General features: G+C 33.1%; 27 protein-coding genes, 1 long non-coding RNA gene, 1 other non-coding gene and 3 pseudogenes across 41 annotated transcripts; 13 read left to right on the forward strand and 19 right to left on the reverse strand.

Annotated features, from left to right (window-relative positions):
- Positions 1–366: 366 nt before the first annotated feature.
- On the reverse strand, positions 367–10001 carry LOC114413665 (nuclear pore complex protein NUP155-like). Its single transcript, XM_028378174.1, has 13 exons — positions 9843–10001; positions 8689–8858; positions 7893–8019; positions 6885–7147; positions 5058–6708; positions 4755–4967; positions 4366–4613; positions 3835–4249; positions 3460–3650; positions 2840–3197; positions 1516–1734; positions 1032–1357; positions 367–783 (listed from the first exon to the last, which is right to left on the reverse strand). Exons 1-13 carry the CDS (start codon positions 9999–10001, stop codon positions 666–668), a joined length of 4458 nt encoding a protein of 1485 aa, XP_028233975.1. The 3' UTR covers positions 367–665.
- A 6891-nt stretch (positions 10002–16892) lies between these two features.
- Positions 16893–20738, forward strand: LOC114413666 (E3 ubiquitin protein ligase RIE1-like). Its single transcript, XM_028378175.1, has 5 exons — positions 16893–17593; positions 18751–18870; positions 19523–19655; positions 19755–19913; positions 20157–20738. The coding sequence occupies exons 1-5, from the start codon at positions 17133–17135 to the stop codon at positions 20316–20318; spliced, it is 1035 nt and encodes a 344-aa protein (XP_028233976.1). The 5' UTR covers positions 16893–17132; the 3' UTR covers positions 20319–20738.
- Positions 20739–22095: 1357 nt separating this feature from the next.
- LOC114413667 (40S ribosomal protein S2-4-like) lies at positions 22096–24104 on the forward strand. The gene is made up of 2 exons (XM_028378176.1): positions 22096–22840; positions 23733–24104. The coding sequence occupies exons 1-2, from the start codon at positions 22181–22183 to the stop codon at positions 23889–23891; spliced, it is 819 nt and encodes a 272-aa protein (XP_028233977.1). The 5' UTR covers positions 22096–22180; the 3' UTR covers positions 23892–24104.
- A 1852-nt stretch (positions 24105–25956) lies between these two features.
- On the forward strand, positions 25957–30854 carry LOC114413668 (microtubule-associated protein 70-2-like). Its single transcript, XM_028378178.1, has 11 exons — positions 25957–26460; positions 26550–26635; positions 27237–27302; positions 27390–27560; positions 27682–27852; positions 27952–28107; positions 28219–28365; positions 28494–28565; positions 28652–29182; positions 29275–29468; positions 30309–30854. Exons 1-11 carry the CDS (start codon positions 26244–26246, stop codon positions 30346–30348), a joined length of 1851 nt encoding a protein of 616 aa, XP_028233979.1. The 5' UTR covers positions 25957–26243; the 3' UTR covers positions 30349–30854.
- Positions 30855–32408: 1554 nt separating this feature from the next.
- Positions 32409–34060, reverse strand: LOC114413669 (annotated as a pseudogene).
- A 420-nt stretch (positions 34061–34480) lies between these two features.
- LOC114413670 (dynamin-related protein 1C) lies at positions 34481–41297 on the forward strand. The gene is made up of 16 exons (XM_028378179.1): positions 34481–34874; positions 34963–35026; positions 35364–35471; positions 35802–35903; positions 36688–36738; positions 36830–36891; positions 37027–37117; positions 37244–37308; positions 37453–37647; positions 37769–37888; positions 37981–38051; positions 38206–38431; positions 39147–39197; positions 39438–39687; positions 40140–40279; positions 40899–41297. Exons 1-16 carry the CDS (start codon positions 34743–34745, stop codon positions 41022–41024), a joined length of 1854 nt encoding a protein of 617 aa, XP_028233980.1. The 5' UTR covers positions 34481–34742; the 3' UTR covers positions 41025–41297.
- Positions 41298–43161: 1864 nt separating this feature from the next.
- Positions 43162–46580, reverse strand: LOC114413671 (adagio protein 3-like). Its single transcript, XM_028378180.1, has 2 exons — positions 46033–46580; positions 43162–45040 (listed from the first exon to the last, which is right to left on the reverse strand). The coding sequence occupies exons 1-2, from the start codon at positions 46287–46289 to the stop codon at positions 43435–43437; spliced, it is 1863 nt and encodes a 620-aa protein (XP_028233981.1). The 5' UTR covers positions 46290–46580; the 3' UTR covers positions 43162–43434.
- Positions 46581–59921: 13341 nt separating this feature from the next.
- On the forward strand, positions 59922–62037 carry LOC114413672 (general transcription and DNA repair factor IIH subunit TFB5-like). Of its 2 annotated transcripts, none has more exons than XM_028378181.1 (4): positions 59922–60086; positions 60285–60349; positions 61289–61337; positions 61440–61699. In XM_028378181.1, exons 1-4 carry the CDS (start codon positions 60031–60033, stop codon positions 61630–61632), a joined length of 363 nt encoding a protein of 120 aa, XP_028233982.1. In that variant the 5' UTR covers positions 59922–60030; the 3' UTR covers positions 61633–61699. The 2 variants fall into 2 exon arrangements, with proteins under 2 accessions (XP_028233982.1, XP_028233983.1); XM_028378182.1 differs by lacking the exon at positions 61440–61699 and adding an exon at positions 61706–62037 and having other exon boundaries at positions 59932–60086.
- A 479-nt stretch (positions 62038–62516) lies between these two features.
- LOC114413673 (glutamyl-tRNA(Gln) amidotransferase subunit B, chloroplastic/mitochondrial-like) lies at positions 62517–68683 on the reverse strand. Its single transcript, XM_028378183.1, has 8 exons — positions 67878–68683; positions 67100–67309; positions 66218–66358; positions 65893–66096; positions 64354–64551; positions 63584–63652; positions 63132–63248; positions 62517–63049 (listed from the first exon to the last, which is right to left on the reverse strand). The coding sequence occupies exons 1-8, from the start codon at positions 68490–68492 to the stop codon at positions 62969–62971; spliced, it is 1635 nt and encodes a 544-aa protein (XP_028233984.1). The 5' UTR covers positions 68493–68683; the 3' UTR covers positions 62517–62968.
- A 1561-nt stretch (positions 68684–70244) lies between these two features.
- On the reverse strand, positions 70245–73513 carry LOC114413674 (probable glutathione peroxidase 2). Its single transcript, XM_028378184.1, has 7 exons — positions 73256–73513; positions 72645–72721; positions 72104–72165; positions 71884–72002; positions 71500–71667; positions 71206–71272; positions 70245–70449 (listed from the first exon to the last, which is right to left on the reverse strand). Exons 1-6 carry the CDS (start codon positions 73397–73399, stop codon positions 71243–71245), a joined length of 600 nt encoding a protein of 199 aa, XP_028233985.1. The 5' UTR covers positions 73400–73513; the 3' UTR covers positions 70245–70449; positions 71206–71242.
- Positions 73514–74745: 1232 nt separating this feature from the next.
- Positions 74746–82812, reverse strand: LOC114413675 (MACPF domain-containing protein At1g14780-like). Of its 2 annotated transcripts, none has more exons than XM_028378185.1 (8): positions 82542–82812; positions 82211–82452; positions 79067–79259; positions 78869–78943; positions 78505–78688; positions 77154–77323; positions 77012–77076; positions 74746–75557 (listed from the first exon to the last, which is right to left on the reverse strand). In XM_028378185.1, exons 1-8 carry the CDS (start codon positions 82776–82778, stop codon positions 74948–74950), a joined length of 1776 nt encoding a protein of 591 aa, XP_028233986.1. In that variant the 5' UTR covers positions 82779–82812; the 3' UTR covers positions 74746–74947. The 2 variants fall into 2 exon arrangements, with proteins under 2 accessions (XP_028233986.1, XP_028233987.1); XM_028378186.1 differs by having other exon boundaries at positions 79067–79275; positions 82542–82753.
- Positions 82813–88451: 5639 nt separating this feature from the next.
- On the forward strand, positions 88452–92020 carry LOC114413676 (putative pentatricopeptide repeat-containing protein At3g23330). 2 transcript variants are annotated; one of them, XM_028378188.1, is made up of 2 exons: positions 88452–90851; positions 91953–92020. In XM_028378188.1, the coding sequence occupies exon 1, from the start codon at positions 88564–88566 to the stop codon at positions 90586–90588; it is 2025 nt and encodes a 674-aa protein (XP_028233989.1). In that variant the 5' UTR covers positions 88452–88563; the 3' UTR covers positions 90589–90851; positions 91953–92020. The 2 variants fall into 2 exon arrangements, with proteins under 2 accessions (XP_028233989.1, XP_028233988.1); XM_028378187.1 differs by lacking the exon at positions 91953–92020 and adding an exon at positions 91436–91493.
- Positions 92021–95304: 3284 nt separating this feature from the next.
- LOC114413677 (heat stress transcription factor A-8-like) lies at positions 95305–98020 on the forward strand. Its single transcript, XM_028378189.1, has 3 exons — positions 95305–95588; positions 96442–97582; positions 97761–98020. The coding sequence occupies exons 1-2, from the start codon at positions 95382–95384 to the stop codon at positions 97309–97311; spliced, it is 1077 nt and encodes a 358-aa protein (XP_028233990.1). The 5' UTR covers positions 95305–95381; the 3' UTR covers positions 97312–97582; positions 97761–98020.
- Positions 98021–99304: 1284 nt separating this feature from the next.
- Positions 99305–101978, reverse strand: LOC114413678 (vacuolar iron transporter 1-like). Its single transcript, XM_028378190.1, has 4 exons — positions 101650–101978; positions 101448–101533; positions 101091–101205; positions 99305–99845 (listed from the first exon to the last, which is right to left on the reverse strand). Exons 1-4 carry the CDS (start codon positions 101892–101894, stop codon positions 99548–99550), a joined length of 744 nt encoding a protein of 247 aa, XP_028233991.1. The 5' UTR covers positions 101895–101978; the 3' UTR covers positions 99305–99547.
- Positions 101979–105285: 3307 nt separating this feature from the next.
- On the forward strand, positions 105286–109107 carry LOC114413679 (aspartate-semialdehyde dehydrogenase-like). Its single transcript, XM_028378191.1, has 7 exons — positions 105286–106614; positions 106926–107012; positions 107124–107168; positions 107248–107343; positions 107440–107541; positions 108486–108640; positions 108740–109107. Exons 1-7 carry the CDS (start codon positions 106051–106053, stop codon positions 108819–108821), a joined length of 1131 nt encoding a protein of 376 aa, XP_028233992.1. The 5' UTR covers positions 105286–106050; the 3' UTR covers positions 108822–109107.
- A 2920-nt stretch (positions 109108–112027) lies between these two features.
- On the reverse strand, positions 112028–114960 carry LOC114413680 (small nuclear ribonucleoprotein Sm D2-like). Its single transcript, XM_028378192.1, has 6 exons — positions 114821–114960; positions 113314–113346; positions 113170–113188; positions 112709–112789; positions 112527–112631; positions 112028–112450 (listed from the first exon to the last, which is right to left on the reverse strand). The coding sequence occupies exons 2-6, from the start codon at positions 113316–113318 to the stop codon at positions 112334–112336; spliced, it is 327 nt and encodes a 108-aa protein (XP_028233993.1). The 5' UTR covers positions 113319–113346; positions 114821–114960; the 3' UTR covers positions 112028–112333.
- LOC114413878 lies at positions 113511–113587 on the reverse strand (annotated as a pseudogene).
- On the reverse strand, positions 113753–113837 carry LOC114413877. The gene has a single exon (XR_003667021.1). It is a non-coding gene; the product is annotated as a small nucleolar RNA Z159/U59 (small nucleolar RNA).
- An 878-nt stretch (positions 114961–115838) lies between the features above and the next one.
- On the reverse strand, positions 115839–121597 carry LOC114413681 (vacuolar fusion protein CCZ1 homolog B-like). 3 transcript variants are annotated; one of them, XM_028378194.1, is made up of 10 exons: positions 121297–121597; positions 121134–121227; positions 120856–121039; positions 120722–120760; positions 120491–120600; positions 119186–119281; positions 118632–119090; positions 117385–117540; positions 116956–117185; positions 115839–116177 (listed from the first exon to the last, which is right to left on the reverse strand). In XM_028378194.1, the coding sequence occupies exons 1-10, from the start codon at positions 121470–121472 to the stop codon at positions 116147–116149; spliced, it is 1575 nt and encodes a 524-aa protein (XP_028233995.1). In that variant the 5' UTR covers positions 121473–121597; the 3' UTR covers positions 115839–116146. The 3 variants fall into 3 exon arrangements, with proteins under 3 accessions (XP_028233995.1, XP_028233994.1, XP_028233996.1); XM_028378193.1 differs by having other exon boundaries at positions 120695–120760; XM_028378195.1 differs by lacking the exon at positions 120722–120760.
- A 13469-nt stretch (positions 121598–135066) lies between these two features.
- Positions 135067–137155, forward strand: LOC114413683. The gene is made up of 4 exons (XM_028378196.1): positions 135067–135195; positions 135593–135856; positions 136374–136574; positions 136660–137155. The coding sequence occupies exons 1-4, from the start codon at positions 135193–135195 to the stop codon at positions 136906–136908; spliced, it is 717 nt and encodes a 238-aa protein (XP_028233997.1). The 5' UTR covers positions 135067–135192; the 3' UTR covers positions 136909–137155.
- A 3900-nt stretch (positions 137156–141055) lies between these two features.
- LOC114413684 (mitochondrial import receptor subunit TOM40-1-like) lies at positions 141056–146755 on the reverse strand. The gene is made up of 11 exons (XM_028378197.1): positions 146528–146755; positions 146362–146443; positions 146159–146261; positions 145994–146089; positions 145585–145635; positions 145311–145376; positions 143451–143552; positions 143016–143084; positions 142852–142935; positions 141640–141735; positions 141056–141495 (listed from the first exon to the last, which is right to left on the reverse strand). The coding sequence occupies exons 1-11, from the start codon at positions 146646–146648 to the stop codon at positions 141439–141441; spliced, it is 927 nt and encodes a 308-aa protein (XP_028233998.1). The 5' UTR covers positions 146649–146755; the 3' UTR covers positions 141056–141438.
- Positions 146756–148918: 2163 nt separating this feature from the next.
- On the reverse strand, positions 148919–149629 carry LOC114413685 (40S ribosomal protein S16). The gene has a single exon (XM_028378199.1). The coding sequence runs from the start codon at positions 149563–149565 to the stop codon at positions 149092–149094; it is 474 nt and encodes a 157-aa protein (XP_028234000.1). The 5' UTR covers positions 149566–149629; the 3' UTR covers positions 148919–149091.
- Positions 149630–151150: 1521 nt separating this feature from the next.
- Positions 151151–152703, forward strand: LOC114413687 (putative clathrin assembly protein At2g25430). Its single transcript, XM_028378202.1, has one exon. It carries the CDS (start codon positions 151253–151255, stop codon positions 152582–152584), a length of 1332 nt encoding a protein of 443 aa, XP_028234003.1. The 5' UTR covers positions 151151–151252; the 3' UTR covers positions 152585–152703.
- Positions 152704–152733: 30 nt separating this feature from the next.
- Positions 152734–172137, reverse strand: LOC114413686 (THO complex subunit 2-like). Of its 2 annotated transcripts, XM_028378201.1 has the most exons (33): positions 171813–172137; positions 171524–171649; positions 170165–170206; positions 169978–170037; positions 169768–169830; positions 169236–169316; positions 168988–169059; positions 168855–168902; positions 168686–168754; positions 168459–168592; positions 167549–167624; positions 166836–167029; positions 166191–166271; positions 165127–165337; positions 164784–165020; positions 164615–164695; positions 164399–164518; positions 164233–164292; positions 163501–163628; positions 160860–160956; positions 160601–160729; positions 159986–160089; positions 159733–159913; positions 159386–159567; positions 158617–159223; positions 158408–158512; positions 157768–157923; positions 157607–157687; positions 157114–157536; positions 154990–155887; positions 154733–154914; positions 153803–154107; positions 152734–153430 (listed from the first exon to the last, which is right to left on the reverse strand). In XM_028378201.1, exons 1-33 carry the CDS (start codon positions 171945–171947, stop codon positions 153361–153363), a joined length of 5538 nt encoding a protein of 1845 aa, XP_028234002.1. In that variant the 5' UTR covers positions 171948–172137; the 3' UTR covers positions 152734–153360. The 2 variants fall into 2 exon arrangements, with proteins under 2 accessions (XP_028234002.1, XP_028234001.1); XM_028378200.1 differs by having other exon boundaries at positions 154733–155887; positions 171813–172136.
- A 6883-nt stretch (positions 172138–179020) lies between these two features.
- On the forward strand, positions 179021–185789 carry LOC114413688 (26S proteasome non-ATPase regulatory subunit 1 homolog A-like). Of its 2 annotated transcripts, XR_003666955.1 has the most exons (14): positions 179021–179336; positions 180103–180172; positions 180463–180568; positions 180808–180919; positions 181012–181180; positions 181622–182094; positions 182214–182349; positions 182454–182702; positions 182787–183007; positions 183085–183343; positions 183453–183685; positions 183758–184277; positions 184662–184796; positions 184927–185049. XR_003666955.1 is itself a non-coding variant. In XM_028378203.1 (13 exons), exons 1-13 carry the CDS (start codon positions 179191–179193, stop codon positions 185251–185253), a joined length of 3021 nt encoding a protein of 1006 aa, XP_028234004.1. In that variant the 5' UTR covers positions 179022–179190; the 3' UTR covers positions 185254–185789. The 2 variants fall into 2 exon arrangements, 1 of the variants encoding a protein (XP_028234004.1); XM_028378203.1 differs by lacking the exon at positions 184662–184796 and having other exon boundaries at positions 179022–179336; positions 184927–185789.
- A 1729-nt stretch (positions 185790–187518) lies between these two features.
- LOC114413689 (histidine kinase 4-like) lies at positions 187519–195473 on the reverse strand. 3 transcript variants are annotated; one of them, XM_028378204.1, is made up of 12 exons: positions 194104–194718; positions 193601–193998; positions 193202–193435; positions 192945–193114; positions 192160–192378; positions 191889–192075; positions 191749–191800; positions 191406–191635; positions 191082–191180; positions 190156–190868; positions 189150–189656; positions 187519–188220 (listed from the first exon to the last, which is right to left on the reverse strand). In XM_028378204.1, exons 1-12 carry the CDS (start codon positions 194162–194164, stop codon positions 187944–187946), a joined length of 3147 nt encoding a protein of 1048 aa, XP_028234005.1. In that variant the 5' UTR covers positions 194165–194718; the 3' UTR covers positions 187519–187943. The 3 variants fall into 3 exon arrangements, with proteins under 3 accessions (XP_028234005.1, XP_028234006.1, XP_028234007.1); XM_028378205.1 differs by lacking the exon at positions 194104–194718 and adding an exon at positions 195264–195473 and having other exon boundaries at positions 187667–188220; XM_028378206.1 differs by lacking the exon at positions 194104–194718 and adding an exon at positions 194768–195235 and having other exon boundaries at positions 187667–188220.
- An 8057-nt stretch (positions 195474–203530) lies between these two features.
- On the forward strand, positions 203531–207082 carry LOC114413690. Its single transcript, XR_003666956.1, has 2 exons — positions 203531–204551; positions 205656–207082. It is a non-coding gene; the product is annotated as an uncharacterized LOC114413690 (long non-coding RNA).
- A 7488-nt stretch (positions 207083–214570) lies between these two features.
- LOC114413691 lies at positions 214571–216356 on the reverse strand (annotated as a pseudogene). The gene is made up of 2 exons (XR_003666957.1): positions 216197–216356; positions 214571–216119 (listed from the first exon to the last, which is right to left on the reverse strand). The product of XR_003666957.1 is annotated as an IRK-interacting protein-like (transcript).
- A 5154-nt stretch (positions 216357–221510) lies between these two features.
- On the reverse strand, positions 221511–224933 carry LOC114413692 (protein SUPPRESSOR OF FRI 4-like). 2 transcript variants are annotated; one of them, XM_028378209.1, is made up of 7 exons: positions 224597–224932; positions 224108–224208; positions 223714–223840; positions 223158–223570; positions 222824–222978; positions 222681–222734; positions 221511–221970 (listed from the first exon to the last, which is right to left on the reverse strand). In XM_028378209.1, exons 1-7 carry the CDS (start codon positions 224788–224790, stop codon positions 221899–221901), a joined length of 1116 nt encoding a protein of 371 aa, XP_028234010.1. In that variant the 5' UTR covers positions 224791–224932; the 3' UTR covers positions 221511–221898. The 2 variants fall into 2 exon arrangements, with proteins under 2 accessions (XP_028234010.1, XP_028234009.1); XM_028378208.1 differs by having other exon boundaries at positions 221511–222734; positions 224597–224933.
- Positions 224934–229744: 4811 nt separating this feature from the next.
- LOC114413693 lies at positions 229745–233620 on the forward strand. The gene is made up of 5 exons (XM_028378210.1): positions 229745–230418; positions 231387–231539; positions 232653–232751; positions 232868–233014; positions 233110–233620. The coding sequence occupies exons 1-5, from the start codon at positions 229837–229839 to the stop codon at positions 233242–233244; spliced, it is 1116 nt and encodes a 371-aa protein (XP_028234011.1). The 5' UTR covers positions 229745–229836; the 3' UTR covers positions 233245–233620.
- A 534-nt stretch (positions 233621–234154) lies between these two features.
- On the reverse strand, positions 234155–240356 carry LOC114413694 (UDP-N-acetylglucosamine--N-acetylmuramyl-(pentapeptide) pyrophosphoryl-undecaprenol N-acetylglucosamine transferase). 2 transcript variants are annotated; one of them, XM_028378211.1, is made up of 4 exons: positions 239355–240342; positions 238123–238231; positions 235926–236061; positions 234155–234844 (listed from the first exon to the last, which is right to left on the reverse strand). In XM_028378211.1, exons 1-4 carry the CDS (start codon positions 240191–240193, stop codon positions 234705–234707), a joined length of 1224 nt encoding a protein of 407 aa, XP_028234012.1. In that variant the 5' UTR covers positions 240194–240342; the 3' UTR covers positions 234155–234704. The 2 variants fall into 2 exon arrangements, with proteins under 2 accessions (XP_028234012.1, XP_028234013.1); XM_028378212.1 differs by lacking the exon at positions 234155–234844 and adding an exon at positions 236272–236369 and having other exon boundaries at positions 235935–236061; positions 239355–240356.
- A 6074-nt stretch (positions 240357–246430) lies between these two features.
- LOC114413695 lies at positions 246431–247346 on the reverse strand. Its single transcript, XM_028378214.1, has one exon. It carries the CDS (start codon positions 247228–247230, stop codon positions 246673–246675), a length of 558 nt encoding a protein of 185 aa, XP_028234015.1. The 5' UTR covers positions 247231–247346; the 3' UTR covers positions 246431–246672.
- Between the last annotated feature and the right edge of the window lie 9522 nt (positions 247347–256868).

Below are 256868 nucleotides of genomic sequence, written 5' to 3' on the forward strand. Positions count from 1 at the left end.
TATTTTTTTAATCTTGACTCTTCAATTTATTGAGAAATTTTTTTTAACTAATTCAAAATTTGACCAAAAAATAAGTAAAACCCAATTAAAAATTATTTTCGTTAAAGATCAAACTCACTTACTATCTTTCTCTTAAATTATGTAAAAACCACTATCTAATTGGGAAAGAAAGGTTTTCACTCTCGAAAATGATTATTCAAATTTATATTTTAAGATTTAATATACACTGAAACGCTCTGATTTGAATTGAGTTAAGGGAAAGAAAAAAAACGCGGATATGCCCTATACAGACACTCTTGATGTTAGACGCATGACGATATCAACCATGAAATATGGACTTACGAAGCGTTTAAACATTCTTCAGAATTGAAATGAAAATAATGCTTAAAAGCAACCCATACATATTTTACTACTTGACATATCTGGAGTTTGGATTATGAAGTGAATCCTGACGCCAGTAGAGAACTGATTGGTATCACAACTTGGCCGATACATTGAGCAGGCCGCGAGACTTTCAAAATTAGGCTCTATATATTTCTAATTGATACACGAGATCATAGTAAGAGAATCACATGAGCTCCAATATGGAAAATTAAAAACAACTTATTTGAGAATAATTTATATGACAAGAACAATTGATACAACACTATATATTGCAACAAACATCAAAATCGATCAAATGAATGTTGGCTTATAAACGATTCTTCAAGTTCTCTAAAACCTCGGTAGACATGTTCTGTTTGGTTCTGTGGAAGGGCTAACCTCCGCAATTCAGTCATATACCTGCATGTAAAATTCAATCAGATCAAAACTATAATTGGATATAAACAATATATCTATACAATGGAAGATGAGAACGGGTGCACAGGTTAAAGAATGGAAGATTCGAGAAATCAGCTAATACAACATGATGCATATCAATCAAGGAACAAATACAAAGAACTATACCTCTTTCTATTAAATTGATAGAAATTATGTCCACAATAAATGTCAAAAGGACTAGATTAATAAGATGAATACATGAAGTCAACCTGTTTGCTGCACTTGTGATCTTGTCCCGAATTCCTTGGCTAGCAATAGTACGTTCCGATGAGAATCCTCCACCTAGTATTAGGGAATGCCCAGCGGCACTGCTACCCATTCTTTGTGAATATACAGACATTGCCCACTCTCGAAGTACCACTAGAACCGATCTCAGCATACGTAATCTAACACTTGCGGATGGCAAAATAGCCCCATTTGATAACAATTGGTCATATGCATTCAATACAGGTTCAGCTGCACCCTTACAAGCAGAAACAAGGGCTCTTGCAACATCTTCATCTCCAACAGCTTCAACCCCAGAATTTAACCTCTCCTACATAAAGACATGAATTCATATCTAAGATTAAAGTAATAATTCCACCAAATCCTACCCACCAGAACTGAAAGGTGTTCTAGAGAGTACAAGGGTAGAAATAATAATACTTGAGTAGCATCTACTGTAAAAATCAATCAGTGAGTCGGAATATGTACCAGTCCAGCCTTCTCTAAGTGAAGACAAATAATGTCGAGTGGTAAAACAGCTCCATCACCAGGATAAATGCGGGGCCCGACCCTCTTTAGTACTGAGCAAGCTTCAGCAATACCCCCTCTTGATATAGCTTGATCTATAAGTCTAGCCCATGTCTCTCTGACAATGCTGCTGTCAGTATCACTGGAAAAATTGGCAAAGTACAGCATCTCCAGGCATATCTAAAGAAAAAGTAGGAAATGAAGAACTGTTAACAGGAACTCCGATAAATAAATTTCACACTATAATGACAATCTTTTCAACAAAAATACTTCAAAACCACAATGACAAAATCATCCGCAGTACAGTAGCAGATACAACATATTCAGTAATGCTTTTTTGGCTTGAAAATAGAGAAAGAATTTGACAAGAGAGAAGAGGGAAAAAAAAGGTCACAAATTCCCCACATCTAATTTTGTATCATAGGAAAGAAAAGAAATCATAAATATATTTCACAATTTGGTTTTGCTAAAATAAATAAATGGAAAAAAGGGAAGGAGGTGAACATGAATGAATAAATTTACTAGTTTACATAACATAATTGATTTGTAGAACTTCCATAAAACAGGTGGTAATGGAATTTTGAAAATTTAAATTTAATAAAATGAGTATGAGGACCTCAAATCCTTCATTTTCTTTCTTTAAAAATAATAATGCCTCCTTTTTCTTCCCTATTTCAACAAAGTGACATCTGAAAGCAAATTGCTCAGAATAATTGATAGAACACCAATAGATTGATGAATAGCATTATTGAATCGCACAAAATACAGACACTACAGCAGTAGTTGCTGTCCCAGAGACAGACTCCTACAGAGAGGAGCTTTCTGTCCAAGCTACAGGGAATTAACACACAAATCTCTCTACTACTTCATACTACACATATATCTAATACTAATAATAAATAATTGATCCTAAATTCAAGAACATCCAGCATGACAGTTATTACTACACAATATATAATATAACAATATATAACTTCTATGCTAAACAGTCAACATAATAGTTATTATGCCACATGCCCTATTCTGGAATGCACTATAAAGATGATGGGCAAGGATGTAACAATGGATCATCCTTTCCAGCCCCACCTGAATTTCAGTTGCCATCAATAATCTAGATACTAAAGCTCAAAAGACTTTGATGGATACCTGTTAGTTTTCATTATCACACTCTTAGATATTCAACTAGTTCAAAACTAACATAAAGTGAACAAGCAGAAGAGAAAAATCTAAAGCTGCACAAATCTAACCAAAAAACAAAAAACAAACAAAAAAAGAATGAAAGTACCTCCCAGAGCCCAAAGGGAACAGCATATTCATTATATAACTGGGTTATGCTCTTTACATCTGAAGCTAGCTCTTTAGCCTTCTCTCGTGTTGCATTTGCAAAATTAGCATCAGCAGTAGAACTTCCCTCAGGCACTACACCATTTTCAGCAGAATCTGGTGTGGCAGGTAAAACATCAGACCTGGAAGCCACAGACTCTAGTTCTTCTTTGATTTTTATCTGGAACCGAAGAACAGCAAGCTTCCCTTCAAGCAAATCTAGGAACCCACTGTCAATGGAACTTCGACCAGAACCTACTAACCCATCACTATTAGTTGCATTTTTGGCCTGTAGAACTGCATTACTTAGGTATTGACACCTGAATTTTACAAATTAAAAATTATTAGAAGATATCCATGCAAGCATATAAAACAAATTCAGCAATCCTACTAAATTCTAGAGAACCATGTAGAGGCCTTAAGTGGAAGAGGAGATCAACTTGATACATGTAAAGTGCAGAGTCTTGCAAGTACAGTCATGGACACGTTAGTGAACTTGAGTCATCGCAAGCACATAAGAAACAGGAGTTGTTTGAGAAAAAAAGAGATGATAAAGACAAGGAAAGTGAGAACTTGATTAACCTCAGTTCAAGAGTAGGAACTCCATCAATAGAACGCCTTTCAGCTAGTCTAAGCAACGCATGAGCTGCAAGCATATGTTGGCGTTTCAAAACATAATACCGTGCCAAAAGTTCATAGTACTTGACTTGATTAGATGACATAGGTGCTCCCGATTGTCCCACTGGAGAAATTGTGGCTGTCACAGCACGAACCTAGCAGATCCAGAAAAACAAGAGGACTAAATTTACAACGAAATATTATGAAAAGTATGGCAGGGTGTAGCGTCTGCATACAAAACATATACAGTCAAATTGTAATAGACAATATTTGTGCCTTTTGACCTAGTGAACAGTTATCCCTCAATTAGTTACTGGGGAGAAAGAGATAATAAACAACCTCGTGTAGAGAATTACGACCGGCACTTTGCAAAAATGGCAACAGGTCAGGACCCCCATACTCTAGCAATTCATTCTCGAGACCTAAATCAATCATAGCCTGGTAAAGATACTCGTGGAAAATTCTGTCAGGTGATTGGACACCCAGCTGAACAATTTGACATATATATTTTTTCCGAGAGGCTGGATCAAGAGCAGATTGTGAAGCAGTTGATCTAATAGGAGTCCCAAATTCTCTCTGTAAGGTGTCACCTTTCAGAGACCGCAAAGCACCGATAATTATTTCATAACACTGCCCCCGCTGAGCAAGTGCTTGCTCTCTGACAGTTGCATCAATTTCATCATTATAAGCATCGCCTGCAGGGTCAATAGCCTGTGCCTTTTGTAGTGGTAAGCGCACAACAGCTTCATAAAATCTGCAGTGGGAAAGAGCTTTTGACTTTCAGATTGAAGGCTTAAAATCATAGGCCATGAAAATAGATGATGCTCGTCAAGAAAATGGAGGAGAGCAACAAAGGAAAAAAAGGTGTACCTTAAATCCTCAAAACGTTTGCAAACAGTTCGTAGGTCCACAGACTCTGGAACTTTACTTAAGGAATTAAATGCTTCCCTTGCAAGATTCTCCTTGTCCTTAGCATCTATAGTCATAGCAGCTCTCTCTAGGGCTTCCACGGCTAAAAAGAATTTGTAATCAGACTCCTTATAGTAGCTTGGACAACCATCTCTCAATCTCCTACTAATGTCATCTACAGTGCCCCTGCCATCAGGACCAGTATAATACTGGAGCAGAGTATTGTTCAGGAAACTAATTATTATAGAAGATACAAAACTTTATGAAAGAAAAAAAAGAAGAAAACTCCATTAATGCATAAACTTTTTGTAGATCAAATCTCCTTCATGGCTTCCTAAACAGGGATTTACCTCCATGAGAACAGATATAAGTCTTGTAGCAAGATGGTCACCCTCCTCAGAACAAACTAGTTGATGAAATGTCAACTGAACTAATGCTTGTTGAAGGTTAGAATCAAATCCCTGAATCAATCGAGTCACGTGATGCTGTGAAAGAAGTTGAAGCAAAAATAGGGCTTCACCAGATCTAAGGAGCAACTGCCTAATGCACTCCATTGCCCTCACCTGTGGCACAACAAACCCAAGTGAGAAGAAACTAAACCAATTACTTACAAAACATGCCACATATGCAAACATTTAAAAATGTAGGCTCACCTCCATGGCAGCTAATTCAGCAGGACTATATGGCAACCTTTGCCGTTTATTAGATGTTCTGCCACCATTGGACTCCATATTTCTGGAATACGCACCAAATAAGTTTCTTACCATGTTTCGATCCCCGGCTCCTAATGCCGAACCATTACCATACAGAATGGAACCACTCAGATCTCCTAAACCTGCTACACAGCCATAAAGTCCCCTCCTCTGGTTCCTTCTAGATCTTAAGAATTTCTCCAAAGATCGGAGTTTCTGTTCAAGGACTTGCATAGCCCCAACAGAGAGTCTGCACACAACTACTCCATTTTCAGATAGAGTGCCTGAAGGGCCTAAACTTCCCTTTACAACCATTACAGGAAGTTCCCACAGAGGAAAAAGTAATCTAGATGAACACAAACAGAGCCCTTCATGTGCACCTGAAAATACAGGCTCAGCCTCCTGAACAACCTGGCCCATGCTAAATCCACCAGCAGCACTTCTTGTGTTTGATAATGCATTACTACCTTCAAGTTGTGGCATGCCAACAACTCTTGGGTCCTCAAAAGCTTCAGCTGCCTTCTCAGCAATAACATTGCTGATAAGGTTTTCAGAATGCACTATTCTTGCAGCTAACATTAGACACATTGCAGCTGCCTCACCTGCACCAAAACGATTGAAGAAATCTTCTAAAACTGATCGTGGAGAGTTGGATTCCAATAGCCGCCTTATAATGTCCAGTGGCCTGTTAAAAACAATTTCCATCATGCCCATGGTGCTGAAGACGACAATCCTTCTTCTTGGTAGTATATGTTGGGTTGCAAGATCCCCTCTTGCCCAGAGTTTGCCAGACACCCTTTCACATGATTCCATAGAGCTCTCATAACCACCAAACTCAATTTCCGAATATAGAGACTGCACAGTAGCTGCGGTATCTGGCAAAGGTAAAACATCTGCCACAGAAAGCATTCGTCCTTCAACTGGTAAAGAAGATACCGACTCCCTTAATGCCCGGGAACTTCTCGTACTTGTTCCTAGATTACCCGACGGTGATGATTGTGAGCTTGAATCCCTGTTCAAAACAAGGAGTGAAGACATGGTCGAAGGTGATGCATCAGAAAGGATAAGAGTTCCAGCAGAATAATAAGCTGCCTCAACTTTCAGGGAGAGATCCTCATTCGGAGGTCTACCAGCAAGAGCCATGGCTCCAAAGGTGAGACCACCACTAACACCCCAAGGAGGAGCAGGCCTTGTAGTGACAACCTTTAAACAGCTAGGCTTGTGGTGGTTGGTGTTGAACCCAGTCAAGCTTCCACTAGAAGGAGAGGTAGATAGGTACATCCTTCTGCCATCTGATAAAACAGCAACAAGATGTAGCCACTTGGATTCAAGTGTAGATAAAGGTGAGATGCAAACAATAGATGGCTTTGGAGATCGACTAGAGACTCTTGACCCTGTCGATTGTCTAGCTCCATAATGTGCATCCCTCTGATTGACAAGATTCCTTTCTTCAGCTACTTTCTTTAAGGGGCCATCACCGTTTGGTCCTAGAACATAAACTTGAAGCTTCATCTCTTCCGTTCGTGCATACAATATTTGTCTCTCGTTGTCAAAAACCATTTCAACAATGGGGTCAACAGCTCCAAAACTGAATACATTTGGTATAACCCATCTGCAAATAACAGCTAATATTAAATTACTAAGAAATTAGCAAAGGAATGTTTAGCTACAAAAAAATCAGGTAACTTTATATACCATAACAATTCTACAATTAAAAAAATTAATTTGCAATCAAGCATGACAGTTAACGACTAGTATATCTAAAACAATTAAGAAAACAAAATGTACCTTGAAATTACACTTCCCAAACCAGCAGTGATGCAGATTTTTCTGCACCGTTTTTGCCATCCAGAACCAGTTGAATAAAGAATCTCATATATGTGGCCATCCCGACCAGCAAGGAAAATGCGGCCCTTATTAGTACATGCCACACAAGTCATTGTAACCCCATCAGATGGTATTGTATGCTCTGGCAATGGCTGCAATGTAACTTCTGCAAATGGATCTGAACCATCTGCTCCTCCAGAGCAGCATACTCCTACTAAAATTAACTGATAAAAAGGACAAGGTAAGAAACAATACTGCTCCCACATGGGGTTCTGGAAAGAACATACTGCAAATCATTCATTGGAAACTTGTCATACAAAACCCTTTTATTGATGAACAAAAAATATCTTATAGCATGTCACAGAAAACTTAGCAGCATATATTGAATATTGAATATATAACTAACAAAACCACCACACTAAAGTATATGGATCTTTTATGTTTCCTATCAGGTGATTTTTCTTCTCCCTTTTATCTTATGAATTAAAGAATAGTATATAAAAAACCCTATTGACTGAGCCAAAATTACAAAATCTCCAACTTCTTAGTAACATGAACTGGAATAGAAATGAAGGGATAAATAATTCAGAAAGCTAACCAAACTACTTATTATCATCATCAATACCAAAGTTTAGGGAAAGCAGCTACTTTTTGCCCAATCAGCGGGCAATCAACAAGCCAAGAAGATACTATTCAACTGTCCACATAGAGAGAACCAGATAAAATCAAGTTGAAAAAGTTGATCAACAATTAAGAAATGTTCAATTAAAACATTCAAGAAAGAAATAAGATGTTGTACTTCGAGGAAGAAAAACCGAGGAACAGTATTCAAAAGGAAAACCAACACACGAGATGTTGCTCAAGGTAAAAATAAGCAATTTAACGCATAACAAAAAGAATTAGTTCATAAATACAATATTCAAGTACACAAGTCGTTGGAGAATCTCTAAAACATAAAATGGTTAATACCTCAACAGGTGTCGCTAAAACTAAAAGATATTGAATAGCTTCAACAAAAACTCCAGGTTTTGATTTTGCAAGACCAACTGCACAAATAGCTTGCTCTTCCCCACTAAATTCAGGACATTGGCCATCCCTGTGGAAGCAGCAATGTTAGGTTAGAAGTACTGTAGCAAATGTAAATATGAGTTCCACCAAATAGCTCTAAAGGTTTTTAATTAGAGCACGGCAACAGTTGAAACAACATTTAGCCCCCTTAGATTATTCCTTACCAATTTATTGTAGATTAACAATTAAACAGACAAAATAATTATAGAACAGAAATTGTAGTTCAAAAAACGAGAGTTCAAACAGAAACTTAAAGAAATTAAATGCATAGAAAGCTTATCTTCAAACGTCTAGCACCCTTAAACCTTTTCTAACAGCTTAGTCAAAAACATTGTCCCAGTAACATTCACACACCTATTAGGCTATTACTGAAACTAGAAGCAGAAACTATTGCAAAGGACCAGCAAATAACACCTAATAAGAATTCATGCAATAGTCTGTGAGGGCTCATGCCACAAATGTAAAGCATTTAAAAGGTGAAAGAAAAAAAAGGGGGAAATAATATTTTTTTTTAATTTTTTCATAAGGTCAGGGAGAGAGTAGATCACTAATAAATATGAAGTCCTTTCATTGCTTGAATGTCTACCAAATAAAAAATGCAGAAGGCAACTCCATCCAAAAGAAAAGAAGGAAAGACAACTTTCATTCAAAAAATGAGTACGGGAAATGTCTAATTACTCGTCATCATAAAACTTACCACTTATCAAAACGCCAAAGAAACAATGAATTGTCCACAGACGCCCACGCCCTTCGTATTTCAGGAAATATTCCACAAAAAGCAGTTCCTTCCCCACCAGCTGCATTGTATCTTTCAATGAGCACGGGAGGCAACTCCCAGGTATTCACCACCTCAACTAAAGGGGGCCACTGAAACAGCATTAAATAATGCAATTAGTTGGAGAGAGTAAAACTGAACTACAACCTCATTAAATATGCTAACAGACACACCCATGGTTTTAAGAAACGGTCCGCAACCGCAATGTTGTTAAATGGCAGCGCCATGACCATCATGGCGGAATGGCGTGACAGATTTTTTGCCAACCGCCATAGGCAATTTGTGAAGGGAGGCCGACTATGGTTGTGCCATAGGCCGCAATGGCATGTTTATATGGTGGAATTTTGGCTTTCTGCCATTGATGACACTGTGCGACTGTGATTTTGACTGCAAAGTCAAGGTTTTTCAAGTGTCCGCAACAGCAATTGTGGCCACATTTGCCCGCAGTTTCCTACAATATCAAGAAACGCAACAAAAACACTACCGCAATTTAAAACCTTGGACACACCCTATATCTAGAATCCATATTGTCGTTTTGATATTTCCCTCCTCCATAATATCTCCAAATATCAATTAGCCATTCTATTTTAAAATCAATTAGCCATTTCCTTTTCCCCAATTTCCCGCAGGTGTCCTTTGTAGGAGGCATTTGGCACTAAATGTAAGTGCCTCTCCCACGTGTTTGAAGTTTGAACTTTCCCAAACAAATATGACTTCTCGTGTGAAGTGAAAATAAAATTTAGCACAATTTTACGCTAATAAATGTGGAATTTAGTTTTCCCCATCCCAAACATTCATTCGGGGCACGCACACCATAGGGATCCCTATGCCGAATAACTAAAAGTTAGCACACATACGGGAGAAGCGGGTTTTAATTGTTCTCGGGCGCTAAATGTAAGCGCCTCTCCCTCATTGTTTGTATTAATCAAGCGGATTTTTAATTTAAAAAAAAAAAACTAGGAACTGTTTGTGAAAAGTGTAATCAAACGAGCCCTAAAACTGCAATTATGGAGCGTGGATAGTTGAACACAACAAGAACAATAACAAATCGAAACCCTTAGATTTTGAGGTGATACCTCTCGGGGGTGAGTGGAATAAGGGTGGCTAGCGTATCTGGAAGCTTCTAGAGCTTCTTCGAGGTCGAGCTGAGACGAAACTTCACGACCAATGCGATCGCTGATAACAAGGCCCGCATTCGTGACATCGCGCATCACAATCTCGTCTTCCCACGACATTCCGGAATGAAATTGAAGCCCTCTTTCTCCTTCGTTCCCGGCTTTCCCGATAAACAAACGCAAAATAATGCAAATTGAAATTGGCGGAAGAGAAGGGGGAAAGGAATGGAGAGAAGGAAACTGAAAACTGAGAAGTGTGAGAACAGATGGCGATGTAGGGTTTTGGGGAGGCTTTCGTAAATTGATAGTGGCGGGCAAACACTTTCGTTTTCCGACCACTACAAAATAAATAATTATGGGTTTAGTTAATTATTTACTCAGTACGGTCAAAACTCGTTTCTTAAATCTATATCAATAACATCCATAATCCAAAACCAAGGCCATTTAGATTCTTATAAGTCTCCACTTTGTTGATTTTATTTTTAAATATGTTTGTATATTTAAAACAAAAATAATAACATATGTACAAATGGAAAATAAAAAAGAATGAAAATTTTCTTATTTGATCTCCATTTTTATCGAATTAATTCTGTGATTTTTTCTCGATTCTTGCACTCTTTCACTTACAAAGTTATTTAATTCTAACTCTTAGATCATTAAGAGATGTTAACTCTAACTCCAGAACTAGATCTCGTCACAACGAAATTGAAAGCATGGGCGGTGGTCGGATGAATCCGAGTAAGGAGAACTAGCCAAGCTTCTCAACAAGCGAAGGAACACCTAACCATCTGTGAGATCGAAGACTTCAAGAGGCTCCTCAGTCCTCTTTAACACCACTCTTTCAAAGTCTCGTTTGATGAAATGAAGCTTTCAATCCTCTTAGTGAGAATCTGAGTTCCGCTTTAAGCCCGACAAACGAAGCGGGCAAGAGAACTAGGCGTGAAAAATTACACACACTCTTTTTTATGCATCTTATCTATAAAACATAATTGTACTCTTTCTTAAAGTTTTCAGTTCGTGACTTTCAATTTTCTTTCTATCCTGAATCTTATTTGTGTTTTTTTTTCTTCCTAATATTTCAACATTGTTGCATTCTCCATTCTTTCTACACTTTTTTTTTATCAAAAACAACAAATGTTTTTCTCAATGACAAGAACTCGGGTACTATCATATTTTTTTTCTCCGGTTGTCCTTCTCATCACTTTATATATTTATCCCCAATTTTTTTATTCTAATTCATTCTTACACATCATTTTATATTTTATTTCTTTTGTTTATTACTAATAACAGTTTTAACTCATTTAACAAGCCTTTCACGAGTTAGTTGAAAAATGTCATTGTCAACAAAGAGACAATTTATTGAAAAAGTGGGAGGGAGAATATTTTTTTAAAAGACGAGATTGTTGTGGTTTTCATGTGAATAATTAATTATTTTTATTTTTAGTTGTGTTATTCAATTTATTTTAAATTTTTCCATCTAGAGTGTATTATTCATTGAATGAAATATAGAAATTGTAATTATAAAATATTATAGTTTATTAACTTTTGACACAATAACACAATATAAATACAAACCACTGGTTTTAATAATATTTTTATCACTAAAACCCTTGGTTCGACCTCGTAAAATATATTTCTGAAAAGAGATGAAGAATATTAAGTGTTACTAAAATTCAATAAGTCATTTGTTTAATTTGATTATAAATTGTTGATGTATGGAATAGTAGTGAGTCAATCCAATTTGCTTGACCTAATATACAAATTCTAATAATATGGTTATGTTTGATAAAATTAATAGAAAAGTTACTTGAAAACTAAAAAATTAGTTGAAAGCTAACTTATTAAATGAAAAATGTTTGATAAAATTAGTTGTTGAAGTGGCTGAAAAATATAAAACGACAAAAAATAATAAAATCATGATTTATTTTAAAATGACAACTAGAAAATTAGATTAATATATAAAGGACAAAATAAAAAATATAAAAGTTATAAATTAACGTTTTAAAAATGTTACTTCAATTAACATTTTTTAGAAACTAAAAAAAATTTGTTTACTACAAATTTTTTAACTAATAAAAAATTTATAAATTAACTGAAATATATTGTCAAACACATCTTAAAATTTCAAACCAATGATAAATCGCATAGATCATAATTAGGGTGGTAAAAACACACACAATATCTTTAAGTTTAGTTTGTAAAATATTTTTGTTTCTATTTCTAATTGACATTACTTTTTCTATAATAAGAGGGGAAAAACCCACAAAGCACTAAAAATCCCGCGGAAATGCGGTTGCAGTTAGATCTGCCAAAAGCACATTAGAAGCAAAAATAGGAATAAAATCTAAACCTCTTATTTGAACACCAAGAGAGTGAGCATAATTTGCAAAACAATCAACAACTTGATTAGCCTCTCTAAGGGCACGAGACCACGTGATATGTACTCCATCATCAATGAAATCCGGAATCATCTTAACAATCCCATAAGCTGGATGCGTTGCTGTATATTTCAATTTGAGGAGCTGAATATTAATGAGGGAATCCGATTCAACATAGAGGTATGAAAATCACGGGCCCAAGCAACACAAATACCTATAAAAATTGCCCACAACTTAGCATTAAGAGCTGAGAAACAACCGATACCATCCGCAAAAGCAAACAAATCTGAATAAAAGGATTGCTCAAAACCACGACAGAGGCACTATTACAAGTAATACTATGCTGGAGACTAAGGTGATCTCCTGTAGGATCTCAAAATGAGATCTGGTGGATCTGGCAGTGCCACAAGTACTAAGAGGTGACATAGCTGTAACAACATTTAGAATTTGAGGAGTCATGATATTCTGAAACATATGAAAATCCCAAACTCCAAAAGCAGTAATAAAATCAGAAATAAGCTTCAGATTCTGATCAACAGGGACCAAACTGTTGGTATGCTGGTTTAAGTTGCCAAGCTCGCTCGCGGTCATTCTAAAAACTAACAGAATTGCCATCACCAATATTCCATAACATAATCTTTTGATAAGATTATCAGATTTTAAAACTTGTGTTTTGTTTGTTTCTTAAGCAAAAGATTTAATGCATGTGTTTAGGGATTCATTGATAAGAATCCGAAAGACTTTGAAGATACTTAATGTAGAAATCATTAATATAACTTTTTATTTAGATAGTTACCCTAAAAATCAACAAATTTATTATATATCATTTGATTATTCTAGAAAAAATGACGAAAATGAAAAACATAATGTTATATATAGGAATTGACCAATGAAGTTATCATATTGTTTTGTTTTTAATGAATCTCAAGTCGTGTAAGATTTTGTAATTTAAATTTAATATATTATAAATTGGAATTAAGATATATATATATATTATCAATTTGAATATTCAATAATCAGAATCATACCAGTTATAATTAACTTAATTAATATTAATATAATTATATATTTTAATGAATTTAAAATAGAAAAAAAATGCTTACTTAGTAATTGATTATCATAATATGAAAAGATTTTATAAATGTAATGGTTGAAATACGAGTATGAGCTGAAATTCTACATCAAATAAGAATGAGAAGGTCCAACAACATATAAGTGAAGAAAAAAATCAATAAAGTTAAGATTTTGGATTAAAGTGTAATGTTATATGGTTGTTTAAATATTATAAAATTATTTTTTTATCAACTAATAAGTGATGAATCTAAGTGAGAAAATGAATAGTGTTATTGCGTGACATTTGCTTACTTGACAATTTTTTTTATAATATATAATAAATATATCATGTACAATTGATTTAATTGAAAACTAATGAAAAAATAATTAGATTGAAATAATGAGAGGTAAGGATAAATGTTAAAATAAAATAAATGAAAAGAATTAGAAATATGTAACATATTATGTGACAGATCAAGAATAGTTGAAATAAAGATAATAATAGGTCAAAATATATTCAAAATTTAAATTTAAATTAGCGATTAATAGAAAAAAGAAAAAATTATAATAAATTATATGATAAATTACACTAAATACAAGAATTTAAGTAAAATATAATATAAAAATAATTAGAACAAGAATAATGATAGTTTATTTATTTTTACAGAAACAACAATGATAGGTTAAAAAATGTTAAAAATTCAAATTCAAATACATAAAGTATATTTAAATGAAATAAAATATTTAAGTAAAGATAATGACAAAATATTATTAATTTTTGAAATAATTTAATTATCAAATTATTCTTATTTTGAGTAAAAACGGAAGAAGTAAAATAGATTAAAAAAAATTATTGTGAAAAAAATAAAAAAATTTCAATACAAAGACGTAGTTATGCTCATTTGAAAATTATAGTTGTATTATATACACACAACGTCGCTGTCGCTCTGCACCCGTTGAGGCAGCGGGAAGTGAGAGCAGTGAACGCGCGGTAATTGTAATCGTAATGGTTTTTCTCACTCATGAAAGAAACCTAGGGCCAGTTTCTGTTCATTCCTCTCTTCACATTTTTCTCACCGAAACCCACGGTGATGTAGATGCTGAGTCAGGGGTTACCTCGTTGCCGACTTGGAGCTCCAAATGTCCAGAGAAGACTATACCACGAAACTCCAAGAGGAAAGACCTTGCAAGATAATGCCTCTGACCAGGTTAAAGGATTGTCATCAAATCACTTTTTTTATTTTTAAAATATATTAAGTAATTGTGTTCAATCACATCACTAAGGGATATCATTCTGATTTTTGGACTAATTTATGCTGAAAAGGTCATTTAAGTCTGCAATAATGATAAATGAATGATAACAAATCCTCTCCCCAAATCATTTCTAAGAGATTTAAAGAGGATTAGCGGATTGAAAAACGTAGTATAATTCAATTTCAGATGACAAGTTTTCAAAATTTCATGACTCCTGACTGTTTGAACTGTGACTCAATTTTGTATACATAGTGGGTACTTAAGGGAAGGTTCATAATTTTTTATAATATTTGAAGATGGGGTGATTCTTTTAATTATTTGTGAAAAAATAAATCAAAAGTCTAAGAAGAGATTAATTTGTCTATCCTAGCAATTTTAGATGAGATTGTTGGAGTGAAATGTACCATGGTAATTGGTAATACTTGTTTTACTAACTTGTGTTTGTAGCCCTTACCTGTTGCTTTGATGAGTCCTATCTAGTTGCTGAGCCTGATTAAAATTTGGTATTAATTAAATAGTATGACCATTTGCACTCATCTGTCCTTGGAGGTTTTGTATTTATTTAGAATGGCACATTCTTCTAGTAAAGTGTAAGTGTGTGTAACTGTTGGCTCCTTCATACTTTTAACTTATAGATGATTTTGGTGGAGGTCTTTGCATGCATGAATGTGTGTGTTCAATATTGCTGTCAATCTTTTTCTTTTCTTTTGGATAAAAATATTGTAGCCAATCTTGGGTATTATTATAGAATGCTTTGTGACTATTTCAATGATCCGTGTCTTGTATGCTGCATAATATTGCAACTCGTGTTGTACCACAAATTTCCGTTGATGGTTACTGACATGGTTGTACTTTATGGGCTGCTTCTCAGCTACCTAGAATGCTGGTGACTGATCCTATTGCAAATATGTAACCTATCGATTTGTTGTATAAGAAGTTCCCTGAAGTAACCGACTTTATAATGCTTTAGTCCGGTTAGAAAAACGTTCATTTTAGTATTGAACTTAACTAATCTCAACATTTTTAATAATCAAGTTATCCCAACTCCTGTATTTAAAGAAACCCTGACCATTTTTTTTTGGGGTATATAATCACGACCATTTTTGTCTTATAAAGCAAGCATTCCGATACAACATTTTTTTTTTCAAAAAAAATAATCTTCTATAAATTCGTAACTTTGCTTACAACTTATTTTCGTATTTATTTTTTAAGTCATGAAAGTGTATACGACTTCTTTTATTTATTTTTAGTTTTTTTTATACCAAAAGTCGTATAGCACGACTTTTTTCTTTCAATTTTGTGTTTTAAAAATATTCTGTTTTTAAATTTAGTTTTTATTTGTTGATTTTTTTAAGTAGCGAACTGGCGATAAAATTTCTTATTTTCTAATTTGGTGTTCTTTAAGTTTTTTATAACAACTTTTTTTTATTAAAGTCGTGCCATTGCCGAGACTTTATCTTTTTATGATTTCAAGGTGTTGTACGATTTTTTTTCATTTTGTTTTTAGGATCTACATTTCATAGTCCAATTAAGCAGTTTTGTATACAACATTCTTATGAAATTGTAAAAAAAATAGTTAGTTTATAAAATTATAAGTGTTTGATAAAATTAATAGTAAAAATAGTTGAAAAATATGAAATGATAAAAAAATAAAAAAATTATAATATATTTAAAAAAATACTAAAAAATCAGATAAATATATTTAAAAAATGAAATAAAATATAAAAAAAATTAGAAATCAATGTTTTAAAAAATATTACTTCAAATATCATTTTTAAAAAAATAAAAATTACTAAATTTTTTTTATTTATCAGTTAAATAAATTTTTCAACTAATAAATAAACTAAAAACAAACTAAAATTTCTTCTCCAGCATAACCATTTCCTCTTGGACCAAAATCAAAATAAGTGTTTTGCTTAGAAAATAAAGTATTGGTTCATTGGGGTCTATATAATTTATCTCATTTCACAAATTCGAACTTGCCTAAAATTACTTTAAATATGTTTAAATTAAAAAAAATTATATCCAATGCATTTTAGGAATGAATTCTCGTTATATTTTGAGATTGTTTCGACTCCCTCGATGTTATATATATTTCCAAAAACTATAAAGTTAAAATAAGTTTTATATTTATTATCAATATAATTTATTAACACAATGAATAATTTTTTGTATAGTATAATATTATATATATTGTAAAATATAAATTACTAATTATAATTGTATAGTTACGATTGAATCATATAAAAATATTAAAATTGATATGTTGTATTAAATCGAAAATAATTGAGGTTTAGAAAACAAGAGTATGAAAAGTTGGGAAGAACTAACAAGAGGCGTAAGCGTAAACTTGTCCGAAGAATAACACCGGGAAAGAAAGAGAGTGAAGAAGGGTATAAGCGTCCTTGTGAAGGCACTAGGGTGTTCTGAACTGATCCTCTCCCTGGGTCTGGCACTGTAAAATTCAACGTCAACCCCATAATATACTTGAAGAAACGCTTCCATCTTCTCTCTATTTGTTTCAACTTCAGTTATGCGTTTCTCTCTCTAGCCAGCCATCATCACTATGTCATCCCCAAACTCCGTCCCTCAGTCCCACGCGCCGCTCCTTCTCCCGCGCCCCGATGCCGCCGCCCGCCTCCCCATCCTAGCGCTCCTCCTCGGCCGCCGCGGCCACTCCGCCGTGGTCCGGGAGACGGCGGCGCGTGAGCTGGAGGAGCGCCGCGCCGACTGGACCTACTCGAAGCCGGTGGTGGCGCTCGACATGACGTGGAACATGGCATTCGTGCTGGTCTCGGCGGTGATGCTCGCCTGCACCGTCAAGGAGAACCCCAACACGCCGATCCGCTGGTGGATCTGCGGCTACGCGCTGCAGTGCCTCGTCCACGTGGCCCTCGTGTGGCTCGAGTACCGCAGGAGGAACGACGCTCCCAGGGACGAGGAATCTGCTGCCAGCCTCCAATACGACGACGTCAACGATAGCGACGAGGACGATGTTGGAACCTCCGGGAGTTCCTCTTCCTCCGGGTTTGTTCAATTTTATTTCAATTCAATTCAATTGCTCCATTTTGATTATAAGTAAACTCGCCAATTTGTTAATTTTCGCTATGCGTGGGTTTCGAATAGTGTTTTGTGCATGGTAACATAGGTTTTCTTGGTGTTAGTTTGATTTAGGGTTGTTATGAATAGTTGTGACATTTGAATTCACACTACTACCTATACATGTACTCAATTATGCCAACGGAGATGAGTTTGAATCTTGCTGTCACTATGAGGACTTTGTTTGTAGATAATTGCAAGTATTTTTGTCAAGATGTGAGGCCTTTCCTGACTTTGATGAGTTCTTGCATATGCAAAGAAATTGTTTTGTGATTCGAGCTCATGACCAACCATCACTAAGACGTAACTTTACCGTCGCATTAGGGCTTGCCCTCTGGCATAAAAAATAATCATTTACTCAATTTTGCCTATTAATGTCCGCATCTTAGATGTACTTCAACAAAGGATCTAGAATCTGAGTTATGTGTATACTGTATAGCCGCACTGGGACTGTTTCCTTTTGTCGTAAAATCTTTGTTCTGCTCCCTGTTTCTTCTTGTGTATTCCCTTAATGAAACCATCAATATCGATGCATAAATCCTGATTAAAACTTTAATTATGCAAGTTTAGGGCTTTCATATGCATAGTACTAAAGAGGAAAACTAAGACATGTTGCTAATTTGAATACCTAATGAAGCCCTCTACTACTGGCCTACCCTGGTATGTGAACCAAGTTCATGCTAGCTTTAGTTGATTCAGAGGTGACTGAGATGTTACTAGACTGTTGCAGTTATAGATAATGTTTGGGTGAAAGCATTATGGTATAATTAGCTTTTCTAGTGTATGTGTATGATTAGTAAAAGTGGTATTTAGCTTGTTATGTTGAAAGGTACGAGTGTCATTAAGATTTTTGCCAATGGAATATTTTGGTACAGAAACTATACTTCATTTTGTGTAATATGAGAACTAATTGTTGGATTATCCATTCACTGCGGGAAAAGAAAATTAAATGTCTCTTACTGTATGAGTGCCCTTGCTGCTAAAACATTTTAATATACTATTTACATGTTGTTTGGTTTATTATTATATACTTCCTTTAGACTGTGCTTGACTGGGTATACTGAAATTGATTACCTACAACCCAGATTCACAAAACGATGTGCGTCATTGAATACCATGATTTCATTACTTTGGTGGATGGTGGGCTTTTATTGGGTTGTCTCTGGTGGTGATATTCTGCTGCAAGATGCTCCACGTTTATACTGGTAAGCCTTTATTTAGACTGAATTTCAAGAATAATTCTTATATTATTTTGTTAACTCTTTACATTGGTGTGCACGTGCACACACAATACTTGCTCTTGCATGAATAAATTGCATTCTTGTATAAGAATATTTTACCTGCATACAGAGGTATCTTGATTTTCCATTCAAAAGATTACAAAAGGTATGCTCATATTTGTTTATTTATTTATATAAGAATGATATGCCATTTTCAGTTAGTATAGACCAATGCAAGGCGCCTTCAAGTATACTATCTGTTTTGTGATGTATCTCTTTTATTTTTATTTTAAAGTTATGTATGAAAACCACTCATCTCCATGCTTATATTACTAATGCCATTTCTTATGAAGTTAAGGCCTTTTTTTCTTGATTGCAATGTCATAATCCATCCTAATATATGAGAAATCAATTGAGTAACTCTTGTTTTGTGAAATTAGACCTCAGAATGTTAAATATGGACCAAAGAAAAAGCTAAATAGTCTTTCTTTAAATTAAAAATTTCTTTACAGAGGATTTTTTAAAAATTAATTTTGTTTTTTAATATTGCTTTTATTTTTTTGACAGAAAATTGGTTGATTGCATGATGAATTATGCAATGTTGCTGATATTAAATATCTTCTTTGGTTTTGTACAGGTTGTCTGTTGTCTTTTTGGCATTTGATGTCTTCTTTGCTATCTTTTGTGTTGTTTTGGCATGCTTGATTGGAATTGCCCTCTGTTGTTGTTTGCCCTGTATTATTGCTATTCTCTATGCTGTTGCAGGACAGGTATGCCTCCTTTTTTTAAAATAATAAATCATGACAAAAAGTTTCAAATATTTGTTGGCTTTCTATTTGTTCTCATTGCCTCATTTCATGAGACTGTAGGAGGGTGCATCAGAATCAGATCTCAGTATACTTCCAAAATACAGATTTCAATTGTTAAGCAATGAGGAAACACCTGGTGAGGGAGGAGGATCAATGATTCCTATGGAGACCAGCAACGGTTATTCGGTGAATGAACGAACACTTTCACCAGAGGATGCAGTATGTTTTACAGAACACATAATTAATTTCTTTCAGCCTTGTGTAGTTAATTACTTCTGCAAGAGGTTCCTTGATTTTCTGTTTTAGTCACTGCATATAAAGATTCATGCTGTAGCTCCGTAAGTTCTTTGTGTGTGAATTTATGGTTGTCCAAAAAGGGAAAAAAATCTAATTTCTTCATTGGGATAATAAAATTTAAAAGATTTATGAAAGTAATAAATCAAATTTCTTTTTCCTTTTCAGGAATGCTGTATATGCATCTCTTCTTATGAGGATGGAGCTGAACTTCATGTTCTTCCTTGTAACCATCATTTCCATTCTACATGCATAGTGAAATGGTTAAAGATGAATGCAACTTGTCCTCTTTGCAAGTATAATATTCTCAAGGGAAATGAACAGGTGTGACAATACTAAAGGCGATCAAAGATATATTATATCAAGCTGAGTTTTATTATATAACAGCTCAGGGTTTTCAACCGCTGATGCGTATATGTAGATAATATCAAGACATGAAAAAATAGAACGTCTCCCAATTTGCTCGGTTTAGCTGTCATTGTTTTGTTGCTTAATTGCTTCAGTAGAGAAAAAGGTAGAGGTAAGAAGGAAAGGTGCCGTATAGAGATCTTTTAAATAAGTTAACGATTTCATTTGATCCTTATTTCTCCTTTATTAGTCATTTGAAAATCGTCATATTTCTTGTATCAAATTTGTTTATATGGGAGAAAACAATGGAAAGTGTGGCAGTCTAACTTTCAGCTTATTCCAGGAGTGTATTTTATGGTTCTTTGTTTGTTTGTTTTGGTAGAAACAAAGATAATTGCTTTATTTTTGCTTGGTCACATGAGAACCGTTCCCGTCCCTTTGTTCACACTGTTGCTTCTCAAAGCTTATCTTTAAAAAACTTTTTCAGTGTTCAGTTTGGGCACAAACGATTTGTCCTAGTGATTTTGGTCTTCTGTCCTTTGAAGGTGTGAGATTTTGTTGTTTTAAGTTGCCGGTTGAGCCACACTTCGTGGTCATGGTTTGCTAGAAAATATTTTTATTTTTGTTTCATTTTCTGTTGTTAAAAATTTGTGTAAGAAATAATGAAAGCATCACCTTAGGTATTTTTCTCCCAAGTGTTTAGTCACTAAATTAAATTAGATACGACTTTTCTAAAGTTGACGAGATGTACTTTAAAGAATAAAGTTGACTTACAATTGTTCTTTGTTCATTGTAAATTACAGTTGAGATTGATAGCAATCAAATCAAGAGTGACAAATTTTAAAATTAGTTATAATTTTTACTGTTGAGTTTTAATTGGACTTTAGATCCTCTGCTGTTTTTGAAATTGCATGGATCTTGACTCTTAAAATGTTTAGTTTATACTATTAAAAAATTATAAATGATTGTATCTTAGTAATACAAAGCATTGGTCTAAACTGCTCTGGTTGCAATTGATACTTGAACTCTTTGCTAAAGATCGAACTTGCATAATATTAAAACAATTTAATTTTAATTTTAATATATTAATTATTTGTGTTAAATTCCTTGATTTGTCCTTGTTTTGTATTCACATTTTGTGAAATATTGTTATTTGTAAATCGGTTGTTGCATGCCAGTGGACCGAAGTTGGATGGGAGACTTCAAACACTATTTTGGAGGATCCATGTCCCTTTTCTTTTTAATCCATAACTGCGTAACTGTACTTATCTCTTAGAAGTATGTTTCTCTTCTTAACTGAAGCATTCAATTAGCTCACTTAACGGTAAGTATAATATAGCAAGACTACAACAAATCTAAAATATTGAAGAGTAAAATATGTTTTTGATCTCCAAAAATATATGAAAATGCTGATTTTAGTCTCTAAAAATTTAATATATTTTTAGTCCATTTATTTATTAAAATTGATATGGTTTTAGTCCTTCATTGAGAACTAAAAACACAAATATCTTTTTAAAAAAATATAGAAACTATAGAAAGGGATGATTGATAATAATCTTTGTGAAGTATGGGTGTCAATTTGGTGACTTATGGGTGCAATTAATATTTAGACAGACCGCAAAAAGTTAGATTGGTAAGTTTGTGAAATAGTTGGGCCAAAAGTAGTTGGATAAGCCCTAAGTGGGCTTTGACTAAACCCGGAAACTAACCACACACAGCAAACTGAAAACCCTACTACCCCTGCTGCATATAATAACACCAACACCAGAGAGAAACCCTACTTAGAGCAGCCAAACCTTACGCATTCCATTTCTCTCTATTCGCTCTCTTTCAATCACAACAACATGGCCGAACGTGGAGGCGGAGACCGTGCCGGTTTCGGTCGCGGCTTTGGCGGTCGTGGACGCGGCGGCGACAGGGGACGAGGGCGGCGCAGGGCAGGAGGGCGCCGCGACGAGGAGGAGAAGTGGGTCCCAGTGACGAAGCTGGGGCGCCTGGTGAAGGAGGGGAAAATTCGGAGCCTGGAGCAGATCTACCTACACTCGCTCCCAATCAAGGAGCACCAAATCATTGACACCCTCGTGGGGCCCACCCTGAAGGACGAGGTGATGAAGATCATGCCCGTCCAGAAGCAGACCCGCGCCGGTCAGCGAACCCGCTTCAAGGCCTTCGTGGTGGTCGGCGACAACAACGGCCACGTCGGTCTCGGAGTGAAGTGCAGCAAGGAAGTCGCCACCGCCATACGCGGCGCCATCATTCTCGCAAAGCTCTCTGTTATTCCTGTGAGGAGAGGCTATTGGGGTAACAAGATCGGAAAGCCCCACACCGTTCCCTGCAAGGTTACCGGAAAGTGTGGCTCCGTCACCGTCCGCATGGTCCCCGCCCCTCGTGGGTCCGGAATCGTCGCCGCTAGGGTCCCCAAGAAGGTCTTGCAGTTCGCTGGAATCGATGACGTCTTCACTTCCTCCAGGGGTTCCACCAAAACCCTCGGAAATTTCGTCAAGGTTGTTAACTTCTCTTATTCTTATAATCATTTAATGTCTTTCTTTTGTTTAATTGATTGTCTGATATAGCTTCATTATCGTGGTTTATAATAAGTTATCAAATGTGTGTGAATTTGTTAAATGAATAATAATAATGTTTCTGTGAACGTGAATTCTCTCAAGTACTTGTGATGGCGTGCTTGCGTTCATGTTTTCCTTCGTTTTGTTTTAAGCTTTTTTCATCCAAGTTAGGACCCACCCTTTGACCTTTTGAGTGTGCGCTGCATTTTTTTAGTCTTTTACTGATGCTGCTATATGTATCTTTCTCTTTGCAAGTTGATAACATTATTGTTACGCGACTTTAATGGTGTTGGATGTCTATATCTTTTATTTGATTGGATTAGCACTTGGAATTGTGCACAATTTTACATTAGGAATGCAAATGATTTTCTTTACTTCTTTATGACGTTTATTTGTGTCTAATGCTTAATTGTACTGGTTGTAAAGGGTTACGAAGAAATACAAGTTCTATGTTAAATGTAAACCTTGTTTAAATAAACTTCTCAGCAATGTACAAAGAAATAAGAAGTTAAAGTGAAATAGGATTCTTTCGTAAGTTATAATTCGCTTATGCACTAGTTGTAACGTCAATCTCACCTAGCTTCTTCAAAAGATAATTTTGCCTTGATTTCTTTTTTACAACAGTGCTTATTGAAAAGTGAATTCCTTATAGATCCTTATGGTATTTATTTTGGTAGCATGTTTTCTTAGTTATTATTATTTATTTTGGTCCTTTGAAGTATAAATCCTTTGTATACACTCTGAAACAACTACTCAATTGATGATAATATGAAACTTGTTAGGTATTTCTAATTTATCCGTGTTCATAATAATGCCACTTGTGTTTTTACAGGCTACTTTTGACTGTTTGCTGAAAACCTACGGTTTTCTAACACCTGAATTCTGGAAGGAGACTCGGTTCTCCAAATCACCATTCCAAGAGTACACTGATCTATTGGCAAAGCCAACAGGGAAGGCCCTTATCCTCGAGGAGGAAAGGGTGGAGGCTTGAGTTAGCAGAAGCAGCAGCAGTTTTGATGTTATCGGATGATTGTGCCTCGTCTTAAGCATGCTAGGACCCAGTAATTATATGTTTTGCTACCTTTTGTTATTTCATTTTCTATTGAAGGACATATTATATATCTCCATGCTTTTTGTTTTTTCTCAAATTTAGTTGAATGGATATTATTTACTGAACTTTCAAACAGGGGTTTATTAAATTTTTCATGCTGTCCCAACTAAATCATAATTCAAAGAAAAGAAAATGTGTTTCTGCATTCCCATGAGAGTTGATTTAATACAATATCTTAGTTGTATTTGGTTGTCATTTTTAACGCTAAGCATTCTTTTAATTGGATGTGCGTGCTGAATCTGCTTGCGTCCCATGTGATGAGGTGCTATCGTTAATTGGGAATAAATTATTGGTATATTTTAATTCAATACTCAATAATACCTTAAACTGTATGTCAACTAACAATCAAATTTTATGTGCTGCTGTAAAATACATTCCTGGGTATTGTGTTTTTTCTGCCTACAGGTTATGAATTAAACTGGTTGTATAGTGGTGTTGCATGAGGTAAGTGGTCACATTACGGGCATAAATATTAGAAAGAAACCTGTTTATACCCCACACAAGTGATCACAACCTCTCCTCCAAGGATAATCAAACTGTTGAATTGATAGCAGTACAAAGTCACCGCTATAAATTTTAGGTTGTTGTGCAAGCGAAACTACGATGCTACTTTGCGAATCCAAAGTAGTGGCCCCCTAATATTTGTGGTGCCACCCTCAAGCATGGAGGGAAGGACCCTCCACATGGGAGCACACAACTTACGAATATAAAGTGGTTACGATACACCCCCTACAACTCTAGAAAATCTGTCACTAATGACGATTTTAAAGATTTCTTAGCATGATCATAGTACTGGCGAAAGATTTATTTCACATGGTGTTGTTACATGGGACAGTGTCACAAAAGAAGACCAAACTAACCTTAGACAATTTGGAGAAAACTTGACTACATGGAATATGAGAGGCCTTTTTTTTTTTTCTTTCTGTTGAGTTTGTAATCCAATCACAAAAGGCATGCCAACACCGCTAGAATATATCAAAATCTAAACACTTTAATTTCATTGTAAAGGCAGACATAATTTACAAATCAACAGAGCAGTGCACCAAAGAACTATTAGACTATAGAATTTCTTTCAATCAAAAGAAAACCTCAGGAGTTTTTGAACTCTCTGGTTGATCATCATAAATTAATAAATAAACCATCAATTTTGCAAAATGTATTATTCTCTCTCCTATTCTTAAAAGTTAAAATAAACAAATTATATAAGTAATTCATCAAGTATTAAAATATTAAATAATCTTCCAATAATAAAAAAAACCCTCAAATTAATTCTTAGATGTTTGTAAAATATATCAATCTAGAAACTAAATGAATAGATATTGAATATTTTAGAAATTATTTATATAATTTCATTTTTTTAAAGCCTATATAAGAGAAAGTATTATTTGAAAAACTAAATTGATCGATTACTAACTCTAAAATAATCAATAATCTTTTTAGCAATTTGTAGAAAGGCGCATAACTCATAGTCATAGTTACCCGTTTTTGGCAACAATGGTTAAAGAAAAGGGTGTAAATGTATAATTAGCAATATTCTAAGCCGAATGTAATAGTTTGTTATTTGTACTAAAATTGAGATGTTTTCAAATTTGGAGACGAGCATACAATTCCCTTTTTTAACATTATCTTAGCAGCACTCGAATGTTATCCATGATTCTCTTGGTCATCTACAAGTTCTTACCAATTTAAGTTGACTCAAACTATCCCCATAATAGCATAAAGAAAATCAGGGTTAAAGTGAGAGAGAGTTTGTCGAACTCCAAACAGGTTCATTTAGCTGGGCCCCATTTGCTATCCTACGCACCCATATCCAAGATGTTTTGACTTGCAAGTGCAATGCATGGAGTGCGCATTACGCTACCGGTTTATCTTGAACCCCAACCCTCCTTTATTAAGATGATGAGAAAGTGTTTCCCTGTCACTCACTCAGTATTGGTCTGCTTAACAACAACAGCCAGCTATACACTGATTTATTTATTTAATCTCACTCTCACTCTCACTTCACACAGCAACAATTAAAAAATCATAAAAAGTGGAAAAGAAACAAAGCCCAGATTTAAAATCACAATCTAGAGAGAGAAACAAGCACAGACTATGAAACCATCTATCTCCCAATTTCTCTCTCTAAAACCGCCGTCTCCTTCTCAGACCAGCCGCTGCAGCATTTTCTCTGCGACTCTCGCTCGGACCAGCACTTGGATGTGACTGGTTTCGGCATCGGTTAGATCGACCATGGCGGAGGTTTCCGGCGAGGGAGTAGCGGAGGCGACGGTGTCCACGCCGGCGCCGCCGTTGGCGGTGTCTGGATCTTTCAAGGAAGGGAAGAGCTCTTCGCGGAGGCGCGCGCATTCGATGAGGCCGAGCCTCGACGCGGACGAGTTCATGAACCTGTTGCACGGTTCGGATCCGGTGAAGGTGGAGCTTAATCGCTTGGAGAATGAAGTGAGAGGTGCGAAAATGCGACTCGATCTGACGAGTTCTTAACCTGATTTTGCTCCTTCACTAATGACTCTCACTCACTGTGTTGTGTGTTTGTAGATAAGGACAGAGAATTATCAGAAGCGCAGGCAGAGATCAAAGCCTTGAGGCTCTCCGAACGACTCAGAGAAAAGGCCGTTGAAGAGGTTACCTTCTAATTTTCGCCTTCGTTGTACTATTCAACTGAAATTAAATTAATTACAGATTTCCAAAATGATCATTGCTGTTACTGTTAGTGTTAGGACTTAGGATTATGGAAGCTTTATTACTAATTTTTTCAGGTTTTTACTTTTGCGCTGGACAATGCTTCTTTGCTGATTGGTTTTATTACTTACCAAAGAGAGATTTTTTTATATATATATATTATTGTTACTACAAAGTACTCTGTATATGTCCGTGTTCGTTTGTTGGTGATATTGATTCGAGTTTGCTTTTGGTGTTTTTATTGTATATATTTTGTTGTTCTAGAGTCATTATTTATGTCAGTTTTTCCGTGTCATATATTTATGCAAGTAATTGTAATTATGTTTTGGCTGATGTAGAGGGTGGGGTTACTTTGTCAGTTTTATATTTTAACCTTATTGGTGGTGTTATAATGATTTCAATTATTTCTTGTGCATGGTTTACTTGAAAACTTGTCCCTATGCCATAATTTCACTTATTCATGCTACTGCTGTTTTTTCATCATTTTGCGTCAACTTGAAATGTAACTGTATTTTCTGTTTTTTTTTTTTCCTTGCACTGTAGCTTACTGAAGAATTGTCAAGGGTTGAGGGGAAGCTGAAATTAACAGAATCTCTTCTAGAAAGCAAAGTAATGCTTGAAGCCTCTATCAAGCTTAGTGAGAGGTAAATTTTTTAGGTTACGTGGTGTGTTTAATAAACTGGGTATTTCTTGCAGAATCTTGAAATAAAGAAAATCAATGATGAAAAAAAAGCATCGATGGCAGCTCAGTTTGCAGCTGAAGCCACTCTTCGAAGGGTCCATGCTGCTCAGAAGGACGATGACATGCCTCCTATAGAGGCCATTCTTGCTCCTCTGGAGGCTGAACTTAAGCTTGCACGGCAAGAGGTATTATTACACTGGTCTTCTATGAACAGTGATTCCCATGAGAAGAAACTGATGAAGGGGACCGAAGCTGACTTGTCATAGGTGATTTATGTCATTATTTTCTTCAATTTGTTTCTTACAGATTGCTAAACTTCAAGATGATAACAAAGCTTTAGATCGTCTTACCAAATCTAAAGAAGCAGCACTTATTGAAGCTGAGAAGACTGTACAGATTGCCTTGGCTAAAGCCTCCATGGTGGATGATCTCCAAAATAAAAATCAAGAGCTAATTAAACAGATTGAGATTTGCCAGGTATTTGCAATTTCGTATGGTGTTTCCCTCTCCAAGTATGCCAGCCTTAATAATGTAATTTCTTATATTTGGTTTTGGTATCATCATCACCTCTCCTAGGAAGAAAATAAAATTTTGGACAAAATGCATAGACTGAAGGTGGCAGAGGTTGAAAAGCTTACCCAAACCGTGAGAGAACTAGAAGAGGCTGTCCTTGCAGGTGGTGCAGCTGCCAATGCTGTGAGAGATTATCAACGGAAAGTTCAAGAAATGAATGTAATGTGTTAAATTTACCAACTTTACTCTTCTAGTTTGTTTACTCAATTATTACACTGATCCACCTAAAAGCATCTTAATTGTTGCATGATTTGTTTTGACACTATATAGGAAGAAAGAAAAACTCTTGACCGAGAGTTAGCTCGTGCCAAGGTAACAGCAAACAGAGTAGCTGTAGTGGTTGCAAATGAATGGAAAGATGCTAATGACAAAGTGATGCCTGTGAAACAATGGCTTGAAGAACGACGATTTTTGCAGGTGAATATTATTTCTGATTCCTTTGGATTTAAACTTTCGTGGTTTTTTTTAAAGTATATATCTTCCTGCATTTGGCTTCCCCTTCAATGTGGTTTTCATTTTGTTTTTACCAAACTACACTCTTATAGGGAGAGATGCAACAACTTCGGGACAAGCTTGCTATAACTGAGCGCACTGCAAAGTCTGAAGCACAGTTAAAAGTAATAATCTGGTTTTTCAGCCCCCATGTATTAGCTTAGGAGATTACTTCTGCTGTTACTCAAGGTAAACCTTTTACAATTTTCAGGAAAAATATCAATTAAGGCTTAAAGTGCTACAGGATAGTTTGAGAGAAACTTCTAACAGTATTAATCGCGGCACCTCAGAGGGAAGATGTGTTAGCAATGGGCCTTCTCGACGTCAATCCCTAGGGGGATCTGATAACATCTCAAAACTAGCATCTAATGGGTTTTTGAAGAGATCACCGTCCACTCAAATTAGGTCTTCTGTGTCTTCAAGCACAGTTTTGAAGCATGCCAAAGGCACATCTAAATCATTTGATGGTGGCACAAGGTCATTAGAAAGGAGTAAAATTCTTCTAAATGGAAAGCCTCCAAGTTACTCATTCAATCAGTCTTCTGAAGGAACCAAAGACGGGGAGGAAAATGATAAATGGAAAGGAAATTCCGATGATAAACCAAATGACTTACCTACAGTTGATACAGAGGATAGTGTTCCGGGAGTTTTGTATGATTTGCTGCAGAAAGAGGTCTTAGCCTTGAGGAAAGCTGGTCATGAGAAAGATCAAAGCCTAAAAGATAAAGATGATGCCATTGAAGTTAGTATTTATTTGTTTTTGGATATTAATCTTAGATTTCTAATTGATAATTATAATCTTAGCTAACTGTTGCAATGGTTGTTATCTGTCAGATGCTGGCAAAGAAAGTAGATACATTGACCAAAGCCATGGAAGTTGAGGCAAAGAAGATGAGAAGAGAAGTAGCTTCCATGGAGAAGGAGGTAGCTGCGATGCGTGTGGAAAAAGAACAAGAGAGCAGAGCAAAGCGTTTCAGCAATGTAAAGGGCACTGTGAACAGTGCTCAGCATCAGCTTGTTTCTGGAAGGTATCATTTTGTTTTTGTTTTTTGGTTTAATTCTTGTGCAATTTGTTCAATGGAGTACTGTGTCTTGCTGTTCTATAAATGATTTTGTTACTATGAACTTTGTGCATCTTATGGATTCATTTTCTTCCTTATTTCACTGTTACTTTCTCCTCACCTAGTGGGATAAGACTTTGTTGTTGTTGTTGTGTTTGTGTATTTCACTGTTACTTTCCAGGTATATTTCATTAAGTGTTTCTGTTCAAGGTTACTTGTGAACTATTTTGATTTCCTGAATTTTAGTTTACGGGATGTGCATTTGTTTATGGTCTCTCTTTGCACTGAATATCACCCGTAATCTACCTATTAGATAATTTTGTTTTCACCTGGGCCTCTTGTTTTGGTAACTGAACAATGCCTAGGCTTTTTAACAAATGCGATGAAGTGATGTGCATTGAAAAACTTTACATCAATTTTCTGAAAAAGGAAGAACATCGTTATAGATCCTAACTTATATTTGGTATCTCTTTGCATATATGGTACATCTTTTACCTCACCTTGGCATTATTTACATAAATTATCTGTCAGATGTTATGATTTTGTTTCAGGTCTTCTGTAAATACACATTATTTCTAGAATGTTTCTCTATATTGTCCTCTTGTGTGAGAATATTTTCCTTCAAATGACACTACCAAATATTTTTTAACATATTGTTGTCATTTCTACCAAACTTCTTAAACTACGTTTGCATGTAATTGTCAAAATCCCCGTAGGCATAGTATTTATTTTGTTGATGCTTTGTCAACAATTGTTCAATTTGCAAAAACTCCTGAATGACTGATCGGGAATGTTACATTTGCGCAGAAATGTGGCACGGGGAGGATTAACACGCAGCACACAATGACAATATGTCTCTTGAAGAGGCACTAAGGAGTGAACTTTCATAGCATCGTTCTTCTGCCCTTCTTTGTTTACTTAATTTTTTTTCTCTTGTCTTCCCCCCCACCCCAATTGATTATAAGATTGTAACTGGCATTCCGATGTCCATTGTTTATGTTATTGGCCGTGGATTGATGGTGAGAAGAGAGTTTAAGGAATCGGTATGCGTCTGACATAGACTCTTGTATTTCCTGCTTAGAGAGAGATCGGCTAAGAAGCCAGGCAAAGGAAGAAAATTAACTTGGAGCTAACCTTCAGCTTTTCTTTGAGTGGCTGTGTGGTTGTATAGGTAGCTTTATATCCCCCCTTTCTCCTTTTTGCAGTTGATATTTGTAATACGCAGATAGTGTGATTGTGTCCTCTCATCACAGGTTTGTTAATATCTTTGTAATCAGATCAAGATCTAAACTTATTTGGCTGTGTTATACATTAATAGTTTCAAGTTGATTTACAATTTCATGTTTGTGTGAAGCACGAAGGGCTGCCTTTTTATTACTCCGTTGTTAAAACTTGGTAATATCCGTACCAGTAAGCCACAATAACCTGGCTTAAAGAATATATGCACGACAAGTGGTTGTTTGCTAACAACGTTTTAATCTAAAACTAGTTTTTGTAGGAAATTTGTTGGTAATGCTTTAGAGTAAAACTCGCTCCATTAAATTGCATTGTCTTTCTTTCTTTTCTTTTCTTTTTTGAAAATTATACTCCTCTGGCTCCATTAAATGTTCACAAATTGAAAACTTATTGAATATTTGTTCGAGGCTCTTCAAATTGAGAATGATGATACTTTATTCGGGATAAGCCACTAATATTCTTTATTAATAATTGATTTGTATAAACCTTATTCTTAAAAAAAAAAAAAAAGTCGTAGTGAATGTGATTTCTTTGGGCTGAAATCGATCCAAATTCAAGGGATATGTTAGGTGCACCCAGCAATTAGGTGAATGAGTAAAATTATTTTTGTGTCAAAGTTTGAAAATAAAACTAATTTTTTAAAAAATAATTCCTTCTTCCGGAAGAAGGTTCTTCCCGTAGAACAATTTATTCTATCGGAAGAACCTTCCTCCGGAGAAGTTACCGGAAGAACTTCCGGATGAACAATTTGTTCTACTGGAAGAACCTTCTTCTGGAAGAAGTTCTTTCGGTAGTTTCTCCGGAAGAAGGTTCTTCCGGAAGAACAAAGTTAAAATTCTTCCGGTAGCTTCTTCGGAAGAACAAAGCTACCGGAAGAAGTTCTTTCGGTAGTTTCTCCGGAAGAACCTTCTTCTGGAAGAAATTATTTTTTTTTAAATTAGTTTTATTTTCAAACTTTGGCACAAGGACAATTTTGTCCATTCACCTAATTGTTGGGTGCACCTAGCATGTCCCCAAATTCAATTGTCAAAAGCTCTGCAAATCACACCCCCTACCATACCCATTCCAACCGAGTTGAAAGAGACGACCCTTGCCTAGCGTCGGCCTTCACAGTGTGGTATGTATGTCTCATCCGGTCTCAACAGTCAAACGATTGCAGAAATTGAAGACAAAAACATCCAAGAATATGAACTTCACATTGGCTGCTGAAACGGTATAGAAAAATGTCATGAAAGGAGATAAATTATAAATATAAAGCCTGTGTGTTTTATGGTTTTTTGTGATCTACTTCCATACTGATGATACTTTCATGACCATTCTAACGGTGTGTTCAATTTCCTGTTAAGAAACTTCAAAAGTCAAAATCAAAACCATAGCTTGGGTCAAAACTACAACAGGCATGCTTTTGCCCATGTTTGGAGCTTTTCAAACAGAAATCCACACGCACACAAAGGAGCTATACCGCCCTATAAATTTCTTTAACAAATTTTAATTTGATTGATTTGCATGTTGCAGAGAGCCTTAATAATTGACATTTTCAGCTTACTTAAATACACCAAGAGACTTCAAAATTCTGTTGTACTATTAGTTTATTATTAAATAATGGAGGAAACAACTAACACTGCATATTATTAAGGTTTCAAACTTTATTCCGCCTCCAAAGACAATTGCGCATAACGAATAAATAGAAAAATTGATGTCATCTATTGGCAATACAAATGCAATAACAGTACAAATGGGGACAATAGATAAAATTAATTCTCCAATTGATGACAGTATTACTTTGCAATGGTTTTACCAACTGTAGCAAAAACCAAAAAATCGTGGAGCTAAAGAGAAACAGTTCGTCTGTATAATACTTCATCATCACTCTCCTCTTCCTCATCTGACACTATGCCATTCCCTGGTAGCTCTAATTTCCCTCCCATGCAGAATCTGGGGCCTACACTTTCAGTTTCAATGTAATGACCCTGCAACCTCTCTTCAAACCTCTGGTCAGTACAGTTCAGCATCCAATTCAAGGAACACCTTATCCCTTTACTCTTCAGCCTCTGGTATCTGGGTTTGATCCTGGACTCCAAACCATAAGTAAAGTACTCCGGGAATTCCACAAGCTCTTGCAAGGGCCTCCCCATCTCACTCTTGAAGAGGTAATAGTTGTTCTTCATGAGCTCAACTCTCAGTGCCACCAACTGAGGACACTTGATCACCATACTTGCCACGTCCTGCGCGTGTATCATCCTTCCAAGGAGGAACTCTACCGGCTTCATAACCATATGTTGGTGGAGGCTAACCACCTGTGGCATGTTCTCTACCACACGTGCAAACCCTTCAGGATCAACCTTAAGCTTCAAACTGAAAAAGTACTGCTGCGTGGACAACTTAGCCTTAAGAGGCAGCCCGAGAATCTGCGGATATTGAGCAATAATCGAAGCCAAACACTCCCTCTTCACACCAAAACTAGTCAAACATTCCACATTAGATTTCATAGTCTCCTCAAGATCATAGCCAAGAACATAAGCTCTCTTCTCCAACATCCTCGCCAAAACCTTCTACGGCAGCCCTATATCGACCAAGTAATCAACCAACGGCTTAATCACAGTCCCAACTCTCATCCCTAAAAAATAAGGATACTGAGTGACCATTGGACCAATATCTCTAGGGTTCACACCAATACTAACAAGATAAGCCACTGAAGCCAAGAAGTTCAGGGTACTTTTGCAGCACATAACCAATATCATCTTTCTCCACATCAAGCCCTCTAAGGAACTTAACAACAGGAGCAAGCTCAACTATGACACTGGCATGCAACACCTGCGGGTAATTCTTAACGAATCCACCAAGCTTGGGCCTTGCAATCCCTATTTTTTCCAAGTACCCCAACACGGGGATCATGTTTTTTCTGACACTGCACCCCAACATAAGAGGGTAATTGTTAATGTCGTCGACGGTGAGACCTAATTTTTGGAGAAACTCGACGCGCTCGCGCATGACGTCGACGGTGGAGGGAAGCTCGAGGTCGTGCAGTTGGTCGGGGATGATTCCCAAACACTTGAGGTAATCGAAGATGATTACTCGCGAAACGAGTTCTCCTTGCGACCCTGGATTACGCCCATGTTACCGATGGCATCTCGTATTCGGGGAGTTTCGATACTGATGCTTGGGTTCCATAATAAACCCTAAGGGTTTTGGAAAGGGGGTTGTGTTGAAAAAACGCATTGGCGTGGTGGGGAATTAGCTCAGAAACGTTTAGGGTTGATAACAAGTTGAGGACTTTTCTTCTAGTGACCATTGATTGAAGTGAAGCTCCAACAAAAGCCCAACAGTTCCTCTTTTGTTCGTTAGGCCTCATCCAACATATAAATATTTTCTTACTTTTTTTTTAATTCAGTTATTTTAATACTTTGTTGCCAATGTTAGAATATTAACCATGTTAATAAAAAAAATATGTTTGAATTCAGTTTCTTGAGCTAATATTTTTATTCGTAAAATGATCATATTTAATTTAATTTTTATCTATAGCTATTTTTTTATTATATGTTAACACAAATTTGAAATGCCTTTTAAGACAAAATAAGCAATTTAGTTATTTTTAATATTGTAACAAGAAAACACAGTTGCGAATATGTTTGAATTTAAATTTTTATTTCATTTATTCGGAGGGTGTCAATGTCATGTCACAATATCATTCAAAAAATGACTTTAGAACTACCTTCTTTTCATTTGCTCAACCCTCATAGGAACTTACGAAATGACGATTTGCCCCATCACATACAAATGAAATAAGAACCGTTTGGTTCCTTGTTTGGTTCTCCTCCATTAATTTTTTTTTTCTGTTGATGCTGGTTTCTCCGTTTTGAAATTCCCATCTGTTTGGATGCACTAATCCTGCATCCCTCGAAGCGCGTTTGATCTAAAACCATAAACCTCTGTCTCGTCAGATCTCCTTCTTCCGTTCAGTAAACCTGTCCTTCGATCCGATCTGATCTATTTTCCGAATCCAAAATGGCGACGATGACAAGCTTGATCGGTCTCATCAATAAGATCCAACGAGCCTGCACCGTTTTGGGCGATCACGGTGGCGAGGGCTTGTCGCTTTGGGAGGCTCTTCCCTCCGTCGCCGTCGTCGGTGGACAGGTACCGAACCAACATCTTCTCCATTCTAACTACAATGCTTTCTATCTGCTTCTTCTTTTAAAAAAAAAATCATTTTGTGGAATATTAGAGCTCAGGGAAATCGTCGGTGCTAGAAAGTGTGGTCGGAAGAGATTTTCTGCCTCGTGGATCTGGTGAATCTCACTCTCTTTCTTACTATGTTCTCGTTATTTCGCTGACCAAAATAAAAAAAAATTTCTCGTTATTTCACGATATCTCTTTAGCAATTTAGTTCATAAAGTGGTTACTTAGTGTGAAATGAAACACCATTAAGCAAAAGTGGTTACTGTTGTTTGGTAAGAAAATATGAAGATTTTTTTAGAGATTTGTGTTAACTGTAAATAGCTTATCCCAGGGGTCTATTATTATTATTCTGTTTTCCGTGGAAGATGGTTATTGGTTATAACTTATTTCCTTTCCTCTGAATGGTTTTTTTTTTTTACTTTTTTTTTCGGTTTTGTTTTCTTGAAGGTATTGTTACACGGAGGCCACTAGTGCTGCAACTTCACAAGACGGAAGATGGGACACAGGAGTATGCTGAGTTTCTTCACATACCAAGAAGGAGATTCACCGACTTTGGTAAATGAAGTTTCTAACTAAATTTTTCTATTTCTGTTTTAGCCAGATGTGCAATAATGAGTGGATAACATCACGTACAGCCAGCAGCTTGAATAATCTTCAGTTCATTTGTTTATTAATATAAGTGTAAATAATTTTGCTAGTACTCTAGCTTTGAAATGAAAATAGATGGGCCTGTTTTAGCTTGGGGATTTATTATGTTTGTCTGTGTGTCCGTTGTTCAGTGTGGGGCTAACGAGTAACAGCTGCAGTTAGAGCTTATACAATTGTAGTGTAATGTCTTGAATCTCGATTAATTGGTTCTCTAACGTTCCTTTAATGCCTGTGCAGCTGCTGTGAGGAAGGAAATATCGGATGAAACAGATCGTATAACTGGGAAGACAAAGCAAATTTCTAATATTCCAATTCACCTCAGCATTTATTCTCCAAATGGTTTGTATTTGTATTGGCCGTTGATAACATGACAAAAATCTTGAAAGCATTTGATTGATAACTTATAAATTATTTTAAAACCGTCCTGAATGTCTTTCTTATCATTTCCACCTCATTGAACATTTGATTGTGGTGGCTAATGATGGTTTATGATTTAAAACATGGCTACATTTTGTGAAGTAGTTGAATGAATCTTCTCTTCCAAAACTTGTAGGACTTAATCTTCTGTTTTATTTCTTCAAGTTGCCTGCCCTACATGACTCAGATGTGTAGAATAGTTGGTGAATAATGAACAATATTCATATTTCATAGCATTAACTTAACAGTGCACTCTGGCAGCAATTGAAGCTTTATGGCTGTTTAGGTTGCTGATTTAGTTTCTGTGTAAATGCTATGTATTCTCAAGTTTTGGGCCCTAGTTGCAAAAGATTTTGGTTTTTTGGAAATCACGGTAAACAATGATTTCAGGGAAAATTTTAGGTTGACTCTAATAGTTTTGAGAATCATTATAAACAGTGATAGTTCTGGTATAGTTTCTAGTTCACTTCAGATAGGCTTAACATTTTTTTAGGTTTGAAAATTTCCTTGCCGTATGCACTAGCTGGTTATTAAATTTTGGAAATCATAATTAATTTCTTTTGGTTGAAGAACATCAGCTCTCTCTTTTAATCCTTACCCTCCTTGTTGGGAAATGGGAATATTAAAGATGTAGTTAATTCTTTCTATATGACATTTTGGTTTGAGATGTCAGATGTATGATGATTTTATGTGGCTTTTTTTGCAGTTGTGAACTTAACCCTCATAGATCTTCCTGGGTTAACAAAGGTTGCAGTAGGTAAGCCTCAATATATTTCCCAGTATGGTTTTACAAATTGATTAGTATTCTGAGAAGACTCATCAGAATCTGACATAATGAAAATTTGCAGAGGGACAACAGGAGAGTATTGTTCAAGATATTGAAAATATGGTCCGTTCTTATGTTGAGAAGGTAATTAACTATTAAGCAAACTGAACTACCTTTCTAATATACTTCTGCCAAATTCGTTGTCTATGTTTGTTCATATAGATTACCTTCTTGATGTTTCTTCTGAATGATCTAACTGAGTTCTCTTTGATTGTGAAGCCAAACTGCATTATCTTAGCTATCTCTCCTGCAAATCAAGATATTGCTACTTCTGATGCCATAAAAATCGCAAGAGAAGTTGACCCTTCAGGTATGGCTGTTTATATTGGAAGGAATTCCAAGGGTAGACGCTGTCTCTTCCAATTTTCTTTTTTCTCATTCTTTCTTGGCCAACATTTATTTAGAAAAAACTTTTCTTCTTTTATATTTTTTTCAGGTGAAAGAACATTTGGTGTTGTTACCAAACTTGATCTTATGGATAAAGGAACTAATGCAGTTGACGTATGTTTTCTTTACAAATATCACCATCTTCTGTTTCAGTGTTCAGTAACTTAAATTGACTTTGATGCATTTAAATAAGAGTATATAGTTTATTGTTGAGTGCAAGTTGCAAAATGATGGAAGTTTTTTATGTGAATCCTGAAGGTTCTCGAGGGAAGGCAATACAGGCTGCAGCATCCATGGGTTGGAATTGTGAACCGTTCACAAGCTGATATTAATAGAAATGTAGACATGATTGCTGCTCGTAGGAAGGAGCGTGAATATTTTGAGACAAGTCCTGAATATGGACATTTGGCACATAAAATGGGCTCAGAATATCTTGCTAAGCTTCTATCCCAGGTAATCTCTTTCCTATTTTTATTTAATTCAAGTAATTTTCAGTAACATTTTGATATATTACTAACTTGCTATTCTTCAATGGATTTCTGATTGTTCCTTTGATGGTTTTTAATAACTACAGCATTTGGAGCAAGTTATCAGGCAGAAGATACCTAGTATCATTGCCTTAATAAATAAGACTATTGACGAGCTTAATGCAGAGTTGGACCGTATTGGCAGGCCAATTGCTGTGGACTCAGGGGTCAGAACAGAAACCTATGCTGAAATAAATCTTCTTTGATTTGAAAATACTTGATTTCTGAGTGTTTTAAGTGGTGCTTTTTGATTATGTAGGCCCAACTTTACACTATTTTAGAGATGTGTCGTGCATTTGACAAAGTGTTTAGAGAACACCTGGACGGAGGGTAAGTGCTCTTATTGAGCTCTAGAATTGGCTTCTAGTATACTTTTGTTTTCTTTTCATAACAAATAATTATGCAACTCTTTTTTTTATGCCTTATGGTTTTAACCTTTTTAGATGGTTAATCTATTTGATTAACCAACTAATTTCTATTTCAGACGTCCTGGTGGGGACCGGATATATGGAGTTTTTGATCACCAATTACCGGCTGCTTTAAAAAAGCTCCCTTTCGATCGCCATCTTTCCTTAAAAAATGTCCAGAGAGTTGTCACTGAAGCTGATGGGTATCAGCCCCATCTGATTGCTCCAGAGCAGGGTTATAGAAGACTCATTGAAGGGTCTATTGGCTATTTCAAAGGCCCAGCTGAAGCCTCTGTGGATGCTGTAATCTTCTTGACTTTATTACATTTTGTTTTAATCTGGCATCCTATTCCTCGGTCTGATGAAATTACCAGATATTGATACGAAATACTTGTTTAGACGTGTGTCCTTTACAGATGCTGTACTGCTTCTTTTTTTTTTTTTCAAAATAAAGCTTTATCACCTTTTAAGTGATCCATCTTATTGTTGATCCCGGCAGAAGGTAATTATGAAGGATTTCAAGGCCAAATGAAGTTAGTGAAAATCATGAGATCATATGAATATATATAAGCACACTATTGTGAATGGCCTCAATAGTTTCCTCTTCTTTTCTCCCACTTCAACCCAAACCTGGACCATTCTTTTCTCCCACTTCAACCCAAAATCATTGATCCCTGCTGAATTCTTTTTGCTTTCTGAATCTCTTTCTAATCATAGATCATTTCCCATGGTGAAATCCTGTTGTATTCCATACCAAAAACTATAAATTTGAAATTTGTTTCTCATACTCATTGTTGGCACTTGGCATGTTTCAGTCTACCACATGATGGCTGTTTAACCCGTGTTTTTCCTTTTCTTTTTGTTACTAAAATGAAATAAAGAAGTTACTCCACAAGGAATGGTTTTCCTCATTTACATTTCTGTAATAAGTGTTTGTTCTTGTTCTTTTTTGTATTAAATTGCCCAGTGAGATTTTGTTCTTTCCATTTATAAATTACATGCTTCTTCTATTCTACAGGTCCACTTTGTTTTAAAAGAACTTGTGCGGAAGTCAATTTCAGAAACTGAGGTAAGCAATGTTTTAGTTGATGCAACCCTTTTCTGACAGATCATGATTTTAAAATAAACATGGGAGTTGGATGTGACTGTTTGTATTTTACATCTAATTCATGCGGCCAAGGTAATTATTAGGGTTCCTTTTCAAACATTAACTTTAGAATTTGAAGGGAATTAGGGTGAATTTGGATGGGGAAAAACACTAGGGAAGAGAGAATTAAATCTTACAGTTGTTCTACTTGATGACATGTAGGAACTAAAAAGATTTCCGACACTTTCAAATGATATAGCTACTGCTGCAAATGAAGCTCTGGAAAAATTCCGAGAAGAAAGCAGGAAAACAGTTTTACGGTTGGTCGATATGGAGTCTAGCTATTTAACAGTGGAATTTTTCAGGAAGATTCATTTTGAACCAGAAAAGAATCCAAACGGACCACCAAATCCAAATCGGAATGGTCCCCCCAATATGGATAGTTATACTGACAATCACCTGCGCAAAATTGGTACATAATTTTCTGAGCCTTTTTGCAACAATTAAGTATAATATTGTTGTTTTTAAAACTTGTCTTATATTAAAAGTAAGTTATTTTATGTTTGTAATCAATGTATTGGAACTTCTTTTTCTAATTTTTTGCTAGCATGTGTTGTTTTCAATTAAAAAAGGTGATTTTTTAATAGACAAACTTTTTCATAAGCTCATTCGCACTAAAATATTAAAAAAAGTTAGGCTTTTGGGGAAAATGTTTACATCCCTTATCTCTCATAGTTTCATATTATGTGTAAGTTTTTGGTACTATAAAATAGTGAGATGCATTGAAATTTTAACCTTCAACATCTCTTTTTAAAGGATGGTTTAAATTTAAATGTGATAATCCCACTTAATTTGGAATTGGCTTCGTCACTGTTTTTACAGATCTACCAGGTTATACATTCATTATTCTGTTCGTTGTTACAGGATCAAATGTAAATTCCTATATCGGTATGGTTTGTGATACACTTAAGAATACTATACCAAAGGCCGTGGTTCATTGTCAAGTTAGAGAGGCTAAGAGATCATTGCTAAACCACTTTTATGTTCATGTTGGGAGGAAGGAGGTATGATTTTTCCCATCTTAGGCACAATCTTCTCTCGTTCCTTGAATATGTTATTTTCAAGGTGTAGATAAGTTATAATTACGTTTGGGTTGTGTGAATTTACTTGTATTAAAATTACAATGCCTATGTCCATGGGAAAACTTAATGAACTTGGTCCAAGTATCTCATTAAGCTTACGGAATAATTCTTTTTTTTTTTTGTCAATATCATGAAGTACATGTAGAAAATGGTGCATACGATGAGTCTAACTACACTGTTGGATTAAGTTTTTGAAATTATTGATAAAAATATGGACGTGAGAAGATATTGGTTTTGAATTTGGATTGGAAATGATGATATGTTTGGGACAGTCGTTAGTCAGGCTCCCCGTGGCTGTGTATTTGTACTTTATTTAAGTGTATTGTAGGATATTTAGTGGATCATATACTATAGCTCATATATGCAAATTAACAAAGGTTTTATGGGAAAGACAATAGAAAGTTGGCTACTTCCCTTGTGAAAATTGTTTTAGCAAATAGTCAGGCACAATATTAGGGATTTATTGGTTTAGAATTTGATGAAAGCAGCATTTTGCAACATTATGTGGCAATTATAACTGATTCTGGGTGGTATTATGCAGAAGGAGAAATTGGGTGCTATGTTGGACGAAGACCCGGCCCTTATGGAAAGGAGAAATCAAATAGCTAAAAGGCTTGAATTATACAAGCAAGCTAGGGATGATATTGACTCCGTGGCTTGGAAATAATGAGATCCCAGGGTTTGCAACAGATGTTACGAGCAAGATTTGTTATAGAATTGATCATTCTTACTATTTTTTAATCAAACACGAACAGAAAAGTCTACGGTTATGGCAAGTTGAATTCGCACTTGCGAATAATTCTTTTGGCCCACAGACCACAGTGTATAAAGCATCCGAGTTCTATGTTGTGATATTATGTAACTTACGAGTTGTTCAGATATTTGGTTTTTACGACCATATTGATTATTTTCAAAGGACTTTTTCCATTTTATTAAATCACTTTATTTTCTTTCTCTGCTATATAAGTTTGAATTAGAGGCGTCAAAGGTTAACAAACTGTCAAATAAAACCGAGGTGACCATTTGCGTAGCAATAATCTAGCCTATTTTTCTTTACCGAAAGCAATAAACTAGCTTATAAATACTAGTCTTTATAGTTTTATTAAATGTTTTAATAAATGACCATTCACAGTTGTAAAAATTTGAATTTCACCCTTCTGATTTCTGAATGATGACCATGTAAATTGCATTAATAGGTAGTAGTATTTATCATCATTTGCACTTTAGCGATGTTGAATCGTTATATATTTTCACTGACTTCGTTATAAAATTTCATAATTAACTAGGACCTGATTGAAAACTAGTAAATTTTAGAAAATTGTCCAATAACGTGAAGAAGAAATTGGCACAACTATAATGACACGAAAGTAATTTAATTACTAAAAGTTATCGAAAAACAGCCATATTGAAAGTAGAAACAGAAATATTTTTTTTTTATAACAGATATTATTACTTTACTTCTGTGTACGACATCGGACATCCTACACTAAATAAATAAATGGCCAATCATAGTTATAATTTTACTCTTACTATTTACATACCATTTTTTCTAAGTACACCCCCATACCCCCTTTCTATTCAACTACTCCTTATATCCTTTTTCTTAAAGAATTACACTCATTTTGCTTTCTAGAAATGTCTTTCCAAAAAATTACATATACTTTTTTTAGAAATGTATTTCTGGAACTATAATTTATAGTTTTGGAAATATACTTCCAAAATATGTATATATTTTTTTAATAAAATATCATTTAAGAATTAAGATGGTTGATGAGAAATAAAAAAAAAGGTGATAAACATTTATCTTATTTCCTTGTTTGTTAATCTTATTTTTATCATATCATTAGTGTTCTTTAAATTTTATCTAAAATCTTATTTTCATCTTATTTTTATTATTCTTGAAACCTTAATTTTAAACTATCTTTACCATATATTTATTATATAATACTGTATTTTCGTCATTATTATACAATATTTTGTGTTTTCCTTCATGTGGTACTGCATTTTAAGTTATGTTCATCACTAATTTCATATATTATACACCTTAATTACAAAGTAAAGCTTTTGACGATGATTTCTTTCCTTTAAGTGTATTCATGCATTTTCTAATACAAGTCTACATCAATGGTTCAATGTCATATGAAATTAGTGATGAACATACCTTGAATTGCATTGTCACATGAAGGAAAATACAAAATATTATATAATAATGATGAAAATACGGTATTATATAATAAATATATGATGAAGTTAGTTAAAAATTAGGATTTAAAGAATAATAAAAATAAGATGAAAATAAGATTTTAGATAATATTTAAAGAACATTAATGATAAGACGAAAATAAGACTAACAAATATGGATATAAAATAAGTATTTATCATTTTTTTAATTTTTCGCCAACTATTTTAATTTTTAAGTGATATTTTACTAAAAAAATACATACTTATTCCAGAAATATATCTCTGAAACTATGAATCATAGTTCTGGAGATACATCCCTGGAATAAGTATATGTGATTTTAGAAAGGAAAAGGGATTACTTCTTTAAGAAAAATGGTATAATGGATAATTGGAGGTAGAAAGGGAGGGGGTATGGGATGTACTTGGAAAAACAAGGGTGTAAATAGCAAGAGCCTATAATTTTTGTGCAATGGTTAAATTTCGAGAGCTTATAACTTCGCTATAGGCTAAAGTTTAGGCCTTCATTTACTTTTAATCCGCATAACTATTTTTCCTTGAATTTCTTTCCGAATCTACCCGCCAGTTTCTTTGTTTCTTCGTAATATTATATATCAGAGTTAATATAAAAAAATAATAATAAATGAATTAATTATTAACAAAACTAATTGTAAAAGAAAAAGGAGGGATGATACAACAGCCAAGAACTCTATGATGTACAGAGGAGCCAGATGACATCATATATCATTCAAAAACACTGGTAATACACACGTCATTTCATATAACAATCATGTAATAGTGGCTCATATACAAAAACCAAACTGCTAAAGGAAAGCCACCCAAAACCTTTTTGCAACCAAAATCTTGTCTTGAGAGAAGAGGGTCTGGTTTTATGCACTTCACAGGTCAGAGTCCTGTCGACTTGCCAAGCATAACTCATGCAACTCATTCAGTATCCATTCCTCCCCAGTGTGTCCACCCAACACCAACACCCTTGTCCCTCCAACCACACAAGTGCTATGACCCCAAGCAAATTTCGGCGGTTGCCCAGGAACATTGAGGATCCTCCAGGATGGTTTTTCTTCAGAGGGGTCCAACAGAAAGAGCTGAGATGGTGAGTGAAGACCAGCAATGGAACCTCCAAATATAATGATCCTCCCACAAGGCATGCTGACAGCAACATGATCCAGCCTAGGAGGAGGAACAACAGCACTTTGACTCGCTAACCCTGTGAATGCGCTATATTCTAGTTGCCTCCATTGTGGTTGTTCATCTTCTAAGTCAATTGTATAAGCCTCGCCTGATCGTAGCCGCAAGTGTCCACTCTTGGCAAGTCCTCCAAACATTAGAATCTTAGTCCTCCCATAGACTGAGAGTGAGTGCCCCAACCGAGAAGGAGGAGCCCATGAAGTTGGAATTTCTCTCCATGTTGGATTATCTGTTGTGAGGTCCAGTAAATATGTGTCACTAAGAAGTACCCCAGCATCTGTGCACCCGCCGGAGACAACCAATTTGGACCCTTCAATTGTGCAAGAGCTATGCCATGATCTAGGAAGTGGTGGTGTTCCACCACAAACCTCCCTCCATGTTGGCTGTTGAGCATCCAAATCAAGCACAAACACATCATTGAGCAATCCCTGCCTACCACACCCACCAAAAACCACCAACCAAGAACCATTTAAGCATGAGAGCGTGTGGCCCCACCTTCCGGGAGGGGATGATTTCACACTAACCCTGCGCCATTCTGGATTTTTAGCATCAAGATTTAGAACAAAAGTGTCATCCATAGGTTGCATATCCACTCCTTCACCTCCAAACAATACAAGTCGGTTTCCTGCAGCACAAGCACTGAAATTGCAGCGTGAAGGCTCCACTGCACCTCCAACTGTCAGTTTTCTCCAACAAACAGCTTCGAGAGTGGTAAGTTCCCGAGTCAGACGACCCCATCCTAACTTCTTGGTCATCAGTTCCAATGTGCCCGTCACTTCTTTGCCCCACGCATTTTGACATACCATCTTCCTGACATGCTCGTTCTTTGTTAATTGACGGATCCTCCTGCATACAGACCCAATGGATGCAACATCCCTCGGTGTCAAGCGTGACAAAATGTTGTGAGCCAAGACTTCATCAGAAAGCTGAAGAATGCCACACATCTCTTGGTGCTGACTGTACAATGATTGTCCACTCTTAGGATTATATTTACCAGTCTTATCAAAATCTTGATTGCAAGTCTCTTTGAAGACTGGATATGAGACACGGTTCAGATCTATATTTGCCTCAGAAAAGAGTTGGATACCTATCACATGTGTCACAGTTCCATCATCGTCATGAATTGGCGCAAGTCTCAGTCTGTTCACCAAAGGAGTACCATCCTTTCTGAAATTCAGAAGTTCACCTTGGAACTCAACACCTTCCTCGAGGCATCTTCTAATCTCAGACACAACAACAGGATCCACCAAAGGGTGCCTCCTCTGAGCTCGAGGATCTCTATACTGTAAGAACCGACTGAAACAAGAGAAATTTCAAAGCAATTATTGGGACTTTTTTTCCTTCTAAAAATGACCCAAATCAGTATAAAGGAAATCAATCTGCGGTTATTACATGAATAAGGAAGGAATTGGAAGAAGGATTTAAAAGAAAATAAACTCTTAACTAGCTAGCTTCCCTATATTATTGACAATAGGAAAGTCACATATTTAATCAATATCCTCCTATCAAAAATCCTTTTCAGAGGCAGTTGAAGAACAGGCCCAAACAGATGATAAAAATTGTATCATAAAATTCCAAGTACCCATTTTTTTAAAAATCAAACTTAAAAAGGTATTCCTCAAACAGTAAATCATTCACATTTCTACTATTTTTTTGTGTGTGGTTACACAGAGGAAAATCTATATTTTACAATATTTGAATATTTATTATATTTAGTTTTGGATTGGATACTTCGTAAATTTCGCTGAAAATTAATTATGACACTAACAAGGAAAATTAGAAGTGCTCAGCTGATCACAACTTTCACCATGCAACCATATTGTAAAAAAGTAAAAACAAGGGTTCCAAAAGGATTGAATTAAAAAAGAGTGAAAAAAAATACTTCAGCTTGGAAAATCATAGAAATGGAGAAACATGAAGTTTAATAGAAGAGCTAACCATAGAAAATGCAAAATTGTCGAAAAATACCCAACTGAGGGATAAAACATTACTTATCTGGCAACCAAATTCATAATTCAGTAAAAATGTAGCTTGCAAAAGCCGTCAGAATAATGAATTTTGATACAATAGAACCCCGCATCTTAACTAGATGACACAATGGAAAACATCCAAAACTTCAACTGAAGCATAGATCTGAAAGAACAGAATCATTTGAAAGACCCGAAAAAGGGTTTCAACCCAATAAAGTAAAAATTAGAGTGAAATGCACAAAAGAGCGAAACCCCAGATTTAAAAGGGTCAGAATTTGGAGAAAAGGAAACGAGAGAGAAAAGGAAGAAAATCCTTACCAATTGCGACCGAGGGCCTCGTCAGCACGATATCCAGTGGAGATTTCAAAGACCTTGTTGACATATATGATGGGAAAATCGGGTTCAAGAGCATCAGATACAACAAAGGAAGTGGGTGTTGTTGGGTAGAAGAAAAATCCTGGCTTTAAAGGAAGCTCACTCTCTTCTTCTTCATAAACTTCTTCTTCTTCATTCCTCATGCATTTCAATCTCTTCCCAGTGTTCCGAACATCCTCTTTCTCTTTTGTCACAGCCATGTGATGATTCAACAATCTCTGCACAACTGCTTCCCTTCCTTCTCTGACAATATTAAAGATGTTGGAGTGGTGTGACGGAAATGCCCCCGGGAGAGGCGTGAATTACTACGAGTGGGGCTGTGGCAGTTTCGTAGTTTGTGGGGGAAAGGAGGGGTCAAATGAAGAGGGAATGGAGTCAACGTGGGGAACACTAACCTGAGAATGAGATGATATTTTGTTTGATAGAAAAATATCTGCAAGTGAATTCCGACCACGTCATAGGAATAGGAATGGAAGGAGGAAGATATTTTTACAATGGATATCTCTAATCTAACAACTGCAACAACTACCTCTTATTATTCTATTTCAAATCAAGACAAATATCATCTCACACCCTTTCTTTCAAATATTTTTTTTTATTATCAATGGATATTTATTAAAAATTAATATAAATTCATGATTTATTAAGTTTTTTACTTGAATTAATAATAAAGAGTTTGTCCAGTATGAAATTATTTCTCCTTCCGGTAAAGAGTTATTTTCAAGACGTATTGAGATATATGAAAAATAATATTTTAAACGTCTTTGTTTAAATATCTTCAAAATTGAAAGTTGCTCCCACGTAGTCATGTCTTCTTCGCTTTACACATAAATATCCATCCACGTCAAAATTATGACCACATGGATAATTATCAATTACCAAATAAAAGCTCTTATTAAATCAATATGACATAGCAAAACAAAAATATGATTAAAGTGCAAAAAAAAAAAAGAATTTGATAAGTTAATTGCAAAACAAATTTATGAGGGTCGAAATTTAGAATTTGATTCATTAAAATAAAATATTGTATATTGATTCGGTAATATAAAAGTGTGTTTTGCGCGGTTAAATTTATACTGTCATTGGGTTTGATAAGTTCCAAATGTTTAGTGGCTTAGCCTTTTTGTCTGATTAAATTTCCAGCTTTTCACCATCAAAATAAAATGTTTAGCGGCTAAGTTTGAAAAAATCACAAGATATAATTATGTGTATTTTAGCCTTAAAAAATCTATTAAAAGAAATAACGGCCGATCACAATGCATAATTATTAATTTTTAAAAAAGATAAAATATTTTTTCCCTACAAATATCGAAATATTCGGAATCCTTCTTTAAGAAATTTTGATTATTTTTTTGATCATCACAAAATATAAATGTATAATATTTTAACTTAAAACCGGATTTAGGATATTTGTCTTACATGTCAATATGAGTGGGACAACACCTCAAGTTTTAGTTGATATATAATAAAGATCTGACATTGACACGTAAGATTAGACCTCCTAAATAATTTTGAATCAAAATATCACACATTTATATTTTGTGATGATGAAAAACATACTCCAAAATTTATATGGATAAATTTTAAACATTTAGATATTTATAAGGATAAAAGAGTCCAAAAAGAAAGAGACTAAGGTTATGTTAGGTAAGAATTTTTAGATAGTTTTTCATTATTTTTAATAGATGAAAAAATTCGTTTGTCTTTTCGGTAAACAAGTTTTTTAATAGTTTCTTATGTTTTTGGGAAAGTGACTTGAAGTAGAAATTTTAAAATACAAGCTTTTTAGCTTCTAGTTTTTGTATATTTTCTCATTTTTATTCTTAATATATTTATCTAATTTCTTGATTACCTTTTTAAATATATTATGATTTTATTATTTTTATATCATTTTATACTTTTTAACTACTTATATAATAAGTTTTATAGAATATTTATAATCTAATAAGCTAACTTTTCAGTTTTCAACCACCAACTAACCTTCCAGTTGGTTTTGCTGAATATAGTCTAAGGCTATATTCGACTTTATGCTATATTTGATAAGGTATTTAAGTTTGTTTTTAGTTATTTATTATTGAAAATTTTGTTTGATTATTTGGTAAACAAACTTTTTTAAGTAACTTCTAACATCTTTTAAATGTTATTTAAAATAATATTTTTTAAAACGTTAACCTTTTACTTTATATATATATATTTTACATTTTTATCTTCAACATATTCATATAATTTTTTAGTTTTTTTTAAATAAATCATAACTTTATTATTTTTCAATCATTTTACACTTTTTAATTATTTTAACAACTAATTTTACTGAACTCTTATAATTTAATAAATTAATTTTTCAAGCTTTCAATTGCTTTCTGTTACCAACAACTTTTCAACTAATTTTATTAAGCAAAACCTATACATTTTTTCTAATTTTTTTATTTTTTTGGTTTCTTGCAATGCAAATTGTTGCCGTATGTACACGATAACATGTACCGCACAAAGTATTGTTGTGTTTATTGTGTGCTGTTGTACATACCGCACGAAGTAATAGATAACTTAATAAAGTCAAATAAAAGTATAATATTAGGAAAAATAAAGTAAAAAGTATAAAAATAGTAAATTATAAACTTAGGCACACTCTAATATAACCATATACCAAGTCAAGTTGATGGATATAAACTTGTGTGTTTTTATTACCCAATACATAGATTAATAGCACGGATCTAGAGGGAGGGAGCAGGGGCTCGAGATGTTTTTTCTTGAGAATTATATATATATATATATATATATATATATATATAAATTAATTGTATTTGTTGTTTTATTGTAATGATTAAAGTGATAATTAGTGTAAAATTAATTATGTGTTTTTCTCATTATTTAATATAAAAATTAGTTTCAATTTTATGTGTAAAAATAGTAATTTTTTAAAATTATTATTTATTAAAAGTTAGACATCTAAATAATTATAAAGGAAGAAAAAAAATTATATTTCCCTTTATAAGGTTTCTTGGATCGTCCTGTGGATCAAGATTGTTTGTATATATTTAGTAGTTTTCTTATACAACAAAAAAGTAAAGGACAAAAACATAAAATAAATTCAAATATGAATCAATGCATTAAAGAGGTCAAAAGGGGAGTGAATTTTCTGGAACCAGGCTATTTTAGGGGGTGAAGTTTATTAAAAATAAAAAGATGGGAGTAGAAATAGCAAATTGCCTTTAGAAGAGATGGAGTGAATGTGATTGGGCTGGTCCGTTGATGGTTTGGGCCGACCCAACAAAATGCAAAGCAGTAGCCATTCAACGCGAATTGGAGAACAAAGCCAACGATCTCCGCAAGCTTCAAAAGGGAAAGCTTTCCATTAATATACTTTTCTGTTACTCTTTATTTTCACCTTTCTAATTACTTCAGCCAGCAGAAAAAAGAGAAAATAGGTACATTAGAGGAATCTGTTGTTTATAAGTGCAAATGAGAAGCATTTCTCTTGGATAGTATGTACTCTGTAGGAGGTCAATTTCAGGCTATTGGGAAGTGCAAATGAGAAACATTTCTCTTTGAATTGTTGTTTACGTAAGGTCTTCCATCTGTCTTTCTTTCCTTGTAAAGCACAGCCAAATGGAGGGGAGTAGAGTTTAGGGTCCTAAATGAATTGTAAGTTCCAACTAAAATGCAAATTTACATTTGAACACATACACACTTAATAGAAATTAACAGATAAGAAAAACAAACATTTTATTAAACTTAAATTGAAGAGTTCTAGACTCAAAACATTCTGCCTATTTTGTACTTTATTACAACTCTTTACATAACTGGTTCCAAGCCCAACTAAAAGAGTAGGGTTGTGTTAGGCAGTGAACAACATGCACAAACCTTAACCTTTTTGTCATTGCATCTGATATTTGATGCAGATAAGTTGCATGCCCTTCCAATATCCAAATTTCGAAATTTGTTTTATTTTTATAATGTATTTATTTAATTATTTGTGTATTTAATAACTTTTTATAAATACATACTTTGTAAATCCAATTGTTGAATTATGTGATGTCATCTTGATGATTATGCATATCAAATTTAGATAAATTGAACATATTTGGTTCTTTTAATAAATGAATTACAACAAAACCAATCTCAAACAATTTATATTTAAGAGGTATTTACACAAAGATTATTAGTTATTTTCTATTTTGAAAAATAAATTATGTTGATTCTTAAAATAGCATTTAACCATTTTGAAATATATATAATTAACATTACAAAATTAATCCACTTACAATTACTTAAAGCAGAGTCATAAATCCTGTGGGAAAAAAAACAGTCATGAATTAATTCGTCTAAGCTTCTTATTAACTTAGTTTCCACCTATTTCCTCAAATTTTGACTTCAAGACAGAATAACTAATGAATGATGTTTGGTTATTTATCACGGAAAGCAAACATCCCTGCAAGGCTGCAACTAGAAACGACACTCTCAAGTCTCAACACAATGTATGCACCCATAAAGGGAGAGAAGAAAAAAGGTCAAGAAATACAATGACGCCGTAAAAAACGAGGGATTGAAATCTCGTGAAACTGGCAGTATTTCTCAAAGGTCTTAGCTCTCTCTTGGATTTCCGTTAAATTTTAAGTGCAATGGTCTAGAACAATAAAGAAAATGAAATTATGAAAATTGAGTCTAGGTTGTAGCATATAACCAAACTTTGCTTGTACAAGCACTAGAGTAACAAAATTAAGATTTTTGTTTTTTAACGAAAGGACTCATAAAAGTTTAGTATTAAAACGAATTTTGTGTAAAATATTTAGATCTATGTAATAATGATGTTGGTCAACTATTGCCCACCATCCTCCACATAATTTGTTTAATAAGTCTCGTCTCATTAAATAAGTAATCATTAGAAGAAGAAAAATAACACAATTACGTCTAACCAATGTCTTACAGAATAATTGCACCCCAACAAAAAAATAATAAAAAATTGCATAGTATAATACCACTACACTTAAAAGAAATATCAAACTTCTAACAGCTAAAGGTGGAGATTATGCGGCTGCTTCATCAACGTCGTCGCCACCTGTTAAAATTTTGAAGCTCAAGTTAAATTTGTGGATAGTAATGTTTAGTTAGTATTAAACGAACGAGCATACATGAAAAAGGAGACTATGCTTATAGGCATGGGGGAAATAGTGTTTTAATAGTTTAATGACATCATCACTTTGTTGTGTTTTATCCTTAGTGAGTGTGTGTTTGAATAGTCTCTAAAATTATGGTAAATCATGGTGAAGTGTATCTATCTTAATTTTGATTAAATTTTATATGTTTGGATTATTTTTAAAATTATGATAACCAATTATGAGGTATAAACATGATGATAGACTTGAAGCAAGTAAAAGTTACCAAAATTAATTTAATTCAAAATCAATTTTGTGGCTGTAATTCATACACGCACCAAGTGATTTCTGGATGCAAAATCCATACCTGTATTGGTGGACATATATATGTCTACAAGAGTATCGTGATCCTCGTCGCCTGCAGATTCTTTAATTTGATGTCCCCGAGGTGTCCCTGGAATGTACATTTGTTTGTCATCATATCCAAAATTCACAAGAGGAGGCTGCTGATAGAGTGAATCACTGGATCCAGAGACATAGGGAACAAGTGTATTTGCAGCAGCATGAAAAGCTGGTGGTGCTGGTGCTGGTGCTGGTGCTGGTGCTGGAGTAGTATAGCCGTGGAAAATGGGGGAGTCTTCAGACACCTGCAGGATGCAAGATGGATGCAAGTTCACTGAAGGAGGATGCATTATAAGTGGCTCCTGTCTTTGCTGCCGATGCTGCAAGTGCAATGTATCCACCATCGTCAGCGCATTGTTATCCTGAATACTCAGTTGTCTCATTGTATCAGCAGATGGAGACCATACTCTATATCCAGATTCTTCATCTACATTCATGATCATGGACTGAGGAATTCTTGTTTCGGCATTGCCAATGTTAAGAGGAGGATGATGACCATAAGATGTTCCCTGTTGTTCCACTCCGGGACCAGGATGGTTAGGCCATTGCTCCTCTATTGGCATCTCACAAGGAACACGGCCAGTAACAGCAAAAGCTTGATCCTCAAGTCTTGCAGGTTTTGTAGTTGCCAATGGCTCCCCATTCTTTTGTTGCATTTTCACTTCGTTAGAATTATTCTTCAGAAGCTGATGTCTATATTTCTGCCCATCACAATGGCAATGAGATATTAATTACTGTTTAGAACACCACAAAATGCATGTATGGAAAATCCAAATACACAGAGAAACGAACCTGCAAATGACTAGCAACTTGCTCTCTTGTCAAACCGGGGACATTCATCAGTTCAAGAATTCTTTTTGGCACAGCAGCTGGAAAATAATAATTAAGAAATTGTATGGGTATAAAACAAAAGAGAAAGAGAAAATCAATTGTTGAAGAATCATACTGTTAATGTCCCCAAGTTGGCTGACAGCATCGAGAAATTTGTTATGCAGTTCGTCTGTCCATACTATACGTTGCCTCTTTGATGATGTGCCTGCATTGACCCTTTTTGGCTCCCTGCCCCTCTTGACTCCTCCTCTTGTTGCTTTAGAATCATTTTCCTCCCGTTTTCTCTTATCATTATCTTCCAATCTGCCACATTTTATATCTACTTTATTATCATTCCAGGCTTTCCTAGCAACATGCACCCACATATTCCTAACTTGATCCTCATGAAAAGGCTTTTTCCAATAATCACAAGCCCCCTGTTTAATAGACTCCATCCTACTGCTCCTAGAATCATCAAATGACATCACTGCAGAGATTGCACTTAATAAGTAAAACAACTTCAATTGAATTTGTACGTAGGACAATGTTTTGTCACACACCGATAAAAGGAACGTCAATTTCTTTGCGGATTTCCTTGACCAATTCATAGTCATCCAAGTTTGGCATACCAACATCAATGAGTATCAGATCAATCCCTTCTTTGTTTCTCCGTACATGATTCAATGCAAGTAGAGCATTAGAGTATGTGATAACTGCCATATAAAAAAAATAAAAAAATCATTAAAAAATGGACTAAACTTTCTCTAAGAAATAGTTAACAATTAAACATGGTATAAAAAACCTTCATAATGGCATCCATTGCACATTTGCTTAACGTTTTCAAGAACATTTGAATCATGATCAATGACAAGGACCTTAAGAACGACAGGACATTGATTGGGAACCTTCTCCTGAGTTGGAATTTTGGCCATTGCTCACCAGTTTGTGACCTTAGAACCGAGAACGAATTTAATTTAAATTTACTGTGATTTGTTATGTACTGATGACACTGGTCGGTAGTTACTTGATAAGTAATTCTGTTTCAAATTCAAATGCACACCTCTCTGGTTTAAATTAATTAATTAGAGATCAAGGTATTTTGGGAAACAATATAACCGAAAACAGATATTCCTTTTGTTCTCAACCTCACTTCACCCGACATTAATTATTACCTACGTAGATATAGTTTTATCTATATCATCATCTTTATATTATATCATTATATGAAGGGATATCATTTGCATTAATTAACTGTTTTTTATCTCTACTTTTTTAAAATTATTTTACCCTTGATAATATTAAATATTAATTGATAGTTTAGGAACTTTAGAAAATAAAAAAAAAATTGAAAAAATTTCTGGAGGGAGAAAAAAGTTGTAAAACAAGTAGGGAGAAAAAACTCTTGTGTTTTTTTTTTTTTTTTTATCTTATGTTCTTCTTCTTTATGTTATTTTATAGATTTTCTTTTATAAATTAGTATGTCTTATTTTAATGTATGACTGATTACAAGTTTAAATTCATTTTTAATTGTGAGAATTCAAGATTTAAATTATTTTATTTTAAGTTTTTCTTTTGTTATCATCTCCTTCTTTCATCTATTCCTTTCCCTTCATCCATACCACAAAGCCACCATCCCTAATATATAATGGCACAACTATTCAATTTGTCTTTTAGCAAATGTTTGAATTAGGTTTGGGAAAGAAAAAAGAGTAAATTGTCTTGCATTAATTTTGAAAATCTTTTGATACCTTTTTCTCAAAATTTTGTTGATATCTATTTATTAACAATTTTATTAAAAAAGACAAAGTTTAACAGTTTTGCTACTAATAACGTGAGAGTGTTATTGCGGTTACAGTTTCACGTCGATAAAAAATTTTAAAAAACAAAATTAAGGATATGTTTGTTTTTAATTTATATAAAAAATACATATTATTTTTTCAAATTCGTTGTCTCATTTATTTTTAAATAAATTTAAAATGTACTATTTTCTTTGTTAGTAGCTCTACGTGCACGTGTTTATTTTTTAAAAAGGTACAACAACGAGGGTGAAGCTGGGGTGGGTTTTGTATTCTTTTATTATTATTATTATTATTATTATTATTCAAGTGGGTTTTTTGTTCTCATTCTTCAAATTTATTTGTTAAAACTCAACTACTTTCATTATATTTGTTTTTGTTTTGACTTTAATTTTTATTTTATTTTTTTATTGATTTTTTTTGTTTTATTTTAATCTGTAGCATTATTATTTTACCTTCTATAAATTTTTATTTTTAGTATAATTTTTTTCATATATTATTTTTAAAAATTTCAGTCTTCATTTAAGCAACAAACTTATTTCCGGATATGTGATAATTATGTCATCACATAAATAGAAAATTAAATAAAAATTTAATGGATACCAAAAAAAAGAGAAAACTAAAATAAAAATAGTCATATATTATAAAATAAAAAAATATTTTAGTAAAAAAACAATATTTAATAAAGATAAAAATATTAATGTCTAATAAAGATAAGATACGGATATGATATATTAGAAGATAAGATTTTGGAGATAAAAAAAACAGAATAACATATATTTTAAATCCTTCAATTTAAGGCTAAAAGTGGTCTCAATTATTATATTTTGAAAATGATATTTTTTTCTCTAAAAAATTGTTGATATTTATTTACTGACAATTCTATCAAGACAAAGTTTAATGGGTAGTTTTGCTAATAATGTGGGAACTGTTGTTACACATTCATGTTGGTAGAAATTTTTTAAAAAGCAAAATTAAGATTTTAAAATAAAAAATAAAAATTGTATTTAAAAAAATCATTTTTCGAGAAGAAGAAATAATAGAAATTATATCAAATGCAAGGAAACGCAATAACAAAATATAAATACCGACTCACTTTACGCTAATACTAATAATAATAATCCGAAAGGGGGAAAAGTAATCTTAGTAATTGATTGAATTCATTTAGAAAATACTGCCACTAAATTAAACGAAAGTTGAAACGAAGAATGCAATACACTCAAAATTAATTTAAAATGAAATTTAATTCATCGAAAAAATCAAAGAAAAAAAAGAGAGAAAACAGGATTATATACTATTAGTAGTATAAAACAATTTTATATTTTTATCTAATTATAAATTATTATATGTTTTCTGGCTTGTTTTACAATAATTATATTAAAAATTATACTAAATTTCTGATGATAATTTCTTATTGATCGGTAATGTAAATTTTGTTATGATATATAGTCATTAAATTTAAGAATGAATACAAATATGGTAAAATCAAGAAATATGTATGAATCTATTAGTAAATATTGATTCTGATTGATTATATGTCTCTGTCAATTAATATTGATTGTGATTTATTAAAATCCATTCAGGATTTGACTAAAAGAAAACGAGATGTAGGATTAAAAAAATAGTTTTAGATTTAATTTGGATTAAAGTTGAGGAAAAAGTTACTGAACAAATTTCAGAAATCAATAAATTAATAAAACAGGAAAATATAATCAAATGAAATTTAACTTATATTGTTTATTGTATAACTTGAATGAGGTTCGACTCATATCAGAATAAAAAAAAGTAAAATAATATAATATAATATAATCAAGAAATTAGATTCTCAATAATTTGAGATTTACCTAGCTTTTTTTATTTAGAAAATTCAAATTAGAAACGCAACATGTTAGCATGAAGGATTAAAATTAATAAATAAAAAATAATATTCTAAGTACAATTATAGACTATAAATATGTGATTCGAATTCTAATTACTATTTTAGTTTAAATTTTATACACTATAAATATGAAGATTTTTATATTTTTAATCAACCAGAAATTATCGTAATATATTCTATTCAGAGACTGCTTAATTTATTTCATTTCAGATTATTGATATGATGAAGTAATTAAAAATGTTGGTCCAAAGACACTTAAACATTCAACCTCACTCGAGAATGTTCTCGAATATAAGGACTAGTATAGTTGTGATTCTTGCCAAGTAGTACCTACGAGTATTTAGAAATTAGAAATTATAAGATATCATATACTAGTGCACTCTCATGCACTTACGAGAATGACACCACTTAAACACCAAAGAGATATCATATGTGTAAGAAAGATTAAAAAACAAGACTAACATCTAGGGAATAAAAATTATATAGACGAATATTTTTATTTTCTAATTTTGTACATATTTTACTGTCGTTTTAACAAAAGTTTTTATTTATTAATTTTTCAACTATACATTTTTTATAATTCTAAGATATCACGCATAGTTTAGTTAATATTATAATTTTTTATAACTTTTCATAATTTATAAAAAAAAATAAAAGTTATTTTGTAGAAAATTATATATAATTTACTGAAATAGTAATTTTTTATTTCAACATAATTCTAGGAGTAATTTTGGTTCCAAGCAATGCTATTATATCCTCAACATTAAACCAAATCCTTAGTTCCAAACAATGCTTATACAGTTGGGATAAGATAGTGTATAACAAATATGCTGAATATAACGTGGCCAAAAATATATCCAGAAAGATTAGTAATCATTTTTACGATAAACCCCAAAACATAACAAAAACATGATAAAGCACGGGGTACTGTTAAAAGGTATTAAAAAGTTTCTAACTATTGAATTCAGTGATCCTCGTTTTTTGTGTTATCAACAACATCTGTGGAGGAATTTTGGTTACTAAGACCAGTTGCTGATGTGTTAGGAAGCCCTAGACTGAGTGAAAGAATGGGTGATGTGGAACCATATGCATAGGGAGACACTGATGATGCAGCACCACTTGTCAAACTTGAGTTTTGAAGCTGTTGGGAAATGGAAGCTTCTGTAGCAGTATACTGATTAAGGGTGTTTCCATCATGGATTTGAAGAAATCCGAGTGGATTAGGATTACTAGATTGAGCGTAATCAATATTCCTAGAGACGGAAGAAGCTGGATTTCCAGAAATCATCATTTGTTGATGGATCAGTGACTGCTGCATTGCACCAACTGACACATTCGCATTAGATGGGGGCTGTGCTCCATATACAGATGGATCTGCAAGAGTCCTTATGGACTGAGGAAAATTATTGGCCATGTTAGAAAGACATGGATGAGGGCATTATTGTGTTTTTATAGATGATGCACCTACCCTGGATTCTGTAGTCCCTGGAACCATGTTAGGCAATTGCATCTCGGTGTGTTCCTGTGTCTGTGTCTCTTTCATTTCAGATTTTCTCTTCAAATAATCTCTATATTTCTGCCAATCACAATGACAACAATAATATAAAATTACTAGTGATCAATCACAATGACAATAAATTTTAATTACTATTCATGCAAAATAATAATATTAATTCCTCGATTTGGATTGAAATAAAGGTTTGCACTTGACAACTATATTTTATGTAAGCTTCTACACAAATTTCAATTAACTGGCTATGAAAACTTACTGAATTAATTATAAATTTAGATTTAGACTAGATTGCTGGTGGGTTCACTTTATAGAAAGAATGATGATCATTGATCAAATTCAAATTCATTGATTATCATTCTTTCCTTACTTAAGTAACTTGTTACCAGATGCAGGTATGGAAAATTGTTAAATACACCTAAAAACGAACCTGTAAATGACTAGCAACATTCTCTCTAGTCAAACCAGGGACATTCATCTCTTCAACAATCCTCTTTGGCACAGCCTCTGAATAATAATTTAGGGAGAAAATTTTAAGTGACAGATTTATATATATCTATATATATCTTACCAAAAAAATTAAACAGAAAGAGAAAAACCATGTAGTATTGTGAATAGAGAAAAACAATTAAACAATTGAAAAATCATACGATGAAGGCCAAGTTTTTTGACAGCATTGACGAATTTACTATGCAGTTCCGCTATCCATACTACACGGGGCTTCTTCATTGAGGAAACACGATGCTTTGATTCTTCAGCTTCCTTGGAACTGCTATTGCTTTGGTCTCTAACAACAGAAGAAGAACCAAATTCAGAATTATCCTTGCCCCGTTTTCTGCTTCGCTCACCATCTTCCAAGCTGCCAACATAATCTTTTGTTTGTATGTTATTTTCCTTCAGGCTTTTCCTTAAAACATGTGTCCACATATTCTTGAATTGATAATAACGCAAAGGTTTAACCCAAAAATCACAAGCCCCAAGTTGAACAGCCCGCGTCACAGTATAGTTGCTGTGATCAAGAGACATCACTGCATAATATATTGCACTTGATAAGTAAAAACAAGTTCAAAACTTATGCAAGAATTTACAGGACAACTTGTTTTACATACCAATAACTGGAACATCAATTTCCTTGCTGGCACGGTAAAGGAATTCATAGCCATTCATGGTTGGCATATGAACCTCGATGAGTATCAAATCAATACAATCTTTTCTTTCCAGCACAAGATTCAATGCTTGTGTAGATTCAGTGCATGTGCTAACTGCAATGTAACGTAAAAACTGTCATTAACAAAACAAAGATTATATCTTTCTCTAAGCAATTAAAGATCGCATATCTAACCCTCATAATTGCATAGATTGCATATTTGCTTGATGAAGTCAAGATCTGTGGGGTTATTATCAACGACAAGGACCCTAATCTTTTCAGGGAATTGATACTGAACCTTCTCGAAGGAAGAAACTTGGGCCATTGCTGCTTAGAACGTAGAAAGCAAGTGAGAGAATATTTGTGGTGTGATTTGTTAGGTATTGGTGGGTAATTAGGATTAGTATTTCTATTGGGAAAAAAATCAATCTATATTTTTTTAAAACTGAATCTGTCTGAAACCAATTGACCCTATCATTTCACTTTTTTTTTTAAGTTCACATTGTCACTCTCCTTCTGAAACCTGGACCCTATCATTTCACTTTTTTTTTTTAAAAAAAATTCACATTGTCACATGAGTCAATTACACGTAAGGAATCCTATATGTGTATTTTGCAATAAAGTTATCTTTTCCTCTTGCTTATTTAAGTTATTTACAAAGCAAAATATTTTTATTTAAGGAAAAGTATACATGAACATGTTTTCTTATCCCATCAAATTGTTATGTTCCTACCTGTTCCTAGATGCAATGGATAATCAAGATTACATAATTCTTTTGATAGAAAAAACATTTTTCCAATGGATATTTTTTCCGTTATTTTATTGTTAAATATTGCAACACTAAGTTGTCACAACTAAGAAGTGTCAAACTTATCGAATAATCAGATAAGATGTATTTTCAAAGTAATCATATTTAAATATTATTTAGAAAATATTTAATTTTAATTTAATAATCATGCTAAAATAAAAACAAATACCTTAAGAAAAGAGAGGAAGTCCCAATTTAATATTTCATAAGATTTAGGAATAAGTTCAGTTCTATTAATACCATTAGCGGGAATTTGGATGAAAGGGTGACATTCAATATTTTTTTTTTTAAATTAGAAGATTAAATTGAATATTTTAAAAATATAAGGTCCAAATTAAATAATGTAAATTGCTTTTTTAATTTTGTGCCTGTCACTGAAGAAAAAGAGAGAAGAATGAAAGCTTGTAAGAGAAACAGGGACAAGAGCATTGTAGAAACTAGTCGACGAGAAAGAGATAAAAGATGAGGGCATAGCAGTGTCGTTGCAAAAGAGAGAATGGGATTAGAAAAAAACTTTGAATGCTTAGTTTGGCATGGCACAGAAAGTGAAAAGTAAGATAATAATTTAGTCTTCTACGTTTTAAATTTGAGTTAATTTGGTATTTTCATTAGTTTAGAATTGTGAACCGTGTGATCTAGCTGGTTTTTGTACAATAACAAAAGTGTGATACAATAAATTTCATAAATTTATCTTTAAAAATAAAAATCATGACACTTTTCACTCATTCTCTTTTTTCATGCCAACCGAAGATTTTTCCAATCCCATCATCCTCTCTGTCTCGCAGGGGACAGCCACCAAGAAAGGCAATTTACAGGTAACCTTGCTACAACCTTCTTTTAGGGTTTCCTTGCTTCGCTGAATCACTGTGAAATAGTTCGTCTTTAAAATGAATAAGTTATAAAATGGAAGACGGGTGTGTTGAAATTTATACCTCCGCACCCTAGTCTAGATGATTTATTGCTTCTATGTGCTGGACTCTGTGTCTGTGATGCTAAACTTGTTTGTGTGTCTAATTATTGATGGGGTACAAGTTTCGTGATGAGGGATAAATCTTAGTGCAGTGCAGACAAAAACATGGCATATCTCCATTGGCTTATTCATTGATTTTTTTTAATCCAACAGGCAAGCAAGCGTAAACAGATTATAGACAATAATAGAGGGGATAATCAAAATTATCTACAAATAAATAAAGTGATGATAAATATAATCAGAGGGGTCAGTGATTGGGGTTGGCGGCTTTCTGGGGAGTCAGGGCGGGGATGGAAAAACCCCGTCATCATGCCTACTTGAATAGCAGTGGCTCTGCTATTCAAGAGACACAGGGTTACCACTGTTCAAGGCTTGTCAGAACCATTTGCACTGTGAGAAATTGCTTAGTTAATGAAGTTCGTGTGATGATATTAAGCTTTTGCATCAACCCTTTTCCATTCATTTTCATTTGATCACATGACATCATTGACATGTGCTTCTTGTTTCATTGTTGATGTTAAGTTAGACACTTCATATAATTTCTTTGATTTAACTTGAACTTAGAGATGGATTAAAGGAATTTATACCACAGTAATTGATTCTAATAGCAATGTATAAAGGAAAGAAAAATAAACCTTCTGGTTTAATAACTAGAATTGTGTTGTGAGAGAATCACAATGGCAGGATTTGAGTTCTACTAATCAATGTTTGGGGCTTACTATTCGGTATCTATTGTGATGATGAATGGTGTGGTATCTTGTAACTTGTCTTGCTTTCTTTCCAGGAAGGTTATACGACATGGTCAATGCCACTAAAGGGGTCTTTATTTCCTGGTAACACAATTTTCTTTCTGCATTCCTATTTGAAAATTTTCCCATATACTATACTGTTTTGAAAGTTGTATAATTGATATTCAAATTATTTTGTTTACAAAGCTTTACAGCTAGCAATTTTATCTGCAACTGCTGGAACCTCTACATTAACTATAAGGAGTGTTTTTCCTTTCTTTCCAGGCTAGAAAACTTCTTGTCTTTAGGTTTATTAACAGTTAACTATGTTAAAAACAATCACAATCATCTATTTCTGTTTTTTCACCTACAACCAGTCACTATTGGCATCAAGTTTTGAGGTGTTTGAGTAGACATGGTTTACTTTCTCTACTGCTATCTGAATAAATGATGAGCTATATTGGGTTGTGCAGTGACATACCTATGGCACAATATATCATCAACATGAATGCTTCATTGCCTGCATCTGACAAGTTCATTATACATATCTTGGATAATACCCATATGTTTGTTCAACCTCATGTTGAGCAAATGATACGAAGTCAAATTGCCAAGTTTAGAGAGGACAATACATATGTCAAGCCTAATTGATTACTATGGCCTTTCTGTCCTCCCCGAATGGCTACAGTGAATAACATTCTGGAACATTTTGTGTTGATTGGTAGTTGATCTTTACTAAGACCGTTTCTTTGTATACAAAGTTCTCGCAGTTCGCATGGAAAAATGAAATGTGATTTGCTATTAATTGTTTTCCCTTTCTGAAACGCAAAAGGGCAACACAGCCAAGCGACACTTAAAAACAGAGGGGTCTCAAAACGCAAAAGAGAAATATAGCTTACCACTATAAGATCCAAATAAAAGACAAGACAGATTGCCCTCAAATACTCTTATTTCAAATTAAGCATTTAAAATCCCCAAAAGAACAAACTACTTTCTCATTCCTCCACAACAAACACGATCAAAATATTTTCTTAAAATTTATTTCAATAAATTTTACTGATAAATGTATGTTATGAGTAAACTTTTTTGTGATCAAGTTTTATTTACTTTAAACTATTCAGTTAAACTGTTTTCTCAAACCCATTTTAAATTGAATTTTTAATTATATAAAAAAATATTCATTTTTGTAATTTGTGCAATGCACTGGTGTTTCAAACTTAAAATATACGTATATTTAAAAAAAAAATAAAAAGAGCATTATTAACCATGGCAAATCAACGTATATTTGTAATACACAAACCAATATATGGATCGATCGTACAGGACATTCCAAATCAATCTATTGATCGTAAAGAATAACAGACAATACAGCCAACTACATTTGTGCTCTTGTGAGGGGAAGAGAAGGAACACCAAAATATTCTCGTTACATAATCCAAATACATGTGATATACAAAGAAACTTTAAGGCCATAAATTTATTGGGAATGTAAATATAAATCACATGCTTTGGAAAGCTTATCCTTTTAAAGCACCGCATATAATGCTTGTATCCTTACAGAAGAAGATCCTTTAGCATTTTCAGAACTCAATCAGTTAGGCTAGAAAGGAGCAACACGAGTGTTTCACTCTTACTTTTCATTTCCAATTTGTTTTTTGGCTAGATAACAGTTAAATCAAGGGTCAGCACTTATCCAATTGGAAGTCATGCTAGGCAGTGTAGATATAATAATAATCTCAGCTCTTTGAATTCAATTTCTCCAAGAGGATCTTGTTAAGGAGACCTGGATTTGCCTTTCCTTTAGATAATTTCATTACCTGCATTTGGACGAACCAATATAATACCAACATATGTAGAGGGAACAAACATAAAAATCCTTCCATTTCTACATGTTCATACCTGGCCAGCAAAAAAACCTTGTAGCTTAGTTTTGCCTCCTCGATATTGCTCTACCTGTTTTGGATTGTCCGCAATAATTTTGTCCACCATTTTTTCAATCTCAACGGGATCTGCTATCTGCATTTCCAAAGGCACAGGCACATTCCAACATTTTTATTCATTCTCGGCTTCAAAAAATAATGCTAGAGGGGTAAGTGTGCAACCTCAAAGAAGAGTTTTCACGTTAAATGTTCAAACCAACTCAGTTTTTTAAAAAAAAAAATTAAAAACTCAGTAAATAACATCTCAAACATCACAAAATCCAAATAATCCAGTAGTGTTGTTAAATTTGCATTTAAACCCATACTAGCAACTTTATGCTTCAATATCAAAGAATTAAGTTGTCCTTTGCTGAATTCTGACTCACACACCACATGGTAAAAATTTGGGTAACAGTTGATCCTACAACTTACCTGAACCAAGTCCTTTTTTTCTATGAGTTCCTTCACAGTTCCACCCTTGGCTAATAGCTCAAATAGTATCTGCAAACACATGAACACGTTGTAAAAATACAGAATGCAAAACATGCCCATAATTATATAATTTAGCTACAACTGCCTATTTTTTTTTCTTCTTTTCCAATTCCTTGAGACAAATAGAAGGCACGGAACTACACAAGGACCCAACTGCTGTATACTGTGCCAAGTCAATCAAAGCCTCATCAAATAAGGCAGTTGGATCCAAAGTCTAACTAGGCATGCAGGATGAAGCAGAAAACAAATGGAACTGGAGAGAACAAAGAGAAACTTATGCTGAAAACCATGTCTTCCAGCTATATCTCAAACTTGATGGTTACAAAATGAGTGTAATAAATACAAAGATCCAATTTTACTAATTACTATATCTACATGGTACACTATACCTAGACAATGGTACATGTTTTTAACAGGAACAAGATATTGGTTTAATGATGATTGAAGATGTCTGAGAATTAAACTTCAGAGATCAACATATTTATAAATGAATGCCCACACTAGGCTTGGTTCATAGTTAAAGTACACCAACACAACTAACTTTCCAATGTACTAAAGCATCTGAAAAAGTAATGAGAATGCTAGAAGATATGATAAGAAATGACAATATAATTGCTGGCTGCAGCTTAATGTTTCAAAATCATGTCTGAGAATCAGGGAAGCTTAGACCCAAACTAGACACCACTCATTAGTGCCAAAGAAAACCATACCTCCTTCCCAATCTTGCTACTAATGGTTCCACCTTTAATGGAAGCTATCAACTCAGACAACTCTTCAGGTGTAAGCTTTATCTCATTTATGGTCAACTTTTCATTTTTCATGAAGGCAGCAATATCACTCATTATCCAGTTGGCAACCAGCTTTGGGTCAGCACCTTTTGCAAGAGTTGCATCAAAAAAATCTGCAATCTAATACATCGATTCAGAAAATAAAAATCGCATTAGACCATTTGTGGTAATACACTTTATATTGACATCTACTATTTAGCTTTCTAATATGTACTGTTCTTGATTGAGGGGGGTGATTTGAAGAGCATCAATGGATCTTATATGGGCTAATGAAAACAATTTATTACTCCTATAAGCTCTTTTCAACTTATTTCAATAAATTATTAAATTTAATGGCCAAGTTTATTGAATAAGTGCTTAATTAAGTTGTTTATCCAAATACATCCTCAGTTCTCTTTCATTGAGTCGTACGGTGTTTTTAATTTTGCTGGAATAACATTAGTTGGTTTGTTGTGTCTTATTTTCAAAGGAGACCATCGTATATGTAACAACAAAAATAACAATAACCTTATCCCACTAGGTGAGGTCAGCTACATGGATCACACAATGCCATTAGACTCAAACAATTTACAACACTCATTTTTACCCGGTTGCAGCTTGTAATTTGCAAACAGGCAGTTAGTTCATAGTCTGCTTTTATGAGTTTGTATTTTGGACTGATAATTTGCATGCATAAGGTATATTATTCATAACCTGAAACTATTTCATAATCAGATTTTGAGTTTGTATGTGAACTGTGACAAATTTCTGGCATTAGGTTTGATCTATAACCTGAATCTATAGGTAATTCCCTAGGTTGTATTTTATAACTTTAGAATCAAGAAAAGAGCTTTCACTCTATCAATCCTTACTATGTTTGGACTTGGTGAACAGAGTAGAGATTATGAACAAAATGGAATGCCATGTACTATTAAGCTTTTGGCAAAAGAAGTACAATATCTAAAAGTTGATGACATAAGATTTAGGTCGGAATGATAAAGAAAGAGGAAGAGGGAAGAAGAACAAAACAGGGAGGACAAAGAAACAAGAGTAACAGTGAGATCAAGAACTGACTAATGGACATTTATTATTATTATTATTATTATTATTATTATTATTATTATTATTATTATTATTATTCCAGTTTGTCTAAAACACAACAACCGTGCTTTATTTATAGGCAGCTACCCAATGGCTATAAAATCCTAACAGTAGCTGACTAACATTCTTTTCCAGTTTTCCTATTTATATTTACATAACATTATCACACTTGGATTTTTCCATGGCCCATATGGTATTTCTTGGGTGCTGTCAAATCTTAAGTACATTTCTTAACAATAATAATAGAGTAGTGGAATGTAGGATATCTAGCAGATAGTATTTACTTATCTATTTCTTTCAAATATTTCTATCATAATCTTTAGTACATTGTTTTATTATGTTCACCTATTTTCAGTCAATACAAAACAACATAGAACTCACATTTTTATCATTAGCCAGGAAAAGAACATCTTGCATGCTTAAGCCCATCTGCTCATATCTTCTCCGCTTAATTTCTGGAAGCTCTGGTAAAGAATTTTTTATACCATCAACATATTCTTGAGAAAGGATTACTGCTGGAAGGTCTGGTTCTGGAAAATATCGATAATCAGCAAGCCCTTCCTTTTTCCTCATTGTAATTGTTCTCTAAACAGAATAACGGAAGTTATTTAAGAATACAAGTCTGAAGAAATAAAAATGAAAAACAATCTTGTACTTGCTACACTAGACTAGAAAGAAAAGTACAAGATTACACTATAGCACTAGCCTGAGAGCCTTCTTCCCATAAACGAGTTTCTTGTACTATCTGATCTTCCCGGCCTTGACTATGGAGTTGCACCTGCCTAGAAATTTCAAAATCAATAGCTCTGCTCACTGATGAAAATGAGTTCAAATTTTTTATTTCAACCTGTCATAAAAAACTGACCATATTAGTTGCTAAATCTGTAATATCACCTGCAGTATTTGTTCATACTGCATTGCAACAAAAAGTAAGAGTAATATATCACTTTGTGGCACTTCATTTCTGCAAAGGCAAGGGCCAAGCCATTTTTTTAATAGAATATTGCAATAATATGATAAGGCAAGGAAATTTTCTCATCCACAAGATCTGCTTGTAGCAATTTCTCTTCATTTCATTCTTTGAGGAAATTTCCGAGCAAGTAACTGTTTTTTTAGAGAATAAGAAAACCACATTAATAATTCCAGACTATGCCTTCCCTTACCCACCCAAGTGGGAGAAATTAAAGAAAAAGTATACATCTATTGAGAAAATGTCATGCTATCAAGGTAAGTAAAATCTAAAATTTCATATTTTATGCTATTGCTTACAAGGACTTCTATTTCACAAGATATCAAAACACAAATGTATTCTGGCACATGGCTTTCAAAAATATAAGGGTAAATTACACTCCTCTCCCGGAGAGGAAATATACCCATGGGAGTTCATAGTTGCTCACCACCGTCATTTACACTAAAATGGACTTAAGTGTAGCACATTCCATCTCTTAGAGGAGGAAAGTGTAATTTTTAAAAATAGTGGAGAGGGTAATCTTAAAAAGCTTCCTAATAATTTAAGAAAGTGCCAATTCCAAAAGTCCAATAATAGGTGTTTCAAAAGTCTTTTTATATAGAAGAAATAGCTAGATACCTTTGTCCCAAACTTTGATTGCCCAATAGGTCGTATTGATACATTTACATCACAACGAAGAGAACCTTCTTGCATATTGCCATTGCTCACTCCCAAATACCGCACCAACCTCTGTAATTCTGCCGCATATTCTGCTGCTTCAATACCATTTCTCATGTCAGGCTCAGAAACTATCTCAAGCAAAGGTACCCCTGCCCTATTTAGATCAACCTGCCATGAAATGCCACCAACTTTAACATGCTTATATCATAGATAAAAGTTGTTGAGCCTTTGGTAATTATTCATGTCAACGAGTGGATGGAACAAACTATTTAATGTATTCCAAAATATGATTTGTTCATCAAAGAAATATGTGAAAACCGATTCAGTACAAAGATTTGCTCAAATAAACATAAATGTACTAATGAACAAATGCAGTCCGTCAATGGTCCGCAATGTTAAAAGGTACCTGAAACTTGGATGTCAAACAAATAAAAAAGCATCATACGGTCCTGTTTGAATAAACTTTTCAATAAGCACTTGAAGAAAATAAGAAAGTAAAATAAATTAAGGTTCTCTCATAAGTTAATTTATAGAAGTTCTCTCATTTAACTTCACCAAAAGTTTATTTTAACTTCTGCATAAGCTAATTTTAACTTAAAAAATGAGCTTAATTCATTTTACCTTATTATTCTTTCCCCTTCTATAAGTCTTATTTAGAAGTTTTATCCAAACAAAACCTAAATAATAAGATTGCAACTTGCAAGCTGAAATACGAGTAAAGAAACAAAACAACAACCTGTGAGTAATTTCCATTCTCTGCATGTAGGAGCTTCCCTGCATCCTCTTCCATGTGAACCCTTGTAATGCCAAACCTCTTGTGGCCCCCACCAAACTCAACAGGAATATCCACATCAAGAAAACCAGCAGTGGCAATTGGCACATCAAACTGAGAAATCTGATACCCTTTCGGAAGGTCAGGGTAGAAATACTGCTTCCTGTCAAACTTGGAGTTGAAAGCCAAGTTGCAATTAAGAGCAAGGCCCAACTTGACAGCAAAATCAATGATCTTGGAGTTCAAAACAGGCAAAGCACCAGGCAAGCCCATGCAAATGGGGCAAATGCTGCTGTTGGGTGGAGACCCATAACTGTAAGGGCAACCACAAAAGGCTTTGGTCAGAGTGGAGAGCTGAACATGTGTTTCAATCCCAATGATGGCTTCATAGTCTTTGGGGATTTTGTCGAGCTTTTTGGACTGTGTGCTGCTTGTTGTAACCTTGGTCTGTTGGGTGTCTGTTTGGGATTGTGTGGCTTTGGACGCCAAATGAAAAACCTCATTTCTTCGTCTGAGGAATGTTGTTGGATAAAGCAGAAAGGGGTGAACTTGGAGGCTTCTGAATATTGTGGAAGCCATTTTGGGAGGTATTAGAAGAGAGGAATAAACAACCTAAAAAGAACAAAATTTGCAGCCTCCAATGTTGTCCTGTTGTCGACAGTGAAGAAGTTTTGTGTCGCAAATTTTTTTTTAAAAAAAAAAAAAAAAGATTCCAACTTGCTGGGTGCTCACCCACAGTAGTGGCTAGTGCTGCGTTCTTGGGCAACGACGACTGTATGTAGAAGAAAACGAAGGCGATAACTCTCAATTTGAGAAAAATTGGAGAGTGTCCAGTTTAACCAATGTGCACCGTAGGATTAAAATGAAGGACTGTGATTTATTCATCAAAACTCATCGTTTCACGTAACTCAATTTTAATTTCCTTGCACTCTAGTCTTTCCTGCTTCCGAGAGAGTGGAGGAGGAACTAATGAGAGAATTAAAGTAATATGGAACACGTGGCAAGATCTTCATCGCTGATTTCAATCTGTTGTTCATATTCATTTAACTGGACACTCTCCAAATTCAACTAATTGAGAAGGATAAGTTACTCTTTTGGGGTTTGGTATAAAGACTTTTTTTTTTTTTGGAAAAGTTTATTTCCCTTGCCTAGTTTGTATGAATATTGAGAAATTAGTAGACTGCTTGTTCTACTTCCATCAATTAAATCGTTTGAAGATCATAACATGTAGAGAGGAACATTTATAGCACTCGAAACAAAGGAAGCCCTATCAGTGATTTCAACTTATAAACTCAAAGTAAAAATACCTGTCCCTGACTGAAAATTAAAATTTCCTTAATTTTGGATTTTATGGTTTTTCTTTACCTTTTGCCACCAGTGTAAATGCCTTCTCCAAATAAATCATTTCCCTCTCACAGAAAGCTTCCAATTAACCTTTTTTGAACAAACTTTTTTATAAACACTCGTATTAAAAGAAAATAAGAAGAAAAAATAAATTTAACTTTTCTTATATGCTAAAATCAACTAATAAGTTAAAGTACATAATTTTGTATAGGAAAAGTTCTACACATTTTACCTTGGTATTTTCTTTTCTTATAAATATTTTTAGAAAAAATTATTAAAACAAAATCTAAAACTAAGATGCTCATCACATAGTCCATAGATTAATACATAAATTAATCAAGGTGTATGTTTGGAACCGCGTTAATTTTCATTGGACGTGAATATTGATGTTGACCAAGATGTTTGGATTTCGCGTCGTAATTGATTATATTCGGGAGACGTACGTTCATGTTGAAACTGTTCAAAGTAATTTATGGATCCAACAAAATCAATTTTTGTGAATATTTTTTATTATTTTTTATTTTATCCTTCTTTTCTTTGCTTTTGAATAGTCAACACCAGTAATATATTTTCATTCTAGCATTTATACCCTTTCTCACCAACCTATCCATGCACTAAATACTCTTTCACTAACAAATATAAAAATAAGTTATTATTAGAAAATGTGCTGCACTTTATTCCACAAAAAGAATATCAACTTAAATTTTACTTACCTAACAACATATTCCTAATTATGTTTTATTTTTAACTATTTAAAATGTTTGATACAAAATACTTTTCCAAACAATTAATGTCCATTTTAATAATTTACACATTTAAAATTGATTTCGAGAACAAGTTTCCAAACAATATTGAATGTAAAAATCAATTTTTAAATACAAATATCCAAACAAAATTCACATTTCATTGTAATCACGTTTCTTTAAAATCAATTTTATAGAATAAGTTGATTTAGAATTAACAAACGCTCCAAACACGCACGTAGTATGGACATGCATAATAACATAAAGATGCATCCAAATATATTATTATTTTATGGTTTTGGTAACAGAGTGAGAACACCAATTTATACTTATTGAGCAATCCAAAATCCAAATACACGAGATACATTAAGAACTTTTCAGGGCATATATTAACTTATGATACATATTGCTACTTGTCCTTCGAAGGCACCGGACAGATTCCCTATGTCCTGCACAAAAGAACAGAAGGACAAAACATAAGCTGATGTAGCTTTCTTAAGACTAACAGTTGTCGTGGAAACACTTCAATTAAGGGGAAAAAAGTTCCAAATACATAAATAGGGAAAGAGCATTACTTTCAAATAAAGGGTGGATTAAGGGCAATCACGACCTTCTGAAAGAATTCTAAGGTAGACTTGCTAGCTGGATTAGTAACTAAATTTTGTGCAGTAAACCAATAAGAAAATCCAATTTGATGGGACTCAAATTTAAAAACGTAAAACCATTTGTCATTTTATGTTCTTAACACAGAAAGTACTTTATAGACCATGCCAACCTAAGAATTTTTCCTAAAATATACCACAGTGCAGTCGATTACGGTGGGCCATCCTAACTCTTTTGATTTGATTTAGCGAATCACAGATCATATTATGATTTCATGTTTTGTATTTTGATATAGATGATGATATCTTACACAATTTAAATCATAAAAACTGATTGAAAACTGATGACACCTATGAGATATTCTGAACGACTGAAGTAATGAACTCTATTCAAATTATTTATGTGGAGTAAAGATTGATTTGCTCGTTGCATGTTCCAATAAATAGAGGTGAAACTGTTGGAACTTTGGACATTTTAACAAATGAATGTACATTAGCATATGCAAGATTGAGAATGAATCTACAAGATAACTAGTACAAGCTCACACAAGTACTCATCCAGAAGAAAGGATGAGGTGAAAACTAAATGATTGAAGTACTAACCTCAGCACATTAGATATGTAGAATCAAATCTTACTATTCAAGATTGCAAAAGCTTCTCTATGTCTTTCTGCGAGAGGAAAAATATAACTTACTGACATATAATCTTACATGACGCAAGAGAAATTCAGTTACAGTTAAATGTTGGGTTTCTGCTTAGGCAATAGAGGATAAGTAGAATTTATGCCAATAGCCCAAACAACAACCCAGCATTTAATTATAACTGACCCCCTTTGCCTGGCATCATTATATATAAAAGTCCTACCTAAAATATATAAGCACTATAATATCTCTAACCTCGATTTTCAGAGGTGAGGTGGTAGGTGCATATCTGTCCACAACCTTCCCTTCTTTGTTTACTAAGAACTTTGTGAAGTTCCACTTGATACCATCACCAAATATTCCCCCTTTCTGCTCCTTTAAAAACTTATAAAGTGGCGCTGCATTCTTCCCATTGACTTCAACCTATGGTGAATTATTTTAGGATTATTTCCATATAAAGTGCCACACAGAACAGTATCCAGACAAATCTTCCACATGCATAAATAGTGCCAATGCAGGCAAACTTACAGCATTCCAGACCAGGATAGGTTAGTACACATAAGAGGTGAACAACTAACAGAGTTCCAAATAAAAAATGGGGAAACACCTGTGAATGACATCGTGGTTATCAGAAATCACCTTATCAAAGATAGGAAATTCAGCCTTGAACCTTGTGCAAACAACTTCCTGAATTTCTTCATTGTTTCCTGGTTCCTGTCCAGCAAACTGGTTGCATGGAAATGCCAAGATTTCAAATCCTGGAGACAACTTAGAATTCTGTGTTAAAAATTCACTAGCTCATAAATATAGTTGACATATATTTCTTTCTTTTTTTTTGTCCTTCAGTAAAGTGACAAACCTTGATTCTTGTACTTCTCGTACAATACATTCAATTCTTTGTAATTTGTCTGTGTCAAACCACTGCAGCAATGAATAAGAATATTATAAGTATAATTATAGGGATTAGTTCACATTAAGTTCACCTACGAAAGTCCAATCTTATATATAGTTTTTTGCTAATGCCATGGCATTTCTCAAACTGTCAAACATCAAACACGGCAATGGAGATACTCTTTTAGCAACAAATCAAACAAAATATACTATTAATGTGTAAACTCCAGGAATGTATCTTCTTTACCTTAACAAACTATACAACACTTTCCTACAATCTATAACGCATGTACATATTTACAACTTTGATAAACTTATTAGATTAAAGGGATTGTGTGGAGACTGAATTAAAAAAGGTAGAGCAATATAAAGCAGAATAATTAACAGATAAATAAGGTCAAAGTAAACATGAGCACACTGAGATGCATAAAAAAAATACATAGGTAAATTGATATATGGCTATAAGAAATGACCCAAAAATAATTTCAGTATGAATCAAATTATGTTACCATTGTGAGGCGACATTCACAATCAGTAGAACCTTCCCGCTGTAATTATTCAGACTCACATCATTTCCACTGATGTCCTGCAATTATAGTCCACACCAGAAACAAAAAAAAAAAACTATAAAAGTAAAACGTCACCCAAGCAATTACAATAAAATTAGCAGCAATGAAATCTACCAGCCTTATCCCAAACAATTTGGTAGGACAGAACAGACACAGATGATATACAGAAGAGGGCATAGACAAACCAATAATCAACAAGAATAATCCGAACTCAATTCATTTTCCATGAATACCACAATAAAAGTGTTAGGGAAAATAAATCTAAATACTGCAATCAGCAAAATCATCAATCAATTGAAAAGAAAACTAGATCAGAGAGCTTCATTGATCTCCATAAAAGTTGAAATACAAAAAATACAAAATCAGAACCTACTAAATATAATTGTCATCATAGTGTGCCCTGATATTTCCTAGATAATCTTCACTCACCCATCAAACAATTCGAGTGTAAACACAATTGGGCATGAGCAAGCCACAATCTTTTCACGTAACTATAGAGAAACAACAGTTGGGTATGAGCAGGCAACAATTTTAGAAGCAAAAAAACGAACCTTGACTGTGAAATCGTAAATGGACTTGGAAGATTGCTCAGCCATGAGGGAAGGAGTAGATGTGTATGTGTGACAATAGAAGAAGAAGAAAGCAAAAGACAACACGAGGATAGATATGCAGTTCCAGAAAGTCAACCACTTCATATCAATCAATCAACGCGACGTATCTGAAACTATTTTGCATCGTTCATATCGCGGTGTTGCAATGTAGAAAATGCACGTCACGACGGTTCTCATGTGAACGCAAATTAAATTGTATATATGGTTCGCTGCTCCCATCAATCAATCAATTCTTACGCCATTTCGTCAAGGAAACGGACCAGCTCACCGAATCCGAATCCGAATCCGAATTGGCTTCTTTAATGAATTAAATTAAAAAAAGATTAAAATACTGTTCGAAAAGTGACATTATTTTAGAAAAATTAATCACTACTATTTTACTAAGAATTTAATTTTCTTAAAGTATTAAAAGAATCAATAATAAATTCATTCCAAATATAAATTTTAAATTAATTATTAAAAATTAACAATTTTACTATATATAATAATAATAAAAATTACATAATCAGTATTCTTAATTATTTTTTATTAAATATAATTTTGCCAATAATAAATGCTTTTTGTTAAAAAAAATTATTTTCTTCTTTGTTGCAATAGGTTGTATTTGTGACAATATATATCTTCATGAAGTTTCTTTTTAAAAACAATTTTTATATATTAGAAATATGCCATGTGTAAAGAATTCTTAATAGTGTCATTCAATTAAAAAAAAAAAAAGTAATGTATATTAAGTTTTTTTCTTCTTCTCAACATCCACTTAAAAGTTATACCTGTTATGGTTTTTAATTGATTGGTAATTATACAATGAGTATATTGAAATTAAACTCTAGAATTAAAGTATTATATATGTTTAAATGTCATTTTCAAGTTTAATTATAATACACTACCAATTTTTTAATAAATAAGTTAATTAAAAATCAGTTTAATTTTTCAGCCAAAAAAAAGAAGTAATTTATTTTTTTGTTGAAAAACATTGAATGATTTGAATCAGTTATCAGTTTAAAGAAATTCGTGATATTTCTATTATGCGCTTGTTATTCAACTCAAGAGAAAAATCTCAACGGCAGCATGCTTAGAAATACGTTTATTCCAGAAATATACAATCATGGAAATCCTTTATTTTGTCGAAAGCTACTAACGGTATCTCCAATGAAAATTTGTTAAGTGAAAATTTCAAGTTATTTTTTTATTCTCATGGTATCATGTTATTTTAAAAAAATTATATATAATTTCATTTCAATCACAAGAAATTGCGGGAAACTTTAAGAAATTTATATTTTTATATTTTTTATTTTCACTTAATTATATTTAATTATAATGCTGTCATGTGTTAGATAAATATTATTTTTATTATTAAGAAATAATTTCTTGCAGAAATTATAAATTTTATTTTTAAAAAAATCTCTGTCACGTGAATTTATTCCGATAAATGAAAAAATTGTAATTTCTTCAATCAAGAAACTCATTAGAGATCTCTTGCTATACAAATGAAAGAAATAATTGGTCTATGGCCGCTAAAGATATTAACTAGACAAGAGCATACCCATAGTTAGGACATGCATGTGATAATTTACAGAGAAATATATGATTTGATAAATTTCCTTGCTTTTCAAATTTTGTGCATTGATATAATCATGAACCAGCATGTAACAATGAGAACTTAGCCCATAAACATATCTTACCCTTATCCAAGACCAAGCTTGCCCCAGTGACCAACCAATGGCCAGGACTATCTTGTGGACCTTTACACAACTGTGACGTTTCTACAAATTTCAACAGCTTTTGTGTTTGCACAGGCACTGGAGGTCCTGTTGGAAACACACTTGAATCCAAAACCACAACTGGTTTTTTCTGGTTCTGGTCTTTACCAGAAATTGATGTGCTTATTACTGAGAAAATGCCAGACCTCTGGGATAACCCGGAGGAGCCCTGTGTCCAACTTGATTTTACAACTGCACAATTAGACACCTTAGAGAACAACAGCCTCAAATGAAGGACACTCCTTGAGTCATGTTTCTTCACATCAAGCTGGGCTCCTGTGACAATAAAGGCCACATCTTTGTCAGAGCTCCATCTAGGGTTGTATTTCACTGGTGCTGTACATACATGGGAAAATTTCTTCCCATTGATTGCTTCAAAGAAACGGTCATCATTGATTTCTTCTGACCATATTGGTGTGTCCTCTATTTTGTTGTTCAGCATTATTGGAGGGTTTAATAGATGTTGCACGTGTATGGCTAACCTGTCACCAACATCCTTGTGAGCACCACCCATTCACCAAACTACTTTCTATTTAAGCATTTTTAGTCCTTCAAGTATTGCAATGATGCGATTTTAGTCCCTCGTGTTCTAATTACGTCAAATAAGATCCTCAAATTTTCTTTCATATACAATAATGTTCTTGATTTCATCCAATATTTAAGATGCTTTGACTTTATCAATTTAATTGTTATGTTGACAATATTTATGGATAAATTATCATTTTTATAAGAAAAATGAACATGAAAATGAATGTCTTCTCATTCTAAGCAAATTAATGACTTAAATATTGGATGAAATCAAGATGACGGGCCTTCATTGTAAACAATACTCCCATTTGTCTTCCTATTTTGTCTATTATACTAAATTGACTAATTGACTAATTGACCAAGTTCTCCTATATTTCAACAAAATGCAATATCTTAGTCCGCATAATTGATTTTAATTGTTGACTAACTGACCATAAAAAAAATGCTTAAGGAATGACAAAATCCGTACTCCTTGAAGTAAGAAGCACACTCTTTTACCACTATACCCAAGTGTTCATTTAGAATATTTGGTGCAAAATACACTATTAGTATAAGTTTTATGCGAAAATAGTTCAAAATTCAAATTTTATTATTTTTTAATTTATTATATTTTATAATTTTATATATTATATTTTAAAATATAATATATAGGATTAAATTTTACTTTCACACAAATTAGAATATGTATACTTATATTAAACTCTATTTTTTATAAGCTTTATGTGAAAATAAAATTTAATCTTATATATTATATTTTAAAAGATAATATATAAGATTATAAAAATATAATAAATTAAAAAAGAATAAATTTAAATTTTGAATTATTTTTACATAAAACTTATATTAATACTATATTTTACACCAAATATTTAAATGAGTACTTGGATGTAATGATAAAAAAATATATTTTTTACCATAAGGACTATCGCTCTAGTCCTTTTTAACATCTTTTTAAGTTCTTATTTTTTTAAGAAAATATTGATCATCTAAGTGTATTTTAAAAAATATGGGAAACTCAAATAGTGAATTAAAAAATAGGAAAACCAGTTTAGTATAATAGAAAAAATAGGAGGACAAATTTTATAATTAAGTCTTAAATTTATAACTTTTTATAGAAGTATTCTTGTCATTGATATTTCTCTTTCTTCTAATTATTTATTAATACATTCTTTTTGTTCTTTTAATAAGGGTATTTTTAGTCTAAAAATAATTAATGCAAAAAACTTTATAGATTGAGTCTTATAAAAATGAATAAGTATCATTTTAAACTTGGATCTTATAAATAACAACATAAAAAAAAATAAGAAAAAACATTAAGAATCCAATCAGTGTAACCAAAATTGCAGAACTGTGATAGCATGAGACTAAAAATGTAATTAAGTAAAAAAATGACTAGTGTGGAATTAACCTGTTGCATTTCATGCCCTCAAGAAACAGGCGCATCCCTGTGATTGGCCTTTTACCAACTGTTACCTGTTATGAGTAAGATACTTAGGCAGAAGAACATGACAAAGTCTAATTATTGATAGGGAATGATTTGAAAGTACTACCTGTGAGGTGTTTACGTAAAGTTTGGGACCCATCAAGTTGAAACTAAGAGAAGGTGAAAGGTTAGTTCTGTTCGAAGCTGGACAGAGTGGAAGATCATTGTGAATGGGAGCCCAAAGCTTGTGTGATTGGTAGTCAAGAAAGTAAGGCAAATCTGACATTGGAGGTTTATCTGCATTTGATGTGAATTTAATTCGTTTTATTAGTTCAACAATCAAAAAGTGACAGCCTGGTGAAGAATGGTTAAACATTGTCAATGGGGACTCAAAGCCTGTCCGCTTGGAAGAAGTCAATAAAGTATGGCAAATCTGACATTTTAGGCTTATCTGCATTTTGTATCAACTTATTTCGTTCTCATTTGTCCAAAATTGTTAAAATCAAAATTGATGTCTAAATTTTGAAGTCAAATGCTTAAGCTTTCTCTAAAATTTATGTGTTAATTTATTGTATCTAGTAAAACTGATTTTCAGCTATAATATACTTAGGAATGGACTCACTCACGCACCATTTTCAACTAATTATATTATCGTCGTGACATTCATGGAATAAATCCAAATCGGGTCAAGCCGCAGAAAAGAACATTATATTCTGTCAATAATTTTTCTGCGTCTTGCAAGTTACGAGACCAGGGTTAAAGTAAAAAAGATAAAACTTCATATCTTACCAACCACATTCCCTAATTTTTTCATAATTGGAGAAAAACCCGCGTCCCATTCTTCACTTAATCAATCAATGAGTATTACAGCATCTGAATAGAGGAAAATATTAATTAATTGTTTACGATATTGACTTTTCAGATCTGCTAATTTACACGAATACTATTTCATGAATTGCTAAGACACAATTTCAAATGCTCAACCGAAGATGAAGTTTTCAACATCCGGCATTTGATTAATTAAGAAAATAAGCCATGTCATTAATACTGGATTTCTTACAGAAAATTCCCATGTGATGTAATTTAGCATTGCTGTTATCTTTTATTAAGTTCGCTGTGTGTGAGAGAGAAATGTTGATGTTAATTGTTAAATCGTGGTGACTGGTGAATATAATTCAAAGCTAAAATATTTTAACAATTAATTTAAGGGCATTAAACAAAATATTTGACAGGTATGTCTTTCATTGGTTTGGAATATTATTAAATGCATGTTTGATTTAGTCTTAAAAATAATACGTAAATTTTTTCAAAAAGTTTTAAAGATAGTTTAATCTAAACTGACACAAGCCAAATTACTATTGACAAATTGGCATGTGTTTTACTGGTTTCCAAACATGGGAGTATGTACTTTTCATGTTTTGCAGTTATTGTTTTGTTTTCATTAATTTTCAGAAGAAGAGAAAATAAAATAAACTTACATCGAAGGTAGAGGTTGATGGCATGGGATAGGAAGCCTTTGCCTGGAGCACCTTTAAGAAGAGAAGTGATAGGAATGAAGCTAAAATCAACAGCATCTGGCTTCTTTAGAACTGTCAGAAGCCATTCACTATGGTCGCTCACTTGGGTATCTCCTCCCCTTTTTGCACATATCACCGTAATTCCCTACATGTTCATTTATCTATAATATCATATCTGAAACCCCTAATTAATTTATGATTAACCCAATTAGCATTTTTCAGAAATTTCTGAAATTATATCAGAAATATTTTCAATCTAAAATATTGAATATTCAATTATTCATGAAGATTGGAAAATTATTATTTGGATTTAGGTAGAACCTACATCTTTTGCACAAACGGATGTAGAGCTATTGAAGGCAACAATTTGTGGACCGAAGACATCAAAAGCTTGCGGTGCCTGTATTTCAGCAAAACATTGTCACTATTTAGATCATAATAAAATTATGGAAAAATATAGTGGCTTATTTATTTGCTCTGATTTGTAAAATGTTAATTAATTATTACTTTATACGAAGGAAACCTTATATTTTTGTTCTTTGGATTTTGGAAGGAAATTGCATGTCCCATTGAATAATTGATTTCCAAGCTCATCCAAGTGCTTCTTGAGCTCTGATGGCTCCAAGTTGGAAGACACGTCTTGCTTGACCAACACTAAGTCTTTGCCACCAATGCTAAGCCCCACAAGGATGTGTGTCCCGAAGTTCTCGATGAATCTGATAAAATTTTCACCTTTAAAGAACATCAATCAAGGAACTGCAAAGCAAGTTTAGTTTCTACAATTTAAATCGTTTTCAATGATTAGGTAGGTAGCACAGAATAAAAAAGCAATGCCCAATAGCATAAGCCAAATTTATCCAACAATAGCCGTCTTAGTTTTTTCAGTAGTAATTAGAAATGATTAGGTAAATGAATTTATATTTAAATATTGAAAAAGGTTTTTTGCCTTAAGAGAAGAGGTAAATGAATTGAGAGCCAAGTTTTCATACAAAGCTCTCTTTTAGAGTAGTGCATTACAATAGGCATGCATAACAAATATTAGTCAACAAATGGGTTATAATACATCAAGTTAAACCGTTAGGATGCATAGTCAATAGCCGGCTCAAAAAATATCTTTGAAAATCTTCATCTTTTTAATCAAGCTTTGAGGCTGGAAATTGACTGTAGCCCTGCAAGTGTTCTTAGCCGACTGTTGAATCTTTTTGGCATATTAAAATAAAACCCAACATTTTTTCTGGAAAAATAAACCTTTAAGTTTAAAATTCATTTTTAGTGCAATCCTACAAGCTTTAGGCAAATAAAAAGATAACTGAACAAAAAAAAAGGAAGATAATCGTCATACTCAGACATCAATGATGATTTTAAGTTAGCCTCGATCTTACGTTTTCCTTTAGAAGATGCCCAAAATCATTGCAATGTCCTTATCATAATTATTTTTAAAACATGGCAAACGATTGACTTGTACTGATCCACTGATATGAACAAGACATAACAATATATGGATAGTGTAAACAGGCTTTGTTAATAATAGAAGATATTGCGATGAGGACAAAAAGTTAGGGTCGTCCAGCTAGTTAGCAGCCTAGAAATCCAAGACAAGTTTGATTGTAACTCCATAACTTGATCGTTAATGAAAATTCTAAACTTTTTTTTATCTTGATCAAAGACTAATCATGCTCACATACATGATTATTGATAGTTCAAAAAAAAATTTTATATGATGGGATTCAAATACAAATTCTTCAGATAAATAGATTGCCTTTACTTGTGAATGCGACTGTATCAACCCTTCGAATTATGAAAATTCTAATTTAGTCAATACTACAAATTGTTTTCGCCTTGATGCTCTTGATGTACATGTCCATCTTTGAGTAATAAAGAAACAACTATCTGCTTTCTAATTTTTTAAGCTTTCATATATATAAACTCTAGTTGAAAAAAGGATGAGCGTCATAAGTTTAAACCAATAAATTTGTGGTATGACAGCATTCTTTTGAGTAACAAGTGTGGACCAGAAAAATCAGAGACAATATTTTGTGTGTTTTCCTTTCACTTTCCAGCTAGCAGCCTAGAAATTCAATACAATTTTGACTATATACAAATGAATAGTATACTAATCGTTAATGAAAATTCTAACCTAGTCTCGTATAAGAAATAAAAATCTAATTTAGTGAATACTTTAAATTATTTTCTTCTAGACGCTCTTGATGCCAATCTCTAGTTTCAATCAACCGAAAAAGGATAGTTTTGAAGTTTAATGAAATAATCACTTTTCGAAAGATGAGTTAATATAGATATTTTGTGTTATTTTGCGTTTGACGAATAAATAATAAAAATATAAAACACTGTGGTAGCGTTCTAATTAATTTCTTTTAAACAACTTAACTATCAATGCTCCATTATTCCTCTCCTCAGGCGAAATTATTTTGATATAAACAGATAATATAATTTTTAAAGGCTCAAAGCCAATAATGATGGAGTTGACTATTAGTTTATTAACCAAGAAAAAAAATATAAAATGGAGCGTGTCAACTTAAGCTAACATAGGTACAGCAAGATAAGCATCTGTGTGCTATGAAAGTGTAACATTACAGGTTTTGCCAATTTCCAAACTACATCAGTATTCAGCATGCGCACTAGTATTTCACGAACAAATCAGTGGTGTTATTTTCCCAAATAAAAAATCCCTGACAATTCACAAACCTTAGCCCGACAATTCACAAATCTTAGAGTGCGTTTGGATATAGAATTTTAATCCAAGAAAGTAATTTATAAAAGAATTTAAATTTCTGTAATTTAAAATTTATTATTTGAATGTTTTTTATGAAGAATTAAAAAATTTGGAATTTCAATTTCTTTCTACGATGTGAGAAATTAAAATTCTCTTCTTACATGCTTCTTCAAGAAACACATATAACTAGCACACCAACCATATTTTTTCTTTTTTTATTTATTTTTTTCATTCTCATAATTTTAATTTTTTTTATCCAAACACAAAATTTTGAAAATAAAAAAATTTCAATTAAAATATTTAAAATTCTTAAAATTTAAAATTTATCAGAATTTTAAATTCCTCCGTCCAAAAACTATGGCTTTTACCCTTGGTTTTCTTTATATATTTTTCTATCTTTATCCCTTTCTTGTGAAAAAATAAGTGTAAAATAAGAGTTAAGAAATTATAGTGTAAAAATAATATTACTGTTAAAAAAACCAACAAAATCGAAAATAATAAAAAAATTAATTATGTACCAAAAATTTTTGCAATAAATTCATCTAAATCATTAAAAAAAATTAGAATCAAACTAAGATTAAATGGTCCATGCATATTAGCATTATAAAGAACTTTTATATTATTATTCATTCATAAAGTGTGGTGAATTTATTGACTTTTTGACCGATTTAAAAATTATACTGACATGATTTAATGAGTATATAATCTGTAAAAATATTGATTCTGAATTGTCTCGTCCACTATGGGTAAAACAAAGTCAAGACAAAGAAGTCCACCACTAGCATGAAAGGCACTCCGTAGTGGATGTGATGCCCACATAGACCAGTTCATTGTGGGGCGGTTTAACTTTGCTTTTAATCTTTATTTGCATTAATGTGTAAAATTAAAATTGAAAAGAAAGAAGATAATTAATAGCTAGGTAGAAATGATTATTACCTTGCAAGTGCAGGAGGATCCCAGGAAGAAGGAACGGCTTCAAGGACTTGTTGAGACAGAACAAGAGGGTACCGATCAATATGAGCATTGAAGAGTTTGATAAAGTAGCCATCAATACCCAAACACTTTGTGTTAGCTGCATCAGTTGCCCATGAACCCTCGTCAAATCCAAACACGGTGTTGAAATACCCAGATGGAATTCTCCCAGGGATTGAACTTTTCTGGTTGAAGAGCTCTGACATCTATAAGACCAAATCCCAGAAACCAATTTTCATTTTCATTTTCATTTTTTTTAACAATTGGCAACAAAGCGTTTGATGAAATGTCTTACTTGGGTGAAGGTGAGGATGTCGGATTGGTAGCGGGTGCGATCGCCCTTGTCGCATTTGATGTCAACGGAGACATCTCTGATGGGTCTGAAACCTGGCACCATGAGCTCTCGTTTCTCTGTTTCGTTGAGAAGAACCAAACGCTCTTCGCCTTTGCAGAACTTGAGCCTGAAATCTGAGGCCAAGTCGAAGCCCTTTCCTAAGCTGTTCAGCGATCTCTCAACTATGCCTTCACCCATCTTCTGTTTTCTTGACCCATTGAATGAATGTTTCACTAATAATATATACCGGCTTTTCTCCTCAAAAGGGTAGTGAATGGAAATAGGAAATAGGAAACTATTGATTTTGCTAATAATAATTATAATGCACTCTATATAAAGACATTTTAAATATATTTAATCATAAATTATTATGTATTATAAAATTATTTTTTTTTTGTAATAATTACTTTTAAAATTATATATATATAATAATTTTTAATCGATTGATAATGTAAAAATAAATAAATTATTCAGAGAAAAAAAATCAACAAGGTTTAAAAATAAGTAATGTAATATTCTCTTATAAATTATCCTGCTGCAAGAAACTTAAAATGGAAAACACATTTTGACATTCAATACATACTGAGAAAATAAGATAGGCTTACTAAAAAATTGTTATAGGACAATTCTGAATTATTTTTTTTAAAAAAATGGCAAGTTTTCTTGTTCATATTATTGAAGTCATCATTTATTAAAAGTTTTAGGTTTGACTATCATTACTTCAGCCTTTGAATTAGAACACGGTCTTGGTTATTCTTACCGCTTGTTTCTGGTGGATCCTGGAAGGAAGGAAACATAGAAATACCATTCACACGCGGGAATGATATTGAATTTTGGGTTGTGACAAAATAGGGGTGATAAAGAAACTAATTAACTCGAAAATAGTTTGAAAATAATCAGTTTGTTAATTTGAGTTATGAACTAAATTAGAGTCTATTCTCAGATTTTATAAGTCCCTGGAAAATATTAAATAAGATTCTTTTACATTTGAGTATTTAAAAATAGACACGCGATATCATAAATATATATATATATATATCATGTTTTTTATTTAAGTTTCTCTTAAGTTATTATTTATTATTTAATTTATATCTATAAAAATAATTACATACACATAAATATTTACATATAAATTATGCATGATAATTAGGTATATAAGAAGACAGATTTGACTCTTCTTATTCTCGTTCGCAAAAAAATCAAAATGATTTAAAAGAAGTAATATTATATTTTTAAAATCAATTCACACTCTCATCGAATTTTATCAAGTTTGGCATGGATATATATTTTTAAGATATTAACTATATCTATGATTTAATTTATTTTTATATTTGGTTTCATAAAAAAAATTCTCTAACTCCATCATTATCATCTATTATTGATAAGATATTATTTTATATCAAAACTTACGTATATTTTGTTATTTATGAAAATACTAATTTTAGTTTTATTTCTTTTATAATTTTACTTTTTTCGTGTTTCCTCAATATGTTGATATATCACAGAATTGAAAATTCAATTAATATGAATATGTGATTATAAAACATTAGAAAAATTAATTAAAACAGTAACATTTTTTAATAACATATCATATTTTATTTTGAATAAGAAAGGAGGCATAAAATAAATAAAAACTTTAAGGTTTAAATATTGTTTTTAGTCCTTCAAAATAAAATATATTTTTATTAGTCTCTCATATTTCAAAAAATTTATTTTAATCCCTCCCATCTTTCGCATTAATGGTTTCATAATATGTAGTGGTTTTTTCACTTGTAAGAAATGTTTTTTATAATTTAATTTTTTTAAAAAAATTGTGACTATTTAAAACCACCAAAATATGTAAAAGAATGCCACCAAATCATCTTACAAGTCAAATATTTTAGCAGTGTAAAATCATCACAAATCATTTTTTATAAGATTGAGTTAAAAATAAATAAATAATAGCGATTAAAAATCATCATGTTATAAAACCATGAACTCAATGAACATAAAATGAATAAAAGTAACTTTTCAAAAATTTGAGGGACTAATAAAAAAATTACCCAATTTTTTTTATTTAAAAAAAAGCATATTTAAGCCTAAAAATAATATAGAAAAATTATTACAAAACTATAAAAAAATTAAAATTCTATATTCCTTTTAATCATTGGCCTAACCAAATGAGTTAAACTTCTCACTCTAAACCAAATGAGTTAAACTTAAGCTAAAAATTAAACTTATTAAATAAATAATTCAAACTTAAGTGTTATATAATTTATTGTTTGATCATTAATCGAATATATATATATATATATATATATATATATATATATATATATATATATATATATATATATATAATTGATTAAGTTTTGTATGATTTTATATATGTATGATAGGTAGTTTTTATTTATACATATTTTAGTTGTAATTATATTTTTTTGGGTTATACCAACCTATTAATATAGTAAGTTTAATTTTATCTTTTTAAAAATAAAAATAATTATTTTATGTAAAATTTACTAATAAATTAAAATTTTAAAAAATTAACTTTTAATTCATGGTATTTGAGTTAATAAGTTAAATCGAATTGTTCATAAATTTAAATCAAATCGAAATTGTATTAAAAAAATATAAATTTGAATTAAATTTTGAGTCAAACTAAATATTAATGAGTAAAATCAAATTGAAATGATTGGCTGCCCTGTATAAAAGGAATAGGGACAAGTCCAGTTTTTGTCTCGTGCGCGTGCAACGAGCCAAAAGAAACAAGATTTTGGCTGAAGTCACCTTGACGATAAGGGGTATACTAATAATGCAAAGTTTTCGTGCATCAGGTGGACATTCAAAAAATTCCTGAGTTTGATAGATCAACCTATTTATACGTAGTATTATTCTAATTAAAATATTAATCCATTTGGTCCTCATTATAATATTCAAATTAAAAGTGTGTTTTCTTCTTTTTGTAATGTTTAATATAAAACATCATTTGTATTAATTAATTTTATTTACAAAAATACACTCAATTAAAGTCAATTTTAGAATGGTGTGCCAGCGAGAGAAATATAAATTATTAATTTTAATTATATTATTGGCATGAATAATTTTAAAAAATAATATTAATTAAACTAATGTTTTCAACTAAATCAACCATTAGGTTTCCATCTATGGGAGAAGTTACTTTTTGCACCCCAAATTTAATTCTCACACCCTTTCTCTTTTTCTTTTCATTTTAAATTTATTCCAAAATTATCTTTAAATCCTTCCTATGTTCCTTTTTTTTTTTTACCTTCTTCAACCATGTCACTTTATTCACACTCCTCCTTTAGAAAAAAACCCAAAGGTGAAATTGGCAAAAATGACACCAAGCACTTTAGAAGCCCATTAGCAACATGACCATAATTGACTTCCAAGCACGAGAGAGAGAATGCCAAAATCGACTTACAAAGTCATGAACACGACTTGTCAAGTCTTCAAAGTTAAAAAAAAAAATTAAGAACGATTGGCCATACATCAACAAGGTGAATAATTGTGAAGGTAAATGAAAAAAATACATTAAATTAACCCAATTAAACAAAACAAAACAACAATATTTTAAGTTCTCCCAACCAAGTTTGATATATCATAACAAAAAGCAAACATTAATAATACTATGACTAAAGGTGAAAATAGGTGAAACTGTATCACAAAAACTTATAACCTACATCAGACTTAGGTAAAACCAAGCTTTTCCAATAAATAAACTAGGTCAAAGTTTTTGTTAAAACCTATTTGATTAAAAGGTCAAACTCTAGACCATTCAAAAAAAACTTTATCTTAAAAAACACAAATAAATAGTTGTTGTTGTTATCATTGTTACTACTACTAACCTTAGTTGTATTAGAAACTTGTACTAACTCAATGTCTGATTTTAATTTAACAGTTTCTTTAAATAATGATTCATCTTTCTCTTCAAAGCAAGCTTTTACAAAAGTGAAGTGCTCAACCTTATAGACTACAAACCTCAAGTGACTATAATCATCGTTTAGATTTTTTCAAAACTATATACTTGATTAGTCTTTCCTTTTGAAACAATTAGCCTTGCCTTTAACTCAAAGGTATGAGATTTAATTAGTCAATTTCACCATTAAGATTGCTCATATTGGTCGAGACCCGATTGTCCATATTGGCATTTGATTGATCAATGAGAACGACGATCATGCAAAATATGCTTCAGTTGTTCAACAAATGTTCTTTATCCTAAGTTTTTTATTTGTTGTCAACTTTTATCGCGATGAGATAATTCTCGATAATTTCGTCAAAAGAAATTCTTTTATCCTTAATTAACTGAATCTCCCAATTACTATCTTAGGTTAATTGAATCTTCCAATCATGATAAGGTCACTGTGCATAATTAAAGTTATATGATTTAGTGTTGTGAGGCTATTTAAATGCCTAATAATGATTAATTTATCTCACAAGTAGTTCCTAGCGTCATGACTTATTATGATGTTAATTATAATCACGTGAACAACTATACATGTGATATAATTAATTTTGTCTTATAAATAGTTTTTTTTCGATACTCAGGACAGAAAACGAAAAATTAAGAATTTGTTTGATTTGCATTTTCATTTTCAAAAGATTAGAATTATGAAAACATGTTTGGTTTAACTTTTTGTTTTCTGCTTTCAATAAATAAAAATACTGAAAATGTATTTTCAAAAGAAAATGTATTTTTAGATTTACTCAATATGAGGTTCCTGGTTTCAACTTAAAATGAGATTTTATTATTTACAGTTTTTAGTTTGTTTGAGAAAATATTTTCATTGAAAATGTTTTTAAAAATTCAATCAAACGCATTTTCATCATTATTTTCTATTTCCAATGAAAATAAAAACAAAAAAAGTCGAACCAAACACCCTTAAGGCAGCCTTAACAGCCTAGCAGCAACTCTGTTAACATCATCAGATACTAGAGCTTTTAAAGCATAAGGTAACTCATCCATGAAAAAGACCAATTTCTTTGATGGCCAAATTTGGCAACCCAATCAGTAGCAGAATTGGCTTCCCTATTGATGTGCAGAAGGGAATTTTGTCACCCATTAGCTTGAAGCATCCTCCTGATTTTCGGGATCAAAGGTCTTAAAGAATTAGGAACATTCTTGATCCCTTCAACCATGTGAACAGCCTCAAGCTCCAAACCTCAGCTAAAATAACATTATAGTATCCTAACCTTTTGGTGAAACAATTTAGTTCCTTCCCATTCAAACCACAAGCCCTTGTGCGCGAATTTGGCGGAAAAGACCCATCAATATTTATTTTAAAGAACTCCTTGGGAGGAAGCTTCCAAATGCAGATTCATCCTTTATGCCATCATCAAAGATTGAAAGAGGACCAGCTTAAGATCCTTATGAATGTGAATGGTTTGGGCTAAAGCCTGATAAATCAAACCAGATTGTAACATAGAACTTATGCCAAACACAAGATTATTACTGTCATTCCAAAGGTGATAGACCATGATCCCAAAAAAAGAAGGCCAGGAACCCACGGGGGCCTTAAGGTTTTGCCCCTTGAGATTAAAAGCTATCCAATCATGAAGGTCAAGGCTAAAAAATTTAGCCCAATGGTCACGATGAACGAATTGGTTTCACACCTCCTTCACATTCTGACAATCACGAAGGGTATGCGTAAGAGATTCATCCGTCATGTCTTTTCACTCTAAGCTCATTTGTCTTATAAATAATTGAAAATAAAAGAATATCTAATGGTTAATTCTGTTTGTTAAATAATTAATGATACTATCATAAAATTATTGAAATATTTAATAGCAAAGTTTTTTGTTTTTCTTATGACAGAATGTAATAATAAAGTTAATTATGTCAGTATACGTAGTTAACCAAAAAATAGTCCAAAGTTTACATCAAGTAAAATTTTGGGGTGTACTTAATAGAGTGATCATGAGAGGCGGGGGAAGAGAGTGGAGATAAAAAGGAGGCGGAGGAAAGTCGCCGGCAAAAGCATCAATGAGTTCCAGCCAAAATGTGATGAGAAGCCTCCTCCGGAACCCCAACACGGTGGTTCCCACGTGCCACGTGAAACAGCTCCACGCCCAAATCGTGAAGACCACCAAAGCAACACCGCACTCCCTGGCTTGGATTTGCATCATCAAATGCTACGCCTCTCACGGCCTCCTCCGCCACTCCCTCGCCTCCTTCAACCTCTTGCGCTCTTTCGGCATCTCCCCCGATCGCCACTTGTTCCCTTCCCTCCTCAGAGCATCCACGCTTTTCAAACACTTCAATCTCGCTCAGTCCCTCCACGCCGCCGTCATTCGCCTCGGTTTCCACTTCGACTTGTACACCGCCAACGCTTTGATGAACATGTACTCCAAATTCCACCCTCATCTTTCCCCACTCCACGAATTTCCCCAAGCGCGCCATAACCATAATAATAAATACTCCGTGAAAATAGACAGCGTTAGAAAGTTGTTCGACAGAATGCCTGTGAGGGATGTTGTTTCGTGGAACACTGTTATTGCTGGGAATGCACAGAATGGGATGTACGAAGAGGCATTGAACATGGTTAAGGAAATGGGGAAGGAAAACTTGAGACCTGATTCCTTCACTTTGTCCAGCATTCTTCCTATTTTTACGGAGCACGCTAATGTTACCAAAGGAAAGGAAATTCATGGCTACGCCATTAGACACGGGTTTGATAAGGATGTTTTCATTGGAAGTAGCTTGATTGACATGTATGCCAAATGTACTCAAGTGGAGCTTTCGGTTTGTGCCTTTCACCTCTTGTCAAATCGAGACGCCATTTCGTGGAACTCCATCATTGCTGGCTGTGTGCAGAATGGGAGATTCGATCAAGGGCTCGGCTTCTTTCGTCGAATGTTGAAGGAAAAAGTGAAGCCAATGCAGGTCTCGTTCTCGAGTGTTATACCAGCTTGTGCTCACTTGACGGCCTTGAATTTGGGGAAGCAGCTTCATGCATACATAATTAGGCTTGGGTTTGATGATAACAAGTTTATAGCCAGCTCTCTGTTGGACATGTATGCCAAATGTGGGAACATTAAGATGGCTAGGTATATTTTCAACAAAATCGAGATGTGTGACCGTGACATGGTTTCTTGGACTGCCATCATTATGGGATGTGCAATGCACGGGCATGCCCTTGATGCAGTTTCCTTGTTTGAGGAGATGTTAGTTGATGGAGTGAAGCCCTGCTATGTGGCATTTATGGCTGTTTTAACTGCCTGTAGTCATGCTGGGTTGGTAGATGAAGGTTGGAAGTATTTTAACAGTATGCAACGGGATTTTGGTGTTGCTCCTGGCCTGGAGCACTATGCTGCTGTGGCGGACCTGCTTGGTAGAGCTGGAAGATTGGAGGAAGCATATGACTTTATTTCTAACATGGGAGAGGAACCAACAGGAAGTGTGTGGTCAACCTTGTTGGCTGCTTGTAGGGCTCATAAGAATATTGAATTGGCTGAAAAGGTTGTGAACAAGATACTTTTGGTTGACCCTGGAAACATGGGTGCACATGTTATAATGTCAAACATCTACTCAGCCGCCCAAAGATGGAGAGATGCTGCAAAATTGAGAGTCCGCATGAGGAAAACGGGCTTGAAGAAGACTCCAGCATGCAGCTGGATTGAGGTTGGAAACAAAGTACATACTTTTCTGGCTGGAGATAAATCACATCCATATTATGACAAAATAAACGAGGCGTTGAATATTTTGTTGGAACAGATGGAGAAAGAAGGTTATGTCCTTGACACAAATGAGGTGCTCCATGATGTTGATGAGGAACATAAACGCGACTTATTACGCACCCACAGTGAGAGACTTGCCATAGCATTTGGCATCATTAGCACTACATCTGGCACAACCATCCGTGTAATAAAGAACATTCGGGTGTGTGTGGACTGCCACACTGCAATTAAATTTATGGCAAAGATTGTTGGCAGGGAAATCATTGTGAGGGATAATAGCCGATTTCACCATTTTAAGAATGGGTCTTGTTCCTGTGGAGATTACTGGTGAAATAACTGGAAAGTGGAAACCAAGCATGTCAACATTGTAGCTGCATAAGCAGTACCGAACTGAGGTGGATTAAAATGCTACTAAATCAGTGTAAAAAGGACAGACTGTAATCAAGGTAAAAAAATGGGATGCAAAGTTGGCTGCCATGCCGTAGGAAAGTCATGCAGTCAAAATTGCTTTTGGAGATAAAGCCCATGTGCTCTCAGCTTGGTGAAGAGAGGGCTTGGGAGGTGGGATCCTGATTACACATTGTCCAATTTCATGTAAGCATTTTGAATTCAGTTCTGATTGCCTACCTTAAACAGCACTTGAGTGTTCAATCACTTTTACAAATTTCTGGTGGGTTCAGCACAAGGTCTTGTTGTTATGTATTTCATTACCTATTTGACTTCCTACTTAATAATTCAACCAAAATAATAAATAATGAACAGATGTAAAAGATACACTTTTGAGTTCTGAATTCCAGTGATGAGTCTTGAGAATATCCATTGTCTTTCTCTTTGCCCATATATTGCCTAAATTTGTACAAAAATTTCAAGAACATAAATTATTTAAGTTAGGGCTTTTTTGAGTTACAATTTAGTAAGGAGTTCTTAGAGATTATGGCTTCTGTTTCTCCTCCCCATTTTTAATAAAAGGAGAGCACTAAGGCTTATGAACAGAGCAAAATGCTATTTACCTTCTTTTGTATCTCTGATGGAAGTACATGGGTAGCCTTACTGAATGTCTGATTATCATATGTTTATTCACTCTTCTTAATTATCCTTTCTATTCATAAATGGATTCTTGGTGTCTGTAAAGGTAACTTGGAATTTTCTTGTTTTTCCATTTTTGTTTCCGGATGCAGATTGCTGAAGGATGTCAATCTTTTCTGCCTGAGACAAGATAACATTCTCCAAATATCCTTTTTAATGTATTTTACAAGTTATTTAAGGAATTATTTATGCTTTTCCTTTTTTATGCTATGTTACATGAATGTCAGAAATTCCATGCTTATAATAAGAAAATTAAGGAAAACAGAATATTTAGATTATATAATTGCTCGTTGGCTCTTAATTAATTGGCAAAATAAGAAAAATAAGTTTTCTCTCTGTGACAATCTACAAGAGATAGCAGGATTCTGCTGAAGGAAATTAACATTCTATCAATTTGCATCACAGTTGAGAAATTCTGGAAAAAGGCTGCTTTTGATTGCTCTGTATTTGTTGTCAAGCAAAAAAATAGAAAAATGAAATTTTTTTAATCCTTATATCATTTTTTGTAGTTCTCGAGTGCATAGATTTTTTTTTTTAAATGTTATGTCCTTTGATGATTTGAGAGCATTTCCCTGATCTTTAGTCCTTAACGTTAGATCCAATATCCAGGTCTTGGTGGATCAGCAATCCCTCATTTGTCCGGTGAACTTGGAGGATGCAGATTTAAGAGTCAAGAGGTAAATCTTGGTGTTTAGATTGCATGAATACCTTCTCACAGTTCTTGGATCAATAATCTTATCAAAGAACTCTTCAAAAAAAAAAAAAATATCGTATCAAAGAAATTCCCTCATCATTTTAGGAATAAAAAGGGTAAGCCTAACGTACGAGGCTATAATCATTTGATGCCCTGTGGAGGGTCAAAAATTTCACAACTTTATTTCGGTGAATAGAGTGGTTGTTTCTGCAAGATTAAATTCAGTTTAGAGGGGATTTTAGGGCATATAATAAGCCAAGACTGGTTATCAGTCAGTTCTACAGAGCCACATAAATTTAATATCCATACAACGTGGTGTTGTATTTGAACCCCTTCATATTCACGAGAAAGTCCAATTTCTCGTTGTCCTATTCTGTATGATGGCATCCTGTTAATGCTTTTCCAAAATGCTCATGGTTTAGCTGGGTCTTCGTATATGGATGCTGCCAGTGCCAGCTCTTTGCTGATTCATTCTTTATCAAGCTGTTTGTGGAATGGTATCCTGTCTCGTGATATATTGGTTGCTCTGGGTTATGGTCTAAATCCATTTTTTTTTTCCTAACTCTATGGTGCTCACTTGTGGTTGTGCACTGCTACGAATATCTAATGTGGAGGTAGGCCAACCTCTGCACATTTAGCTGAACAAAGGTGTAACAGCGTGATGTTTCTTGTTCTGTTCTGCTCGACCATTCTTTTGGTTGAACTTGATTCTCCCTGCTGAAAAGAGATAATTTCCGTCTTTCACCTTGAACCAAATACTTGTCTCTTAATTCAAAACTGCTACATGCCACCTCCAGAAACTTGGCTTAGATAGTGAATGATTACTTTTTGTAACTATTCTTATTCCTTGTTACAACTGAGTTGTTTTACAAACTGGACTAATCTTTCAGGTTCCATCTCTAAAGGGCACGACAGCATAATAATATATTAATATGATGAATATCTTTTCCTAATAATTTCTCTCGTTCTTTTGTTCATGTGCACCCAATTCAAATGCCATTAGGCAAAGTGGAATGGTGTGAATGAGCAGACTAGCACCAAGCCTCATTTCCATATTTAATTTTGGCAAAACTAATGGACCCTAAGGCCCCCTTTTTTTAAACCTTTTTCCCACCAATGAACTTAGTTACGACTTACGAGTTGCGACCAACAAATTAACAAGGAATCGATCAAAGTCAACATCTATTTAAGTAAATATTTAGGGGAGCTCACATGGAACTCCACATGAAAAAGGAGGAAATAAATTTATATAAAAAAAGATACAAAACGTAGATGATACTAGGGAAAGAGGTATACTAAAAAGAGGGACTCATGATGCTCGAAAGTTTTTTTTTTTTTAAAAAAAAAATGTAATAATAGTTGTATCCGAAACTTGCTGACTGGACTAAAAATGTCAGAGGCAAATGTTTCAACTGCAGCAAAGCGTCCACAACTTCGAATGCTCTTGTGATCTTACATGTCCCTGTTACATAATACATAAAATTATCACTAACTGCAACAATATTACATAAAATCTTAGTATTCTCCTATAGTCTATGGATTATAGCTCCCATTATTTCTACCATAACTTAAAAAAATATTTGGTTAAGCAATTGGGTCAGCTTCATTGTTAGATTGAAAGGGTTTATCTTTTTTTTTTTAATGATTTAGAAGGGATAAAGTCAGAAATATTTGAAAGTCAAGAGTCAAGACTACTGGGCCAACCCAACTCATCACGCGATAAATATGATCTACACTAACAATGTTTCCTTAGGCCTCAGCCAATGTGGGCTAGTTTGACCCGTATCTATAATTTAAATAATTAGCAATTTATTGCTTGACCTGGTTGTTGACCTAAATAGTGCTCAACTTTCAAGGTCAAAAAAATATTTGACACGTTCCTTTTTAATATATATTTTTTTTATATTACTAGATTTTATGTGAGTTTTATTAGAAGAGCGTAAGCCTAATATTTTAAAAAATATCAGTATGGAATTTATCGAATATTAAAGAATGTGTTAAAAGTTATGTGTCAAAGAATGAGTTATAAATATTAGGTCATGATTTAATAATTTAATGATTTCAATTGGTTAAATAAATTATATAGGTGGAGTATAAATAGATAACAGTAGCAAAATCAAACTAGAAAATACCAATTTCATGATTTAAATGATTGAACCAAACAATTCAATTTGGTCATCAATGAATTCAACAAATGTAATAAGTCTATGACCTAAATTATTATTTTTTGTTGTTTGGACAAATTTACGACATCATTAAATTGGTCTTGTTCTTACGTTTTTTGTTTTAATGAATTTTCCCATGCACCCCATCAATTTAGAATACCAATTGAATTAACATTTTTTTTCCTTAATAAAAACAAACTCACACAATACTTATTTGAATAATTTGACCATGGTATGTAAGCAAAAATAAAAATGATTTGACCATGGTATATTGGTATATGACCAGGGGCGTAATAAGCCCTAACAATGCTTTCTTGTTTGTATGCGTTTTTTATCTTCAGAAAATATAGTCACTTTTATTTACTTTCATGGGATATTTTATTTTCCATTAGACTAATTGTAAAGTATTATTAATGGTAGAAATTAATTATTGTTGGTTCTACTCATCATGCGGAAAAAATTTCACCCCATCCTTTCCTGGTTCTACCCCTATATATGACGGTCATCTATAATGCATTTCAAGTTCATAGTTGATAATTTTGGTGACTGACACATTAGTCTTTAAAAATATAAATATCTTATAAGAAAATAAATAAGTTACCCTAATATTTAAATAATAATAATTGACAATGTCAATTATATATTTTTTTCTTTTAAGATTAATATTAATAGTTTCTTAAGACCAAAGTAAAAGTTTTGCATTTCCAAAAATCAATAGAAGAGCCATTAAGTTCTTAAAGGTGAATTTGAGGATTTATACTCATTGTTCAATAAAAAAATAACATGGAACTAGATTCTTATTGGCACTAAATTCGTTGTATCAGGAAATATGATATTAGACACAAGCACCATATAAAATATTTTGTTCATTAAGTATTTTTATATAACTTTTTAAAGAATTGTTATCCCCATTTCGAATTTTGTAACTGGACCGTTGAATGGCTCCTTGTGCAAGTAAGTAATACACACACAACAGACGTGCATGTTCAGTAGGGGAGAGTTGGACCGACCTAAAATTAAAAAAGTAAATTAAACTATAGAGTACATTAAGAGGACTTAAAACAGATAAGTCATAAGCATAGGAATATTCTTTCTTAAATAAAATATCGAAAAAAGAAAAAGGTGCATACATAAGGAGGCGCACAGCCTTCTCTTTTTTGTTTGTTGTAATCGCTGGCGATGGTGAAATCTTCCGGTTCGGTGCCTCCTTTCTTGAAAAAATGTTACGATATGGTCCAAGACTGCAACACCGACTCCGTTATCTGTTGGAGCCACGACGGTGTCAGCTTCGTCATCTCCGACATCACTCAATTCTCCGTCACACTTCTTCCTACCTATTTCAAACACAACAATTTCTCAAGTTTCATCAGACAACTCAATATCTATGTATTCTTCCCCCTCTCCATTCAATTTTCTTTCTCTTGCTATCTGAAAATAAATAAATGATTATTGTGCTATTCATAAATTGACTGCAGTTTAATATTATTCTTATATAGTGCCGGATATTGTTGCGGGTTTTCAAAAATTAGGTTATTGTTTTCATGCATAAACTCACTTTCTGATATACATAATTCTGTTGAGTGAGCCTTTTGAAATTCTACACTCGCTCTTGCTTACCATGGATTGTGCGCAGAACTAGATACAAAATAATTTGGTATTTGTTCGCATGAGTTTTACCCGCTCAACAATTTGTACTGTAGAACATCATTTGTACTTTTTGGCGTGTATTACAAATTACAAAAAAGAAGATCGCATCCAATCAACTGGTTAATTTTGGTTTCCATTTCACCTCCTTCCACTTATGATTTTGGTGATATGTTTGGTTTCCTTCAAAGTATGTTTTCACACTTACATTTAGCTTGAAACCAAGTTTCAATTGAAAGCAATATCGGTTTGCAAAATGAAATTCGTGCAAACTTAAGTTTACAAACTTAAATCCAATCATGCACTTAGCCTTGGAAGAAAATTTGCTGTCCATTCCATTATTACTGACTTCATTACCTAGATAGTAGTTGTTGCTTTCTGAATTAGCCTCCTTGTTTTATAACAACCTAGCCTTGGGGCTCCTTGTTGGCTGATAATTCTTAAATAACACCTGACCTTGTGAGAAGCTACATTGTTTATATTGATGTGCATTTTGTTGCCTCTATATGTTTCTTTCTTTATATTTGTGTCATTTGTCGAGGTTGAGAGGAGTCTTTTTTCAAAGTGACTAATTGGTAACTGTAAAATCTATCAGGGTTTCAGGAAAATTGATACGGATTCCTGGGAATTTGCCAATGAAAACTTTGTTAGGGGTCAAAAGCATTTGTTGAAGAATATACATAGAAGGAAACATCCACACAGTGCAGATCAGCAAAAGGCATTGCCACAGCAAGACAATTGTGATGAACCATCCCAAGAAGCACCAAATCATGGCCTTTGGAAAGAAGTTGAGAATCTAAAACTTGATAAAAATTCGCTCACACAGGAATTGGTCAAACTTAGGCAACATCAGGAATCTGCTGAGAGTAAGTTGCTGCTCCTGAGTGATCGCCTTCAAGGAATGGAAAAGCATCAGCAGCAGATGTTGTCATTCTTAGTCATGGTTGTGCAAAGCCCTGGGTTCATGGTTCAGCTTCTTCATCCTAAGGAAAATAATTGGCGTTTGGCTGAATCATGGAATAGATTGGATCAAGATAAACAAGATGACAAGCCAGTTGCTTCTGATGGGATGATAATAAAGTATAAACCACCTGTAGGTGAAAAACTAAAGCCCGTAGTTCCTCTATCTCCTGGTTTCGAAAATCAACCAGAACCTGAGCTTTCTGCTGATGGGCTGAAAGACTTGTGCATCAGTTCTGAATTCTTGAAAGTACTTCTGGATGAAAAATTGTCTCCGTTAGAAAATCATTCTCCATTTCTCCTACCAGATTTACCTGATGATGGTTCATGGGAACAGCTTTTTCTTGGCAGTCCTTTCCTGGGAAACATTCAAGATTCTAAGAATGAAAGTGAGGGGCACACCAACAGTGGAATGGAGATGGAACCAACAATATCTGAGACTCCAAATGAAAATTCTCGAACTTTTGAATCGATGATCGTAGAGATGGAGAAAACTCGAGAATAAGTTGGAGTTGTATGCACATGGTGGGCTGTCTTCATAAAATAATATCCATCAAATATTTTTCATATGGGCTGTCTCATACTGAGCTAATGGAGCTTTAGATTCTGAAACTAACAACATATAGGGAAGGAAGTAATAATGTTCATCAGATATTTTTCAGCTGAGCTGTCTTCACATATTACTTCAACACTATAATTATATCATAGTATTAAGTCGCAATTATTTTCTCTCCCATCTTCCTTCAGCAGTTGTTAGATCCTCATCTAAAATCCTTGTAAGTCTGCTTTCATTTGTATGTTGAGATGCTAAATATGTATGGTAATATTTTTTTTCTGTGTTGTTTGATAGAGTGCTTGAGAACATATTTTAGACTATGAAGGTTCTGTTGGTATTCTGCTGTTTGTAGGTTCAATTTGTGTCTGAAAACTAATCCTGATTTTCCTCGTTGACAGATTTTGGCATCTTGATACATGGTGTCGGAGACCAGGAGTCGTATGTTAGTGCACTAGTGCGGCTACCTATATATAATGGATCAAATATTTCTTATTTGGAGAACTGCAAGGGAAAACGGCAACTTTATTTTTTGTGCCACATTAAACAGTGGCACTTGCCTTCATATATATTATAAAATTTCATAAAATTCATGCTTCGTTTGCATATTATTATTGCAGAAGCCAGTGCTCTGATAATGCTCTTTCCCTTTTCTCTCTTACTTCCCGTAGTCCTCATGCGTCTGAACTTTATAATTCTACTGTTGTGTTTTGATATGGTGGCAAAGAGATTTTGTTGCACCACAAAAAGGTTCATTATAAATTAAGTTGGATTAAAGCTAACTTCAAAACATTTTCGGATGCTTCACTTATTGGGTTTAGGTTCATGAGCTGCCCGTGAAACCCACAACCTGCATGGTATACAGACTTAAATTTTTTGAGATGGTTTAAAATGTGAATTTTTAAGCCTGATCTGTTTAACTCGCAGGTCAAATGGGCTTACTTGTGAGCCTTCATTTTATTTCTCACATAAAAAAATAATAAGATAAGAATGACCTGGTTTAATAAAAATAAGCAAATAAAAAACCAGTCTAAGTGTGTGCCTCGTGCCTTAGTTTAGTCAAAATAAAATTAAGTACTTTTTGTATGGTTGGTGATACAATATTTTAATTTAGTAGTGTGAATGCGGTGCAACGTATGTTAATATGATAAAATGAATGAAATAACATGGACAGCTGTAACGTATGTATCGGATTGTCAAAAGATATCTACGTATAGACTGTGTGACAGAGATAAATATTTAGGGAAGTGTTTTCAAAAGTAAAATAAGGTTTGAGGAGAAGTATTTATAGAAATATAAGTGATTAAGTGAGAGTATCTGATTCAGACATTAATTTTAGAGGCTTGCACCAATGCCTGCCACCAAACACAGACTAAGCTCCGGCACCAATGCCACCTCCTCCATCGTTCTCACCGCCGGTGCAATCTCCATGGGTCTCGGCGGGTACGATCGATCACACTTGATTTAATTTCACTTATAATGTTGCATATTGTGCTGTTATTTGGCAGCAAAAAGTGAAGCCGATCATTACGCCAGAGAATTGAAAAGGGAGCAAGAAGAAATCATAGCCGTGGCAGAAACTGGTTTAATTTCCACTACTTCATTAAGTGTGATTAAAAATTGGTTCCCAGAAATATAACTAATACATATTCTGCTTAATTTATCGTGGAAATGAAAAACAGAAGCGGCAGAGGTAGCAGAAATACTGGCCGGGTACGGGGTAGAGGCGCATGACTTGATTTCATGATGAAGTAAGTTCTTGCATGGTTGAATACAAGTAGCTAGTGTTGGATGAGTGATATTTGTTATGTTGAGCTGGGACTAAATTCATGTAGTGGGGAGACTAAATTCATGAGTTTCAAAAATTAAAGGACTAAATTCTTCAATTTAAAAATATATGGATCAAGACTAAATTTGACTGAAAAGTGAAAACACGGAAACCGAATTCAAAATTTTCTCAAATATACAATTATACAACAAAAGAGACAATTCTAATGTAAGGGTAATATTTCACACCAAAGTTTAATAAAAACGGTTGTACTTGCAGGTAACTGTATGGTACAAAAAAATGAAAATATGTAACAAGTAACAACTAACAACAAAGAAGTTGAAAAGAAACTTCTTTTTTTTTTGGGAAGAATGCAAAAGTTATTAGATTAGTTGCCACCAAGTACAAAGTATCGAGAATCTATGGATTGAAAGCCTTTGCCAAACCAAAAGCAGCTGCAGAGGCGATGGCACCAATTAGAGCTGTTTCCAAAGCACTCCTGAATGGTTTATTGCCCGTGAAGTGCCCCTTTGCATAGCCAAAAATCAGCAATGCAACCAAGGTAACCACAACTGAAAACACAACTGCCTCTGCTGCCTTTTGAATGAACATGTAAGGAACGAGAGGAACAACCCCACCTAATATGTAAGCAATGGCAATCGTCATTGCACTATGCAATGCTCTCCTTGGATCTGGCTTCTCTAGTCCCAGCTCAAATCTGTCACGCCAAGCTAACAACCAGTTAATTTGTTCAACACTATCATTTCCAAAGTCACCGTTGACCATGACAATATTCATCCATACTTAGAATAATACATTTAAAAATTGTCTACGTGTTTCATAATTTTTTTGTCCATGTTTCCTTTCTCCTTCTTTTTTTTCTCTCCAATACTCATGTTGAATTCAAATATGCACTATATTTTGGGATTTTTTTTGAAGTTGCAATTAGAAATAAACAAAAACAACTCAACTACTAATATTTTGCAATTTAAAACTATATAAACAGTAAACATAATGTTTTCGAAAGGATTTATATAGGGTCAAATTTTAAAATTCTGTGTATAGATATTAATCAGGTTCGTGTAGTACCCAAATTTAATTTTTGACGAAAATAATATTTAGTCAAGTTTTATTTAGTTCCTAATCAAACTCCGTATTTGTTATAAAAAAATTCTCCTAATAAACAGAAAAGTTAAGACAAAAAATATTAATTGGATTTGAATTCAAATTCATACCAAATTAATTCTCTTTTAATGATTTTAAACAGTAATTGTGCCATAATATTTTGTCTATAAAAAGTCATAACCAGATAATTAACAATGGACGTATATTACTACATTTTTCTTTTGAAGAATATGTTTTAACAATTACTACAAGCAACAACAATAGCTTTATATGCCTGAATTGAGGTTCACTACATGGATTACACACCTATAAAAGAAACAATTTTTAAGCACAATCTTAATAAACATTATAAAAATTCATCTACTTGGACCAGAAACGTAGCATTATTAACACGACTCTACTAACACTGAGTCATCCAAACTAGTTGTATAACAGAAAAAAACCACAAAAAGATGCCCATTTGCAATCACTAGTCAGAATTGGCCCCTATGATCTGACCCTTTCCCCTTGTTTTCACCCTCCAATGCAAGTATGTCAACAACTAGTTGGAAATCGGAATCCTCAACTTGTCTGCCCGTGCTCAAACTTTGGACCCATGATGCCCACATTCAAAAAAGTGAAAACCTACTTTGCTTTCTCTATTCCTTTCGGTGGTGTCACTTTTCAACACTTATCAACAAATTCCCACTAGTGTGTGGTCACCATTCTAACTTGTCCTCATTCACTATATAACAGCCCATCATAAGCCCCAAAACTTGCACATTTCCTATGAGGAAGACTTTTAACAAACAAAAAACCATGCTAAACTATGTAATGAATTGAGAATGTATGAACTTACTTCATCATAAAATCAAGCCATGCTTGAGGGTTTTTTCTGAGAGCATTCACCACAGGTGCATATTCATGTGCCTCTATTCCGTACTGAGCCAGTGTTTCTGCTACCTCTGCCGCTTCTGTTTTTTCCACAACAACATATTCATAAGCGCGCGCAGAAAAATGTTAACAAAGGGCATTTGTTTCAAGTATTATTACTTCCTTCCCCGGAAATGAAAAATACCCAGAAATACTTGTTCAAAACTCAAGACCAAAATCGGAATATTACATTTTCAAGTTGAAATGCCCGTTAATGAGCTTTTTAATCCGTGAAATAAAACACTCATAAAAATGAAAAAAATATAAAGAAAGCAGTGGAAACCAGTATCTGGCACGGCGATGATTTCTTCTTGCTCTCTTTTCAACTCTCTGGCGTAGTGATCAGTTTCACTTTTTGCTGCCAAATAACTGCACAGTGAAACATTAGCCCCTTTTGCTCCGTAATTAAATTTTCTGTGCAACGTGAAATGATACCTCAAGACTCAAGTAGTTAAATTGAGTGTGAAGAGTTTGGTTAAACGTACCCGCCGAGACCCATGGAGATGGCGCCGGCGGCAACTTCGGCTATGCCGGCGGTGAGAACAATGGAGGAGGTGGCATTGGCACCGGAGAGTCCGGCAGCGAGGGCGAAGGGGACGGTGAGGCCGTCGGAAACGCCGATGATGATGTCGCGGACGATTTCGCCGGCTGTGAAGTGCTTCTCGGTGTGGTGTCTGAGAAGGTTCTTTTTCTCAGGTTCCAAGCTTAGTCTGTGTTCGGTGGCAGCCATTGGTTCCGAATCTGATTTACAAAACCAAACAAAGCCTTGCTGGCTGTTGCTATGCGCATAAATACAGCCTCTAGTCCGAAATACTTTCTCGTTAATTCCGAATGTGATTTAGGAAACCAAACAAATGGTTAATTTCTTCTTTTAAGTATTTTTTTCTCATTTAATACAAAATTATCTTTGTCACAAGACTAATTTTGAGTATATATGAACACAATTTATTTTATACTTAATATAAAAAATTATTTAAATTTTAAATTAATAATAAAACTATATAATGTTTAAGTATTGAATATCTTGTTATAAAAAATATTCAATATACATCGATTCAACATAAAAAATCATTAATTTAGATTCTATATTGATATATTTTTATTAATGTTGGAATCATTTTAAAGGATTTTCTAATACCTAGATAACTATTTAACATGATTTCTAATACTTAAAAAATTACGTTATAATTTACTAAGGATCATTTAAGAGATAATGAAAAATCCTGGGATGAAGTTGATTGATGGTATATTCAATAAATCATTCTTTTTTTTCATCAATATTTTAAAAGAAAAAATTCTAAATTTTCTTAGTCCACATCATTTTACTTCTTTTATATGGTAAGTATTAAATATATTTCTAATATATTAAATTTACTTATATTTTATTTAATGATTTCTTTATAAGTAAAAGAGGAATTGTAAAAAGATATAAAATTATCCTTTTAAGGATTATTTGATTTATTTGTAAAAAAAAAGAAGATAAAAGGACATAAAAAAAAATTGTTTGATTCAAAAGATGAGAAAAAAGAGATGAGAAATTTTAATGGAGGACCATAAGTAATTTTTTTATTTTATCAACAACCCAACTTTCGATCATATATATATATATATATATATATTGTTACAAAGAGAGTCCTCGAGGGTATATTATACCAAATAGAAATGGGTGTCGGGAGTGAGTAAGCTAGCTAAATAATCAGCTACGAAGTTTTCTTTACGAAGGGTGTGAGAAAATTCATTGAAGATGTAAAAAAAAAACACAATGAACTTTAATAATATGGGGAAGAGAAAGGGAATCCTTGAACAGGATGGATGAGTCAAATTCAATACAAATATGGGTGAATCCTTTGTCATTTGCAAGGGAAAGGGTAGTGACTATATCTTATAACTCTCCCAGGAAAATGTTACATGATCCAAGGAATCCGGAGAACTCCTCCACAAGTCACATACCTTCCCCATTTGTGTCATAGAAGAATTATTCTCATCACCAAACGAGTTTTTGGTGTTTAGTGTAGTGTTATTAAATTTTTAGATCGTTGATAGCTAACTGGTGCATGAAGGAAAAAAAGAATGCAAGAGAATGAAAATTAAGATAAGTTCCAGTCTACCTTTTATTCCTCCTTTTACTCATATTTATACTAATTTCAATGATCTTGTGTCTAACTGAATACAATGTGGTTATAACAGATTTGATAATGGGTAATACCAGACTAAGTGAGACTAGAAGTGCTGACGTAGTGGAATTGCCATAACAAACTAATTGGTAGCTATGCCTTGTGAATTCAACTTTGCATGTAGTTATTGAGGTAAATGGGCTTCCTTATAACTTTCTTTTGCCTATTAATGTTGTTGGTGGCTTCTAGTATAGTAGTGCTATTGCTATCAATACCCCTTTCAGAAAAACAACCTTGTATGCAAGGTTGTATGAACTACACAAGGTGTCCCACTGTTCCCAAGTAGTGTCCTCCGGGGCCAAGCCCTCCCATTGAACGAGAACGAGTTTGGTTGGCGGTGTTAACAAGGAGTCCCACTTCCAGTCCAATATAAAAAGTGGTTGGACCACTGGGTGGTGGTTCGAGGCAGAAGGGAAAAATATGGCGGGACTGTCCGACAAGGGCCCCTGATGTGGCTTCAAAAGAAAGATGTGGAATACCGAATGAATTCTTGAAGATGCTGGCAACTGTAAGCGATATGCTATTGGCCCAATTCGTTCCTCCACCCAAAAAGGTTCGTAGTAACATTTAGAGAGTTTGGTGTAAACTGGGGCCAGAAATGTCTGACGATAAGGTTTGAGCTTGACATAGACCCAGTCCCTCAGTGAGAATTGAACATCATGATGATGCTTGTTGGCTCAGGCTTTCATGACAGCCTGAGCTTTAAGTAGACGTCGTTGGAGTGTCGTGTGTATCTCCACTTGAGTGGCCAGTAGATCATCAGCAGTATCCACATTAGAGGTCCCCTGTAAATAATATGAAAATGATGGTGGTGGTTTGCTGTAATTGACCTTCGAAAATAGATTCAAGGTGCTCTGTGTGAGAAGACAAAGTGAGGCTGTAGACGAGAATATCCTCAAAAAATACCGCCACATGCTTCCCGAGGAATGGTTGAAGTGCATCATTCATAGTGGCCTGGAAAGTTGAGGGTGCATTGCAAAGGCTAAAGGGCATCATCACGTTAAACTCGTAGTGCCCCTGGTGCGTGCGAAAGGCAGTCTTGTGAATATCGTCCTCAACAATACGAATTTGATAGAAGCCCTGGCATAAGTCGAGCTTCGAAAACCAAGAGGTTTGGCCTAGATCATCCAACAACTCGTCAATGGTGGGCATGGGGAAATGGTCTTTAACCGTGATTGCGTTGAGTGCCCCGTAATCAACACAACAACGTCAGCTGCCATCCTTCTTCTTGACGAGAAGCATTGATGAAGAAAATGGGCTATGGCTAGGCTGAATTTGTCCCACCGTGAGCATAGTGGTTACCTGTTTCTTGATTTCGGCCTTTTGGAAATGGGGATATCTATAGGGCTTGATGTTGATAGGTAGTGAATTTGGAAGAAGGTGAATATGATGTTGGATGGTGCGGGGTGGGGGAAGGTGGGATGGTTCTTGAAATTTTTTTGGGAAGTGACAGAGAATAGAGTTGATTAGAGGTGGGGTCTGTTCGTGGCAGGGGTGTGGTGTGGAAGAAGAAAACTAGGGTTGGGCTTGGATTAGTGTCAAATGGAAGAAAGCTGAAATGCTCTGTGTGTGGGCAAAGCGCTTCAATTGTTGGGCTGAGTCTGGTGAAGGTGTGATGGGCACATATGCATGTAACTAGACATTTTGGCCCAAATAATTGAAGAACATGGTCAAGGTTCTGTAATTTGTGGTGATTGGGCCTTATAACTTGATCCAGTGCAACCCAAAACTATATCGGTACCACAAAGGGGTAAATGAAAAAGATCCAGAATAAATGTGTGGCCTTGGATCGAAATTGGAACTTGGGATAAATAATTTGTAGATATATATATTGTAGCAATTAAAATACACACACACACATACATATATATATATATATATATATATATATATATATATATATATATATATATATATATATATGAATTATAGCAATTAAAATACAAATTATAAAAATTAAAAAAATATCACTTTTAAACTATAGAAACTAAAAGATAATCAAAATACAAATTATAAAAATTAAAAAAACCACAAATTATAAGGACTAAAACATACAAATTATGAAACTATAAAAATTGAATTACTAATTAAACTAAAAAAATAAAATAAATAACAGAAATACAACTACTAACTACCATAAATATAAATTTAAAACCAAGGCAAAAACATTGAACCGTTGTCACTTGTCCTTGTGGAGGAAGGAATGGAGGGTGGTGACGTTGGGCGCTGGGTGTTGGAGTTCCTTCTTCGAAGTCGGAAACCACTAGTGTAAAGACACAACAACCATAATTTCGGATTTGTTAATATTATAAGGCTTGTATATGCATAGAGAGTAAGCTTTTAATAATCCGTTGGAAGTGAACGAGACACTGATTGAAGAACAAAGTAGATATGCAGATGTACCTTGCCCACATGTTATTAATAACAATGAGGCTGATACGATGGGAAAGGATAAAACTTATGTCCCTAGGCCAAGTTTATTGGAAAGAAATTTAACGATTTTATTTTTGTTACCTGATTCCACTCTTTTTTAGATACTAGTTATTTCATAATTAAAATGTATATAATTTAATGCTCTAAGTCTAAGTCGTTGTTTTTGAAACCAACAAGTAGAAAAAAAGGTTGGGACATGGAATTGGAAGACAAGTTGGAGTGTGGTGGTCTGTTTTAAAATCCAACACTTAATCTCTCTCTTCGCAGCCTAAAATCCCAATGGCTTCACTCTCTGTTTTGCGCCACAACCACCTCTTCTCGGGCCCCCTCCCGGCCCGCCCCAAGCCCACCTCCTCCTCCTCCTCCAGGATCCGAATGTCCCTCCGCGAGAACGGCCCCTCCATCGCCGTCGTGGGCGTCACCGGCGCCGTCGGCCAGGAGTTCCTCTCCGTCCTCTCCGACCGCGACTTCCCCTACCGCTCCATTCATATGCTGGCTTCCAAGCGCTCCGCTGGCCGCCGCATCACCTTCGAGGACAGGGACTACGTCGTCCAGGAGCTCACGCCGGAGAGCTTCGACGGTGTCGACATCGCGCTCTTCAGCGCCGGCGGCTCCATCAGCAAGCACTTCGGCCCCATCGCCGTCAATCGTGGAACGGTCGTGGTCGACAACAGCTCCGCGTTTCGGATGGACGAGAAGGTGCCTTTGGTAATTCCCGAAGTGAACCCCGAAGCAATGCAAAACATCAAAGCCGGAACGGGAAAGGGCGCACTCATTGCTAACCCTAATTGCTCCACCATTATATGCTTGATGGCTGCTACCCCTCTTCATCGACGTGCCAAGGTCCAACATTGCCTTTTCAATCCACTTCTATATTATAAATTATTACAAAATTTAGAATATTCTGATCAGTGAGGCACACACTTTCTGGATTATACATTCTCAACATGCATTTTGCACACTTCTTCCGCAACTAACCACGAAATTCCACGATCATCCGTCTCAAACTGTTCCAAATTACTGTTATTTTGGACATGCATTTCGCACACTACTTCCGCAATTAGAAGCTTAGACACTAGTTTATTTATAATGCAAATTTTTATGTTTTGTGTTTGTATGCTTTGGTGTGATGCCTTTCTGCTTGAATATTGCAGGTGTTACGTATGGTTGTTAGTACCTATCAGGCTGCGAGTGGTGCTGGTGCTGCTGCAATGGAAGAGCTTGAGCTGCAAACTCGTGAGGTTTGGATTAAACTCTCTCTGTATAGTTTGTTAGATTGGTTTGAAGATTTTGTGAAAGGAGACAGTGGTTTTAATTCTGGTCTTTAATCATTTTCTTTTTTTGATTGAAAGGTGTTGGAAGGAAAACCACCCACTTGTAAAATATTTAACCGACAGGTTTGCACAATTCTGTACATGCCTCTCTTGTGATTGATGCTTTAAGAACTACTTCATGATGGTGTTGTTGTTTTTGCAGTATGCTTTTAATCTATTCTCACATAATGCGTCTGTTCTTTCAAATGGATATAATGAAGAAGAAATGAAAATGGTCAAGGAGACCAGGAAAATCTGGGTGGGTAAACTGAAATTGAATCTTTATAAATTGTTTATTAGGTTTTTTGTTTCATGTTATGGAATAGTTGCTAATTTTACTCTTGCACTTATACAGAATGACAAGGATGTTAAAGTAACTGCCACATGCATACGAGTTCCCATCATGCGAGCTCATGCTGAGAGTGTGAATCTTCAATTTGAAAGACCCCTTGATGAGGTACTTCATGTTGTCATGTGTTATGCCATTGCCAAAACTCATAGTTGACATTGCTTTACGTCCCAAAACTGAATACAGAATTTTAATCCAGACCTAGTACTCCTAGCTTGCAAGTTACAACTAACCCTTTCCATGTTTTTGTAATTCAGTATATTGGATTCAAATTTAATAACAGCCCCCCCCCCCCCCCCCCCCCTTCTTCAAAAATCTAAAGGAATGACATTTGCAATCTTTGGTGTTTGATGGTTAGTTGGATTTAAATTGATATGACATTATATGCACATAAATTAACTTTCTTAAGGTTGGCCTAGTGGTGGGAGGTTTTGATAGTTTGCATGAGTTGTTAGTTCAAACCTCTCATTGTTGCCTATACTAAAAAAAATATGCACACAAAGTTTCTTGCATGTTATTATTTAATTTAATCATTTTTTAGCTAAAACTGTTTGATATCCTTTATTGAAGTTTGTTGATCAATGGTTAATAATAATCTGTTCCCCTGTTTCATTGACATTTAGTTGCCTGTATGATTGACCTAGGAGGCTAAGACCAAATTTGTGAACTAGCCGACAGCTGACATCTTCCTTATGTTAATTTTTCAAAATGTCAAGGATAACTAACTGGCTTTAGATGTAAAGTCATTAGCATTTAAACGACAACCCTAAGGCTTCTGACAAAAATAATAGAGGATTGACTTCAATGTATTGGCCTTTGCATTTTATCATATATCTAGAGGATCTTTGTTTCTGTTTTGTTAATGGTATAAAACAGCAATCCTTATGATTCTTGGTGTATTCATTGTTGGAACATGCAGAGTCTTGTCATTCTTTGCATGCCCAAAATCATTGATATATAGGGAAAAAAAATATGAGATGCACTTGTGTGAGAAAACTTCTCCAGAAGTTAATATCTCATTTATGAGTTCATTTGTTTTTTAATTTCTTCAGGACACTGCAAGAGATATTCTGAAAAATGCTCCAGGTGTAGTGGTTATTGATGATCGTGAATCCAATCATTTTCCTACTCCACTGGAAGTGTCAAACAAGGATGATGTTGCTGTTGGTAGGATTCGGCAGGACCTGTCTCAGGATGGGAATCAAGGGTAAATCTCTTCCATGACAATATATTATCATTTTTCAATTTTCAATTAGCGTTGGTCATTCTTGTGAGAATTTTACATAAATGCTGGATATACACACAGGTTGGACATCTTTGTATGTGGGGATCAAATTCGCAAGGGAGCTGCACTTAACGCAATCCAGATTGCTGAGATGTTGCTATGAGTTCTGGTTTTTCAAGGATCTGGTACTTAAAGATTATGCTTCTTTTGAAACAGTTTTGTATGTGCTAGTTGTATGTGGTTATTCATTTCTTTTGTGATGTTTAACTAGTCCAAGTATCTTTTCAACGATGTGGTAGCACACTAGCTGGAAACAGTTTTTTTAAGGTCTTGGTGCGTAATATCTGCAATCCTTTTCACCGGGAATAACAAGCACTGGTTATGGCAAAGGAGAGTAACCTAATGTTTAATCTTTTGAATAAAGAATTTGTTGAGCAGTTTTATATCAAGTTACTTTATTTTTCACTTAGAACGAGACCACCTGCCTCCCAGGGACGGATCCAGAAATGGGGCTAGAATTTTTTCCCTTTCTTTATAATTATTTAAATGTCCAACTTTTAATAAATAATAATTTTTTATTTCTACACAAAATTGTAGCTAATTTTTATATTAAATGATAATAAACTTAATTGTTATTATAATAACAATAAGGCTTAATTATAAAATTCGTCTTCTTATTTTGTCTATTTCATTAAATAGGTCCTCATATTTTTTAATTCACTATTTTAGTCTCTAAAGTTAATTTTAACTAACCATTAAATTTTAAATTAACTCAACTAGAAAGTTGATCAATATTTTCTTATTTATTAAAGTAAGAAACATATTTTTTTATCATTACACTCAAGTGTTCATTCAAATATTTGGTGAAAAAATAGTTCAAAATTAAAATTTTATTCTTTTTTAATTTATCATATTTTTATAATTCTATATATTATCTTTTAAAATATAATATATAAGATTAAATTTTATTTTCACATAAATTAAAATATATATATTTATATAAGTTTTATTTATCTTTTAAAATAATATTTGTGATTTAGTGATAATATTTTTTTAAAATTTATATTAAGATATTCATGTTATTTATTGTAATATAGATAAAAAATAATGTCAATAAATCACATATTTTTTTAAAAAAATAGAAAATATTGTCATTTTATTTAATTATGTATTTTTACTATATTTTTTTTAAATTCTGTACCTGATTAAATAAAATTAAATATAAATAAAAAGTACCATTATAATAAATAATAAGAATATCTTAATATAAATAAAAAAATATTATCATTAAATCACATTTATAAATATTTTAAATATAAAATTTATATTACATTTATGATATAAAATAAGTTTTGAATAATGTGATAAAATTAAATAGGATTATAAAAATATTATATACAAAATAAAATAAATCTTATATGAGTATACATATTTTAATTTATACAAAAATAAAATTTAATCTTATATATTATATTTTAAAAGATAATATATAGATTATAAAAATATAATAAAATAAAAAAAATAAAACTTGAATTTTGAATTATTTTTGCATAAAACTTATATTAATATCATATTTTACACTAAATATTCAAATAAATATGTAGGTAGAATGGTCAAGTAGTGTGTCATATTCATTCTAATATAGTGAATTTTAAAATATAAAAGACTCAAAAACAGTAAAAAAAATAATAAGAGAGTCGATTTAATTAAATAGGCAAAATAAAGAAACATATTGTACAACTAAGCCTAACAATAAACACATAACTAATTTCATTTTAACCATTGCAATAAAATAACAAATACAATTAATTTTATATATACACATGAAATTTTTTAAGGGAAGGGATTCGGGCTCTTGTCCACCTACCTCTAGATCGGTCCCTATTGCCACCTAATCAAAATTTGCAAATCCAGTCATCTAATACTATGTTAGCTAGTCTAGGTACTCTTTTAAGCAAATCAAAGCTTTGAGCATATTAAATTTAATTTTTTAATTGGTATTTAGAAGTTGGAAGGGACAGTGGTGTATCTTGCTTTCGTGATAACTGTAACAGACACACTGCAAAGATAATAAAGTTTGATTTAGTCCCTCAAGCCTGTAATGCACGAGTATATAGGTGATGACTAATAACACAAATGACAAAATTCAATTTGCTATATAGAAAATTTGTACAATTCACCCATGGTTTAATTCGCAATCACTTTGATCATTTGTAGTCTAATTCTGAAACCATCTTTCCAAAGAAAACCTTGTTTATCACAATTTATTAATCTTTTTAAGAAAAAGGGAGTAGTTATAACAACTTAGACTTTTTAATATAGTTATCAAAATATTCGAATGACAATGAGAAAATTCCACAAAGAAAATAAAAAGATAAAGAGAGAAAACAATGTTCTATATTTTGACACAAAACATGCATTTAAGCATTATAGTAAGAAACGTGCGAAATAATTTGGGGAGAACTCATTAAATAAAAATAAAACTCAATTTTGTAAATTTTTAATAAATTTGAACAATAATATAGAATATGTTAAAAAAATGTGTTGTAAACATTTCTCAATAATTTCAAAGACAGTTCAAAAAATAGCTTAATATTCATCTTTTTTTTTTAAAAAAAAACTAAGGAATATCAAAATATTCCAACACCAATAATCAAGGATTCAACTCCTTTAATATAAAATAAAGTAAATAGTCTTAATAACTACTGAAAAATTAATGTTTGAAAAATATTCCAATTCTTCACTTTTTTTTAACCATTTTACCACAAGATCATATGGTGGTAGATGGACTGAGGCCATTATCTAGTATTGCAATTACCAGTATTAATTTTTTATTTGTGTAAAATTTTATATAAATTTAAAGCTATTTAATAAGAATTTTCAATTCTGGATAATTTTGTATTTTTACAAACATTTATGTAGTCGTGTAAATTTGACACATTGACAGAACGCCTAGTTCTATGTTTTCCTTTATCCCTTTATTTTATAGTTCAGTTTTGTGGCTTGCTTGAAGTACATATTGTTTTATTTTCTTCCAGTTGCTTATTTGATGATCGTTAAGCTACCACGCTGTAAGTCTAGTTTATTTCCATTGCACACCGCTTGTTTAATAGAATACCTATTCATTCTTCGACTATTAAAAGGACATACTGATCATTGTGAAGAATTTGTTTCTTAAGAGTAGAGAATGGATAAATCACGATTATTGAGGAAGATGGATATACTAAGAATGCATATAACTGATTTATCTTCAAGTGGAAACTGTTCCCTTCAGCGGAACAAAATCCAATGAATAAACTATCATTTATGAATAATCTCTCAAGTATTGAAAAAAAAAAATTCAAATTAGTCCACAAACGCAAATACAAATATGTTAACATAGGGATTTAATAAATATTCAATACTTAAAAACTATATATATAATCTTATTACTTAAAAAAATAAAACAAGAAAGAGGGTGATATCGAAGGATCAAACTGATAGTCTCCTTCAATATTCAATAATCCAGCATAATTACGCAAGAACAAAAAAAAAAACAAATAAAACTTTACATTTTAATCCATACAAAACATTAGATGTACACGTTAATGGGTACATAAAAGATCCAGGGCGTCCTCATCAAATGACCAACTACATCCTCCGCTAATGTCTACGCGAATAATTGATGATAGAATCTCATTTGGGATTCCTAAGAACAATGATGACAGAATCTCCACGGAGGAACATCTTGCTGATGAATCTATCCTTGTTGACTGGCTGGGCCTTTTTCTTTCCTTTACCAGTTTTTGGCACCTGATTGTACGCACAGATCGCTTAGCTGATGTAGCAAACAAGTGAAAGCGAAGTAAATCTAAAAGACAAACCATACCTCAGTCCACATCTCCCTCACATTTTCAAGAACCATGTTGCAGTGCCTATCAAAAGCCCTTACACGACCCAGAAGCTTTTTGTTGTTCCGACAATTTATCAGTACCTGAACAAGTAAAAATGTTAAGTAAAACAGCATATCATACAACAACCACGTTGTATATAATATAAAAGCCAACATACCTGAGTATTATTTTTAACACTCATCATGAGTACGGACAGCGGTCCAGTGTTGAACTCCTCTTCCTCATTCTTACCCACAGTCTGTAAAATGAAGTATGTTAACTTGGCAAAGATAGTAAAGCGTAGTAAGCCAGTCTAATGCCCCGAATGTTAACTTTTTGTCTGTTGACAACCTGAGATCCAATTTAGAAAAAAGGATTTTGTGACCCATTATCATAAGTTAATAAAATCACTTTGCTTAGCTAGGCTGGTTAGTGGTTACAAATGAGCAATGCAAAATAAAAATTGGGCTAAATTATGCAAAACAAAGATTCAACTTGCATAAATAGTGAAATAGTCAAATACAGAAAACCCAAAAGCCTAGATGATTATGCATAATATAAGCAAAACAATTGTACAGTGTAAGGATCATATAGGCATATAACCTAAGTTGCATAATGAATATGCTTAAAAGAACTTACATCTTCCTCCATTGGCCGGCTTGAGAAGACAAAGCGGGAAAAAAGAAAACAAAAAATGATTAGTAATTAAAAAAAAGGTGAAATTTTCATAATAATAAAAGATACCGACAGAATTCACCAGGTGAAGAGTTAGAGAACCAATACCTCATTTTGGAGAAACTCCAAATAAAGTCAAAACTGAAATAAGAGAAAATATATGAATCAAATGATGAATTAAAACATGAAACTAAGAAACTGGGAACAAAAACTTTAAATCAATTGCAGAGAATTAGAAATACTATAACAGAATAATGAGAAAAGGGTGAAAAAGGGAGAAACAAAAAGAAGAAAAACATTAGCAAGCCTCTTCAGTTCAGGTCTCCATGTATGTTCCTCAAGGACAACTCGGAAAGTTAATTTTCTGATCATCCTCAGAAGCTAATATGAATGATTTAAACTTTCAAGGTGGGGGCAGACTACAGGACTAACAATGTGTATGCAAGTAAAAGTGGGAATCTGTACATGAAGCTGCGAGCAAACAAGAAACTACCCTATACAACAAAACAAAATTAAAACAGCTGAATATGAAGATAAACAAAAAAAAGCCTCTTCAGTTCAGGTCTCCATGTACTTTCCTCATGGGAAACTCGGAAGAATGAAAGTTATATTTTCTCATCATCCTCAGAGGCTAATTTGATAGGTTTCAACTTTCAAGGCAAGAACAGACTTCAGATTTACAGGACTTAATATGAGATATACAGGTAAAAGATGTGATCCATAAATGAAACCATGATTCAAACAACAAACTATAACAGCAGAATATTGCAAACAAAAGACAGTATCAATGGGGCAGGGAGGAAAAAAAATTAACATTGGAAAGCCTCTTCAGTTTCGGTTTTTTCTCATGGAATGCTAGCTACATTCTCTGACGTTCTCTTTCTAAGACTTGATCGATGAATTGGCAAAAATTTATTGGAAACGGATCCTACATTTAAATCAATAATCATTAAATGAAATGTGGGACTTTCCAATAAATTTTAGTCAATCATTGAAGTGTTAAATCAAGAGTGTCGGAGAGTGCCGCTAGCATTCATCCACGCTCTCAGAAACCCAAAACCATATCGTCTTCAGGGGCTAATTTGATTGATTTCAACTTTCAAAATTACAGGGCTAACAATGTGCAAGTAAAAGTGGGAATCTAGACATGAAGCTGCAAGCAAACAAGAAACTATCTTATACAACAAAAAATAATTAAAACAGCTGAATATTGTGACAAAGGACAGATCACCCTCGTCAGGTCTCCAGAAAGACATCAGAGAAAGGAAATCATCACTTCAAAATCGAAGTCAATATATTAAAAAAAAACTATACCCAAAACCATGATGCTTGGACCCTAAAAACCTGAATCCCAAAAACCCTAAAAAACCAGAACATACATGTCTCAAAAACCCTAAAAACCTCGGACCATAGGATTCCAAGAAGGCAGAAGGAACCCAAATTATTTTTGTAAAATTCACAAAAAAAAAAAAGAGAAATGACGAGCAGCGACAGTTAGTAAAACGAAAGTGAAACTAAAACGGATCCTCATCAGAGAGAGAAGCATGTAATAGACGCATAAGGGCAGAGAACATAAGCATAAATCTGGAAAAGAAGGAAAAGCAAGAATACATACCTTGATTGAGTGAAGGAAGAAGATCTAAGTATAATGTGAAATGTGCTTGCTGTCTGTCAATATTAACATGTAAGTTGTTTCCAAAATTACCCTTTTCCTCATAGAAGACTTCAACTATTGGAGGAGGCTCCATCTATTCATTTGGCACATCTCAATCTCTCAATTGGTAATTAAGGGCTATATTACTCTTAAAGGAAATTACAATTGTCCTCAATGGCAATCGCTAGATGCACTATTTTTTTTTTAGATTAAATATAGTATTTTTCATTTTAGTTTTTTTTTAATAGTTTAGTTCCCGTTGAATTATCAATTCATTGACTTATCACATATTTAATAAATCAAACAGAATAATCATACGTAATTATTTTTGATAAATTATATGTTTAATTTTCTCATCAAACTAATTTGATGTCGATGATTATTTTAAATAAATGACGATTTAAAACATAATTCATTATAAAAAATTTATAAATGACTAAGATTATTGATTATAGGAGGAACAATCACAGATTTGGATCAATTTAATAATCTCATAAATCCAAATTGATCCAAACTAAAAAAAATTGGATTTATTCAAATCATTGGTTCATATCAAATTAAAATTACAAATGAGTTCAAATTAGATCTCATATTTCACTTTTTATAATCTTTGTTATTACTTAATTGATGTAAAATCAATTAAACTCAAATATGTTTATATTATATTATGACAATATTATTTGACAATAACAATATTTTTTATTTTTTTTAATTTTTTTATCTGATAACTCAAACCAAATCAATTTATTCTTTATCGAGATGGTTTAGTTTGATTTAGAGGGGAATCAATTATGAACCAACCAGAATCAATGAAATTAGAATATGATAACCAAAATTAAAGTATGAGCCCGTGCATCGACACGGGCTTCTCGCTAGTTAGCATTTAAAAAGAAACTCAACCTAAACCCTAAAGATTACATCTTCAAAGATTTTGATGTTTGGCTTTAAAGATCGAAGAATTGGTACAATAGACTTAGTATTAAGTTTTAGGAATTCAAAGTCTATTGTGAAATAAATGAAACTTTTTGGAAAACAATTTCTCTCGGAACTGACCCAATTTCGGATTAAAAAGAAAGTTACCGGTGACAAGATTTGATAAAGCACCCTTTAACAAGTATAAACAAATTACACTTAATATACAGAGAGATATACACAGAGTAGCATTCTTTCTTCCATTCTTGAATTTCCCGGTGAGAAAAATCAACAGTGGAAAACTTCCCGACTTTACTGGGTAAACAGTTAGAAGACCTAACGTGCTATTCCTCGGTCGCACATGCTTGGTTTTCTTTAGTCCAGAGAAAATGTTCCATTGCAATACCTGCCATACTCAACCAAGAAAGAAAATTAAAAATCGCCTTTTCGGTGGGTTTAGGGATGCTCAGATCTGCATAGTTAGGTTTAGTGGGAATTTGTTATCATTGTCAAACTCCTCATAATCTGCGGACGACTATATGAAAGAAAATGAAAATAAAAAATACCAGGGAAGAATATTTTTCACCCAGGTAAAATAAAAGCTTTTGGCTTGAAATTTATAAGATTTTATAGTATAGCATATATTAGAGCTTAAACTCCACTTCAAAGTTAAAAAAAAAAAAAAAAAAGAAGAAAAACAGCTTCAAATTTCTTGGGTAGTGTATTTTGGGATTTGAAATGATGATGGAAACGAACCAAAAACCAAAAACTTCTAACTAGCTTCCTTGAAAGCTCCTTTTTTAAAACTTTTTTCATGTAAAATAAAAGTTGATTTTTTGAAAGATCTTTCTTATTTGGCCCAATTTCTGTGAAGTGAAGTTTAGTTTGAGAAAACTTTTTTTAACTTATTTTCTATATTAGGTTTATTTAGGAAAAGTGAAAATAGAAAATGAAAAAAAAAAGTTGTTTTCACCGTTTTCTATATAAACTTTTTAAGACGGGAAACAAAGCAAAACCAGTGTGACATTTTTGTAATTAAAAGTGGAAACAAAAAATGTTTTCTTGATAAGGTCACCCTCCACCCCAATTCTCTGCATCATTCTTGCGACAAGAAGGATAACAGTTTAAGCTTGGGAAGCACACTATTAAGCACACTAATGAGATAGGTAAAACCAATAGCATACCTGTCGCTAAACTTCTCAACAGCATCTGAAGCATATAGAAGGGTTTCATTAGCTTTCTCTAGAACCATGTAAAGCTCCTTCCCTCTTGTGACTCGAGAAATAACCCATGCATTATTTTTTGCTCTAATGCACACCTCTAAGTCTTTTTCACAATTACGGCTATCCAGTTTTGCTCTACTCTTCTCTAACTCCACCTCTTGCCTAAGCTTATTCATAGCAAGTAAGGACTCCTGTACCAGGCACAAAAAAGAACAAAAGTTAAAAATGTTTTCGAGTCAGTAGGTTCACAGGCAACGAGAGCATTGGTGACAAGTACATTATAGTGCCAAACACAAAAAAGTGCCATCAGAAGCTTGAATAACAAGTCATATCTGTCAATTTAGTATAACATATTAATTAAAAAAAATGGGAAAAGGTACCAACACACACCTTTGTTAAAGTTGTAACTTTTGTTGCTGGAGAAGCCCTGGATACATTTCTATCACCATCTACAAGTAAGTAGCGGTACCCACTAACGTGATAAGCATTATCTCCACCCCATCCTTTCGATAGTTTCTCTTCAACTTTCAATATTTTAAGTGATGCCTGATGCATTCAGCAAAAATAAAAAATAAAAAAATTATGATCAGAGAAAAAGATACATTTGCTAAACATCTCAGTTCAATTTCATATGCTTCCCAACTGAAGAACCACAATGCATTGTCAAACAGACATTATCAGATCATCAAGCAGATCAAATTAGAATCCTATTCAGTGATGAATATTTAGCAGCAGATAGCTTCATTGTACATTTTACTACCGAAGTTTTATTTTGTGCATTTTACTTCATGTTTTCAATTTTCACACATTTTACCAATCTGTTAAATGTGTAATGAACGAAGTCTTGACGTGTCTCTAAAAAACAATTTCATTTTGTCACCAATTTATGCAAAACGACGTCGTTTTGTTACCAAGATGATGGTACATTGCACAAAAAAAAATTGGGTGGTAAAATGCGTGAAAATAAAAAACATGATGGTAAAATGCTTCCAAAAAAAAGCATTACATCATTTATTACAGGAGACATTAATCCCAAAAAACACAAAGTTCTATTATCCTGAGGAACTATGTGCATTTATTAACAACTTCCCTCAATTACACGCCTTCGTATATTATGTCTGATGTCATAAAATCGCACATAAAGCAATACAAAAGTAAAACACAGAAAACAACAGAATGCACTAGAATAAACTAGCAGAATAATCTATAATCCCTCTCTTAATGAAATGTTGGTGTCACCAATAGAACAGATACAAATCATGTATATAAGCTATGAAAGAGAATTCAATGATACAGTGACCAAAAAATCTCAAAGTACTAACGCTATTATGCTTGGATCGAGAGGAATGTGGCAGAAGGAAAATGAAAAGTAACATTCTCCACTCTCCCATGTTTGGGAATTCTTTTCAGTAAAAGGGAGAGAGAATAGAAGTGGTAAAAAGTAATTCTAGGGGACATGTTTAGGCATAACATAACAGCAAAAAGGGGTCCTGTCAGTGAATTGTACCATGCATGAAGTTGAACCCTAAATAATATAATGGAAAACACTACAATGTTAAGTGTCAGTTCATATTATGTGCAAAAGCTAATCAGAATTCATTAGGAAACAAAAAAAATCACTATGATAGAAGACTAACATTTTCAACAACTTGCTGCCTCACTGCCGACACACCTTGCTCCCCGTTAGGAATGGATGATACAGGAATCAGAAGCATCAAAGTAAGGCTTCTATGCTGATAAACACAAAGATACATTTTCTCTCCTGTATGTTGAAGCCAAACTGTTGGAGAGGCAAACACCCACGTACCAACTTCTGCACCCCATAAATCAGTGACAAGATAACCATCTTTTCCTTTAGACCATTTGTCACTCTGTAGGGGCCTCACAACATGATAGTGGTTATCTTCACCAGAGGACATATCAGATGAGCCATAAAAACTTTCAGACAAAGAGCTTGGATGGGCCATGTTAGACTCAGTGGCAACATTGGATGCAGAACTTCCTTTCCGTAAGTAGGACCAGGAACTTGTTCCAGAAGATAGAGCATGGGGAGTCAACCTTAGCACAGCATATGTGAATAAATTTATGGTGTCATCCTGACAAAAGAGTCAAGGTCAATTAAGTAACTTAATGAATGACCAAGCATCTTGCCCAATCAAATTCAGTAAGAATAAATTTGTACTAAACCTACAGGAGATAGACTTGTGGACACTAGCAGGTCTTGAAATAAAACCAAAGAGTAGCAGGGAGTGTTTCCAGAAGAAGATTCAAGCACCCTGACAAGGGACTGCCAAAACAAGAAGAAATCAACAAAATAGAATGCCATTAACATGCCAAACTTCTTCCTTTTTTCATCTAAACTTGCTGCAAATAGTCAATAGCTTAAGTGGGCAACGGATGCAAAATTAGGGAATGAAAACACACATTCCTAACAAATGAAAAGTTTAAAAACACTTATGTAACACACATGTACATCAAATGTAAATATGCAAGCATGTTTCATCTTAATCAACTAACCATTGATGAGTAATTGTTGAACATGAATTCAACCAATCCAGTTATTGAATCACATAATATTATCTTGATGATGGTGTATATCAAAATTTAGATAAATTCAACATTCATGAGTATGCAAAATAATATAATAATCAACATTAACTTATAATTTAAAAAATATATTTAAATTAAAAATAAGTGACAGATGAAGCATCAACTGTTTTTGTTTTTGTGACAACAAACTTTATAAACTTAATTTACTTTATAAGAACTGTGTGAGTATGCTAATAGTTACAATTGGTATGAGAAGATCACCACCTATATATAAATGAATCACAAATGATAACAGGTGCTATAGTGTAAGTAATTTCATCTTTTTCATTTCATATTTACACTTACAATTGTTACTATTTAATAACAAGTGCTAGTTAATGATTTTGTGGGCTAATAAGTAGGGAAAGAGATAAAAAAGGAAAGTGGAAACAAAAGGATTAGATAACCACAAAACTTGTGCACTAACAATTTTGTTCTCTGTGACAACTCATAATCCTATCATTTTAGAATTGCTGTGATTCTGAGACAGCATTGTTAAGTCAATTAATAAGACACATCGGCCTCCTCCATATGTTCCTATATAGTTGGGTCCAGTATAAAATTAGAACACCATATTTTCTCCCTCTTCCAACTGAAAACCAAATTTTAAAGAAGCTTGTAATACCAAACTCAAATGTCTATTATCCCCAAAATAAAATCATCGCAATATGTATGCAAACAGGACTCTACGAGCAAGAGCAACCAGGAAAATAAGATAAGAGTGAAGCAGAGAGACAGAGATATTATAGATGATACACAAATCAACAGCACACTCAAGGCAATGGAAACATGTGAAATAACAATAAAGAAAAAATACAGCATAAAAAACACTGAAGCATTATCTCTATCGCCCTAGTTTTGGATGAGTTTTGTAGTTTTTCAAACCACAATTTAAAACTTATCTAACCTGAACCTCAATTGCAGCCTCACGACCTATTGTCAGCATCTGAACAGTTCCACGTTCCTTTAAGCAATCACGGAATGAAGGTAAAAGGAGCTTTTTCCCCGCAAGAAAATCTGGCTCAAAGAGAAAAAAATCATAATTAAGGTATGAGAGACAGAAGCTACTTGAGCATCAGTCAGGTAGGACAGAGCCAAAGCGAAAGGAAACCATTTGATACAGCAACTTCACCATTACCACAGCAGCAAGTATCCCACGGAGACCGCTTTTTACATGCTGACAATTATGACTTAGAATGAAATATTTTGAATCATAAGTTGATAATGAAGGAAGAATGTGATAGGCATGCTAGCTATCGTGTGATGACTTACCCCTCAGATAATCCATGATAAAGGTATACAAATGCCGTCTTGTTAGTCCTCCGCCGGGTTCTTTCTCCAGCATTGCTCTAATAGATCCATGAAACATGACAAAAAGTGAGTGAATTTCCTTGAGAACTTTTCTTAATGCATCAACTCTCCATATAGGTTCTGAATCATTGCTTTTGTCGGCAACCTACAAGGAAACAAACTCATATCAAATGAATACACAATTCCAAGCATTGTGATTTGAGAATGAAAAGAAAGAGAGGAGAAACGGGAGAAGGAACCATGACTATCCAGATATCGGGTTCGGCCTCGTAGAAAACATGAGAATGTCTTTCTGCTTCGATGACGTCGCAGGCAGCCTCTGGCGAGAAGATTCTGGAATTGCAGAATGAATCAATTAGTAAAATAATTTGAGAGATAAGCAGGGTAACCTAACAAACAAACCTAGTGAAAGTGATGAGTCCTTCGCTGAGGCCAATGACGGAGAGTTGCTTTGAAAAGGGCAAACCGGCGGGGAAGAAGAAGAGAATCTTATCGAGCTCTTGGCCTTCGTGTTGGCCTCTCCGCAAATCAAATATGCATAATTCCATCGATTCCTTCGAATTTGAAGACACACTCATTGCTATTGCAATTCAATCTCCTCAATTTCTACCTTCCCTTACTTACCAGTCAACTAAACACCACATACATTATTATTTGATAGTTTGTGTAAATATTTATTCTTGACCTTACTTTTATCACAATGCCTCTGTTAGAGAGTTAGAAAATCTTGAAATTTAAATAAAAGAATATATAAAATTAAGTTATTTTTCATTTTCTTTTTAATACAATCAAACAAATTACATTCTTTTATGATAATTTTTTTTATTTCTCAAAAGTCTAAGTAAGTTGAATTCTGAATTATTATTTTTTCGTATCAATACAGGTTATACCAATATGGTACCCTTTTTTTATGCTAAACGTGGTATGATCCTAGAATATTTCAATTTGTACTTATAATTTGTGTTATTTACGATAGGTCTAAAGGGATGCAGTTACTATTTGCTATGGTTCATTATGAATCTGATTGTCAAAGGTTGGTTTCTGCTTGGTGCATGAAGTCGAATGATGTAAATAATTACTCTGTTGGCATTCTTTAGGACTGTGCTGTTTTGCTTAGAGGCACGTCCTCTCATATTAGTCTTTTGTTAATAGACAAGCTAATAGAGTTCCGGATAGGTTAGTTAGATGGCGAATTTTAGAGTGTGAAAATGAAACTACTTCCACACCCAATGAAAGTTGCTGGAAAAAAAGAAGAAGCAATCGCTGTTGTCCATATTTAAAATAAGAAATTAGACAGTGGAGATCGGTTAAGCTATGATGGGATTGTTTACACCATAACATCACCCACACCATCATCACCGTAGCGCTTCCTCCTTGGATCCCTCCGTTCAACGCCCTCGTCGCCTACGACCTCCGCTCCCACCGCCGTCTCTTCCTCTCCTCCCTCTCCTCCAAAGAGATCGATGCTGCCAATGACGTCACCGTCGACCACCGCGGCAACGCCTTCATCACAAACTCTGGCGGAAACTTTATCTGGAAGGTCACCGCTGACAGAAAACGACAACACAACCCACCGAAAACGGCACCGCCAAGAAACTCAAGCTCTCGCACGACATGCACACCATTTCCAAGGTCAAGATCCATGAGGAATTCTCCCACCACCACCGCCGCCGCTGTCGTCCTCCAACAGAGAATACATCATGTCCGTTCGAGACCAAAGGAGAGAGAAGCTCGGAGGAAAGAGATGGTGTCGGAGAAAGAGGGGTGGTCGAAGACCAAAGGGAGAAGCTTGGAGGAGAGAGATGGTGTCGGAGAAGGAGGTGTGGTTGGAGACCAAAGGGAGAAGCTCAGAGGAGAAAGGGGTGGTCGAAGACCAAAGGCAACTCGGAGGAGAGAGAAAAAAAATCTCACATTTTTTTATTTTATCTGGTGTAAACACTTCCATGGTAACTTAATCGATCTTCACCGTGTGATTTTCTAATTTTAAACTTGGACGGACGCGATGCATTTTTATTTTTTTTCAGCAACTTTCCCACTGTGCCTAAGGAGTTTTTCTTACGCACCCTAATCGCCGTCTAATTAGATTCGCCTTTTTTGACACAAGATTGTGTTTGGATTGAGAATGTTCCTCCTTATTTCTTTGACATTGTTGATGATGTATTGTCTAAGGGCTCTTTTTTTTTTATTATTAACATACACATCTCTACTTTCAAAAAATAAGAAGCGCACAAAATCACTTAGCTTCATATTTTTTTACTAAAAAATAATTATCTTATTTCACTAAAAATAAAAATCAAGTTCTCAACACAAAGAATTACATGATTGTAAGTATAAAGTCAAGATAAAACAGAGTCACCCTTACTAATTCATAAGCAACACCATTAGTTTATCCCTTAAACAAATCCTATATCAAAGGATTAATTATGGGCCAATTGTACTCCTAGATTCATCAACTAGGTAACCCAATCTGAGATAAATCGGCAAGACATTTACTAACTTTGTCAGCTACGACCTTACAATCTACTACGAAAATAACATGTTGTAGACCCAAAGAGACTACAAACTGTAAGGCTGATAACAAACTCCATGCTTCTCCCTCTTGAATGTGTAAACATGGCTCCCTCCAAGTTGTCCCAGCCATAATGAATCTTCCAAGTTCATCATGAATGCACATCCCTACACCTGTTTGATTTTGCTGCTGGAAGAAGCTTGCGTCGACATTGCACTTAAGGTAACCGGATGTTGGAGGTGTAAATCGCTCCGCTTCTAATATATATCATTCATGAAATAGGGAAACTATTTTGCAATTTTTTAAGAAACTCAAGTCACCCCTTTCTGGAGTTTGATTGGTCATTTGAGTAACAAAATAATATTTTCATAGTAGCCAAAAGGGGTCAACACTATTTATAGGAAATTACATGAAGGTAGAACCATTGCTTTAATTCCAAAATGAGGCTATAAAGGGAGTTTCACGTTAATATTGAATTATTATGATTGGTGGACAAAATTCTAAGACGAATATGAATTTATGATGACTACCACAAAGCTAAAAAAGTGAAACTCTAACTAAGGTTATGGTCAATAGACTCTCACAAATATTTGTTTGATCCCCAAGTCTAGTAAACCAGAATTTGTTAATCAATTTCAGCCTATTTCTTTATGTAATGCCGCCTATAGGACTCTAACTAAGGTTATAGTCGATAGACTCAAGTCCATCATGCCCAGAATCATATCTCCTTTTCAGACTAGATTTATCCCTATCAGGTCTATTCATGAAAATGTCATCAGGAGATGCTCCATTCTATGAGAAGGATGAGGGGGAGGAAAGGGTTCTTTGTTATAAAAGTTGATTTGGCCAAAGCATATATGATCGCATGAGCTGGAAATTTATCCATAATGTGTTAGTTGAAGTTGGTTTCCCTCCTAATTTGATTAATGTCATCATGAAGAGCAATGTGTTATGAAATGGTAACAGATCTCCTTTCTTTGCACCGGAAAGAGGACTAAGACAAGGGGACCCTTTGTCCCCTTATCTTTTGGTTCTTGCTCTGGACAAACTTTCACGCATTATTTCCAAGCGTGTTGATGATGGTTCCAAGATGCGGGCTGGAAGAGAGGGGCCTCTTGTCTCCCACTTGATGTCTGCTGATGACTTGCTTATATTTGGAGAAGCATCCATTTCCCAAATGCAAACTGTGACTGGAGTGTTGGAAGAATTTTGTAGCATGTCGGGCCAACAAGTTAGTGTGGAGTAGTCTAACATATTTTTTTCCAAAAATGTTAGTTCCCAGCTCAAAGCCACCTTCACTAATTTATTAGGATTCAACGAGGCCACTTCATTGGGTAAATATTTGGGAGTACTTCTTTTAGGCAAAAATCCTAAAAGAGGAGACTTTTCTTATCTTTTGGAGAAGTGAATACCAAACTCGCGGGATGGAAAGCCTCTCCATTGTCCTTAGTTGGAAGAATCACCTTGGCCAAGACTGCTATCCAACCTATCCCTGCCTATCCTATGTTGACAATGATCATTCCTCAGAATATTATTGCAGAGATTCAAAAGGTACAAAAAGCCTTTATTTGGGGGACAATGCTGAGCACAAGAGGGCCCATGCTGTTAATTGGAAGATGATAATGATGCCCAAGCACAATGGGGGTACGGCTATGTGTAGTCTCTTTGAGATGAACACAGCTTGCATCATGAAGTTGGGTTGGGAAATGGGGAGAATAATCTGTGGACTAATGTGCTAAAAGGAAAATACTCCAGAAGATTTAATGTTGCCCAGGCTATGGATTACAAAGGAACTGACTCCCCTTTGTGGATAGATATTGTGAAGCATTCAGCTCCTCTGGTTAAAGAAGAGTAGTGGGTCATTGGGAATGGGGAGAAGGTTAATGCTTTGAATGATAAATGGTTAGATGAGAATACTAAAGTTGCAGACTTTATTACTGACATTCCTGATCAGTTCCAGAATTTAACTGTCAGTGATTTGACCACTAGTTGTGGCCAATGAAATTTATATACATTGAACCTTTTTCTGCCTCATGATCTTATTCAGCGTATTAGAGCCATTATGCCTCAGTCTCAGATAGCAGGGGAAGATATTAGGATGTGGACTATTGATATAGGCTAGGAAAATTTTCCATTTCCCGTGCTTATAAGCGACTTAATAGTTTCCACCAGCTTAACTGCAGCCAAGTGTGGCAGAGGATTTGGAAGTTGAAAGTCCCTCAAAGGATGAAAGTGTTTCTGTGGCAGACTAATCATGGTCGTCTTTCCACTCATAAACGTGTGGCTTCTTGGGGGGTATTGGCTCTCCTTATTGTAGTGATTGTCAAAATGTAGAAGAGTCTATTCTCCATGTTCTTAGAGACTGTTCATTAGCAACGAATGTTTGGATGATGGGGCCCACTTCTTTGGGCTAAATCTTTCTGAATGGATAGCTTGGAATCTTAATGCTACTTAAAAGTCAGAGCAAGGTTTAAATTGGCCTGATCTTTGGGCTACCTCTTGTTATTTTTTGTGGTTTTGGAGAAACAAAAAGGAGCAAAACCCTCATTTTATTAGGCCCTTTCAGGCTGGTGGAAGTTATTAAAGGTCACACCATGACTTATTTCTCTTCTTATGGAAATCAACAGATTATTTCGGGGGAAGCCGTATCATCAAATCCAAGTGAAATGGAGAGGATGGATGAGTCTCAATACTGATGGCTCAGTAAAAGGTGTTGCTAGTCCGGCGGGGTGTGGAGCTTTAATTAGAGATCACCAGGGTCGTTGGGTGTGTGGTCTTGCTTATAAGATTGGTATCATGTCCCCCTATATTGCTGAGTTGTGGGGTGTGTGCCAGGGGTTGATTATGGCTCGGGAAAGAAATGTTCACTGACTTGAACTGCAAATTGGCTTTAGATCTTGCTGAGGATTTTACTCTTTTTGAGCAGGCTCCTCTCTTGTTGTCTGATGGTTTGGGAGTTAATCTCCCTTGGTTTGTTTCGGTGTAGTTGCTTCCTTTTTCGGGCATTTTAGCCCCATCTAGTAAAAAAAAAGTGAAACTCACAATCAAAGTATGGTATTTTATTTTATTGAAAAAAAGGACAAAGAAGAATAAAGAGAATTATACTTTTTTTTAATCAGCAAATAAAATGGTCAGGTAACATTGTAGTTCCCTTTACTATGTGTCAGGTAAAAAATGGTCATAAAATATTTATGTTAGGCCACATAAATATGAAATAACCACCAACAAGGTAGTATACCAGTCCCAAAAAATCACAATCAATGCCCCCAACTTTTCCTAACCAAGCCCACCAACCATGTTCTGCACATAGACCAATAAGCGCACCCACATAAATGCATTCTAAACACCCTATCAAAAGTCACCAGCCCGAGACCGAGGCTGATTAACGAGAAGCACAATCCCATGGTAGCTGCCATTGCTGACACCAAGAATGTCCCCTGCATGCAGACCCATAGGTATAGTCATTCACACAATATAAGAGCTCCACGTTACCTTTCCATCTTGACTGCTAGACTTACTTTGGGATTAATCTGCCACTGTGCATATTACCCTGCTAAATTCTTAAGCCAGAACCAGGTAAAGAATCTAATATCTTGGACTGTCTTCTCTAAAACAAAATGTCCATCCCTGAACAAACATTGGTTATGAAGCTTCCAGATATTGATATTCCATGTGATAGATGCCCACAAAATCAGTCTTATCTCGCATTTGACGTGTACCTGGAAGGATAGTGCTCTCATCCAAATACTTCCCGCAAGAGCTCCAAATTTGATGGCTATAGGAACAATTGGATATGAAAAAGATGCACTGGAGTAATAAATATGAAATTATGTTTCGGATAAAAAAAAATGGACAAGTTTTGAAAACTCGGGATATGCAAGAGAACTAAATCGAAAATTACAAACTCTGATGTCAATAGCAGGAAATGCAAGAGGTAATATTTTATCAATTGACGTTACTTTAGAGTTACAACTTATTATCAGGTTTATAATTACTACCACCTTGGTTGATTCGCTTACATTTTGAAATCAATTTCACTCCCAAGTCCTAACTACTAAAGACAACTCAAGTAATCCACTTACATTGAGATTTTTTTTACAATAGTACAAGATACGTTAGCATCCTTGCTCAATATCTAGTTGTTGAGATCTACAACAGAAGATGGGTTTGGCTAGCGTAGAGCAGTTTGTAATTGGTCCACCAGATAGGTCTGCCATCACCACCGACAACGATCTCAGCTTCTCAACAGTACCACCAACAAGTCGAAGAAATAACTTGGAAAAAACAAATTGAAAATCCTTTCGTCATCTCCTCCGAACCCTTTGCCAGCAACTTCACGCACGGTTCCCAGTATAGTGGAAGGCGAAGTGGAGGAGGACATCGGCGCCTGGAGATGCAGTGACATCAATGGGAAGAAGATGAAGTGGCCGTCATTGTTATCTTGCTTATAGAGACGGAAGAGATGAAAGAGAGAGTATTCACATTAAAACCATAAAAAAGTTTAATTGATTGTTAATTACTGTATTTAATTATTTTAAATTTTGATTTTAATAATTAATAATAAAAAATACTATAAGCAGTCACCTTAACCTCCTATTATAGGTAAAACTAATTGATCCACCGATACACAAAAGATAGCAAGTTAGCAAAACCTTCATGCACAAACTTAAAGCTCCTTTTTCAAGTTGCCTGCATTTCTTGGGAAGTACTAACATTATGATACTTCTTGAACCCTTATTTTCGCAGTTGATAACCCCACAAACCCGACTAATTGAAGTTAAAGGGAACTAAATTTCAACTTTGGTGGATATGGGTCTAATAAGAGATCCCTTATGGGATGAAACCAACCAAGGTCGAAAGGGATAATATAGAGGGAAAAAAAGGTGTAGCCATTTCAATTATTTTGGTAAAATGTTTACGTTAGTTAGACAATGTTCTTCATTAAGCTAAACAATTGTATCTTAGTTGAGCATTATTCCTAATTAGTAGGGGAAGTCACTAGTGGAGTATAAAGTACCATTGTTTGTTAAGTGGACAATATGAGTAAAAGTTAAGACGAAAAAGACATTAGAATTAATCATTTGATTATTATGGCACTATTGAGCAATGAAATATTGAAAACTTATAACCATGAGGGTTTAACTCGAGGATGAAAAGTGATTCACTTTATACAGCCTTTACCATGCATATAACAAAAAAAAGAGAAATAATAAATGTAGAAGAATAAAACGACGAATCAGTAGAAAGTATGTGAAAAAATACTATAATTTGGATGGTTATAAATATGGGGATTTTCTTTTTATATCGGCATAAATTCTTCTACATCCAATACTTTTTTAAATATTTTAAAATTACTTAGGTTAACTTATTCTTCTTCCTTTGTTCTTTCATTATTTTTTCCATACACCATTCATTTTCGTTTCCTTCTTCCTTATTATAGCTCGTTTGGTCGAAGTACATTGTTACATTGATTCGTTGGTAATTCATGGTTGTCGTGATGGTTGGTGTTGCACATAACAACGGATGTATGCTTTTTTTTCCTATAACTTATATGCTAATAAGCATATAAATTTATAATCCGTAAGAATCATACGAATTATCAATTCATATAATCTAATTTTTTAAAAAAAATTAAAAATATTTTTAATATATTTTTTAATAAATTTAGTTATAATTTTTTATAATATTTGTGTAAATATTACTACATTAACTATATTTCTATTTTTTGCCTTATTTGACCATCCTATGACAATTGTTTTTTTTCATGGTGTTGTAACATGAAATATAAGGTGAACTAGGATTTGGGTTGTATGGAAATTTATTTAGATACTACATAGATTTATATCTTTATATATAGACAAAGATGGATCCAGACAAATCTTAAAGGGGTCGTACTTATGTGTAAAACTAGAGATAAATTATATAAACACTAACTTAATTAGCACTATATTTTCATATATCGACATACTTATGCAATGTAAAAGATTTTAAAGTAAATGTCAACATGGAAGTTGTTTAAAATAAATAGATTTGTTTATAAATAATTATAATTATGTATGGTGTCGTTAGGAGTCGTTAGTTTGTCATTGAAATTTTTTAATGTTTTGTTAAGATGGACGAAGACCAGTGAATATATGATAACATAACCTCTGAAAAAGTTAATATGAATAAAGACAATGGAGAAAAACCTCGTGTATTTGAAAATATTGATTGTTCTAATGCCTTCAATACTTTTAAGTATTGATATGATTTTGTATTTTGTTAAAGTAAGTAAATAAATATCCCTTGAAGACTAAACATGTATTATCCCTTTTGTAGGTATTTGCTACCTGCGATGTCGTTTTGCATTGGGCTCACTTTATTGCGTATGATATTGATTTTGTGGCGGTGATAATGGGGTCAGACATAGATACTAGAAATAGAGGAAGGAGCTCAAATGTTTTAATTGGTTGTGAAAGGAGTGAAAAATATAAGACATACAAGAAAGATTTAGTACGAACAGTTACTGACAGTAGAAAATGTGAGTGTCCCAAGCTATGAGCGAAATCAATTTTAAGAGGTGAATGGTTAATGATGAAGTTAATATGCATAATGTTCTTTTATAAGAGGCAGAAACAGTGAAATGCAACAACTAATGAAGCTTCTTAAACACGATCAGTATATTCATTAGCATAAAATGAAGGATGAAGATGTCGTGCATGATATATTTTGGAGTCATCCTCATGCAGTGAAATTAACCAATGCCTATAATTTGGTATTTCTCATAGATAGTACTTACAAAATAAATGATATAGACTACTTTCACTTGACATTGTTTGTGTGACACCAACTAGGATAACATTTTTAGCTTCATCTGCCTATTTGGTGGGATAGCGTATAAACAATGTTGTTTGGGTTCTGGAACAGTTTCGAGGTATTTTTCTGAGACATAATGCAATCCCTAAAGTTATTGCTACCGACAGAGATTCACCATTGATGAATACAGTGAAAACTGTTTTTCTTGAGACAACCAACTTGTTGTGCTTGTTTCACATTGATAAAAATGTGAAGGCAAAATGTAAGACTCTTGTGGGTCAAAAAAATGCATGAGATTATATCATGGAAGCATGTGAGAGTTTAGTGGATTACCCTTTTAAGCAAGAGTTTGATGATTGCCTTATGAAATTTGAAATTGTTTACTCACCATGACCAATGTTTGTTGACTATGTCAAACAAACAAACATAGTTGATTCCCCATAAGCAAAGATTTGTTAAAGTTTGGATGAATAAGGTGATGCATCTAAGAAACACAACAACTAACATGTATGAAAATTTTAAATATGTATTGGTTTTAATAACCTCATGAATAGCCTCCACATTGGTTGAGGTCACCAAATGCGTTCAAGAATACTATACTGATGTGTCTGACACTCTTGTTAGCAAAGAGTTTGCAACCTACTAAATTCAATAAATATGCTCGAGCTGCTAGGATCCATTGTCTTGCGTCACATTTGTTACGATAAATGTCTCGCAACCAGGTTAGGCGAACATACGCCCCTCTGTATTGCTCAGTCTCATTTTTTGCTTCTTGTGTAATGACTTCAAGCGACTCAACTAACAAGTCCACCGCTTCGTCTACATCAATAGGATCAAAAGGTATAGAAGGCAATTGTAATGAGCAGATGCAATAAGGATGCCACATCATCAAGGGTTATAGCGAGCTCACCTGTCGGTATATAAAAACTATTAGTTTCCTTGTGTCACTTCTCCGCAAAAGCATATAAAAGTCCTTTGTCACCTATCTCCAACGAACATGTAATTAGAGAACTTAATCATGTAGCAGTCATTGTGCCTTCAATCTCAGGTGCAGACCTTCCAAATTTCTTTCCTTTCCTCCCATGAGAGACCAACTTCAACTCAATACATTCTTGCAAATAATTAAAATTAATTACTTCAAGTAAAATGATAAATAATTATTGAAATATGATATAATTAAACAAATAACTACCTCTCCTGCCCAAACCCTAGTTGCCACATGATCAGCATATGACGTTAACACTGATGTATCATGGAATCTGCTTGAAAAACCCTCTGTATCAGCACTGATATGATCCGTAACTGGCTCCTGAGGTAGCTCATGAACCTCATCAGTAACATGATCCACATGGTCAACATCCTCAGCAACAACTGTAATTGTCCATTGTCTACGTGCAGATGTTGTCGACCTTCGACGCTGAAGGGCTTCTTCCGCGTCACCACTAACCTGTCTACCTAAGGCTTTTCCTAAAACTCTTCCTAAAGTCCAACGTGATCCTCTAGTTCTAATCATAATCTACAAATTTAAACCGTAATAACAATTAATGTCATAATTCAAATAATAGTTGAGTTTCATATTTCATAACAAAAATGTTTTCGTTCTATTAATAAAAAAATTAAATTAACATTAAATGATTAATCTAGCAAACTAAAATATATCATCAAAATTAAACTACAATTTAATTTAAATATTTCATAAATAATTATTTTAATACTTTTATATATTCATAAATACTTTACATCACTAATTCTAGCAAACTAAAATATATGATCAAAATCAAAGTATAATTTTATTTTTTATTTCTAATAAATGACTACTTCATTATTTTACAAGTAACTATTTAATACTTTTAAATATTTATAAATAAATGAAGAAATTCATTTTTTATTTTTTATACTTTCAAACACTATTTATATAAATATTTAATACTATTAATGTAATAATATTTATATAAGTATGTTAATAAAAAAAACATTTTTCATATACAATACTATCATTTCTTGTTTGACTAAATTCTAAAATATATACATTATAAAAATTGGAATTTTTGTTATTTAACAGTTTTATACATAACTATTTAAATATAAAAATTAATTAAAATAGTTATTTAAAAAATAATGAAATAACGAAAAAAAATTATACATTCATTTTAAATAAACAAAATTCATAAATAAATTATTTATTAAATAAAAAATTATTAAAAATCAACTTAAATAAACAAATATAGTTAATTTAATAAATAAATATTTAAAATAAACAACAAAAGTTATTTATAAAATAATTAAATAACGACAAAATTTTAAAATTAATTTTTAAATAAAGAAATTAATTAAATTAATAATTTATTAAATAAAAAATAAAAAATACATATTGACAACAACGACATCACCAACAACAATGGTAAAGATAAAAAGAGGGATGAACGAAAGGATAAACAAAGGGTACTCACGACAATGGAGGAATAAGGATAAAGAAACACAAGCGAAGAGATGGATGTAAGGAGGAGAGCTGTATATCAATTTTAAATGAAAGATAATTCACCAATTCATCTTAATTGATGGGTGTGAAAAAAATTCTTCCACGAAGAGAATAAGTCATAAAGATGTAACTTCATATTCTTTTTCGATTAGGAGTTGGGCTTAACCCCAATCCATATCACGTATACCTTTATACGCCTAAAGTGTTGGATTAGTTCAAAATTACAAGGTCGCCATTAGTAACAAAATCTTTAATATATATTCGTAAAAAATAAATAACACCTAAAATCCTTAATCAAGAGTAAAGTTCTTACATTGTTAAACTAAAACAATATATGATTGCCCACCAGAGACCTCAGACCTTGTAACAAGGAATCTAGTTCGCCTTTGACTCCTATGTCTATATTATCAACAGTGTTATAATATTAAACATGTACATTTTTAATACAGTAGAATTAATTCTTATTAACTTGAGTGTCATAGTCACTTTCTCAACTACTGACCATTTTTTATGGCATCTTAACAGCATCGAAACATAGTTAAGATCTCGAACTTCAATCTATTTGGAGCACGTTAGATTCGACATTCATTAGAAATTCAATCCTAACCAACCATCCAACTTAAACACTAGAATAATCTTATTCCAAACATATCATCCCACTCCATCATAGAGAGATCGACCATGCATCACTTCAAACGTTTGTTTTTAATTCAACTGTCGTCTCATTCCTAAGAAGTTTCTACTAACACTTGTCAAAGGAGGAAAATAAAGTAGTTATTTTCTCAAATTAAATTAATATATGTATACGTACTTATTAACTAAGCTATTTTAACGGTGTCATTGCATAAAAGTCTTTTTATATTAACAGCGAGGTGCGTTCCATTAAAAAAAAGAAGAAATAAATTCGAATCTTATGACTTCGTATGTGGATTTGTCCATACAGCCGAATGCAATGGTTCAAAGTAAAGTAAATCAAAATATTTATTTAATCACACTTGATTTACTACATAGATAAACATATAAAATCATGTTATTTTATCCCACCGAAGTTTCGCATCTTCCATCTTCAACTAAATGTTTGCACCTCTCTCTCTCTCTTTTTACAGCAAATGTTTGCACCTCTAATATTTAAAGTCTTCATAAAAAAAAAAAAAAGTCTCCTTATAAAGTCAACGTATACAAGTATTTTTTAACCAGTTATGAATTCCCAGATTATTCGAAAACGTGTACAATTTTTTTTTTAACCAGTTATGAATTCCTAGATTATTGGGAAACATATACAATTTTTTTAAAACCAGTTATGAATTCCCAGATTATTCGAAAAAGGCATTTATAACAACGTTATTTTTAACAATTTTTTGGCATTTGCTAAGAGTTTTTTTTTTTTTGTTTGGAAGGAAATTGCTCTAAGAGTTGCTGTCAAGGAAAACATTTGTTTATACTTCTCACATCCTATACTGTTATTTTTTTGTATGTATAATCTTTTCATGTAAAAGGTGTTAAACCACAGCAGATTGGCTGATTAAGCCATTTTTAAGATCGAAATTGAGTTAAATTACAAATAAACAAACTATTAGGTACGTCTACTAGGTATTTATAGGCTCCGTATTGAGTGGGTCAACCAACTAGGACGAATTATATATGTTTTGCTTCCTCAAATTATTAATATCAATATGTGAAGATTTTGTTATTATGATTCATGAATCTATTCTACTTATGTTCAACCTTAACAAATATCAAATAAAAGCGTTTTAAAAAAAATAAATATTAACTTACTTCAAAGAAAATAAAAATAATTTTCTTCATAAACTATCTTAATTATTCCATAGCAATTTACTAATTAATAAAATAATTATAATTAACCTAACAAATTAGCTTCATCCACATTAAGCTAACTTCCAAACGCATAGATAAATTACAAAGTAACTTTTTTAATTAAAGATGAATTAAAAGTGATAAAGAGTGTTGAATGTGAAAAGTCCCTTCCCGTGAGCGCTTTTATGAGTTGGAGCTACCACTTAGAAATAATTATAATACTTTTATTTCGTAGTATTTTAAAAAATAAATAAGGAATTTATTAGGGATTCCGAGAATTTCGGTTAAATTGGCGGGAAATGGGTGGGAGGCAGCTAGCGACTTTATTTGGGGTTTCCACCCTTTTCTCCTTCTTGGGTCCCACCTCACATTCACTCTCAACCAATCTCCACCGTCCGATCACATTCCAATCCAACGGCACAACCGCGCTCCGCTTCCCGCCGATTGTACGGCACCACTTCTTTGCAGAAAAGGAAACGATTTCGTTTCCATTTTCACTTTTTATTATTTATTTATTTTTAATTGTATTATCTCTCTCTCTTTTTTTAGTTATAAAAACCACAGTACCCTTTTTCCTTATTATTTCAATCCGTTCACATTCACAGAAGAGAGAGAGAGAGAAAAAAAAAAAAAAGTCTCTGTTTCTTCACTTGCTCACAAGCCGCAACTGCTACTGTGTACCCAATCTGAGCCCAACGAGATGGTAAGCGAATCATAAATTCTATGCTCTTTGGACTCTGGGTTATCATAAAGTTTTGATTTTTCTCTGTGATTCCTTTTGATTTGCGTGCAATTAATTTCTTGATCGTTGAAGCTAGCTCATTTTCTTTGTATTTTGGATGCGTTTGTTTGATTCTTGGTGGTTCTGTTTGGTATTAGCTAATTTTGATCGTTAGGGTAATCTATCTTCCTATCATAAATTTGGTGTCAGTTTGCGTCAAATTTGAAAATTGTGACTTTAGATTAGGTTAGTTTATCACTGTGTCTTAAATATTGTGATTTGGGTAGGGTTGGATTTCTCGGAGCTGCTAACTTGTTGAGGAACTGTGTTTTGCTTTTGAAGGGTTCTTGAATTCCTTTTTTTGCAATGGGTTTTGCAGGGGGGGCAGAATCTTTCCCCAAAGGAAAGGAGTAGAGATTGGATTGGAGTTCTTATGAACAGCAGCTTTGGTTATTGTACTTATCACCATGATCTTCGATCTAATGAGATGAATGTGTTCTGCGTGGACTGTGCACTTAGGATGTGTAGGCACTGTAAGGAAGCTCATTCCCTACATAGAAGGTTTCAGATTTACAAATATTCCTACCAGGATGTCTTCCGCCATGCCGAGCTGCAGAAGTATTTTGATTGCTCCAAAATTCAGGTCCTCATTTCTTTGTCACAAGATAGTAATGATTTCATAGTTAGGGTTTCTTGATTGATTTTCTAGATGACTTTGATCAATTCAATTTCTTCATCATATTAATCTTGTTCTTTTTTGCTATACTGTGCTTGACTTGTCTTCCTCAGATATGATAGGATAACCTTTAATTATCTGATGGAAATTACATGCAGATTTTAAATTTTCAAATGAATGATGATGACATGATGTAGCTCGAGTAGTTCTTTTTTAGTGGATGTAGGCATTGATGTTGTCATACTTACTGGATTTACTACTATGACTAAGTCTAGAAATCCTTTATCAGCTTTAACCAATGAATGATATAGGCATTAAACTTGTTGTAAAACTTTTTTATAACTGAACCTCATTGCTTATTTGGTATATCTGACTCATTAAATATAACTATCTCCTCTTAATAGCAAACTCTGAACTTAATTTTCTAACTGAAAATTGATTGGTGAATGTAATTTTCTGCTTACAATGGTGATGCAATATGCAGACTTACATATCCAATAATGAAAGGATTGTGCATCTCAAACCTCGGCCTTCAATCACCAAATCTAAGTCTGCTGATCTAAGTCCCGACTCTAAATACAAAGAGACCGGCATAGCAACAAGACCAAAGTCAGGGGGCACGTGTGAAGAATGTGGAAAACACTTACAAGATGAGCGTAATCGCTTCTGCTCCATTACATGCAAGGTAACAGCCATGTTCCGATTTAATGTTTATATTTTGTGGTCTACATGTATATCATTTGTTGACTCAAGTCATGTGCAATTGTTAGATCTCAGTGCATCCAGTGGAGACCCAATACCAAGGTCAAAATCAATGTTCACCAAACCACCAAAGTGCTAGAGGCATCATCAATCCAAAACCTGAAGGCATTGACTTTACAATGAATGATAACCATAATTCAGAACCGGAGTCATCTATCTCTGAAGCTGAGCCATATGGGTGGGTTGAAGTTGTGAATTTCAGAAAGCGTCCAAGGAAAAGTATCCCTCAGAGGCCTGTCTTTGTTTTCACGTCTTAGAATAAGATACACTACTCTAATGGTTTTCTTCATTTTTTTTTTTTGACTTTACATTTCTTGAACATTTGAGGGAAGCTCAACCCCGTTATGCCCCATATTGGGATTTAAGTATATATAACTTGGGAGTTTGAGATTCAGTTGCTATTAGCAAAGTAACTAGCCGAGCTTGTATAGCACAAGGACAAAGGTAATGCTACTAACACACTTCCGACACTACTACTACTTAATATCTGTATAGTTTTCAGCATCTTACTGTACTCCCTTCGCCCCACATCTAATATCTATTAATGTTTGAGGTTAATGTATGCATATTAAAAAAATTGTTATGGATAATAAGTTTATCTTCAGCATCTTACTGTACTCCCTTCGCCCCATATCTAATATCCATTAATTTATACATATTATAAGAAATAAATTTTAAAAAATTGTCAAGTATAATAAGTGTAAATTATTATACAAATTTATTTAAAAGACATCTTAAAGATGATTTCTGATGGCATGAAAATAACTTGTCAATCCATACCAACTAAACTCAATTGCATTACAAAACTTCAATTTCGTTTTTCCAACTCGTGCTTTCATAGGGTGGTGTGCTTTTGGGGTACTTGACTTAACTACTTTGAATAGCTATATGTAGTTGAAAAAAATATTAATTAGTTGTATTTTTAAAACTTAAATAGTTTTGAAAAATAAAATAAAAACATCAATAGATATGAATTAGATGGAGACTAGCTTTTGCTTTTGCGAAAGAGGTCTTATGGCCAAGGGTGGACCATGTTTATTTCACATAGCATACTTTTCGGCTGTTACAGAGGTCTTATGGCCAAATGACTCTTTTAGCAAAACTTTGATATGGAAATTAAAATTTCCATTTCTTTGATTAGCAGGGTATTCATAGTATAGTATTATGACGTATATTATTATTTTCTGTCCTTCATGCCTCTTTAAGTGATGGGATGTTGTGTCTACATGTGTAATATTAATTAATAATTGATTCAACATAAATTTTAATTGTTATAGTTTACTTATTTTTAATTGTTGTAATCCCCCGGGTCCCCAAGTCTCTGGCTCCATATTATTAAGATTTTGCTTCTTTCGGCACTAATAAAGTAAATATATTAGGAAATAAAATTCTAAAAAGCAAAGCTGAAATTAGTAGCAATGATAAGCATGAAAATATGGTTTAAACCTTGATTATTTATATAATCAGGCATGTCCCCCACAAAGGACGTCAAAACTCATAAGGTTGTTAAGCTAATAGGGTGGCAAAGATTTGGTGTCCCCGAGACAAACTAAAATCATTAACAATGGAAAATTGAGAATTAAATTCAGCCGATAAACTTTCAAGTTTGAGCATCCGGAAGAAGCTTTTACTTAATTGAGAGAAGTGAAACTCTTTCAAGTGTTTTTCTTTTTGCTTTTATAAAGAGACTCTAATTTGTATGCAAATATATTAAAAGAATCTAGGCTTAATAGAATGTGTATTGTTGTAAATTTTCTGATATAATCCTTAATTTTTACGGATAAAAACAAATCTATTCAAGGATAATTTTTTTTTATAATGATTACTGATAACAAATCATTGTTAATAAGACAAAGGGATTTAGGAAGAAAAGAACGAGACAAAACTGACTATAGAGTTTTCAAATTCATTTCATCCGTTTAGAGTATTAAATAAAGTGAGAGAAATGAATAGAGGTGAGACCCACGTGTATAGACTATCCATCCAAAAGTGGGTGGAAATGTGAAGGAAGGAGTGCTATTTTTTTGTTAACTGATCAAATTTTCAATATTTTTATTTTTATACACATTTTTTTTCTTTTCACTTTCTATTTAACTAAATAAGAAAAAAGAAAAGTTATAATTTTCTTTTCTTTCGTTTTGTCCTTTACTAAACAAGGTAAACATTCGTTTCAATTTTTACTCTTTTCTTTTATTTCCTTTCTTTTCTAAATCAAACATATCCTATAGTTATTATAAAATTTAATAAATTTATCATACATAATAATTTATAATTAAATGAAAGTATAAAAATCCTTAAAATTATCGATATATATATTATTTACACATAAAAATGTTATTTTTTAAAAATATTTTTATAAAAAATAGTAAAAATTAAAATTAATATTGTTAAAAATAAGAATTAATGTGAAAATAAAATTATTTTTGTAATTGCTAGTTAAAAAAATTCCTTTTCTCAAATCAAGAGTGTATTGATCATTTATTCAATTTAAAATATATTATGATGTTAATTTATTAAAGTTAAAAAATATCTACAAGTTTATCTATTCACTTTAAAAGAATTTTTAACTTGGTTTAAAAGCTGCATGTAAATACAATTTAAAATGCTTAGTTTGAAAGCGATCTAAATTGAGGTGCCCCGGCCCCCACCGACCTTTATCTTGTTTGCATGAATTGAGGACAACTAGATTTCGTACACAAAGCTGTTGCTTTCAAATATTGATTAATTTGAATGCTGCTTTAAATTGGGTGGATGGGAAAAAGGGAGAAAATGTTTGATGACAATGGGCTGTTTTCTGAAACATTCAGAAGCCCTGACATTCATTTTATTTCTGCTTTTGTTTTTGTTATGTTAGGTGTCACGCCTCTCTCTATTTCCAAATTTATGCTATTATTAACAAAGAAAATTAAAAAGCATGGTCTAAAAGACAAGTGGAAAACATCTAGAGCATGGTTTTTGTATTAAATTAATTTAATTAACAGTGTTGGTATGCAACTTTTTGCACGATCTGTGGGTCAAAGTGGTATGGCTTCAGTTTCCCAGTATGTCCAAGATGAATTGAAAGCTTTGTCGGAGAATACCATCCAGGGCCTGCTTCATTTTTAGTTTTTACCGAAAAGGTTTTTTAATATTTGTTTTTTCTATTACTAATTAAAATTTATTAAAAATATAAGATTATTTAAATCTCACTTCCTAATTAATAAGTTCCCACTTTATTATTTTGTTACTTCTATGATTGAAGTAGTTTTACTTGTGGTGCAAAGATTGAAGATTTCATTAAAAATGCATAGTGGTCAAAGTACAAATGTGAGGACATCCGCACTCTTAATTGTAGGAAAATTAGTGTTATAATAACTCAACTGTTGAAAGGGTTGAAAAGAAAGACTTTACGAAGAAATGACATTATTAGAGGAATTCCGATTTCACTATCTGTGGTTGATGTGATCATGATAAAGAAAAGAATACAAATATAATCAACATCAACATATCTTATAATAAGATAGACAATCAACTAAATCAACTCATGAGGCTTGATTCGACTACATATAATTCGACTCATGCATTAGCTTGATATTATTTTCATTTCATGTATTTGATTATTTAATTAATTTCATGTTATTTTTTATTTTATGAAATAAATAAATAAAAAATAATTATAATTTAAATCAAATCAAGCTATCAAATTGAATTGAGTTGCTTTGTAAGCTTAAATACAATCGAGTTTGAATTTAAAAAGAAAGTTCATCAAACTCCAATCAAGCCAGCGTCTTTTCTTTTTTGTCCTTATAAATTCATTTTTCTAAAAAAAAAAATCTTTCCAACAATATCATATATTATTCCTTAACAAATCTAAGGAGGTTAACTCAATTGGTAAAGTAGAATGCGTAAATTATTTTAAATTTCTATCACGATTTTTTATTTTTATGGATAAAAAAACATTATTGATCAATAAAGTATTCCAATATCACAAAACATTAAAGATGGAATAAAATTAACAATAATAACAAACTTATATTTTCCTTTTCGATCAATTGGTTTTGGTAGGCCAACAAATTTAAAAAAGATGGGGTGGGTGACCTTCTTTGGTCTGAGTTTGGATAGCTACGAGATACAATTGTTTAGCTCAACTGAGTTGGCAGATTGATCGTATAATTATTGTTATATTATATTATGTTATTGTTATTACTATTATTATTATTATTATTATTATTATTATTATTATTTTACTGGAAAAAAGTTACAATTTGGAAAACACAATGGGCTTTTGTATTCAGTTGATTAGCGCTTGCGTAAAAAATGGCGAGTCTCTAAAATAATTTCTCTCTAGCATAATACTCTTATTTTTGCGAGTAAATCTATCACTAAAGTATGCATTGAATTCAGCCAGAAAAATGACGGACCAAGTCATTCTTGCTGCGACGATTCCATCCCATGCATGCATGGGTCATTTAAACTTAAGTATAGGACAGGGATAGATACACGAGCACTAGAAACATTATGGAAATTGATCTCACAATATGGATTAAACTGATATCACTCTACATCCCCCTCAAGGGAAAACAGGGCAATAGATCCAAATAAATCGAGTTTTTTCTGCCCAAGTTCCAAATAAATTGATGACTATTGAAAATTCTGCAGCTACTTGTGGATTGTAAATAGTGTTTCCCGACACAAACGATATTTCCTCTTTTCTTTTTTGGAAAGAAAAATCTCCAACAAGGAAAAAGATGCAAGAAAGCTTGCTAAGCTGGGTACAGCAATGAAAACACAGCTCCAGTTCGGTTTATTCATTCTCCCACAGTCAAACCAAACCCAAATTTGTAGTCCTTTTTCCTGTGGTCAAGCTGCAATTAATACATACGAAAACCATGTCAGGGCAAAAATGCAAAAGCCGATCAAAACCTAACTCAACATCCCCCACCAAACTAGATTTTCATCCCTACTCAAATAAAAAGAGCAGTGGAAAAGCAAAAAGAAAAATGCCTGACCTCTGCAGAAAGAATAAAATTCAGACCCATATTTAACCGCTCCTCCAAAAAAGCAGCGACACAGCCATTGGAATCAATCTTTCCCCTAAGGCGGCACTACAGTAACCAAGATAAGATGTGCATCATTATTATCAAAGTTCAGAAGCAGGATTTTAAATGGCTATGCATTCGCTAATCCAAAATAACCACATAGTAATCCACATGACTTCTTGTAATGAACACATGTTTTACTTTGTGATCCTAATCGCCTTCAACGAGGGGAGAGCATCCACACTTTTTTTCTTTCAATTTCTTATCCCTTCCGATTGAAGGTAATCAGGGGTAGGTCAGTTAATTTTTCAGCATATTCTCAAAATTCAGCTCATCTTTTTCCTTTCCTTGTAACATAAAATAGTACTAAATCCCCATTACCATGAAAAAAATACGCAAAAAACTTTGGGCTCATTAAAATAGCCCAAGGATAAACACGCTGTTCCTCAGTTCTTCCAAAGAAAAAGCTATTTTGCATATCGTCAAAATATTTGTATCAATTGAAATTTGAAAAATTAGCTGTTCTAAACACCACACGTGTACTAGAAAACATTAATAGTTCAAGACTGTAGCTATTTCTCTAATTTTCACCCATAGCAGACACCCAAAAATGCAGGTCCATGTTACCAGATAAAAATTTATAATGCAAAATTGTTGATCAGTTCAAAACCAGTAAATTAATTCCGAAGACAAGATTTAAGGAATATTCAAACACTAAAGAAGGTATGGATTTGGCTCTATAGTACATATTTAAAGATGAGAAAAAGTAAGGACTAAAGATAGTATCAAAAGATGAGTAAAATTATGATGTGGCAAGTTACACATTTAGTGCACTACCTACTGCTACTGGCCACCTGTTCCAGTGGTATTTTTGTCTCCCGTCCATTGGTGAATGAAGTGAGCATACATTAAGTTTGGAAGTTTTGATGGTATTAATATGTCTGAAATTAAATAGAGGTGAACAACGAGAGATGTGAAACTTGAAAAGGTATCTAGATGTGATGCAGGGGTTGATAATTGTCATTTATTCCTCCCAATGCACTGATATAGATGAACAAGAAAGCATTATTATAACCAATGGACAAAAAGGACAGAAATATATGCCTAACTGGTCCACATTCCTGTCGTATTAGTTCCAAATTCCAATGCATGATTGAATTCCTGAAAGAAAGAGAAAACTACCTGTCTAAGGATGTAGTCATAACCAAAGCTAGCTGTGACATCTCTTGACAAGTAGTTGCACATAAACTCAGATGCTAGAGAAACCTGAAAGGAACATTTTGTATAAGAAATAAAAAGTTCAATTGAAAACAACATATATATCTATAATGTCATTATCAACTCACCTTCTCAGATACCTTCTGAACATAGCTTAGAAGAACCATTCCAGTGCTAGCAACTTGCCCTGTAGCAACCTGGATGTAGGTGAGCAAATTGAAAGACTTCAGTAGTAATCAAAAAGGGAAAAGGAATCACTGAAAAAAAGAATAAGATAAAACAGCGTAAGCAATGGTTGACAAGTGGACAAATTAAAAACATACTATATCCTCTTAATATTTTGTGCACATGTATATCCAGGTAGGTTAGGAAAAAAAAATTATTATAATTGGTGGGTAAAGCAGCAAAATAGTACCAGGCAGAACGGTCCCGCCAATATCAATACAGAAATCAATAGATAAATAAACAAATATGAAAGATTAATAGGAAATATAAGAGGGAGGGATCAAGGGTGGGCCATGCGATCAATAATGTATGAAGGGGTAAGTCTTAAGCCATCATACCGACTTATCAGTGTTGTAGCGAGCAGCATAACCAATACCAGACTTCCGATGCTGACCAGCCCAAAATACCTCCCCACCCAATGATAAATGCTGTGTCACACTCTGCAGAAAGACGATGTTTTCAGTAATAATTTAGATGAGCTCACATACATCCATCAATTCTACCACATCAAATAGCAGGCTATTAAGGGAAATCAAGAGTACTGCTCAGCATTTGTTTAGAAGAATAATAACAATCAGTCAATTAAACTAAAGAAACAAATAGATGGGCTAACTTCCACAACTGTCAAATATTAATAGTAATCAGTGTTTAAAATCCGGGATAGCGGCACAGAGTGGCCGACCCCAAAAACTCTACCAGGACAGCTGCTACTCTGAAATTTGTTACAACTATTTTAATTTACCATATCATGCTTTAAACAAAAAATCACAAACAAAAAGTGAAGTTAACCTGGACTCAAATAGATAAACAAGAAAAATACAAGAGAAAAAACACTTTGAAATTTTTTTGGGCCCATTGGCTCAATACCCCCAACCCTAACCATTTGTTTTGTTTACTATAAACCTAAGACCCCAGCAGCTAAGCACTGCCTCCCCCTTCCAAGAAGATTTGATTGCAAATGGAGAAGAGCAAAATGCAGACAGCTTCACACAAAGAGAAGACAGTAACCGCAGATGGAGAAGGGGCTGTGGCTACAAAATAGCAAAAGGGAAGAGGTGCAGCACTCATGCAGGCAGTGCTATCAAGTGCAATTCCTGCTATTCCAACTGCAAAAGCATCCGCAAAAATCAACTTCTCCACTACGGCTGCCCCTATAGCAGCCAGGGACTGGTCTGACACAATAGTGGTGCTATTTAAAACCCAGATATCTACAATTTAAAACTAATATGGCATTAAGAAGTCACTAAACATAAACCACCTCCCCCCATCTCCCAAAAAAAAATTTGATCAGCAAAACTATTTCCAAGCAAGCAAATAGTGTCCACAGGAACTGAATGAAATTAAATCTCTAAACCAGAAGCACCTAGTTAAGGAAATGCCGATGCACTTTATTAATAGAAAATGCTGATGACAGATTGCCTTTCACACACAGTAGTCAATAGCAGATAGTGGCGCAGAGCGCCCGCCCACTGCTCAAATCTGTGGCACTACAGGTCAAATCTGCTCTGCATTGGAAAGTAGAGCTACTATGTAACGGCGAGATAGTGGCATGATCATGCACACTTTAAAACTATGCTTTCACACAACCTCAAATAAGCCAAAACCAATCAATCAGCACAATAAATGAATATTTATTTACCTAAAAGGTAGCAACAGTAAGATATATTTCCCATCAGGCACATGTAGCCAAACTATTATTCATTTAAAAATATCATTAACGATCAATTATCTATCTTATTAGAGTAGAGTTTTACTATGTAATCTGGCTATGTGTAACCACTGTACTTTTAAAGTTGTTAGTTAGGCTGTCAGTTGTTTGACAGCTGTATACAACTGACAGAACCTAACTGACAACTGTAAAAGTACAGTGATTAAACATAATCATATTATAGAGTAAAACTCTACTCTAATATATCTCAAATATATCCTTTCTTTATGAAGGGATTCTACACAATATATATATATATATAGCACTTTTACTTGAATATATCTCAAAGATTACTTGAATTAATGAATAATGATAATGCTTCAATAAACGAATACACTTCAGAGCAACTTATCAAAATCTTGACTTGACGGCATAAGACAATACACTTCACAACAGATCATTCAAATGATAAACTACAGCATACGACAACACCACAATGTATCTGCCAGATAAAAAAAAAAGTACTGCAATATGCATGCAGATTCCATACCTGAATATAACTTGCTCCTAGCAAGGCTCCATTACCAAGTTGAAATTGTGTCCTATAGTCTTTTCCCTGAAAAATATAACATAATGAAATTATAAAACAGGAATAAGACTTGAAGATTGTTCATATGGATAGTAAGTGAAACTTCCATTAAGAAACTCCAATGCAATATACGTCTAACAAAATTCAAAATTTAATAGAAAGAACATGCAAAAACATGACTAGGAGATGGGTGAGGCATTGCATGGTGTAGTCGAGAAATAGTAAGGTAGCTGACCTTGTAATCAAAGTTGATCATCGCATGAGACATATGCGGCTCATTTGTGAGCTGTACATGCAGACAAGAAAACAGAACATTATGATGAGTAAAAGAGACAAGAAACAAAACAGAAATAAGCATGGCAATAGAGGCATAAGGGGACACCATAAACCAAATACTGCACAAATAAATAGAATGGACATTCCACGGCACTTCTACACTTACTTTTTCTGGTACCAATAAGTTGTAAGTGGTACCACTCGAAAGTAGAAACCACAAAACAGTACAAGTTTTTTTTTTTCGTAATAGAGTCCAAAATATATATACTAACTAATCAAAGAAGTAGCAGAAGAAGAAAGGGTGTGAAACATAAGAAAATGATAGGCACTCAGGCAACATTACTCATAATGGACACACATATACATACCTGAGCATTGGCTTTAAAAGTGAGATTTTCGGACAAATCACACTTGACTCTGGCATTGAGCCTCCCATCAGTCAAAATTCTGCCCCAGAGCAACAACTGCAGAAAAGCATCATCATCAATAAAAAAACACAAACTGAAAGGCCATTTGAATGAAGTCCAAGTTACCCTAGGGTGATCAATGAAGGTTGAGCCAAACTCATAGTGAGCAGTTGGAATCTTAATTGTCTCCGTGGACTGAGAAGGAACCTCAGTAGGTCCCATCAACACGCTGATCAGACAACAACAACAAGATCAGCAAATTAATAATAAATGAACTTTACACAATCGAATTTCATAAATTAAAAAATAGAAAGAAAACATAAAGGTACCTGTGATTGAGGGAGAACTTCTGATTGAGCATCTTGGTGAAATCAAAACGCATGCCCTCAAAAAGATCTGGCTTCAAAGACACTGTCCAAAAAGAAAGGAATTTAAACGTGAGATAGTCGTAGTGCAAGTTGGAAATGGAAGCGATTGAAGGAAGAGGTTACTGACTCATAGCTTCGCGATGGAGCTCTTCGAAGGGAATCGGACATGGAAGGTTCAAGTAATCGACCTTGGTGTCGGCGGCGGCGGCGGCGGCGGCGGCAGGAGGGGGAGGAATGGGGGTCGCCATTGATGATGAGAAGAGAGAAGAGGAACGCGAATCAAATCTGAAAAATGTGGACTTCTAAAACCCCTTCTCAACAACCCTTCCACCACTGCTAAAACCCTAGTTTACTTTCCTTCTATGCTTATACGCACCTTCCTTGCGCCTCAAACGTTGACCCGACCCGTTTTACAAACTTGCCAAACGGGTTTCACCGTTTACCCGAATAACTCCCCCATCCACTTTACCGAATACATATTTTAGAATTTAGATGTTGGTATTCGCTTTTGAAAATACCTAGTTTTCAATTAATTAATTAGTCGTATTTGATGAAAAATAATTTTTAAAATACACATTTACAAAAATTAAAAGGGTACTATAAGACATGTGACATACATGTACGTAGACAGAGTTACATTGGATTGAGGGGTGACTTTGAGAAAAAATATAAGTATGTATATAGTGTTGTTATCTTTTGTCCCTTCTTTTATAATTTAAACCTGTTGTTTTTATTTTTCAACTGTTGTCAATTTTTTTATTTTTTATTGGCTAATATTTTGTTCTCTTTTCTACTCACCTAGTTCTCTTACACTTTATTCAACTGCACATTTCGTTTCTCCCGTGTTTTATTTTCGCAGTATGATAATCATGATTTTAAATTATTGTACGTAATCGTAAAAAAAAATTTACAATTCATGATTTTAAATTACTTTTTATGAGTATGACGTTTTAGTCTCTCTTTTTTATTATCTCGAAACAATTTACTTTTCTAGAAATTTAAATTATATTAACAGTTTCTTCAATTTTACTTTTATTTAGTAACTCATTATTAGTAGTGCAAACATCAAATAAAAACGTTTTACTATAAATATAGTAATATGTTACATCTATTAAATATTTATTAATCATATACATTAACCTTAAACATCAATAATTATGAAAAGGAGATGGCGTACTGATATAATTAGTAATTTCAATATTAGAATCGTCACTTAATAACATGTTAATCCATATACATTATTTACTTATTACCTGTTGTGTCCACTCAAGAGTTTTTTTTTTGTAAGTGTTATTTAAAGTGACCGACTTCAATTCCTGAAATGGGTCATGTAACTTAAAAATTGATTTTCTGAGTTGTGTTTGACTTATCAAATTTCTAAGAAAGACCATCAAAGTTTGAGACTGGGATTAGACAACTAAGAGAAGTAAAGAAAAATTACTAAGTGAAAAACGTTGAAAAAATCTGAGATCACATAATACAACAATTATTAGCAATGGTTGAAGTCACTTAAACAATTATGTACTATACTTACCAGTTACAATCAGAAATCTACAAAAATAAAGACTTATGTGGTCATTTTTTCTTGGCTGAAATACATTTGCACAAAATTGTTGTAAGACATACATTCCGAATATCAGTTACGGCTACTAGTTCAAAAAGTCAATTCACATTTCTACCATTATTCTTCAATTCGTCCTTTTACATTTCTTGCAATTTTATTACCGTATTTATTCTTCTCCTGTGTCTTTTATTTTATTTTAGTTCCTTTTCCTTTTTTGATTTAACATTTTAAAAATAGTCTTCAGATTTGAAGATAAATAATAGTCTATAAGATGTTCAACTTCTAAATTATAGTGCATCTTAATTCTAATATCGATTAATCTTGGAATTCGACTTACAATCAATTTATTTAATGCTCAGCAAGTTGAAAGCACAACGTTGTTGATTTATCGACAAGAAATGCGCTAGTTGATTTGAATTGAAACAGACCAACATACCAGCATGCTTAACAATAATGTTAAAAAATGCATTAGTTTGATACAAACCCTAAATCACTCATTACAACCTCCATAATATCGCAAAAGGCTTAAATAAAAACTGGCCCTTGATATTCTTTGGACACAAAAACGAAAAAGGAGAGAAGATTGATGTACTTAGTGAGCAAAGTTGCATTGGGATATTTGAGAAACTGGGGTAGGTTTCACAAGGAGATGTTGGCAAAGTAAAGACGATTCACAGACCAAGGTTGTTTGTTTATTCTTTTGCTCTTATTAGGTCAAAGAGGTGTTACGTATTGTTCATTCTTCTACTCCTAGTTAGGCATGCCCTTTGAAAATCTAACAGGAAAACAAATCCCTGACAACCATTGTTCTGAACATCCTCCTCGCACAAACAACATGACAATAATAAAAGCACCACCATTGCGATGTATAATTGATCCCAATTCAAATTATAAAATCCTATATAATCGCACAATCAAGCGCGATTATCGCAATAGAAGCAGCAATCCAAACACTAACAAGATAAAAGCAGCATTCAAGCAATTATATTTAATAACGACATAACTTAAACTTAACCATTATATAACTGTATTCAGAATTCGATTGATCTTAACTCAGCGCAGAACCAATAAAACAGAGAAAGTACTTTAACAACTTATGATGAATAGCTTAAAAAAAAAGGAGGAAATCAACGGTAGGACTTCTGAAACCTGGCGCGAGCACCGCGACCACCGAACTTCTTGGGCTCGCAGCGGCGGGGATCGGCGACGAGGAGGGTGCGGTCGTACCTGACGAGGATGTCCTTGATCTCCTTCTTGGACTGCTCGTCGACGTACTTCTGGTAGTAAGCGACGAGAGCCTTGGCTATGCTCTGCCTGATGGCGTATATCTGGGAGGTGTGACCGCCGCCCTTCACGCGGATGCGCATGTCCACGCCGGCGAAGCGGTGGCGACCGAGGAGGAGGATTGGCTCGAAGGCCTTGAAGCGGAGGATCTCCGGCTCCACCAGCTCGATCGGGCAGCCGTTGATCTTAATGAGGCCTCGGCCGCGCTTGCAGTAGGTCACTGCCACCGCCGTCTTCTTCCGCCCGAAGCACTGCACTTGCTCGATTGCTGCTGGTGCTGCCCCTCCTGGTATTGCACTTGAAAAAATCACCGCCATTTTCGCCACTCACTAAAACCTAGGGTTTCGTCTCTCACTGCCTGCCTATCCAATTCTCTCTTGTCTCGCGCTATATATATTCCACCCACCAATTAGGGTTTTTGAGATTGCTAAAATTCCCACATTGCCCCCTCCTAATTATAAATAAATAAAATAACCCTGTAGAGCACAGTATTAATCCTTTTACGGTCTGAAAAGGCAATAAATACTTTTAATGAACTTAATCATGTTTGTATGTTTGAAAGGAATAATGGATTAATACAAGATAAAATATATAAACAAAACAATTTGTACATTACATAGAAGCCTCTCACAAATAGAAAACAAACAATTTGCCTTTTAAATAAAATAAACATTGCAATCACCGTCCCATAGCACATGCTTGTTATGAGGACAAGGTTTAATGTTTGAAGGCCGAAAATCATAACAAATAGCTTGATAGAGGCAAACCTGAGTCTCTCTCTGATACTAAATGATAAATTTTGTACATTACAAAAAGCATGACAGTATATTTAATTTTATTATCTCGTCCCATAATTCAACAACATATGAATGAGAGCACTCATAGTTTCAATTGCAAACAATATTTCTAGCCTTTAATACACTCACTTTACATGAAATGAGTATTGTTTTGATGCTAGGGACTCTATGATTGTTTATATAAGATTTCATCCATCATAAAACTGATCCCACCATTTCAGAATGCAAAATAATTGTATAATTAAAACTAAAATATTGTTATTACCTGATTTAATTAAGTCAAGTGATTGAGAAAGCATAAAAAGTGGGTGAAAAAAATTAAAACCAATATTCAAAATCAAAACTAACAAGGGGAATCGTGTTTCTTATACCAAGAATCTATGTCTATGTTTTTCTACAATATGTTCAAACTCTATTACTATTGCCTCCTCTTCCTCTTCCATAGTTCTTAATACCTTCCCCTGCATTGATCGTGATCCCATAATCCTCTCCAGTAGGTGCTAAACTGTTTTGCCTCTCATTATAAAACCATCGAGAAAACTTAATTCATAGTAGGCATGGGATCCATCAAAAGGATCTGCGATTGAGTTGTGTAGGAAAACTCAAAATTGAAGTCTTTGGTACCATAACAGAAATTATGAAGAAGATAATAAAGATAAAAGGAATGTGAATATTCATGAGGTTTAGTATACATGTACTATTAGGGAGCTGAAAATAAAATGTGAGTGTGGCCTGGTCAAAAAACCAACTTTGCCACCACTAGTAGTTCCCAAGCAAATAGGAATTAGACATCTGATAATGCACAATGTTGGAAAGGAGCCTCTTTAGAGGAAACAAAATGACATGGTTAAGTATCATGATATCAATATTTATTCTCTTAAACTTTCACTCCATAATAAGTGGTAAAGTAATTACAAAGAATCTATTCTGCGCCATGGTACCTTGGTATGACACCAACAATAGGATTTAACTTTCTTGAATTTGGGCCATATAAGTCCATAACCCCATTATTCTTAAAACATTTACAGTTTTGCAGGCTTTCTGTCTCTTTCGAGAGCCGATTGTGTTCCCTCGTAATTATAGCCCCGACAGTACCAAAGACCAAAGCCGACACACATAGTGACAAGAAACACTTCTTGGGACTCCATTTTTAAGGCTATTCCCACCTTCTCATCTCATATACGTATATGTAAAAAACAAGAAAAAGATGCAGAGGAGGTTCCGGCGAGTTTGCACTTGTCTAAAAGAGCGCAGCTGCATGAGCTATGCAAAGATTGCTTCAGCGAGTGGCTTCTCTGACATCAACCTTATCATCATAAAAGCAACAGCCCCAGATGACTTGCCTCTGCATGAAAAATACATACAACACCTCTTGAAACTCTTCTCCATCTCTCCATCTACGTGCCACTCCTTTGCCATCAGCTTCACTCGCCGATTTGGGACCACGCGTTGCTGGCGTGTTGCACTCAAGTGTCTCATTCTTCTGCACCGCTTGCTTCGTTCTGTCCCTGGAAACAGCTCCCTCTGGACTGAACTCTTATGGACACGTTCCAATGCCTTGATTTCTCTCTACCCTTGCCATTTCAAGGATGACTCCTCCTCGTGTCCGGTTTCCTACACCAACTTTGTCATATCCTACGCACGCCTTCTGGATGAAGCCCTTAACTGTGTTGCTCTGGATTGCACCAATTTGGAAGACCAAGATTTGGAGCAAAATGAAGAAGCCATGGATGAAACTTTTCGAGAGAAAATGAAGGAAATGGGTCAAGTGCTTGAAATGTTACCGCAACTGCAGAGCCTTATAGATAGGGTGATGGAGTGTTACCCTGTGGGAGTGGCAGCGCGAAGTTTCATTGTGCAGGTTGCCATGAAACTCATAATTCGTGACAGCTTCGTTTGCTACACAAAGTTCAGAAGAGAAATAGTGACGGTTTTGGACAATCTACTTGAGATGCCGTACAGGAACTGCATAGCTGCTTTCAATATATACAAGAAAGCAGCAGCGCAAACAAATGAGCTTTATGAGTTCTATGAGTGGTGCAAGGCAAAGGGTCTGTGTGGTATGTACGAGTACCCTTTGGTGGAGCCAATTCCATACATACAAATCAAGGCTTTGGAAAGTTTTCTGAGTGGCATGTGGCAGTTAACGGAGTCTTCAACGTCGCCAACTACCAGTACCAGCCCTTCATCTTCTGGGGATTCTCCTTCAAATTTCTCTCAAGGACAAATAGTGATGAGAAGAGACGTTGTTAACATCAAGGGTGAAGAGGAGAAGCCTTTGATTGAACTAGAATTGGAAGAAGATAATGGGGATGTTAGTTGGGAAACACTGTTGGAAACCTCCATTAGTTTTAGTCATGCTTATCAGAGGGACTTGGGCAGCTTGTTCAATCATCGGGGATGGGAAGGTGGATTTCATATCGAACAACATGGCTTTGATGCGAACGAAGGGCACGATCACGAGCGTGCAGATGCCACATGGAACATGGCAGTCAACAAAAATACTACTGCTAATAACCCATTCTCCGAGCCTTATTAAAGTTCCCTTCCAATTTAATTACAGTTTCATTATCATTGAATTTCCCTTTTGTGTTGTTTTTTGTAAGTGAGGAGGTCGTCTTAATGATAGACTCATAAACTATTGCATTTGTTAACCTAGTTTGATAATTTCGTCTATTAACAAACGAATGCATAAATATAGATAACATATATTAGCATTACGAATTGAATGTGTTCACAAAATTTCAGAGGTTAAAATTCCGGAGCTTGGTTTTCATAACCAACCAGTACACGCGCTTGATCCAATCCGCAAGTATAACACCCAATATCCATAGAATAACATTCAGGAGCCGGACGGCATATACTTCGTTCAACAATTGAGAATGGACAGGATTCATCCCTAATGGCAAGGATGCAATCACGGGTGCCGCCAACTTCTCCATGAAAGACCACCAAAACATTTGCACGAATCTACAAAATTTATGTTTCCTAGGTATTGCTATTGATGTAAATGAAAGTTCAAACGAAATAATCGGATTTTTCAGAGTATATTTGATCATCAGCTATCCAGAATATACAACACTATATACAAGTGTATAAGAATTTTCATAACTTCTTCATGCTGACTTTAGAAAGAAGACTAATAATTTGAACTGCTGAAATTTGGCACAAGTTGCCAGAAAAATGAGGGGGCTGACAGTTAAAAGTGTTGTGAACCCACCACCTCAACTCACGCAAAAAGTTAGCATTATAGCACGTGCATGAAACGGACACAACCTTCAAAAAAGTTTACTGGTGAAATCCCCTTTTGATTTGTTACTTCCGGTGCCTTCGCTTCTGATCAGCTCTTTGTCTCTTCTCATCCTCCCATTCACGGTCATACAAGCTAATATTCAATTAAGGACACAGCATTGAACCAATGGAAACATCCATCCCAAAAAAAAATCATTTTAACTGAAGTAACGCAAAAATTCTAGGATTTTACATTAACTCACCTTTTCTGGTCATGAAAAAGTAAACGAACACCAGGCAATCCGTACAGGCATTAATATCATACAATATCGTGCATCTTTGAGCAACTCATCTATCAAGGGTTCTCTATATGCAGCTTCTTTCAAGGAATGATATTAATAGGTAGTAAACAAAAAAATATGCAGATGAGGCACAGAAATAAACAATCAAGTGGTGCTCCACCAGAAGATATATCGAAAGACAGGTAGTACAAATAAATATATATGCATTATGCAATTAAGGATACGGATCTGAATCACGGCGATTCAACTTGCTGGCCGCCTCTTTACCGTGAATCCTGAGACTTGATTCATCTATGTAACTTGGATGCTGCATGATGGGTCCCTTTCTGTCTCCTCTGTCCCTTCCATCATATGCCAGCGGCATGCCAGTACCAGCGGAAGAAGGTGGATGGGCCACTGCAGAGTACTCGCCAGGTTCATCAGTTGGTAAATGCTCCCTCTTGAGTTTACGTCTCTTGGATGCGGCATTTAAGTCCAACTCTTCCTTTAGAATGTTTGCTTTCTCTCTTTCCCGCTCCCTCTCTTCCACCTGCACAAAAGATTAGAAAGACCACGTAACATTATAGCTAAAGATAGCCATATCTTCTGTCATCTATCCAGTCTATTCAAAAACAAAGAGGCTAATATTTGTTGAGAAGCACAATGTATAAATTAAATAGACACAATAAAATATTCAGCCGAATGAGAAAAACCAAAACCTGAATCCTATACGCCATTGCAAGAAATTTAAGTACGTAATACTGCAATAGTATAAATTAGTAAGAAAATCAAACCACGGGATGCAATCTTACATTCTGATATTCTATACACTTACGGTCATTAAACTACTAAAACTGTAACAATAAAACCCTGATAATGTCTTTCATAATATGTTAATATTTTTCATTTATTGCACTTTCAGCTGAGTGATAGTTAACATATTACCCATCAAGGCATCAACGGAGACAGTTCTTCAGAGAAATCCATGATTGTTAAAAACAAGACAGCCTGTCAATTGGTACCAAATTGACTTAACAACTATTATAATGTCCACACTAGTCTATAGGGCTATGCAACATGCATAATACTATGTTTGGTCCTAACTACCACAAAGCACGCATCCTTAATTCCTTAGTAGCAGAGTGAAAAAATCGATACCCAATAATGATCCATACCTTAATTTCCTCACGTTTTCGATCTCGAAAATCGTCTTCTTTTCGGCGTTTGGCATCATCCTGAGAAACCACAGTCTCTTCAGACCATCTCCGTTCTTTTTCTTCATGCCTTGGAGAAAGTCTTTGAGAGTGCCTTGTAGCTCCATACCTTCTATCAACATCTTCATCACGCCTACCAGCTCCTACAGATTGAGGAACCACATTAGGAGGTAAAGGGGGAGGTGGAGGCAAGCTTTGCCCATGGAAGCGATCATCACCATGAGATTTTTCTGCTGATGCATCATTGTATCGTAATTTATTTCTATCATCCTTGTTTCTTTCATCCTTGGCTTTCTCAGGGAGTCTATTAAAACTCCTATCACTACCCCTCTCTTGCATTCTCTCAACAGATCGTTCTCTTCCATATCTTTCAATTGACCTATCCCTAGGTTTTTCTGCAACAAAGTCATCACCACGAGACTTATCCAGACGGTCCATTCTTTCCCTGTGATCCCTTTCATATCTTTCGTTGCCTTTGTCTTTTGTCCTTTCCAATGGCTTATCACTTGCCCTGTACAGACCATGTTCCTCTGGTCCCAATTTGTCATCAGCAAATCGAGGATCCATCATCTTCTCTCTTTCAGAGAATCTGAGTTCAGTTTCAAAATCTCTTAGCTCCACATCCCCTTTCCGTCGTTTACCTAGTCTGTCAGGTTCTTCAACAGAACTAGCTCTCTTCTGAACTCTATCATTAGACTTTGAAGTAACTACTGTGTTTTCATGCCTAGGGGAATGAACTATGCGAGAGGAGGATCCTCTTGGATTGTCAGTAATATCATTTCCATCATCCTTCACCATAGAAGCCCTAATATCAGAAGACTTGGCAACTCCAACCTCTGCCTTGGATTCATTACCAGGACCATCCAATGAAATCTTGACTGGTGGATTTGAACCTTTTGTAGAACCTGAAATGGTGTTACCATTTGAAGAAGGTACATTGGTAGTTCCAGTGTGTCTTCCCTCCAATGCATGGGTTTGTAGATCCTTGTCGCTGCTCAAGGAACCAGAAGTTCTAGCAACAGGTTTTCCAGATCTACCATCCTCTTTTACAGGATCTTGTTTTGAGGGCTTTGCAAGTGAACTAGCAGGAACTGAACGTTTTGCTGAAGTTCTTAACTGAAAACAGGAGAACCAAATTATGAATAAATTATAAAAATGAAAAGCAATAATAATATTGAAGATTAGAAGACAAAAGATTATAATTTTAGCAGGGGGGGAAACAACACTCTAATGCAACCATAAGAAAGATATGCTCTAAAGTAATTAACCCTTGTCAGGCAGGTGTCCCACCGAGCTGAATGCAAGACAACCTGCATAGGAGTACAGGCAGCCGTACCTAGAGAAGAGCAGAAGTTGGAATTTTGTGTTATTCCTTATAATTTAACAAACTAATTGATTTAAAACAATTAGGTTCAGCAGAAGATTATTTTATTTAACACTAAGCTTCCCATCCGAGAAATATAGTAGTAATTCTATATGATTATTAATTTCTGCAGCCCCAACCATGGATAGGCTGCATCAGGGCTTAAAATGTCTTTTCAGAATACAACTTGGGGCTACATCATTCAAGTGTTATTAAGTCTTCATAAATCAATCATAATGTCCAGCTTTTCTTTACAAGTTACATTTCCTATAGACTCTCATCTGTCTGGCCTGATATTCTTGCAAGATAATATTAAAAATTCTTGAGCTCAATCATCCTTATTGGCTCTTGCTTGGTTTTTCCCTAGAACCCACCAATCCTTACAATCAACTATGATTTTATTACTTAATCTTCAATGCAACAGTTTTATACACCCAAAATCCATCCAAGAAGTCTCAACACTAAACGAATAAAACTTATCTCTCCTGCTTTCTTGAATTACAATAATACAGCAGAGAAAAAAATCTGTAAGAATAATAACATACTCAGGATAAAACAAGGTCCCAAAAGAAGGATCATGTCCCAAGTTACTTTTTAAGGGAGGAAACTGAGAGGTTTTGCATCTTAATAGGGCACCAAAAGCAACATTCTTGTTTACCGCTAACAAAAGAAAATTGGCACCAAACGGTTTCTACATTTTGCTTAATCAAAGTCTAAGATTTTTTCAATGATCAGTACGAATTTTAAATTATAGAAAAAATTCTTCAACTCTTCTAGTATCAGTCATGGTAGAAGAAAAACTTCTTCTGTCCGATCACACTTCCCAATTCCTATCCTTTACTCAAGTGCTAAGCAGAGGCATCACCCAAGGTAGTCAACAGCCTTACACATGATGCAAATTGGATTATACACAAGCCATCATGCAAAATTACAAATGGAAAAGCTAACCACACAGCATAACTGAGATATTAAATGCTACCTCAGTACTTCTTGTCCCATGTTCATCTGATGCTCTATTTATGGATTCTTCCACTTGCTTTGGGTTTTCCATAGATTTTGGCATCCCAGATTGTACAGAAGACGGGGCCATGGATGATTGAGCATCCAATCCATTCACCATTGAACTACTCTTGAGTTTAATGTGGCCAGCATCAGATTTTGTCACTGTAATGCTTTCAATTCTCTCGGACTTGCCATCTACAGTTTTTGTTCTTATTGCCTGATCTTTGACTGTGTTTCCGGAGTCCACATGTTTTCCACTGACAGATTCAGTTTGTGAAACATTGAGATTTATCCCACTTTGTACAGTTGCGGAGTTTCCAGCTGAAGATTTAGTCATAGATGGTGAAGGTTTCAACTCAAGATAACCCATACCAAATTCTTCATCGGTAACCCAAGAAGGCTGCATAATGGATGAGAATTAGTACGTTGAAACAAAATACGGGTAGACTTGTAATAAGTGACGAGCATACCTTCCTAGCAGCCAATGCTGCTGCAACACCAGTTGCCAACACCTTAAGATCCTCCCTTTCATCACTTTTAATCTTAGCTACCTGCATGGAAGATAACATGACTTAAATGCTAATATTTTAAATTACTAGCACAATCAAAGTATACAATAAGGATAACTTACCCGCTTTTCAAGGTTGATCCCACTCTTCCGAGTAACAGGGAAAACACTAGAAATTTTTGTCAACATTATAAGAGCATTTCTAATTTCCATGTACTCGGTAGATTCAAGACACTGAATTAGTAAACGAGTGATTCTTTGACTCCACTTCCAGTGTACCTATAAGCCAAAAGGCAAATATGAAATGGGTCCTTACAGCATTATTTAATAATCTGTAGACTAACAACAGATCAGGATGAAATACAGTTAAGCCATTTAGAAAAAGGATATTATCTATGAAATTCATTGTTTGGCATTTTTGCCAAGTAAATTTTGACTGTGCCATTTGGTAAGAGCTTAAATACCTCTTAATTGTATCATTAATGCTTCTTAAATTCTCAAGACAAGTATAGTATCTACCATATTTATTACTTTTTATCTTTTTCTTAAATACTACTTAAATTTTTTCTTCTTTCTTTTAACAACATTATCCGTTACATTCATTTGTTTTATCCTTCCTATCTTTTTCATCTTACTCAAAATACACTTCAAACATTGTGGGGAAAAAAGGTTTTTCTAAAATTTATTCGTGACCACATTTAGTTTTAACAATCAATCATTGATAATTCACACCAGTTTAAACCAGCATACACTAGAACTTTACCTTAATGAACTGGCCATATGTAACTCGCTGGCTATTCGGATATCTATAGTAGACAGCAAAGCCAGGCATGTTTCCACACTCACGTTCATAAATAGATTCATCACTCTGAAAAAAAAATGACAGTTAACATTAAAAAAAATGAACAACCCCCAAGAATTATCTTTAAAAAATCAAATCAAAATTATAAAAGGGGAAAAAAACACAAGTACCTTCCAATAGTATGCAATCTTCAAAGTCTCATACAGAAACCTGCCAAGCCTGCCTGCCTCGTATTCAGTGCAGCAGCATATTATTGGCTGTAGGGTCTTACAAATAAGAACATCTATGTGATTGACTGTGTTAAAAAAGGGGGTTCCAAGGGAATGGAGTGTGTGTACGAACATAGCACAATAAACTGCATCTGGCATACTAAAAGTACAGCGTGGAAATATACAACGCTGAAGAAACTCCATGTTGATCTTTAAGGTGTCAGGACAGGAACTTAACCATTTGTCTTTTTCATGAGAAAGCCGTCTACGAACAGATGCAACATTCTCTTCATGTTTATGCAGTTCACTGATCAGACGATCAAGAGATTCTTGAATTCTTTCCTTTTCTTTCTTCCTCTTCGCGATTGCTGAGCTTGAATTGTCAGAAAGCTCCTCCAAAGATTTAAGATTAGCATGCAATTTGGCTATTTCTGACTCATAACGATTTTTTGGAACATACAGATCATATAATGTAAGACCCCAAAACGTAGCATAAAGATCAGGAGATAAGCTATTCCATGCTTTTGAAGGCAACATGGTTTTAACAGTATCAAGAAGATACGACCAACTGCATACAGTAATAAAATAGTAAATACCAATCCACAAAATGGCAGAAATAAACTTTGCATATCAGAAACAGATAATAATTACATTTTAAGATTTATCAACTGGAAAGGCATAGGATGGAAAGTTGTAAGGAAATGTAGTGAAAAAGGTTAGGCATTATAACCTTATAGGATTTTGATCAGAGCCAAGATTTAGAACCATACTAGCAGAATGATCCAAAGGATCAGACTCAAAGTTTGTAGATGCATCACTTGCAGCATCTTTATCACCCAAGGGCCAGCAAACATCAGGGTTCCTCGGAGACTTGAAAAGCCTCATTACAGGGCGATATATCAAGAAAGCAACCTACGTCCAGGGGAAAAAACAGCATTAAATGCAGGCTCAAGCAAAGTATGATGTACCAGAAATGCTGCAATTAAAGGGAGAGAAAAAATGATAAAACAATGCAGCAATAGTCATGATAAAATGTAGAAGTTCATAATAAAATAGAGGTAGAAAGCAAACAAAAACCTCAGGGTCTAGGTGGTAAAGGTGAACCAGGTCATTGAGGGAGGGAACAAGAATGGCATAATTTGATGCTGGAGTGACTGCACTGCAAAGAAACTCCACATATTGAAGGAGAGTTCCATGACATCTATCAAATTGCTCACTAACCATTTTAATGTAGGGTGCATCTGCATTGATGACAACCCTGCAAAAACATTAAATTTTGAGAATAGAACCTTGATCATTAGTTCTAACATATTTAAGTTTATGAGCTTACAAAGAACAATGTTGAGCAATAAGCTGTAACAGGGGGATCGCCAACTTCGGTTCATCATTTGGAAGTAATGCATCTCGAAGTCTGCTAGTTGACTTTATCAATGCCTGCAATTATTATTAAATACCATGTCAACCACCAAGTCACATTTTTAAATCTTAAACAAGGTATAATTCCGCAATAATTAGAATTAAAATTCAACACTAGAGACTTCAGAAGCCCATAGCACAACACATGTTTTATTAGAACCTATATAACATGAGTATGAAAATATCGACACAAAACACAATATTCAAGCAGGACCAGTTACAATAATTGCTTTCTTTACAGCAAAATCATGAAATCATCCAACAAATGACTATTCATTCAGGAAGTTCGTCTTTATGCTCAATAATGCCACAAATCAAAACCATTTTCATTCTATAAACATCTGACAAAATTTCCCAAAACCAAATGCAATCTGATGTGTTAATTAACCAGTCAGATCAGTACAGACCAAATAACAAGACCAGTGCTAATTAACACAGTGAATTTCCACACTTAAAAAAAATAGTCTCTCTTACACCTGGATAAGAATTCCAAACTGCAATGTCATTAATATCTTGCTTTCCTCTGTACCTTATTATTCCGAGTTACACCAAAAGATGTTGCTTGATATCTGAGAGTCTCACTCCCAGCCATTGCATCCAACTGTTCCTCAGTCAAGTTCTCCGTGTACTGGACATTAGCCATTTGTTGAATAAGCTCCTGGGAACCAGCAAAAATATTTATTTATAGCCAACATTTGGATTTTTCATTAGAGCCATATCTCACATAAGATTATTCTTTATTCGTGGGGGAAAAAAGACAAAGACAAAGAAAAACAAAAAAGAAAAACCTGCAGTAGAACAAGCTCAATTCCCTGCCCCTTCTTTAACTGATTCACAAGATACTGGAAAAGGCCCCGTAATTCCATTGATGGGTACTTCTTACACCTATAATGAACAAATGACTTGAGCTAACAAAAACATTAAAAGAACATTGTACTTCTTGAAGCAATCATCACATAGATCATACTCAATTTAGAATAAAAATAGGCAAAGATAAAACCAAGAGCAATCAAAGACAAACTATCAGTTACAAGTTAACACCAACATTGACAGAAAATAATTTAAAGCAAACCAGGAAGAAATTGAATGCAGAGTGTCATGATAATTGCCACACATATCCCAAGAACTACCAAATTATATGATGAAATTGTTGAACTATGTAGGGAGGAAATCAGGTTCTCATGTCACCCAAAGGTGAATGTACACAACAATGCAACCTATATCACATTCACTTGAGACATTATACACATTAGATCCTACATTTGTTCACATTATTTGACAGTCAACAATTTATTTTACTTCTTTTCTAGCTTACTAGCTATTTATATAAATTAATATAATTTTCTACTTTAATAATTTAATTAATATGTTTACTTGAAACATGTTTCTAAGTTATTACTTTGATCTCTTTCATTTTTTTAACGGAATCATGAAAGATTGTGACCTTTCCTCGAATTTCCTATTTTTATTTGGCATTAGTTCCACAACTTTATTAAGCAGGGGGGGAAATCCAAATAATCTACTTTCAGTATTATATGTGTTGTGCACGCAGTAGGCAACAACTACAGCTCAAGAGACAAACCATAATAAGATTAAGGGCCATTGAAGGAGTTACCCAATAAAATCATACACTTGAATTCATCAGAGGAATTCAGAAAACTAATACAGAATAAAATCAAACTCAATTTTTCATTACATTATTACATACTCAATATTATATATATACAACAAAAGGGAACACAAGAGAGAGAAGATAACCAAACCAAACTGCTTCAGGTATTTCAATCCCCATCCCTCCAAGGCAAAAAAAAAATCTTAGCGGAATATTGGCACCCAAAGTTGTTCAGGATTTAACAGGTATGCTCGGCAAAAATAGGCAGCTACTAGCATATCACTCTTCATTTTTGAGGTATATACCTCAGTAAGACCAGATATTACAGAAAGTTGTTATGATATCCGTTCATCAGAAGATGGGCATCTCAGTGCTATACCGGCAACACAATCATGAACCATCCTGTCATATACTATCTAACAATAATACTGTGCGGTCCATTTGTAGATAGTCACAGTGAACAGCTTCCTCGAAAGAATTAATAGTTTCCTTGATATCTTGCAGCTTCCATTAGCGTCACAAGAGGAAAAAAAACTAATGGAGTAGACCATTTATAAGAATGCTACTATCAATCGAAGTCTCGTCGGATGGATCCAAACCTACATGCTATCAGCCCAACACAAGGACCAAACATTCATGCCCAACATTCATCACATAGCAACCACCCAGTAAACAGTTCATGTTTCACCCTGTCTACAAGAGCAATAGCTTAGGAAGCTGTTCCCTTCTTTGAAAATAATCATGAATTAAGCATAGACAAAACAGTAACGTAAAATCATATGCATGTCTCCCTCCTGGACATAACACCCCATAAATGCCATTAAACTGATCATCCCATTATTGACATTAGAAATGATCACAAAATCATTGAGAATCACACACACCATGCATACAACATTGATCATCTTTCACATAATAAAAACTTTGAAGACTTCCAACTGATGTCATTGCAATTTGTATGTAGCCATTCTTTCATCTCCATTAACTAATCATATATGGCAACAGTACTGACCATTCCAAGCTACAATAGAAAGACCAAGGTCCAACTTAATTAATAACTTCTTTTTAAATCAGATAATTCTCCATCAATCAGGGTACGGTGATTGCAGCTGACAAGTCACTTCTTAAATGACTCTTCTCAACTTTTTGAATTTCCCTTATAAAATTATAAGGAAAATGGACCAATATAATCATGAACTTTGAAAGTATAACACAAATGTCCATCCCTTTCAACCAACAGATACCCATTCCAAAAACTCTGTCAGCAGATACCAAAAAGCACATCATACTGCTGTCTGTGCATGCCCACCAACTTGCAAGCCAAGTGGTTTGAATTGATCTGACATTATCACTCAGGGACATAAAATGCTGCTATGTCCAGTAATCCTGCATTTGCTAAGGTTGATCTGCAACCTGGAATTTGATACAAGGCATCCCACATATATCTAAATTCTATAGGAAGGCATAAATGTACAAATATGATTAATGAGTGTCATTATCAACTATCATTCCTTAATCATACAATAATTCCAACAAAATAAGAGCTAGCAAGAAATGGCTATGGAAAGACACAGTAACCTAAACAACAAATGGTAGACAACCTATTGCTAAGCCAATTATGTTGCTATTAAATTTATGCTTTAATCAGTAAAATAAAACGTACAAACTAACAAGATTTAGTCACATATTCTGATAGCAAACTCTAAAAGGATCATAATTATTTCCTATAAACGGAAATCTGTCAAGAAAAGATAAACCAGATCTCATATTTCAATAATCTGAAATAATATAAGAGGAAAGGAAACAAATATGCTTACAGGTGGCCCCAAAATGAAGCAAGAGATTGAAGCCAATCAGACAAATTAAGGCCATCATCCTTTAACTTATCACGTCCGCCAAGCACCAAGCGCTCAATCACAACATATTCCAATATATCATACTCAAGCTATTGAAAGAAAAGAGTAAATAAGGTTCCGATTTAAAAACTATTTACGAATGTTAAAAACAACTTCAAAAGGCAGAAAATAATGAATACACAAAAATAAAAACCACCTTATCCGATCAAAGTGAGATCAGCTATATGGATCACATGTTACTATTGAGTTTGAAGTTCAATCAAAAACCAAATTCTTAAGAATACTTTTCACCACAATATCCTTTTCATATGGCTAAAAACCATTTGATCTACTCTCCTCACCGGTGTCTCCAGTGGAATTCTAACGAATGCAAAAAAAGTTTTTAAAAAAAAGCCAAAAAATGGAAACATCACGGTAAAAAGTAGTGTAACTAGCATTGTAAAAAACAATGATCATTCATTTACTGTATACAATTAATTGAACCATGATCAATTATTTCAAAGATTTAATTCATCAGTCAAGCACTACAACTTTCCAAATACTCACTAATGGAAAATAGATAATCACCACAAATACAAAGTAGGATTCGTGTCTTACTGCTTATTGTGAGGTCACAGATTATGACATGATTGATATCAATAATGGATGCAGCAAACACAGAAGGAAAGTAAAAACACAAAGACCTATACACACCTGAGTTAAGTACTTAAATGCATCCACTACAGGAGTAATCATGTCTCTATAAGCCTCAATCTGCACATCAAACAATTTTAAAAAAATAAAATGATAGAATGCACATCATCAAAAGCAGTCAGGAATCTTCAGTTTTCAATGTGCAAAAGCTGTACTCAATTAGCACCTGATGAACAATTGTTCGAAGGACAGTCATAGGGTTGGCATGAGCTAATTTTGCAACCATCCGGCCCAGCTGCTTCAAATTTTCCTTTGCCAGCCGTTTCAAAATACGTCTAGTGTCCAACTGTACAGACAGCGAAGAGAATGAGGGTGACAAAGAATCAAGCTTCAAACATTCAGTGCAGACGGTACCAAACATTCATATAGATCATCAGCACACCTTGGCAGTTTGTCTTGCAGCTAAAAGCATAGGAATGCGCTCATCATCTTTTTCCCATTCACCATACAAACGATATCGCACCTAGATAGATAACATTCATCAACTGAGCTTGTTGATAATAGCTAAAAATAATCATGTAAATGGATAAACAACTAATAAAAAGGAGAACCTCATAAGGAAGAAGGCTCATTAGTTCCCAAATTTCCTGGCCAACGGCTGGATTGGCAGGAATTAACTGCAGAGAAGGTAGTAGACATGCTCCTAAAGCATCCTCCACCCTTAGCCTTGCCTCCTTAAGATGTAGGTGAAGATTTCCAGGAACTTGTAATTGAGGATTCAAGACACCATTTCCATGACTTACAAGCTCAAGAGCAGAAAGGTAATAACCTCTCAACACCCTACAAACCTACTCATGTTTTTGAGGGAAAATGGGAGAGAAGAAGAAGCCATTATCAGCATAAAACATAGCAAGGAGAATGAAGTTAACAAACTATCAAAACAACTTAGTACACCTTCTGCAACAGTACAGTATCACGGTAGAGATAAGGTCCAGTACAAGCAAGCATCTGAAAAAGTTCCTTTGGAAGATCTATGAAAGAACTGAATCCTGAAGAGTTATCTACATCCATAACATCAGTGCTGCCTCCTGTGGACAATCCAGGATTTTGAAGATGTGTCTGACGAATAACATCATATGCTGAAGAAATTGACTTCTTGATAAGCCTGGATGAAAATCTCAACATTATATAAAGCTATAGCAAAAACAAGCATTCAGACATATTATATAAAGCTATAGCAAAAACAAGCATTCAGACATATTATATAAAGCTATAGCAAAAACAAGCATTCAGACAAACTGTTACTACTAGCATACCCCAGTGCCCAGCGGCTCCTCACTATGCAAAGGTATGGAGAAGGGTCATTATACGCAAACTTACCCTTTGCATATGCAAAGAGACTGTTTCCGGATTTGAACCAATGACCAACTAGTCACCAAGGCACAACTTCACCGCTGTGCCAGGGCTTGCCCTCTCAGACAAACTGTTAACCATAACAAAATTCACAAGCCAGATGTCCTAATAATAAAGGATGTTAAATGCATGCACATGCTATAAACATGCAGGCATCCCATGTTTGCTGGTCGCAAATTTGGAATATTTTCTGTGCGTTTGGTTTCACATTATTGGAGTATTGTAAAGGACATGCAGTTATTCTACTGCAGTCCTTGGTAGTTTATCACCTGAGCTAGGTTAGCTTAGTTAGTTAAATGTTGATTAAGAGTTAGTTACTGAGTCAGTTAGAGTTAGTTAGCTGTTCTAACTATTGATTCATTAGGTTAATGAAACTAATTCTTCTCCCCTTTCTTTTCTCTGTTATCTTTTCTATTACACATTCACTCAGCCTCAACATGGATCCATCTAAAAGCTACTCTCAGTAGCTTTCACATCCAACACTCATTGGCAAGGGTTTAAACACAATTCCAAAAAGGAAATACAAGTCCACAAATGTACCCAAATAAAAGTTCTCTGTGCTAGTGTCGAATGAGAGGGAGAGGAAGAGTATATACAAGCTTTACCTGAACAAACTGTCACATATTTGAATATGTTCCACTGCATTGAGTGGTGAAAGACGTTCAAAGAGTAGATGTGCATGATACCTGTGGGGAGAAAAAGCAAAAGATCCCATAAATATATATATATATATATATATGTATATGTATATATTCATGTGAGAGAAATTCTATGAACACAAGTATATTGTATAAAAATAATGATCTAGTTGAGCTATATATCAATTAATTTGGACTGAAAGGAATCAAATCTTCAGCAAAAGTCCATGAAGTTTCAAAACCATCAGTCCATCATAGAACTCAATAACCACACATGATGCTGACTAAGTCACCATGTAAAAAGATATACTGATAAATTTGTGAATTTATTGAAGAATGACAAATATCTCCACACACAATAGAACCAATTTTCATTGTTAAGGAAGTAAAACCCATTATATATCCAAATAGCTTAGTATATTGGTTATTTTTGGCATAGTATCCAAAGATGTTTTATCATAAAGAATTTAAGATGAAAGGTGGAAGCCTATCCATTTTTGTGAAGACACCAATAAATAAAGCAAGCCAGAAGAGAAAAAACAACATAGCCTGCTTGTGATAATAACAGTTTTTACCATCACATGCTATAGTAGATTTATAAATCAAGCATACCAGTCATCCACTGAAAGAAAGCCAGTAAGCAAGCCCAAAGTCTGACTGCTCTGAAGCTCAGTTGTCCGCTCTTCAACCGCATCTGTTTCCATGTCTATAGCAGCAAAGAGATCTATAGTGACATCCCCCTGTTTCTCATCATCCATTAGATCTTTTCCAATTGCAGCAAGGTTTATTCTTCCAATTTTATTAGCCTGTAATTAAGATTGTCAACCTTTTAGAAATCAAACTACTCAAAATAAAATAAGAAAACAATAGGTGATAGGATTAAAAGAAAATGCCAAGTATAAGTTAATGTTATGCAAAATCAACACTAACACGGTCATGCTTCAAGCATAAAAAATCTGCCAATGCTAAGAAATTAAAACAATTGAAAAATAAGAGCTGAAAATTGAAACATGCTTGTGAAACTAAATTTTTCACAAGCCAACCCAGTTAGTTTAATTAAGATGAAGCAAGACAGAAAGAAGTCTTCTGAATCTGAAGCACAGAAAAAGACTAGATAGCTCTGTTGTTATCTAGAGACATTTTGGCTCATTTCCTTTCCATTTTTCTTTATACAAGAATTTCTTATTCTCTGGCAGATTTACTTTCTCTCCTTTCTTTCTAATAAGAAACTTCACTCATCCCAAAAAAAAAATTAATAATAATATAATATAGTAATAACTCAAGTATAAAAAAGTTAATCACGTATTCAATAAAAGCAAGAATACCTCATCAAGGCGCTTGGAAGAGAAAGTATTGTAATGCTCAAATGCCTCATCATCCCTGGGAAGTAGATGAGCATATCTGTAATCAAAATTATAGTTAGTAAAATTCTCAAACATTACATGATATAACTCTGGCCCTGATGCCAGTTGCATTATCACAGCAAATTAGCAGTACATACGAACAACAAATTAACACATGACTTAGTAACCCAAAAAAGAAGAAGCTTAATTCAAGTATGAGTTAGTTCCCAAATAAATAAGCTCAATTTTCCCATGCCTAGTATCCAAATACTATCATTCTCAGTTCTAAAAATAATGGTGTACCAATGTGGAGAATAAACGGTAACAATATAAGTGAACAAAAAAGTATCTATAATTTAAAACATTCAAATTGATTTAAGACAAGATGCATATGGAAAAAGGAATAAAAATACCAGAGATAGCAAAGAACACGATGACAACAGCTAAGTAAGCAAATTCATTCTTTACTTTTGAGATAGAGAAAATAATCTAATAAACTTGAAAACTTAATGCTCTTAAAAAAACTTAATGCTCCAAAAGATACAAACCAACCAATATTAGCAGTTTGAGAGGTAGCCTTGACCTTCCTTATTTTATAGCCAATCTACAATTTACTACTCAGATTCTGGTATGATTATATGGTGCATCCCTTCTATACATCAAACACTTTCCCTAAAAATTTAAATAGCACAACTCACACAATAAGTGGTGCTAAAGACAGTTAATCAATTACAAGAGATTACAAGAATGGAACTTGTAAATCCCTTCAATGCCAACACCACCTCTTACAATCATTGAGCCAAAATTGATTCAGTATTGAATTACTGCGACTGCTTACTTCTACATAAGAATGCTATATGTGATTTTTAAGCAGCACAGTAACACATCTTACATGCTATCAAGATCAATAAAATCTTGCTTCACCAGCAAGGCTGTCAGTCTATAGAGCCCAAATGGAACAGGACCGTTGACTTCCATCCGTTGATAATATTGAAACTTAAATCCAAGAATCTGTGAAGCATGAGACTGCATAAAAGAGATAAAATCATAAGATGAAAAATTGTCCCTTAAATGTCGAAAAGTAAATATAGGAATGGCCTAGGCTTTTATTTTATCCACCTTTGGAAAAATAGGAATCAATTCTATAAACACATCATCATCAGGCTGCAGTTCAAAACACTCAAGAACCTGATAAAACATACATCAGTAGTTAAATAAAACATGAAACAAAAACTTTATATAGAAATGTGAATTAATAATAAAAATCAATCAAAAAGATCCAACTTACAATATCAAAAACACGATTTGGATCCAAATCAAAATGGCCAATTAATGACTGCAGAAGTAATCTTAATCAGCACTGTTTCAAAATGGAAAAAAAATGAAACTGGGGTAGTCATAGTACTTAAAATCATTAGAACCTTAATAATGCCAATTGTTGCTGCAGATGATTTTTGAGTAGGTGCTTCAGAGTCCCGACAAAGAAGAGTAACCTACACAATTAACTAAATTCAATTCAACATACAAAAACATCTAATTGGATCCATGCAATAACAAAACAATTGTTAAAGATGAGATTTTCAGCCAAAATCACTATGGTTGTAATAAGTAAAAAATAATCCATAGAAAACATTCTAAAAAGTCCAGAGAAAGGTAATTATGATTATACCAGCTTTGCATAGCCCTCACTCTCTTCCCTGAGAAGGTTGAATTTGGTTTGCTGATAGAGAAGTCGGGTATTAACTCTGACCTGAAATCAACGGCACAAATGAATCAAATACATACAAGAATTGAATTTAAATTTTCTGCCATGATTGTTCAAGAGTGCATGACTTTAAATATAGCTGTCATCGGCGTGCAGAGAGATTGGGCAGCCTTGATGGCTGCATTCTTAGCTTCTCTGTTGTTTTTTCTGATATCATCATTTTCTTTTGTTTAGAAGGATTATTTCATTAATTATAACACTTTCTGTCGCATGCATACATATTAGATTGCTAACCTCCTCCCCTTTTGGTGGATATTAACAACCTCCACATTTTCCTTTGGACAAAAATATAAAGTTATTTACCCTTTTAAAACTCAATTTGAACTGGTGTCTTAGAATAACAAGAAAACGGAAGAAATAGGAATAACCAAAGCAAAGAGAGAAAAACAAAAGCCCCTGGCATTATAGCATAAATATACAGAAGTTAATAACTCACCTCTTTAACCTTCAACTCCTGAGCCTTAATTTTGATCAACTCAACCTCCCCCAAAAATTCTTCCTACAAATGCATAACATATAAATAACATTTTGTAAATGCAAGAAACATACTAATGCACTAAATATTATGCCGTAGCTAAGTTTCTCAAAAAAATAGCCAGAAGCCATAAAATGAAATATAGGAAAAAGGGGAGGGAGGGGAGCAAACCTCACAACGTTCTTGAAGTAGCCTAACTGGAACCATTTCAGATTCCACAAGCCATCTTGCCTAGAAAAATGAAAATTTTAAAATCAATAATAAATTGTGAAATTTTCCAAGCGAATGAGAACCATAATGGTTACTCCAATAAGATAAAGATTTGCATCAAATAAAGTATGCAAGCTCCAATACTAACCAGTTTGATGAGACGAGAACGGAACTCTCCTGACATTGTATGCTGTAATCAAGGAGACAGGAGCACATAATTACATTAAGTGGGCTTACAACAAGCATAGTTATAAATCATTGGATACTTAAAATTGAAACAGTATTCAAAATCTCGCTCATAATTACATATGGCATACCAATATACCATTTCATGAATGCTCGCATTCATTGTTTAGTCCATTGAGTATCATAGTTATCAATCCAAAATAGCAGTTAGTGGCAACCATGAGATAATGTATAGCGGGAATATGTACAGCCAGATGGCCACCACAGTGAAATTAAAGGTATGAGATAAAAAAGTTATACAATATATATAATAAAGCTCAAATGTGTTTACAAACATCCACAATTAAAGACATAATCAGTAATCAAAATTCAGAAGTCATTATCACAACTAAACATTCAAAATTTCAAACAAAAAATCAAAAAATTCAAAAAAAGTAATTCCTGAATTCAGGATTAGTATCTTCAAGATATAATCCTTTTCATTGTCAGTTTGTTACTCTCCTCAATACTAGATTTGTGGATGTGCTCTTCCATTGTTTCCTTTCATCTACTCCTTTCCACGAGCGGGCCGTATTATAATCATAGTTGTAAAGATTTATTAAAAAAAGAAAGAATTAACCTTCAGGGAAAGTATTGGAAAGTAAATATATTTAGCAACTTATCTTTACTAGTAACAACCTTTGATTAAGACAATTCAAAATGATAGACGATGACAATAAAAGGAAGGATTAAATAACTTTAGGAGGCACAATCTACACAGCACATAGAAGAAAAATGACTTGTGTGTAACATTTTCATTAATTTGTTTGTCATTTTGTAATAATAATCCCAAATACTTAAACTTGAAATCCTATTGTAGGAAAGCCGCCCAAATTATTGTCATTCCTAGCCCACCTTAAGTGCAACACTAATTGTTAAATATGCCTCACAAATAATCAATAATGTCATGAGGTTATTGAAATATCTAGGAGTGATTAATTGTGCCACGTGGACACTAGGTGGAGAATCCCAACCAGACATTTATAACTTTTCTAGTTAGTATGTCATTAATCTTTTCTTGTAGACATGAAGTTTAAAAAATATAAAAATGCAACGAAAATTATTTGAAGTCAGTGCAGATTTCGTGTAACCCATGACACAGCTACTATTTAGAAGTTTCCATGTTTCATAGTCGATATATAACATATTCTTAGAGGATTTATACTGAAAAGGGGACGGGGAGAGAGAGAACTCGAAGCTATAACAACAAAATTCGAACGAACGAGAAGGAAAATAATTAAAAGGATTAACAAGTTCACAAAGAAAAGCATCAGCAACTCACATCTTGAGCCATCTGGGTCACTATATCAGAAAAATTTGAAGCTATTTTCTCATTGGAAGCTTTATCTGAAAATATAACAGAATCTAATGCTACTTTACACTTCTGAAAGGGCAATTCTCCCCGAACCTGACAGCAAGCAAAAACCAAAAATCAGTCTATTATCCCCAAAATGAAGCAATCGGAGCATTGAACTCGTCACCGAAATTTAAAAAATTTCAATTTAAACAATAATAAATAAATGAATAAAGCAGAAATATGATTTAATTTAACAGTGTGAAAAGGAACGCACCATGGTCCAGCAGAGCTCGTAGAGAAAGCGAAGCATTGGAACAGGTTGGGAAACCTTGAGGGCAGGGTTGCCACTCCTCCATTCCCGAATACACTCTTCCGTTACGTATGCACACTCTATGGGTGGAAGAGACATTTCGATTATGGTGGAAGCGTCAGATTCGAGGGGCGGAGATGAATCGCGAGGGAGGGTTTAAGAAGAGAATCGCACTCCCATGGACCAAACGCAAATTGAGAATTTTTTTTTAGGGTTTTCAGGGCTGGAAGGGGTTAGAGTTTGGGGACATTGCGGAATGGGTTTGGGGACATTTCTTCAAGGGGAAAAAGCTAAACTAAAGTCCCTTTATACCATTACATTCAATTAAACTTTGGCTGGAATTCATTAATAATTAACTATAGGGTTTTTTTCGGTTACATAATTAATTATTAATTATATGGTTAAATATGTTTTTCTCCACCAAAAAATATACCACTTTTGATTTTAATTCTTAAAATTAACATTTGATCCAGAATTTTAGAAATACTAGATTTTAGTTCTTTTTGTTAACTCTTAAAGAGATAAAAGACACGATAATGAGTAAATTTGTAATGTTATTTTTTACAATAACAACTCATGATAAAATATAGGCAAAATTATAAATTTGATCTATCTATTTGTGATAAAATTATAAATTTGATCTTCTTATAATTTAATTTACAAATTTAGTCCCTAATTTTTTTAATCTCATTGTTTCAATCATCAATCCCGAAATGGACATTAATGATTAATTCTTTTACCTTAAATGTCATGTGTCACCCTTTTATTAGATGTTGATCGTCACATGTCACGATTGCATTGGACATTAATTAGAGTTAAGTAATTAGCACTCAATGTCCAATTTCGAAATTGGAAACTAAAATAACAAAATTGCAAAAAATTAGGAGATTAAATTCATGAATTAAATTATAACAGAACTAAAATTGAATTTTGAGACAAATGGGGACCAAATTTTCAATTTTACCTAAAATATACCCAATAAGAATATGAAATCCCAAAATTATAATAGTTTGAAAATACCTCTTATAGAATAAATAAAGTCAAATAAATAAGTATTTCCATAAGTAAAAGTATTATCATCAAAATATGGACATTTAAACAAAATGAATATTAAAATAATATTTATAATGAGATGATAATCTTAATGAATAAAACAACTAAAAGGAGTTCACAACTAATATTATTCTCAGTAGCAATCTGAAAAATCAACCATATATTCACAATAAATTTAATATAAGACTTATATATGTATATATTTACGTACCAATAAAAATCATATTAAAGAATCACAATTCATGAAATTTTGAATAAATAAAATATTTAAATAAACACTTATAAATAAATATAACAGACATAACTTAGTGATTCCCAAAATCACAATACTCAATTCTTCAATTCCTGATATCAGTGTAAATTTCATATTTTTCAAAGGGTCTATGAATTCATATTTCATGCAATGACGTTTCAACATGTTTTTTCCATTATAGATGGAAGTATCCATCTATTATCCATCTCAAATGAACTTATTTATAATAATTTCATCCATATTTTAGATAGAGATATCGATTCTATAATCTTATATAAATAATTAAATATTCTTATCTAAATAATTATTAGATTATTTTTTGGATGTAACACAATTCAGTATGGATGATAAGATGGATCTTTTGCATTGGCTCCAGGCAGAAAACAATGTTTTCTCCAACTTTCTATCTTTATTTTTTTTTTTTACTTCCAATGAACTTGTACCAATTCTCTTGGCTCTAAAATATAATGTTCATTTGTCGAGAATGATGTTGCTTTGGCCAGAACCGGTGAGCTTGTGGATGGATCCTCCATATCATACCTCGACTTAGCCACAACACAGCTAGATTTAAGAGAATAATTGCCATGGGTGGTATGCTTCCAAATCAGGGAATCATATTGTGATAAATATTTAATCTTCCGCAACAAACTAATATCATAACATATTTAACATAATTAAGGTTAAACAAGAGGCTTAAAAGGGAATTTTATAAAGAAAAAACTCTTACTATGATAAATACTTATTTTTTCTCAGTGAATTAATATTCTCAATTATTAATTATTCTTATGTTTAAATAAGGCACATCAATAAATATAACATGTATTTGTATATGATAATTTCTTTATTAATTCAAAATTCTTTAATGCATCGATTCACTTCTCCGACTTCCTACACAACTACTCTTCGATATGAGCTGCTACCTGAGATGATTTATAATTATTTTTTCAGTCTTTTCCACTTCTTCCCCTTTTTCCTCTCTATTTTCCCAACAACAATTAAGATGAATGAGTGATGTTAACTCATTGGCAAATGCACCAAAATGTCACAAGTAGTAAAGTTAAAATGGGAAGTTCGAGTGTCGAATCCACAAGAACTTTGTTTGTACTTGGATTAGTATAAATCCAATTTTTAACCAATTGACAAAATAGAAAAGATAAGGAATTGTAAGTGAAATAAAGAAAAAAAGTAAAAGATAAAAAACAAGAAAAATAAGCAGTTTTTGAATGCGAAAGATGAATTCATAATGCAAATATGTTGGGGCCTAGCATACCAAACTACTTGAGGTGTAATGTTAATAATTTTTCTCTATTTAATGTTATCTTACTTTTTATCCACATCCATTTTGATACTTTAACCCTAATTCTCAAGTAAAAGAGTCTGATTTATTTATTTTCTCTCCAAAATTCATTTGCAAAGATAAAACAATAAATTGCATTAAGAACAAAGATGCATGAATAGGGTAAACAAACTCATTCTATTCCTATATATGATTTCATTTAGATGTTTTTTCCAGTTCTTTGGAAAATAAACACTTTCTAATGCCTACATCCTACACAGATGCATGAATATGGGTAATCAGACCACAATCAATAACAATAAGCACGTAAAAGAACCATAAAAATTGGAATTGCATTAAATATATAGTAGGAAAGAATTACATTACAAGAGTTTGGCAGCTGAGCTCCCAATAATTGAGGGTTTAGTCTCTCATTGTCATAAGAGACTTTACACTATAGGATTTGATGAGGATGGAAGAAGAAGGGGAATGGATAAGAAGGGAAGAAATGGTTATAGAAAGGGTTTTTCCTATTTGAGATGCTCAGGTTTTTGGTGTATTTAATGTGTCTTTCTCCTTTACTTCCTAGGCCTTAGTTAGCTTAAAATCCATGCGATCAAAAAGTAAAGTAGAAGAATACAAGAAAAGTCCTTTGCCAGTATGGTGGTGATCACGCCCTTAGCGCGTGATTCTTGTTAAGCACAACTTCAGGTTTTTTGTGGGTCTTATTTGCGCTAAGTTTGGGTTGGCCACTAAGCGAGGTGTCGCGCTGAGTCTGTCTTGCGCGCTAAGCGAGATGTTCCAACTTCAACTTCTTCTTCAATGTTTTTTCTTCAAGTTTCTACATCAATTTACCTCCAAAGTACTTGTAGTTTCCCTTCTTTTGAATCATGCTTATCAAAAACTAAAATGATATTAAAATTCTCTTTATTCTCTTAAAAACAAATAGTAAAGTAGAAGAATTCTAACTATTATTGTTTAATTTGACTATCAAATAAAACTAAATTTCACAGTTATCAAGTGATCAACAACATGTAGTTACAACTGTCTATATTTCAATCAAGATTTATGACAAGTCAAAGAACAAAGAAAAAGGTTACTTGTTAGAAATAAAAAAAAATCCTAGGAAGGATAGAGAAAGAAAAAAAAACTGATGCAATATGCCTACCAAATTTTTGTGTACATGGGATAAATATAACAAAGTAAACACATAGTTCACAATAAACCATACTTACCCTTATATAATGTACCATTCATCTATATTTAAAGTTATAAATTTCATATAAATAAAGTCAAATAAATAATTAAATTTGTTGAAAATTAAATTTACCTTTTATTTAAACATCTTATCATAAAATATATTTTTAAATAACTTATCATGAATGTTATATCAAACTTTTAAAATATGTTTATGTTAAATAAATAAGTTAAAATTGATTTTTTATAAAGTTTGACATACATATTTTTATCTTTATCTTGATGTTAAATTATTACAAATTAGACTTTTATTATCACAATTTGGGCTCTTAAACAGGTTTATAGGCCAAGTCAATTTTTTTGTAAGTTAGACTCAGACCCTTAAAGAAGACCTTTGACGGGTAAACATGTTAGACTTAGACCATGTACACTCTTAACCAAGGTCAATGTAGACCTACAAAGTCTAACTCGACTCATCTTATTTCCATCCCTATCGAAAACACAAATAATCTCAAAAGATGTAAATGTTCAAAAAATTTAATGTGATGAAGAGACTCGTATCCAAATCAAGACTAACACCAAGCTTCATTACAAATATTTAGGCAAACCATTTTTTATCCCTACACACCAAAAAAGGATATTTTGACCCGTAAAGAAAAAAAAGAATGTTAACTCATTGTTTTGTTTTATTCTAATCCAAATGTCAACTCATCGTAGTTCTTTTTTACTTAACTTTTTTAGCAAAATGATAATGATTTAATTAATAATTGATTTTTCATGTGATTTTTTTAGGTCAACATGACATTAATGCAAAGTATCTTTCAACTTTGGTGATGACTAATTTCTATTTGGAAACATTACTAATCCATTTCTAACCACACTTTCTATTTATAGAACTTGAACTCAACCTAATCCAATTTTACTTGGACCAACAACTTATTGGTGATTTTTTATGCGATTGATGTTGTCTTTCTCTCTCTTTTTTAATTGCCTAATACAAACATAATTTTAAATGATAAAATCAAATATTAAAGAATACATACATCTTGTTTTCTAAATCATATAAGTATTAAAATTATACTAATTGAATAAGAAACAAAAGAGAATATTTTTTGGTCCTAATTATAATTATAAGAAACATAAAATCACTTTTAAGTGTATCAATTAATTGTTAAATTTATTTTTTATATTTAATTATTTGTGAGGTCTAGTAATGATATACATTTATTTTCTATGGAGGATGGTGTATTTATTGAATCATTAACAAAACAATATATATTCATTAGTAATCACCACTTAAATCATTTTTATGTTATGGGTAATTTTGGGATAAAATTAAAATTTATCATACTACTAATTCAAAATAACCAATTTAAACCATTTTATATGCGTGTACTAATATGTGTATTTAGATATTATATGTTTAAATATCTTTCACTAACAAAAATCTAACACACTAACAATTAATATTTGTGTTTAAAAAATGTACATATAAAAGTAGGTAGGTAGATGTTGGTCAATAATCCTAAAAAAATATTGAAACACAAATGAGTTTTATTATTTTTAATGCATTAAAATGTATGATTATATTAAAAGATTAATGATGATGTATTGATAATATAAAATAATTGTATATTGTCATAAATTACAAATCACCGTTTAAAATGACTTTTAAGATAATTTTGTATAAATCAACAAATTTAAAATATCATATGATAAATTAGAAAATTTCACAAGAATATACATCAACCATCACTATAACACAAGAAATTAAGATATATATGAATCTATAACTCTTTGTTTACCTTCTTTGTGATTTTTTCATTCTATTTTTGTTTTAAATGTTTATATATATATATATATATATATATATATATATATATATATATATATTTGAATTTTTAAATGTTTGTACATAGTATTACAATGTTTACAATTAAAAATAATATGAAAAATATGTGGCTTTTTTATTTTTGTCAAAAACATGTTCATCTCATTTCTTTCATACCAACTAGGAACAAAATCAAAACAATGAGGACTAATAAGAATCTATATCCCTCTGATAAACAATGGACAACTGATTTGTCGACGTACAAATTGTATAGAATAACAATCACGTTTAACAACCATCACAAGATTTCAAAATTACACCAAATTATGTTAATTTGAGACTTCTAGTTTCCATGCAATTCACCAAATGTTTGCAATTTCTCTCAAAACAACTTTTTGCAGCCTTAACGCCCATACCCATTTAATAGCAATGAAGAGAGCTTGAGCCAGAGCTTATTGTGACAGTGGAGTCCCTTGAAACCAAGAGGTAGAGGCCCTAACGAAACAACCATTGTGATCCCAAATGCATGCAACAACACCATAAAGACAAACTTCATTAAAAATTGATGCGTCTACAATGTACTTCAAAAAAAGTCAGGTTGAGACTTCAAAAAATTAGTTACGTGTTAACAATTAGTTAAAACAAGGCCATAATAAATAGTTTGCTTATTGCAAAACCATATTAAATGGTCTCGGGTTCAAAACCCAAAATTAGTTACAATAAAAATATACGACCAAGAAAAAGATTATGTATGATGTGAAGTATTTAAATTTCAAATATGATATCAATGGAGAGTTGGTTATGTAAAAGGAGCTAGAGTTCGAATCTTTGGGAAAAGATATCTGTATTTAATATTTGAATGTTTCTCAAATAATAAATTAGTTAAAAAAAAGTTGAATGCGATGAGATTGGTATTTTAATTTTTTGTTTACCTAGTTATCATCTAGTTAAAATTAATTAATTGGGTGTTTTAGAATAAAAAAATAGGAAAAGGGGAATTGATATTTTTTTAAACTTAAATATAATTATGATTTTTTTTTGGATCTATAATTTTAGTTCATTTATTTTAAAATTAAGAAATTCGATTGTCTACGTTTAAAAATACACAATTTTAGTTTTCTAATTTTAAAACAAAGACATTTAGTTCTTTTATTTTAAAAAATATATAATTTTAATCAAAATTTTAATTTTGTTTATGTTTTTTTATTCAATAGAATCATAAATGTAACATAGTCATTTAAAATATGATTTATTTAATTACAAATTAAGAAATAAAACATAACAAAATAAAATATTAAAATAAAATTATGAATTTTCTATAATACGAAACATTGTAGATTTTAAAAAATATAATAATTAAATATTTATATTTTAAAATATGAAGACTAAAATTATAAATTTTTTAAAATAAAAAATTAAATATGTTAATTTTAAAATAAAAATTGAAATTATGGATCAAATAAAATAAAAAGAGCAAAATTATATTTAAGGTTTTTTTTTTTATAAAAATTGACGAATTGATCCATTTCGTGTTGAATAAGAATTGAAGATGCTCCTATATACAAAAACAAAGTGACATTTCAATTTCACTCACAAACCCAAAACCAACTCCTTCCTCCTTGCCCCTTCTCAGATCGCCGGTTCCGTTAAGTCCCAAAACTCGAACCCTAGCCCTAACCCTAACCATAACCCTAACCCCAGCTATTCGAATTCCCCTCCTCTTCGCGCAATCATGGCGACGTCTTTGGTGAGCTCCGCGGGTGGGATGCTGGCGATGCTGAATGAGCCACATCTCTCGCTGAAGCTTCACGCTCTCTCCAACCTCAACAACTTGGTCGACACCTTCTGGCCAGAGATCTCCACTAGTCTCCCAAAGATGTGCGCATTCTCCTTATCCCTTTCGATCTCTGTGTTTTTGCCTCTTTGGATTTGGGTTTTGCGTGTGGTTTTATATTTCTTTGTTCAGATGAAAGTAACATGGTTTCAATTGCTGTGCCCTTTTAGTTTATCTGAGTATGTTAGCTAAGAATGATGAAAAAAGAACTATTTAATTGCAGTTATTGGGTTGTATTTTTTTTTTTAATTACGGTTTAGTAGTTAAATTTTATTTGCTGGGGGTCCGTTGAGTTCGTGTAGTAACCCACTTTCCGCATATACATTTAGTGATAAAAATTTCACGATTCAATGTGATGTGGTCTTGAAAGCATGACTTCTCAATTAAGGGAAATAGTTTTAAATGAATATTCTTTGTACAACATATCACTTCCCAAATCACTCAGACTTTGTTATTGACGCTTGTGATCCTTATTTTGCTTCATGCTCTGATTTTGCCCCTCGTTTATTTGCTTAACTTAATCTTTGATGGGAATGTCGAGGATTGAACCTGTGTGTTTTGATTTATGTGTTAAACAGAGAGTTTGCACGAGGTTTCAACCTTTGTTTTGAAAGCATGGCTTCTCAATCTAGGGAATTAGTTTTAGCTAAATCTTCTTTGTGCTGCAATTTGTAGACTTTGTTATTGACGCTTTTGGTCTTATAGTTGGCTTGATGATCTTATGTTTGGCTGGGGTGGTTGTTTGGTGAATTAAATCTTTGGTGTGTGCTGAGGATTGAACCTGTGTGTTTTGATATATGTGTTGAACAGAGAGAGTTTGCATGAAGATGAGGAGTTTGATCAACATCAAAGGCAACTTGCTGCACTTCTTGTATCAAAGGTATTTTTGTTCTACTTATTATTTGAACTTGTGTCTTCCTTTGAAAATTTATGAGATGGCATTTTTGCTTGTGAAACCATTTTCTTTGAGATGGATTGTTTTTCATAATATTTGAGATATAAGAAATAAGTATTGTCTTTCATCTCCTTTTGATCTTATTCAACTTTTAAAGCTGTCACCCAAGGCAATATGTTTTTTCTCATTTCTGTAAAGTTTTATTCCCAGATACTGATGTTGGTTTCATAACTTTTCTTGTATGATCTAATTTTGCTTCACTCATGAATCTTCAGGTCTTTTATTACCTGGGTGAACTTAATGACTCGTTGTCTTATGCCCTTGGAGCTGGTCCTCTGTTTGATGTTTCAGAGGATTCTGACTATGTGCACACTCTTCTTGGTGAGAGTTTTTATTTGGGTTTTGTTTTTCTTTTTTTGATAAGTCATTGTGTATGGACCTTGCAAGGGGCATCCTTTTGTCTATGCAAGTGAGATTGAATCGGTAATATTGGTTCAGTTGCTGTTACTTGTTAGTGGTTTGATTTTTTTTCATTTTAGTATTCTTAAATATTTGTTATTAACTAATATAAGTGAATTTGAGCTCCAATGGAAATTATATTTATCTTATTTTATTTTCAGCTAAAGCCATTGATGAATATGCCAGCCTTAAGTCTAAGGCAGCAGAGTCAAGTGATGAATCTATCAAAGTGGACCCAAGGTTGGAAGCAATTGTGGAGAGGCTGTTGGATAAGTATGTGAGCCACAATCATTCTTCTGATTTCTGTATCCAAATGTATCTTAACTCGAATTTCCCTTACTTTTTGTTGCTTTTCCCTGATTTAGGTGTATCGTGGATGGAAAATACCAACAAGCTATGGGAACTGCTACCGAATGCAGGAGATTAGATAAACTAGAGGAGGCAATTACAAGGAGTGACAATGTTCAAGGAACTTTATCATATTGCATTTACATCTCTCATTCCTTTGTAAACCTTAGGGAGTACAGACAGGAGGTAAGGGAAATAAATATTTTCTAGTTGTTTAGAGTCCTATACACAGTATGCATCTGGTGATTTTTTTCATTTGCTTTTTCCTCCTTTCAACTTTACTTGTAGAGTTGTATTCTATTGATATGGGTTATAGTTTTAATTATCTTTGAAATATCTCTCTGGGCTTTGGTTCTTAATTGGAATGTTGCATCTTTATCTATTGTGTACTCAATTGAGATGGATATTTGGCTGTTGGACGGGTTTATATGGTTGAGGAAGTGGAAGATCTGATGAACACAATCTGAAATGGAACTGAAAATAACAGCAGGAGGAATGGATAAAATATTTTCTTTGACAACTTGGTGACCTGTGGTGTGACTTGCAACTTACAAAATGTGAAAAATACTTTTTAACCATAGTGTTTCTGATAGAAGGTTGACATTGATCCTTGTTCTTTCTGTCTAGGTTCTCCGTCTCCTTGTTAAAGTATTTCAAAAGCTTCCTTCACCAGATTATCTGAGCATTTGCCAATGTCTTATGTTCTTGGATGAGTCAGAGGGTGTTGCAAGCATACTAGAGAAGCTTTTACATTCTGAAAACAAAGATGATGCACTTTTGGCATTTCAAATAGCTTTTGATCTGGTAGAGAATGAGCACCAAGCTTTTCTTCTAAATGTTAGAGATCGCCTTGCACCACCTAAGTCTCAGCCTTTGGAAACTGCACAGCCAAAACCCAGTGAGACAGCTTCTACTCAAAATGCTAGTGCGAATGGACAGGATGATGTTCAGATGACCGATGATGATTCTGTTCCTATGGTCAATGTGCCAGAGGATCCGATTGAAACCATGTATGCTGAGAGGTTGAACAAAATAAAGGGAATTTTGTCTGGGGAAACCTCAATACAGTTGACTCTGCAGTTCCTTTACAGTCATAACAAGTGAGGCAATTTCTATGATCATATTATAGTATATCCTCTTTTTCATTGTTGGTTTTAATCTCACTGTAGTATTGTTTTCATTCTTACACTTCCACTGCTTTGTTGCAATTTGCATTTAGGTCTGACCTCCTTATTCTAAAGACAATAAAGCAGTCTGTGGAGATGAGGAATAGTGTCTGTCATAGTGCTACAATATATGCCAATGCAATAATGCATGCTGGAACAACTGTGGATACTTTCCTCAGGGAAAATTTGGTCAGTTACTATAGCTTATTTTGTATTTATCCCCTCTCCCCATGATTTCCCATGCATTTTGATTGCTTTCCATCCTTAAGAATTTCATCCCTTGAAAATTTTAGGATTGGTTGAGCAGAGCTACTAATTGGGCCAAATTTAGTGCAACGGCTGGTCTTGGTGTTATCCATAGAGGCCATTTGCAGCAGGGGAGGTCACTGATGGCACCATACTTACCTCAGGGTGGGACTGGAGCTGGTGGTAGTCCATACTCAGAAGGTGGTGCTCTCTATGCCCTTGGTCTTATTCATGCTAACCATGGAGAGGGCATCAAACAATTTCTTCGTGATAGCCTGCGCAGTACAACTGTTGAGGTGCTTATAAATAATGCTCATGTTCTTTTTTGCAGAACCAGAAATAACCTATGGTTATATATTTAACGTGAGTTTTATGGGCAGGTTATTCAACATGGTGCATGTTTAGGTCTTGGTTTGGCATCCTTAGGAACTGCTGATGAAGATATTTATGAAGAAATAAAAAATGTTCTCTACACTGATAGTGCTGTTGCTGGCGAGGCTGCTGGTATTAGTATGGGCTTACTCATGGTTGGAACTGGCAGTGATAAGGCAAATGAGATGCTCACTTATGCCCATGAGACTCAACATGAAAAGATTATTAGGTAAAGATGTTTCACTTGACAAGGTGTGAAACTGTGGCTTCTCTTGCTTTGATATTTATGATTGTTCAATATTTCAGGGGGTTAGCATTGGGAATAGCTCTTACAGTTTATGGAAGAGAAGAAGAAGCTGACACTTTGATTGAGCAGATGACTAGGGATCAAGATCCAATATTGCGTTACGGTGGCATGTATGCTTTGGCCTTGGCGTATAGGGGAACAGCAAACAATAAGGCCATACGCCAGTTACTGCACTTTGCTGTGTCTGATGTGAGTGATGATGTCAGGAGGACTGCAGTTCTAGCATTAGGGTTTGTGTTGTACTCTGATCCAGAGCAGGTTAGCTCTCCTTTTCTTTTTATTTTCCCTTGTTCTGGATTGCCTTTCTGTGGTTGTATTGGTTTTTTGGGTTATCTTGTTGATATTTTCAATGTTGTATTTATTGCAGACTCCACGAATTGTTTCCCTCCTGTCAGAGTCTTACAATCCACATGTTCGATATGGAGCAGCTCTTGCTGTGGGTATTTCCTGTGCGGGTACAGGTCTCAGTGAGGCTATTTCTTTATTGGAGCCTTTGACATCGGATGTTGTTGATTTTGTTCGTCAAGGTGCCCTTATAGCAATGGCTATGGTCATGGTTCAGATCAGTGAAGCTAGTGACTCACGTGTGGGAACATTTAGGTAAGTCTGTCCTATTTATTTTGGACAGTGAGGCTATATATTTGTTGTTTTCTTACAATAATTGTGTTCTAGGCGACAATTGGAGAAAATTATTCTGGACAAGCATGAGGATACCATGAGCAAGATGGGAGCAATTTTGGCATCAGGAATCCTTGATGCTGGTGGCAGAAATGTGACCATAAGGTTACTTTCTAAGACAAAACATGATAAAATTACTGCAGTGGTTGGTCTTGCAGTTTTTAGCCAGTTTTGGTATTGGTACCCTCTAATTTATTTTATAAGCTTGGCCTTTTCACCCACGGCTTTTATTGGGTTGAACTATGATCTGAAATCCCCGAAGTTTGAGTTCTTGTCACATGCAAAGCCTTCACTTTTTGAATATCCCAAGCCTACTACTGTTCCCACAACTACTTCAACTGTGAAACTTCCCACTGCTGTTCTGTCAACCTCAGCTAAGGCTAAAGCTAGGGCTAAGAAAGCTGAAGAACAGAAGGCTAATGCTGAAATTTCATCTGCTCCTGACTCTGCATCAGTTGCACCAAGTGGTGGAAAAGCAAAGTTATCCGGTGAGAAGGATGGAGACTCAATGCAGGTAATGCATTTTTTTTAATTAATTAATGAAGGCCTTCCTTTGATATTTCTGAATTCAAGGAACTATTTAGAAGCCTTAGAAAATAGAAAAGAAAGGATAAGGTTGAAAATTTTCTCGAGGTTGCTTGCTAGTTGCTAGTATGCATTATGTGTATTTGTATTGAGCATTGGCTGTTAAGTCTGAACAGTATTTTTTTTGTTTTCTTCCTCATCATTTAGTCTGGATGGGTGGGTACTGATTACTCCCTGTCCAAATTATTTGTTGCTAATTTTTTGTTTTGTGTGGGAGGTTGATAAGTTTAAGTGACTACTATTAAGTTAATATTAGGGATTGTGGATTGCAGTTCTGTTGCTGATTAATTTCTTCGGTGGTGTTACTAAGTAGGTCCAAGACTTGGTATGTAAAGAGGGGGAGGAGGGTAGCTATGGTTCTTGTAAAATGGCTGTGGTTTGATCCTGGAGATCAAACAGTCCCTGATAGATCTTGGCTGGATATTTTTTGCATGTGGGCAGAGTGATGGTAGAGATTTTTTCTTAAATGCAAAATTGATTTTATAAACAAAGTATTGTTGATTACAAACTGTTAGATCCATGACTTATCACATGTATTCGTTTGCTTGATGACCTTTTTAAATTTTAAACTTTTGAAGGTTGATAGCCCAACAACAGAGAAGACATCAGAGCCTGAACCATCTTTTGAGATTCTGACTAATCCTGCAAGGGTGGTTCCTGCACAGGAGAAGTGTATTAAATTTTTGCAGGATAGCAGATATGTTCCGGTTAAGTTGGCACCATCAGGATTTGTGCTTCTCAGAGACTTGCATCCTACTGAGCCAGAAGTGCTTGCTCTAACTGACACGCCCTCATCTACCAGTTCTGCTGCTGGTGGGTCAGCAACAGGATTGCAGAGTTCTTCATCAGCCATGGCTGTGGATGAGGAACCTCAACCTCCTCAACCATTTGAATACACCTCATGAGTTTGGACCTGATTCCACTAAGTTCAAATATTCGATATTCGTCATGGTGCTTATGAAAATTGGTTCTTCTGAGGAGAGTAGCTACCTACGTGTGAATGGATCAACTCTACTGCTCTGTTACCCACTTGAAATCGAGTTCTGGGGCTTGGTTTTTCATTTTTCCTGAACGCACTGTACTGTGGTATTTGCTCCAATATGTAGTTAATATGTGTACTGGTTCATACTATATATTTTCAAAGTGGGGTGCCGAAGCAGCGTGCGGCCAATCTGCTGTGTCAATGTGTTTTTCTTTTTTATCGTTTCCAATTTGTTTTTGAAGTACTTCTCCAATTTCTGGTCACCAAATGGGGGGCCAAGGATTCTTCTATTTGTAGGGTAGTGGCACTTTCAAAGAAGGCCAAGGATTCTATTTGTAGGGTAGTGGCACTTTCAAAGAGTTTCTTTCTCTTTTAAAAACTCGTTAATCTTTTATGTTTACTGTTAACAGCTCGAGATTACGAATTTCTGATTTCTGAAAGTGAATTTAAGCTCTCTTATCTCTTATTGATTGTAGTTGGTAGTTGTGAAATGATAAAAGGAATTAGGATCGAGTTAGATTTATGATTTTCCTTGTCAATTTAAAATGAAACACAGTGGTGGACTGTATGAAAGGGGGGTAATGAATATGCGATTTGTTGCCCGGGATTGGCATTTGGCAGTTCCTTTGGGTTACGTACGATATTCTGCCTTATGCAAACATCATATGATATGATCTTTGCTAGCCTAGCTCTGACTCGTTATATTAGCCTAGCTATATAACCGTTGAATTGATAGATCTTGTTAAGTGGATCAATAGCAATGTTTATGCAAAGATTACTCATTTCTAAGGAGTCAATAAATTGAAAATACAACTTTTAGCATATTGAGAACTTCAATTCTATTTAATTGATTTTTTTTTTGTCCTAGATAAAATGTCAACGTTTTCCAAAAGAAAAATAGTGCTTTCATGTTGTGCTTACATAGTCAACTCTCATATTCGAAACTCAATATTCTGTCTTCGAAACCCTTATAAGTCTGTAGTTCTTTCTATGATCAATAGACAACTTATGTCAGGAAAGACTAATTTATTAAGTGCGAATATAGTTCATCTTATTTTAAAGAAAGGATGATTTATTTTTTATAGTTTTTGAGAGAGATTTTGAAGAATGAGTAATTATTTCTTCAATGATAAGCTCTCCAAGCATACATTGAGTTGATTTATTTTAAAAATATAATCTATAACATTATTTTTAAAAACTTGAAATAACACAGTTATATTAAAAAAACTTTCCGAAAGTTGAAGGTCAATGAAACTATATGACGTTAACATATTTCCTTTCTTAAAACAACATTTTACATCACATTTTTTTATTATTCAGATATACGAAATAGAATTTAATTCAAGAGAAGTTGCAAAAGTCTAAAGGATATTTGAGCCTTAAACGAAAATTACCTTGAAAATAATGTAGAATATATATTCTTAAATTCATTTATTTTTTTTCTTTTTATGTTATAAAGTCAGCCATATATTAAACCAAATATTTTTAAATTATAAAATAGACAAATTGTTCAATTTTTAAAATATATTTAAGTGATATTTAATAATATTCTATAATTTTCCACACATTTTTAAAAGAATATGTATGTTTTTACTAAACTAAATATTTTTTTTTATTTTGAACATACATTCTTAAATTATTTCTTTCGTATATATATGATTAAAAACAATCTAGGGAAAAGTGGGACCCTAAGCGTTGGTGATTAAAAATTAGAAAGGGTTCATTTATTAGTTTATAATGCTTTTTTTTAATTTAAAAAAAAAAAGAACTAAGTTTTAGACAATAACGAGCCATATATATTTGAAAGAGTTTAATAAAGATTAACTAAGCGGAACATATATAGAAAAGAGTTATAATTCAGTAATTGACACAGATAGACATATACTAGTAATATTTAGTGGCAACATTTATCAAACTCGTTAGAATTTTATAGATTTCAGTACGTCCGTAGCGCTTCTTGTGGCATCCAACCAAGTGTTTGACCAGGGAAGGGGAGAATTCCCACTATTATTCCTTTCTTGCTGGTGTGTTGTGTGCTGATATACTATTATTGCTATCAACGTGGCCATATCATATTCTAATTAATCATGAAGTATTACCAAGCCGTATAAGAGATGGATAATTTAAGTGAGTTTTCTAAACGGTATGACCCCAATTCAACTCCTCAAGTATGAAATAGAATAGAATATGGCAGCCAATGCGATCTAGGCATTATTAGCACCAACCAACCCTTTTCTTCTGAATATAGTGACTACCAAAATCCTATACGAGAAAATTTTACAGAGAAAAAAAAAATAATAATAGTGAAACCCTAATCATAGGGAAGTATCGGGAGATGCAAAAGAAAGGAAAAAAAAATATATTGAATTTACATGATTTTCCTCATCCCGTGGGGAGAATCTGTACACAAGTTGAGGGTAGTGGTATACATTTACTCAGATTGAAATCATGTTCAGCTGGTGGTTAGAAATGATCACTGCATATGCCTGTTGTATGCATATCCTCAGATATCTTCAAAAACCAACTGATTAAAGCACATTCAAATTACCAGCAAACTACGAAAAAATGCCAGTAGTGAAAGTAAGTGTCTTTCATTAAACATTAAGTTGCTTTTCAAGTTCTGCCATTTTCTATTAGGCTGTTGTCTGTGGTAGGCTTGGGGTTGAAAAACTTTGCAACTGCTTGATACAGATTTTCTTCCTCAAAAGGCTTTGAGACGTATCCATCCATCCCATATTTCACGCACTCATCATATGTGGCGTGAATTACATCAGCTGTCATGGCCAATATAGGTATATGGTACTTGTCTTTCCACCCATTTCCTTCACCATTCATCTGCTGCTCATTTGCCTTTGTCTCCATCATCCGAATTCGCTGAGTTGCTTGAAACCTACAAATATTATGATGATATTTTATCAAATCCATCTCAATATCAAGAACTGGTGATGGCAGGGTCAACAACACGGTTGATGATCATAGAGAACACTCAAGTTAACGTAGAAAATTATAATATACAAAAATTCTAGAAATTATTTTCTTTATAAAGTTGAATTAAAAGATACACCTATTACCTAACATATTTCAAATCTTCTTTCAAATTTTAAATGTAGATGCCATCTTGCACAATAAATTGTCCATGGAGTAATTAATGTGCCATTTCAAATCCTCATAGTAGAAACCATCTATTGCGAGGGATTAAAAACATATTTTACCCTTATAACAAAGCAGCCATCCATGGAGTAATAAATGTGCTATTTCAAATTATCTAGACAATTCTTGCTCATGTTATGCAACTTTTGTTATAAGTTATAGGCAACCCTGAATATAAATCGTGTTTGCTTGAATACTGGACCAGCTACGTGTACACAAGACACACGATTACTCCCAAATACTCTTTCATGCTCCTAATATATATCATGCTTCCATGCGATAGTCAACAAACCTCAACTAGTAAAGATGAATGCATATAAATTGCAAAAAGATTTTATATTAACACAGCAGTTATCAATGTTAACACTTTTAATTGTCTAGCCTTTGATAAAAGAAATTGTTTACAATCCAATCTAGGTTATCTGTAAATAATACAGCAAAAAATATCAAAATAGTAGCATATAATGGTTTTAAGAGAAATCACATTTGTATATAAACTTTATAAAAATAAAAATGTACAACAAACTGAGAAAAAGGAAGAAAAGAGAGAAGTGTGACTAAAGATTGATTGATGGATAGAGATAAAGAGAAAATAGAATAGTAAAAAACGCATGAATAATATAACTATTAAATAGGGAAATAATCAATAGTCAATGCAAACAAGCGTACCCGTCCATTTCTGGCATTTGAATATCCATGAAGCAAGCATCAAAATTGTGAGGCAACTGCAGCATTTCAAGAGCAGTTTTGCCACTTTCTGCACACGTCACATCAGCTCCAAAATTTTTTAATGCACCTGCAGCGACCCTCCGGTTTACCACATTGTCATCAACCACTAAGATTTTTTTCCCACAAAGAAGGCTTCGTACCAAAGTGGAACCATTAGGCTTCATGTCTTTCCCATGCTGCCTCTTCTTCCCTGTTCCAAGAACTTGCTGAAGACAAGCAGCCACCATGCTAGCTCTTAGAGGCTTCATGATCACAGTATCACTGAAACCTGCAGCTTTAGCTTTATCAAATTCAGCATTACCGATGTTGGTCGCAAGAAGGATCATTTGAGGTATCTTAAACATATGCCCATTTTGTTTCCAGTCCAGTTGCCACACATTGAAGATCTCGTCCTCTCCACAAACCCATGAATCTTTCTCAACAAAAATAATATCGGGCTGAAATAATCTGCCACAACCAACCAGTTTAACTCAGTGAATGAACTGAGCCACACGTACATAAACAAAACTCAGAAAAAAAGAGTTTAAAATTTCAAAATTTGTCAAGCTTTGTGAAGACACATTCTATAACATATTGAAAAAAGTAGCCTAGTTTGTTATCAAGTTGAAGATAGCTCTCCCCAAAACACCACATAAAACTCCAATAGGGGAAAAACTTCATTATGAAAACTTAGCATTTTAGTTATAGACAAGACTATGCTACATATGCCAGCCTATACATGGAAGACCATAATCTGCTGAGATACTAGCTTGGTATACTCCCAGATTTAACTGTAGAAAATGCATTTTAATGAAGATTGCAAACTCAGTTTAAAGAGATTAAGAATTATAATATAATTCATAAGCATGTTTAACAATAATTACTAAAATGTTGATGCTGTTGTCGTTTATTATCACATTCAGTATCTTCATATTTGACACCAAAATAAGGGAAATTAAAATCTTACCCCGAGGTCAAAGAACCATTTTTCCCACATAAAGAAACAGCCTTATTGATGCTATTTGCAACTTTAGCTTGTATCCCTAGTCTCTTCAGATGGTATCTAGTCACTGCTGCTCTAACAGGTTTTCCATCAACCACTATGGCTTTAAGCCCTCTAAAATTGGAAGGCAGATCTTCCAAATTATGTTTCTTCATGTCAGTTATTGCATTTTTCTCAATCGTTCCAAAACCTGCAGTAAATGAAAATGTGCTGCCAACCTGCAGTTGGCTTATGAAACTTATCTCACCACCCATTAGTTCAACCAGGCATTTACTGATACTCAAGCCAATGCCAGTACCACCATAATGTCGAGAGGTTGAGCTGTCTGCCTGCACAAAAGGCATGAAAATCCTATCTTGGGCTGAGAAAGGAATTCCAATTCCAGTGTCCTCCACACTGACCATCAAGGTGACTTGCTCATAAGATTCACTGGCTGCCTTTTTAACAGAAGCATCAAAGAAAAATTCTTCATCAGCAATTAGATGCTTAAAATTGTCCCAGCTGTTCCGCTCATCAGCTGCTTCATATCCACTTAAAGTTTTGGAATTATAAGCACCAGACATATGCACAGGTTCGCCTGATCCTCTGTTTATAAATTTCTCAGTTTTTCCATTCATTGTGGACATACTATTTTCAGATAGATGGACTTTCACAAATATATGTCCTCGCTCAGTGAACTGCAAGATATTAATCAGTAATGTTATCATGGAGTACCTTGCTAACAAATTACTGCATAAAATTGAGAAAACGAACTCAAAGGATTCAAACACACTCTCCCAGGTAAAAAATTGTATCCAGTTAGATTAGAAGGACATTTCCAACACAACATGAATATTAGTAATGCAAATGCACATTACATAAGACAAATTAACTTTGAAAATTCCACTTACTTTAACAGAGTTGCCAACAAGATTTGTTACTATTTGTCTGAATCTCCCAGGATCTCCCATAACAATATCTGGAACTTTATCAGAAACAAACACCGCCAGCTATACTTCCCAAAACCATATTAAGTCCAAGTCAGAAGAATTGTGAATTGGAATCGCAGTAGCAACATCATCACCCGATGATATAGGAACCCGGAAAGGTGAAACAGAGAGGAAAATGAAATAAAGTCCTCAATTAAAGAAACAAGAAATATGAAATTCTACAACTTGGATAAACCAAAATGACCTCTAGGCCTTCACAATCGGTTTAGCAACAGTTACACATACCTCTAAACCTTTGTTCCTGGACTTCTCAGAAAAAAGAGAAAGGACATCATCAAGTATGGAACGAATGTCAAATGGAACTGCTTCCAGCTCTAACTTGCCAGCTTCAATTTTAGCCCGGTCAAGTACCTCATTTATTAAGGCTATCAGAGCCTTCCCACATGCTTGAGCAGTCTGGGCATAATCTCGTTGAGTTGAACTCAATTCTGTCTTTAGAAGCAGACCAAGCATTCCTACAGCAAAATGGATTTTAATGATAGCATCACTAATGAGAAAGTAGAAGGTATGCAAGAATGTGTTACTTTTTAGAGGAGAGAGAGAGAGAGAGAGAGAATCTTGAAGTTACCTAGAATGCCATTCATGGGTGTTCTGATTTCATGAGAGACAGTAGCTAGAAACTGACATTAAAAGAAAAACCAGTTTTAGTGATCGGTGAGTAATCAAAGGAACTAATGAACCGTGCTAACAGTATGCCAGGAAAAGCACCTGTGACTTGGCAACATCAGCTGCTTCTGCTCGGACTTTTAATTCCTCCATTTGATGAAAATCATCCTCTACTTTGACAATGTGATTTCCAGCACCATATAAAATATAACCCACTAATAAAAGAATCACAAAGAATAAGAATGCCGTGGTAAGTGCTATCCAATTTGTTGGTGCCTTCTGGTGATACCTGTTCAAAAACCTGATGATAAGCATCTTCTGAACAAAAATTGAAACTTCCTGCAGAAAATATATAACAGCCAGAAGCACCTACCTACATATCATTGTATGGTTCCTGTATGGATCTCCAAAATCAAGCTTACTTTCATGGACAAGAGACATATCACCTTCTTCGTTTTGGTTGCCATACATGATTAAGGGGTTAGTAGAATTTGTGATATCATATACGTTCACCAAAATTGCTTGGTGACCAGCAAGTTGACCAAGTAAATTCTCCACGAGGGACTCAACATCAAAGGATCCTCCAACATATCTGTTTCCAATTAAAATGTTTATTGAACACATGATGGCATAAAGAATTTTCCGGGAAACATAAAGCCATTAGATTGAACCAAAGTCACAGACTCATCCTCCAGGTTTTCCATAGAAAGCAATTTCGGAATTCAAACTACAAATCAGAAAAGTCAAGAACAAAAGACTGGTAGCACAAAAATAACTACTACAATGGAAATGAAACAGAAGTGGTTGTCACATCTTTTATCTTAAGTGCAGGCAATGAAGAAGTAATGGACATAATAGCCTGACTGCCAGAGTGGAGTCTGTCTTTTATCATTTATTGACTTGTCATGCTGGAGCAACTATCGGGGTTATCCATTGAGACTTGGAACTCGAGAACAGGTCAAGTCTTCCTTAGACTTATTATTACCCTTATTTTAGATAAAATAAAAAAGACATGCAATTACCCAATGGTGCTTTTTGAAATGCATCATTAATGCACCTAGGATTTTAACCACCACTCATATGAGCCACGAGACAAAAGCCACAAAAATATTTGTGAAAACAAACTTGGCAAGCCAAAAGGAATTCATGAGGACATACCCTGCAGTTGCTTTAATGCGCTCTTCCATTGTCGGCTTTGGAGGGAGCTTAGATTTATAAACAGGAAATGTTAAAACCACACCAAGATGATGAGAACCCAACAGATTGAAAGGACTAGTGAGAACAGCTTTCCCAGTGGCCCTAGCCCTCAAAATATTCTCTCGGTCCTCCTGCATCATGCAAATGAGAAATTACAGTTAAAAAGTTATGGACTGATAACAGAAGCAGAAACAATGTTGACAGGGTTTGAAATTTACCTCCCCGGACATCATATCAAGAGATTCGAGGTAAGAGAGTGTTTCTTGCGCAAATATCACCGGTGCATACTCATCTCTAACCAGTGAAGGCTCTCTTTCCATTGTCTTTATAACCCATCCATGTTGCTTCTCAAATGTTCCCCTCTCTGAGTTAACTACTCTTTGTGCATAGGCCACCCCACTGAGTAATGGTCGTTCAAATGCTGTCCGGGCTGTATACTCTGCAAAGGTTTCCTGATGAGCAATGAACAATAGTCAAGATATACAAAAATCTGAGTAGAAAAACAGCACAATTAGATTAGAAGCATATGATGCTGATACCAGAAATATAAAAAATTATACCCAACATTCCCTAACTAGTTCCAAATCCAAAGCAGAATGGGAAGATCAAGTACAAACCTGGTCAATGGCAGAAGGGGTTCTGTAGTAATGGAAGGTTGAAACAAGGATGGCAAGGGCATGGACATGGTTGACACTGACACTGAATTGATCTTGCAGCATTCTTGCCCTTTGATCACAGAGGCTACCCAGCACCTCTTTCCTTCTAACCTTAGTGTCAGCATCCATTTTACTATAGATGAAACAGCCAATTAGAGCCATGAGAAGGATCCACAGCATCAAAAACTTGGGCAGCCATGCCCTATGTGCCTGAATGAAAGTGTACTTTCTTATGCTCCCCGCTTGCTCATGTAACTTCAAGGCCATGGGGTGGTGCCTCAGGCTCTTCATCTTCAAACCAAGACCCATCACCAACAATTTCTCTCTGCCCCTCCCTATCTTTCTGCCCGATTCATCATCTATAAAAGTCGGAAAAGAAGCCCCAAAAGTAATTGTGGTTAGAGTTTATGTAGGAGGACCTCACTATGCTTAAAGCTGAAAGTAGTACTAGCAAAAACACAGACACTTTTCTCTGATGGTTGGAAGAAAAAGGTCACAGAAACAAAACTCCATGTACGGCATCATTGCAGCATTGTTTTGCGCGATTCAAAACTCAGAAAGAAGAACCAAAAGCAAACTAGCACAATGAATGATTGACCAGTTGGACAAATTCTTTTCTTTATTTTATCTCTTATTAAAGAAAGAAGCTAAGCCTATTGCAAAAAATCACCACCCAAAAAAGAAAAAGAAAAGGAAATGGAAAAAATTCAAACCAAAAGACCCAGGATTTAAAAGAAGAATAATTGAGAGACAAGCATGAGTCTCAAAAGATGTATAAAAAAAAAAAAAAAGAAGCTCAAATTCCAAAGAACCACCTTCCCCTTCCCCAACAGCCAATATTTGTGTGTTTCAACAGAGTTTTGGGACTTAAGGATCAGAATAAAAAAATGGAAGAGAACTCTAATCAATAATCATGCTGAGTAGGCGTGAAACTAGTGCTTGCTTAAGGACAAAGAAGAGCACGTTCACCCTCTTTCCTCCATATAATAATCAAAGCCAGAGATTGACCCCCAAAAAACCATACACACACAGCGAAGCACACAACCCAATGAGAAAGAGATAGAGATGGAAAAAGGGGGTTGTTGAGACTCTTGAGAGAGAGAGAGAGAGAGAGAAAACCATGTTTACCTGTCTGTACATGAAAGAGACGAAGGTGGCTATTGGAACCAGTTTGGTTTGTTTGGTCTTGATCTGTGTGTGTGCCCTCTCTCTCTCTCACACACACACAGACTATGTACTTGTTTATTTTTTTTATGCCCTTTATTACTATATGTGTGGCTGCTTTACTTAATTTAAATACATCACAAAACTAAATCGAATTTTCATGATTTTCCCAGATACGGTGTTGTCCTCCTTCCACTTCACAGTTCACACACACAACACAAAATATAGTACATCGGTCAAGTCAAGCCCTTTCTCTCTCTCTCTCTCTCGTTGCAACAATGCTAATGAATTTCTTTTCACACCAACTGTGCCTAACTCACTGTCTTCTCCCCAAATTAGTAATCTTTTTTTTTTTTCTTTTCAAGTTGATGATAGCTTTAGAAGAAACCCAATAATATTATGAAGAATGAAGTGTTTGGTGTAGAGCACAGTGGTGAGTGGAGTCTGAAAAACTATTTACCTTTTTAGTGTTTGTTTCCACTTTGGAACTTGCATGTCTGAAAAATTGTAAGTTTCCACACACTCTTCTTCACTCGAACCACGACACTTTCATGCAACCCAAATGATTTTAATTTATTTTTGTGACCTGGGCATTTCTTAGTTCATCGTTTCCTTGCAACGTTAAGAATTGGAACAGGGGAGAGAGAAAACCAGAAACTGGAAATCGTAATCACAAATCTGAGCGATAATGACATGGCGACAAGGCGCGGATCTTATTCCCGTGTGAATTACCATAAACACCCTCCACATTAAACTACTTAATTAATTAATTAGTTGGCTCTCTGGACCGAACTGAACCAATGTTTATGTTACCTTCAACTAACCCCCTAATCCATTCTAGTAATGTTCTATTACATTCACAGTACAAGCGGTTAATTTAGTTATTTTTTTAATCTCTCTTGGTCAAACTAACACAACATTAATTATTTGTATAAAATAACCTATTAGGGAACCAGTTTTGGCCATACATATCTCCTTGTATATTTGTTGCTAAAAATGTCTTTGCCTAGGATGATTTCAATACATTTTTTGTTAAAATGCACACATTATACATGTTAGTAAAGTAAATTCTAAACTGCGGTAGTATTTACTTTTTTTTTACATTAAAATCATATTTGTCCAAAATTTATTTTAATTATAAAATACTTTTATTTTTAAAACTAATCAAATTTAAAAGAATCTTTACCCGTGAATATCGGTTTAATTGGTTGGTACAAATGTACTTTTTCCACCACTGTGTTCCACAGTCAACCTTCCTTAAAGCCAACTATCATTATTGTTGTTGTAGTGAGGGGACTATAATATAAACTCTGCATTTTATCTAAATTCTTCCATTTTAAAATTCTTAAAATTACTCTGATTCTTTAATAAAATTATGAACCATAATATTCCTATTTTTACACAGTTCAACTCCTTAACACATATCAAATTCTTTCGCATTATTGCAAAATCTCCATCAAAATAAAAGCGTGGATTTTAATACAGGGATGCAGCTATTTGTACCATCAATTATCTGGGTTCAGTACTCTCAATAATGGAGTATTAGTTTACATTACTACATACTGTAAATATTATTTTAAACAATATATGATCTTATTTAAAATTCATTTTACCACCTCACATGCAGCATAATCAAATTTAATATGGTTAAATGCACAATTATTTATTCATATAACTCAATATTAGTAAATACAGTATTAACCAAACTGTCTGTTTCTCTATTTGCACTTTTCATTAATATCTTATTACAATTAGAATTTCCATTATTATCTGCACCTAAAGAACCATTATATTAAATTTCAATAGTTTGTTTTAATATATTATTAATATAAATATTTTTATTATATATCAATTAATTAGGGATTATCATAAAGATATTTTTAAAGTAATTATTATAAAAGTTAACAATTTTTAATTATATAACAATCTATAATTAAATAACAAAACTTTTACTTTGTAAAAAATAACACAAAACTTTTACAGTGTAAATGCCTTTTAATTTAAATTCAGGTTGCAATCGAGTATATATTCACTAGTAAGTTTATTCGAGGTTCAACTTATGTATACATACTCTGACACTCCTTAACTAATAATAAGTTAGTGTCATAATTTCGTAAACTAGACTCATTTAAGTAAATTCTTTTTTTATCAAACAAATATACTTGACTTTGGCAGTGTTTTGATTTTAAATGACGATCTCTAGTGCTGATTCTAATATTAACTTTGTAATTTTAACATCATACAATTAATTAAGTGTAACGAAAGAAAGTATAGTGGCTAGGACAAAATCAGATTTGGTATCCTTATCAATAAGTTTAATCAAATGATTACATATGCAGTGTTTTTTTAAAAAAAAAATCTGCAAGAAATACTTGATATTAAATTCTGCAACACATATTTTTGCTTTTAGTTCATGATTATTTTTTTGGACTAGTTCATGGTAACATTAGTAGCATTTTATTAGTTTTTTTTCCCCTACTGCATCTCTCTGTTTTTTTACTATCCCACATCTAGCTTCTCTTACAACTCGTATCTCTCAATTTCTCACTTTTATTTTTCTATTTATCTTTCTCTTTTTTTTCATCCATATATCAAAAAATGAGATATACGGTAATAATTTTTATTTTTTTTATTAAGAGGGGTCATGGTGTAAATAAATTTTAAAAAGTCATAAATAGTAAAAAAAATATAGAATTTTTATTTGTTCTTAATAAGACTGCTAGCTTTGATCGAACTCTAAAATGGCATTAACCATAGACATTACAACAAGGTGTGGTAGGCAAGGATTTAAGAGAGACGGGGATAAAAATTTAAAGTCTGACACAATCTCCATTTGGTTACAAGGAATTCACCTTACATTTACTAAAAATATTTTACTTATAAATTTTAGATAAATTCTATATCAAACAATTAATTATGTTTTAATTCAAACAATATATAAAATCAATTAATAACAAATATCTTAAAAATGGAAAGAATTAAATGTAATTTCTAATTAAATGTGCAATTTTACATTATAATTTTATATTATTATAACTTCAATATTAAAATAACTAATTTATAGTTTTAATAATTATAAAATATAAAAGTGTGAAAATAAAATCCTTTCTAATATATATCTTATTAATTTTGTTATATATATATATTATAAATATATATATATATATATATATATATAATATTATAAATATAAATATATCATAGTATAATATATAATTTAACAAATTTAATGAAGATAATACATAATTATAATCTAATAGTTAAATCAATAAAATAAATTATATGAAGTTATTAATTGTGTAATAGTAACTTACATTAGTGTAATTTGATTCATATTTTTTATTTCTTATACAATTAATATTTTACTATGTACATTGAGCAGAATAAATATTTATTTTTTATAACTAAAATTTATAATAATCAAATTTGATTATGTACATTGTGCAAGATAAATATTTACTTTTAAATCTATACATTTTATTTTAACTAAAAATTAGTGATAAATAAATATTTTTAAACATATATATTTATTATATTTTAGAATTATGATAAATAATTTATATTATGATACAACTTTATTTTTAATTACTGATTATTTTTTATTAAAAACATTAAATTCATGTTAGAACTAAAAAAAATATTGAAAATAATAGATTGAAAGAGTTAAATAGTTAAAAAAATAAATTAAAAACGTTCCTAATAAAGAAAAGCTCATAGAAACGCTCCTTGTTGGAGATTGATAGCTGCAAACACTCTTCTTCAATATATGAAGATTTAGTTCCCCTTCAACTTTGTAGCGCGCGGTAAAAAAATTGTCACTGAATGTTAAGTTTAACCTTGACAAATGATTAAATTTACATATTTTTAGAACTTGGATGAATAAATTTATCGATTTAAAGGTATAAAGAAAAAACTAAGTTTGACAAAAAAAATATAGAGATTAAAAATACATTTTTCCTAAAATTAAAATACCTCTTAACAAGCTTTTTCCTGAAGTGAACCCTTGAGTATTAAAATACATAGGTGAATTAACCCTGTTTATCCTAATATTCGTTGTTATTTTTATATATCGCATTTTCTTTGTAGACGCGGATCTACTTTTTAAGTAATAAATGGTCACTTTTGAATTAAAAAAAATAACCGCGTCTAGTTTCCTTGAAAAATATATTACTATTTAAGAAGGAGTAAATGCTCACTATTCTTTTAAAAAAAAGTGCTCACTGCGAAAATAAAAAAAAAACATTGTTAGCTTAATTTTGATATATAGTTAATTTATATTGTGTGAATTGTTATGGATTAAATTGAAAGCTTAACAAATCAGTTGAGACCTGAGACGAAATGAAGGTTTCATTGCATTTTTTTATTTTATTAAGTGAAAACAAGCAATTTCTTGATTGTAAATATTCTCATCCCCGCTAAGCATTTGCTGCCAATTTAAATTTAAAAACCAGAGTCCTATATCATATAAAACAAAACAAGCTAATGCTATATATTGATCACAAATTATTGAAAATGAGTTGTAAACTTTCGTGTCCAAAGTCCAAACACATGCGGAACAATCTGTGACATAGCACCAAAACTGAAAGAAAAGACTGCGACCAAGCGTATATATAATAAAACCCTGCCTCACCAAAGCAAAAGCCCCAACATGTTTAATAATGATAAATTATAATTGTTCTTTCGTTTTTTTTTTTTTTTTTATTTTCTCCTTTCCTTAATAAAAGCTTGGTACATGTTACTTTACAGAAGTTTGTAGTTTTTTATAATCCAAAACTTCTCTTGCATGTGGAACTTCTAAATATAAATACTAGCATGCCTAAGAAGCTGCGTTGAAATAATAATAATAATAATATTTAATTGTAAAGGTAATAATAATAATATACTACCACAAAATATAATTAGTGTCGATTTAATTAGCATTAATAACTACTTTAGAGTCAACAAAGCAATAATCTTTATACTTATGTGTTTGTGTCAACCAAAAGTGATAGATATTAAATAATATCAATTAAGCCGACTCTAACATGTGAGGACATAACAAAAAAGAAAAATATTGACAAAAGAGCAAAGACATGTTTTTTCAAATTGTGGGAGCCTATGACAACCATGATGAAAATTTCAAAATGAGGTTAATACAACTGGTAGAATGAAGAATTCTCCGCTGCAAGAAATACACTATTGTTATTTATCTATTGACACATGAATAACTTGTTGATAGAGTGGATGACTCAATCTGAATTGGCATACACTATAATCGAATGTTTTGAGATATTCATCAGGGGTGTAGATGAGACACTTAGGATTAAGTACTTTAAGAAGGCTTAACAATAATGTCATTGAACACCTACTACAAATGGGAGACACACATGATTTAATTTCCTGTTATGTTTTCATGCAGTACTTCTTAATAATGTCATTTCGGACAGAAAAGGAAAATAAGCATGCACTTTTCCCGTTAAGACAAAATTGTCCTACCCTAACAGAGACCTGCACTTTTGCAATATAACTTTTGAGTTTCTAGTAGTAAAGCCACGAATGCTTTCAATAAAATCAAATTGTGCAAAACTACTTGCACTTGAGTGATCACTATGAGAAAAATCTAGAGACCAAACTACGCTTGTATCATTATTCATTATATATCAATTAACATATTAATTATAATACATCATTTTTTGGTTTTGAGAGTATAAGTATTTATGTCACTTGCATGTGTTTTTTTTTTTAAAAAACTTTCTATACAATCAAATATGAGAAAAAAACTTAAAACATTTTTTTCATTTTGTCTCTTATTAAACAACTTAAAAAATACTTCAATATCTATTATTTTTATTTTCTTTGACTTTTTTTCTCTCATTTTTTCCTTTCTCTCTTATTTTTTGGTATGTTCTGTTCTGTTCTCTTTTCTTCCTATACGAATCAGAACCCAAAGCCAAGTAGGACACTGCTAAATGTAATATTACATAATACAACTTAAAAAAATGAATTAAAATCAAGAAATGGTTGTTAAAACAAGTCAGGATAAGTACAGCAGAAGTAGTTTTTGACTAAGAAAAGTGCGTCAATAGCAAATATTTGACATGAAACGGATCCTGCTTATTTATTATAAATATACGCTTTAATATCTTGATTTTCTTCTGCGTACTTTCTCTGTCACATTTCCTTGTTCAAACAGCAGGCAGCATTTATTGCATCGCATGGAAATTAATTGGATTTTCTGTTACGCATAAAAATATAGAGTAATTTAATATTATCTTGCAACATTTTAATTATTAAATAAAAATATTAATCAACTCCTATATTTTTAAGATATTAAATATACCATTATTATTACAACTCGTCTAAAAAGATATAATAGTATTCTTGTTATTTTAATTTGAATATATTCATGGTTATAATAAAGTGATGTTCTTGCATATAAATTTTAGTAGATATTATTTGAGACAGAGGCGATGGCCCATCTATTTTCCCCTCTTGCATCCTTCCCTGATTAGGAGAAGCTCCGCTGAGAGTTGTGACGCCCAATTATAGTTGAAGAATTATTCTATTTGCTGTCAAGTACAAAAAAATACTATGACAAAGAAAAAATTCTAATAAATGTTAATTTTTCACATGTAAAGTTAATCCAGTTGTACAAATAGAGCTTAATAAGAATTTTTATTTTTTCCATAAAAAAAGTTTTTGTTTTAAGACCGAAAAGCTTGATTTATTTAAAACACTTTATAATCAAAGCCAAACTAATGTCAGAATAAGAATAAGTCTCCAAAATATATTTAACTCGTGTAAAATGATGTGATGTATTTTAGAAAATAAAATATAATCATAGTTTTTTTTTAAAAAATGAATTATAGTTATTAATTAGTTAGAAAGTTGAGAGTTAAGAATTATGATAAAAAATTCTAAAAGTTAGAATTATGATAAAATTATATATGTAATAAAATTTAAAATTAATTATAATCTCAACAATTCGATCATTTTCCAAGTAATAGATTATTTCTCGTACTTTAAAAGAAGTTTATTTTTTTAGGAACACTTTAAAAAAGTTAAATCCCTCCAAAACAAAAGTGTTTGATGATAAAATTTCCATAAATTTCTCTTTACTCTGTTTTACCCCAGAATTCAAACAGATAAATAAACTCCTGCAAATTTGGAGGGCAAAGAACATCTGCCATTAGTGTCGATAAATGCCATAGAAGTCAAAATCTTGTGGGCAAACAGGATAGATACCCAGAACCAGATTCGTATATATAAATTTGAGTGGATCATTGGAATAAAATTTTTCCTTCGTTTTAAGAAAAGGAAAAATATAATTAAAATTGGAAAATTAAAAGACTGTATTTATTTAGATTACATTGAAGATATGATTAGGACTGAATTAGTTGAAACTTCTAGAGGAAACCTAACAAATCGTTCTTCTCTACTATGAAATCCGTAACTATCGTCACGGATTTTATTAAAAACCCCTTGTTGATTACATGATTAGACTTGTGAACCATGCATGCCAACTCTTGTTGGTTTTTTTTTTTTTGCGCTGGTGCCTACCTTCTCTTTCAAACGTTGCCATCTAATGAAAATAATAACAAATAGTTTATAACTAAAAATTCTGCATGTCTCTATAATTATTTATACCTATTCAAAGTGATATATATCCACTTGAGTTATGATACTATGGTTTAATCTCTGGCAAATGATTTGATTCCCCATAAGAATATTTTGCCCCATACGATATTGTCCTTAATATTTATATTTTATTTTTCTAAACAATGGTGTCAACTTAACATATTTGGGCTTCAACAAAAATAAATGTTAGCATGCTAAACGGAGTTTTTACTTTTTAGTTTACATTAATTTTTGTTCTCTATATTTTAATTTTTATATATTTTTAATCATCCTATTTTAATCATCAGCATTGCATTTGGTTCACATAAGTTTTCAATTGTTAAAATTAAGTTTCTTATCTCATATTTTAATAATTAACGAAAATATAACAAAGGTGTGATATGACGTTGATTAAATTATATAGATTGATAAAGGAAAAGACGTATAATGTTACAATGAGTAGTTGGAATATTTTTTAAGTCAATCAATTAGAAATAATTCTACGTGGGATTTATAATTTAGTTATTATAAAAGTTAACAAATGTGTTATCAAATAAAGTTCTAAGGTATTTCATAAGTTTCATTTTAAACTTGAGTATAATATTAATCTTCAATTTCAATTTAAAACTTTAGTTATACTTGATGTGATTCCTCTTCAAAGATGTATTATTAGAGTATCAAACTCAATTTCTCTTCATAAGTTCAATATATATTACTATCTGATTTATACTAATCGGTTGTCAATATACTTATTATACATAACATTGATTGTTAATATATTTTAAATACATTTTATAATATTATTTTATGCAAATATTGTACATTTTCTCTTTATTATTTTATACAAATTAATATCATTTTACACATGTATCAATTATTTAATAAAATACAAGATATAATACCTAATCTTAAATTTAGAAATTTAAGATAAATAAATACAAAACTAAACAAAGTTGTGCGTAAGTTAAAAAGATGAGAAATCAAGTTGCGATAATTAAGAATTATTTCTTATACTTACCGTTTATTTACTTTAAATGTGATGATTAAGATTAATGTGGCAAGAGATGCAAATAAATATGATGGCACGTATAAGGCAATATGGTCATTGTATCGATCCTTAGTGAGCTGAAAGGGACACGAAGCTTAGGGGACCACAACAGAGGCAACCCATTAGGAGGGCATAATGCATGGAAATGCAAGGGCAATGCCCTTTTCACGGAGGGAAGAAACTCACAGGCACCTGCCCCATGCCATTGGTGGATGATGCAGCATAGGTATGGGCACCAGGACATGATCATCATCATTTTTATTTATTAACACCCATCAAATAAAGACTTTCTGTTTCGGAAAGTGCTCAACATTGCCCTATTTTATTAGCATACCACATGGCCGACAACACCACAATTTACACACTTTGAGTGGCACCAAAACTAGATATTATAGATAGATAGGCCAATTTTACTAGAGGACAACAAACCAAAGCAAGGGTACCATCTTCACTGTTGAGTTGAGTCCTTGTTGTGCCTTTCATGTTAAAATAAAATTCATTAATTTACTTTTTAAGGGGGGAGAACGTATATATCAACTTTAGAGAAGGGTAAAAAAAAATAAAAATGGTCCCCATGCAATCTTGACCGTATTTCCTCACAAGATATTCATTCCTTTTCTATGGGTACCAATCCAAGCTCTACTATTTCAAATCTAATTGCATTGATATAGCCACTAAATCAACCAACCAAACCAACTCATCAAATTTAAAAAGGAGGAGTGGGTTATGTTCTGGTACTTGTGGTTCGTCCTTTTTTGCAGGTTAGGGCGAATTTGAGGTAAAGCATCAATCTTCAACTCTTACCTTTTATATAGTATGTTTTTATCTTCTATCTCCTTCCCTTTCTTTCTGCTATTCAAATATTTTTTATATAATAACTTAACTAAGATTTTTGTTGTGTACATGTATTGATTGATATATAGCATTGCTTGATTAAGTTCTTGATTATTATTAGCATTAATATCGGTATTGTTATTATGAAATTATTATTATTATTATTGACCCCTTCTTTTACCCCTTTTCACGTCGCTGCCTGGAGTGGATGTGAAGCAATCGTGAACATGTCCATACACTCAACAAAGAAAATAGAAAAGACAATGCTCAGTACGTGAAGAAGTCAGCTTCCTTTCAATCAATCAAACATCAATAACTTTTCTTTCTTTCTTTCTTAGACAGAATTTTTTTGAAGGTTGAGTGAATGTCACCACCACTATTCTATTTGTCCTTTTTATAAATTAATCACACAGTAATTTACATGATATTAGCAGTTATTATTCCCAAGTTCTCTGTCATCTTAATTCTTATCCGATATCAGATTCAATTCATAAAATGTAAGAAACTTATTTTTCCTCGGTTGGGATAAAGGCGAACTTTAATTTTTATTAAAAAGGTTTAATTTTTTATTTTATCACCTAATTATCACTATTTGGTGAACTTTTTCAGTTAAGTTTTCTTCTCACATTTTACCAACATCTATTTTAATTTTTGCACATTATATCAGTTTCTTAAATGTGTAAGGAATTCCAGACATATCTCCAATGAGATATGGTCTTATTGTCATATGTTTATGTGAACAACTTCGTTTTGTTATCAAAATGACGATAAAATATACAAAGTACAAAAATTGAAAAACATGACCGTGAGATGTGTGGAGAAACTTGAGTCATAAAATGTGAAAAAAATTAAAAGTATAATGGTAAAATGTAAAAAAAAATCCAATAATAAAATTCATAAAATAATGATAATTGAGTGATAAAATATGTAATTAAGAATTATTAAGAATATGTAATTTTTAATTTAATTATATATTTTATATGTTAAATTTGATTTTTTTATTTTTCCTACATCAAAACTTTTATGAATAAATTCACTTTTTTTTATCAATAAATATTATTTATTATTTTGCTAGTAAAAAATTTGAACCCACAATTTTTTTTTCATTTTTCCTTTACTATTAAGTCAATCTTATATCTTCAAATTCACCATTTTAATATATCATGTGAATTATATAATTATATTAAATATCATATATTATACATAGTTATTACAAATCTCTCACACTCTTCTATTTCCATAGATAAAAAAAAAAAAAAATCAAACATCTTACATATATCAGTTTTTTTCTTAAAATATTACTAGTATTGCTTAACCATTGTTTTAAGAGAAATCTCTGAGCATTGTTTTATACTTTTGCATGTGCATAATAAGGAATGGGCCCCAAACATTCAAAATTTTCTCTGAAATTGTAAGGGCGAATTGGAACAAAGCAGTGAATAGCAGATGGAGATTAGCGGGGATCAATGAGAAACTGAAGGCAGTGAAAGGCGCAGTCAAAGACGAACTCAGATCAACAGATAATCAGCTTTTGGAAGGGGTTCGACAAATGTTTGAATTGAAGAAGGAAATTCCCAAGCCAGGGATCAGAGAAGTCACGATGCAAGCTGGGGATTACAACACCCGTTTTTTCCACTCGTGTTTATCAGAAATGAGATCAAAGTGCATTTCTCATTAGCCTTTAAAGCACCTCAACCTGTGATGGTTTTAACATTAATTTCTACAAAAAAAGATGGAATATAATAGGGGAAGAGGTCATCCCAGCCGTACAGGAATTTTACAGCAACACCAAGCTACCAAGGGCCTTCTCATCTTCATTTATTGTGCACAAAACTTTACTGAATTTCGTCCTATCGCTCTAATCGAAAGTATTATCAAAATTGGAACTACCTTGATTACATGTTAAACAGATTGGGGTTCAATATGCAATGGAGATTGTGGATCAAGGAAATTGTCTCGAATAGCAATATTTCAATTTTGGTCTCAAGAGGATTGAAACAGATAGATCCTCTCGCCCCCTTTCTCTTCTTAATTGTCGCACAAGGGCTAGCCGGTCTAGTGCATAATGCTGTGGAAAAAGGTATTTTTAAGGGCGTCAACTTAGATTCAGATTGCAACTTCCCCATAATTCAGTATGCAGATGATTCGGTGCTCATGGGGGAAGCTTCTTTTCATAACTTTTGGGCAATAAAGACAATTTTCAGGGGGTTTGAATTGTGCCATTATCAGTCAACTTCCACAAGCGTGTCTTCTACGGAATCAACACAGATCATGCTTTTAATGAGGCAGAAGCTGACTTTTTGCATTGTAAAGTTCAATCACCACCTTTCAACTTCCTTGGCCTACCGGTTGGAAAAAGCCCGCTCTTATCCTCGACATGGGAACCGGTCCTAAACAAATTTCACAAAAGATTAGCAACTTGGATGTCAAAGTTAACTCTAATCAACTCGGTCTTATCAAGCCTCTCAGTGAACTACCTATCAATGTCCAAGGCTCCGAAGAAGATTCTCAATGAACATGCAGTAATACAGAGGAGATTTTTATGGCATGGAGTCAGTGAAAATAGGAAAATTAATTGGTTGAAATGGGAATCAATTTGCAAACCAGAGGGACATAGTGGCTTATGTAACATCCCTGATTTTCAATATCTCAATATGTTATGACAGATACTACACGATGATATTGAAAAGAAAGGAACACCTAGGTTGATCAAGAGTCTTTAGAAAAGATGAGAGAATTAATGGGAGAGAAGTTGTTCGTGTGTATTCTATTAATGATGTTAGTTAAAAGCCTTATAAAGACTACTACACTTCCACTAATCACATACGAAATTCTGTCATGAGAAATAACGGAATTACCTAACTCCTAACAGCCTCTTCCTTCCCAACAATACAAGAGAAAACAAAAACAATAATTTAAGGTAAAACTAATTCTAACACGACAGTTTTCACACTACGACACTTGACATTTCTCTTAACATCCTTGTTGGTTTGAACCCTCTATTAGTCATAATTCTGTGTAAGTAATCCTTTTTGAGACCTCAAAAATCAGTTTTGTCTGTTTTCAGGATCAATGACTGACCCCACAAATCAACACAAGACTTTTCAGCGTATTTCATCCTCATTCACACGTTTTTCGAGAAATTTTCCAATGGTTCATTCATCTTATAACTATTCCAAGCCAAACACGCTTAACTATGAAGTTCTTAAGTGATGAGCTACCAAAAAGTAGAGACATCTTATTAGTATAAGTAGTATCAATTAATTGCTTTAAGTCATCTTTAGTTATGCAGTCTTATACCTACACAACCTCTAAATCTCTCTCATTCTTGTGTGATTTGATCGGGGTGCTATATGTCTATCAGCTTCCGCCTGGTTTATCCTCGAACCACACTGTATTAGGAGAGAGGTCTACTTTGATATCATTTGTAACTCGAGACCTCGACAATCTGCTTCAACAACTTTCAGGATCAATGATTGTACCCACAAACCAACACAAGACTTTTCAACGTGCTTTGTCCTCACCTACATGCTTTTCGAAAAACTTCCCAGAAAGTCACCCATCCCATGATTATTCTAAATCAAACACACTTAATTGTGGAGTTCTTAAGTGATGAACTATCGAAAAGTAGATATATCTTATTAGTGTAGATAATACTAATTAATTCCTTTATGTCATCATCACCTATATAGTCTTGTACATGCACAACCACTAAATCCCTCTCATTCTGGTGTGATTCAATCGGGGTGTTATAACTTAGGTGTAAAAAATTGTTGGGTAATCAATGCTCCCACAAACAAAATTACCTACACCCACAAAGGATCGTGAGAATACAACAAAGATTACACTATATGAAAAATAATAACAAATACAAGAATATTTAACGTAGTTTGACACCTCTTGCCTAGGTCCATGAAATCGTCTCAAAATTATTTTTCTATCACAAAAATGATTACAAGATTGTAACCTACCCTAAATAGTGTATCACTATATAAATCTGAGTATCTCACTCAATGGTTATAAGAAATGATAACACTCTCACACAAAGACACTTTTTCTCTTAACAAGGGAGTCATTATGAAAAATGGTAGGTGTATTTTTTGGGGGGATGATAGAGAGGAGTCATAGCACCTATTCTTGGGGTGCACTTTCTCGTTTCGGATTTGGTGTAAGGTCTACCATTGGTAGGGTATTTCTTTAGTGCATCATTTGGAGGTTCTGCTTCATTTCATGAAACATTGTCTTTTCTAGAGGAGTAAGAGGATGCATAGAATTTGCTATCTCATCTGGTGTGTGGTTTGCTGGAGTCTTTGGTTTCACAGGAATCATATTATTTTTCATAGATAAGTGAATATGATATTATACCTTAACCCAAAACCTCAAGGTTCAGGTTTGTGGATCTTCTTCTCATTTATATGGTGTTCAACCTTCTCATTCTCACGCGATGTAAGACTTCATCTTACACGTATACTTCAACGGTACTAGACAACATATAAGCATGCCAACTTTCATGTCATCTTCAAGTATCATTTTTACAAAATCTGATAAATTTTTAATGAACACAAAGTAATCAAAATTGTGCCATTGTGATATCTTGAGAGACCAATTCTATAATTAAGTCAATTAAAAAAAACTAAGAAAATAAAGAACTTTAATCATGTTACATTTAAGAAAAAACACCATTTGTGGTATAAAAATTGCTATTAAAAATAAGTAATCGCCCGCAAATATGTTGGATTATAGCGATGTAGACTACAACCTTATATATTAGTGGCATTTGTTAGAAAGTATAACGTAACCCGTGACAGAAAAAGAAAAGGTATATGTGTGTGGGCAGTGTGGCTTTATTGATTAGGCCATATAATGTTGAAATAAAATGATTGGAGTCCTAATGATTACAGTAAATAGAAAATGTGACCTTCCAGTTCCAATAGGGTCATATTCTGTAATGCCGAAGTCAAGATTCATTCTAAGTCCAGCCCTTGCAACATATCTTCTTAGACCCGGCAAAAAGCAAAGATAGACTTACATTTAATATGTTAGTTGGGAAATAAATCTTGGATGCTTTTCACTTTTTCCCAATTATTTTATGTTTTTAATAGAGAATAATTTAGTTGAGTTAATTATGGAAAGTCACTAGTAGAACTTAGAAGGACATGTCTGAAAGTTCAAAATGCTATAGTAAAATGTTATTTTATTAGTTTAATGAATATGTATACATTATTGATGTAAAAGTTACCAATTAATTAGAATATGATAGATATAATCTTATCATACGCATAACCAAAGACATCTAATTATTATTTATGATAATTTGAAACTGAATTGCTATACGGAAATCTTTTACACTAATTGTATTTTTTTTCTTATTTTATCAGTAAAGTCTTACATTAATAATGAGATCAGAGATTTGAAGGTATGTTCTTATAAAAAGATACGATTTTGATCTTTACAAATTGAATTAACTTCCGTTGACTTATTTTTAGCATGATCCAGAGTGAAAAAGTTTTTTTTTTTTTTTTTTTTTTAAATATGAAACAGTTGAAAAATCTCAGAACAGTCAGTCTTCAAAAATAATGGGTTTTAGGTAGACTAGTTTATAGTGGATTGAATCAACCACTAAAGACTGATTATAAAAGTAAAGTTCTTTGCAATATATTATCATACAAAGAAGCAAAAGTCTATGTCGAGTACCATGCCCCCAGTGACTTTACTTATTAACTACAGGACAAATATTTATTTTATATAATTTAAATTTATAATAAATGAATATTTATAAATATTTAAAATTTATTATAATTAAAATATACAATGAATACATAACTTTTACATATAAATTATATTTTAAATTTATGATAAAAGGTTTATAATATTATATATTATTAATAATAATTTCTTTTGATATTATTAAAATTTAAGTTAGAACTAAAATATTAAAATAATAGATTAAAAAAGACAAAATGTTAAGTTACCTTGTTAATATTAAAAGCATAAGAGAATACATCACATATATATTAGGAATATATTTGAATTTTGAAGATAAAATATAAATGAATATGAATGTGAAAGAGAGGACAAAAAAACTTATAAGCTTTTATACATAAAGGGGATTGTTGGTTAAATTTCAATTTTGGTTTTATTTAGTTATTGATTTGAAAAATTTCAGTTCTCTTAACTTTTTTGTGATTTTAGTTTATGTCATTTTAGAAAATTTTTAATTTTGTCTAATTTTAATTTTTCATATTTTATTTGTTTTATTTTGGTATGATTAAATTTTAAATATAATATATTTTTTAAAAATACTATTAAAAATAATTTAACCAATTACTTCCTTCGTCTTAAAATATTAGTCCTCCTACGTTGTTTTAAAAAAATAAAAATAAAAATAAATAAATGAAAGAGAATAAAAATTTAAAAAATAATCTTATTTTACCATTAATTTATTTATATTTTTTTTCATTATTAATATTATAAATTATATAAGTAAAAAAATTAATATTATATTAAAAAAATTATTATTTTGAGATAATTTTTTTTATACGACAGACATAATGAGATGGAGGAAGTAAAATAAAAAAAATATATTTTGTGAGATAAGAACCTATTTTTATCCAAATATAAAAACAATATATTGTAAGTGGGTGAGAGAAATAAAGCAGCATTGGGTAATCAAGATGACTTTTTGAGCTAAAAGGCAGTGGGCCCATTCCCGGAAAATTGACGAGTTTTGGGACAAGTATGAGAACCTTCACCAAATGCAATGTCTGTCACTAACTATGTGCTGTGGGCTTCACAACCATGCATGTTCTGTTTTCTTTTCTTAGGGAAACGTGCTATAATTCAACTTACTTTTCATTTTTCAACGTCCTAGATGAAAAATGCTTTGTAAAAAAACCCTTTAATTCTAGAGTATATATATTTTTTTATATACTTCATTCATTTCTAATTATATTATTTTCTTTAAAAATTTAATTTATTTTTTATAAGATTATTTTTAATTTATATATATATATATATATATATATATATGATGTAAAATGATTTCATATTCATTTTTATTCAATAATAAATTATCATGTATAATATAATTATTGGTTTTTATAATATATATCTTACTGATCATATCATTGACAATTTTTTATTGTTTGACAACATAAAAGTTTTTACATTGATAATATAGATTATATAAAAAAATTAATCAAATGCGTATTTTTTTTCTACTTTTTAACAATCTGTCTTAATTTAGTAAGGTTTTGTTAGCATACTCATGTCTGGTAATTAACCCATAAATTTAGAACTATTTTGGTAGTTCAAGATCATACAGTTATTTACAAAGTTAAAATTAATTAAAAGTCTGATGTTGAGAAAAACACGATGTGGGCCGACATTATTTTTTTTATTTTTTTTTTTTTATAGTTGTAGACTGTTGTAGTAGTGTGGTGCATTTGAATAAAAATCATGCATTTTTCTTTCGTATTATAGTTAATTGGTGTGATGCATGTTTGGGTTTTCGTTTAGGAGGCTCTAAATATTAATTTACGTAAAAAAAGTGGTCTCTCTTAACTTTTGCTTAAATTATTATTTTAGAGTTCAAAAAAATGAGAACTGAAATACATTAGTTTCCCCCGTGTTTTTTTAATAATTTTGTCTGTCTTGGGGTGCCTTAACCCTTGATATCACCAAAAAAATAAAAAAATAAAAAATAAAAGGCTTAAACTAGTTTTGTCGCTGTTTGATTATCACAAAACTTTTGGACGAGTGATTTATTATCAACAATTTATCTTTTAGAATTCAGTAACGCAGATTCGAAAGTCTAACTAGTGCAGCATACGTTATTATGTTCTTACTTAAAACCTGAGCATTTAACTGCGTAATTTTCTTACATCATACATCAATAATCATATACTTTTGGGATTAAAAAGATGCACTTAATTATGAGGGTGTTTGTAAGAGCTTCTATAGAAGTTGTTTATACTTATAAGTATTTAAGTAGGTATTTAATCAAGTTTATAAAAGATTTTAATTTTTTTCTACATTTTAAAATTTATTTTAATAAACTTTGGGGTAAAGTTTGTTAATTGCTTAAATGAACTATTTATCCAAACACGTCTTTAACTTTTTGCTTGATAGCAAACGTTTAGCCATGTAAGACAGAAAGTCACTTCAAAACAGTAGCCTAATAGACACCCCTAGAGAACAAAAGGATAAAGTGTGGGAATCTGAATTATGGTTCAAAACTTGAAGCTACATAAAGGTTAATTGGCTAATTCAATGAAGACTTGGTAAGAGATTATATGCCAAAAATTTATTTTTAATTTCCACCAAGGAATAAACACTCTCATACGGATTAACAATACGTATAATCCATATGGATTGATAATTTGTATGAGTTATATAGATTAACGATCCCTAAGAATCTTATGGATTGTCAATCCGTATGGTACTTACCAATTGTCAACCCGTAAATAATATACGGATTGTAAATTTTATATAACTTACGGATTATTAATAGGTAAGTTTTACATGAAAAAAATAGATCAAAGTTGCAGACCTTACCTCCACTGTTAATGGCCACACCAACCACCACCACAATTATCACTTGTCGACGAACCATCGTGAACAAAGATGATATAACAACGAATGATCACCTCTCACGGTAACCTCTAATGAGAATGAAGGTCAAGGCAATGGACAAAAAAAAATGTTGCAATCGAACAAGGAAAGCGAAGAAGAACAACTTATAAGGGAGGGATATTTCCGAAATTTTCAAAAGTTGTTGGGTGCACAAGAAGTTTAACTGATGCACAAAGCAACTCCCTGGTACGAAGAATGGGAAACTGACGTTATACAGTCCAATTAGTTTGCAAGAGAAGCAGTCATGGGTCCATTTTGGTACATGCCTTGGGCCCAATATTCGATTGTTCTTAGCCCAATGTGGAGTAAATTAACACTTACTGTACTTTCTTATTCAGTTATCATTCTTAATTTAACATCTTTCTCTTATTTTTATTTTCTTGAAAATTAAATAAAAGACTATCAATTTCAAGTGTAATCATTAGAAGAAACGTAGTATATATTACAAGAATATTTGAAAAAATTCTGCAATAAAAGAGATCCTTCATCGTATATAAAAAAATTGAACTTATGATGATTTTGCACAATAACGTTATTTGAATTCCTCTCTAGTTCCTTTTCTTTCCTACTGCCCCTGAATTGTGCTTATTCACTTTCTTCTTCTTCTTTTTTGTTGAATTGTTATTCATTTTCTTTGTGATTGCATAGGATACCCTAAATAATTGAACAATGCTATTGATGGCTTTGATATTTTTCAATTAATGCGTAAATACATTATTGGAAAAGTCAAAATTAATTTGAAAAAAAATAATGGACACCTTTGAAATAACAACGAATGACATGTTTAAAGTAATTATTATGCATAAATATGATTTCAAAATATCCCAGTACTAATTAAACAGGTGAAGGAAGAAAATAGCATCACAGCGGTTTCGTTTAAATAAATAATTATCTTGTATAGCGTCATTCAAATTATTCATAAAAAAAAAGAAAATATTATAGGTTTGAGAAATTTAACATTTCAGCACCAACTAGAATTTCATCTATTTTTGATAAATTTAAAATCACACCGATTGAATGAAATAAAGAATTTTAGGCTTTTCATTTCATCCAAAACTTAATTTACATTTTATTACATCTTTGCGGCGCTTCCTAAACTGAAGAGCTAGGAACATATGTACTACGAGTGCAAGCAAATGAAGGGTAAAAACATAGCTAAAGAAACATACATAGTACATGTTAACATGCGTATGATTCCCACCATCATCATATTAATTTGGACTATTTATAGTTTTGTATTTATGCATTGCGATTCCCGATGGCGTTGTGTCCGTGAGGTGAGGATATGCTGATAACGAAAAGCATACTATTCAAAATTCATTCACAAAAAAGATAAGCATGTTACTCTTGGCATACAAGGTTTAATTATGTTTTACATTTTATAAAACGTTTGTTTAATTATGGAATTTTTATGGATTCGAATGTCATAACCACACGTGCAGATTGAATTGATGCATAATTGTAAAAGTTGATCCCTCCTTTGTAGAAGTTGATAATTATGTATGATCAGAATCCACATGGTTAGGACCCATCAGAATGTGAAAATGAACACAGTTGCCTATCCCAATCCCATCAAAAAGGTTAATTTTCCAGAGAGATGTGTTAGGAAACAAGAACAAAATGATAAAAAGTCCAAATAGACTAGACAGAAGATAAAACAAAGGGAAACCAGAAAATGCCAAATTGTTCACTTTGACCCAAAAATGTCGACATAGTAGATATAGTACCACTACCACCATGGCACCATCCCAACCCAAAACATAACACGCAGCAGCACCAAGATTGCCTAATAGTAATAATATAGAATATCACGAACAATATTGGCTAACATAAAAAACAAAAATACTAGAGAGAAAGTGATTCATCCATCGAAATTCGAAACTTACAAATGAAAGCATTGATTGAATGTTTTTTTTTGTATAGGAAGAAAGTCAATGGGTTGGGGTTAAAGCTTTGTCTTCCTTGTTAGAAATATTATTACTGCTACTCAAGTACCTGCAAAGGACCTTACATTTGACAGCACTGCCATAGACATAAAAACCTGGCGCAACCATTATCCTGACCACATCAGGGAGCAACTTGGATCCAGCCTTGTCCCCACCCATATCCTCCATGTAAACCGAATCAAACTTAAGCCCTTTCTCCACTCTGAATATTGGCAAACTCGGGTGCACCGAGTTGGCCAGCAAGTGCAGCATCCACACGCTCTTCGAGGCCCCAAAGAAGGCCTGCAACAGGGCCTCGGGCCAGGCCCGGTTCCAGCCCAACATGGCCACTATCTCGCTCATTTTCCTGTCGCCAAAACCTGCTGAACTCCTCGCTGAAGTGCCTCGTTCCTTTGCTCAGCACCTCCTCCCATGTCAGCCCGTGAAGCATCTTGAACGACTCAAAGCTCCCCTCGCACCTCTCCATTGGGTTCAGCGTCGTGTTGCACGCGTTCTTCTGGAACCCTATTGTCTCAAAGTCCTCGAAGAAGGTTCTGTTCAAGAGGGCTTCTAGGTACAAAACCAAGCTTCTTGTTGGGCTCTTTGAGAAAGATATTTTCACGTCGTAGGGTTGGAGAAGGAAGGAGACTTTCTCGTACACCTTGTTTCCCATGTGCCTCAGTTGCATGGTTAAGGAGCGAGACAAAAGCCTTACACTTGATCTTGCTTCGGAGACCGAGACCAAGAAGTGCTGAATAACGGAGTCATGTTGGAGGGTTTGAGGATTGAAGAGGGAAGGAGAAGTAGAAGAAGTAGTGGAGCTGGTGCATTGTTCGAGGCCAGATTTCAAGGTGTGGCAATAGAGTTCGAGCTTGTTGAGCTTCTTCTCTAACTGGGACATGGAGTGCATGAGTCTGGAAGCTTCTAGGAGGGCCTCGTCTCTTTTCCTGGTGGCGTGGAGAAGCTTGTGGGAGAGTTCGGCCACAGCCAATTTCCAATGTTCCTCTCGGGAGGTGGGAGGGTCATGTGAGGAAGAAGACATGGGGCTCTTGCGGGAGAGCTTGGAAACAAGGGACCTGAAAATCCCGTTGGGGCTTGAGAGCAAGGAAGAGTGTTTGTGAGAGGAGGAGGAGGAGTGATCAAAAGGGAGGATGAAGATTTTGTCGCGGGAGTGAGGCCTGCACTTGTTGCAAGAGACGGAGCCATCTGATATGTTTTTCTTGGGGTGGACAATAGGGGTTGGAGGGTGAGTTGGGTCCAATTCACGCTCCTCTTGAATCTGAAATAACAAGAACAGTGTTAGGAAATACTAGAGAGAGTGATGAGAAGAAATAATAGAAAGAAGAAGGGACTGACGGGGGTGAATTGAGGGGAGTGGCGAGAAGAAGAAGCAGCCATATGGGAGGGCTGAATGGGGGATATGATGAAATGGCATTTATCCAAAGAGCTGCTGACTGCTGTGGTCCATCACTAAATTAAATCCTCATTTATTCTCAGAACTACCAACCAAGTCTCTTCTCGATTCATGCATGTGAACATATTAAATGCCACTCTATCTTTATGGGATCCCCTTTCTCTCTCACCCTAAAATCACTCCTTTTTAGTCTTAATAGTAACTAAATTCAACCACTAACCTAATGGCATTGCTTAAGTAATTTAAAATATAAATATTCATAACTCTTCCAAGAGTGCTGATTAAAGAAATAAAAAATAAAATATTTTTATTGAAATGAGTAAAAATACATTCCTATATGATTTTTAAATTTGTTATGATATGATTTTTTATAAAAAAAAATTCTTTTAATTCTTAATTAATCAATACTTTAAGACATTGATTATCAAGATATTAATAATGATAATACAAAAAATTAAAAATAAATTAATAATAATAAAGAAGTTTATTAGAAGAACGAAGCAGTTCTATGTTAGCTATAAATGACAGTGTGAATGACCAGAAGTTCAAACAAAGGCAGTTAAGAGACCCACTTGGCCCCTTATCTAACAGTACCGATCTCCTTGAAGTCAGTAGTAAATAGTAATGTACTGTTCATTTATTTCTAAAACTCTCATTCAGTTCTCATAATTTAAGTGCAGATTCTCAGGATATACAAATTACTCTTACCCTTAATGACAAAGAGTTCTATATATTCTAAAAATTCATTCAATGGAGTATATCGTTTGAAGGGTGGGAAGTTGGGAGTATACATCATTTTCATATTTAATATTTGGACATGAATCCTTAAATTAACTGCCATATACCTCATGCATTGTATATAACTTTTGACACATTGATCTCCATTGAGCCATATCATTAATTAACTCGGACCCTTGCCATTTCTCATTGATAAATTTATAATATACAGTTTTTTGGTGGAAAAAAAATTAGGGAGAGGGAATGGTGTCCAAAAAGACATTTATCTCACTTTAAAGATATGAGGACGGTGATATATACATAATATACAGTTCAATTATACTATTATAATTTATAAAAAAAAACGGTTTTTATTAGGGAAAAGTATTGAAACATTATACTCACTGACCCTTTCTTCATGTTACTGTCAATAATCACAATGACGTAACGTAACCAAAGATTTTCAATTAAAAAAAAACGTAACTAAGGATTTAATATTTTATAATCCTTGTGGAACTCGAGTAGGAAAGAAAGTAAGGATCTGTTCAATTTAATTCTCAAATTAGACAGTATTTATAGTTTTTGGCCTCTGTTAGCAGCACCCTGCAGCTGTTCTTGTACTACCTGGCTGTTACTTGGAGCCCTTCTTATGCTCCTTTTATTAGCTTCTCTCTTATAAAATACTTAATTTGCCTATAAAAAAAAAACATTGAACACCTTTTTACTAGATTTCTATAAATTTCAATCGCTTGTCATGATACAACAAAATCTCTCTTATCCCGCTATTGGTATACAGATATTTCATACTTATATAACAGGTGTGTTTAGTTGATCTCGTTTTTGGTCTTTTATGAGATTCATATTGGGTCTCTAAGTCATGAGAAATTTTTTATAACTTATATTGTATTGAGTGTGCATTCGGATTGGTAACTCACTGTGATTTTTGGAAACAACAAATTGTGATGAACTTACCATAATTTTATGTAATTGTTGCTTCCAAAAATCATGGCCAGTTTAACTCACCATGCATACAAACACACATTGAGTATAAGTAAATTAATTTCATTCAATATAATGTGTTAAAAAAGACTAAAAAATGGGCGTTGTTAACATTGTTGGTGGAATCATATGCATATATTTCATCTTTTATACATATTTACTTTTGATTGCCTGTTTGTAGTAAATGCACTGTCAACTTCGTGGACTAATAATTTTGTTGTTGTACAACGTCTCATTTGCGTGATCTACTAATTTAAATCCGAATAACACATAAAATTTCATGAATTTTGAATTACCCGTCATGACTAAGGCATATCTGTCTCTATAGAGATATGTGACAACCATTAAAAGCCAACGGGAGTTTAAGCATTGTAGAAAAGGCAAAAGCCAAAACCCAAGCCAACGAATTTCAAATCTCAAGAGTGCTTCAAAAACAATCCTAAAGAACACCAGTCAAAACGGGGTCACAATGTCACAACACTATCCTTGAAGCTATATAAATCTATCGTGAAAAATTTCATAGCAGCAGCAAGATTGGGTGCCATTGCCATTCCATGGGAGACATTTTGCTATTTTTAGAACACTAAGTTAAATTGGACTGAATAACATTTTAAATTTAATCCAACAACACAGATGATCATGCAATATATGCATTATGTTTTTATTAGAACAAGCATAACAATAAAATTGAACATAAATTTTCCTAGCAAATTAAGGGATACAGTTTTTAGGAAAAATCTCATCTAAAGTGAAAAAGACTCTAAAATATACAAGTGATGATGCCATTTTATCATCTTCGAAGTACTTAGTGAACTTTAGAGGAGTCTCCTCCTTTCATATCATGTCTAATATATGAAAAAAAACAAAATTAGAAGACCAACAACCACCTTTCGGTAAACAATTCATGAGGTTGACGGGTGTAAATTCAGTAGTAATGAAGGTGTATGTATCAAAGGAGGAGACTCAAGTAAGTATTCAATTAAACACAAAAAACACAAACCAGAGCAGTGAACCAAAAATTGTGTCTACATAAATGGCCAAGACGTTCACTTCATTTCTAAACAAGCAAAAGACCCATAAACATATAATAAATAGCATCATTATGTATTTTAGTTGGAACTAGGTTCTTTGGACAAACTTTTCTGAAAGTATTTATAAAATAAAATTTTCATATAAATTAAAGTTACTTTTTTACAGAGGTGTTTTATTCTAACTTTACTTAAAAACAGAAGTGCATAAATTAATTTTAACTTATTAGAGAAATTTGATTTATTTTATTTTCTTATATAAATGTTTATTGTGAAGTTTATCTAAACATAATTTAATATCATTCTAAACCAGACTCTAGAACCTATTTTTTTACAACCTGCAAGTAAATCCTCAATTTTGTCCCTTTATTTTTTTACATTGGGAAATTCGAGCTTTCTTCTTTAACGAATCAAAGAATCACTAGTCCCTAAAATGATAGAAAGAAAGTTATAAAGGCGTGGTGTAGTAATACTCACTGTATATTCCTAATTCAATAATTATCCTACAGTCTAAGAATGAGAATGAAAATGATGGTTAATTAGGACTAATGTGTAAATACAAACACTTAATTGAAGTTTTGAGTATAAAAAAGTTTTCCCGTAGTACTCGAAATTTTTAATTGAGACGTCATAGAATGAAGAGCAAATTCCAAAAATAAGGCATATAATAAGAGGTTCATAAGAAAAAAACAGGCAGCAAAAAAAAAAAAAAAGGGTTCATAGGTTATCAGAAGCTACCTTGATCTGAAACAAAAGTTACAAAATGCCAAACAAAAGTGGTCGCATTAAGTTGATAACTGTGACTTGGGTGTGTCGTTTTAAAGAGTGGATGGACAACTGTACGTGAAAGCAATAGATTATGTCGTGATCTGTTCTATCCTTATTATCACCAGCAATTGTATGGCTATTGGTACTACCTCATTTCTAACGTAACAAATCTAACCCCCTCACCTTATTTTGGGATTTTTAGACACGATCACAGCTGTATTTATTCTTATTCTAAATATCTACAAAGCCTTATCCGTGATTTTAACTTTAGTTTGCTGAATTTATCGAAAAATGGGGTGTCCTCTCTCTAGCTCCCCGGATCAATTGTCATGGTTCTGTTGATCACTCTTCCTGTTCTTATGGACAGAGTATTCATTTTCAAATTATAATTAAATAATTTGGCTGGTATAATATTTTATTTTTTGGGTGCATGACTAGTATGCAGTTATCCAGAAGGTTTTGAAAGACTGCGAGCATCCCTTTGATTTGCCAAAAAAAACTAAAGATTTTTATTCGAACTGAAATAACTTTTTTTTCTCAGGTACAAAATTATTTAAAAGTAAAATGTATCCCTTATGCTATATATGTGTAACCATCTTTTCCCATTGGTTAGTTTCTTTCTCTAACCACAAAACTCCCTACCGTTTGGAATCTTCATTAAATATATTTTTTTAATTGTGTAACCTGACAACTTTTGTCAAAGAAATTCGTAACAAAGACAAAAGCCGACACCCCTTTTTTGAATTTTTTTCTCCAGTGATGTGTAAGATGGTTTAAGATGTATATCAATTGTCATTATCACTAGTCTTTTTCCTTATATTAAACTTTAAACTTTTGATAAATTGAAACCTTTGGTCACAATCTGCTAGTAGTATTTGATGCATCACGGCAGTGTCTTCAGAATTTCAAACATTATATAGCACAAAAAGGATATTATAGTAAAATTTGCATTATTCCATCCCAAGTATTCATGCACATCAAATAGCATGCAACACAAGACTCCGTATGGATTGCATTGACCTCCACCAACAGGAAAATCGTGACTCGTCAACTTATGTTCCCTTGCATCCCAAATTTTGAAATTTGACTTTAGTTTTTATTTGTCTTTTCTATGGTGGATTTCTGATGCGTTTATTTATTTTGTCCAGAGGGAAAGCCCCCCTTATGGGACCATTTGAAAAATCAATTCCCTTTCCCTCTACTCTGAACCAAGGAACTTGAGGCTCACGGTATATAGATACAATGTTTTAATTTAGATGGAAAAAAGGACTTCGTACAGGAAAAGTAGCAAGGGCCAGTTTTTGTTTTTGTTTTAATTTTAAAATTATTAAAACTAACTTAAATAGAATTATTTTTAAACAGTTCAATGGTAATTAAAATGAGTATTCAAAATTATTCTTATTTATAAAAATAGTTTTTCTACACAAACAATCAAGAACGTGATGGTGCATTCTCTACTTTTATTCAAAACACTGCAGTAATGGATGTTGCAAGATATAAAAGCTGAGCTTGTTGATGTCTAACCCTCAATGTTTTATCAGGTCTCTAACCGTTGCAACGCACTACTCTCATCGAAGATCATTTACTTTTGGCAACATATTGATGTCGAATAAATGGAATGTCTTTTTTACTCCACCAAAGTAAAACCTTTTGCTGTATTATTATGCTTTGTATAGGTTAGGTTTTCCCCCCCTTCACGACTGTTTGTTTTACTCAATTAGAGATAAACTAATTACGAAGCATATAACAAGAACCGAGAATTGCCATCAATTTTCCACCCAAAACATGTAATAATCTAGATTACACCAAATAATATATAGTACTCTTTCAAGTATCATGTCCTAAAGGTTGACTACAAACATTAAAGGGAGAAAAGGTATGAAATTGAGAAATAAACAAAGTTTTGCAACTTCCTAAGAAGAAATCAGAACCATTTCAATATTTTTTCTTCGATTCCACTATGACCGTAGGGCCCATTGCCCATTTTGGCAAAGAATTGCACCAATAACAATGTTACTTTCTGGACCTTAAATAAAGGAATCTTGACCACACGCTGTCAAAGCCTTATTAAAATGCCATTTTGAGCCCATATCACTGAAGAAATTTCACAAGAATGTGTGGATGAGATTGATCTAAAATGCCATACGACCAGCCAGCCTGCTCTCAAGTATCCTCTTATCTATGGCTGCATCAATGGAGCTCATCTGAAAGATAAATTGATAATAATGATCAGCAGGTAATTATAGACCACAAAGTACAACAATAAACCGAATATTTTAATTTAGAGCATGGTCCTATGCAAGAGATCCAAACTCTGCGAAAGAAGCTGACCTGGGCCAAGTCTGAATTCACTTGTTCCATAAAATAAATTGTAATGATGCTACGAATGGGCAAAAATCTGATGGGTAAGACCATTTTCCACCCAAAACCCCAAACTTAGGAATCAATCAGGGGGATATAAAGAATAACATTGGCAAAACCAAACCCAATAAAAATCATATATACATACTCTTTTACGGTGTACAAATGCTGGGGTGAAAGATCACGAAGTTGGTAGTTTGCAGCAAGCTTCACAAATTATGTTGTGGTAATTATAATTAACTACTAAAAGAAATTAATACAATACCTACTCGAATCTTTAGAAGCCCACAAAAATTGGAACCATAGAGGCCGTTCAAAATAAAATAGCATGCACTACCCATTTAGGTTGGAAGCAAGAGGGAGGATTAAAAGGATCACATTTTCTTTGCAATTTATTTTATTTTTAAAAAGAATTAGAAATTTATACAGAATGTACCTCTTTAAATTGGAAACAATGTGTAAACAACGGAATCTGAAAACAGGAAGCATAAAGCCTACTCATCTGGTTAGATGCAAAAGCAACTCCATCTATTAAAGAGGTAGTATGACTTACCTGGCTACTTTCATCATGCACCTGATATTTTGGCAAAGACATTCTTCTTTCCTCCTACAGTAACCAAGCATCATAATATTACCAACCAAGAAACAACAGTAGTCAAATGGAACACTACATATTTTCTCAAGAACACAACTCACCATGGACATTGCCTCATCATCCCAAACCAAGTAGACTTCGTTGGTGGCAGGCTGAGGAGCAGGAGCTTTGTTTGCAATTACTGGGGGAGGCCCAATTGAAGGACCACCAGTATTTGGACCAGAAGCATAAGAATGTGAGTTACTAGCTGCTCCACCTATACAAGTAACCAAGAGTGAGAAGGAAATGAAAATCACCAAAACCACATAGGATTAATCTAAAGGGAGAAAAACTAAATTTCAGTGCTAAGTTTATCAATTTCATCAAAAACACTCCAGCTGTTTTGAATAATGGAAGCAGTCACAATTGTTCAAAGGAGGAAAAATGTAAGGTTACCTGGAACCCCTATAGCCTGATAACTACTTGTTACTGAAGAGTTGCTGCTCAAATGTGTATCAACAGGAACATTTGTAGACATCACTGGAGTAACTGATGGAACACTTGAGGGCAGGGGTGGAGCAGAAAATGCAGAACTTTGAGTAGTTGTATGGTTATTTCCAACAACAGGAAATAAAGGTTGCGAAACTGGGACAGGTGCAGATGTAGGCAATCCAGGAGGAGTAATCTGAGTTTGGAGGGCAGGAGCAGTTGCTGGCAGTGGAGGCCTCACGTTCTGCACAGGGAATAATGGCTGCTGTGTGTATGGGGCAGCAGGAGGAACTGAAACAACTGGAGGCTGTGAAAACCATGGCTGAGGTCGAGGTGGAACCACCCAAGCATTTGGAGGCACAGGTACAGCTGGATTATAACTATAGCACAGAGGTAAGCATGTAAGCATATTTGTGCCACTAATAATTTTAAATTTTAAAAGTTAAGTATGTAAGAGTTATAACTTCCTACTTATGCCAAATAGAAGATGAATACAAATAGAAACGTAGAAATAATAACATACACTGGTGGCATCGTGGGCAAGGCTGGTCGCGAAGGATATCCTGTACCCAAAGGAGGTGGAATCATTCCACCTACAAGCTGAGTTGGTGGAATATCCACTTTGGCTGCCTTTGATGGAACATCATCCTCTGGATTAAAAATAAAATACACAATTGTGAAAAAGGAGATTAAAACATTTCATGTTTCTTTTTACCATCGGTAACAATATTCATAGAAAGTTGTATCTCGAGTTCCACAAAAATACACTCATGACATTAAACACTACCAAGAAACAAGGATAAAGTATACAGCAATCACCATACATGTCTGGTGTGATTATACAGCAAACTGAGCAAAGCATATTTTTACCAAAAACTAATTTTATGCACGAGATAGAAGCCATCAGACAAGATTACCTTCTTCACCATAATGAGCAGCCAGGATATCTGGTGGAATCCCTTGCATTCCATATATTTCAATATCCGTACTCTCTCTACCAGGCTTTGCATTGGGCACCCTGAGCAAAGAGAAATATCAACAATTTATTGTGAAAAGGAAACACGGAAAATTTAGCGATGGCCGGATTTTAGCAGCAAATTCAATTACAACTAACATACCTCCTTCTCTTTGTTATTAAAGAATCATTAAGGGATAGATCATTAACATGCAGGAGAAACCAACCACTCAGGCGTTCAATAACTCACAAAATTCCTAGCATCTACTAAATAACATCTACTAAATTTCTAGCATCTTATTTAGGATACGTTAATAACAGAGGCAACTCTTTGGGACAAAAATGGCATAAACTTTTTTTTTCGTTTAATATGATTAATGATAAAACAAAATGTAAAGCAGAAAACCCTAACCCAAGATAATAAGGAGAAAAGAGGGAAATAGGGTTATACTTAGTGACGGATTCCTTGTGAACCTGGAGGACGTGGATGGCCATGCCGCCGGCGGTGGAGAGCTTCTTGTGGCAGACATGGCACTTGAAGTGCTTGGCTTTCTGATGCTGCACCAAGATCTTCTCGTCGTCGAATTCGCGATCGCAGTAATAACACCACACCTTCGAGGAAACTCTCTTCTTCTTCTTCCCCATGATGGCGAATCCGATCCCTCGCGAATTGGGTTTGTGACGAAGGTTGTGTGCCCTGCTGCAATGGCGGAGGAGGAAGAAGCTAGGGCACGGATTCAGAAGCGGAAAGAAAGATCCAATCGCGGCCCAATTGAAATTTATTGTTTGTTCGTGGCCGAATTATATCGATGGCTTACGTAGCAAACAGTACAAATCCATGGCGAGTAGCTATATCAGGCCCAAGGAAAGCAAGAGCCCAACAATCTTGAGGCTTGCTATTTATACCGTCCTTATTCCTCTTTGCATTGCAATTTTTTTATATATAAAAACTAGTTTCCCATTATATATATATATATATATATATATATATATATATATATATATATATATTATTTTATTTTTATCAAGAGGGACCTTTTGCCCCTACCAAGGAGATATATTATGGAAACTAATTTCTAATGTGCATTATAGGTTGACACCCCCTGTGCCAATTAACTAGGTAACGAAAACTAGTGCTTATTATTTAGTTAATGTAGTTTTGTTTGTGTTTAATGTAAAGAAGATCATATACATATCACAAATTAGATTCATTTGTACACTTAAAACCATATATATAATCGAGTCTAATTTTCATTGTTTCTAAAAAATATTATATTTTTTTAATCACACTTTTTATAGTTAAAATTTATTGAAAATTATAAATTTTGATGAATTCTATAATTCATTTCTTTTATTTTTGTAATTTTTAATAAATTTTAACCACTAATAAAGTATGTGTGTTAGAAATTGTATGTTATTAACCGTTTAAGCTGAATTTATATTTCATTGCATCGATGGTTTGACTCCTCCCACGTGATACGTCACAAGAAACTTTTCAAGTGAGACCCACTATTTCAAATTTATTTCTCCTGTCAATCTATTGCACCGCTGCCAATCTCACTAGAGATTTTCATGAACACTGCAATTTTTTTAAGATAAAAAGCATTGGGATTTAACTTTACTAAACCATCCTCTCACATACTAAAACTGTAATTTACTTAAATCCTAATCCCTCATAAAAGAGTGCCTAAATTCTTAGATTAAATTACCAATTTCTTGCATACATTTGAGAGAGAAATGATAAAGCTATGGACTCCTATATACTTTGAGAGAGAAAGATATAAAAGAAAGCAAAATATAAATATAATAAATGATATCCATATTACGATAAAAAAAAATCAAATACATGTTTATATTATATTAATATTTATATATCATTATTCAGAGAGTGTATACTCAAAATACACGGAACTTGATGTATGAAAAAAAAAATGCACTGAACTGGTGCCAAAAAGAAATGCATTTCCACACCAAAAAAAAGAAAAAAGAATGCATTAGTGAGGTTTCCTTTTTTTTGGATGGAAAAATGAAGTTTCCTTTCTTCCTTGTTGATTACACCCATCCTAATCTAGTAGCAAAACTTTTGGTCTTTTTCAACATTACCTTTAATTTTACTGTTTCAGAGAATTAACATCTAAAATAATGACATCTTGGCGGTAATCACACTCATAAACCAAACCAAAGAAGTTATATATATATATAGAGAGAGGTTTAAAGTGATTTTTTTTTATCGTTTATATTTTAATTTTTTTTAATTTTTTAGTTTGAAAGTGGTTTTTTTAATCTTTAAAATTTGTATTTTAATTTTATTTTAGTCCCTATAGATTGAAAGAAAGTAATTTTTTTATTATTTATCTTTTATATGTTAATTTCTTTTTAGTCCTTATCATCAAAATATGAGTAATATTATCAATTATAATTAATTATAAAAATATTAGTAAGTAATTTATAATTAATTTATTGTAAAATAATTTGTAATAAAAAAATAATTTATAATTTATAATTAATTTTTAGTTAATTATTTTTATATATTTTTTATTAAAAACTAAAAGTTAATTAAAATAAAAATTATAATAACTAAAAATATCATTTCTAAACTATAGGAATCAAACGAATTAAAATAGAAATTATAAAAATTAAAAAATCATTTTTAAACTTTAAGAACTAAAAAAATCAATTTTAAACCATAAAAGTTAAAAAATAAATATCATAAAACTATATACTTGAGTAATATATATATATATATATAACAACGAAACGAATTGTTCCTTGTTACCGTGACTGCCTTCCAAACACGAACCCTCTCGTTTGTTGATTATTACATAGAGAAACCAAATCAAATATAAATTCAGAACATTCCCGTGAAAAAAAAGAGAGAAAAGAAAGAATAATAATTTTCAAATGTGAAATTTAGGAAATTATGTAATGCAAATACTAAAAAACTACACGTAAAATACAGAATTAAATAGGTTCTGGTCTCAGAAAATATTACGAATTTCAGTTTTAGTATTTATAAATTATTATTTTTCTCCATATTTATTAAAAATGATGTGATTTTATTTTATGAATATAAATTAAAAGTAAATGTTTTTGTGTTAGAATACAGAAACTGAAAATAAATATTTTTTTACAGAAACTATTTTTTTAATATTTTCAGAAAGTAAAAAATACTGAACTCTTAAACGTAATTCTTTTTGCTACATTCAAAGGTCTTGGTCCCATTATTCCTTCAAACAAATAATTGCGCTGGTCAATAACCATTTATAGTTTAATTTAGCGTTTTCTAATACTTATGTGGACTAACATACATAGAGCAGCCGTAGATGTTGCCATGTTGGTACTCAGAAAGAAAAAAAGTGCATCGATATCTGCATTTAATTTGAGACTATATATAAGTATTCTGCTTTGCAGCTACCATCAGTTATTTTGTAACCTAATGATATTGTTCTGTCTTTAATAGTTCGCATCATAAAAGATACTAAGATCATTGTCTAACTTTTTGCACAATAAATGGCCACCGTAATCTTGTTGGAGTATGAATAATCATCAGCTAGATTTGATGTGTTCAGCCATCATAGTTTTCGCAAGGCTAGAGAGCATGGCAGTATGTTGCATTTCCCTAATTGATTTTGGCCAAAATTAGTGACAACTAAGTTCCATCTACCAACCAAAAGAAAGAAATTATCCCTTCTATGAAGCAGTGGGATTAAATTATTTGAGGCATTGAGTCAAATTAATCCATTATGCTAACACTTTATCTCAAGTTAATTGAGCAAAACTACTGCAAAAAACAAAATTAAAATTTCAAGAAATTTGTGACATGTTAGGAACCTATATAAGATACAGTATTTACCTTGGCCCTCTTCAAATGGTGCATTTGCTCTGAGATTACAAAACAGTCTGGTTTTAAGGTCAATAGAATTTATCACATATTTTATAATTTATTGAAGTGATTAGTGTTCACCATTAATAGAAACTATTATGTGACTTATATATATATATATATATATATATATATATATATATATATATATGATTGAAGTATGAAAGTAAGATGAAGTCTCATCTAGAAATAAAAAAATTGAGTATTATATAAGTGAGAAGAAGATCTATGAATCTGAATCTTAAGATTTTGGGTTAAAATAAGTTGTTAAATTCTCTTATTTGATCTTAAGAGATAACATAAGATATAGTGCTATCTAAGGCTAAACATTAATAACAAATTATTCTTTTGTTTCCCATAATCCAAGATGTGATCCAACACACTAATTTTTTTTTGTAAGAATCATTTTAATTTTGTCACCTAGCTTTTGTTCAGTACCCCCTTTCCAATCCCATTTTTCTATCTATTTTGAATATTTCAAGGTCATTTATACGCCTTTTGAAAACATTCCAGATATATATGTGTATAAACTACCAAAGTTTTGTTAAACAAAAAAAAAAACTACTTAAGTTTTGGTGCCAAATTCATTTCGTTAAAAGGAGAACACACCATCATATGGGTCAAGGGTCATTTTTTGGGAACTAACATGGGTCATTTTTTTTTCAAGACAGAGAGATTTAATCTAATACACTCATCAAAGGGAAAAAAAAAACCCAAAGAGGAAAGTAGCTGTAATATCATGTTGTTTGCACCAACAATGGCGATCTATCATAAATTACCAAGTTTTTGTTTTCTTCAAACATACTATAGTCATTTGCTTTCATTTTGCAATTCTGCATGGCTCCAATTACAACCAATAGAATATAAGAAAGATACTTGGCTCCAATTATTAACACTGTTTTTCACTAGAGTTTTTTTGGGACAAATAAACAATGTTTCTGGCCATGTATTTGACCTTGAGAATTGAAACCATACAGAGAAGAAGAAAACAATACTGATCTGCATGGATTTACAGTGAGGATGCTTTACAAGGAAGACATTCCTTGAGTCAAAATTCAATGCTCCTCACATGATCATCACCATAACTACATTTGTTTATTTTTTTTTTTTATAAAACACCATAACCTCATTTCCATGCAGGGCCAGTAAGTAAAATATAGTACTAGTACATGCTATAATCCCAATACATCTATGGTTTTGGACTTGTCAATTTTTGTGGGGGAGTGGGAACCTTTTCAATGCTGTCCAGTGTCCACCCTTTAATGGCTATATTAGGCAGAAATAATTTTTGAAATTCACAGTTTATTTCAAATTTATTAAAAAAAATAAATTTTACTTTTGTGTCAGTACTGTAGACTAGTCTGACTTTCTGTAGTATGAAAGATATTCCATATTTGATTAAATTAAATTATACTAATGTGATGCCAATTTCCCATTGAGGCCCCAAAGCACCCCCACTAGACTCCAAAGAGAAAGAAAGAGACTGAGAGAGAGGGGAAAGGATTTTCAACTTTTCTTTTGATAAGTAGCATCAGTTTAGCTTGAAAAGCACAAAAAGAAACAAAAGCGAGTCACAGATTCCAGTGTGTGGCCTGAGGGTTGAGGCTAGTGATTGAATAGTATAGCATATGCCCACAATTGCAGCAAGACAAGGCAGAGCCCACCTAACAACCCCGGAAGAAAAGGGCACCCCACAAATTAAAATTCATTATTTCAAACTAATAAATAATCATTTAAAACATATTCCTTACATAACCCCCCCAAGTCCCATTCTATTCTCTCGTGTCTCTCTCTCTCTCTCTGAAACCATGCCTGTCACAAACACAACAACACCTACAGTGGCAGAACACATCAAATGGAGAAGGCCCAGAAACCAATTCAACCACCACCATCATCACCATCACCACCCCATTTCAGAAACAGATCCAAACCCTCAAATCCCTTCCATAATCCAATCCACTAGGTGCAAGTCCACCATTTCCTCCCTGCTCCTCTCCACTTTCTCCAACAACACCTCCAATAATGCCACTGCCCACAGCAAGAAAAAAAGCAACTTTTCTGCATCAACCTTCAGAGGGTTGGGCTGCACTGCTGGCTCGTCGCAGCAGGTGTCGGTGCCGGCGGTGATTCGCTCCTCCGCCGATTGGCAAGGGAAGAAAACAAGAAAAAAGAAGCACAAGAGAAGCAACAGAAGCAGCAAGAACAAGACTTTCCATGGTGGGGTTCTGGAAGGTTCCAATCCAGGGTGTGTGGATTTTCAAGATGTTTGGTGTGGCCCTGGAATTGGGTTCTCAACAGATGCTGCTGCCTCTGTTGATTGTGTTGTGGCCAGGAAGAATGTCTCTTCTGCAAGAGGGAAAATTGATGTGGATAAGATCACTCACAGGGAGGTATTGTCATTTCTGCAATGTTTGATCTTTTTCAATGATTTGGTGCTTAAATCTGTTGAAAAGTTTAGTGCTTTTTTTTTTCTTTTCTACCTCTTCTTTGTATTGGTCTTCTATCAAGAACAAGGTTTGCTTTCTATGGACAACCTGCATTAATGAATTTTCCATTTTTAACCCCACCAAATCGATCTTTTGCAAGCATTAAGAATTCCTTTCTTGATTGGTAATTTTCTTAGGTTCTGTTTATCAATCAAATTAGTAGCAAGATAGAAAAATATCATTGGATTTTGCATTGATGAACATTGAAGTGTTTTTTTCTTTGATTTTTATCGGCACTCCGAAGGCCCATGCCACTTTTGTTATGTTTAAATTCCCAACAATAATATATACACAAGACAAAGTTAAAAAAAAGGTAGATTTTATGTATGGGCCTGAAGTCTTTGATCGCTTTCATTTAAGGCTGTTCTTTTATTTTCTTTTTTCAACGGCATGTGATCTCTGATCATCTTATTCAATATCAAAACAATTCTTTATAGTACAAATTAAGTCATTAAAAACTTTTAATTCGAGGAAAATAGGTCGATTCACCGTATTAATCCATTAATGCTTCTTTCATTTCATTATCCATGTGGAAATAACAAGAGAGATGATCGTTTTTAAAAAAATTAATGACTCAGTATTGATTTTTTTTAGGAATAATTATTTTGGTCATTAATAGCTAGAGCCTAGGGGCACCATTTCAAAACGCGTGCACCCATTTTTTTACCTTTAGTTTTAGATGCAAAGAAGTGCTGTTGATTATTGGATTGCTGTGGAGCCTTCCTTTGAAGTGGGAGACATGGATCCGTTTTTTATGGGTTTAGATAGACACGTGAATGATTAGTTGGGATTTTCGTTTGAATTCTGTATGGTCATAATTTTTGTTTCACAATGCCTTGACATGATTTCCAACTAACGAACACTATTGGCAGCGATCATCGTATGTGGGAAGGCGCACAGAGACCTTCACTTTTCTGGACAGTACTGATCCTGACATTTTCACACCACGCTCTGCGTCTGACACTTATGGAACTGCTACATACTATCGTCATGTTAGAGATCCTTCCTCTGATGGCTTTGCTGAGGTTGCCTCTAATATACATATACCCTTTTCTCTATCTTTGTCGTCACTAATGTTAAGTGCACGCGTAGTACGATTGAGAATGTGTTTCATAGCAAAAATCTGGTGTGTTCTTATCAAATGATCATGATTTTTTTTTTAATGACAACGTGTTTAAATTTGGAATTATTAATTCAAATTATTTACTTGGCGTATAGGACTTGCATGTGCTTGCTGAGGCCACTAAATTATAAAATTGAATTTTGGCTCACCTTGAAATGAATGTAGCGAGTCATGTTTTCAGGTGCAAATAAAAAAAGTTGCTGTTTTTGTTGCTAAGAATGAAAGGTTTTTTGTATGTTGTAATTTAGGGAATTTAGCGGAACAATTATGTTAGTGGGGTTTAGTGGAGCATTTACTTAAACATGATTCATTATTTAGTTAATGTATTTTGAGATTCCTATGGATGTGTCTTTTGGATTCAAGCACTTATTTTCCAAGAGTCATGTATGTTGTATGAAGAGGCGTCTTGTATAAATACTTATTTACTAGTGCATTTGCACAATAGGCCAAGAAATCCAAATGAAAGTCTTGGGGTGGTCGAGTCTTTTCCCTCTTCTTTCTATATCCCTTATTTCCTTCAGATTGGCAGGAGGTTAAACAGTGTATTTTGTGATTGAGTGCTGTGTTTCTAAGTTGGGTTGAGATGATCATGTGTGGATGTGTATATGGTTTACCCAATTTGTGTAGAATAGACACCTGACATATCATGTTTACACATGAATTTCCAAAACTGTTGCTCCTAACTGACACAAATTGCATTGAAGTTAGTTTAGTTTTGCTTATATTTGGGCAATTTACTTACAGTTGGTTGTCCTGTTATATGTTGAATAGATATAGTTTGATGCATAACCTATGTTACCTTTACAGAGTAGCCACACTAGTCGTTGGCCAAACAAAATTTGGTTTCTATGTTTTTGGATTATTAGATGTAACAGAGGCTTGTTAGTGCAAGTTATAATTTTATAATGAATGCATGTACATAGGAGTATTATGTTATATCCAATCACGTCTTTGCTTAGATTTTGTGGCAGTTAAGCTAATATTGTGTATCTTGATTTTTGCTTGCACTTTGAAGATAATGATGCTTCAAGGGAGTCTACTAATGGGTGGACAACTAAATTCACATGATCATTTCAGAGACTGGAGACTGGATGTTGATAACATGTCCTATGAGGTGATTTTTTCCTCAAGTAAAGATGTCTATTTTCTTGTACAATATTATATCCCCATGCTATGTTGTCCGTGCACATTGTTTTATATGTGTCAAAACTTCTGGTTTGTGTTTGATAGCAATTGCTAGAGCTTGGTGAGAGAATTGGTCATGTGAACACTGGACTCAAGGAAGATGAGATGGGACGGAACATAAGGAAGACTAGGATTCAATTTTGGGATGATACATCAAAGCTTCAAGTAGATAAAGAGTGCAGCATTTGTCAGGTAAGTTTGCATAATCGAATTAAATTGTTACATTGCTTTCTCTTTTTAATATGTGTTTAAAGATTGAAAATAATTTATCTTGCTTTTGGGTTCAGGAGGAGTATGAAGCGGGTGATGAGTTGGGGAGGCTAAATTGTGAGCACAGTTATCACTTTCAGTGTATAAAACAATGGGTTGCACAAAAAAATTTCTGCCCAGTATGTAAGCAACAAGTTGCGGCTCGACACTGAGTGACTCAACCCTTCTGTTTTTTTGGACAGCTTCCATTCTCATCCATAAATTTGTGTATAGTTTTTCATATCCAATACAAGCAAGAGTTTTCATTCTTTGCTGTCAATTATCATTTCATCTTTCAAAATTCCTGCATCCTCTGCGAGGAATCGGCAATTATATGTTATCGAGTAAAGGTTTATATTCGGGCTGAGACCTTTGCATATTATACGCAAGAGTTGCCTTGCTTAAGAGCAGTTATTATTATTTTTTTGTTTTGGGTTTTTAATGAAGTTGTGTCTGTGACGAAGTAGGGTGTTCTTATTTGGAATGCTTGTCCTCAACTATGCCTATCCATTTTGAATCCTATGGTGATAGTTTTTGTTGGCTGTTGCAATATCTATATTATGTAACTTGTTTATGGGAAAATTACTCTGCATATTAAAATGAATTGATTCACAAATGGTATAGAAACCCTGAGTCTGTCACGTATTAAGTAATTTCATTGTGTAGCACTTGCAAAGACAAGGGTTACATCCATTCTTCATAAAACAGTTACATTATTTTTTCCATTTCTCTATCCTTCATTTTTCATCAGTCTAAAATAAAAATAATTAAATAAAATTTTAAATGTGTTTAATCTCAATAAATCTTAGTTCTTTAAATCTTTACAAGTAATTTATTTTCGTTGGTTTTGATTTTTGGAACTACTTATGGAAATGTGTCATATATTAGCTGTGATATAAACTATTGTTCTAACACGATATTGTAACATAATATCGTTAGATACAGGCATGTTAATAAATGGTGATAGAAAGTATTTTTTAAAAAAAAACTAACTTTGCAAAGATTAAGATCAACAATAGAAGATTTTTAAAAGATGAATATCAGCTCTCCAATTAAGGCAAACTGGAAGCACTAAACTCGAGGTGAGCCACAAATATTATAAAACTTCATTTCATTTTCAACTGACAAAGTTTTCATATGCTTGGAGAATTGAATGTTACAATACATTCACCATCATGGAACTCATTTCTTAAAGACCACTCATTTCCTTATTCCCAAATATTATCGACATGGGCAGTCATGAAAACACAAACTCATCTTGGCACTTTGTTAGTGACGAGGATGTCTCGATGTGAACCACAAAAAATAGACCACTCCATGCATAATGGTTCACAAAATTAAATAAATAAAAAGTAGACAACTCTCATGTCATATCATATCCCTGCATGAGCAATTAAAGTCTCAATCCTTGGTCTCTTACTCATTTGAATGCCAGTGATATATGAGCTGAGCTCGCATACTTCTCAGCATTATCATTATCATATATCACATTCCTAGCAATATGCTATCAAGTTGTAAGAGCAGTGCAACTTTCTTCTTGAAATTTCTATCGGTGTTGTTGGCCCACAAGCAAAGCTTACAGTTGTAAGCATGAATTTATTTCAACCACCATGAAATGCTAGTTGCTAGGATTCTACTTTGTTGCCGTATTTCTTTTCTCTTTGGTAGATAGATTTACAAGGGAGAGAATGTGTTTTGCAATCTCTGCTGAGGCATTGGGGTTTGCAGCCTTCAGAGCCCTCTCAGACATATCTTCCATCTTCTTCTTGTCCCCTATCATGCATTTCAATTTCCAAATCAATAAACAAGGAAAAAGAAGAAGAAAAAAAAGAGATACATATTGCTTCTTGCAGGTACATTTAACTCAGAAAGGTAAATGCTGAATTTTAGAATTATATAAAGAACATGGTGAATTCATACAAACAGCAAGCAGTAAAGGTGTTAATCAGTGACATACTATTATATTAATGGGAAATTTTATAATTTAAAAATTAGGATGTACTAGAGTAGGCATATTGCAAACTATGATGTAGATCTGAATGGGAGAGTTAGGAGACAACTATGAGAAATAAATATAATGTACGAAAGTGGAGGAAAAAAAAGAAAGACCAAAAAACAGGAGTAAGAAACAAGAAATGTCAGAAGATGGTTAGGTCTCACTTTTCAGGCAGAAACGGTGAAAGATGGTCGGGGTCAAAGAATGCTTGAACTTGTTCTAAAAGATAAAAAGTAAATTATTATTTACTCTTTAACCCTTTCCCAAACTTCAAGTATCAATTCTGGTAGCCAGTAACTGCATCGTGTCAGAGTATACAATTTACGCCATAGGGCCATCATTAATTGAAATTTGAAAGTATACGAACAATCAGTAAAAATATCGCCCTTGTCTGTGATAACCTTTTAGAAATAGGTTATAGAACAACAATTTTTCTACGCATAAGTTTCACAAGATTATTACTGTTGGTAATCTTGTTTTTGGACTTGGTCCAAGTCTCGAGGAATAATCTTAAAATCCAGCTTGTTTATCCTTGAAAAGGTTCAACACTGAACAAATAACAGGTCATTATTGAAGATACCATCAAATACTACCGGTTCAACCTTTAATTCTCTTCTTTTTGTACTCCAAACTTGAGATCTTCTATATTACTAATCTTAATGTATCTTTATCTTTCTGATTTCCCATTAAAAGAATTGTATGACATAAGTGACGTCACGGAGACAGTAATTTGGTGATTTATTTATTTATTTATTTATCATCAAAGCATATGGCATGATTCACGAAAGATTCTGGAATGATTTCCAAAACTGAAATTGTTAACACATAACAGACATTTTGAAGATGAAGACTACGTACTTAAAATCTTTTCAATTGCAATGGCTAGAGTACTTGAGTCTAGCTCATCCTCAGTTATAACAGTCACACCAGCTAAATCTGCCATCAAGGAAGCATTTCTGAACTGATTCCCCTCAGAGAAATTTGGCGAGGGTATCTACAAATAATAATTGAAAAAAAGGTCACAATTTTCCTTTATATGAGCTGCAGATCCAACTTAAAAGGAAGCTATATATGTGATTCTTGCAAAATATGGAAAACATGGAAATTGAGTTATGCATCAGACATTGTAACATCATGATTGAAATGCACATCAAATATAAAGTACAGCAATTGCTTAGTTTGTTACTATATTTCTAAAGCCTACCGTTATACTAGTTGAGGGGATGGTATATGGTTCATGTCCAAATAAATACCCAGCACTGTTGTGAAGAAGAATACGATTTCCGCATCCATCCACAAATTCTGCAATTGAGTTATGTACAAATTAGATCTTATGATGTTCTCAGACTCAGTTCTTTAAGATGTATTGTATTTGAATTCTAATGACAGAGCAGTGTGGGAAGCTGTTGGAACGTAAACATGCACACGAGCAGTGCTTTTTTATACTGATATAATACTGAAATTTGAGATTTAGACACACTAATTAAACAGAAAACTACAGCAAAGGCTGTCCTAGAGCTGCAACAACTCCTACAAAGAATAGTTCTGTCCAAAGAACTACCAAATACTCTCTTCTAGCCGCTCCTTTCCTACAGCCTACAGACCATTTTTTTTATACGACTTACTTCAACGTAATAACTGCTATAAAACTTAATAACTGCCTGCCATTTTTTTTTCTGCAACCAACCAAAAACCATGAGACTAACCTTGAAGGCATAAAGATCATCGAAGTGGAGTGGGTTTTGTCTCTCCCAACAAATCTTTTCCATACGCACGACTAGGAAATCAAACCCCATCAGGCCATATAAAAAATAACTGCTATAGTGCTACTAAAATACATAACTAAACCTAATAAAACAATACACAATTAATAATATCTAACTATTCCTAATTTCTGCCAATAGCTGTCATAACTGCGCCTAATCCCATTATTGCTACCCTTTTTAGAGCATCATCATCTCCCAAAATTACTAATCTTAATAGTCTCTCTGCACATTCATGTAAGGGATGAAACTATTCTCCGCACCAAAAACACAACCCTTTTCTCACTGTGTACATTGTATTTGTAGAAGAGGACCCCTTATGATTCCATAAAGAGTTAATCAATCTTGACCCATAATTGTTTTGATTCTGCCCATTGCTCTAATCTCCTGGTGATTTAGAAGAAGCACTTCTGGTATTTGTCTCCCATCCTGATGAAATAATACTTTTTGCAAGCCTTACTGCACCATCTTGTTGCCAATTATTTTTCTACCCCCTATTTTTGTTGCTGTGTATGTGTGATTCAGTCAACTTTTCTTCTGTCTCTTGCCAATTGCATGGCTTGAATGCAGGATTGAGGATGAGAAATATGAATCCGACACATAATCTCCGATTGAAGTCCACAAAGGGAGACCTGGTAATTGTTGTACTTGAGAGGAAACCAATTCAAAGGCCTCAATGTATTCCTCCACAGAACCATTTTGTCCAAGTTCAACCTCTCAAACGGTTCCCTGTTCTTGTTCCTCCAAATTTTGTAACCAAAGCCTTCTTAAAGTTATCTTAAGTGAGATGTATTTGTTAGGAAGTCTCACATCGCCTGCCTTAGTTCTTGAGGTGTAGTTATATATATATATCTGTTGAACAACTTCAATTTGTGTCGATTGGTTGGTTTTAAGTTGAAATTTAACATGGTATTCCTTTTTGCAATAATACTTGAGGGGTGTGGCTCCAGGGGAGTTGAAGTTGGGGTGCCAACATAGTTGGGACGTCTTCTTACAACTCACCTCATATTCCTCCTTTTTTGGCCAAAAAAAAAAGAATTAGATCCATTTGCATGCTTACCCATCATTTAGTTTTCCTCATTTCTTAAAAAAACCTTGTCAAAATTTTCCTCCAATCTATCCATTCTTTACCCAAATTTTCTACTTTGGTTCCAATTTCTTCTAGTTTTTGCTGAATTATTACATTCAGTTTTGAATAAATTGACTAATAATATGTTTTTTTTTTAATAATTCAAAGCTTGAATGAAAATCAAAAGGAATGAAACGAGCGACTACACACAATATTTAACTACCAGGATAGATGGTTTCCCTGTTGCCAATATTTCATAGCAAGTCATTGCACCTGCTCTGGAGACAATCAAGTCTGCTGCTGCATATGCCAAACCCATACAATGCATGAACCTTCATAAAAGGGGATACGTCAGATTAGTTATCACTATTGCAAGTGAAATAAAAAAAGATGCAGGCAAAATTAGAGATTGCTTTTAACAAATGATCTATTCGTTGCTGAAGAATGTACTACAGAACTATGACTAATTTTTAGTGAATTTCGTTATTACTTAGTAATATGTGGATGCAAATAACAGAAATTATGGATGGAAGACTATAGAAGAAAAAGAAAAAATAAATCTTAGATTAAGTATCCACTATATCGAATCAAGGAATTTTAAGCTGATCCTACATAAGAACGTCAAAACAGCTTGGTGATGGTTTTGAAGTGAAGAAAAAAGGACTCCCATTCATGTCAATTTCAGAAAGCACTGATGAGCACTGGGCAGAGTGGTCTCACACCAGGACGCGCACTAAAGATAGTTGATTGAACTTTGGATCATGCGGTAGGTTTGACTTTTGTTATTCAAGTAAAGAAAAAGAATATGATTTTTCACATCATGAAGTCGAAAAAAAACTTTCTCCCTCTCTTTCTGCAGTCAGAGTCACACAGCATTTACAACAAAGGATTACTTGAATATTTTTTGAGCTTGTCGTTACCAAGAAGTAAGGGGTCAATTTGATTGATTAATTCCACTACAACAACCGAGCCTTTTGCAACTAAATCAAATAATGCTGTTGTGCTCTATCAAATTATCCAAAAAACAATTCCGTCGCTCAACATTTAAATTAAACACAATCAAATTCAACATAACAAGACCAGCATTCAATTTACAGGTGCATGGTTCACTTGGAACAATAAGGTGCCAATGCCATATTATTCTTACTTCCCAACTGATGGTTCTTTTTCTATAATGAGGGAACCAATGAATGAGTGAGTTTCCTGCATTTGCTTTTCAATTCAGAACCTTTAGATGAATGTGTTTTAAGTTGATTGACTGAGATAATATATGAGTCGTCCAATCCAACCTTCATCCAACAAATAAAAATGTGTGCAAATGAATGAACGAATGAGTCTGGTTCCAAATGAGTGATCAAAAGTTAAATCATTAAATCACCTTACTCTAAAAATAAAAATGCAATCTCCCTCACATACTCATAAACAAGTTTGAGATTAAGAAAAAATGGCACTTACGGTGTGATATACAAGCGTGGATGAGTTTTAACAAGACTATCCATTTCATCAAAGGCTTCAACCCCAGTTTGCCAAATAACATACAAGCCACTATCCTGTCTCAGCATCTGATAATACAAATTCAGCATCGCAATGTTAACTGCATTGGCGCCAAAAGATCCCGCAAGCACCAACAAAATCCTGCTCCCACTATCCGAACCGGGGAAAAAATGAGACATGGCGGTCACCTTGGAAACGAGGTTCCTAATAGACAACCTCACCGGGTTCCCACACACGAAACACTTGTTCCTCGGGAAACTATCGAGTGTGGAGTTAAAAGCAACGAAGATGGCATCAGCGAAGAAGGAAAGAAGAGAGTTGGCGAAGCCGGGGACAGAGTTGGGTTCGTGGATGACAACGTTGGTGCCTCTGAGCTTGGCAGCGAGGCAGGCGGGGAAAGAGACGTAGCCGCCGGTGCCGACAACAACGTCGGGTTGGAAGTGTCGGAGGTGGCAGAGGCATTGGATCAGAGACTTGAAGAGACGGTGAGGGAAGAAGAGAAGGTTTTGGGGTGGTGAAGAGACAGAGGCGAAGTCGTAGCCTGCGGAGGAGATTGCGGCGCTTTCCACGCTGTCGGGGGTGCAGAGGAAGAGAAACTGGCACGTGGGGTTGGCGGTTTTCAGCTCCTCCGCGATGGCCACCGCCGGGTACACGTTGCTGCCGGTGCCGCCGCCGGCGAAGGCCACGCGGAGAGTCTCGTTGTTGGAGTTGGATGAGTGGCATGAGATTGAGACTCTTCTGGATAGTGGAGTGCTTTGGAACACGGGAAAGGAGAAGGAAAGGGTGGTTGCCATTAACATTAACGCATGTGCTTGCTCAAGCTCAACTCTGATTTCTGGCAGTTATTATGAGTTACTTGGAAAGTTTCAACCACCAGCGAAAGAAAACAAGTTCTTACTAAAAAAAAGACTTTTTATTCAATATGTATGTAACAGTTTACTAGAGAATAAATTAAATGAAATCAACGAGATTAATTATACCTCGCCCTTTGAAGGGTAAAATTACAGTACACGGAAATTCAGGGTTTCAAAGAGCATGTAAAAGCCATGTGCTAGAGTCAAAGGGAGAATTTTATATTAGCTTAGTGTCGACATATGTATATATCTAATCCACGCACGGTTACATACACAGTCAGATAATTATTTTATAGCCATAGTAACTATGTATCAATTCATCGATTCATTCATTATTAACACTGCAAAAATTGTGCCAGGAAATTCTCCAAGCAGTTCTTTAGGCACGCTGCATGCACGTTCATGGATTCCCTTGGTGCCAATAATAAAGATCAGAGCAGAGAGACCCACCTGTGCCACGTTTATTTCATTTTTTGTTTGTTTAAAAAATGGTGATGATAGTCATGACCAATTGATGAGCCAGAAAATGCAACTTTCGGACATATCTTGATTAATTAACCCTATTCACCACGTGCACATATGTTAATTAATTAGCAACCTCAGATTAAGTTCAAAACAGTGTTGTCAGTTGTGGCAGCTGCTACTGCAGTGTAGGTCGTTCACCATATTCATAAACATATATAATTGGTAGTGGCTGTGGTGGATGATGGATATATTGAGGCAAAGCCACATTCTGTTGCTGAAAGGTATTTGAACAAACGCAGGATTTCACGCACTTGGGTCTTCGTTTTGACATTTTTGTCATTGGAAACTGGATCAATCTGGCCATATAAACGATCCATTAAACACGCCACTAAAATATTAATTTCTTATTTAAAAAATTAAATAATATAAAATTGTGTTATCTTAAATAAAATAGACTTAATTGCATATTTTGTTATCTAATTATAAATATTTTGTAAATTTGTAAATTTTATCAGTCAATTTTTCCCGTCAATTTTACTCCCAAAGTTTTTAATTTTCATACATTAATTTTGTCATTTATTTATTTTTTGCATTTAAGCATAGAGTTTTTAATTTTTGTGTATTTTATCCTCACTATAATAATAATAAAATGATATCATTTTTTAAAAATTGGTAATAAAATGGTGTTATTTTATTTTTTCTTTAACTTTTTTAGTAACACATTAATATCAATAAAATATGCAAGAATTAAAAACTTAAGTGACAAAATTTAAAAAAAAACTTAGGACAGTAAAATTATCAAAACAAAGATAGTTTGGTGGAAAAATATGAAATGAAGCCAATGAAATATCCTTATTCAATTTAGGATTTTTTTAATGAGAACAATTTTTGAGATTTTTTTCAACCTCTTATATTTTTAGTCTATCCCTTTTATCTTTATTTTTAAACTAAAGTTTAATATTTTTAGAAGAAATTATCAATAGTTGAAAGTATTTATTTATTATAAATTTTAGTTATATAAATAAATATTTATTATATGCATTCCACATACTAAACTACTAGTATTTTATTATTCGTATTAAATTAATAATGTAACAATTGTTTTTTTAAGGGAATGTAACAATTTCTAAATATGGGTATAACTGAATTAATGGTAGTCTAAAATTGTAAAACATAAATATTTTTTTAAAAAAAGTAAAACCTTGATAAACATGAAACAGAAATGGTGGTATTAAATTAGGTTGAATTAGTTTAATCATGGGCTGAAAATTTATTAACTTGATTTTTTTTTTGGTACAATGAGGAAATAAAAAGTTTATTATGTTGATTTGATTGTTAGTGTCTTATGTTAAACTTTTAAAATAAATTAACTTTTAACGTTATTTTATATATATTGAAAAATTATATCTTATAGTTTTACTTTTTCTTTTAAATCTTCTCTTACATTATAAGTGAGTAAATAACTCGTAGTATTGTCTATATTTTTTTCTTTTTTCATTTAAATGTGCGGTATTTCTCACACTATCTAATTAGCAAAAATTCTCAACCATCTCAAATTACCATCTCTTTGTTAGAGCTGATAAAAAAATAATCATCTCCTTATTAGTCCTTTAGTTTAAAAATGATGATATTGGTCCTCTCGTATTTTTTTTATAAATTGTAAATTTTGTCTTTTCATAGTTTTTAATCTATGGTTTTAGTCTTTGTATAAATAAATTAATACAGGAGACCAAAATCTCAAAATGACAAGTTAATCTAAAAAATATAAAAGAATAATTAAAAAAAAGATAATTTACTAATTTTGATCAAGTTAGGTGATTATTATGTTATTGGTAATTTTACTAATAATTATATATATGTTCGTCTGAATAACTAATATCAACATCAGTGCAAGATAAGATCTGTTAGAACTAATGACTAAAGTATAAGATTTTTCTCTCAGATAATATGTTGGGACCATTGGGATCATATGGTTAATTAGTGGCAAAGGAGAGAAACATGGGTCGATTTTTTATCTATGTCTACTTAATTCTTAGATAATAAATGAAAGAAAAATGATAAAGAATATTAAGAAGTTGATTAATAAATTGAAGGGCTAAACAAATTTTTGGGTTTAGTACCTCTTTTTTTCTTTCAATTTAACTGTGTTTATTTTTATTGCTGGCAATTAGTTTTTATAAGATTAAATTCTTACTCTTTTATTGCCCAATAATTTGACATCCCTTTCTAGAGAACAGATGTTGGTTGAACGTTTTTATTAGATTAAATTCTTACTCTTTTATTGCCCAATTATTTGACATCTCTTTTTAGAGAACCGATGCTGGTTGAACAATGTTAAATGTCTTTCCAAGTGTGTACTAACATACGGGTTATGTGTCCATTAGACATCTTTCTTAGGAAGCGTTTGTTTCCCACGATAATGGATTCCTAAAAATATGAAGATGGAAATATATATTTTAATGTTTGTTACAAATTTTAAAAAACTATTTTTGGATATTATTGATTTATGAGAATATTATAATTTTATTTTATTTTTATCATATTTTCTTACATTTATATTTCAATTAGGATGAGATGAAAAAGTGATATTCTGATTGGGAATGTAAACATTTATTATTTGATATACATGAAAAATTCTTTTTTATTTAAATTACTTTAAATTTTAAAAACTATTCTCAGAAATATTAAAATATAACCAAACATATATTTTTTAAAATACCCGAGAATAATATTTCAATGTTATATTTTTAGGAATAACCTTGTTGAAAATATAAAATAATTCTGTCAACCAATCGTTTCTTTAATCATAATAATAAATTTTAATTATTTGAATAATTTGATCTGTGGCTGGCAAATGTAGGGCAGGATTGGCGCCGGAGACAGGTGGAAAGAAATTTGCATAGACAACACCTATCCATATTGTGTTTAAGTTTGATTCGAATGAAATTTTAATAAAAAATCAAATGAAACCGAGTTACAAACATTCTTACTTGACATGTGATTCAACCCGTGAAAATAATGATTTAAGGTTTAATCATCTAATCATAATTAAACAATAGTTGAACGGATTTTATATTTTTAATATCATATATTCTCCTCATTTCTAATTATAAGACATAATTGATTAATTTGTATTTATTAAGAAAGTTAGTGAATTTAATTATTAATATTAAATTTGTCTATAATTATAATATTTTTCAAATTTATCCTTAATTTTATTGGAAATTTATTCATCTTCTTTAATTTTTATAGGAGAGAGAAAGAGATAATTGAGAGTATTTTAATAAAAAAATAATTAATGCAGAGATAAAATAAAATTTTATAATAAAAAATTATTTACTATATCTTATTTTATTTGCAGGAAAGCTGATTTTGTAGCGATGATAAATGAAAGAAGAAAAAATTGATGCAGTGAGAAATCAACGTTGTAGGTTTGATTATATGACAACTCAACTTTTCCATCCTCTCATTTTGAGAATACAACAACTACTTAAACTTTGAGAGGATCTGAATGACTTAAACTAGGGAATATACTCCAAAATACTATTTTATAAACTTCTAATAAATATTTTCACCTACGTATTACTTAAAACAAAATTAGATAAGCATAAATGTCTGGCATATTTCACCTCCTTTAAAGCATCCTTGCTTAGAAGATATGTTAAATAATGATTAGTTTTAGCTTCCAGTTAAAAATAATCCATTTTTATTAATATTTGAGCTTGCCAAGCCATCATTATAATTAATCCGTTTTACCCAGCAGCCTGCAGTGTTAATGCCAATTGGCGCATGAGTTGGGTCATTTCATCGACTTGAGTGGTCTTTCCATGCATTCAGACCCGCGTGATGCCATCATCCCATGGCCCATGGCTGGTCCCAAACACTCATATTAGTACCTAATGCAATATTATTAATATCCTCTCCTAGTCTATAACAATAAAATTAAGAGAGATCCATGCAATCCAATGCTCCATCTCATATAATTATTACTCCTTATGTCCTCATATAATTTTTGTGTAAGAAAAAAATTTACTTCTTAAAATAATTATCATTTATTTTTTTAATATAATATTAATTACAATTTTTTTATTTATATCTATTATATATTAATAATAAACAACAAAATTTAAAAATAAATTAATGATAATATGTAAGATTAATTCTATAATATTATTATTTTCTTTCATTTATTTTTTCAATCTGTATAAAATAACATAAAGACGATAATTCTTTTAAGATAAAAGAAATAATTTATATTACTAATACAGGTAACTGAGTGTATAAACATTGTTCAGCTAAAATGAACTCTGCGTACATTGCTTAAACTCATTCCATAACGGTAGCTTTTAGCGTCGAAGAAGTCTCGCATAGAGGATAAATAGTTACACGCTCCAAGACTTTTATGATCTCTACTAATATTATTTGAATTGGATATTATTATTTTTTGTTCGTAAATTAAAAAATATGTGTACGTATATGTCATGTTGAGATTGATTACAATTATAGTCAAATGATAGTTTCACACTTCCTAATATATATTTTTCATCAGAAAAGGATTTTTTGAAATAAAAATTTTAATTTAAAATTTTTAGAGAAAATTACATCAATTAATTCAAATCCCCTTTGAACATGGAATTTGAAACACACCCCCTTAAAGTAGTTTTTAAGTTTGAATTAAGCTTCTTACCTTATTCATTCTAAGACTTTAAGCTCAAAAACTTTGGTTTGAGGTAGTTTATTTGGAACTACAAGCACATCCATAGTTGTTGGCCGCCTATACTTGAAAACTTCAAGTTTTTGGAAGAGCTAGTTCCTTGCCTGGTTTCTTGATTTATTATTATTATTATTATTTATCCTTGATTTCTTTTTTTTAGAGGGTTGTTTTTTATTGATCTTGAACATGGATTAGTATGGAATTGAATATATTCTGATAACACCTATCATGAATAATGTGAGAAACCTAACTCAATTTCAAAAGCTGGTTGAAAGGGGTGAGAATTGCTCTTCATTTATACATTTTAATTTGACTTTATAGTCGATGTAAGACTTGATTATTTTTTAATATAAAGTATATTAATAAATTAAAAAATAAAAGGTTTCAATATTGTGTACAAAAATATGTTGTTTAAATTAAAATCCTGAAAATTTTAGCGAAGAAATTCAATTATCTAAAACTTACGAAATTTAGAATTTCAGCTAAGAGCATTTCTACTAGTGCTAACTTAAACGACTTACCCTACCGACTAGATCACCCCTAATGAGAAAAAAGAAGAAGAAGAATATTTGATGAATACCCATTGTGTTATGAGACACGTATGAAGAGAGCAAAAAAAGAGAAAAAAAAATAAGAATAAAAAAAAGAGAAAAATAAAACGACGATCTACTCCAAATATAATTAATACATGTGCATTATTTTTTCTTCTTTAAATTAGTAAATAGTTGAATTGAAGCTTCGGCCTTCAGGTGTTTCTCTTTTGCTTCACGTCTCAGGTTTATCCTTTCACCAATAAAATCTGAGGCTAATTTTGGTGTTCCCTAATCCGCACACAATTAGACTACCAAATTTTAGCTATTGGTAAAATCTCCTCCAAGAAAAAAGAAACTAAAAGTACTATATACTACCAAATTTCAAAGACTTCTCCAATCAATTACCTTATCTAAACAATAAAATTTAAAAAAGTAAGAAATTGAATTACGTATACAAAAAAGAAGAAGAAATTGAATATCTAATAATTTCAGATTCCTTAATATTCTATATATCGGAACACAACGCCTAAAAGTAGAATTAATAAGCGTGCATGGCTGTTGATACAAGTATATATATAACATATACAAAGACTTTAAGAAGGAAAAACGGTAGATCTGGGATTCTCGGGTGCAAGTAGCTAGCTAGTGTTAAATTGCTTGGAATAAGAAAGAATGAAAACAAAGCAGAAATTAAGAAGTAATAAAAATCTGCTTCACCTTTTTAGTAACTTGGTGGAATGGTTTGGGAACTCAAGCTGAAGTTTTACATGGTAAGTGGCAGCAGCAGCCACTTGACTTTGTTGTGAATAATCATGAGTTTTAGTGAAAAGTGCGACACCACGAGCAAATGCAAAGGAACCAGTCCCTCCTATCACCTTGAATTCTTGTTTGTCTTTAAGAGCCTGCACGCTGAGGCTACCCGAACAATCTGGGGTGTCAAAGCTCAGATACATAACATTGAACTCAGATTGCTGAAACTGCTCCGTGGGGATCACAAAGCCCTGTGCTCTCCCTACCACACGTGAAGTCTTCTCTGGCCCCTCCGTAAGAACACGGCGAAAGATGAAAGCCCCAGCATCTTCCCTAGGTACGAGGTGGGTATTTGATGTTGCTATTTGAGGTTGTTGGATGTACAATGATAGATCCAACCATGGCTTTGAATGGCTCTTGTTGTGGGACACAGGTGATAGCACAGCCAACAGAATAACTGCTATTGTTGCTAGGGAAACCGCACTGCAGAATATGATCCTTGGCGACATCATGACATGCATGCATCAATATGGTTTGCTTGTTTGCCAGAGAATTAGAGATTAATTTCTGGTCCTTACGATGGATATGAGATGATAAAAAAATAATAAAAACTAGCTTCTTACGATTTAAATTGAACGTTCTTTGTGGTTAGAAAAATAAATTAAATGTTATTGGCAACCTAAACCATTTTGCAGTTCGGTACCTAAACCATTACGAAAATCCTTCATGTTTTGTCTTCAAGCTGTTGCCTTGCTTTGCATGAGGAATATATCATGCGCTTCTTCCGTTGACTCGGATCACCGTTACACATTCGCTATTTCTAACTTTCTTTTCTTTCTACTTAATCTATTGGTGAATAAAAATTTAATTAATCTTACAGTTCCAATAACTGAGATTGGACAGCTAACCGAAATTCTCTGGGCTCACCTGTAAACAAAAAATAATCTAGAATTAAACATAAATAAATCTATTTTATTTTATATTATTATTTTAAAAATATTTTCATTTAATTTTAATTTTATTTTTAATATTTTTTATTCGTAATAATAAGTTTTAAAACTTTACAAATAATCTTATTTTTTATTTGAGATTGAAAAAATTAAATAATATTAACTTGCGAAAATAATTATTTTTATTTATAAATAAGTTTAGAAGGAGTATTATTTAAAAAAAAAGAGTTATACATAATATTTTTGAAGATAAATACTAATCAATATTCTTGAGATATTTATTAAAAAATTATTAAAACAAACAAAATTATACTATACATAATTTTTTTACGTCCTCATATCTCTTAATTCTTAATTACACTGTTATACTAATTTACTCTATCTCTATCTTGAAAACCAATTCTGTGTGGACCGTTTATTTAAAGCTACTAAGTATAGTGGTACACGGCTAAAGAATATTGCACCGCCTATTTGAATGGATAAAATTGCGAGGAATAGCTGCTGCTTGTTAGCTTTCCTCTTGATGCCAAGGATATGGTTAGTTTCGGAAAAAAATAAAGAAAATATAAGAAATAAAAAATTAGGAATATAATATAAATAAGAATACTTTTGTCTTTGCATAAAAAATAATGAATAAAATACGTTTGAGATCTCTATAAAATTAAAAAAAATATTAATTTTATATTTATAAAACTTTTTGTATTGATTTGATTTTTGTAAAATTAAAATATATTTTTATTAATTTTCAGTATTAATCATGTTAAACGATAATCTAATAAGATTAGTAAATTTACGCATATAATTTAATTATAAATAAACTAAACAATATGTAACAATTAAAATCTCATAAAATCAGTTAAACACACTGCTAAACATCCCGAAAGTTACAATGTTTCTTTATTTTTAAGTGATTTTCTCACATTTTGTAACAATTAAAATCTCATAAAATCAGTTAAACACACGACTAAACATCCCGAAAGTTACAATGTTTCTTTGCTTTTAAGTGATTTTTTCATATTTTATGATAAAGAAAGATGAAATATCATATCAGTATGTTTGAAAAGATATAAAATAATTAAATTTATTAGTTACATCAAATAAAAAATTATATAACCAAGAACTAACAAAAAAAATATTTTATCAAATTAATAAAAATAAATTAATATTTTTAAATTTTATATGTTGAAAATCAATTTATATATTCTCCTCCGAGTAATGCTAAAGTGTCGGAAAAGATGCATCCAAAATATCATCCGATTCAAGAAAGGTAGACACGTGTAAAGTTAATTAATTATATAATATTAAATTAAAACAATTTTCCTAATCTAACAAGTAAGGGTGTGTAAACGGTTTGGCTGCGTTGTAGATGGGATCAGTTATTTCATTTTTCCACGAATTTAAAATATTGGTAAAAAGGAATTAGTCATTGAACTTTTTTTTTAATATAATTTTAAAATATATATTTATTTCTCTTAAAAAAAATCAATTATATTTAATTATATATACATTTTTTTAAAAATCTTAATAAATTTTTAATAAATATTTAATTACAAAAATTTTAACACAAATAAATAAATTTTCAATACAAATACAGAAAAATTTTGAATTAAATTATAAGATTAATTAAATTTAGATTAAATTTAAGTAATAATTAAGAATTTGTAGACTAATTTATAAATTTACTGGTCAAACCTGCATAGTCCATAATTATATTAGACAGACCTAAAATCTTATATAATCATAAATTTTTAAAATATTCCATAGCCCGCGATCCCACCACGGTCACTAACAAGTAACAACTCCGATTGTTCTCTTTCCTTACCCACACTTGAAAGATAAAAAAGAAGGTGAAGGAAGAAGAGTAGAAGACCCATGCCATTCTACCGAAGCTCTATCGGAATCAGGTGGTCGTTTTTTTTTCTTCTTCTTTTCCTTTTTTGAAACGATAACACTATCGTTCAAGAGTGCGACTAAGAGGACGTCCTTGGCATGTCTGAAGAAGCGGTGTGTGGTGGCAACGTCCCAAGAGGCAGTGATGTCGAAACTTGTGTCGGAGGATAAAATGACATTGTTAATAAAATCAGAGTGTCCGTCCGGTTAGTCTGCAATGAAGAACACCGTAAGAGTTTCTTCCGAGGAAGACCAAACCTCTGCCTCTGTCATGTTCGAAGCTCTTTGCCTCTTTCTGCCTTCTTCTCTAAGGTTTGGAGCTTTGGGTAAATGAATATGCCAGTGCTAGGAGGACTAAAGTTGGAAAGAGAGTAAGTTATGAAATGTTGACAAATGTCTGTTTTTGATTGAGTCAAGAATATTTCGGACGCTTTAGGTATTCTTTAATTTTTGGGTCTAAAATTAAAGAATAAATATAAACTTACCTGAAACTCTAACATATCTTTCCTTGGCCAATCAGTTGTTGGAAAAATAAAATAATACATTTTTTTTGTTTCGCTAATCATTTTTTTTCTCCACCAAAACAAACAAAACATTCAAGTGTTGTCACCTAGTACTTAATTTAACTTTATTTTTAATATTATTATATTGTTAGAATTTGCTTAAATAAAATCATCACATCACATGTGTGTGTGAAAAAATATTAAATAAATATAACACCATACTATAATTTAAAATCTTAAAATATTAAATTTATAAATTTTTCTTACTTATAGATTACTTTACTTTCTGGTTTTTATATGTAATATCATAATTAAACTGCATGTTACATTGTCCAACAACATATGTAATTCTACAAACTCCGGTAATTCTGCATCTGGGCTTTCTATGTAATTTGCTAGAAATTCAGAGTAAGCCTGTTTTCCAACGCTGAGGACTGTCATATTAACACAACTAGCTAGCACGTTGGGATTACTTTAATTTTTTTTTTCATTAAGGTCAGCACTGCAAGGGAATTTTCTTTCTTTTTCTCTAACTATCATTGCATTATTTCTCATATATTTTTCTTGTTTGGTTGAACAGACACGTAGACGAAGTGAATTAATTTGTTAGACTTGTGTTAGATAAAAGTTATTCCTCGCTGCGGATCAATTTGAGAAAGGACGTTTATAACTTGGAGATATCAACCTAACGTTGATCAATGAAATCGCAGAATTTGAGGTTTTGAACCCTTATCCAGGATTCACATCTTCCAGAACACCAACTTTAATTAAGAAATTATAATTTATATACGACTCTCTATCTTGACAGTTTCTTAATTTAACCGTCAACATCTACTACCGCATGATCTTGATAGAAGTACACGAATGAACCAGTCAATATCCAATTTCAACGCAAATAATTTATATCCGAGCCACAATCCTACTGCAAAGTACTGCAGTTTAGTAGACACACTAGACCCACAACATATATGAAGCGTCCTTGAATTAGTCCTTGTGTGTACCTTTTTCAGGTTTTTCCTTTTTATTTTCTCTCACAAAATGACCACACAACTTTCATCGTCCTTAATTATGCTCTTTTCCTTTTTAAAACACAAAATGACAATCCATAGTGAGATTGATATTGAAAGCATAACTACATCCAGTGTCAAAGAAGTAAAGTTTCTCTTTTTTAAGGGAAGGAGAGAGTTCAATTCATGGGTCATGGGTGCAAGAACAAATTCCACATATAGAAGATTCTACTAAACTAATCTAAAACCATATCTCTTTCTTCTTCCGACCATTATTTACTATTCTCTCGTCACAGTAACAACCTCAAAGTCACAACTAGATGTTAATGCAGGAGCTTCATTCATTGCATTGAAAAATGTTGTTATCTGAAAATGGAACCATATTCTCATGAAACAATACCGTGGCTTCAATAAAACGACAATGAAAATCCCGTGGCCGCAATTGCTAATGCGATTCAGTTTGATTTGCCATCACAGTGGTCCGATTGATTTTGCAAGTGGGGTGACCCAACTGATCTAAGTCCATCATTCTCCTTCAGTTTGTTGAAAAGTTTTATAGAGCAAAATGGAATTAATTCCCTTATCTCATTGCCCAATATTTCTACAGTGTGGCTAGGTCTGATTCTCAATTAATCGATCCCATATAATCAGTGCCCTCTCGGATACTTTTTGGGTCTCAAGTAAAAATTAAAAAAGGACCTTTATACAACAAAAACATATTTTATAAATAATTTATTTATATAAAATTTTATGAATTTATAAATTTAATTATAAAAGAAAATAATAAACAAAACTTATATATTAAAAAGTTCACCAAAAAGTTAATATTTTTTTTTTTAGATTTTTTTAAAAGTTATGAGTCACTCAAACTGAGAGACCTGAATTGTCAATCAACTTATATATGTGTTCGAGATCAAAATGCATATAATATATAATATACTTATTCAGTTCCCACTTTCCATCATTCTGCCCTTCCCTACACTGTAAAAGTGCATATGCATATGTTCTGTTATCTGCTAGTTTGATACCGGTTATCATTGAAAGGGTTTATTCTTGCATGCCCTTTAACAAAGGTGTCTTCATATATGAAAGAAAGAAAGTCTTCGTGGTCTAAACGCTACCCCATTTTGTATAGGCCAATCAAGGTGGCAAGTAAGAATCCATTAACCACTTAGCACTGAACACGTAGGCGTGAAGAATGGTCCTAAACCCAAAAAGGAGAAATAAAAAAGGTGTCAAAGATATATGTATATATATCTTCCATTGGCACAGAGCAGGTGTCAAAGATATATGTATATATATCTTCCATTGGCACAGAGCAGGTGTCAACGTTCTATGGTAGCATCTGTAGTCTCGGATTCCCGGTTACTGAGGCCAAATGAGGAAAGAAGATATGGGGTGTTGACAGGTGTTGGAGATAAACTACCTTTCTCTCGCTTTAATCACCACTAAATTCCTTTGTGGTGTTTGGTTTGGACACACATTTATTACTAGCATGTTTGCTTTTCCATTTTTACAAAATCGATTCTCATCAATCTCCATATCTTTTGCGCATTTTAAACTATAAACGTGAATAGAGAAACTTGGATCCGTGTTTATTAATCTTTTCCAAACACGGACTACATCCTTCAATAAAATCATGTCCAACATCTATTCTTGTTGGAGATCAATAATGCTTAAAGTCAGAAATAACACTTCTTGTTACTTCTGATGGATGCAAACTAGAGCCGTCAAGACAGATATAATCGACGGATTAATACGTTATATCACGGATTTGAGGCGTGTTAAATTGGAAAAAAAATTAACTTGAAAATTATATCTGATCTATTTATAATCTGATTCACTCAAGTTAAAATTAATCATGATAGCTGAATTAACTCACCAGATCCACTTGAAAAAAAAAAACCCTAACAACTTGTAATGATTGTTTAAATTATTTTGTAATCATGAAATATTTTTGTCATAAAATTATTTATTATTTTATTGGATTTGTAATCATAGTCTTGAATGTGTGATCGTGAAATACTTTTTATGATAGAATTATTTTGCTTACTGGACGGACTTATAATGGTTCTTTTTATACTTTTAAAAAAAATAATAACTTTGAAATTAGAGTTGCTAAAATAAGGAAAAGTTATGGACAAATACAATTACACATGTATTTAATTTTGCTGGAAATTATTTTGCTAAAAAAATATTTTTATGTTGAATTTTTTTAAAATGAATTTTCTTTTTTCTTTTAAATTTTAGTTGGGTCAATCTATTTAATCAACTGACCTCCAATATTATATGGGAAAAACATTAAATATAAAAACAAATATATTAATATTGGATTTAATTAAAATATATGTAAGTCCGATCATTGTTTCTTATCGTTAAAAGTCATTTTACTTTTATGTTTTTTTATGATAGTTTCTTTTATGATAATTATTTTTTGAGTTAATTAATTAGTTTTTAGTCTTTAGTAGGGGATAATAAAATGAAAAATTATTTCCATCTATTTAGATATTGAAAATTAAACTTTGGGGATTAAAAATGATTATTTTTTTCTAGGTGAACTGGAAGGTTTTTTTTCTTCTTCTAAATATCGTTTCTAAAAATGATGATCATTACATGTATAAGACTCAATTTAGTTGGAACAATAATATTAATAATTATTGAGTCAATCCAATTTGTTTGACCTAATATATAAATTCTAATATTATGTATAATTAAATCATACATAGCATTAAAGAAATGTGAAATCAAAATTAAGGTATATTTTAATGTATATATATATATATATATATATATATATATATATATATATATATATATATATATATATATATTTCAAAACAAATAATATCAATATAAAATACCATGCTATTTATTCTTTAACCAGTATTTTAAGAGCCTTTAAATTAATAAGGGTAATTTTGAAAAGTTAAAATAGTTTTTTATATAAATTAAAGACTATTAAGTATTAACTACTTTAATTTTTTTAGCAATGTGTTAATTAATTAAAAATTACTTATAAAAATAAGAAAAAGATATATAATGTAGAACTAAAACTAAAAATAAAAGTTTTTAAAGTAAAGTATAAGGTTCTTAATAATTTTCATTTTTTTCACTTAAAAGAAATGACTTATGGAACAATGAGGAGAGAAAAAGAAGCAATTTTTTTTTGTTTTTGTTTATAGAAAATTAAGCTGCTTATTTTTTATTTAAGAATTTTTAAAAAATATATTTACTGAATTTAAATACAAGAGAAGTAATTAAAAAACTTGAGTCACGTACTATGTATTTAGATGACATATTAATATGCAATTGAAGATATTACAAAAAATATATTTTTAATTTATTTAAATAAGAAATATTTAAAAGAAGTATAAAAATATATAATATAGGAACATATTATCTCAATCCCTCTAATATATAAGGCCAAATTAAAACCAATTAAAGATGATGTATAAAAAACAAAATTTAAATGTAGCCTTAAGATTTTTTAATATTGGTTTTCAATTAAAATTAAAATTTCATTTCCATAACTCACATAATAACAATTTAGAATAAGAAAAAATAGTGAAATAAGTTGCAATTTTAATTACATAACAAGATACAAAAATAACTAAAGAAAAATATATAAGTTTTAACCGTGTACCAACAAAACGTAAAAAAAAACGTATAAACACCTTTTATCGCATGATTGTATAAAAATGAGAGTTGAAGTAAGGTTTTTCCTTTAGTTGCAGAGAACTAGTGGGAAAATAGAGGCAGGGGAAATAAGAAAAAATAAGTATGAAATAGAAAATGGAGTATGTTTAGTCGTAGAAAAATGGTGGAAGAAAGAAATAAAAAAGTGCGAGCCTTAACCTTTTCTCTTCTTTTTTTCCCGCAAAATTAATACATTATGACTTTTTTATAAAAATAATTATTATTGTAACTCATAATTGATTGTCTCAATTACCAAAAACAAAAAAAAAAACAAAAATTCATAAACAATCGATTGGTTTTGTTTCAATAATTGATTGTCATGAAAAAAACCCGATAATTAGTCTTGTATTATTATTTTTCTAGTACTTCTTTCTTCTTTATTAAATTTCTTTTCTACTTTTCTTAAACTAAACATTCTTAAAATTAATCTATTTTTTTTTATCTATTTCTTTCTTTTTGAGCAAACACATCATAAAGGATAAAAGTACTTACTAATTTTTATTTATTTATACACAAAGGCTTAAAGTGTACAAACATCACAATAGAGATTTTGACATCCAAGGCATCCCAAGACCTATCAATTATTTACCTAACACCCTAAATATTATTAATAAAATGAAAAAAGTTTTGGAAAAACTAGACCAAAACCCAATAACAATTAATTTCGACATAAAAACTAGATTTCTGTTCAAAGATAACTAATTTGATCGACTTCTTGTCTACTCCTTGGCGATTGCGATCAAAGGGCCCCAAAACTTGAAGTTTCTTTTCCTATTATGACTTTTTCTGCATATCTCTTACAATCTTGCATATTGGATACCTCTAGAGTTCAGTGGATGCTGGATGACATAACGCCAAACCGATATATTTTTTCATCAGTACGCCAAATCGATATATATATGTCTAATTTAAGTTTACATAATTTTGTATATAATAGAGAGAAAGAAATAAAAAATTATTGAACAAAATAATTAATATACAAAGAGAAAAATAAAAAAAATATTATATATAAATAATATAATTTTATTATAATATCAAATCTTTATTAAAAAATAAAATTGAAAAATTTTTGGTTATAAAAAGTGAATGTACCATATTAGTAAATTAAAAGAAGCATTATTATATAACTTATCTTTTAGTTGATGCCGTCCAAAATACATACGTACGTATAAAATAGAGTTCTAAAAGTTAAAACTAAAACTTTCTCTATTACTTATGTTGGTATAACTAGAATGTAATTTAATAATAAGTATTGTCGTATTTCAAAAATATTTTTCAATAAGCATATTATTGTTTTTAAATAAGTTTTATGTCATATTTCAAAATTATTATCCTGAAATTCTAACTAATTTGAATTAGTTTAGCTGAATTTATAACGGTGTATATCCCATCTAATACCTATTTAATTTCTTTTTTCACAAAATTGAAACCTAAAACTTTACTTTAAAATAATCAATTTCTTGCTATTCAAACTAAGCACACCAAATTTTGACTTAGAACATAATTGGTTATGTGTCACCTACATCTGATGTGATTTTTATGTTTTCATATAAACTACTAGTTGTATTTTCCATTTTTTAATCCATTTGACATGATTATCTGTCCTTTTAAAAAAAATAAAATGACATGATTATCTCCACTTGCAACAAATATACCTCCAAATACACTCAAAATATCACATTATTTAATCTACATGATTAATTATTAGGTTTATGTGTTTGAAAAAATATTTATCAGAAGTCTTTAAAATGAATATGTAATTTAAAAGAATTAGAAACATTTTATATATGGTTAAATTATGACGTTGCAAATAATATGACAGCAACAAACAACCTGGGTGTGGTAATGTAAGTTTTACACAAGAGATCAAATCCCTTTCTTGATTTGTTATTGTGTACTCTGCAATATTTGAAAAAAAAATGAATAAATTTTATAATGTACGAAACTATACCTTTTAAAAGAAATTTAGTAAAAAAATTAATTAATAATATTACATGACACATCACAAGACTAAAAATAATAAGGTATATACATCACAAACACAGAAAATTGAAGACAAAGAGAGAAAAACACTACCACTTTTCATTGGTACACTGATTTGTGAATCCGCGCT

The sequence above is a fragment of the Glycine soja genome, chromosome 5 (assembly GCF_004193775.1).
Source record: "Glycine soja cultivar W05 chromosome 5, ASM419377v2, whole genome shotgun sequence".
NCBI classification, from domain to species: Eukaryota; Viridiplantae; Streptophyta; class Magnoliopsida; order Fabales; family Fabaceae; genus Glycine; species Glycine soja.

Excerpts from the sequence above, each read along its gene's own strand:
- LOC114413665 (XM_028378174.1), bottom strand. The coding sequence starts at position 10,001 with ATGTCGTGGGAAGACGAGATTGTGATGCGCGATGTCACGAATGCGGGC. Across the intron at positions 6,709-6,884 it reads TTGGGAAGTGTAATTTCAAG|ATGGGTTATACCAAATGTAT; the intron begins GTACATTTTGTT and ends TGTTATTTGCAG. Across the intron at positions 3,198-3,459 it reads GTTCCTACTCTTGAACTGAG|GTGTCAATACCTAAGTAATG; the intron begins GTTAATCAAGTT and ends TGTAAAATTCAG.
- LOC114413666 (XM_028378175.1), top strand. The coding sequence starts at position 17,133 with ATGTCATCCCCAAACTCCGTCCCTCAGTCCCACGCGCCGCTCCTTCTC. Across the intron at positions 17,594-18,750 it reads GGGAGTTCCTCTTCCTCCGG|ATTCACAAAACGATGTGCGT; the intron begins GTTTGTTCAATT and ends CCTACAACCCAG. Across the intron at positions 19,914-20,156 it reads CACTTTCACCAGAGGATGCA|GAATGCTGTATATGCATCTC; the intron begins GTATGTTTTACA and ends TTTCCTTTTCAG.
- LOC114413667 (XM_028378176.1), top strand. The coding sequence starts at position 22,181 with ATGGCCGAACGTGGAGGCGGAGACCGTGCCGGTTTCGGTCGCGGCTTT. Across the intron at positions 22,841-23,732 it reads CCCTCGGAAATTTCGTCAAG|GCTACTTTTGACTGTTTGCT; the intron begins GTTGTTAACTTC and ends GTGTTTTTACAG.
- LOC114413668 (XM_028378178.1), top strand. The coding sequence starts at position 26,244 with ATGGCGGAGGTTTCCGGCGAGGGAGTAGCGGAGGCGACGGTGTCCACG. Across the intron at positions 26,461-26,549 it reads CTTGGAGAATGAAGTGAGAG|ATAAGGACAGAGAATTATCA; the intron begins GTGCGAAAATGC and ends GTGTGTTTGTAG. Across the intron at positions 27,853-27,951 it reads AACAGATTGAGATTTGCCAG|GAAGAAAATAAAATTTTGGA; the intron begins GTATTTGCAATT and ends CACCTCTCCTAG.
- LOC114413670 (XM_028378179.1), top strand. The coding sequence starts at position 34,743 with ATGGCGACGATGACAAGCTTGATCGGTCTCATCAATAAGATCCAACGA. Across the intron at positions 37,309-37,452 it reads AAGGAACTAATGCAGTTGAC|GTTCTCGAGGGAAGGCAATA; the intron begins GTATGTTTTCTT and ends TGAATCCTGAAG. Across the intron at positions 38,432-39,146 it reads CTGAAGCCTCTGTGGATGCT|GTCCACTTTGTTTTAAAAGA; the intron begins GTAATCTTCTTG and ends TCTATTCTACAG.
- LOC114413671 (XM_028378180.1), bottom strand. The coding sequence starts at position 46,289 with ATGGCTGTGACAAAAGAGAAAGAGGATGTTCGGAACACTGGGAAGAGA. Across the intron at positions 45,041-46,032 it reads GAGGCCCTCGGTCGCAATTG|TCGGTTCTTACAGTATAGAG; the intron begins GTAAGGATTTTC and ends CTCTTGTTTCAG.
- LOC114413672 (XM_028378181.1), top strand. The coding sequence starts at position 60,031 with ATGGGATTAGAAAAAAACTTTGAATGCTTAGTTTGGCATGGCACAGAA. Across the intron at positions 60,087-60,284 it reads CATGGCACAGAAAGTGAAAA|ATTTTTCCAATCCCATCATC; the intron begins GTAAGATAATAA and ends TGCCAACCGAAG. Across the intron at positions 60,350-61,288 it reads CCAAGAAAGGCAATTTACAG|GAAGGTTATACGACATGGTC; the intron begins GTAACCTTGCTA and ends CTTTCTTTCCAG.
- LOC114413673 (XM_028378183.1), bottom strand. The coding sequence starts at position 68,492 with ATGGCTTCCACAATATTCAGAAGCCTCCAAGTTCACCCCTTTCTGCTT. Across the intron at positions 66,359-67,099 it reads AATCAAAGTTTGGGACAAAG|GTTGAAATAAAAAATTTGAA; the intron begins GTATCTAGCTAT and ends TTTTTATGACAG. Across the intron at positions 63,249-63,583 it reads AAAAAAAGGACTTGGTTCAG|ATAGCAGATCCCGTTGAGAT; the intron begins GTAAGTTGTAGG and ends TTGGAAATGCAG.
- LOC114413674 (XM_028378184.1), bottom strand. The coding sequence starts at position 73,399 with ATGAAGTGGTTGACTTTCTGGAACTGCATATCTATCCTCGTGTTGTCT. Across the intron at positions 72,003-72,103 it reads CGAGAAGTACAAGAATCAAG|GATTTGAAATCTTGGCATTT; the intron begins GTTTGTCACTTT and ends AGTTGTCTCCAG. Across the intron at positions 71,668-71,883 it reads AATTTCCTATCTTTGATAAG|GTTGAAGTCAATGGGAAGAA; the intron begins GTGATTTCTGAT and ends AATTCACCATAG.
- LOC114413675 (XM_028378185.1), bottom strand. The coding sequence starts at position 82,778 with ATGGGTGAAGGCATAGTTGAGAGATCGCTGAACAGCTTAGGAAAGGGC. Across the intron at positions 78,689-78,868 it reads CATCCGTTTGTGCAAAAGAT|GGAATTACGGTGATATGTGC; the intron begins GTAGGTTCTACC and ends ATGAACATGTAG. Across the intron at positions 75,558-77,011 it reads GAGGGCATGAAATGCAACAG|GTTAGCCATACACGTGCAAC; the intron begins GTTAATTCCACA and ends TGTTGGTGACAG.
- LOC114413676 (XM_028378188.1), top strand. The coding sequence starts at position 88,564 with ATGAGTTCCAGCCAAAATGTGATGAGAAGCCTCCTCCGGAACCCCAAC.
- LOC114413677 (XM_028378189.1), top strand. The coding sequence starts at position 95,382 with ATGGTGAAATCTTCCGGTTCGGTGCCTCCTTTCTTGAAAAAATGTTAC. Across the intron at positions 95,589-96,441 it reads TCAGACAACTCAATATCTAT|GGTTTCAGGAAAATTGATAC; the intron begins GTATTCTTCCCC and ends AAAATCTATCAG.
- LOC114413678 (XM_028378190.1), bottom strand. The coding sequence starts at position 101,894 with ATGGCTGCCACCGAACACAGACTAAGCTTGGAACCTGAGAAAAAGAAC. Across the intron at positions 101,206-101,447 it reads CATCGCCGTGCCAGATACTG|AAGCGGCAGAGGTAGCAGAA; the intron begins GTTTCCACTGCT and ends TGGAAAAAACAG. Across the intron at positions 99,846-101,090 it reads TGGCTTGATTTTATGATGAA|ATTTGAGCTGGGACTAGAGA; the intron begins GTAAGTTCATAC and ends TTGGCGTGACAG.
- LOC114413679 (XM_028378191.1), top strand. The coding sequence starts at position 106,051 with ATGGCTTCACTCTCTGTTTTGCGCCACAACCACCTCTTCTCGGGCCCC. Across the intron at positions 107,169-107,247 it reads GTAAAATATTTAACCGACAG|TATGCTTTTAATCTATTCTC; the intron begins GTTTGCACAATT and ends TTGTTTTTGCAG. Across the intron at positions 107,344-107,439 it reads AGGAGACCAGGAAAATCTGG|AATGACAAGGATGTTAAAGT; the intron begins GTGGGTAAACTG and ends GCACTTATACAG.
- LOC114413680 (XM_028378192.1), bottom strand. Across the intron at positions 112,632-112,708 it reads GTGTTAAAAATAATACTCAG|GTACTGATAAATTGTCGGAA; the intron begins GTATGTTGGCTT and ends TTACTTGTTCAG. Across the intron at positions 112,451-112,526 it reads TGAGGGAGATGTGGACTGAG|GTGCCAAAAACTGGTAAAGG; the intron begins GTATGGTTTGTC and ends GCGTACAATCAG.
- LOC114413681 (XM_028378193.1), bottom strand. The coding sequence starts at position 121,472 with ATGAGTGTGTCTTCAAATTCGAAGGAATCGATGGAATTATGCATATTT. Across the intron at positions 120,761-120,855 it reads TATCATGGATTATCTGAGGG|CATGTAAAAAGCGGTCTCCG; the intron begins GTAAGTCATCAC and ends CATAATTGTCAG. Across the intron at positions 119,282-120,490 it reads AGGCTGCAATTGAGGTTCAG|TCCCTTGTCAGGGTGCTTGA; the intron begins GTTAGATAAGTT and ends TTGTTTTGGCAG.
- LOC114413683 (XM_028378196.1), top strand. Across the intron at positions 135,857-136,373 it reads TTGATTGCTCCAAAATTCAG|ACTTACATATCCAATAATGA; the intron begins GTCCTCATTTCT and ends TGCAATATGCAG. Across the intron at positions 136,575-136,659 it reads TCTGCTCCATTACATGCAAG|ATCTCAGTGCATCCAGTGGA; the intron begins GTAACAGCCATG and ends TGCAATTGTTAG.
- LOC114413684 (XM_028378197.1), bottom strand. The coding sequence starts at position 146,648 with ATGGCGACCCCCATTCCTCCCCCTCCTGCCGCCGCCGCCGCCGCCGCC. Across the intron at positions 143,553-145,310 it reads TAGGAGCAAGTTATATTCAG|AGTGTGACACAGCATTTATC; the intron begins GTATGGAATCTG and ends GTCTTTCTGCAG. Across the intron at positions 141,496-141,639 it reads ATTTTATTCTTTCTGCAGAG|CTTGACCACAGGAAAAAGGA; the intron begins GTCAGGCATTTT and ends TATTAATTGCAG.
- LOC114413685 (XM_028378199.1), bottom strand. The coding sequence starts at position 149,565 with ATGGCGGTGATTTTTTCAAGTGCAATACCAGGAGGGGCAGCACCAGCA.
- LOC114413687 (XM_028378202.1), top strand. The coding sequence starts at position 151,253 with ATGCAGAGGAGGTTCCGGCGAGTTTGCACTTGTCTAAAAGAGCGCAGC.
- LOC114413686 (XM_028378200.1), bottom strand. The coding sequence starts at position 171,947 with ATGTCTCTTCCACCCATAGAGTGTGCATACGTAACGGAAGAGTGTATT. Across the intron at positions 170,207-171,523 it reads TGACCCAGATGGCTCAAGAT|CATACAATGTCAGGAGAGTT; the intron begins GTGAGTTGCTGA and ends CCTTGATTACAG. Across the intron at positions 165,021-165,126 it reads ATACTGTACTGTTGCAGAAG|GTTTGTAGGGTGTTGAGAGG; the intron begins GTGTACTAAGTT and ends AAACATGAGTAG.
- LOC114413688 (XM_028378203.1), top strand. The coding sequence starts at position 179,191 with ATGGCGACGTCTTTGGTGAGCTCCGCGGGTGGGATGCTGGCGATGCTG. Across the intron at positions 181,181-181,621 it reads TTAGGGAGTACAGACAGGAG|GTTCTCCGTCTCCTTGTTAA; the intron begins GTAAGGGAAATA and ends CTTTCTGTCTAG. Across the intron at positions 183,008-183,084 it reads CAACATGAAAAGATTATTAG|GGGGTTAGCATTGGGAATAG; the intron begins GTAAAGATGTTT and ends TCAATATTTCAG.
- LOC114413689 (XM_028378204.1), bottom strand. The coding sequence starts at position 194,164 with ATGATGCCGTACATGGAGTTTTGTTTCTGTGACCTTTTTCTTCCAACC. Across the intron at positions 193,115-193,201 it reads TTGATATGATGTCCGGGGAG|GAGGACCGAGAGAATATTTT; the intron begins GTAAATTTCAAA and ends TGCATGATGCAG. Across the intron at positions 191,636-191,748 it reads ACCCATGAATGGCATTCTAG|GAATGCTTGGTCTGCTTCTA; the intron begins GTAACTTCAAGA and ends ATTTTGCTGTAG.
- LOC114413692 (XM_028378208.1), bottom strand. The coding sequence starts at position 224,790 with ATGGGGAAGAAGAAGAAGAGAGTTTCCTCGAAGGTGTGGTGTTATTAC. Across the intron at positions 222,979-223,157 it reads TCAGGCTATAGGGGTTCCAG|GTGGAGCAGCTAGTAACTCA; the intron begins GTAACCTTACAT and ends TTACTTGTATAG. Across the intron at positions 222,735-222,823 it reads ATGATGAGGCAATGTCCATG|GAGGAAAGAAGAATGTCTTT; the intron begins GTGAGTTGTGTT and ends TGGTTACTGTAG.
- LOC114413693 (XM_028378210.1), top strand. The coding sequence starts at position 229,837 with ATGCCTGTCACAAACACAACAACACCTACAGTGGCAGAACACATCAAA. Across the intron at positions 232,752-232,867 it reads TTGATAACATGTCCTATGAG|CAATTGCTAGAGCTTGGTGA; the intron begins GTGATTTTTTCC and ends TGTGTTTGATAG. Across the intron at positions 233,015-233,109 it reads AAGAGTGCAGCATTTGTCAG|GAGGAGTATGAAGCGGGTGA; the intron begins GTAAGTTTGCAT and ends TTTTGGGTTCAG.
- LOC114413694 (XM_028378211.1), bottom strand. The coding sequence starts at position 240,193 with ATGTTAATGGCAACCACCCTTTCCTTCTCCTTTCCCGTGTTCCAAAGC. Across the intron at positions 238,232-239,354 it reads CCACGCTTGTATATCACACC|GTTCATGCATTGTATGGGTT; the intron begins GTAAGTGCCATT and ends CCTTTTATGAAG. Across the intron at positions 234,845-235,925 it reads TGCAATTGAAAAGATTTTAA|GGGACAAGAAGAAGATGGAA; the intron begins GTACGTAGTCTT and ends AATGCATGATAG.
- LOC114413695 (XM_028378214.1), bottom strand. The coding sequence starts at position 247,230 with ATGCATGTCATGATGTCGCCAAGGATCATATTCTGCAGTGCGGTTTCC.